Source organism: Podarcis gaigeae, assembly GCF_964106915.1.
Source record: "Podarcis gaigeae genome assembly, chromosome: 4".
Taxonomy (NCBI): Eukaryota; Metazoa; Chordata; class Lepidosauria; order Squamata; family Lacertidae; genus Podarcis; species Podarcis gaigeae.
In genome coordinates this window covers 3992667-4281024 of record NC_139677.1, presented here as the reverse complement: position 1 = coordinate 4281024, position 288358 = coordinate 3992667, and the positions used below count along the sequence as shown (strand labels likewise).

Here is a 288358-nt window from a genome sequence, read left to right as displayed (position 1 = left end):
GCATATAATTAGCACAAGTCATATATGGGCTTGTTTGTCAGAAGTTTATTTCCTTGCATTTTATAAGGTTATGCTATATTTCTATATGGGCTCTTGGATACCCCATAAGGGGAAAAGGGCAGATTTTTGTTTACAACACTATCACTACCACCAAAAATGGGAACTCCATGCTCAATTCCCTCTCCAGTTCTGAAAGGTCTAGTTGAACTTAGCCCAAATCCTGACATTATTACAATGTGAATTTTCCATCCCACACTCCACAACAGGCTTTCTCAAACTAGGCCCTCCAGATGTTTTTGGCCTACAACTCCCATGATCCCTAGCTGGCAGGACCAGTGGTCAGGGATGATGGGAATTGTAGTCTCAAAACATCTGGAGGGCCAGGTTTGAGGAAGCCTGCTCCACAACATGGACTGGTGAGGATTGTAGTGTTGTCAGGACCCAGATTTGTGTCAGGACCCTGACTAGATTGAACTAAGTATTACAGAAGTGAAGGTGGAACATGTAAGGGGGCTGTCATTTTTAGTGGTAGCCGCATGTTCTTAGTAGCATGTAGTTCTGACTTTAGACAATGCACCGGTTCACTGAAAATAAATGGATGAATTAACAATATATTTATTGTAAACAAATAAATGGTAAACCTCAACAGGGTTGAGTTCAACAGGGTTTACTCCCAGGTAAGAGGGTTTAGTCTTGCAGCCTTAGTTTATTATCCTTCTGTGTTTAACCAGTTCTATAGAGTTGGGTCAAGCAGGCTGCTTCTTGTATACTACCAATGTAGCTAGAGGAGGAAAAAAAGTACCTGCCAACCCACACATTGCCAATGTTCAGACACTGAAAGTAAACGCCTCTCTCCTGATTGCTGTATCAGATAGCAAAACTAATAGTGCAACTGCCTTGGACTCCACATGATCAAATGCTTTTTTTGGAAATTTATGTTACTAGCTCTGCTACTGCTACTGTACACAAAGGCATGGAAGCGTTTAAATGAAACTCATGGTGTTTTCTGAATATTAGACATAGTAGTTTTACATTATTTAAACTGAAAGATAAATAACGGCACTTCTTTCAGAAGAGGGCAAGAAATATCAGTGTATTAAAATGTAGCTCAACACACTGCATTGTTCTGGTCCATTTTTTTATTTGGGATTTATATTCACAGCACATAGAGCAATGAAAGAAGATGCTGTGATGGCAGCAGAAAGCAAATTATTAACACACATCTTAGATTCACAACGCAAGGCATTATTCAGTCTTAATTGACAGATAAATGCTGACAAACGACTCGGCTGAAATAATCATGTGTGATATAGTGTCAATGCATATTCCCAACCTAGTATCTGCATATCAAATCTCTCTTCTGCAGTGGCAGAGATTCATGGTCAGTGCTCACTAGTATGTAAAATGTAGGAGTGTTAGAATAGCAATGTGAAATATTCTTTTCCCATACATCAGAGATTGCCAAATTCTTGAGTCTGGTGGTCAAGACTCTGCCCAACAAAACTGCTCAAAGGAAATAGCTATACCACCACCACCCCAACAGGCACACCGGTTTGGTCTTTCTGCCAAGACGCAGGCATTCCTCTCAGAAGGAAATCAGAAGAGCCTCTGGTATACCTTGCTCTCCTAACTTGGTAAGGGGAATAGTGGAAATCCAGAGAAAAATCAGACCAAGAGCCAGCCGCAAATGGTTCATGGACCGGAACCATCACTGAGCCACCACTTGCATGAACCAAAAACCTCTTCAGTCATCCTGAACTCTAAACAGAGGCACCTAAAAGCATTTTATCCAACATGTTTTCACATGTCTTTTGCGAATTGTCATAACATTACGGTAAATAGGGGCTATTAATCCTATAATTCAATTTGAGTCCGTCCATTAAGAAGTGCAACCTGATAACCAAGATCAAATAAGAGGGATAGATTTCACATAGGACCCTTAACAGTTATTGCAAGTCAGTCTGCTGTAGTTACTCTCTCTGGATAAAAAGAGTTCCAACAAAAGCACTGACACTACTTTCCCCAGGGGTATGTTCCACATTGGACCTCTCTGTGGTTTCATCTGAGTGGTTCCCTCACATGCAGAAAAGGAAGCAACCGATGTCTCATGATGTCTCAGAATGCTGACCAGGCAGCAACAAGTCTCACAAACAAGAAATGAAAGTACATAAATCATGTGACAGGTAGATTCCATTAACAATCTTACATTTATTTTGCAAGTAACTATTGTGCTGTGTGGATCCCAGTTTCCTATTATTTGCCATTTTCATATCAGTGATATTAAACTTCACTGATTTGAGTAATCTCAATCTGAGTCGAAGCTATGGGGAGAACTTGTCAGTAACATTGTTTGCTAAGATCTGGAAACTCAGCTGAACCTTGTTGGAAGTAAATAAAATAGTGTTTCTCAACCTGGATTTGTGAAGTTTGGCTTCTGCATTGGTTAATTGGTGAAAGGAATTGCTTCAACCCTTGTGCTTTTCTAGGAAGATATGTTTTCTTGCTATGGAAACTGAAAATCAGAATATAAAACTTAAAAATAAATACAAGACAGTCACTCAGCTAAAGAAATCTTAGCAGGTTGATATTGGTTATCCATATTTGTTGATTAATCAAGCAATTACATTTGCATATGCCTGAAACCATATGGTGTGAGCCATAAACTGAATAAACTAAATACAAATCTTTACATCGCAATCTGAGAAGAAACCTTCACTAAAGATTCAAGCTGAATTTGGAATTACTTATAAACCAGTTTTTGCTCTCCTGATAAGAGCTGTTAGTTTATCATGGAATCTTGATTAACACAGACTTCAATAATTCAAAAGAAATTATAGATCTCTTTGTTATTTGCCAAGTTTAATTAATGGATTCATGGCTAGCATAATCTACTGGGCCTCCTGTGGTTATCAGAGCCAGTCTGCAGCTACATTGGGGAAATCAGATCACAACAACAATGCATACTAATGCGGCTGTGTGATTTGATATGCCACACCAGTGTGGAGGGTGGGGGGGTGACAGGAGGAAGGACGAGACAGGGTGGTCAAAGGATGTGTCATTCCCTTAATTGTATAGGTTATTTGGAAATGTGTAGAATTGTTGCTCCTTGTATTCTAATGGTCAGCAGCACAAACAAGAGCAAGCTCAGGCTCTAATCTGATGCAAGTTTAATCAGTTTGCATTGACAGAAAGCCAAAGACTCCCAAGTTGTTTGCACTTTTCTCTGATTTATGTACCTTAGTTATATTTTTCTTTGAGCTTCCTCCTCTGCAAATGCAGCTGGGCGTACTCTAAGCTGCTATCACAGAGTAGGCATTAGAATAACAATGATAACAATAAAAGAAGAGACCGCTTTGAAGCACAACACACTCACTGAAGCAGGGAAACAAGGTAGATACCAGGACAGACACAGAGTACATCCTCTAAAATGATCTGAGGATGGATTTAGTAGCTGACAATGAAATGATTCATTTATACTACCCGATAGCTGCATTTCTTACAGAGCTCCGGGTGCACTTTCCCTGCTGACGTTTTGAAATAAATGAAAGGTGGCATTTTGTTTGTGATGTATTAAGTACCCCCAAGAAAAGAGGGTGGGGGAACCTATTTCCAAACATCTTCACCAAAGCAAAACAAAAAACCCATCCAGCTGAGTTTTCAGCCGCAAACAAATCCGTAGGAAGCATCTTGAAACGGCGAGAGATTCAACACTACCATTTCTTTTCTGCTGCAAGAAAGTTTCTTGGAATGACAGCTTGTCTTCATTTGTATCTTACTTTGTATTAGTCTCAGTTTATTATATAAATGCAGCTTCCATTTATATATGGACTATGTGGGATCTGATGCTGCATCAGACCAAAAGACAACTGTCATGGTTATCATATTATAAAGACCTTGCTAAGCTACCCACATCAACCAGGCTAATGATGTCACAGTGGATATGTTAGAGACTTCAGAATCTAGACCAGAATGGAAAAATCCAGGCAGCAATATTTTTAAAACACAAGTTTTATTGACTTTGGTTTAATTTGTCAGACAAATAAAGCAAAGGGGTGCATTCAGGAAAAATGAGAGAATGCCCACCGTCAGTCAGATGCAGACAACTTTTATACCTTTTGGCAAAAGCACAGTTCAGCCCTTGACCCACCCCTTACACATTCCTCTTTATACATATTCATTAAAAGCTCTACCAATTAAAGAATTGATGGTGGCCTTTCGGTTCCAAGTTGCATTATCCACTAGGTGGCGCTGCGAGTTTAAAATCTTTCTGACCTATTTACTGGTTTCCCGTAAATGCTCCTTGACCCCCGCCTCTTTCTGTGGTTTTTAACAGGTTGCTCGGTTTAGAACTTTGTGGTGGGCTAAACATCCTGAGCAAATGGACAGTTTCTCAGAAAGGGCTCAACCACTAGCAAAATCCCCTGGCCGCATCCTCTTGCAAAGAGCAGGGGCAAGCAGGGGAGAGAGAAATGTCTTTTTAGCTTTTAGTTTGCTTTCTAAGATGGCTTTCAGCTTATAAAATGGCTCCAGCCTGGCTCTCCAAAGAGGACCCAGGTGGACCCTTGGTCCTCACTCCTTCATTCCCCCCTTTCCATCAAGAAAATGCTGACCAGTTACGGTTCCGCATTTTCGATCGATGGACCTATAGGTCATAGAGAGCCAGGATATGGGAGAAGTGGTAGTCCACTCGTGGCATCTGTTGGGGCCAAGGTGCATACCAGACATTCTGACTTATTGGCAGAATGGGCTACCATTTCAGCCATTTGTAACTACCTATTGTAGGGGTTGTGGGCGCCCCACTCAGTCATTAGATGGAAAAAGTTGGCATGGGAGGCCAGGGGACTCTTTCCCGCTTTGGCCAATACACAGGTAGGTTCTCCAATTCTCCAACCAGATACGATATTGTTCATGCCAGCAAGAATACAGGAACATCCAAAGAAATAGGGCAATACATACCACTCCTACCCACCAACCTCAATATTTCCATAGTTCCTCCCACCAATACTCGGGGCCATTCCTAATATTCTTTTACCGCTGAAGGGCCCACTGATATTCGTATTCAATAAACGCTTGGGCCTCTGGGGTCATTTTCCACCTTATTTCGGAAGCTCCTGCCACTTGGATCAACTTCCCAACTATTCCCGGTGGGTGGGGACCCCTGTGGTTTCCTGGGAGAGTACTATATCCAAAAGGGGCTTCTTCTTCCACGTAAATGATGTTGCACCCACAAGAATATATCCACCCCTGCAATGGCCTGACACATGGGGTGACTATATCAAGGGGTTCTGGTCCCAATACCAAAAGTCCTAGTGGTGCCTCTAAATTTGCTGGAGAGCAAGTTTCTATGTTGGGGATGCTGCCCTCGGGCACCCCTCCCATCCAATCCTTCTGGAACTAGGTGCCCTGTCTGTCTACTGGGTGGCAACTCTTATGCAGCCACAAGAATACCCTGCCACATTCAAGGGTATTAGGTATGGAGTTACCAGGCCCAGTAGTTCAGGCAGTATTCTGGGATTTTGGGAGACTCGAGCCACCACGATAGTCACAGGTGGGACTGCAGAATTTACAGGCACCTGTTCAGCAATTTTAATGTGCACCTGATTCAGACACCCTCCCATGCAACACCCGGAGTAAGATTTGGGCCTGGTTTATCAAATGGGGTTGATATATCGCTTTACCATGCAACCAGCGGGCTATTCTCCCACAACCACAAGAGCAGTCTAGAACTCGATAGATTTTGACCGATCCTGCAGCTCTCCGGAGGAGCCACATCCAAGTGCGCTGGGCAATGCAGTGAATAAAGAGCCACAGTGGGAGAGTGGGATGCTGTACTGCGGCCGCCCTATTGAACCCTCGTTCCCAAGAGCCAACGAGTATGCCGTCTCTTACCACCGGCAAGACGAACCAGTCATAGCAGAGATCAGCAGACCAATAGGGTTGGTATGGCTCGGTAGGGTCAGGGCAATAAGACATAGAGCAAGTCAATAAAGAAAATAAGAGAGAAAAGAGAAAGTCTTTGTGACTGTCCTTGTGATGAGTAGTCGCAGGATCTCGTTGCCCGTGGCCCAACGCTTTTCCTGGTAGCGTCAGACACAAGGTGATGATCAGCTTCAGAGGGTCAGCAGGATTTCAGACGCGTGTGATGTACCCAGGGGATCACCTCGGCTACTTTCACTGCAGTAGGGGATGAGGGGGTCGCCAGACGCTGTCACCCAGAGGAACTGGTGAACCGGCTCAGCGAGACTGCCGCGGGACTGCACGATGTACGCTCGAGGGAATACCTGGAAAGGAAGCAAACACACACACGACAAACAAAGGGATTGTACTTGTCCTTGAGTGATGTGATTTTTTCATCTGCCCCAAACTGGCGGGGATGTCTTGGACGAAAGGGGGTGGCCTGCCATACAAAAGTTCAAAGGGTGATAGTCTCAGTCTCTTGGTTGGCGCACAGGACACAGTTTTGGGATGTAGCAGCAGTTAGTTATAGCAGCAGTTAGTTGAGATAGGTTGGTGATGTAGAGTATTCTCCCAAGGTGTGCTTTAGCAGCTGGGCTTCCCAAATGGGTGGATTCGTGGCAATTCTTCACAATCACGCTGGCCAGATGCTGGGGCACCAAAAACATGGCTGTCTGGTCCTTCCTGGAGCGTTGCTCCTTCTTGACATGCCCACTGATGTTCATCAAGGGTGTAACGCTGTTCCACATCATCTGGAGTGAGTTCTGGGATTATTCTTTTGGCATAGCAGGCATTTCCTGGAAATCTGGGCTGCCAGTTGATAAAGGTTGGCTATATAGACATACTTTTCCAGCTGCTTGGTTGTGGCATCTGGCCCCATGTGGGTGGACTCATAGTATCTGGTTTGTCAGCAGTACTTAAGATCACTTCTGGGACCACTGCTCCAATAACTGAGGCGGGGGCCGGTTCCCGGGCTGCTTCCTTGGCCACTCTGTCTGCCAATCGATTTCCTCTGGCCACTCCTCCTGGTCCAGTCTTGTGTCCATACCCTCAATGCAATCGTGCGTCTGCTCCTCACCTTCTCCTACCGGCAACAGGGTAGCTGGGTTGAGGGCGGTGGTGCCCACTGGTGGAGGTCTCAGAGCTGCCTCACAAGCTGCATTATCTACTTTCCGGTTGCCTCTAGTGACCATGTCCCGACCTCTGCTATGGCCTTTGCAGTGCATCACATCAATCTCTTTGGGGGCCCATACAGCTTCTAGTAACGTCTCAACTTCTGGACCATATTTCAGAGCTTTCCCGTGGGCTCCAATCAAGCCCCGCTCTTTCCATAGGGCGCCATGCGCATGCAGGGTTAAGAAGGCATATTTAGAATCAGTATAGATGTTAGCCTTGCATCCAGCTGCCAATTGCATGGCAATGCCTTTCGCTGTTGGACTTCACCTCAAAGGACAAATAACTCTTGGAGACTTTGGCCTCCTCAGAACTCTTGAAATGCTTGCCTGGCCTGCACCCCCACTTTTGGGTGCTCTATTGCCTGAGGAACAGCTTGCAACTGCCTTTTCAGCCTTTCTCCAACGCACAGTCCATCACACAGATGCGTTGAACCGTAGAAACAACTTCCCAAAGCAGCCTCAGCCCCCTCTGGGCTTGGTACTCAGCCTCAAAGAGATACTCCTTGTTGCCCTGTCCCAGCTAGGGCCCCTATGCTTCTGAAAGATTTGATGCCTGATGACTGAGGAACAGGCATCAGAAAAATTTGGGGGTGGTTATTCCTTTGAGGCCTCCTCTCTCTGATTGCAAGCAGTTTGGGCCAAATCAAAAGCATTCAAAAGGACTACATTGGCTTGCTTCAGACCCCCCTTTTTTTTTTCAGATACTCCGCTCCTAACCGGGTTTCAAAATTCCTTCCACTCTCCAGACACTTCAGGTTGTGACCTAGGTGAGGTCGCCCTACTAGGAACTGCACAACCCTGCACTCGCTTGGCCAAAGGGATGCTAAACCCTGACCGCTCATTCACAATTCAGTCACCGGAGTATCTGACACACAACACACAACACACAGACACCAACACCAATTCCCTCTGCCCCATTTCCTTCTTCCTAATACCTTAACGTGGGTGGTTATCAGGGGACAATCCTTTTCCCCTTAATGCCACTGGCCACGTTGGAGATGTGATCAGGATCTCCCTTCTCCTTAAAATAAGGAGGCTTCCTATGTCCTCAGGGCCCTTTGCCATGTACTCACCCCAGCCGGCTGGTTCCTCCTGCCCTGTCAACCTCGGTCCTTCAATCCGTTGTCTCCTCTCACAGGATCCAGCAGAAGGGTCAAATTGGCTTCGCCCTCCTCCGAAGAAAAACCTCGGTGGCGCCAGGAAAGCGGCCTATTGGCTCTTCCCCTGCGTCCTGCCTAGAAAAGGACAAGGGAGCTGCCTTCTGGTCTTTTTGAGGACTTAAGGTCCTTGATCCGAGTCACCTGTGGCACCAGAAATGTTAGAGACTTCAGAATCTAGACCAGAATGGAAAAATCCAGGCAGCAATATTTTTAAAACACAAGTTTTATTGACTTTGGTTTAATTTGTCAGACAAATAAAGCAAAGGGGTGCATTCAGGAAAAATGAGAGAATGCCCACCGTCAGTCAGATGCAGACAACTTTTATACCTTTTGGCAAAAGCACAGTTCAGCCCTTGACCCATTAAAAGCTCTACCAATTAAAGAATTGATGGTGGCCTTTCGGTTCCAAGTTGCATTATCCACTAGGTGGCGCTGCGAGTTTAAAATCTTTCTGACCTATTTACTGGTTTCCCGTAAATGCTCCTTGACCCCCGCCTCTTTCTGTGGTTTTTAACAGGTTGCTCGGTTTAGAACTTTGTGGTGGGCTAAACATCCTGAGCAAACGGACAGTTTCTCAGAAAGGGCTCAACCACTAGCAAAATCCCCTGGCCGCATCCTCTTGCAAAGAGCAGGGGCAAGCAGGGGAGAGAGAAATGTCTTTTTAGCTTTTAGTTTGCTTTCTAAGATGGCTTTCAGCTTATAAAATGGCTCCAGCCTGGCTCTCCAAAGAGGACCCAGGTGGACCCTTGGTCCTCACTCCTTCAGATACTGGGATTTTGGGCAGCTGCTTCCTGGCCATTCCTCCTGTCTCCCTCTCCCTAAGCCCCTAGCTGCTCCTTTCCTTCTGAGAGATGCCTTGGCAGTAGCAAGACTTGCTTGTTGCTGACCTGGGCTCTTTAGCTGCCTGTTTCACCTAGTTGTCTGCTCCCAGTGCATCACAACACCACTGGGAAAGGCCCATGACTCAGCAAGCAGGGAGACAGGCAGTTCATCCAGGTCATGTGCTCCAGAAGGACATGTGTCCCTCTGCTTACATAATGCACACAGAGGCCACCATCCTGCACTGCCCTTTTGTTTGCCTAGTCAGTACCAGGCAGGCTGGTGATTTAGTGGCCGGGAGGTGTCAGAGAACAGAGCTCTGCAGGGCTGGCCCATCCATGAGGCTAGATAAGGCTACCACCTCAGGTGGCAAGATCCACAGGGGCAGCTGATCCTGAGGTAGATCTTTATTCCCCTCTTGCTCCTGATGTAGATCTTCACTCACCCTTTCTTCCCTGGTGGAGAGGGAAGCACCATTTTGTGGTTTGCCTGAGGTGCCAACCCTGCAGCTACAGGTATGTGTGCCACAAGGCCTGCTCTGCACCTTCTAATCTGCCCTCAGTGGCAGCGGAGAACACTGCCCAATGGCCAGCACAGCAAGTATAAAACCACAATAAACATACACAATACACAATAAAATATAACAGCAGAAAACATCATAACCAGTTGGCTAATTACATAAAATGTTTTAGGTCAATCAATATTCCTGTCCTCCACTCACATACACAGTTCAAAAAGCCATGTGCGTATTTATTTAATCTATGAGTTTTAAATTTTAACAAGCTTAAATTCTGTATTTTTACAATCTAGATTCTGTGACAAGAAAAAGCTGGATCATTTTATCTATATTAGCCATGGATCCAGAATTGAAGGGATGAGCCACAAATAGTTCAATAGTCTAATGACTACTCTTTCATTAAGCATTTCAATGCTCTGCAATGAGATTCTCTCTATTCTAATTAATTACATAGTTCAAGATCCCAGTGTGAGTCCCTGGCCCTTTTGGGATGATTTAGACTCCATCCATCTTGTCCCACCATCAGAATCTGTCCTGACGCAGAGCCACAAAGCAATTGCAAGTCCCTATTTTGTCTCCTAATGGTACACATATCCCAAACTGCTACTGAGGGAAGTCTGACTGATAAGCCATGGGCTGGGGAAGCAGGGAACCTCCAAGGCCAGTTGGTGGGGGGGGGGTGTTTTCCAGTCCCCAGTTCTTTTTGGGCCCAGTGGCCCTGAGAAAATGAAACCCTCTTCACCAATCAAGATCTGTTCCATGCGCTTATCAGCACGCTTGACAAATTCTTTCCATCGGCAGTGGCCATGCAGCCATGACCTTAAAGCCCAAGTTCATAGTTTCTCAGTCAACCCAAAGCACAAAGGGCATTGTAACACAAAAGAAACAAAAAATATTTGTTTTCATGGCTGGTCAGTTAATACTTTATTGGGGGGGGCATCAAAAAACAAAAATTTAAAATGGGAAAATAAAACCCAAGTGGGAATGTCTAACAACAATCCAAGATGTTCTAATACAGATCAGAATGTAAGTCAAATGCATTGGCATCATTCTTGACATGATGATTCTATACCCAGTGATCAGCTTGACAGGATATAGCAGTAGATTTAGTATACTTGAATGTTTCTCAACTGCCACCACATAAAAAAACTGTCTTATAAGTAACACATTTATCAACATCAGCCAGGAAATAAATATTCCTGTCAAAATATGTCTTCCTGTCAGAAAAATGTCTAACCAATTCCTGGAAGTGTCTCTTGTAGGATTCTCATCTAGTGGCAGTACAGAAGCTGGGACACATGTTCTTCCCTGATATTTTTCTAGGCCATACATTAAGAATAAGAATTTCAATTTATATCCCGCCCTTTATCAAAAGATCCCAGGTATGTATACAACATTAGGAACAGATTTTACGGAGCATGAATAATAAAACTTAATTAAAAAAGCATAGTAGCAGATAGCATAATAATAAAATAAACATAACAACAGTCCTCACCCCAGCTTTAACAGGCCATCAATTATTTAATGGCCAAAGGCCTGGGTAAAGAAGAATGTTTTTGCCTGGTGCCTAAAGACATGCAATGATGGCACGAGGCAGCTGCGGAGCTGGCCACTCAGGTGCCCAGAGAGGCACACGCACCCCGCAGCCAGGGGCGGAGCAATCCACCTACGGTGGACATTCGACGCGCCGCCTGCCCGCGACTCACAAGCCTCCGCTAATCTGTCAAAATGAAAGGGGAAGGGGGGAATGCCGCTGGCAAATCGGTGCTGCTCCCCGCCTTCCCCAATGGCTTGGGAGTCATGGCGGGGTGGCGCACTGAATGTCACCGCCCTCTGTAATGGCACCTGGGGCGGAGCGCCCCCACTGCCCCCCTTCCTACACCCCTGACACTAGGGAAGCATCTCTGGGGAGAGCATTTCACAAAGAGGGAGCCACCACAGAAAAGGCCCCGTTCTCATGTTTCTACCCTCTGGACCTCATGTGGAGGAGCCACACAAAGAAGGGCCTCAGAGGATTAATGCAGAGTCCGGGTTGGTTTATATGGGGTTAGGTCATCCTTAAAGCAGTGGTTTTCAACCAGTGTGCTGTGGCACTCTGGGATGCCTTGAGTGATGGCCAGGGGTGCCATGGGCAACCCTGGCCTCTGTCCCTCTTTCCTTCCCTCCCTTCTCTGATGCCCTCTTGCGTCTCTGCCTCCCAAAGGCTTGCACAGCTGTTTGTTGCAGCTGCCCTGGCCACAGCCTCCCCAGGCCAATGGTGCCTCTGGGGCTGGTGCTAGTTGCCAGGTTCATCTAGTGTAATCATCCACCAGTATGAGGTAGAATTGGGCCTTTCCTAAACTTAAACTAAATGGAGCTGCAAGGTCAGCATGGAATAGTTCAATAGGTCTAGTGGACTTCCTATAACTACCGTATTTTTCGCCCTATAGGACGCACTTTTTCCCCTCCAAAAATGAAGGGGAAATCTGTGTGCATCCTATGGGGCGAATACAGGCTTTCGCTGAAGCTTGGAGAGCGAGAGGGGTCGGTGCGCACCGACCCCTCTCGCTTTCCAGGTTTCAGGAAGCTATCAGCAAGCCTGGGGAGCCCGCAAGAGTTCCCGCAGGGCTCCCAGGCTGCGGACAGCAGCCTGCTGCCCGGCGTGTGGGGCGCCCTGAAGCAGAGCGCCTCGCACGCCGGGCAGACATCTGCAGCGTGGGGAGCCCTGCGGGAGTTCCCGCGGGGCTCCCCATGCTGCGGATAGCAGCCTGCCACCCGGCGCGCAGAATGCCCTGAAGCAGAGCGCCCCGCGTGCATCGGCCAGCCCCACAAGCTCGGGGGACAGTGGGGAGGTGCAGCGCCGCCATCCCGCTGTTCCCCGACCTGGTTTTTTGGGGGGAAATAAAGGGGGGTAATTTCCTTTATTTCCCCCCCAAAAAGTTAGGTGCGTCCTATGGGACGGAGCGTCCTATGGGACGAAAAATACAGTATGTTATGCTATTGGCTTCCCAATAGGCTGAAAACCTAAAGCTCAAAAGGAAGTGGTCTGATCCTGACAAGGGACTGATGTCAATATCCCCCACTTTCAGATAATCCATTTCCTGCCCAGTTGAAAAGACAAGATCCAGAGTGCGACCTGCTATGTGCTCAGGCCACTGAAATGTTGAGGCAACCCCATGGTCATCATGGCAGCCATGAAGTCCTGAACAATAGGAACAACAGTATACCTGTCATATAGACATGCTGATAACATGGCTCAGAAATGCCATTTGCAAAGGTGTTTCTCAAAGTACAGACAAATTCAAATCAAAACATGAAAACAGATATTTTGGGTGTTTTGTAATGTCATCTAAGTGTCCCAATTAGTTTCCTAGCAACACCAAAGCAGCAGCAACCAAGGTTTTAAGTAGAAAGAAAGATGAACCATTTTTAAGATGACCCAAAGTACCCCATACTGTTTGAGTGTTACACCTTTAATTACTACTGAAAGTATACCCTCCAACATTTCTACGATGAAAATAGGGATATCCTATATCATAACAACAACAACAACAACAACAACAACAACAACAACAACAACAACAGCGCATTTATAACATTAATCCTCAAACAAGATCAGGGTATATTTGTATACAGGGCTGCCTTCAGATGTCTTTTAGAGGTTGTATAGTTACTTACTGTATTTTTCTCTCTATAAGACGCACTTTCCCCCTCCTAAAAAGTAAACGGAAATGTGTGCGCGTCTTATGGAGTGAATGCAGGCTCCATGGCTTCAGCGAAAGCAACACGAAGCCTCGGGACCGCTCCGGAGGCTTCGCGTTGCTTTCACTGAAGCCATGGAGAGCAAGAGGGGTCGGTGCGCACCAACCCCTCTCGCTCTCCTGGCTTCGCTTCGCTGGAGAGGCACTGTGCAGCTTTCCTTCTCTGCGCAGCACCCCTTCAGCGGAGTGGGAGGAGAAACAGAAGGGGCTCAGTTTCTCCTGCCGCTTTGCTGAAGGGGCGCTGCGCAGAGAGGGAGAGAATATTTGTTTTCTTGTTCTCCCCCTCTAAAACTAGGTGCGTCTTATGGTCGGGTGTGTCTTATAGAGCAAAAAATATGGTGCCTCCTTGGCTCAGGGGTCACATAACTCCATACCCTCCTAAATTTCTCTGATGAAAATAGGGACATCCTAGGGAAAAGCGGGACTTTCCGGGATCAAATCAGAAACCAGGATGGCTTCTGTAAATCTTGGGCTGTCCCTGGAAAATAGGGACACTTGGAGGATTTACTGAAAGTGACTGGGTTACTGGGGTAATTCATATTCAAGCTGATAAAGGTAGAGGATTATGTGGTTTATTACTGTATAAGAGCCACTAGGTTGGGAAGACCTGACTGAAATCTCTACTTGGTGGGCAACTTTTGGACAGGCGCTACCATTCTAAGTTCACAGGGTTCTTTGGAGAGCAGAATGAGGGTGTGGGAAAGAACCGTGTGTTCTGCTTTGAGCTCCTGGGAAGAAAGGTAATAAATAATGTGAGGGGAAATGAAGCAAATTAAGATCTGTTAAATATATTGCAGAATCTTCTAAATTCATTCAGCTTATGAATAAAGTTAAAGATGTGTAAACATCTGAGAAACAAACAAGCCCAGGAAGTGTTGTATCGGAATAAATGACAATGAAAGCAAGAACTTTTTCTTTTTCCAAATTTCTCTCTCATTTCCACCTGTACCTGGCCTGATATGATCCCACGGCTATACTGAGTCATTAAGCATAACTTAACATCAGCTTTAATATTATGTAGCACAAATTTATGTACTATTGCTAGCATTTAAAGAAAAAATAGTTCAGTTAGAGGAAAATGTTGAATTAAATATAAACTCTCCCCAAGAGGAACAATTAGCACAAAACATAAGATGACAACCCCGGTCTCCAAGGTTTGTTTTGTTTTGTTTTTGCATTGCTGCGAAACGCCTGTCCTGTGTGGCATTAGTACAATCCCTGCCTGTGGCTTTGAGTAAAGAAACATTGAGTCTAGGCTTGCCATAGGTCAGGAAAAATCCTGACATGTCCTGGGTTTTGGATGTAAAAATGGTGTTTTCTCAGCAAAATGTCTGTGAAAACCCAGATGTATGGCAATGCAATAGAAAAAGCAGAGGAACCAAACCAGCTCAAAATGCTTTGAGGTGATTTGTGGAGGTGGTTTCCCCAAAAAAAGCTCAACAACTTCACAGGTGTCAGGCAACCCTAATTGAAATATGGCAACCCTAATTGAGTTAAAATCTTGATTCCATCTAAGAATGTCTTTAGGAGAAGCCTTCAGAAGGTTTACAAGATCCATATGGATGGAGGCATCATTAATTGTTTTATTAATTGCTGATATAATTGATATAATTGAAGCTGTGCAATGGCTCTCAGAGGTGAGGTATTGTTACAGATCTGGGGTTACAGAGTTTGGGGGTGCCAAGGTACCCATAGCTGCTAGAGGTAGTCGGTGGTAGAAATCAATAAAGGGGTGGGATGAAGGGAAAATGCCAGGCCAAGGTCTCACCAGGGAGAGACATTTCTAAGAATGACAAAAGGTGCTGGAAACAAGTCATTAACAAGTCATGGAAACTGTCATCAGGGCAAGAGATTCTCTGCCAGGGAGGGGGAGGTTACTCTGCTTGAGTGCCTGCAAAGCCCTGGAATCTTGCTACTGCTTGGCCGAGATTGGGGGTAGCTGCAACCTTAAAAACAAAATATTTGTAAACATCCTATGACCTTGATACCTCAAATAGAAACTGCTCAATTTCATCCTGCTTTTCTAAAGAGAATGTTTATTTTATTTTTTTAAGTGCAAAAGTAGCATTACAAAAAATACAAAGAAATGCAATAATATTTCCATATAGCCTAAAAACCAATTTAGGAAGAAGATTCCGTCCTTTCTCTGCTGCCCATGCCTTTTGCTTGGTTGGTATAGACATGCAGGTGCCCAGTCACAGTCGTCTTAGCATCTTGGCTTTTGAACTGTTCAGAAAACTGCCTGAATGGGTGTGTAAGTAGATGAGTATGTGTGTTGTGCAGTTGTGTGGATGTGCACCAGTGTGCATGTGCATGTGTGTCTGTCCGCATGAGAGAGGCTGACTTTTGGCATTGTTCACAGACCCCACTGGCATGCAGCAACAGAGCTTTGCTTACAAGGAAATGTGGCATTTTCACTTGAAACAGCTGGCCTAATTAAAATTACCAAGCAGCAACTGAGTACTGAGCATGAGGACAAGACAGTGCTTACAACAGAAGTGGGCGACCCCTGTTCTGGGAGCCTGATCCAGCCTCCCCTCCACCAGCTCCACCCACACATTTTTTTCTTCTCTCCACCAATTTTGGCAGCAAAAGGGTGGTAGGCCTAGCACTGGGCCGGGTGGAGTGCTGTGCCCTGAAAGAGACGCAACACCACTGGCATTTGGGCCCCTGGAGGTTTGGCCAAGGATGAACAAGGCCTTTGGGCCAAAAAGGTTGCCAGTGTCTTTAAAGAGCACTATGTCTTTAAATCCTTCACCAACAATTCCACCCTTCCTTCTTGGGGCAAACCTTCATTTTTTGACAGAGTACTGGAAATCATGGAACTCTTACTAAAGGCAGATCTTTTCATGGTATGTGGTCCTTAATTACCAACTGGCTGCATATCCTCAAACTTTTTTTATTCCTATTAAATCGAAAAACACTTTAGGATATTTCCCAGTGTTGTTTGAAAGTTTAAATACTCTTTTTCTTTATGCATTATTCACAACAGCCAGATGCTTTGGGGAGTTTGGCTGCCTTTGGAAGGGATCTAGCATTTCCAATTTAGTGTTGTAATTTAAACTGAAATATCTAGGTCTGTGCATGCTTGCTTTCCATTCCCTGGCTTGAAGAGTGAAACTTACCCTTCCAGTGCTAGGTTGCCGCTACAACTTTAAGCTCCCATTTTTGGAATCTTATGTGCTGTATTTCTTAAAGCATATATAACAAGCATTTTCTAGAGTACATTCAAACTTCAAAGGCATAGTAATATTATTTATTTTTAGCTGCTCTATTGCAAAGAAGCTCCCTGAGTGATGTGCAGTTGTTGTTGTTGTTTCATTCAAATGCAGTATTAAAATTGGACATTAAAAAGCGAAAGGGAGCCATGGCTGGTGGAGCAAAGTGTGCAGGCACCAACTTTGCTAAAATTCTCTGAGCTCTTCTTCCCTTTCCAGTGCCCATCCTCCTGCCCTAAATGCAGTGTGTGTTTCTGGTTGTCTTCTGGGGCCAAGTAGGATTTTTAGGTCTATCAGCATATTGGCCAACCTGACTTCGCCTTCTCCCAGCCCCAGGCTGAAATGTGGGTGCGGCTCGCATGGTGGGGGGCAACTGTTTGATAGGTTCATTTGGTCACATTTGGCAGGTAGGCATGGAAGGCTATTAAGATTTTGTGAGTACCCTCGGGCACCTTTAAGGTGAGAGGTGTCATCCTGAGACTTTCCTTCTTGAAATATAGCAACCCTGAGACTTTTCTGCAGGGCTGTGGGGCTTGGTGGAAGGGAAAGGAGCACCTCTGAGGACAACCTGTAGTACCTGCTTGGGGTTGTGAGGATGGATCAGGATGGCAATAGGTCAGGGGGTGATTTCTCTCAGGGAATCCAGCACAGGGCCATAAGAACTGCCCAAGGGCCCATCAGGTCCAACGCACTACTTCCAATAGCAGCTAGACTAGGCTTCCTAAACCTCGGCCCTCCAGATGTTTTTGGCCTGCAACTCCCATGATCCCTAGCTAGCAGGATCAGTGGTCAGGGATGATGGGAATTGTAGCCTCAAAGCATGTGTAGGGTCGGGTTTGGGGAAGCCTGAGCTAGACTGAGTGCTCTGTCAAGCTGAGGTGTTCAGCTGATGCAATGGGGGAGGGGGCACCTGAACAAGGAGTCAGCATTTAAGTATCATGGGTGACTAAGGGAGCCATCTACCATGAATATCTTTCATTGATTATAAGCAATCTAATTTTGTGACAAATAATCTCATCTATTGTGTATGGTGTACATTTACACTCTCCACACCCCAGACAAAAAAACACAAAGCATGTTTAATTGTATTTTACCTACCAGGCATCAGACAGTTTTAGTCTACATAGTTCATAGTTACAGAGAGAAAGAAAATGAGCAAAATGTATCAGTAAAAATTTAAGAAGTACATCCTTACCTAGATCCATTAAATTTTGATTGCTGTTAGAGCAAATTCTGCTGTTCTAAGTACCTGATGTAAATAACTTTCATTCAGTGACTTCAAGTTTATTATTTATAAGATAAAGAGATAACATTTTCACTATCTGAACATTCACAATATGACCATATATTTAAAGCACATGGCTTTCCCCAAAGAATCTTGAGAACCGTAGTCTACCCTCATATAGTGCAGTTCCCAGAACCTTTTACAAACTACAGTGGTACCTCGGGTTAAGTACTTAATTTGTTTTTGTTTTTTAATAATATTTATTAAAAAAAATTAAACAATAAAGAAAAACATAGATAATAACATAGTCTTTTCAAATCTCCACATTTCATTCTCATCTTTGGACTTCCTCACATCTCTTGTTCCTGCATTATGAACTCATAAATTTTGCTAGCAAATTATTTACTTGTTTCGATTCATATCCTATAATTATCCAATATTAAATCTCAAATTTTAGAATCTAAATCACACTTTTGAAATTTTAGTTTTATAATATTGTTTATCCAAAATTTGTCTTTTCTTTCAATTACATTCAAATTTATATTCCTTAATACTAATTTGTTGGAGCCGTGTTATTACCAATCTTACATCTTTCTTAACATTCATACAATTTACAATGTTTTTGTAAATAATCCTTGAATTTCTTCCAATCCTCCTCCACCAGTTCTTCTCCCAGGTCTCGGATTCTGCCAGTCATCTCAGCCAGTTCCATATAGTCCATCAGTTGCATCTGCCATTCTTCCAGTGTGGGCAAATCTTGAGTTTTCCAGCATTTAGCGATAAGTATCCTTGCTGCTGTTGTAGCATACATAAAAAAAGTTCGATCGTTCTTTTGCACACTCTGGCCGACAATGCCTAAAAGAAAGGCCTCTGGTTTCTTAGGGAAGGTATACTTAAATACCTTTTTCAGCTCATTATATATCATTTCCCAGAAAGCCTTCACTCCAGGGCAAGTCCACTAGAGGTGAAAGAATGTTCCCTCAGCTTCTTTACACTTCCAACATTTATTGTCAGACACATGATATATCTTTGCAAGCTTGACTGGAGTCATGTACCACCTATATATCATTTTCATAATATTTTCTTTCAAGGCATTACATGCCGTAAATCTCAAACCTGTGGTCCATAACTTTTCCCAGTCAGCAAACATGATGTTGTACCCTATGTCCTGTGCCCATTTTATCATAGCTGATTTAACCGTTTCATCCTGTGTATTCCATTTTAGCAGCAAGTTATACATTCTTGAAAGTATTTTAGAGCTGGGTTCTAACAGTTCTGTTTCTAACTTTGATTTTTCCACCTGGAATCCTAATTTTTTATCTGACTTAAAAGCTTCTTTGATCTGAGCATAATGTAACCAATCTCGCACTTTCCCCTTTAGTTTCTCCATACTCTGCAACCTCCAATTGTCTCCATCGTTTTCTATTATTTCCCAATATTTTGGCCATTTGGCCTCCATATTGAGTCTTTTCGGGGCCTTAGCCTGCATTGGTGATAACCACCTTGGGGTCTTGTTTTCCAGTAAGTCCTTATATTTTGACCAGACATTGAACACTGCTTTTCTGACAACATGATTCTCGAAAGCCTTGTGTATTTTAACCTTGTCATACCACAGATATGCATGCCAACCAAAAGCATTGTTAAATCCTTCCAAATCTAAAAGATCAGTATTTTCAAGAAGCAGCCAATCTTTCAACCAGCAGAAAGCTGCTGATTCATAGTACAGCTTTAAGTCTGGCAGGGCAAAGCCCCCTTTCTTTAGCATCAGTTAGTATCTTAAACTTAATTCTGGGCTTTTTGCCCTGCCAGACAAATTTGGAGATATCTCTTTGCCACCTCCCAAAACACTCCATTTTATCCACAATCTGCAAAGTTTGAAACAAAAACAACATTTTTGGCAATACATTCATCTTAATAGCAGCAATACGTCCTGACAAGGAAAGTTTCAGTCTTGACCAAACATCTAGATCCCTTTTAATTTCAGACCAATTTTGATTGCTGTTAGAGCAAATTCTGCTGTTCTAAGTACCTGATGTAAATAACTTTCATTCAGTGACTTCAAGTTTATTATTTATAAGATAAAGAGATAACATTTTCACTATCTGAACATTCACAATATGACCATATATTTAAAGCACATGGCTTTCCCCAAAGAATCTTGAGAACCGTAGTTTACCCTCAGTTCCCAGAACCTTTTACAAACTACAGTGGTACCTCGGGTTAAGTACTTAATTTGTTCCAGAGGTCCGCTCTTAACCTGAAACTGTTCTTAACCTGAAGCACCACTTTAGCTAATGGGGCCTTCCGCTGCTGCTGCTGCTGCTGCTGCTGCTGCTGCTGCTGCTGCACCGCCAGAGCACGATTTCTGTTCTCATCCTGAATCAAAGTTCTTAACCTGAAGCACTATTTCTGGGTTAGCGGAGTCTATAACCTGAAGCGTATGTAACCTGAAGTGAATGTAACCTGAAGCGTCTGTAACCTGAAGCGAATGTAACCTGAGGTACCACTGTACAATATTTTTGGAGGGAGTTGATGTGCGTTAAATGTATGTGATTGGGCTTCCTGTTCTGTCATGTCTGATATGTCAGGGTAGTTCTGTACACTTGATTTTGCTGGGCCATCTGGACTACCTTTGTTAGTATTGCAGTCCTTCTCTGTGCTTGTATGTTGCAGCAACTGTTTGAAAAATAACCACAGGGGGGACTTATAATCAATACGTACTTCCTTTCTACTGCTAAGAACCATCAAGATGTGCAATCTGAAAAGAGGAAGAGCCCAGTCTGGGGACATTCTGCTGAAAAAGAGCTTTTCACTGCTGAAACCCTTTCCTATTGGGAAAAGGGAAGCACCCAGGGAGCATTGCCCCAAATCCTGTGCATGGGACTGTTTTAAGGGATTGATACTTCTTTTTTAACAGAACTGTGCTGCTCTATTTCTCTTTGTTTGATGAGGAGGATGCTAGGCGTTTTGCAGATGTCGTAATGATTTTTTCATTGCACCATGAAGGAGTTTAATAACTTAGAAAAGTAGAGCTTATAGTTTTTAAAGGCACAAGCTCCCTTGCTAGGCAATCCTGAATGACACAGCCAAACTGGCACACTCAATAAGTCACAGCCATACACAAAGAACTGTGAAAACATAAGTTGGATTTATAATGCATCTGTCACTTACTTAAGCCATTAAAAAATGCACAACCTCTGGAACTTTCAATGTCACTGGGCAGGAGCAGGGAACCTGCTTTTTCTTCACTGTCTTTCTGACTCATCCTCTTCTTTCTCTTTCTCTTTCTTAAACGTCTCCCTCTGCATCCAGGGTGCTGTCATAGGAAGGTCAGATCACTTTGGCCAGAGGTCACTTGCAGAGGCTTTCTACCACTCCATCTGCGTTGGGTTGCTGTCGCTCATTTTCTCTTCCCATTCTTCTTCTCTAGAGTTTGAAAACCCCACAAGGAAACATCTGGATCCAGCAGGACTCTTAATCAGGCTCACGTTTGTCAGGAAAATTGAACGTTACAAAACTAGGCAATGCTAACTTAGTGGGATCACATTGACATTCATTCCTTCATATCTGCAGAGCTCACCGACCCGTTCTTGCTGAGCAAGTGAAAAAGACTGATATATATGCTGTGGTCCTGGTAGGTATCTTTTTGGTGCTTGCCAGTGCCCCCTTCCCATCACAGCCATCTCACCTGTCCAGCCCCTCTACCAATTTTACTCTCTCACTATAATTCTTTTCATTACCTCCTTAGTGTGTCTGAACAACCCCCTACAGTTCCCAACTCGTCTCCACCTAAGTTCCCTTCCCATGCATCTCGGCTTGCTTGCAAAAATGCTCCCTCCCACCCCTAAATAGCTACTGAAATAGCCTATACTCACCATCCCATTAGCCATTGTCTCCATATCACCATCACCAGTAGCAATTCCATGGTGGAATCTACACACATATAAAAAACACTGAGGAAATGTTTTTTAAAAAACATTTTGAAAAATATATTTAAATTGCCATAGTTCGTGATCGCTATCTGGTGTCACATTTGTATATTGCACTTTACAAGTCACTTAAAATATTTTATTTGCAGCTGTATAGTTGAGTCCCATGTCTTCCTGTAAAGCAGGGAGAGGGATTCTGTTGCCCTCCAGATGATCAAGTCCCAGCAACCCCAACCATGGCCAACAGACAGGAATGATGGGAGGTGTAGTCCTACAAAATTTGGATGATCACAGCTTCCCCAATGCTGTTGTAAATGCTAGCAATTTGCAAAATTCCATGCTTTGTTTCAGCGTTCAGTTCCGTATATTTGCTACACTCACATACTGCTAGTTTGTAAAGAGGAAGAAACAAAATAAATGGCACTGTTGTTGAAGAGTAAACCCCTTTACAACTAATGTACATATTTTCATTAGCTCTGAAGATGGCTCAAGCACTTGCTTACAATGTAGATGAAATGCTATGAACCTTCTTAGGCACAGGAGACAATTTGTGGAAGCAGCAACATGACTGACCACCACAGTCAGATCTTTGGTCATGGAATTAGGTTTTCCTACCCCATCCTCCATAGTGAAGGCCCTGCACCGCCTGAACCCCCCCCCCCATGTGAAATATGGAATGAGGGGAGTGTCCGTGGGCACAACTTTGGCACTGCTCTTCAAAAGCCATGCCCCCATCCCGACTTCTGTTATTGAGGAGGGACACACTGGGGAGGGGGCTCACCGTCACAGCACAGAGGTGTGCTTTTATGCAATAAACAGCAGAGACAGGGGCTACACCTGGAGACTGGCGCCAGGAGGGGCAGCCCTCTGGTCAAAGTTCCACCAAAGTTCCAGCAGAAAGTTGAGGGTGGGGTGGGGGAGGAGCTGGCCCCCCGCCAGAGCAGAGGCCACAAGAGGCCTCAGACAGGCAACCAATGCCCAGAGCAGCACATCAACTTCACCTGCAGAGAGTGGAGACTTTGTCTGAGATCCTTGTGATTCCTGCACTGCAGGGAGTTGGACTAGATGCCCCTTGGGGTTCCTTCCAACTCTATGGTTCTATTACTCTATGATGACTTCAGCTGGAGAGTGAAATCTGCAGAAATTGTGGACCTCCCTTGGGCAAGAGGAAATGTCTTCCATTTATGGTAGGATCCCCTTTAAATCAGCCCAGTGAAAGCAGCAGCACTTCACATCATGCATAGGAGAGTCTTGCTGGATCATGACCTTTATTTTGTTCTTCACACATAATTTACTTTAAGTACATAACATTTTGTAAATGCACACTTCTGGATCTTTTGAAAATATGAACTTAGCAACCTACACAGAAAGCAGGTGGCATTCATCTTACTAATTGGGATGTCAAAGACCATTGGTTTTGATTAAATCTCTACACTTCACATTATGTAAATGATTCACAGCTCAGAAAAATAAATGCAGAATTACGGGAGGCAGCAGCAGGAAAGCAGGCAAAACCAGCAAACACATTAGGGGCTGCCTGGTTCTTTAATTTACGTACTTTACTTATACTTGAGTCTTTGCGAAACAGCATTTAGTTCTTCTTGGTTTCACGGGAGTTTGCATTTAGCTAAATCTCTTCAAGATGCATCACACAGAGCTGTTGTGTTATTAAGACTTAATCTCCTTCTTCTGAATTTCATCAGTTAAATTTAGTCTAATTACTCTGTGCCTACCTCCCACAAAGTCATACCTCAAAACCACACAAAATGCATCATCTTGAAATAATTAAAGTATGTTGTCCCAAAATCTGCAATAGTGTCAAACTAAGAATACATTTATACATGGAGTTCAAATGCTGCTGGCAGCCTGACTGACCTAACAGATCTATGAATGAGAGACTTGAAAACGAACTTGGTACACTGGAAGGTTATAGGAATTGAGTATGTATTTGGCAGTGAACAAGTGGCAAAGACCACTGTAAGGCAAGCAAAGTTTAATCCATTATACCCATCTTATACCATAGACCTTGATAAAATGATTGAAAGCTGGAAGAGCAAAGGGGATAGGAAGAACTATTTGTGGTGATATGGGAGCATGGCCTCCCCCTCCTCAGTCCTCATGTCTTCACAAAGCACTACATCACCACACAACCCCTGAAAACACAGGCCATTTCTGGCACCTTTTTCTAGAAAAATAGCACTGAATATGACTCTGTTTACCCAGACTGTCTACTGAATAGGATGTGCCGGTTATGTAGATTGCACACAATGTCACCTGTTTGTAACTTGCAGAAACTCATTGGAATGTCAATGCCAGATGTAAATTCTGTCTGGAAAGGTATAATGCTTGTAAATTCCAAATGCTTTGATTGACACAGGCAATTTTGACCTGCCTCACCTGCTGTAACCCCTCCCAATTTTGGGATGTCTCTTTGACATTTGCCTACGCTTCACTGACACTTGTGGGGTGGGATTTTTTAACTGTTTTGCGCCAAATGTAAGACTTGAAAGGCAAACCCCCTTTGTCTCAGGGTTCCCCTTTCTTTGCTTTTAGAAAGGTTGAATCTTTGTCACGACAAATAAACAATCAAAGGCTGAGCAGCCCACTGTGCTTTTGGATTTTTGCCTGGTTGTGTTCTCTTTATTTTTTACTCTGACCCGGGAACCTAGCTTTTGTGAAGTACCTCAGGGAAGGGGTTCAGCCCTAAAGCGAGCACCAGAGGAGAAATACCTGCTACCCCCTTGCAGCATTCATGCCCACGGGGCAACTTTATAGTATTCTATTTGAAGCATACACGAAAAAGAGTTTTTCATTCTCTTATCAAAGTTTCCCAAGAAAATACAGCCATCATGAAATAAGAGATTCTCTTTTGGATTAGCACAATAGCACTTTTATCTCCTTCCCTAAATGTACTTATCTTGCATTAAGCGACTGTAACTTTTTTCTTTCTTGTTTGCTGTCTGTTATCTGACGTGTTTTATGCCTTTTTTCCAGACTAAATAGAATTTTTCGAAACAAAAGAAAACAGTTCTCATAAAGGAAGTAATAAACAGTTATGTAGCTTGAGGTTGTGGATTGGAAATGACGACCTTTGACATTAATGGTGAAATCTTTAACAACGGTGCCTGGGAGGTGAACTTTCTGATAGCCTCCATACTGAGACTGTCGTGATTGAAACATGGGGCTCCTCCACACTTGCACTTTCTCTACTGCTTTCCTCTGGGAAAGCACTGAATCAGAACAAATGGCAATCGGGTTGTCCACGGAGTGCTATTTGTTCAAGTTTAGCACTAAAGAGCAGGTTTCCAGGGGAAAGTGTCAGAGCTAAGGCAAAGCTGCTTGGACCCATTCTTTCTAGGGACAGGCAAAGTGGAAGTGCAGATGATCCCATAGTTGTTAGCTTGTTGCTTCTCACTATGCTTCATCTAAGACAAGAACAGGTCACCAAGGTTTGCTCGAATCTAACTTTCAACAGCCCCAGCTACCTTGACCAATGTGCAACAAAATGTAGAGGTCCCCCATTCCTGAGCTAAATAGTCTCTTTCAACTAATCTCTTGATGTCTTGTTGCTTCTGCGACAACAGGCAGATAAAGGTAAACCATTGTACTGCAATTTAAATTCCAACAGAAATAGCTCCTCAACAGTCATGTCACAATAGATGGCAGTACAATCCTATGTATGTCTACTCAGAAAAACAACTCATTTAGTTTAATGCGCTAACGGCTATGTAAGTGTGTATAGAATCAGGGGTGTATCACCCCCAGCCTCGGCAGCTTCCTCACGGGAGGCAACTGATCTCGCCCCTCCCAAAAATGGGCCTGAGGCTGCAGCCCCCTCAGCCCCCCCTCATGCCTCTGTATAGAATACATACAAATTTGCATGATTCGAAGCCTAAGAGTGACTTCAGTTTATGAACAAATTTGGTGACAATCTATCTTTTCCTAGGTAGATATATTATGAAATATAAACTCTCGTATGACAGTTTTTCTTGCTATGTATATAATACAATTACATGGCATATGTATACAGTATCTCAACCTTTGTTGTACTTTGAAAAAATGGATAATGTGGTGCATATTTTTCTGTTGGAATACAATCTAAATGCACCAAAGTAGCATTTTTTAAAAAGTGGCCCAAGGGAATATCTAAAAGCAGGAGAACACTGAAATCCATTGACTTTTGCACATAAGAGCAATAATTCCTTTTTAATCCCCTTAAGGGAGCCGGGAGTGGGGCTGTTTCTTGTCCAGACGCCCAACTAAGGGGCTGAAGGGCGTGTCATACGGTGAAGCTGACCCTGGTCAAGACCTTCCATCCATCAACCAGCAGACAGTTGATTTAAGGTACACACCCAATGCCTACACCAAAACCTGTTTACATCTGTAATCAATCAGATATCCTGAATTGGGCAAACTTTCAGAGAACAGGATTGCATGCTGGTGGAACAATACACCTTTGCCATGCACATTTGGCACAAAGATTGAGTGGCAACCTAGTAGCCCATGAGTCTGTGATCAGAGTGATTCACATGCTTGGACCGTTGAGGGAAATTGAATGAGCATGGGAAAAGAGTGTTTCAGTGGTTATCATGCCATCTTGGGGTCCCAATGTGTGTTAAAGAAGCGCTTATGGCTCAATTCAGGAAGCAGCACTGTCAAACTATTGTTCCATCCACATCAGCATTGCCTGGCAGCACCTCTCCGGGGGTTTGAAGAAGTCTTTCTCAGTCATCCCTGGAGATTGAGCCTGGTACCATCTGCATATAAAGCATCAGCTGTAACACTGATATGCAAGACTTAGAATGTGATTTCTAGTGTTTTTAGAAGTACAATTGCAAAGCATAATACATATTTCATATGTGCTTCAAGTGGTTTGGAACTTCTGTGCTACTTTGTATTAGAGTTTCACAAATCTAATTTTAGTTCTCTCCATGCCTTGACTGCAGAAGTCACAGCGAGACAATCCAGGCTGTGTTGTGGAAATGTAGCATTATGAGTCAGAATGAAAGGCCTATTGAGTCTCTAATCTCATCTGTAGTAGTAAACCTTTGGCTCAGTCCCCTAGCTCCTGTGCACTACTGCATGTAAGCCTGTAACTAAACCTAACCACAAGCAATTGAAACATTTAAAATTTTATTTCCTGTTTACCCCTGCCTCATCTCCCTCCCCTGTGTCAAATTTTAGACCGTAAGCTCCTTTTGTCCTTTAAAATAGTGTTCTATGTTGGGTTGCCAGTGCAATGAAATTGATTTTTAGCACAGGAAGGTGTCTCCAGTTGGGTGGGTTTTTTTTTTAAGAATTTGATTGTCCAGTAGAGGCAGATGTGGTTAACTGGACTTCTGAGTAGGAATGTATGGCTGGGCTGGCAAGTTGCCAGACCTCCCCCCTCCCCCAGTTATTATAAATATCCTTAGTAAAACTACATGACACATTTTTTAGACTGCTGCTTCCTGAACCTGCTTTGTGATGCACTTCAGACGCTACCTCCTAGACTTGCTTTTTGGCTTTCTTTGGAAGACTACCTGTCTGCTAAACACTTCATATGCCATCTCTTTGTGGTACTTTCATGACAGCCAGGTCATGTGACCAAGCCGAACAGGTGTAAGAACCAGCCTAAGTCTTTCCTCTCTGGTCATTTTACACCATCCGGGGCTCAGCCAGCTTCAACCCAGCCAGCTGAGCCCTGGCTGAGCTTGGAAGAGTAAATGACTCTGGTGTAGCTTCAGCTGAACAGGGTTGGGAATTTGACACCAGCTGGGTCTGCCTGAGCTCAGGCATCCTAAACTGCTCATCTTGCCATAGGATTGCCTAATAAATGTACCACCACAGAAAATAATGTCCTCTTCAGATGCTAAAATATGAGGAATTAGGATTGCACTCAGTGATAATCTGTGCAATAAAAATGGTTAATTCCATTCCAGCCAAGTAAAAAAAAAGACACAAAGTAAGGACAGGGTAGATCATGGTGGCTTTTATTGATGGCAATATTAACAATGATTTTATTTCATATGTAAAAAGTTTATCTTCATGGAACTTAAAAAAATGTCTCTGTTGAATACATCCTATACGTACTCCCTGCTTGCACCAGCCTTCTTTATCAAGTGCCATCCATGAGGCAAAGTGAGACGTCTTGAGCACCAAGGAGAACACTGAGAACTTTTGCCACAACAAATACCTGAAATGCGGAGGAGAGGAAAAAGGTAACATGGAGATCTCATTGTCATTTGCACTCCATCTCCCATTGTTAATCAACAAAATTAGCAGATGTTGTATAAAAACAGGCTTCAAAAAACTGCAATTTTGTCTCAAATAACTTTTATTTTTTGAGGTAAAGCTGTTTTGACATTATGAGGTAAGACGCACTGTTGATGGATTTTAAAGCACGTTTTAGGAGAAAAGAAAGAACCCAACAGTAGGTTAGGTATTAACTTAATGAGTGTTCCTCATTAAGTTCAGCGGCCAGGTTGTTCACCGGGTAAAGACAGTCTGAGCATATTACACTGATACTGGTCCAACTGCACTGATTACCAGTTAGTTTCCAGGCCCAATTCAAAGTGCTGGTTTTGACCTATAAATCCTTAAGGACCACAATACCTCAAGGACCAACTCTTTCCATATGAACCTACCCAGACGCTGAGATCATCTTCCAAGGCCCTCCTCCGTGTGCCTCCTCCTCGAGGTCTGGAGGGTGGAAACACGAGAACAGATCCTTTCTGCAGTGGCTCCCCATCTGTGGAATGCTCTCCCCAGGGAAGTTCGCTTGGCGCCTTCATTATACACCTTTAGGCGCCAGGCAAAAACATTCCTTTTTAACCAGGCCTTTGGTTGACTAACATTCAATGCCCTTTTAAAATGTGCTTTTGTGGGGGAGGGGGGTTGTTCTTTTTTCTTTTGATTATGTATTCTGTGTTTTTATCCTGTGAACTGCCCTGAGACCTGGGGGTATAGGGCAGTATACTAATTTAATTACGGTAATAAATAAAGAATGCAAAAATCACCACCCACATTCATGTTAGCAATGAACTCCAAAACGGAGAAGTGGATCCACAATTTTGTAGTTTGTGTTTTTCCAGCTCAGGACCATCCCAGGTGCTTCTGATATTGACAGAAGCCCATGTTGCCCTGCTGCCATACTTGGCATCCCAGTAAAGCCAGGCATGTAAAGGTGGCAACTGCTGTCTCTAAGCAGCCCAACAGGCTACAGCTCTGAAGAAGAAACATGTCAGGAAAGAAAACACATCAAATAGTGTAATTTCTGTACACTAAATATGAAATATGAATGTTCCCTCTGTGAGGGAACATTCCCAGATCCGCTGAAAGAGTCGGTCGTTAAACCGCTTCTTAAAAAAAATCTTTAGACCCGGCCAGTATGGCCAACTATCGCCCAGGCTCAAATCTTCCATTCTTGGGCAAGGTGATTGACCATAACATCCTTCTGGACCGTCTAGAGGGGTTGGGAGCTGGGGGCACTGTTATACAGTGGTTTTGCTCCTTCCTCCTGGGCCGTGTTCAGAAAGTGGTGGTGGGGGATGAGTGTTCAGACCCTTGGGCCCTCACTTGTGGGGTACCTCAGGGTTCCGTCCTCTCCCCCATGCTTTTTAACATCTATATGAAGCCGCTGGGAGAGATCATCAGGCGGTTTGGACTGGGTGTCCATCAATATGCAGATGATACCCAGCTCTACCTCTTTTTTAAATCAGAACCAGTGAAGGCGGTGAAGGTCCTGTGTGAGTGCCTGGAGGCGGTTGGAGGATGGATGGCGGCTAATGGATTGAAGCTGAACCCTGACAAGACAGGACAAGACAGAAGTACTGTTTTTGGGGGACAGGGGGCGGGCTGGTGTGGAGGACTCCCTGGTCCTGAATAGGGTAACTGTGCCCCTGAAGGACCAGGTGCTCAGCCTGGGAGTCATTTTGGACTCACAGCTGTCCATGGAGGCGCAGGTCAATTCTGTATCCAGGGCAACTCCACCTGGTACGCAGGCTGAGACCCTACATGCCCGCGGACTGTCTCGCCAGAGTGGTGCAGGCTCTAGTTATCTCCCGCTTGGACTACTGCAATGCGCTCTACGTGGGGCTACCTTTGAAGGTGACTCGGAAACTACAGCTAATCCAGAATGCGGCAGCTAGACTGGTGACTGGGGGCGGCCGCCGAGACCACATAACACCGGTCTTGAAAGACCTACATTGGTCCAGTATACCTGAAGGAGCGTCTCCACCCCCATCGTTCTGCCCGGACGCTGAGGTCCAGCGCCAAGGGCCTTCTGGCGGTTCCCTCATTGCAAGAAGCAAAGCTACAGGGAACCAGGCAGAGGGCCTTCTCGGTGGTGGCACCCGCCCTGTGGAACGCCCTCCCATCAGATGTCAAAACGATAAACAACTACCTGACATTCAGAAGACATCTTAAGGCAGCCCTGTTCAGGGAAGTTTTTAATGTATGATATTTTAGTGTTTTCTGGTCTCTATGGAAGCTGCCCAGAGTGGCTGGGGAAACCCAGCCAGATGGTTGGGGTACAAATAATAAATTATTATTATTATTATTATTATTATTATTATTATTATTATTATTATTATAGAAAAGAGAAGGGCAGTTTATAACCTTGGAAGATAAATAGATACAAAGGGGACCCACAAGAAAATCTTGCCATATGGATTGCTCCTGTTAAGTCCAAGTTCCAAGCCAGCCATGTCCTGTTTGTGGATATTCCACACTTCCGCTCCCTCTCGCCCCTCGTTTCCTCCCCCAGCCTCAAAAGCCACTTGGCATTCTGTGCTCCTTGGGCAAGGGCTGTGGCTGCGTGTTTCTCCATTGGTGGGAGCTTCTGGCTGAGAACACGTGACGCCATTGTCCAAACAGCTCCACTGGCTGCCCATCTGCCACCAAGACAGGCTCAAGGTTCCTGTACACCTCAGGGATCGCCTGATATTCCAGCTCTATCACTGAGATAATTTTGCGTCTTTCGTCGTTCCCTGAGTTGGTGAGACTCGTTTGACAACAACAAGAAATCAAGCCTTCAGCCATCGGCCCAATCCTGTGGAACAGCCTGCCTTTTTAAAATTTACTGGGAAATCTTCTATCATCACCACTGGAGTTAGTGGGAAATTTACTGGTATCAACTTTCCTTTATATTTTACCCATATCTCAACAATGTTTCTTAATAAGGGATTTTCAGTATTATCCCACCACTGCCTATTTGGTTTGATGAAAAATCTATTCACTAACTTCTCCCTCATTTCCTGTGTACTACTCTCTAACCATTCTAACTCTCCTTGTTCTATTATCTCGTCTATGATATATCTTAACTCATTTGCTATATAATATAACTATGTTGGGAAGACCCAGTCCACCTATTTTCTGGGGTTTATACCCCATCTTCTTTTATTAATTCTGGGTTTCTTATCCCCATTACAGATTTATTAATCATACGTTGCTAACCCTTTATCTCTGTCTCCAATATCTTAATTGGTAACATTATAAATAAAAAATATTATTCTAGACAAAATTTTATTTTTCACTATTCTTCCAAACCATGAAAGATTAATTTTCTAATATTCCTTCAGCTTTTCCTTAATTTCAGTCTTTAATTTCTTAAAATTCTCTTGTTCTAAATTTTCTAAGTTTCTTGTTATATTTATTCCCAAATACTTTATTACATTTCTTGATTTTATATCTATTTTATTTTTCTTCAAAAAAATGTTTTTCATCTTCACCATAATTAAATATCATCATCTCTGATTTGGACCAATTAATTCATAACCCTGTTATTTCTCCAATTTTCCCCCCCAAATGTTCTTCTATTACCTGCATATTTTCCAATGGATTTTCAGTTGTTAGCAATGTGTGATCTGCAAATAAGCTTATCTTCTCCTTTCCTTTACTGCTTATTCCTTTCATATTTCCATCTTCTCTAATTACATTGGCCAGAGTTTCACTGACCGATACAAATAAGATTGGGAAAAGGGGGCATCTTTGCCTTGTACCTCAGGTTGTGTTATTTGTTCTGTTATACTATCGTTCACCATGACATATGCCTTGTTCCTCAAGTCTAAATCTAATCCTTTAAATCGTTCTCCAAATCCTAAACTTTCTATAATCATTTTTAACACTGGTCATTCTACACAGTCCTATTAAACTAGACACCTGTCTTCCTGCTATACAGCCACATTGGTTTTTATTTATACATGAAAGTATTCATTCTTTTTGTCATTATTGTTGTCAATATTTTAGCATCTTGATTTACTAGGGAAATTGGCCTATACGATTCTGGGTCTTTCAAATCTTTTCCTGGTTTTGGAATTAAGATAATTATTGATTGTTCCCACAATAGTGTGGTCCTCTCACCCTCTATTATTGAATTAGATAATACTTTTAATTTAGGAAACAGTATTTTAAAAAAATACCTTATAATATTCTGTTCCCATACTCCTGGGGTTTCCCTCCTTTTAGTTTCCCTATAATTTCTGCTGTGATATATTTTCATGATACAGAGATATATAAATATTTTAAATAAATAATAAATAAACTGCAACCAATCAACACTAGCATAGATTTATACTGTTAATTAATATAAAATCCTAAACCAATCAATTCCATGGTTGCCACATACTGGATTTAGTCACATTTTTTATCCACAGACCCAGTGTTGGGTAATGCTTTTGGCAAGTATTTCTCAAATCAAGTATCTCACCATTTATATTGAGCCGCTTTGTGGTTTGGTGTGGTTTTTAGCATCTACCGAACAGAGAGGAATCCAGGCATGATCATGCTTTGCCTGCGCCTTCACTGTACACCTTTAGGCGCGAGGCAAAAACCTTACTTTTCAACCAGGCCTTTGCCTGACGATCTACATCCTATACCCTTTTTAAAAATGCTGGCTCTTTCGAGGGTTTTTATTGGGTTGTTGGTTTTGTTTTGATTTTATGTATTTGATATTTTATGTGAACCACCCTGAGACTTTCGGGTATAGAAACAAACAAACAAACAAAATGCTTTAGCCAGGTCCATCACATTTGCCTCAGATACCCATTCCTTTTCAGAGATTATCTCCATGACTAGTAATTTTTAGCTGACTCAAAACAGTAGCCCCATCAGTGCAAATTTCTAGACAGCCCCGCAGCATCAGATAAATTCCAACAGAATGTCCGTGAGTTATTCTCTTATTCTAGGAAGTGATAAATGTTTGCAAAACCAAACATTAAAAGGTTTTGTGCACTACCCCCCCACCCCCTCACCCTGCATGACCATCATCAGTATTTACCCATTATCAGTTCCTAGCTCTTGGAGGTTGATAAAACTGTTGAGTAGGCCGTGTTGACCGCCGGGGCTGTCCATCACCACCTCTTCGGAATTCTAAAGTTTGTTCATAAGCCAATTCTTCCTCTTCCTGCAGGTAAACAACATTATTTAAAAGTGTACACTAACATAATTATACAGAGAGAAGTTCCCTTTCTAGGCAAAAAGATCTTTAGCTAAAATGGCCCTTACAAGAATGGCTGGGCCAGATCACACTCATGTTTTCTTAAGGACAGACGCCTGAGAAGTGAAATCTGGATACTGGAAAGAGCAGGGAGAGGCTGTATGTGTAGCAAGAAATTGTACAGATAGAACACCTTTTCCCCCAAAAGTCTACACAAACTAATCTGCAAAAAAGGGCCAGAAAAGTGACTAGTGGGACTTTTAATGATTAAAAACATGGCATTGGAGTGGCAACTACTTAATGTGCAAGATCCAACACAGAAGCATCAAAGATGAAATGAAAACGTGAAACAGAAAAATGTTACTACTCTTTCTGTAGGAACCCTATCTGTGAGATAATGTCCGTAATGAATAAATAGACAAGCTCTGAAAACTATAGTTATATGTATTATCCCACACTACTTTGAGGCTGGCTCAGAGTGATTAGCTAGCATGGTGCACAAGTTAATGACACATTGGAATTGAGAAGACCTAGCATTGAAACTCCTTCTGTGAGCTCAGATCAGTCACACATTCTTACTCTAGCCTACGTCACAGAGTTGTGAAAATAAATGGAGTGCGGACAGGGGGCAACCATATACTGTATGTTGCTTTGAGCTCTTCGGAGGAAAGGTGGAACACACATAAACAAAATCATAGAATCACAGAATTGTAAAGTTGGAAGGGACCTGAGGGTCATCTAGTCCAACCCCCTGAAAAGCAGGAATCTCAATGAAATCATATGTGACAGAAGGCCATTCAACAGCAAGCACTTAAAAAACTAATACTAATTATAGTTTTTTGGCCATAAATTGTTGCTCCTTACTGAATTGGAAGCTCACCATGACAATCCCCATAGTCATGCCCCAAAAAGAATCCCAAAATGCAAGCTGTTCTGTTGATGCCTTCATAGATAGATGATAGATACAGAGATACTGTAGAATGTAGATGATAGATAGATACAGTGCTTTTGGGGGGGGGCACAGAGGTCGCATAACCCTAAACATTTTGTGAATCTAAGTCTGGCCTCATTGAGGGGCAGTATGTCAATATAAGTAGGAAAATGAGAGTACCCCTAAACATTTTTTTAGATTTTTTGGATAGATAGATGATAGATAGATAGATAGATAGATAGATAGATAGATAGATAGATAGATGATAGATAGATTAGATAGATAGATAGATGATAGATAGATAGATAGATAGATAGATAGATAGATAGATGATAGATAGATAGATAGATAGATAGATAGATGATAGATAGATAGATGATAGATAGATAGATAGATAGATAGATAGATAGATAGATGATAGATAGATAGATAGATAGATAGATAGATAGATAGATAGATAGATAGAGATAGATGATAGATACATGATAGATAGATTAGATTAGATAGATAGATGATAGATAGATGATAGATAGATAGATGATAGATAGATAGATAGATAGATAGATGATAGATAGATAGATAGATAGATAGATAGATAGATAGATAGATAGATAGAGATAGATAGATGATAGATAGATAGATAGATAGATAGATAGATAGATAGATAGATGATAGATAGATAGATAGATAGATAGATAGATAGATAGATAGATAGATGATAGATAGATAGATGATAGATAGATGATAGATAGATAGATAGATAGATAGATAGATAGATAGATAGATAGATAGATAGATGATAGATAGACAGATTAGATTAGATAGACAGATAGATAGAGATAAGAACACACAAGAGTTCATAGCATTTGTATGTACTATTTATGAGGCTCAGAATGACTGCAATCCTATGTAGTTTCTGGAGGAAATTCCATTGAACACTTGGGTGCTTACTGCTCACTGCAAGTGTAAAACACTGGCTTGCAAGACACACTAAGCCTTGCCTTAGCGAGACCATGCAAGCATGTGGGTTCCCAAAGAAGATAAATTCTGCAGGGATTAGCTGCTCTACAGACTTCCTAGTTGTCAACTCCCTGCTGCAGCCAGTTCCAGCAGGGAGACAAAGATATGGTGCTGACAGCACAGCCTCCTTCTCAAGCCCTGCTGGGATCAGCTGCACGGAGTTCCTGACTGCACAAAGCAGGCCTTGCTGTAAGTGCCCATCAGCTAAAGGTCATAGTGACCTCAGGAGATTGACACAAAATGGGGATGGGAGTTGGTGGAGCTCAGGATGTGGTCTCCTGGTTGGATCTTGTTTCCCCACCTGTAACATAGACTGTATATTAGATTGAAGTATCACAAGTCAACTGAAGTCTGGTCCAGAATACCGTTTGTGTTTCTTTTTCACAATCTGTGCAAATTTCTCACTCCAGCTACACTAGGTGGAGGTTAAGATTGTAAGGGGAAAGAGGAGCAGTAGGCATTTCTATCAGTGCTTTTTTGTACAAACTCACATGTTTTGCTATGACATTAGAGACACCTCTTGTTCACATCATTTATAGAAAGAACTAGCAGGGATAAATGGAACAAGGATTGAACAGCATGGGGGAAATAGGAACACTGGCCCTATTTTTATTTCAAAGCCAGTTCAGTTCTCCTAGTGTAAAGGAAAGAACCAAAACATATTAAGTAGAAGATTTCTCACCTTTAAACTTCTGATACCCTTTTAAAGTGTCAGCAGCTCTTTCAACAGATGTTAGAAGAGTTTGGATTTGATATCCCGCCTTTCACTCCCTTTAAGTAGTCTCAAAGCGGCTAACAATCTCCTTTCCCTTCCTCCCCCACAACAAACACTCTGTGAGGTGAGTGGGGCTGAGAGACTTCAGAGAAGTGTGACTGGCCCAAGGTCACCCAGCAGCTGCAGGTGGAGGAGTGGAGACGCAAACCCGGTTCCCCAGATTACATGACTACCGCTCTTAACCACTACACCACACTGGCTCTCTGTTACATATAACAACTGCAATAGCTATCACCACTGAGCATGAATTTAAATTTAAACTTGAATTTTTGGCCTCCCATCTGCTTCCCCACCTCTTATTTTAAATTATAGTACAACCTCCTGTCAGAAAGATTAAAAGCAAAGAAAAGAGGAGGAAATTAGTAAGTGACCTAAAAAGCTAGCTCATAGTTGCTAGAATAAGACTTCCCATTATTCTAAATGCAGGTTAAAATGCCGCTCTATCCTTTTCTTGCTGTGCTTAAAGCACATGTGTATGTTTTAGTCTACACTTTTTCCAGGTGGCTCAAACCTTTTGGTTATGATTGGGCCAGGGGTGTGGAACTGCATTTGGCCTGTGGGAGAGCACCCTGGCATTCCTCTGCAGCAGCGCAAACTGGGATACAAAGGAAAAGCCAAGCAAGTCTTGAAGCTCAAGTCCTGGTTTGGCAAGGCATAGCTGTGTTATGATTTCCCTATGGGGGCACTTCCGGGTTAGCGCCATCGCCTAATGGCGGACTCCCTCTGATCTCCGGAGGGAATCTGCTCAGCAGGGGTCGGGTTCTGCCGCTGCGGCGACGCGGGGACCCTAAAAAACCACAGTCGCGGAAGCCTGTGGACTTGGTGACTCGGTGGGCACCATTTGCGCCCCCCGACCCGCGAAGGAGCCTTTTTAAAGGCTACGGAACGGGGGACAGGGAGCGGCGTGGTGCTGAGAGTCCTCTGCTTCCCCTGCTGAGTGAAGCCGCATGCCATGGACGGAGAGCGCTGACTTTTTCCTTTGAACATCTGGATCAAAAGCAACAACCCGTGAGTAATACGGAATTTGGACTTAAAAGAGAAATCTTCTTTTTGAATTTGGCACGATCGGGGAAGACGCAAAAAGGAAGTCCGTCTCCCTGCCTTGTAAACATCTTAAAGCAAGGACTAATTAACTAAGGTTGCGAGAATATCTTCTCCTTTACTGGATAAAAGTAATTAATTTCATGATTGGACAGTACAAGTAATTTTGCTGGAGGATAAGAGTGGATTTTGAGAGCTGAAGTGTAACCCCCCGGGACCCAGGAGTGATCCGCGAGATGGCCTGTTGAAAAGATACAGAGAACTTTGACAGCTGTCAAAATTAGCTGTCAAAGTTGGGGAATAAAAAGAAACATTGTTTCTGCTGTCTTTGCCGGTTGGATTTGTTACAATTCGGTTATAAACTGTTGAAAATAAAGAGAAACAAGTTATTTTGACTTTGGGACTGGAATTAGAAGGATAGTAAGTAACCATAATCCCTCTAGAGGGGGTTTTGGGACACTGCAACAATGGCTGCAAGTGGAAAAATACTCATTGAGCTGAACAGGACTTTTTATCTCCTGGGAAAGCTTCAAGAACAGAGTGATATTTTGGCTACGAGGGTAATTACAATGAATGAAACAGTAAATAATTTTACTGAAACTGGAAGGGACTTGACTCAAGTCTTTGTTGCTGAACAAAAAGCCCTTGTAGCGGAAATAAAAGTCTTTGCAGCTGAGCAGGAAAAGAAATTTGATAAATCTGAGAAAGTGGAACAAGAGATATATGAAGATCTGGAGGGAAATGAAGGAGGAGCTACAATGCTGCAGAAGGCTAAGGAAGGCCAGAGGCCTGGCAGGAAGGACATGAAGGAAAATAAGAAATGGGTGATAAAAATTTGGTTTCAATTGGAAAATGAAGAACGGAGAGACCTCCCTATGTGGAGACCTGAAGACCTATGGATTACAAATTTGATCAAGAAGGAAGTTGGAGCATTTGGGACATTTAGATTCAAAAGGATTAAGAAACAAGATTTGAGCTCCACTTATGAATATAGAGGTCTGGCTGGAAGAAAAATGGACATTATCGAGACAGGGCTTCTCTGAGATTTGAGGTTTTACATAAAGGACTACCAAAAAAACTGGCAAAGAGGAACTGAGAGAGAATTGAGAGCCTCGGATGTAAGGTCTCCAGGCTGAGAGCAGATAGACTGATAAACATTGGGGATTGAAACCGGGAAAGGGGGGGGGGAGTTTGGGAATCCAAAGGGTGTATAACTATATTTTGATTTATTCTTCCTTTTATTTTGTTTTGTTATGAGTATAAAAATGGGGAAATCGTGGAAGAGAACAGGGGTTGATCTTAGAAAAAGATTTTAATGTATAAAGAATGAGGACTATAAGGTAGAATTGGTTATATAAAATGAACTAAATATAATAATGAATTAAATATAATAAGGTCAAAAATTGGGGATAAGAACTTGTTGAATTAAATAAATGGAATTGGAACACAAGAAGGGGAGGTGTGGGGAAGTCATGGAAATATGTCATTGAAAATAAGGCTTAAAAGGTGAATACTTTTCTTTTTTATTTTTTCTTCCTTTTTTCTTTGTTCGCTTTTTTCTTTTCTTTTTCTGTATTTCTTGAAAACTTCAATAAATATGTTTTTTTTTAAAAAATGAATTCCCTATGGGGAACTCTCCAAGGAAGCTGATGCTGGTGCCTTTGCTCTCACTACAAGGGTGAGAGCAAGCCTGCATGGCCAATAAACCCTCAGGTGCACACGATATGGCTCACGACTGTGAGCTAACAGCAATGTCCCTACCTGTCCCACATCTGACATCACATATGATGGGAGGTGTTGGGTAGGTATGTGTGGTTTCATGGAACTGGTTAGCAGACCCAATTAGGCCCACAGCCCAGAGGTTCCCCAGCCCTGGCATAGATGTTGCCCTACACCTCGCTTCAGATATTTGAAAGGGAATTGCACGTGCTACACTCTCAGATAAGGTTAACAAGAGACTTTGGGACCATGCTAAATCAAGTGGGGGTTGGCAGTGGAGCTGGTCTGCAGTCATACCTCATTTCTGACCAAACATAGTACTGTTATTGAAGCTGTTTATGACCGGATGTGCTTCAAATAAAGTAGCCCCAAGTGAACTTGTCAAATGCCCTCTCAGCATCCACCAAAGACCATCAGCAGCAAAAGTGTTCTAAGAAGAGAGCCATAATTATGGCCATGTCCTCCCGCAACTGGCTTGTTCGTAGCAGATTAGCTTAATTCCAAAGTGTAGACTTTGAGGTAGCACAGACAGACTTTCTGTAGGAGATCACTTGTTCAGTGGTTTTACCAGCACGAATTGAATGGAGAATGCAGATAACTCTGATTAAAAACAAACTTGGGGAGTGAATAGGTAGAGCTTGATCCTTTTTTGGTCTGCAAGCTTTGCAGCCTCTCAGAGAACTGAGAAGAATTTCTTCTAACTGGGAAAGTTCAGGCTAACAGGGTAAATGCTTACAATTCTTTGTCAGATTGTTTCCATTTCTAATTTAAAACTAAAGGTTGCATTTCACTAGGCTTTTTAAAGCTCAATATGTTTTGCTAAGAGGGATGCGGGTGGTGCTGTGGGTTAAACCACAGAACCTAGGACTTGCCGATCAGAAGGTCGGCAGTTCGAATCCCCATGACGGGGTGAGCTCCTGTTGTTCGGTCCCTGCTCCTGCCAACCTAGCAGTTCAAAAGCACATCAAAAGTGCAAGTAGATAAATAGGTACTGCACTGGCAGGAAGGTAAACGGTGTTTCCATGCGCTGCTCTGGTTCACCAGAAGCGGCTTAGTCATGCTGGCCACATGACCTGGAAGCTGTACGTCGGTTCCCTCGGCCAATAAAGCGAGATGAACGCTGCAACCCCAGAGTCGTTCACGACTGGACCTAATGATCAGGGGTCCCTTTACCTTTACCTATGTTTTGCTAGTTAACATGTTCAGAAGTAAGCAGCACAGAGCTCAAAGGAGCTTAGCCCCAAGTTAAGTATAGAAACAACTGCAGTTGTGTCGTAATTCTTTTTAGTTTAATGGAATAAAAATCCTAAATAGTTGAAAGGGTGGGGGTGTCAAAAACTGTGGAATTAATACCAGCTGTCAAATAAATCGCATGAATGATTCATATACTCATCAATCTATGTAACTGGCAACACAATCACATTAAGATTCTTGCTGTTTAGTCAGAAATAATCCCCAGGGAGCCAGCAGCCAATGGGCCAGAACCAGCCTCCTCAACAGGTCCAAACAGGGTGTTTTGGACCACTGCTCTCTTAGGATACTGCTTGAAACTACTTGGGAAAGGCAAAGGACAAGGGAAGGTATCCAGAGCACCTTCAAGTGATTGTTCCCAATGGTGATTCTGCATCCCTTGCCATTTCTGTCACAAAAGGTGAGGGAAGCGGGATATGCTGGGAACTACTGGGAACTACTAACTCAAGGTTCCTGGAACACCATGAAGCTGTGGTTCTCAAAGGACCAGCAGCCTCTTTTATTGTGGGGAGGGGAAAACTGGGAGGCCGTGGAGATCTCATTCTGTCTCATTGCTGCCCTGGTGATTGGGAACAGCTGAACAGCCGCACCTACCTTTGTCTTGGTCAAGACTACCACTTGAGTGTGGTCCCTTGCACCAAGACAGAAAAAAGGTTACCTACCCCTAAATCACAAACTGAGTTATGTAACTCTGTCAGATAATATCTGTGCTGGTAATTGCATGAATATTGTCGCACTATCATGATGTAGCTATATGTTACAGCTGACTAGTAGAAAGTGGTTCTTAAGGCCAGTGATAATTTGTTTACCCATCACTAGTTATTCAAGAGGAAAGCACCACCAGACGTCTCCTGTACATGCCCTTCTGGCTGCAGAACTATCATTGCACTACCTGTTGGTGAAGGTGACAAAAACCTCTACCTGCAGCATCTCCTAATAGAGGAATAGGTAGTGGAAAGCACAAGGGTCCACCTGCCAGAGTAATGAAGTATGGTTCAGGTGGTCTGCTGGGTCAGTTTCTTTCACAGCAATATAAATCACCACAGGAATGATAACATTAGGTACACACCAGTTCCACAACTCCAGTGTAAGGGCAGGAGAATCCTTGAACCAGTGCCAGTTTGCTTGTTTATGTAGAACACTGTCAGAGGCCACTTGGATGGTATGGCTCCAAAAGGAGAACCTGAAGACTCTGGTGATGGCCAGTAGTTCAGGGGAATGTATGAGAAGCCTTGGCTCTACTCAGGAACACACAGCCTTGACCATAAGTCCCACAATGTGCCCCCACCCCACACAAAAGTGAGTGTTTGTGGCAACTACAGCAGTCAAGGACTGAGGGGTGAAAGAGCAGTACAAGTCGATCATCTGCATTCACCACAAAGAGCACTGAACTCCCAAAGGTGGAAGAAGACATTTGGCATGGGAGCCCACTCCCTGCTGGAACATATCTAGGAGCAAATGCTAAAGAAGGTGCCTCTTCAAACAGATGAAGAGGTGACACAGTTGAAGTCATTGGTCCTAGGCACTTTGGCAGCTGGCTGTGTGAGCAGGTCCAGCAACCACACTGGTGGCCAATACAATAAGGTTTTGAGGTATGCTAGAGGCCAGATGTGCATGACCATCCAAATAGCATGTGGGAAGAAGTCATACATTCTATGAATACTCTGGGGGCCATGGCCAGTAGAAATAGGAGGAGTTGGAAGCAATGGTCTCCCTGAGGATGTGCAGGATGTGATGTTTGTGTCAGATCGCTATGTGGAAGTACATATCTTCAAGTCTATGGGTACAAATTCCCAGCATAAAGGAATGGAAGGATGCTGGCAATCCTGAATTTTCTTGGACTCATGAAGGAATTATGTCAAGAAGGTCTACAATTGTCTACCTTTCTCAGGATAGTGAACAGAAGCCCTGAAGTCTCAAGGCATCAGATAACGATTCCATTGTCTCCTTTCAGAGGAGGGTTCTGATCCATCTCTCTTAAGAGGAGACAAAGGTTTTGAACAGGAAATGTCATCTCCAGGAAGCAAGAAAAAGTCAATTGCATATTGCATGTGAACCATGGTGACAGTATGCCACACCAAGCAAAAGTGCCAGAGTCTGGTCCCAAATGCTGGTGGGTATAGCTCCCAACTATGACATGTCACAAGTCAAAACAGATGCTTGGGATATCTGCTGCCCTGGGATGGTTAGATAACTGCACAGATGGGAACGACCTCTTGGATCAATGTGAAGATGACTAACAGGATAATTGTGCCTCTGTTGACTGAGAAACAGGACATCTGGAGAAACCTCCATGACAAGGGCATATGGAACACTGTGGGCCTAGGTATGGAGCTTCGGTACAGAATGTCATTAGTTTTAGAACTAATGAGTCCCTTACCACTGAAAGGCAGGCCTTCCGTGTGGGATCAGGCATCCTGGTTATGCCGCACTTAGTTTAGCAAAGTATGCAAGCAGAGGGCAACAGCACCTGCAATGCTCAAATTTGAGAATGGGTCAAGCCCCTAAGGTGTGGTGTTGTAGCCATGTCAAAGGAAACTTATGACCTCTCAGTCTGAAAAAACAGTCTGCGGTCAACAACAAAATGAATGGAACCAAAGTAGAGAAAACCCTAAGTTTGTGATGGTTGGAAATATTGGCATCGGTGTCAAGCACCACGGAGGCTTGCTCTCACATTGTCACTTGGTAGACGGCATGAGTGGTTTTGGTGTGCCTGGTGGAAATGCTGGCAATGACTGGGTACATGTCCACTTTTTGTCCCTCAACAAGACATTCATGCCCATCAGTGGAGGGTGGAATGCTACCAAAAGCAAACATGACCAAAAGGCCACCCATTGCATCATAGGCTCTGATGAAGGGCAGCGAAGGTGTCAATCAGTGCAGAATGGACCAAAATAAAATAACACAAATGGACAGAGAAAAATAAACTGTAGAAGAGAAAGTAAATGAAGGAAGAGATTCCCTGTTTCCTGCCGCAATGAGGCATTTTAGATTAAAAATATCTGCTCTTCTTGCTCTTCCTTTGTCATTTTAGTGCTGCAAGTTTGGGTTTTCCAAGTTTCCATGACATTGTTTGATGTCAAAGTATGTATCTTACATTAGCAGATTGTTTTTCCTTTTTTAAAACAACATCCTTTTCCTGTTTAAAAATTGAAGCCTTTCTTTGGGTAATTAAAAGAGGAGGAACAAAGAACACTCAGAATCTTGGTGTAAGTCACAAATTGATGGAGGATTAATTTTTAATGAATAAAATTATTTGAGGATGTAACCAATGAGAACCAGATTTAAAATGATTTTTTTTATTTTAGGGAAAGGGCCGCCTTCTCTCTCTCGACCTTTATCTTACAACTTCTAGTTCACATGGGATTTTCCTCCAGCGACATTTTCCTCTCCAAACCCACCTTCTATGAAAGCAGGAACAGTGGTTTGGTGTTTTGGAGAAATGAAGAATCAATCTATGCTTTTATTGGGCACACTGGTTTGTTCGCTAAGAGGAGACTTGTACTCCTTCCAGGTCAGGTCTCAAAGAGGATAGTTTTCTTCAGTTTTTTCCTGTTTTTGTTTCCTTTTTTATTCTTCCTGATCCTTGTGGACTACATTTGCTCAGAAATCTTCTAATGGAAAACAGTAGACCTCACCCAAGAAAGTCTGGTAAATAAGGTTGTTTTGATTAACATTTTCTCAATTTTCAATAATTTATTTACTCATTGTTCCACAAAGTCTTTACATCTATCTCCTACATGTCATCTTACTATTAAGCAGTTAATGCAACCAGCTATATTACCCCCTATTTAGTGTTTGTAGTAGTCCCACTGAAATTGTTTCATCTATTATATTGCACTCATATCTATTTAATTTAGTGTTTATTTTGCATCATGTTTGCATTGAATATTTCCAATTTTTCACCACTTGTCAGTTGTTTTTCTTTCTGGTGTGGTTCTGGTCTTTGCTCGCTATCCATATGCTCACTAGAGCAAACTAATGTAGACTTATTTGAAAACCTGTTTTTCAAAGATAGGTTTGGAGTCCAATGCTTTCTTCTGGCAGGGGTTGGAGGTCATGTCCATTAACATTTCAATTATTCTAATGGCTCTGACACATGATGCTTTCATATTTAAATCATTCTAGCAGTCAGAATGAGAATATGAAATATCAAGGCTCTCATTGTGAAGAAAGGATAACAATTGTTTGAAAGTGATTGGTTAGAAATCCAACTATTGTTCCTCTGGCACAATTCATAAGTGTTGTCCTTTTCCAAAACAATTTGTTCACTTTGACAAAACATTTAGGGGTTTAAGTTTTGTTTTTGCAAAAGTAATGTACTGCTGTCCACATACCCATAATATCAATAAATTATCACATTTCAGCACAAATATGAATGCTGCCTCATAATCCTCTCACACACTTGCACTGGCAACATGGTTTTCACTGGCTATTCCTATTTCCCAAGCAGGGAACAATACTTTTCTCCACAACAGGTCTTTTGACCTGAATAATATCAAGTTGCCAAGATACTGGCTGTATTTGAATGTCATGCTAAACCAGAGTTTAATGCACTGTGAAAGGGCTTAGCCTCCTCCTAAATTGACATGCTCCTCTTGCCTTCCCTTCTCCTTCCTACAAGGCTGAGATTTGTTTGAAAGCTCCTGCTTTTGGTTTTTGTTAAGTGCAGCCTCCCATGTCTTCCATACAAGGAACTGTAATTGAAACTGGCTTATTTTTTAGCTCCAAGTGACACAAGAAACTGTGCTATCCTAAAGAAAAAGGAGAAGCTTCGGAATTCCTCCTTTTGAACTTATGGGATGATAGAAGTGTGCAAACACTGGATGAGTCTAGGACTATTCTCCACATACTAAAACACAGTTCAGCCTGACATCCAAATGTGGTTCAGTTATGATGTAGTCAACAAGTTAGAAAAGGCTCCATCTCAAAACTCAATAAACTCTTTTCCCAATGTCTTAAAGATTAAAACAAGTATGCTTTCAAAAGCATAAAGTTACTGAATTTTTTAGATCTCTCTGAAAAGCAAACAGAACTGAATTAAAGCTAGAAAGGACTTGTAATTTATACTTGAAGGAATTCAATCAAATAAACCATCTTGTTTTGCTTACTAGACTAATTCTGACTTCAGGCTGTTCACAGCATATGCCTATACCAAGTGTTATTTGACAAGATTGGGAGTCTATGCTCATAACAGACTCCAAAATTAAATAGCTTTCAGAATGGAATACCTTCCACCTGAAAAAATGAACCCTTTTTGAATCAATGTTGAATCAATGTGTTAGGTCCAAACAGCTAGCCTATATAACATTGGATAATATGCCTTCGTACTGGGGAGCGTTGTGGGATGAAGTGAAGCACAAATACTGAAAATAATGAGATATTTTGTTCAAATTCCTTTATTTATATGCTGCACTGCTACATCTCTCATCCCCTAACTGCTGCCTAGTAGAGAAGGGCCAGAAAAATAAATAGAATATGTGTTCATGCACATGTACCTGCATGTGGGTCTTGTGCATTAAGAGTGTGTGGCTGGTAAATCTGGGTAAACATTGAAAAAATATGTGATGAAATATTTTCTAATTTTTAAAGCAAGCAAAGTTTTTAAAAATACTGCTATTAATTGCTGATTATGCCCTCAAAATGTTTTCTAGTCACCATTTAAGACAATTTATAAGGCAATCTATCCCATTTACTCTAGAGGTGTAAAATAAAAATCTTGTCAACCTTCATATTCCTATTGACACACGAAACAAACAGCTGTTTCAAAATATGCGTGCCATTTTTTAAAGTAAAAAAAAAAACAAGCTAACATGCATAACAAAAAGCTTTTTTCAGCCTCAGTAAATATTCACTTTTGTTAGGTTCATGAAGATAAAAATGGAAGTCCGGAATCAGAAGCTATTGATCTTTCAGCAATACTCGTCAAGAGAGAGAAACCTGAGGGCTGTACTTTTAGTTTTTAAAATGACCTGAGTTTCTTGTGGCTAACTTTGTCTAGTTCCTGTGGAATTGTATAATGATGATATACTGCTGAGTACTTCAGTATCATCAAGCTACCTCAAGCATCTAGATGTACTAATGGTCCTTAATAATGTGATCAGTGCAGGCCAGGGAACAGATTTTCCAAAGTAATTTCAACCCTCTGTAGAAAAAAGTGCTTATGGTGTATGCTGCTAGATGACCGTTGCCTCCAGTTAACAGGTTTCATTTCTTCTGTTTCTGGGTAATGTTAATGGCATGAAGGGAAGCCTGTTCCTAAGCCAAGATGGTATTAAGGCCTTTTATTTCAACTCTATTTTTACTATATTTTAACTGGCAAAACTGAAATATGCCTGACTACCTTCAGTGCAGCTGCTTCTTGCTCCATCTCCAATACTGGAAATCCTTTTAATTATTAATTATTAATTTTCAGGTATTTTCCTAACAGTATCACTTCATGTGCAAAGCTAAAGAAAACTGTTTCTCTCTTTATCACTCTAAGTTTAGAGATGGCAAATGAGTACCAACAAAACCTTACAGTGCTGTCCCATCCCCCCAATGGTAACATTCCTGTGCTAGTCTCTGGACAGCATGGGATTAGGTCTGTGGAGCTGTTTGCAGAACACCTTAAGCTCACCTTCAGACCCAGTTCTCGACCCATCTATTGTGATTTTTAAAATAGATGTGGCTCAGCTGTCGTCAACTGCAGCTTAATTTCTAGACTTACAGTCTGCCAAGCTGGTGCCAAACACATTGCTCTACTTTCCTTTAGGCCACATCAGTGAGGCTGAAGGGGGCGGGGTCCTGTCTGGGCAGCCCAGGACCTCCTTACACACTGCCCAGGCTTGTGCCCCAGGGATGTCACCTCAGTGCTGCTAACCCAGACGCACTTCATTGCCTCTTGAGACAGACAGATGCCAACAACAAAGGCCCTTGCAATTCCATAGGCTAGGGGAACCACTTCCATTGGATGGGCCAGATCAAAATGCAGCCCTCCACATTTGACAGGTGGGTGGGGCTGTCCAACTATCAATCAGCTTTTATAAGGCAGCTGTGGTTGTACTCTAAAGAAGCAGGGTGGCATTCAATGCCAAATGTAAACTGCAGCCAGGGCTGCAACAAAACAACTGAGAACCACCCTAAGGCTTCGGATTGTTCCTTTGCCACCATGACTTTAGCTGTTCCATTCCTGATGCATTGTAAGCAGATGAGTAGCAGGCAACTGTGGCTATTGAACGTGGCCTGGTGGGTCTAATTTGGGCATTCAGCTGAGGTTCTTCACTGCCAACTGTGGCTCCTGGAAGCTCTCTCAAATCGTAGAAGTAGAAACTCACCAGGAAATGATAAAAAGCATAGTAAATATTCTACTTTCTCCCAAAAATGTATCTTTCATTCTCTCCACCTGCCCACCCAAATGGGAGAGGAAACATTTCGTTCCTCTGTGACACTGAAGTTGATGGAAATTTTACTTTTCTAAGTATCCGAAATCCTGCTTATTTCTATAATTTACCACAGTCTGCCTGTTTACAAAATACCAGTTTGGCAGAATTCAAAGACTATTCAATGCAAAAATCCAGATTGTTGGTTCCATAGTTTGCACCTAATTTTTGATAATCGTCATGTCATGTCCCCATCATGTTCTCTCCCAGCCTTCCCCTAAGCCTCTATTTCAGATGCCACATGGTTGTATCTTATAATGTTGTCCCACTAATGCAATTTCTGCCTGCAGAATGGGACTTCCTCTCCTGTCCCGAAATGTCTTCCCTTCCCTCCAGTTTGTTCTGAGGGTTCTGCCAACATTCTACAGCAGATGGGAGAGACACAAGAAGCGAAGTCCCATTGTGCAGGCTAACATCCTTGCACTTATGGGATGTTTTAGCTGAATATAACACAGTACTTTGTTGTTTTACCACCACTGATGTGGTTTCAATGCATCTCTGCTCCAGTTACATTCAGAAGGCCATTTAACACATCACCTAAGAGCACACATAGGGATTTCCATCAAGTGGAAATTAAACAAAAAGCCACAGCCAAACACATATTTCTGACATGTGTAGCTATATATCTTCACTCACAAATGTTGTTGTTGTTATTGTTGTTGTTGTTTTGGTTCCACACTATACAGTTTTCAGGCATACACATAAAAAATGGTGTATCTGATTCCCAAGGACTCCTTCCACTATGAAAGAAGTGCATGATAAGTCTATGGAGTGGGGTGGGGTCCATGGGGTGAAGCATCTCCAGCCAGAGTCTTAACTGGGTCCAAGCCATGATCAAACCATGCCTGTAAACTCTGCACCTGGCATCACATATGACATCAGGTGTGGGGCAGATAAAAACATGGCTGCACTGCCTATCAGCTGATCGTCAGGGGTTACAAAGCACTGGGTGTAGAGCTCTGCCATCCATGATAATCTGATGATTATCTGCACAAGCAAAAATAAGTCACTGTATGTCACTGTGATAAACTTGGTCCATGGGGTCTATATGAATTCAGCCCACTGGCCAGATCTAGTTCCCCACCTCTGTGGCAGACCAACGGATGGATTGCAGCCATACTAATCTCTTTCAGAATGCTGTGCGTGTGATTACTGCTTCCATTCAGCTATTCACTTCAAAGTTATAAATGCTAAGATGTACAAGCAGCACTTTACAAGACATAACACAAGTACTGGCCCATATAAAACTAATGCACTGATGTCACATAATCCATAAAGTCATCCCTGAATGGCACAGTAGTGCATCTGACTTCATCAAACCAGATGATTTCACCAATAACTGCTGCTTATCATTTGTGATTATTGCTATTAAGACTTCTGAAAAGGCAGACAATCCTATTTTAATTATCTGAAGCCTTTCCACAAATTGTGTGGATAGAAGAAGCCAGACCAAATGGCTTAACTGGAAAGAAATATGCAGTTTTCTGGAGTTGTGAGGTAAAGAAGTCTGCTCCTAATATATACAGTGTGTGCATGCATGCCTGTGTGAGAAAAATGAATCCTGTCTCCAGCAGCATTGGGGAGAAGTGGGCCTCCCTCTCCTACCAAGGCTACTGGATGACATCATGATCAAGAAAAGAGACTGGCTACTGTTTACCCAATATTTTTGACTTCATGGAATATTTGACTTCAATCAAATATAGGTGGCGTGTTGACCAGCCAGCAGATCAGCATCCCAAACGAACACACATTTTTATGTCAACCGTGCCTAGTGAGTAGAAGTAGGTTTTTATTCTTCAAAAATCATATATACCCTTCTGTCACTTTGTATGGTTTGCACCCATGGCACTAGTTTCATTGCAGTCAAATCAACAGAAAACAGGTTTTTAGAACTGTTTCAGTCACTTTTCAGTGCTACTATGGAAACTACTTGTAAATGAAGGAAAGATTCACATTTCACTGTTAATACAGGAAGTACATTAAACCAAAGAGTTTTATTAGGGTTATGCTAAAAGCCTTTTCCCCACCCACCTCTAAACTGACGTGTAGCCCTTGTTAAGAACCTTCAAGAGCAGCATGTAAATAGCAGTACAGGCCCCTATAACAGCTCACTTATTCAATAATAAGGTTGCTAACCCAATTTGAGTTCATGGAGAGTGATTTTCGTGTGTGTGTACAATTCAAAACACAACACAAAGGTTGGGCACTGTGTTCCTGGTAACCAGCACACAGCAACTGCATATGAACTGCTTTCTAATGTTTTACTTTCTTCCTATTACAAATGGGAGCCTTACAGATGATCATCTCACCACACATAATCTTCACCTTGTGGGTAGCAAAATTCTCCTTACCCCTCTCTAGTGTAACACAGATGGTCCAGATACCCTGATAAGAGAAGTCCCTCTCAGATTGGTCACCTCTGTGGGATGGACACAGAAGCACTTATCCTCATATACACAGAGTACAGCTTTGCTCATGCGGACAAGGATATGTGCCCTTACCTAGAGCATTCATGCCAATTCACTGTCTTATTTTACTGGTGGTTGCCAACATACTACCAATAAGCTAAAACTAAAGTGTGTGAATTTGGAAAGAGACTTCAGATATGCAGTAGTATTACTTAATGTTCAGATTTCTGTAATGACTAAAAGGCTGACAGAACATAACTAACTTCCAAATGTTTGGTGTATTTGTTCTAAGGCACACGCAGCTCATCAGGCCTAACCAGTGCCTCCTGTGAAGGTCGTGTGCAACCTAAAATATGCTTGAGAATCCTCCGCAATGCACAAGAGCGCCTTGGCAGGCATGTTGAAGTGAAGTGTTCTCTGAAGATGAAAAGTTTCAAAATTGCTGACTGATGCAAGAGGTACTTGTTTGAAAAGATGTGCTCCATTATTGAAGCACTGTCACTTGAAAGTACCTCATTATTTCTGTTGGGCTACTGTGGGGTTAAGAGTACTCTTAGACAGCAACCATAAACAGCTATATTATAACCAGATGCTTAAGTTCTACTTCCAGAAATAAAGCCAAATGCTACAGATTACTGAGAAGCACACGGACGTATGAGAGTAAGAAGAAAAACTAGTACTGATAATGAAATTAGATGCTGACAAGTGCATAATCATTTGTAACCAATGTATTCCTGAAATCTGAGAAAAACATAACACTTTAGGTTTAAGTTATCTTGTGTTTATTTTACATTTCTACAGAACAGACTTAATTTAGCCTGAAGTCTCTGAACAATGCATGCTTTTCAAATTTATTTTAAATGTTGCAAAAGAAAAAGTTTATTGTTGTGATGGCATTTAATTTTGGGCTCTTTTTTGCAAACATATACCTTTATTTTGTGATCACTGCTACATTTAGCACAACAGTGGATTGCATATATAAGGGTACATATCTATAGCCAAGTTCAACGTTCAAACAATACTTGAGCGATGGAAAGTGCAAGCTTCTTCATCTACATTTTCTATTGAAAGACCTGTATGTCTGCTTGAAAAGAACTCATTCAAAATCTCACATTTATTGCTTTAGGAAATATACAGAATTCATATAGCCCTTTCTTTTACTTTTAATATAACTGAAATGCATTTATTACAGTAACATTCCTTCCCTGTATTCCTTATCACATACTTTAGTATTAGTCAATGTATGCTATTTTTCTTCTGCCAGGACTCAAACAATATTGTGAAGAGCTTAAGAGTTGGAAGCATATCAGGATCGAACCTTTAAAAGACTATCCATTTTTGTTTATTTTCAACAAAATGGAAATTACTCAATTCCATGGTAAGGAAGCAAAAATAAAAAATGCCATTTCTAAGTACACCTCCAGCTGCAGGACCCAAAAAAAGCAAGGGATCGCTCTCCTACTGGCCACTGTTTGGAGATTAGGCTGGATGCCTTCTGCAACCAGAGCATCATTTACATGCACTCTCCAAATCGACCAAATCCTAAGGGTGCATTATTTATGTTGCTTTGTTGTCAATTTAAGTGTGTGTATTATGAGTATCTTCATTATGTAAAATTTGAGGCAAGACAATTAGAAAAGGCCACCGCCGGGTGTGGGTGGGTGTGGCACACACACCTGTCCTTCAACAGACTGCCTCCAACTCACTGAGCCTCTTCCTCTCTCTCTTCTCTGCCCTTGTATTTTCACCTGCTACTTGCAGCAGCTGCTGCTATTTCAGGCCTGCCTATCAGTTTTCCTCCTGATGCTAGAGACTGTGCATGACCATAGTATCATAATGAAGCACACTGGCTGGAACTGGTATGTCTGCAGCCACCACAAGCAACAAAAGCACAGTGATGTCCCTCAGATCAGGCAACAGGCTGACCAAGCCTATAATCAGATGGACACTGAACTAGCATAACTCATCTTTAGCAATGCATCAATACAAATGAGAGCTTTGGGTGGGTTCTCTTATTTCATCCTGAAATGACACAAATTCTTTGCTGGATATCCACAGGACATCTGAAAACTAAACAGATTCTGAATGATGAGTGTACTGGGTCTCTAGGCCAGGAAACAGGTATGACAAAAGTTGGGTTTTGCAGTGGCTGCCACAATATGGCCTGCAGCGTTCTTTGCTGCCTCCAACTGAGGCTCTGAATGTTGCACAGGACCAAGATGCTAGAAACCATGAGATGCATAATGCTCCTGGGTCTTATCTCGAGATCCTGCAGAGATGTGTGACAGCACTGATGGCTTCTAAACCTACTCCAATGTCGTCTGGAAATCTGGGAGTCGTGCAAGAAGAACTGCATGGGGACCCACAACAGGGACTGTGACAGTACATGATACATTTCAGATTGGGCTGGATGCCAGAGAATCTGAGAGATAATCTGACAGGATGGAAAAGAGCAGGAGACTCTAGGCATCAGTTGACTGTCCCCTTCCTGAATTACAGAACAAACCTCTTTGCTAGAAGAAACTAGTACTAAGAGAATGCAGAAGCTTGTATGAAAAGAAAAACAAGCTCCTCCACTTTACATATGTTTGCAGCTATATGAAAGAGAATAAAATGTGAGGAATTATCAGCAGCATGAAAAAATGCAGCACGAGTTCTGGTAATTACTACTTGAACTACTATGTTAAGTCATAAAATTTATGAAAAACCATAATGGATTTTTAATTTTTCTACTGGGTTGTCAAAAAAAACTCAGAAAGAGAGCACAGAAAGGACTGAAAATGTAAAAGCCAATTCAAGCGTTCACTCTTCTGTGTACCATTAACAGGATAGTTATAAAGTGTCATCATAGCCAATTATACAGACAGTCTTAGTAAAATGGAGTTCAAAGCAGTGGGTGGCAACCAATGCTGCACTCATGCAAGGATGCTTCTCTAGGGTGGGGAGGGGGGAGCAGTGTGAATGGGAAACTGAGAATTAATTAATTGAGTGGGAGGCAGTTTGGGCTTCACTGGGTACAACCCAATTGTTCTTGAATAAACGTGCACTACACAAAAGGGTTTTTTAAACTCTAGTTTTACCTAAATAGAGCTTTCCATGAACATGTTGTATAAGACCTTTTAGAATGGCATATTTTATGAAGCACTTTAGGTCTTTATGGTTATTGTACCTATCTAATATACTTAAGTAGCATTTGTCAAAATAATGAGCACAATTAAAACAATGGTGGAAGCAGCTCTAATTTTACCTGTACATACAGATAGATTAAAAAACCCTTTGGAACTTAAGACTTATGAATTCATCATCTCCTAAACTAAAACAGAACCATATGGAAGCTGTCAGTCAGAACCCTTAATTTGACAGAGCAAATTTAAAAAGCATCCTGTTAATTTTTCATATAAATATTATTTTGCTAGTGACTCGAGAATATTGCCCGAACAATTTACATTTTATTACATGAGTGTAAGACCACATGCAGATTCTTTAAGGCATTGTTATGGATGGATATGTAATAAAGAAGGTCTTAAACCAGTTCTAGAATTCTCTTCTTCAGGCTTTTACTTCAAACTCTCTGCACGATTACCAGTCATCTGTTTATGGCTTCATTGTTCGTATGAACTATGCACTTTATCTCTTTGTATACAATTTATTATCACGTACCCAGGTGTCAGCTTGAATGGGTCTGATGTTGCTTAGTAACACCTCTTCATAGTTTCCATAATCACAGAACTTAACAACTGCAGTTGTCCCAGAGGAATGAAGAGCTTCAATTTCTGCTCGATAAAACTGGAAAAGACATTTAAAACAGAAGTTCACATATTTTAGTTGCAAAAGCAACAATATATTCACAAACCATGTAATAAAAACCAATCTGTAATAGGATTAGGAAAAATGTATAAGTAACAGCCGATAGTAACTTTATCCATTTTCTTTTAAAACATTCCTAGTGAAAGATTTAAATCTGCAATTTAATCAACAAATACTTTAGCTGATTAAATGATAGGGGACAATTTAATCAGTGAGGTGTGAGTTGGCAAACTGCATTACATACTACAGAATAATAATTAAAAATTAAAAGATGACAAATCACCCTAAAAATGAATGGTTGATTTTATCAGTTGTAAATATTCTTCCATATCCTTGATTCTTTAAAAGGCATCTGCAGTTCAAGTTTAAAGGTTTTACTAAATATGCAAATATAATCCATTGTTTAAAAATTAAAATATCCTTAAATTGCTCAAGTGCCTTACATTTTATACACTTTGTACAGAGGGAAAAACAAGGCTGCACATCTGTCTCTTTATGATCACTTATTCAGAGAAAACTCACTTAAAGAGTCCCACTTTCTGTGTCACACCTATTACTCAGCTTACTGCTTTTAAGGAAATATCCTCTGAACACCCATTACTACAGATATGACAAAAAAAATCTTAGTTCCACACAACCCAACAGAGTGCCAACAAGGACAGGAAGCCAGGATGGAAAAACTTTACAAACCCAGGCAGCAAACTATTTACTATTCTTATTTATTATCATTTATTAAATTTGTATACAGCCCTATACCCATACATCTCAGGGTGGTTCACAACACAAAACCACAATATAAAAAACACAAAATACATAATAAACAGGGATATTTTATCAACGTCCCTTTCCCCAAAACAATAGCCAGTGTTTGACAGTACAAAGATGCCTCTTGCGCTTAAAACAGAAGCAATAGAATTTGACTTGATTTGAGTAGGGCATACCTTGTTATCTTCCCAGTAAAGGGCGAAACATTCATCCCCTGGTTGCCAGCTTTTCCCATACTCTCTTGAAGTAGATGGTTCCACCATTTTTTCTGGTTTGATGGGTCCAGATCTCTTTTTGGGCCCAGTATCATAGTACATTTTTACATCAAATGCTGTGGCCATGGTGGGTGCAGGCAGTTTAATAGGTCCAACTCTCCTTCCTTTCTGAAAATGCTCCACATCGCCATTTGGTACAGAACTAAAACGATCAGTTCTAACAGAGTTTTGATAATCTATGTTCATACCAAAGTGCTGCTCATTTTTTAAGCCAGTTAAAGTTTCATTTGTTAGCATTAGTGTTTTCCTATCATAGAAATTGTCAGGATGGTGTATCTGGTTTTCCCTACTTCCCTGTTTCTGATTATTGTTGTCAGATGCATCTTGAGCAGCAGAATTCTCTTTCATTTCCGTGGGTGATGCAGCTTTTCCTTGTCTGCTTTGCACTGGGATGTCCCGCTTGAAATGAAAGTCACCAGGGTGAACAGCTGTGGGATAGGAAGTATCTTTTCGAGCATATAGTCTATCACACCTATTTCTCTCTTCAATCCATGGTTCAGGGCCCAAAGAATTTTGTCTTTCGGAAGCTCTGGTTCTCATTAATACACTCCCCTCCATGGCGTGCCTCAAATTTTGACTGTCTCGCTGAAAACGAGGCGGCTTCTCGTTCCTTGGCTGCCTGGTGTCATTTCGAGGGACATGCCTTTGCTGGCTATATACTTTTATGCCATTTTGCTCAGCATTCGTTACTCTGTGCTGCCCCTGATGCTGCAGTGACATCTGTAACTTTGGTTCTACAAAAGAAAAACAACAGTTATTAGTGACACAGCTCATCAGTATCAAACAATTTTAATTCCTAAAGACAGTTTTGATATTTGACAACCGATATGTAGTTGATCATCTGGTGTATAAATAATACATGGAGTCTAAGGTCACATTGTCACTCTCAACCTATATTTATTTTAGTCATATCCTGCCTCTCAGCAAAGATTCTAGGATGCCAAAATTACACATAAAAGTCAAGAATTCACATGAAATTAAAAAAGGGGTTAAAATAATAATAAAATAACAGCAGAATAAAACTTCATAGAACATTCTCATAGAACTATTCTATAAGGTGCAATCAAGAAGCGTGTCAATAATCTATGTTAGCAAGACACGTGGGAAAGTGTTCATATGGCATTAACCTGAATAACGTTTTCACAAGCTACAGGAGTTAAACACTGGGGGGTGAGCCGCCTAAAGATAAGCACTTTGAAGCTCTTGGTTTCGAAGCTGTTAATAGAGCAAACTATGGCTACCGCTAATCAACAACTGCTACCAGACCATGCTTTGAAGGGTTTGTGGTTTGGGATGTTTCTTATTTTGCAGGTAACCATAGTCCGCTCAACTCAAATGTCTGGCAAATTGAGTAAGGGAGAATGAAAACAATGCCTCAGAGGAAAGTATTTCATGGAATGACCACAACCTCTGAACCACGGAATGGCTGTAACTTCTTAACTCCATCAAAGAGAAAGGAAAGGGCCACAAGCCTAAAAGTAATTTAAATCCAGGGGGCTGAGGGGTGAAAAGGCCAGGAAAGAGACTATAAACAATTCACAGGCTTCAGCTTAAATAGTAAGCGAAGCAAACCCCATCTGTTGAGCAGAGAGTATAAAAGCAGAAGTCATAAACTTTTGCTTCTTTGTTGTTTCAAACATTTGCTTTAAATGAAAAGAATTCATATATTGGTGCACCTGGTAAGATAAAAAGGTAAAGGGACCCCTGACCGTTAGGTCCGGTCGCAGACAACTCTGGGGTTGCAGCGCTCATCTCGCTGTACTGGCGAGGGAGCCAGCGTACAGCTTCCAGGTCATGACTAAGCCGCTTCTGGCGAACCAGAGCAGTGCATGGAAATGCCGTTTACTTTCCGCCGGAGTGGTACCTATTTATCTACAGTGGTGCCTCGCAAGACGAAAAGAATCCGTTCTGCGAGTCTCTTCGTCTTGCGGTTTTTTCATCTTGCGAAGCAAGCCCATTAGCGGCTTAGCAGATTAGCGCTATTAGCGACTTAGCGGATCAGCTGATAAGGCATTCGTCTTGCGGGGCACCACTGTACTTGCACTTTGACGTGCTTTTGAACTGCTAGATTGGCAGGAGCAGGGACCGAGCAACGGGAGCTCACCCCGTCGCGGGGATTCGAACTGCTGACCTTCCGATCGGCAAGCCCTAGGCTCTGTGGTTTAGACACACAAACACTATGTTAAATCCAAATATAAATCTGAAGGTGCATGCTTTGCTTTGAATAATATTAGATCCCCCCCCCCCTTCTCAAATCAATTGTTTATATTGCTTAATTAATTCTGTCTGAAATTTGTGCTGGAATTCTTGAGTGTACAAGGTATCTAATTTGGTTGATCTCCCTAGCAAATTTTACTAATTCAGGCTGAGCACAGACGAAAAACATTCATTAAAACTGTTGCAGTCAGAGTCCACCTTGAGACAGGTAAGTCAGTGGACTGGTGTAATTTTGCTACCCTGTCACTTCAGACTATTTGTATCTGACAGTAATTTTGGACTTTGAAAGCCACAATCCATTAAAAAAGCATTGATTTTATTAACCATCACAGCAGATGTTTCCAACCCAATGAATTTCTGTAGCTTTCTGCAAAGGGAAAGAGGTTAGTCTGGCATGATTATTTCAAGGTCACAGATTTATGGGAACCTAAGTGAATAAAATGATTGACTGACAACTTAAAAGGGAAATGCTTGTCATCTTAAAACTACCTAGTATAAGACAAAAGCTTTCCTGTCTTGCAATTAAGGCAAAGACTGAGCCATTTTCCAAGCTATTTTCCCCAATTTCATTTTACCATAATAGCCGAAGAGATGTCTAGCTGTGTGACAAAACAGCATGTCCTGCTCTTAAGTGTCAAATTAGGTTTGTTACTACTGTCCAGCAAAAGCATATATGCCATTTGAGAGTTTGGGCTAATGGCTCACTGGAGAAGGAATAATACAAAAGGAAATGGTGGGGTGGAGTTGGAGTTCCTGTCAGTTTCCTTTATGCTATGAAAATGAACTGCCGATAAGCTTCTAGGAGTGTTGGACCTGAGGCGAGCCCCATAATTGTGCAGCAATTCCCATGTTCTTAGCTTAAAGCAGAGATGGGGAACTCATAACCATCATCCTGGGTCACTAGTCATGCTGGCTGGGACAGAGGGGAGTTGGAGTCCAACATCATCTGGAGGGTCACAAGGTCCCACCATCCCTGGATTAAAGTTCTATGCAAAATTTCCTGCAGAAGACAATTCTGTTTTTGCACCAGGTCAGTGTTGTTGCTGCTTATTAAATTTGTATACACTCCTTCATTTATAGATCTCAGGGTGGTTCACACGTGTTGAAACCATTTGGAACTAAGCTTCCCATTTTTGGATGGGGGCGGGCGGGGGGAGTACGTATCTGAAGGAGGAAAAAGCTGAGTTTTACCATTAGCAAGATTTCCATCTAGCTATACAAGACATCGCTAAGGATGCCAGGTATTGCCATAGGACATTCAACAACAAATCACAGAAACTGGGAGTAACAAAACTCAAGCATAGCTCGGAGCTTCATAAATTGTGTTTTACACAACAACAGGCTTATTTCCAGGAAGGGTGCCTCAAGTAGCTGCTGAAACAACTATCTCTTTGTAAAATTTCAAAGTGGTTCCATAACAAGTAAAATCTCCTTTTACGTGTAGTCTAAATACTTCAAAATACTCCAAGTTAAACTACTTTTAAAAGGAAACCTTTCATTAAATAAAGTGCTAAAGAATACTGAAAGCTTCTTCACATGCAAATAATGCAGTTCTTTTAAAAAATAATTTCTAGGTGGTGCAGGTTCTCCTCCCCCCTTAAAGTGTTTGAAACTGTAACTTCAGACACCTTTCCTTAATTTTTGCAACAATGGATTCAAAATGACTGGAAGAGATCAACAATATAGTGCATAAGATGCTCGGAATAAAACTTGTGCTGTTGTTTGTAACTTAAAGGAAGAAATAGCTCTTAGCCCTTTGGTCTTCCAATTGCACACTACATACCAAACTTCCTCTGTTTATCCCACTATCTGGAACTATGCAACTATCAGATATTAGAGTATAATTTCTAATGCAAAATATCACACCCCTATTACACCAGTAACATCCCTCACAGTAGCTTCAAGGTTAATGCCACATTTACTGTTTCACTTCATACAAAATAGTTGGGGAGCAAACATATGAACCATATGAACTGACCTGGACCCTGCAATCCTCATCTGAGGCCCTTCGTCCTGTGACTCCTCCTCAAGAGGTCCAGAGAGTGTCAACACAAGAACGGGCCTTTTCTGCAGTGGCTCCCACTTGTGGAATGCTCTCCGCAAGGAGCCTCACCTTCATTACATATCTTTAGGCACCAGGCAAAACTGTTTCTCTATAACTAGACTTTTGGCTGGTTAACATTCTTTAGTCTTTTAAACCGAGGGCGGAATACTTGTTTCTTACTATGGTATGTATTTTTGTGTTTTTATGTTGTAAACCGCCCTGTGATTTTCGGACGAAGGGTGGTATAGAAATTTAAGAAATAATAATATACAGACATTTCAGAACAACTTCAAGCTGCATATTCTCACACTGGAAAATCTCAATATTATCTGACAGCATTAAAGAAAAATCAGAAGCACAAAGCAAAGGAACACAACAACGTGAGCATTACAGCAACTCTCCCTGCTTGTAATTCCCAGAAACCGGAATTCAGGTGCACATTGCCTCCGGCAGTGCAGACAGAACATAGCCAATGTGGTTTGTAGCCATTTTTAACAAGGGGAAAATATACTACATCCATTCGTTTTACCCTTTTTTAAAAAACAAAACCATTCTGTGGGAGGCTGGCTGGAGAGGGTATTAGGCTTTAGACCTCAACCAAAACCATCACAGAGAAACAGACATTCTGGCACCACAGAATTAAATGAGTCCAAGTGTTCTGGTATATCCTATGAGCTGAGTCCCTTTGGGCTGCCAGTAGAGTGTAAAGTGCTCCAGAAGAATATCCCAGAGGCTCCTAGCCCTGAACTTTGAGCCTCTGCAGTAAAGCTGGAGCAAGTCCAGTCTAAAATAAAGGAACAGCTATTGGCTAAGAAAGTTTGGGTAGACTGTACAATGCAACATTGGTGAAGTCTGAGCGATAACAAACACAGGCAAAGCATACACAACCTGGCCAGAAAGAAGTCTCCAAGATGACCAATATGCATTTTCTGCTTAGATCTTGGTTAATATTCTGGGCATGAGTGGGAAAGACAAGGCAGCATACCAAAGGTCCCACCAGGACTGGTCTCGGAGAAAAAAACATTCCAGTCTTTTCACTAGATGATCCAGGTATAAGCCAACTCATGGATAAGCCATTTGCTGGGATTAAAATGTTATCTGTTCAACCAGTTGCTTTTAAAGTTCCCCACTTTGCTGCCTTGATGGATTACACCAGAGGTTCCCAAACTTATTTGGCCTACTGCCCCCTTTGCAGAAAAAAAAATACTCAGTGCCCCCTGGAAATCCACCGTCCTTAAGTGAACAAAGAGAAATATGCAGTGACAAATTTGCATTCTTTTATGTATCTATATTTCTACCTACATGCTACACCACAGCAAAGAAAAATGTTGTAAATAAGACACCTTGAAACTCGAAATTATAAAATTATTTATTAAAATCAACCATAGTAACATTTGCATTACACACACCAAATGAAGATAACGAAGGATAATATTAAAATAAAAATTACAAATAACATTAAAAATAGTCCTAATGAGAAGGATGAGCCTAGTGCACTGCTTTCAATTTATTAATGTTCAGCTCTATGATGTGAACTAGGCCCCAGGATTAAAAACCCATGGGCCGTACCAGAGTGAAGCCGGCCAGCTCAGTCCGATTCGCCCCAGTGGTGGGGCTGGCACCATTGCCCACCTGCCATTGGCCAAATAAGCAGGCAAGCTGCGATCTACTTCCCGAGCCTGGGTGAAGCTGAAAATGGCTCACCCAAGTCTGGGAAAACCCCTGGCCTCCAGCATGACTGCTGGAGCCAGGGGAGGTGGTGTCACTTCCACCACCCCCTCAGCTTTATTCCATACCCACCAATTGCACCTGGATCTTTGCAGCCTCCCCAGGGGGCGGTATCACCCATTTTGGGAAACACTGGATTAGGTCTACTGTTCTGCCAATCTGAAGAACCGTGTGGCCTCTGGGTGACGTGCAAGTGAGGAGGCATGTGGGTCTGGCGTCGTTATCCTCAACATCTGTCCTCAGTGTCGCTGGCAGTGCCAACGTAGGCTGCAGACCTCACTTCAGACCCCTCTGCAGACCCAAACCTGGACATTTCATATGAAATGCAAAAATCCGCCAGGATGGGTAGGCTGGTCCCCCAAAAGAGGACATGTCCAAGAATATTCAGAATTAAGAGGACAGCTATAAATGTTCAAGGTGATGCCTGCTCCACAATACTAGGTCTATACAGTACAGTGGTACCTTGAGTTACAAACACCTCAGGTTACAAACGCTTCAGGTTACAAACTCCGCTAACCTGGAAGAGTTACCTCAAGTTGAGAACTTTGCCCCAGGATGAGAACGGAAATCGTGTGCAAGAGGCCCCATTAGCGAAAGCACACCTCTATTTAAGAATAGTTTCAGGTTAAGAACCAACCTCCGGAATGAATTAAGTTCGTAACTAGAAGTTCCACTGTACAATGGAATGTCCAGAGGTCAGGGTGGGAGGAGGATCACTCTGCAGGGGCCCTAATCACCTGAATCAACATGGTATATAGATTCTATTTGCTCCAGCATTTTCTCCTACCCCGTCAATTATTACCCTAGATCAATCTTAGCCAATGGGGTGCCCTGTTTCAAACTACATTGCCACACCGCCCCAGCCAGTGTGGCAATCCTGCTGTCAGGGAGAAGGATGCCAAGAGTCAGATTTCACTTACAGGGTGATTCAGAGTCCAAAGTTTGGTCAACAGCAATTCCAGTTAACAGTCTAAGATCATATACACACAGGCTCACAGCAAAAACAGCAAATAAATCAAGGAGATAAGAGTTCCAGCATCTTTCTATAAGGACTGAAGACTTATATGCAGGAGGTTTTCTAAGCCCCACCCTAGGCACAGCAGTTGGGACTTGTGAACTAGCCAAGGAGCTGGATCTACTCATATGGATGATGGATCTACTCATGGTGTCGTGCAAGAAGCTGCAAACTCCCACCCTGTCTACATACCTTCTACTGCAAGAGTACCCATTTTAGACTCCAGGAAGTCAAACAGTGTGCTTGGAGCCGATGGCCTGGCATTTCCTAGTTCTTCCTCGTCTTCAGGTCGTATCCGGCCTCTGCCTTTCCCCTTCCCTAAAGACAAACCATATAACCTATTTAGTTATTGTCAAATGAACTTAGCTTGAAAAATAAAGCAATTCAAAGTATTTTAAAGTTAGGTATACAGAGAAACCTTAAAGGAATGTTGTAACTTATCAACTGGATTAGCTTCCACCAATCTTGTGTTCCCCGACGTTGTTGGGAGAACAACTGCATCACCCCTAGCCAGCATGGCAAATGCTCTGGATGCAAGGTAAGTTTTTCATGCTCTGGCAAATTCCAAATACTGTAAGCAATTAGGGTTCTAATTCTACAGGGAGCTCCCACAATTCAGCATGGGTCCATTAGAAACATTCACCCTCCAAAGCAGAGAGAGGAGCAAGGTTGGGAACCAAGCTAGTTATCAAGCTCCTTTTCTCCCTCTCATCATGTGAGATGATCACCTGACTAGGGCATGCATGGCCATTAAAATGAATCCTTTACCCTATGTCCACTCAAACTTATTTATCTGAGACTTTAAAAAAAAAAAAAAGGTATACAGCAGTCTGTAACAACACTATTCTTATTTGACCAAAACAGCAAGCTTGCCTTGCCTCTTCAATGCATGACAAAACTTTTAAAAGTCACTGAACCTGACCACTATAGAAGGTCCAGTGGTAATTAACTGCAAATATTACAGGAAGACTCCATGAGCTAAATGGGGTGGGATGGGGAGCCAGAATATAAAAGAAAGTGGAAGTAATAGCCAAAAACCTTCTGTAGTATCCACGTTTTGAGGTAGAATAAGACACAGAAGCTGGTAATTGAGCACATTCTACTTTTACCACATAGCAGTGATAGTAAGGAAAGTAAGAAAAGAATAGGTAAAATTAGATATGTTATTTACAAGATCCTGCCAAAATTAAAAAGTGTGCTGATCACAGTGATGGGAGTGTTCATCTCCACTGTGGATAAGAATTAACTCCTCCCTTTCTGACCCCTCTTTCCCAGTCAGTGCTACTGTAAATAAGCATATGTGAAAAATAAACCAAGTGGAAGAAATTCCAAGAGGTTCTGTTTAAACTGCTTTTTGGCATAATTCTACTAAAAACCAATCTGGACTCTCTGATCATCATGAGGCCCTTCTTCATGTGCCTCCTCCATGAGAGGTCCAAAGGGTGGCAAGACAAGAACAGGCCTTTTCTGCAGTGGCTCCATTTGTGGAATGTTCTCCCCAGGGAGGTCTGTTGGGCGACCTCAACATATGTCTTTAGGTGCTGGGTGAAAGTGTTCCTCTTCAACCAGGCCTTGGGCTGATTAATTTTCTATGGCCCTTTAAAAGTGTTTGTGGCAGGGTGGGGGTGCTGCTCTGTTTTTGTTCTATTTATTTTGTGCTTTTATCCTGTATTTTTACCTTATGAGCCTCCCTGAGATCTTAGGATGAAGCAGAGTATATACATTTAATGAAGAAAAAGGAGAAGAAACTTTACCCTTAAGGTTCCTAGATACGTGCACCTCTGCACACCCTTTCCTAGTTTTCCTGCTCCTTTTCACCATTCCTCTGTATCACTCCCTTCTTCCAAACAACTTTTTCCTAGTTCCTTGTGCTAAGTCATTTCCTGGGCTCATGTGCCCCCTTTGGCCTTGCTCTCTGCCATGTTCCTCTGAAGGATCTCATCAGCTCAACCCATGGTAGCCAAAGAACATTCTAACTCTCAAGACCTTGGTGACATTAAGGCAGGTTAGACATTCGTTGAAAGAAGCTTTACAGCACCACAACTACAGAATCCCTTGGGGTGTTGTATTATAAATCCATTATGTACTGTGTTACAATAGCCTCATGCTCTACACATCAACAGCAATGTTAACTGGGAAGTAATTATAGTTGGTGGCTTCACAGAAAACCACCAGAAACCTCTGGTTGTAGTTCAGAAGTAAATTGTTCCTATTCAAATGCTTTTCTGTAAGAAGCAGCCTTTAAAGTTGTACCTCTAGGAGGTGGCCCTTGTACAGTCATTTGTTTATTGCTGTTCAGAAGGAAGTTCAATGAAGCTTCAAGGTTGTTGCTGTTATCCATAAGCGCTTGCCTTGCTGCTTCCTTGCTGAAACCCATTTCTGTTATATGTTTGAGAGCCTTTTCATCAACCTGCAATAGAAGACATGGAATACATGTAAACCATGGATACAATGTACCCCATAAAACTGTTTACTTTTAAAGTGAATATTTATATTAAATTAAAACACAAATTAGTATTTCATGAACACAAGACAAGATACACAAGACCACAAGACAAGTCTGTTTTACTAAATTAAGAGTAATTTCTTACAAAGTCATAATTTCATACAAACCACAGACAAAGGGAATATCGAAATATGCCCTTTATTTATTGCCTTTGATTAAACGGCTTTCCTGAATTATCTCCAAGGAGGGCAGGAACAGGTAGGGGATGCCACCACCTAATTGTGATCCCTATGCTGCCCACTAATTTGGAGCTCTTCCCATTCCACTGCTGTCCATGTGCCACATTTCAGGATATGCTCACCACTCAAGGGAGTCTTTTAAGGAGGTTCAGAAAACTGCAATGGATTGGAGTAGTCAGGAAAGCCTGGGATGAATACACTTCTATCCCCACATCATTCAATACAACCTGGTGTGTTCTGGGAATTGTGAACTGTTGCACTATGATGGAAACAGACCCGTCTTATATGCAGCAATCACACTGCAAGTATCACAGCCCTCTCACTGTCAGGGCTGCACACAGATCCAGCAGCTACTACCTGCCTTGAATGAATTCAAAAGAAGGCACTTTTCAGCCTGGCTGAGTGACCCAGTATCCATCTGGGTTCTTGCATTTGAAAGTGCTTTTCAACCAATTTCAAGAGGGATACACAAGCACAGGTAACCTCAAACATTTAAATTCCTCTTGAATAGCTAACCTCCATGCCAAACTGCTTTTGAAAGCTCCTTCAGTTTCAGAAGCAGTTCACGGTATAGCACAGGGAACTGCTGTTCAATAAAGACACAAGGTACTAGCTTTGCACATGATACTAGCTTTGCATTTCTCTGGATCCTGGCCACAGCTTGCAAGAACAGTTCAACTTGCACACTGCTGCCACAATGACTTTTAAATAATTACTAGCAAGGCTGATGTCAAACTACAGATTTGGCAAAAGAACAACATTTTAAACCAGTTTTAGTGGGGAACAGGGGGCGGGCGGGTGTGGGGGACTCCCTGGTCCCGAATGGGGCAACTGTGCCCCTGAAGGACCAGGTGTGCAGCCTGGGGGTCATTTTGGACTCACAGCCATCCATGGAGGCGCAGGTCAATTCTGTGTCCAGGGTAGCTGTCTCCCAGCTCCATCTGGTATGCAGGCTGAGACCCTACCTGCCTGCAGACTGTCTCACCAGAGTGGCACATGCTCTGGTAATCTCCCACTTGGACTACTGCAATGCGCTCTACGTGGGGCTACCTTTGAAGGTGACCCGGAAACTACAACCAATCCAGAATGCAGCAGCTAGACTGGTGACTGGGAGCAGCCGCCAAGACCATATAACACCAGTCTTGAAAGACCGACATTGGCTCCCAGTACGTTTCCAAGCACAATTCAAAGTGTTGGTGCTGACCTTTAAAGCCCTAAATGGCCTCAGCCCAGTATACCTGAAGGAGCGTCTCCACCCCCATTGTTCAACCTGGACACTGAGGTCCAGCACCCAGGGTCTTCTGGCGGTATCGTCACTGCAAGAAGTGAGGTTACAGGGAACCAGGCAGAGGGCCTTCTCAGTAGTGGCACCTGCCCTGTGGAACACTCTCCCATCAAATGTCAAAGAAATAAACAACTATATGACATTTAGAAGACATCTGAAGGCAGCCCCGTTTAGGGAAATTTTAATGATTGGTGTTTTAATGTATTTTTAATCTTTTGTTAGAAGCCGCCCAGAGTGGCTGGGGAAACCCAGCCAGATGAGCGAGGTAGAAATAGATGATGATGATGATTGTTGTTGATGATGATGTTGTCACTAAAATCCAGCAATATTTTCATAGTTGAAAAGCTCAACATCCATCTGTATGGGGGAGAAATCTGGATTATAAGAAACATATCTGCAAAGACGTTACCTTTCAGCCATGACAATTGGTTTTCAATTTTCTTGCAATTTAACATTTTACTTTAATCAAATATTGAGTTAGGCTGCAATCCTAACTGAAGTACCCTTCAGTAAGCTCCACTGAATATAACACATAGGAATTGTACTGGTAGTCAAGATGTCTGCATACCTTGCACAAAAACATCCCCTCACCTCCCCCTGAACATCCTTCATATAAAATACTGATGTTTGAAGGCTTGCTGAGATTCCAGCCTTACCAGTTCTCGATAGACACCTTCATTTTTCCCCTCAGGCTTGATCTTCTCTTTTTGGAACACTTCCCTGATTCGATTCCCTCCTGTACTCACACTGAGATTGCTTCTAGTACTGCCACCTCCTCCAAACGTTTTAGTCTTTAGAGAAGAGATAAGGAAAATAATGTTTCAGTACCACCAGTACTAACTTTCTTTATATAACCACTATGGAAAGCCAGTCTGAAGATACTCATTTTTAGCATTCCTGCAAACAAAATTTTGATTTCTAGCTCCACTTCTCGTCTCTCTAGAAATCACAAAATACTGTAAAAAGGTTTTAACAAGCATAATTGGGGATTATTATTACTATCAAATTTATTACCCAACCTTCACAAACAGCTCCCAGGGTAGATTACAACAATTTAAAACTCAGAATAAGAAACATGTAAAACAGATTATAGTTACAAGAACAGAGTGGGCTATGAAAACACACATTTCAGGTGTCAAAGGCAAAGAGGTGCAAAGGCACAGAATGAAGAAGCCAGACACACCTCTGTGGGGAGAGAATCCCACAACTTATATAAATAACAACTTAAATCAGAAATTGGAAGGAAGAATATTTCATCACCGATACATTATAGAGATTACACAGGCAGCAGGGTTAGGCTTTTAGTTTAAGGGACCTTTTACATTACTAAAACTGCTTGCTTTTATACATAACAAAATGTTTTGGTTCCAAAACATTCTATGTACGAAATAAACCAGTCAAAACATCTACCCTAAGTCTGACATATTTATGTGATTCAATATACATACTTGGCTAGTGTGATATATGAACAATCTACTCCTCCTGTATTTCTGGTCTTTCCAAAACAAGCAAACAAACAAACAAACAAACAAACAAACAAACAAACAAACAAACAAACAAACACCTGGGTACTGAGATAAGTTACACTGAAACATATGTTTCCAATATCTATCTATCTATCTATCTATCTATCTTTTTTTCTTTCTTTCTTTCTTTCATACAGTGGTACTTCGGGTTACAGACGCTTCAGGTTACAGATGCTTCGGGTTACAGACTCTACTAACCCAGAAATAGTACCTTGGGTTAAGAACTTTGCTTCAAGATGAGAACACAAATCGTGTGGCAGCAGTGGGTGGTTCCATTAGCTAAAGTGGTACCTCAGGTTAAGAACAGTTTCAGGTTAAGAATGGACCTCCAGAATGAATTAAGTTCTTAACCTGAGGTATCACTGTACTCAAGTTTTCTAATTAGCTTAAATAACTATAATCAATGAATATAGAACAATGTATGCTTCTAAACTGATTGGGTGATTTTCTCTTCAGCAGTACTCCATGCCAAATTCCTTTAGAACCCCCTTTCTCCTCACTGGATAATTTATTTTGTGGGAACACAGCATATACCTTCATATTCATTTCTCCATACAATACCAGGAAGAGAACGCACAGACATTATAGTAGCTCCACAAATTACAAATTTATTATTATTATTATTATTAATAATAATAATAATAATATACTGCAGACCCTCTTTCTAACCTCTTTGCTTTTTGCTACTTCTGCAATAGCAGCTGTTCGCTGTTTTTCAAACTCATCATTGTCCCCGGCAGGTTTCGCTGTGCTTGTCACTTGCAGAGTTTTTCTCCGATCCAGCTCCCTGCTGTCCACTTGAAGCTGAGATACACACTTCTGGAAATGTAAAAGCATATTTAAAAAGCAGCTCCATCTACCATGTATTTCATTTTTAATATAATAGAATCAAATCACAATACAGCTACATGCCAGATTCTAGTTGTGATCTGAACTTCCCAGTCTCTACTACACAGGAAATAAAGACAGATAAATTATAAGAGAGCAATTGTGTTACTCACGCAGCCCAGCATGATCCCCTGTCTCTTCCTCTCCCTTAAAGATCTTTTGGGGCTGCGCAGGTTCCAAGAAGTGGACAAGAGGCTCCAGAGGAAGCCTCCCAGTCCAGCCCCACTCAGGTCTTGCTTTGATTAAAGAATCCTCTCTACTGGATGAAGAATGCTCCCTTTCTAGGCAACCGGTTGGCACCAAATAGCGGAAATTGAAACTTTCTCCCCCACAGATCAAGCTGCTTTTAGAATATAGTCTCATTGACATAGGTACGTGCACAAGAAACTGGGGTGTGTGTGTGTGTGTGCGCGCGCACTCTAAAAACAAACCAATACTGATGGCCCATGTACACACAGCTAAGTACAAAGCAGGGGCAAAACTTAAAATGAAAAAGATATCAAACCAAACATTTAACTGCTAAATAGAAAGTATCACGTAGCTGATACTTCTGGCACTTGAAAGAATGGACTGGGAAAGCACTTGGCCGCCCCTTGAAAGTTCTCAAACATGTAGAAAAGCATTATGTTCAAACTAGTTTCTTACAGTTATATCAATTTATAAATTAATGCTTAAATATCTTTTTCCTGCACCATATCCTGTTAAACACTAGACTCTAAAGAACACAATGCCAAAGTATTGAAATAAAAAGTCCTATATGTAGCTTTTTTAAAATAAAGCCTCTGAGTGTGGGGCAGTATATATATTCAATAAATAATAAGAAATAATAATAAGAAATATTCTAAGATACAACAGAGTCGCTTCTGTTTCAAAGTTTAAACCTATTTTAAAAGCACATCATACCTGCCCAAAAGGCACAAAGGGAGGAGGTCCACCTTCTGTTCCTATGTTACTTCTGTTGTGTTTCGATAAGCTCTGTGAAATTAAGCAACATTATCATTAACTGGCATTGCCACAGCAAGAGGTATGACATTCTACCCGTCATGCCCTGTATCTACCAACTTACTGATCAACCTTACTAGAAGCACCAGTGTCATGAGAAGAGTGTGAAGGCACAGGAAAGTTTGAAGGAGACAAAGAGAGAATGCAAACTTTCTAAACAAGCAAATCAACTACCCAGTTTGAATTGGGCATTAAGCTTGTGCCTCTAGAAAGAAATACATATGAAGTCTTTTTACTGAGGAATAGGAAGTTCTATGGATTCAAAGAAATGTAGGGTGGAAACATGCTACACAAACCACAGAACTTCGTGTTTTACACACTGTGTCTTCAACCAGAGCTAGATATCAATTTATTAGGCAGGAAAAAGACCACCTTAGAGGCTGCTCCAGAGGGACAATGCCCTCCCACACCCCAAGATCTTTTACCACACCTGCCTTCGGGGAAGGATCCTGCTTAATATGTTAATAGTGTGAATGCAGTTTTATTAACAGTTTCGTTACTCTGCAAGCTGCCTTGGAAAGATTTACATCATGAAAAGCAGGTTATACATTATTGCAATAAATAATATAATCAGACCAAAACCACTATTCAAGAGATGTACAAGGAGTGTTTGCGAAGTTCTTTCTGAAGTGCCTCAGGAAGGAGACAGGTTTTCCCATAAAGTGAAGAGGCAAAAAGTAGAAAGCCTCAGCAGGGAAATCAGAGAGCTTTATTACATTTACAGTACCACACTGACACTGGATAGAAGGCTGGTACAGAAACAGCCCATCTCCAATGTGGAACTTTTGCCAGCCCATTTTTCTCTGACGCCTCAGAATGCTAACAAAATGCTTAATTTTCTGGGTTTAAATCAGGGATGGAGAATCCCCTCGTGAGCAACCTGACAGCAGTTCAGGGCCAGAGGCAAACATGGATAGAGCAATGGATGCTCTACTTTCCTCTGTACCCTCCCACATTCTGCCCCATAGACACCATGCATCTCTCCATCCAGGCCAGCAAGAGGCATCAGCACAAGGACACATTCCAGGAGAGTGTGGAGCAGGACTGGTGAAGGCTGTGGTCTGAGGGGGGTGGTCTGGGGGAACCCTAGAGGCCAGGTATGGCCCCCAAGCCTAAGATTCCCCACCCCCAACTTAAATGCTGACCTTTCCATAAAAAACATTTTTAATGCACATTACAATGTGACTTAAATAAATGTGCTTTGTAACACAATCACAATGCCTTCATTTTCATATACCTAATAAATAACTTGAAGTTTAACTAATATACCTGAAGGAGCGTCACCCCCATCGTTCAGCCCAGACACTGAGGTCCTTCTCTGAGGGTCTTCTGCTGGTTCCCTCACTGGAGGAAGCGAAGTTACAGGGAACCAGGCAGAGGGCCTTCTCAGTAGGGGCATCCTCCCTGGGGAACACTCTCCCTTCAGATGTCAAGGAGATGAAGAATTACACAACTTTTAGAAGACATCTGAAAGCAGCCCTGTATCAGGAGGTTTTTAATGCTTGATATTTTTATTTTGTTTTTAGATATGCTGAAAGCTGCCCAGAGTGGCTGGGGGAAACCCAGCTATATGGATGGGGTATAAATAATAATAAAATTATTTATTATTATTATTATTATTCAGCTTAAGGTAGGGAAAAGCATGTTACCTCACCCTTTGCAACTCCCACTTTTCTATAAGATGGTCCACTTCACCGCCAAGAATCACTGTGTTGCTGTCATCCAGAAGGAGGATGCCATTTTTCACTTCCACAATTCCCAGCAGTTTAATTTTCGTTCCAGGAGGAGTGTTCAGACTAAACACAAGAACAAGAGGAACTCCGCAAGTATTGACGAAAGTATTATTTCAGTATTTTGTTGTGAATCACCATTACACTGAATCAGTTCTAAGTTATTTATTATGTGATGCATATTAAAGAATTTGGTAGTGTGAAACTACAGTGCATTCTGTTTTAATGCTAAATATCTATGTGACTTATTAAGGTATCACTAGAAAGGACTCACTGCACTTGAAGTTATCTGCATTTGAAGATGTAGTCATGAGAAAACACATGGCCCAGCACTATCACCTTATGCAGGAAGCATAGTAAGAATCCATCTCCATATTGCTTCTGGAAGCACTCACAGAAAACGTGTTTTACTGTACGTTTTTTTCCAAGTGCCTCCAATGTTCAGTGGCAAAATAGGTAAACAAAAAACACATTTTCAATGCTGCAGCATCTATAGAACATCAATCATTACAATGGTAGTTTTCAACTGTTCACTCATCTGTCAAACTGACAGAATATATTAAGAAAATCAGGTGTCAATCACTTCAGAAACTGAGCTCTGACTAGGGATACTTAGGTGAGAACAAACCCTGTTCCTAGAAATGGAACAGCGCACAAAGGAGATATGAGATTCAGATATCTGAATATGGGGCATCTCATGACTGAGACACCTTTACAAGCAGCACGTGAGAATTCACAGCCTTGTTACTGGGACCTTGAGGATCCAAGGCATGCAGCCCTCCCCATGAAGCAAAGGGCTTCAGACATTGGCCAAGCAGCACAGAAAGGAGATAGAGACCCATCACATATCTGTAATCCACCAACAGCATCAAGACATCTCTAGTACAAAGTGTCATGAGAAATTCCAAATCCTTGTCAAGCATTACTGAAAGAAAAAAGATGTTCATTCTACTTTCACCATCTTCATTATAATGTTGGCTCCATACAGACCCTCTTGCATTCTGTGCTGGCCACAGATGAAGGAAGGAGCCCAACTGTGGAGTTTGGTCTTCCATATTCCTAGTCTAGCATCTTATCAGATGGGCTGGTGGTCTAGATCAGGGATGGGCAAAATCTGGCCCTCCAGATGTTAGGGACTACAATTCCCATCATCCCTGACCACTGGTCCTGTTAGCTAGGGATGATGGGAATCGTAGTCCCAAACATCTGGAGGGCTGGAGTTTGCCTATGCCTGGTCTAGATATTGCTCAGTCCTGCCCTTTGCCAACAGCTCTATTAAGACAGCTGAGGTGATGCGAATTACTTCCAGATCTCCATGAATACTACAATCATAGTTTATTAACTAACATAATATGTGACAACTTCCATCCTTAAGAAAAAGAGTGCTGAAGTAAAGTCAGCAGGCTCCTTCTGCAGAGCTGCCATTTTGTTCTAGTTCAAAAACTGCCAATGGTAGAAGGATGGTCAGAGCATGTTGCAGTAATACATTGTTTGTTTCCAGGCTCAGTTTAAAGTGTTCTATTAATCCTCAAAATGTGTAAGCAGTCTAGAACCAGGTTACCTTAAGGACTGCCCAAGATCAGCATCTGAGAATCTAAACTCCAGCCAGTCATTAGCAAAATTTTGATCACTGCCACTGCAATCACAGAATTCTCCACTTGAAGAAACTAGAGAAGCCCCCCACCCCCTTTTTGGACAGATGCTGAAAACGTTTTAAAGATATTTTGTAGCCGATTTTTGCTTATGTAAAATCTTCTTTTTAAAAAAATGCTGAGCTATTTTAAGCTGTGCTTTTATTGTCACTCTATTTTGTTTTCTTTCTAGAAACTGCTTTGAAAAAAATATTTTGACAAGTACGGGTGCAAATAAACTTTATTCTTCACTTAGGCTTTATTTAAAGGACAACTTTTTCCAGAAAGAAACATGTTTCTTTTAAAGAACTAAGATGACAAAACCATCATTTCACATTTTCAGAAACAAAAACGTTGTCTTTGAAACTATTTAATTAAATAGCATACAATATATTCAAATATAAAATTGAAGGTTTGTCTGTAGGATCTTGCAAAGCTGGACCGATCTTTTGGTACTGGAGTACAGCTTCACACTTATTTTTGGATGCCTAACAGGCTTTCATCTACAGATAATGAGAAAACGGGCACATGAGCTCTGGGAAGAAATATGGGCAGTTAAAGTGAAGCCACAGTGGTTCTTGAATGGTTTATACTAAAGCAGATCTAAAGGATACATACAACTATGAAACCAAATACCTAATCCTGGCCACCATACTACCTCCAGTGCTGTCTTGCTGCAAGATTTAAGGCAACTGTGTAGATAATATAGGATAAAACAGGAGCATACCTCCTTGACCAACATGGAAAAGGACAGAATATCTAATACGGAGGCAGTGTTCCAGTTGTACTGTGGCCTCTAAAGCTGTGGGGAGAAGTTGTGTAAAGACAACAAGTCTTATGATTAATCACAAACTAGCACTAGGGGAAATGTATCTGGGTGCAACCTTGCACAGTCTTGCATATCCCTATGTAGTGCAGCTATGAATGTGCATGGGGGTGGCAGCTTTCTGTTGGAGAAGCTTCAGGAATGTTGAAGGGCAGTTTTAAATGGGTGCTGGCAGGGGTGCCAACTTGTATAAAATATGGGGGGGCAGGTAAGTCCCCCTCCCCGATGCGGTGCCTGCTCACTATTTGAATGGCAACGTACATCAACTTTGAGGGCCCCAGCACCCTCAAATATTTTATTTGGGGAAGTAGCCCCCTCAGCCCCTAGAAGCTGGCTCCTACCCACAGGGAGAAAGGCTTTTGTATAAAGTTAAAATATTCTTGATTTTGCTCACCAAGTAATTTCTTAGTGCGCAAACTGCTCTGCAATCTCTTTATGGTTTACCATACGTGTAAAGCCAACGAGCTTTGCACATGGCTTCTCATCAAGTCACTAATTCATATGTAGTCTAATCCAGTATACCTATTATGCAATTCATTAGCATTTTTAGTAATGAAATTCCACTCATTTTATGTACACAACTGATCAGCTGTCCAGATGGCCTTTCAGCTGTTATCACCCTATGTTAAACTCCAGCTGATTACTTGAATGGGTATCATATAGGCACACAATTGCCCAAAGAATCTGAAGGACAGCTTTAACTATAGCTGTGTATAATACGTAACACCCTAAAGTTTTCTATTCAATTCATTTCTTATAAATGTTTTACTTTTACAGTGTACTTCTGTGTTTTCAGCTATTGTAAACCAAGGACCACTATGAGAGATTAGAAGTGAATTTATTCTTGGAGGCATAAAGCACAAACAGAAAAAGATATGAAGGATTTCTTTGTATAGGATTATTATTTCTTCACTTCTGGAACAAACTTTTTCTCCTTCAAAAGATATTGTAAACTCATACATATTCTATATATTGAAATGCCTTTGAGAGTTCTAAAATGTAATGTGCTTTCAGTCAATATGAAGCAAAATAAGTATTGTTTACCTTATTTTGGACATATAATTATATTCTATTGCAGTGCAGCTTGTGTGTCCATCAGTCATCTGCAAACGCAGCATTCTTGGAGCAGCCTGAGATTCTTCATTTTCCTTTGGTGCAGCTATATTGCGTACTTTTTGGATTTGTAGAACACATGGACCTTCTAGCTGTGAAGACCAATGGCAAAATTATTTTAATTAGCTTTGTTCTATTTTGTGTAACTACTATAGGAAATGGTTCTGGTAGGTATTAGGTTACCTAAAAAAAATTTTTTTTTTTAAATTATACTTCATTATTATTGTTGCCAGAGCACTGCCATCATTTCTATGGACACTAGGGTTGGGCGATATCTGGTTTTCAACATTGCGATATATCAGCAGCTAAACACTGCAATATTTCAATATATCACGATATCTGAAATAAGGCTGGAGCTATGTAGAGGTGAACGTGGAAATGTCTTGACAACTGCTACCACTTATGAGTCTAATTCTAAAACTGATAATTTTTTTAATTACCTTTAACATATTGTTACAACTGCTATGTTATAGTGGTACTGTACCAATAATGTTTAAATCAGCACATTTTCTCTAAAAATAAAGCTGTGGAAGTAATCAGTAGCATATATCAAAAGTAAGGTGAGAGAATGTTTACTAAAATTTTAATTACATAACTAAACAAGCAAAACACCAATTCAGTGTCACACTTTTAGATATCCATTGAGTCTTATACATCCCACAAACCAGTTATCTGATTGATGGGTAATGTTCTTCTCTAAACTAGGCCAAACTAGAAAGAATGGATAAAATTTTACAGAACAAAAAATGATTAAATGAAAATTTTTGCAAGGAAAATTTGCATTTCAGCATTCTCTGGCAATGGAGATGCCATTTGTCTCTGAAGAACATATGCTGAGCACACTTTCAGAAGGCACACTTGTTCCTGGGACAGCCCAAAACTTCTTTGCATGCACCATCAATATTGGGAAGGATGCCTCAGGTGCCGTTCACCATATCAAAGGGCATTCATCAATGTCCACTGTTGGCATAGCCATATAGTTATTTTAGCTCTTTGGTCCTCCACTTGAAATAAACATTTTTTGCCAACCCCTTTTCAATGGAGCATGGTGAGTATTTGGCTCTGTATGAGCAGCAGAGTCCCATGCAAGTCTGTCATCTTCTTTATGGCATCCTGTCTGACAGCCTCAGGAGCCTCCAAGAAATGCAGCTGGAACCTTGGGTCACTCAGAGGCTAGACCTATAATGGTTGCCGTAGGCTCACTTTCTTTTCTAACTGTGCACCCAAACTTCACATTTAATATCAATGTATTAATTTGTTGTTAATAACAAATGTGTGAGAAACCAAAGGGGCCAGGAGAGAATTGGGAAGAGTTCTAGGGTAGGGTATGGGATTGGAAGAGAAAATGGCGGGGGGCATAATGAGGGGGAGAGACACGGATGCAGATGGGGGAAAGGTTCAAAAGGCAGAGCAGAGTGCTTTTTTTCTTTTACTCTGAAGCAACTTGCAAGCCAACAAGCATCTCGAGAGTGTATTTCCCTCCTGCTTGGACTGGTAAGCTGGAAGACTCACAGAGTTAACATGGGGCTGGCTGCATAGGCTGGGCTAATAAGAAACCTGTGGGCTGCTTCTGCCCCAAAAGAAAGGTGCACACAACAAACACAGGGGCTCCCCCCCTTTATTCTGAAGCAAGTTGAAAGTCAAGGGGGGGGGGTTCTATATACAGCTAACAAAGGGCTCCAGCACCAACAAGGGAGGGGAAAGACACACACACACACACACACACAGAGAGAGAGAGAGAGAGAGAGAGAGAGAGAGAGAGATGGAGCAAGGAAGCAAGCATTTTCGAAGGGAAAGAGTTAACAAAGAGAACGGGACAGAAAGCGAGCAGCAGCAGCAGCAGCATGACAAAGTAGTTCCCTGTAAGTGTTGTGCCACAGAGAGACTCAGTATCACTGGAGCAAGGAAGCAAGCAATTTGGAAGTGAAAAACGATCAGGAAGCAGAGGAGACTGTGCAGCGATTGCAGCGATTTTTGCTCAGCCTGTAACCAGTTTTTGTAGCTATTTGTAGTGATGACGGGGAGAGCTAACTGAAAAAGGCATGAATTTTTGCAGCAGACTATTGTAGCTATTCCAGGGACGCGGGTGGTGCTGTGGGTAAAACCTAGGTCGGTGGTTCGAATCCCCGCGGCGGGGTGAGCTCCCGTCGTTCGGTCCCAGCTCCTGCACCTAGCAGTTCTAAAGCACAATTAAGTGCAAGTAGATAAATAGGTACTGCTTTCTAGCGGGAAGGTAAACGGCGTTCCGTGTGCTGCTCTGGTGCCGGTTCGCCAGAGCAGCTTCGTCACGCTGGCCACGTGACCCGGAAGTGTCTGCGGACAGCGCTGGCTCCCGGCCTCTAGAGTGAGATGAGCGCACAACCCTAGAGTTGGTCAAGACTGGCCCGTACGGGCAGGGGTACCTTTACCTTTATTGTAGCTATTAGTAGGGATGGCAAGGGAGCCAGGTGGAGGAAGGGGGGGTGCGGTGGGTGCAGGCCGCCCTGTGTGTCACCATTGAGGGGGGTGACAAAATGCCGGGTGGCACTCACCGCAGGGCCTGAAGCACGCCCGAGCCACGCCTCTCTCCTGGGAGAGACATGGTGGCTTGGGCGTGCTCAGGCTCCGCACTGCTCCAACGGTCTGCCCGCTGCCTCCCCCCAGCTATAGGGCGGCTGAGTGGGAGGAGGCAGGCAGACTCCAGAGGCCTTGCAGTGCGTTGCCGCCCTTGCCCAGCACCATGTGCCTTAACGGCATCCTCCGCCACTGGGGAGAGCTAACCCATTCTCAACGAGGTGGCGATTTTTGCAGCAGCCTGCTGGCAGGGAACAGTTGACTGAGGCAGAGTTAGTACAGGAAGAAGCACTAGCTTCCCGGTTCTTCCAATATTGTGTTTTCTGAATACCATGCGCAAGATCTGCAATATATTAGGTCATTTTTTAAATAAAACAAAAACAAAAAGCGATTTCATGATTTGATTAAAATTTCAGTATCAGGAGACTATCTTTTTGCTTGTTTGGCCTCCCTCCCTCCCTTTGATTAAAAGGGAGATTGATGGGATGAGGGCTGGGGGGGGGGGGGAGAAGATTTAGCTGGCTGCCGTATGCTGAAATGGGAGGTTGGGTGCTATGTGAGAATGATGGGGAGGGTGTTTTTCAATAAGCAGTGCAAGCAAAAGTGTGTCTACTCACAAGCAAGCCCTACTGAATGCAATGGAGCTTACTCCCAGGAGAGTTGTTAAGTTGAAGACAGTGGGGCCTATGCATGCACAGATTCCACTGGCCGCTGTAGTGAAATGACACCAAAGCCAGAGATATACAGGACAAAATAGAGTTGACAAAAAACACCCACCCACTAGAAAACCTTCTGACAAAAAACACCCACCCACTAGAAAACCTTCAGAAACAATTGCCAAACAGTTGTGGCGGGAACTTCTGTGCTGCTAAATTCAACTATTAAGTACAGCAAGTGGGGTGGCTGAACTTTATTCTGGCTCCTAAGAAGCTATTCTCCTGGTTGCACAGGAGAGCTGGGGGACATTGGCCTTTCCTCAGGCTCATTCTAGGCTTGTGTACATAGCACTAAATCATTGTTTAGTTTAAAATGTGAAGCAGTCCAATATCTACAGGCTGTTTGTACAGAAGAATCTGCAAAATTATGTCTGTCCCAGTCCTAAAACCTCCTTGTTGAAATTACCAAATGATTCCTTGTCTAAGCACAATTTATCTCCCTCCTCTAACAAATGGGTCCATCTTGAGGCCATCTGACCCACAAAAGTGCAGCTCATACTTTGGCACCCTGTTTTTTCAGCTTCTCACCTGATGGTTACACCCATTAAACATATACATTTAATTACAGTGGTACCTCGGGTTACATACGCTTCAGGTTGCAGACTCGCTAACCCAGAAATAGTGCTTCAGGTTAAGAACTTTGCTTCAGGATGAGAACAGAAATCGGGCTCCGGCAGTGCGGAGGCCCCATTAGCTAAAGTGGTGCTTCAGGTTAAGAACAGTTTCAGGTTAAGAACAGACCTCCAGAATGAATTACCGTATTTTTCGCTCTATAACACGCACCTGACCATAACACGCACATCGTTTTTAGAGGAGGAAAACAAGGGAAAAAACATTCTGAATGAAACAGTGGATGTATCATTTTTGTGCTTCATGCTGTGGCCACAGACATGTGATCTGATGGTGAATTTGGGCTGACCCAATGCAAAAATCCTGAGAATCCCTGTGCATCCATGGTTTGTAACCACATTTTTGCACCATTGCAGCCCCAGGCAACAGTGGGTGCGTGATTTTGGGGGGGCAGGCTGTAGCCATGGACATGCTATGTGATCTGATGGTGAATTTGGGGTGACCCAATGCCAAAATCCTGAGAATTCCTGTGGATCCATGCTTTTTAACCACATTTTTGCACCATTGCAGCCCCAGGCAACAGTGGGTGCGTGATTTTTTTGGTGCAGGCTGTAGCCATGGACATGCTATGTGATCTGATGGTGAATTTGGGGTGACCCAATGCAAAGATCCTGAGGATCCATGCTTTGTAACCACATTTTAAGTGGGGAGCGAAGGAAAAACAAAGAAGGGACATTAGAGGGGTGTGCAGAGAAGCAGCTGGCTAAGAATGCAGGAGAGGGATTTAACGGGAGGGAGGAAAGAAAGGCAAAAGTTTCCCCCCACCCAAGCCAGCCATCTCTCTCTCTCTCTCTCTCTCTCCCTCCCTCTCCCTCCCTCCCTCTCTCTCTCTCCCTCCCCCCCCTCTCTCCCTCCCCCTCCCCCCTCCCCCTCTCCCTTCCCCCCTCTCTCTCCCTCTCCCCCAGCAGCACCGGAGCTTGCCTGGAGGGGAGGGGTTTTCCCTGCTCTTTGTTCCGTTTCAGCAAACACAGCAACGAAACAGAGGAGGGTGGGCAGTAAGACCCTGAGGCAGAATGCAGGAAAGCAGCCGCTTCCTTTTTTCAGGTTTCGCTTCTCCGTGCAGCGTGCAGCGCCGAGATTTGATTTTTGCATGATTTTTCGGCTCCAGGGACCACACATTCGCTCTATAACACGCACAGACATTTCCCCTTCCTTTTTAGAAGAAAAAATCTGCGTGTTATAGAAGGAAAAATACGGTAAGTACTTAACTCGAGGTACCACTGTACAGAGCTAAGGCTTCTGAAAAAATTCGCTTAAACACCCAGCACTAAAAAGACAAGAGAAGATCTAGTCTCACCGTCAGCATAACAATATATTAAAAAGATCCCTAATTTTGATTTGTACAACCAAACAGATATTAAAGATATTTGCAGAGAAGACCAAGACTGCTAACCTAAATTGATTTCAGCACTTAAACCTAATATTCCAACAATAATTTGGAAAAAATGCTAACTGCGCATAGTTTGGATTAGCTCTAAATTTGTTCAAACCCTTCATACACTGGGAAGTATCAGATTTCCTGTTTAAATACAATAATCATGATATTAAACACCATTTAACTCTACTCACGATAAGGCACGCTGTTACATTATCTGTCACATATGCTGAAGTTCAACATTTTTCTTCAAATTTAATCTAACACAGCCATCTTGTGGCTGAAGCTTGTATATCATGATTCTAAGTTCCATGAAACTGTACTGTTACACCCTAGTTATCGTTGTTCCGACGAGGGTGGGGATGTGTTTGGGGCTGTTTCCCCCACCTGCCCGTCATATGTGACGTCAGGTGTGGGGCGGGTAGAGAAGTGGCTGGATTGGACAACTCAATCACAGCAGGAATAGCGAGTGAGCTCACCTTGCTGGTTTAGCTGTGCCACCAAGTTCCCTAGATCACTAGATAAAGGAACTAGATCACACAGCTGATCCATGCAGCATGCAGCACTGTCATCCTGGTGCCCAGGGCTTGCACAGTGCTCTCCAAGTGCCTAAAAGCTAGCTCTGTTCCCGAGCACCTGACAATCAGCTGGCTCCCAGGCACCTGAGAAAACCTTGCAAGAGACTTTGACAACCCACCTGTTAATCACCTGACACCAGTAGCCCCTGCAGGGATTATGCCCAGTAAATGGAGAAGGGAGAAGAAGAGAGACGAGTTCAGCTGGAAAAGCTGCAGGAATACAAGTACTGTATGAACACAAGCACTGCAAAAGCCAGCAATTTTACCTTTTCCACCTTTCCGCCATTGATGTCACTTGGAAGGAACTTCTTCCCAATAGCTCTTAAATCTGTCTGAAGTCAAAATAGAAATTAAGTTTGAGTACTGTTTTCCAAAATAGATACCAGAAAGAAAGAAACAATTCATAAGAAGTAATTTATAGTAAGAAGTAATAACAGTATTTCACAGTCACGCATACTGGTAAATATACATACCCATGAACAAAGTAAATATTATCAAGCTCATGATTCTCATACACAGCTCTTAAACAAAATAATCTTTTATGCAACTTAATGCAAATCTTTAAAAAGGAATAATCCCTACTTAAGAAGAGTAAAATAATGTTATAAAAAACTTGTTGCCTTTTTACAGAAATTACAGTTCAGACCTCTAGCAGCTATGTATGCTTGGTTCCCTCCATATTTCCTAATGGTTTCTAAGATCCAGCTGTTTTAGTCTACATTTACTTGAAGCAGGTTTTGTATGTCATATCCTTTAGCTAGCTGTTACTGATATTTTTATTTAATTTTTTAGTTAATTGTTTTAGTTTTTTTAGTTAATTGTTTTATACACACACATACACCCTATTTCATTGTTTTATGTTTTTATTGTGAAAAGCACATTGAGATGTTCACTTTTAAAAGGAAGTACACAGTATTTTTAAAAAATGAATATTACTACCCAAGACACTGCAATACTCAGATTACATTTTCTTCCTATAAACAAGCAGATGCACAATAGAATTAAATGATTTATGCTTCAAATTTTTGTTTTAACTTTGAACTAAACATTTATAGTATTGTTCCAATAGCTGACCCAACGCCAGAGACACCGCTCGTTTTTAAAAATAGAAATCATTAAATCTCTGTGGTTTAAATGTTGGTTCTTTACCTGCACGCCCTTTACAATTAGGATTTACATAACCTTCATTAGTTATTTACATAACTATATTTTGTTCAGCCACTGTATTAAGCAAGTTTCTAGTATGTATGGCTGCAAAAACTCCTGTGGGATCATGTAGGTGATATTATTGAATGAAATCTAAAGCATCCTGAAAGGAAGCAGAAATGACAAAGGAGTTGTGTACATGAGTGCTAGACTATTTTCCTGCTGACTGCAGCTCCTTATGCTATCCCTCTAGAACAGATTTGCAAGATGTATGTGATGCAGCAGCAAAATATGGGTGAGGAAACCCAAAGGGAATATAATGAACACTATAAAAGACTAAATATATATATAAAAAATTGTCCAGTAGCACCTTAGAGACCAACTAAGTTTGTTCTTGGTATAAGCTTTCATGTGCATGCACACTTCTTCAGATACTATAAAAGACTATAATTCTAAGGAGAGAAAGAGAGAAGGCATGACAGGGTCTTTAGTCTTCCATTCTGTTTCCTTAAATGTCTGCTCATAGATTCTGACTATCTGCTGGTTAATGATAACATATGCTTAGTCTATTACCTGAATATTCAACAGAAACAATACAGTACACTAGCACAATGTTTGTTGGTATAAAAATTTTTGCTGTGCTGAAGAGGTAATTTTAAATAAAGAAAAAACCAGAAAAACTATTGCTTGCCTAGTATAGAAGCATGAACAGAAGGCCACAGTTAAATTTTCAGAGAACACATAAAGTTAGTAATTGATGTACTATAGAGAATTATTCTTAAGAAATACGAAGAGAATTGTATGAAGCACTAACAAAACTTAGAAAAAAGTGCTTATATAACATGGATGCAGTCAACACCGATAGTTCTACCTTGTTCCCTTTGGGAAGAAGCAGGAGAAATAGTGATTTTAAAGGATGAACCATATCACTATTGTTTTCTATTTAACAATATTATGGCAGAAGAAACTGCCTTCAGTTAAATCCCCAGGTAATAGACTAAAGGATGCCTATACTTCTATAACAGAAATAGTATTTCTAACTTAATTTATCCAACATACTTAAGACCAAAACATAAAAATAAGGTAGAATATATACATAAAACGGCTTCAATCAACTTCTATTACAGATGGAAACCTGTTCTTTAAACCCAGCAAGTAAAAACAAAATTGCAAAACTGTATTTCCATAACTCAGAATGGAAATTAAATCTAGCAATTGTTATTGTGATGGGTCTATTTTATTCCCTTTAAGACAACAACTCAAGTCACCCACCCTAAATAATTACTAGGCAAAACTTAATTTGTATAATACTATTCTTATCTATTTTGGGGTTTTCTAGTACCGTATTTTTTGCTCTATAAGACTCACTTTTACCCTCCTAAAAAGTAAGGGGAACTGTGTGTGCATCTTATGGAGCAAATGCAGGCTGCGCAGCTATCCCAGAAGCCAGAACAGCAAGAGGGATTGATGCTTTCACTGTGCAGCAATCCCTCTTGCTGTTCTGGCTTCTGAGATTCAGAGTATTATTTTTTCTTGTTTTCCTCCTCCAAAAACTAGGTGCATCTTGTGGTCTGGTGCGCCTTATAGAGCGAAAAATACGGTAATTATTTTACAATAATAGCACCTTTAAGAGCTATGGTATTTCATTTTGTATTATATCAGCCAACCCATAAGCTAATGATTACAATAAGTGACAATTAACAAGACAATTATGAAAGTTCACATATGCTACCTACATTAAGTGCAATCAGAATAATGTCGTTTATGTTGACTTTGTCAGATGAATTTGTGCAGGCTTCAATTCCTTCATCTGACAGGTACCTATTAAAAGAAATGAAAAATGTTGATTTAGTATACGGATATCTCAAATGAAAACATCCCAAATCCTTAATCTATCCATGAAAACATTTTTAATGCATTTTAAGTTGTACAGCAAGTTACAATTTCACTGAAGCAATTCTGGGATGTTAAACTGTTGCACAGTAATACCAGATGATGAGGAGAACAAAGGAGCAGAACTCTTGTCCTCCTAGTTTGCTTGTGAGCTTTTATGGAATGACTAGTTGGTCACCGATAGAAGCCTTGGGTGAGAGCCAATGTAGCAATGTGACCTCTCTCCCTCCCATGAGCCCCACAAGTGACCTCCAAAGATCTGCTCTGGAGGCTTATGGGACTCTATGAAACAGAGTTTAATGGCCTGGGGAGGTGCTGAATGAGGGAGTCAAGGAACCAAGTCCTGTTGCACAAGCACATAGGTAAAGCAAAGGTAAAGGGACCTCTGACCATTAGGTCCAGTTGTGGCTGACTCTGGGGTTGCGGCGGTCATCTCGCTTTATTGGCCAAGGGAGCCGGCGTTTGTCCGCAGACAGCTTCCAGGTCATGTGGCCAGCATGACTAAGCTGCTTCTGGCGAACCAGAGCAGCGCACGGAAATGCCGTTTACCTTCCTGCCGGAGTGGTACCTATTTATCTACTAACACTTTGATGTGCTATTGAACTGCTGGGTTGGCAGGAGCAGGGACCGAGCAACGGGAGCTCACCCCATCATGGGGATTCGAACCGCCGACCTTCTGATCGGCAAGTCCTAGGCTCTGTGGTTTAACCCACAGCGCCACGCACATAGACACATAGGCATAGACAAGGACATAGACCTCACTAAATGTTGCTCATTACGCTGGACATTGTCCTGAAATAACAGTCATTCTTATTTTCTAAGTAATTCAACCAAGCATTGTAGCAGCTGAAGCTAATTCCTTTGCTTTCAAAACAGCTTAGTTGTAAGTAACTTTGACCTGATTGTTCCAAGATATTCAAGAGCAACACCCTCAATTAATATGAACTTGATTATGTTTTGTAATGCAAGGTTGATGCTTTTACCTTTTTTGCCAGTTATCAAAATATTATTTACTGAAGGTGTTCCTCAGCAAATTCTGATGCCTCAACAATACCCTTACCGTTCCATATACAATATTCCCAAATACTTATTTTCAACCCCCCACCCCATTTTCCTGTTTTGAAGGGGAAACAATATGGTGGATCACCATTACGATAATGGTAAAGACCAAACAGCCATGCATAAAATTCTACTGATGTAGCAGGGGTTTTCAGTTCAGCCTCTTGAACTTCCGGAAAAGACACTCCTTAAAAATCAGTCAAAACAAAAAAAATTCCTTCCAGTAGCACCTTAAAGACCAACTAAGTCAGTTCTTGGTATGAGCTTTCGTGTGCATGCACACTTCTTCAGATAGAAGAAGTATCTGAAGAAGTGTGCACGCACACGAAAGCTCATACCAAGAACTGACTTAGTTGGTCTTTAAGGTGCTACTGGAAGGAATTTTTTTTGTTTGGCTATGGCAGACCAACACGGCTACCTATCTGTAACTTAAAAATCAGGAGACCCTCCACGTCTTACTCACTGTAGATGTACTGAAATTAATGGTCCTAACTTTTGGATACCACCCATTACTTGTCCATGCAAACATGAACCTATCGGGTTCACAAACACCATTGTTTGTTTTTAAACCACGCCTTTATTGAAAAAGAAACATTTTCATGCAACTTAGTCAGAAATAATAAAAATTAAAAATAAAGCTGAAGCCTGATAGGAAATTTGTTTTCTACATTCACACATTACACTAAATGACGGGTGAGGAAATGGATCCAGCCAACCCTCCAAGAGCCGCACATCAGGTGACTTGGCTCAAGGGAAGAATTAGAAGTGCCCTCTGGATTATTTTTAATTTTTACAGTCTCAGCTTGCACCAAGTCACAGATGCAAATATTCCTGCTGAAAACAGGGAAGGGATTCAATCCCAAATGCATGCTGTGCTTTGGGTGGGGATCAATTTAACTCAGAAACTCTGGAGCAGAGCCAATCCCAGCAGGGCTTATGACTACAGTGGTACCTCGGGTTAAGTGGTTAAGTACTTAATTCGTTCCGGGGGTCTGTTCTTAACCTGAAACTGTTCTTAACCTGAAGCACCACTTTAGCTAATGGGGCCTCCCGCTGCCGCCACGCCGCTGGAGCACAATTGCTGTTCTCATCCTGAAGCAAAGTTCTCATCCTGAAGCAAAGTGCTTAACCCGAGGTACTATTTTTGGCTTAGTGGAGTCTGTAACCTGAAGCGTATGTAACCTGAGGTACCACTGTACTATAGTGCTAAATTTAAAAGGTGCTGAATTCAAGTTCTGCTTGCAGAAGATCATTCAGGAGAGCTCTCTAAGAGTAACACTACATCCAAACCAGTAGCTGTAAAAAGAACTGCATTTCCCCCAAAGCTATCTTCACCACTCTATTGAATTCCCTGCCACACACACACCCTTTTAACCATTAAGTAGGTTCAGAAGACAATCAAAACATGGCTTGTTATTTTGAAGTTTGGTATACACACATGCAATAACTTCCTTCTATACGTCAAGCTATCAGTTATATAGCCACTAGACATTTAACAGCTATACAAAGGAGTAAAAAACTTGATTTTGCTGCCTGCCACTGCCGAAGCAAGGGGTTGCTAAGTATCTGGCAGGCTTTAGCACATGGAAGTTGAGCAGTGTTTGGCTTAGTTGGTCACAACTTGAGCAGGCTTACCAGCTTTAGATCAGAGTTAAGTACATCCTCTACCTACAAAAATATTTATTTATTATATTTATAAAGTTAAACAACTTTAGTGCAGGGAAGTGCACTAAAAACAAAGAATGAAAATAAATATTAAAAATATGATACAAAACAATGAAAGGAGTATGAAGATTTATTTCTGGCAGATACACAATAAGGATGAATCATAATTTTGAGAACCTCAGATTAAACAACTTGTCTGTTTAATCTGAGGTTCTAACTCTTTTAATGTGGAAAAAAAGTATTTATCTGATGCTGAAAAAACTATAAAGATGGTGCCAGGTAAGCCTCTTGCCTGAATCTACTTCATAAATTGCTGTCACCAAGATAGCCCTCCTTAGATGTCACCTATCTCACTTCATCTGCTGGGGAACTTAGAGCAGGACCTTCAATAAAGATTTTAAGGAGATACACACACGCGGTGAAAAAAGTATTACAAAGCCTTGGCTTTTCTGAAGCAAAGCTCTGATTTGGACCCAAGTTGAAGCAAAGCAACATAAGCTGAACCATCCTGCTTTCTAAAGCAAAATTCCAAACCAATGTAATCTTTGTTGTTTTAAAAAACACACACCTCAAAGCAGTGTGCACCAATGAAAGAAAATAAAGTATAATAATAATAATAATAATAATAATAATAATACTTGCAACAATAATTCGTAATGCTACTCAAAAGTATTTTTGTTAATGTTTTGAAGTAGGAACTGGACCAACACTAAAATATGGAATGATGTAATTGAGGATGTCACTGAAATACTGTAATATACTGTTTAGTAAATAATAATAACATAGAATATGCTGTGCTTACATCTTACTTTCAACCTGGAAGCAAATTATACTTAAACAAAGCAAACAGAATTTTCTTGTCTAGGAAACATCACAATGTACAACTATGGAATCACCACTTGGTGGAACTATTGCTGCATGTCAAGTCCTTGTTCCTTAAAAAATAAACGAGTGTTTTAAAATTGGGGGAGAATGTCCAAGTATAAATAAATAGTTTTAAATTTAACACTAGTATTATGGAGTTGCATGTTTGAGCAGAAGAGTGCAGCTAGAATATGTATTTTCGATTCCATTTCAGAAAGTCTATAATTTATGCAGAGCAAAAGCATGCAGGCCAACTCAACAATAAGCTTCACTGAATTCTGTGGGACTTACTCCCAAGAACAGGCACCTACAATTACAGCCTAATTGTCTTTTAACACATTATCCACAAAACACTCAAACCTACTTGACACAATAATTTCCTATACACTCACCAGCATTAACTAGAGCCAGGGGCAGGCAACCTGAGGCCCATGGGCCAGAAGAGGTCCACGGAGGCCGTTTAACCGGCCCAAGAGCCACCCCCAAACTGAGCTGCGCTAAACTGGCGCAGCATGGCACAGGGACTCTCTTCCGCAGCTCCAGAAATTGTTTCTGCGCATGCCCAGACACCGGAAATCACGTCTGCGCATGCCCAGACACCGGAAATCACGTCTGCACATGCCCAGACACTGGAAATCGCTTCTGCGCAGGCACGATTTTTGGTGTCTGGCCATGCACAGAAGCTATTTCTGGCATCGCGCTGCGCCGGCCCGGCCCACGGAGGATCTCTGTGGGAGTGATCCGGCCCATGCCTGGTAAGCCTTGCCAATCCCTGAACTAGACTATTGTGTGCGGCAAGAACAGCACATAAATGCATGTTCTATGAGACTTCCATCAGGTCAAAAAGGAATAGGGGAACCAGGGAATACTTGGGTGTTAGAATAATGCATTTGCATAAAACAAAAATATAAAATATAGCACATTTTACTTTTGTGGCTTAACATCTTTCAAAGGCAGCTTACAAAATCATAAGAACACAATGAATACACCAACCACTGGTTGCACTGCTGTTGTGCTCCCAGTACGTTTCCGAGCACAATTCAAAGTGTTGGTGCTGACCTTTAAAGCCCTAAACAGCCTCGGTCCAGTATATCTGAAGGAGCGTCTCCTCCCCCATCGTTCTGCACTGAGGTCCAGCTCCGAGGGCCTTCTGGCGGTTCCCTCACTGTGAGAGGCCAAGTTATAGTGAACCAGGCAGAGGGCCTTTTCGGTAGTGGCGCCCGCCCTGTGGAACGCCCTCCCATCAGATGTCAAAGCGATAAACATCTACCTGACATTCAGAAGACATCTGAAGGCAGCCCTGTTCAGGGAAGTTTTTAATATGTGACATTTTAGTGTATCTTTCATCTTTGTTGGAAGCCGCCCAGAGTGGCTGGGGAAACCCAGCCAGATGGGCGGGGTACAAATAATAAATTATTATTATTATGCAAAGCACTGCCTGCTCAGAGACACAACAGCCCCTCTCGAAAGGAGTTCTGTTGGCCTTTGAAGAAGTTTCTGACAAAGATATTCGCTTGATCTCACAACCAAAATCTCCTGTACTTGATATATTGTTTTAATGGTATTGTCTTATTGCTCATTTTATTTATAGGTGTTTATATATTAATGTTTTCGTAACCTGGTTTTCTATATTTTGTAAACCACTTAGAAACCTAGTTTGGCATTAAGCAGTATATAAATTAAAACAGGAAAGTTGCTAAAATTGACCTTTTAGAGCACAATTACAGCAAGGAACATTGTTCTATGTACGTTGTGGTTTATGCAAGAGATGCACTGGATGCTCAGAACCTTTGTGTACAGTGGTACCTCGGGTTACATACACTTCAGTCTACATACGCTTCAGGTTACAGACTCCGCTAACCCAAAAATAGTACCTCAGGTTAAGAACTTTACTTCAGGATGAGAACAGAAATTGTGCTCTGGCAGTGCGGCGGCAGCAGGAGGCCCCATTAGCTAAAGTGGTGCTTCAGGTTAAGAACAGTTTCAGGTTAAGAACGGACCTCCAGAACGAATTAAGTTCTTAACCCGAGGTACCACTGTACTTTGAGTTGACTGTGTGCCCTTCTTTCTCTCCCCACCCCCCAGTTATGCATATCAGATTTCAAAACTATTATTTGAAACTATGCAGTGAGTTGGCTGCGGGAGCGGGTGCATGTGAATAAGCAATTAATATAGACTAACGTAATGAGAGACAGCTCTTCTCACTTAAGGTCTTAAATGTGTTAGTCCTTCCTTAAACAGAAAGACAGAATCTCTCATTTATCTCAAAGCCTACATAATTTTATTCCGGATCCTGAATCAGAAGCATAACTAAATTTAGTTTGCTGCTACAAAAAAAAAGAATCTTGTTGAAATCACATGATTACACTCCAGTAAGTAGCAATCAAGAAAATTGTGCCAAAGGTTCAAAAGAGATATGGTTACTTGCATTTATGCCCAGAGTAGTATCATTTAAGCCATGTTTTTTCTAATAATTATTTTATTAAAGCGTTTCCTGTAGATGTTAAATAGAATAGGGCATTGGTTATCAACCAGTGTTCCATGGCACCCTGGGATGCCTTGAATGCTGGTCAGGTGTGCTGTGGGCAACACTGGCTTCCATCTCTCTTTCCTTCCTTCCTTCCCTCCCTCCTCTGATGCCCTATTGCATCTCTGCCTCCCAAAGGCTTGCATGGCTGTTTGTTGCAGCAGCCCTGGCTCTGGGGCTGGCCAGGGGGTGCTGGTTGCCAGGAGCTGAGGCAGCCTCGGAGGAAGCAAGCAAGTGGATGAGGGAGCCCAGCCAGTCTGCCAGCCCTCGCTGTTGGGAATGGACAGACAAGTGGACAGGCAGGCAGGTGGACAGGCGCAGTGCTGGCCTTTCTTGTACTTGCTGTGTGCAAGGCCTGCCTGAGAGCTGAGTGTCCAGCACTGAAGAGGAGCCTTTCCGCCATGCAGGCCCAGCTGCGCCAGCTGCTGCCACTCAAGGTGAGTAAGGTGATGGCCTCACATTCTCTTTCAGCCAGTCTCTGTTGGGCTGCTAAGGCTGGGGACATCCTCTTCTGAGGCCCCTGTAGGGTAGTATGAGGCATCTCTTTGGGGCGGGTGGCTCAGAGACCAGGGGTGGTGGCAGCGGCTGCCTGGAGGACTCCCAAAAAGAGGGGAGAGGAGGCTGGGGGAACACTCCACAAGGGAGGGTGTTTGAAAAAGGGTGAGGAGCTACAGGCAAGGGTTGACATAACTGGGCTCCTGAGCCCCACAGGGGTGCCGCACAAAGATTGCAGTCGGTCAAGGGAGCCATGGGCTCAAAAAGAGTGAAAACCACTGGATTATGTGTTGCATGAAGAATGACTTTCTTGAATCTTCCAATGTTCAGCTTCATTGAATGTCCAAAAGTACTAACGTTATGAGAGAAAAAATTCTCCAGCCACTTTCTCCATGCCAGACATAATTTTATAAACTTCTATCATGATACCTCTTATTTCCCCTTTCTCTAAACTAAAGGTTCTGAACACTGCAACCTTTCCTCATAGAGGAGTCGCTCCATCCCCATGATTATTTTGGTTGCCCTTTTCTGAACCGGTTATACAATATTCTTTTTTTTTGAGGGGAGGTGACCACAACTGTACGCAGTATTCCAAATGAAGCCGCACCATAGGTGTGTATAATGGGGTTAGGAAATGGGTGGTTTTATTTTCAATTCCTTTCTTTAAAATCCCCAGCATGAGATTTGCCTTTTTCACAGCTACAACACACTGAGTATACACACTGGTATTTACCTAATTTTAAGACATGCTAAGGAACAATTGGTTGTTATTATGTCTTCATATGTAAAACCACAGAATTCAAAGAGGCTGCACTTTCTTTTTCCCATGACTGTAAACAATCTCAGCAAGCAATAAGCAAATAATAATAATAATTTATTTATACCCCATCCATCTGGCTGGGTTTCCCCAGCCACTCTGGGCGGCTTCCAACAAAAGATTAAAAATACATTAAAACATCATAAATAAAATAAAATTCCTTCCGGTAGCTCCTTAGAGACCAACTAAGTTAGTTATTGGTATGAGCTTTCGTGTGCAAGCACCCTTCTTCAGATACACTGAAACAGAAGTCATCAGAACCTTATATATAGTGAGAGGGTGGGAAGGGGTATTACTCAGAAGGGTGGTGGGAATGGATGATTGGCTAATAGATGTGGTAAACCTGTTGACGACTGTTAATGACTGCAATTGGTCCTACAGGAAAAAGCAAGGGGTGAGATGGCTAAAAATAGCTTTATCATGTATAATGAGATAAGAATCCAATGTCTCTATTCAGACCAGGTCTCTCCATGGTTTTAAGTTTGGTAATAAGGTGCAATTCAGCAACTTCTCTTTCCTGTCTATTTCTGAAATTCTTTTGTAATAAGACAGCTACTTTGAGATCTTGTATAGAATGTCCTGGGAGACTGAAGTGTTCTCCTACTGGTTTCTCTGTCTTGTGATTCCTGATATCAGATTTATGTCCATTTATCCTTTGGCGTAGGGTTTGGCCTGTTTGTACAATATAGAGTGCTGAAGGGGCACTGTTGGCATTTGATGGTATACACAATGTTAGAAGATGAGCAACTGAATAGTCCTGAGATGGTATGTTTGATGTTGTTGGGGCCAGTAATGGTGTTGTCCGGGTGTATGTGGCAGCAAAGTTGGCATCTGGGTTTATTGCAGGCTCTGGTACCAGTGTCCATGTTAAGTCTGGTTGTTGTATTATTGTGGGTTAGGAGTTGTTTAAGATTGGGTGGCTGTCTGTAGGCAATGAAAGGTCTTCCTCCCAGAGCTTGTGAAAGAGAAGTGTCATTGTCTAGGAGAGGTTGTAGATCTCTGATGATGCGTTGTACTGTTTTAACATGGGAGCTGTATGTGATTACTAGTGGTGTTCTGTTATTTTCTTTTTTGGGGTCTGTCTTGCAGCAAATTTTCTCTGGGTATCAGTCTGGCTCTGTTAATGTGTCGTTTAACTTCATCGGGTGAATATTTTAGTTCTTTTTTTATTGGGGTTTTCACACACAAACAACAAGAAAATAAAGCAATCTTTTACAATCAACATTTTAAGTCATCATATTTACACTGCGCGTCCTCACACTGCGTGTCCTTTTTAGTTCTAAAAAGGTTGGCTGTAGGTATCTTAGGTGAGAGAATCCAGGCAAATTGTACTGAATTCCAGTGTTCACATACACCAGTGTAATTCTATGTATCCAAAAACAAGTTGGCATATACATCTGTTAAATATGACCATACACTGCTCTAGCACTGTGAAAGCTTTTCAGGCACCCATACATTAACAAGTTTTAGAAGCTGTCAGCATGCAACCACCCACGCCCCAGGAAATGGCTGCGACTAGCCAGCTAAACCAGGTGAGGGTAGTCGAAGGGTCTCTAACCCTCTGTGACTTAGGGATTTCCCCTGCATGTGAAGACAGGCTCCTGCAGATTGAGCCAATGTGACCAATAGTGGATCCAACGGTCAAGAAGGCAGTTGCTGCATGTGCTGTAGAGAGAAATGAGAGGCAGATGGGGCTCATCTACCTCAGAAGGTAGCCCACCCAGAAGAAAGAAAAATCTTATCTTAAACGTTCTACTGTCTTGTGGGTTATCTTTGGGAGAAGAAAAGGCTAAGGAGTAAAAACTACACAAATCCAGAGTGGAATCCCCAAGACAGTTGGATGGCACCTTGTATGCTTGTTTCTGGCAACTCTTGCAGCTGGTGCCAAACATATTGCTGTGCTTTCCTTTGGACTGCATCAGTGAAGCCAAGAGATGGATCTTGTCATCTGGACAGTCCAGGACCTCCACACACACTGCCCAGGCTTGCGTGACAGGAAGGTGACTTTGGTGTTGCTAACACAGCAGTTTGAGTTCACCCCTGGAGGAACACTCTATTCTCTCTGAAGATGGGCACCAACACACACACACACACACACACACACACACACACAGCATTAAAAAAAGTACTGAATTAGTAACATAATGCATGAATGTACATAATGCAAGTAAATATCAATTGTAACGTAACTTTTTTCAGATAACTATAACCCTCTTTTCAAGTTTTCATGGTCTATCCATATGTTCTATCAAAACATGGTGGGCACCTAGACTGTACTTGTTGGCCCCTCATCTCTGTATGTTTAATAAAAAGTCAGAATAGGCTTTCCTCATTTTGAGTATGTGATCAAGAACACTGGTCTGCACAGGGACTTCAAATTACCTGAGTATAGCTATACTGTATGCACTAACCTATCTTCACCTTCTGCCTAACACATAGAACATGAGGACAGGGCTAATGGGTGGAAGTCTGCTCTCTCTGCACCTGCTGACCAAAAGTGTTAATAGGAAAAGTAAACAGTATTTATTCAAAATATATAGAGTTCCTAATGCCAGTTAGCTCAGTTGGTTAGAGAGTGGTGCTGATAATGCCAAGGTTATGGGTTCGATCCTCATACGGGCCACCTGAGATTCCTGCATTTCTGGGGGCTGGACTAGATTATCCTTCAGGTGCCTTCCATCTAGGATGCTAATGCGCAGCTCAATGCTAGAGTTAGTGGGTGGGAGCCAGATTGTTGTGAATGGAAGGGCTCCTTCCACTCCTGGAAGGCACTGAGGTCCAGCAAAAGCTTCCCACTGGTGGAAGAGGGAAAGGGAGGCTTTTAAAAATGACTCCTTCATCCCCCATGCAGCCACTCATGTCAGATGTTATCTCAAACCTCCAAACCTTGAAGCGGTGAATACCTGGTGAAGTCTGCCTCTCAATCCTCTTCACCCAATGCTAGCTGAACTTCATTGAACATGATTTTGGATGCAACTCAGTTCAAAAGTGTATATCAGCCCCTGATTCTCTATCAAAAGTCAACCAATGTAAGGGGTCTTCTCCAATAAAAAATAAATTTGCAAACAAAGCTTTAAATGCTTAAGTCATATTATTTTACACATTTGGCTACTGGGGGAAAATTGGTATAGTTATACAATACATAAAATTAACAGGGAATATGTTTTGTGCATCAATACAAGTTAAATAAACACGTTACTGGCCACATGCCTGCCAGGTACATCATGCTTTCACTGCAGCTTACAAAATTATTTTAGAGTATATATCTAATGAAGAAGTACTGAAGGTAAACTTAAAAGCAATACAAAGAATTTCTAAATTTTCACTCTAGTATGATCACTTTTTCTTTGTCTATTCTACTTGTCCCTGAACTCCTGGCAGGCTGGAAGTGAGTGGGTGAAGAGCTTGCCTATCACCTCCCTCACTCCAAATAATTAGCAACATTGCTTCATATCAGTGACCAAATATGTTTTCATACTGTTGTGAACTTGTCAACCAAAGCTGTCAACCTCATGGTTAGGCCCAAGTACTACTTTAAAATATTAGCTTTGCTAGAATACTTTAGTATTCAGCATTTTACATTATTCAGCTTTCTCTACCAAAGCTGCTAAAGTAGAAAATGGTTTGTTTCAACAGTACATATACTGCAAGCAATGTAATTATTAGTTATAAATATAGCACTGAACAACAACAAATGAAATATACCTTGCAAGGTTCTTCAAGTGTACTTTCATTAATCTCTTAACTGTCAAGCTAACCTCAGCACATATCTGATGAAAAGTAAAGGGCGAGGACAGATTTCCACAGAAAGGACTAAAAAAAACGCAAGCACAAATGCAAAAACCTTTAAATTGTGCCACCTTGATTTCCAATTGCACAGCAGCTAGTTTAATCATTTCTGGCCTAATCTTCACAAGCTGACAACATATCTTTAGGTGAAAGAGTGTACTGCGTGAGGAGTAACAGAAACCTAGGTTCAAAAGCTGGGACAGCAGTTAAAAGACTGACATGATAGAAATGCCTCAAACTTCAACTTCAAACTTTGACTCATCAGGTGAACTTAAGCAAATCTCTTTTCTTAGTCACTCCTATAGTATAGGAGATTGCACTACTGATCTGCCATACACAGTTGTAGGTATGCTAAAATAAAGTATAGGAAATTCAATATAGGAGGCGACAAACGGCTGATAAGAATATTTTTGGACGGTGAGCTGACGACAAGGCAACCCTAAGCCAAGTTCTGCAAACTTCCGAAAAGCAGCCCAGGTGCAAAGCGGTGCGGCCCTTGCACCCCCCCCCTCGCCAACCCCGCCGGGCATGCAGGGCGCGATATTCCCACCCTCCTCGGGGAAGTTTCCTTCGCGACCAGCCGGTCTCTCGGCCTTTCCCCGGCACCCGGGCGCCTTCAAGGGATCACTGAGTGACTAAACACACGGCGGTGATAAAGAGGGACCCGCTCGGGAGGCCTGCGGGGAAAGGCTGCGGCCCAGGAGGCGAGGCGTCAGGCAGGCGAGCCGCCAAGAGGGGCGAGAAGCTGCTGGGGGGCTGCCCTCCTCCCCCCCCCCCGCCGCCCCACTCACCAGCCGGCCTCCGGGAGCGCCGAGGCGCCTCTGTCGGCCATGGCTCCTCTTCCTCCTCCTCCTCCTCCTCTCCGCCCCCCGCGGAGAAAGGGCCACGGGGGAGGCCTCGGCCCCGCCCGCCTCAGGCCCCGCCGCGCAGGCGCAGAGGCACCCGAGGGGAAGCGCACGAAGCCGGGGGAGGGAAAAGGAAGAACTGCAGGCCCCCTCCCCCCTCCGCCCGCCCCTCCCGGAGCGCCGCTTCGCCGACTCTCACGCTGCCGGAAGTCGGAGAGTCTCCGGAGCCCCCAGCTCCGCGCTTCCGCTTCCGCAGCTGCTTCCGCTTCCGGGTCGGAGGCGGGCCTTTCCGGCGAGCGGGCCGGGTCTTCCCCGAGCGCGCCCTTCGCGACCGAGGCTGTGGTGTCGGGGAGGCGCTTGGGGGGCGGACGGAGCCAGGGAAAGGGCTCGGCCTCCGAAAGGGGCCCCACCGGACACTCAATTAGCCTTTGGCTGAAGGGGGGGCGTGTTATTGTTTATTTTGTTTTCATGCTGGTTTTATACTGTAAACTGCCCGTGATCCTCGGGGGAAGGGCAGTATAGAAATGATAATAATAATACTAATACTAATAATAATATAACTCCATGAATAAATGTAGTCCTGCACTGTGTACCCCACCGTTCCTAAAAAGAGAGGGAAATGTGGCTTGTGGTCCTGCAGTGTGAATGTGCTGATAATATAACAAGGTCAAAAGATGCGGCTGAAATTGGGTGCAGAACACGCATCCTCCAGGTTGCTTGACCCGCTCCCTCTCAGACTCCTTAGTCCGCTTTTATCATCACTGCACCAAGAAAGGGGAAGGACTCAGCCATAAAGGTTTGGGAGGCAATAAGACCACAGTCCGTGACTGCTGGGAGGAAAGGATTCAGTGGGGAGGGAGGGGATCTTTGGCTTTTCTGTTTCTGATTGTAATAGTTTCAAAAAATGATATTCGACGGATGGCTAAAGAAACAATTTAGAAACAGTTACAATCAAGGCATGTATTCGTACCATCCATCATCCACACAGCAAAGGCCTTATGTTTCAGGAGCTAAGTTCTAGTTAAGTAAATAGCGTCTAAAGGAGCTGAATCCTAGAGTGCTAACCCTGGAGAATCTACTCTAGCAAAGCAGTTTTGAGGGACCACAGTAAATTGCAACCAAAACCTAGATTATCAGTGCAATTCCAACCACATTTACTCAAAACTAAGTCCTGTTGAATTCAGTAGAGCTTGCAAAATGTAAGGTTTTGAACAAAGCCTAAGGGAACATAGTCCTATGCAGAAGAAGCTGGCCAGGGTAAATGAAGCCAGCATAATGTTACAGTAGTAGCAGGGCTGTTGCTGCTGCTCTGCCTAACCCTGGCACAGTGGATGTGTCATTTAATTCATTGTATCCCACCTTTCCCCCAGGGAGCTCATAGTGACTTACATGTTTTCCATTGCTCCCCATTTTATCCTCACAACAACAACCCTGCAAGATAGGTTAGGCTGAGAGGCAGGGACTGGCCCAAGGTCACCCAGGGAGTTTCATGGCTGAGTGGGGATTAGAACCTTGGCTTCCCTGGTCCTAGTCCAACAATATTAACCACGACACCACACTGGAAGACAAGCTGCTATCGCCATTGTGCGCACAGCCCAGGAGGGGAAAACACGTACAATTAAATTGGCAGAGACATTACAGTAGTGCCCAACAATCAGTGACTGCTGGTGATGATACCCACATTGCTTCTCATACATGAAGGGAGACAATGAATTCATAGTGACAGGGATATGTCACCAGCACATACCTTTGCACACAATATGCAACGCAAGACCTCTGTGCTGCCAATCTGTCAGTCTCAGTTGCACAGCCAGCAACAAATGCACTGCTGCAAATCTCAATGCACCCCTGCAGGCAGGGGTACAAACCCCCTTACACTTCTCAAAAGCATATTTATTTATGTTTAATTATTTTATTATATCATTTTTTTGGAAAAAATATATCTCCCATTAAAGTCAATGGGAGAAAAAAAATCCATGTACCAGGTTTGGAACAGGAGAAAATTTGCACCATCAATAAGGCCTCCAGCCTGTGGGCCTAATCAGGCTTCCCCATTTGGCCCATGAGGCCATTACAGTGAAACCACACCCACTGCAACTTACTGGGGTCAATTATATGAGAGTTTCCCACTAATTTGCCAAATTCTCTACTATTGAACCAATGATTTTGTATGTCTTTCCCACCCAATCAGCCTGACCCTACATGGTTCTGGTATCTCAGTACCCAGCAAGCGTTGCCTATTGTTACGGGAGAATCCGAGGGCTCTCTTGGACAAATGAAGACACCGACCAGGGCAATTCAGAGCAAAACAGCAGCCAGTAGGCTCGGTCTTTATTAAGGGAAAGACTGTCGCGACAGGGCTCCCACCGTCCACGAGGTGAAACAAGATGGAAGCCCCGAACAAAAGATGACCCTAACTTTTATTAGTTGCTAATCCCCCAAACTACACCCCCAGAATTACATCATATTTACATCATGATTACATTAGAATTAGGAGGAGTCGAGGAGGGGCTTCACAGGTAATCCGAGTGTCCTGACACCTGGCCAGAGCTTCCTCTCCCCTCCCCACATGAGTCACTCTGAAAAACAAAGGAGAAAGGCGAAGTTTCCTGCCCCCTGAGGGGGATTCGGTCAGTGTCCTTTGTGAGAGTCCGCGTGGAATACACTAAGATATGCAAGTTATTGTATCCCTGATGGCCCGGTGTCTGAGTTCATCGCGAGGGCTATCAAGGTTATCCTGTCAGCAGGGAAAGTACGTGACTGCTCGGTCAAGGGATTATGGCCGCTCCGTCCCAAGTCACCCCCCTTTGATAGTCCTTGTAACGTGCAGTGGAATAAAAGTGGTCCGATGAAAATCCGACATACGGCTGATTTTTGGTGAATATAAAACGGCGAAAGACTTTGAAGTTCAACCCAGTTCCAAGTTCAGGAAACAATGTAACAAGGTCTTGATTGGATCAGTCATGGTTGACTGAACTCGGAAACGTTGTATTAGTGGGCTGTCAAACAGGGACGCAGCGAAAGCCGGCTGCAGTACCAGCGCGGCCGCCGCCAGGGGCGCTGTTCGGCAACGATGATTGGCTGAGGCGGCTGCTGTTTGACCTAGAGTTCAGGCACCCGGTCTACTCACAGTAAAATGGGGCCATAAGCGGAGCGCTTATGGCGAACGGTTGTCAGTCTAGCGCTTCCTTATTTACGGAAGGCTTTTAGGAGATGACCCTCTAAAGGGACATCTCCCGGGTCAGGGAGGGGAGAAGCGTGTATGTGTGTGTGGTGCTTGTGTGGTACACGTGTAGATGAAGGGGGGGGGTGATTTCCGGTGACAGTTCCCCCCTTCGGAGATAAGATTGCGAAGGTAGGAAAACCGCGCAATCCTTTTCTCCGTACAATCAATAAAAGTCGGACATGCCATACCTAGAATCCGGATCTTGGAAGTTCCTCAGGGCCCCCATTTCGATGGGAGTCGCTTGGGTTCTTGGGGCCGGCAGTCTGTGGGCAATAGCTGATCGCGGGCGAAGAGTCGGAAGGCAAGAGCCGCACGTCTGACAGCACATTGGGAAGCAGTGGATTGCGCAGCAGAAGATGGAGATGCAAATGGTTACAGTTACGAGGATCAGGAGTCCGTTTCCTAAGAGTTGTTTCATCCAGCCTGACCCTGGCAGCCAGCTCCACAACTGGGTATCGGACAGTCCTTCGTGTTGGATATTTTTAAGCCCGTCCATCAGTTTATGGATGTTGTTAAGGTGTCCAGTGATATTGAGGGTTTGATCAGACACGTGTGTGCAGCATTCGGTTCCGACGAGGGCACAAACGCCTCCGGTCGAGGCGAGTACGTAATCCAAAGCAAGGCGGTTCTGTATCGCGGTCTGCCTGACTTCCGTTAACTCCGTCAGGATAGATTGAGTAGCCGCATTGGACTCTTCCATGAAATTTAGTAGGATGTCCGTTAATTTAAGGATATCAACATGGTTGGAGCCGGCTCCATACGCAGGAAAGAGAGCCCGGCCATAAGTTTCGCTATTGGCCGCTACGTCAGAGAGTTGTGACAAGTCCTTTGCTCTCTTATTGCGTCTTCTTCCGGGGGGTAAATCTTGGGTGACCCGGACTCCAGGCAAGATCAGGCCGAGATAACAAGTGCCACGGGAGTGGGGGCTGGCCCATACATAGCCGCGATGGCCACAAACCCAGAACAATCCTTGTAGGCATGAGTCTATGCGGCCGGTGAGAAAGGCGCGGAAAAAGCACTGGGTGACCGGGGAGGGGCTCCAGGAGTTAGGTAGGGCCATAACGTATCTCCATGCAGACATTAAGGTGGGGTGGATGGAGGGGTCGCCTTGGTGCCATAGGGTAATTTTGCCATTTAGAGTAATGTCAATGGTGTACTTACAGGTGCTCTCGCCGATAACTTTGTCGTTCCCGCTGAACTTTCGGCAAAGGTCACCCGTTGTAGGTCCAGTCAGGTAGATGTACTGGTGGGTGAAGTTCACAGCAGTCAGGTTCCAGGACTGCACGTCAGCGGAGAGGTGTTGTTGCAGAGTGAGAGGTACTCCTAGAAATGGTATGCCACTGTGAAGGTGTGCAGGAGCATTGGCACAGATCCAGCAGTCCTTGGTTGTTTGTTTTGCAATTTGAGAGATTAATTTCACATAGGTGTTGGAATGCCAAGTGGACAAAAAGTCATTATTGTTGGTGTTTTCAGATATTGACAGTTCCCCCCTTTGTCGAGGTGCGGTACCCGCGGGGTGAAGGGGGTCTTGGCGGAGTAGGTAGGTGAGATTCGTGGCGAGACCTCCACACCTTTGGGGTCCGGTAGTGTCCCATTCTGCTGGAGGTGTAATTGAGTGGTGCCAGCCTTCGAGGTATGCTTTCCCGTCCCAACCGGAGGCGAGTCCGATGTCCCAGACGCAGCAGTACCTTCGGAGGCAAACTCCCTGTAGGATAGTTCGGCGGGGAGCGGAATCCACTCGTTGACAGTAAAAGCCATGAATGAGATGGTCTGTGGGGTGGTTTTTGTCAGTATAGACTGATTCACTGCCACCATTGTCTAAAAGTGTCCAGTTGAGAGTTTGTTTAGGGGTACCATCAGAAAAGAGTATATAGGAACCATTGAGGCAGTGGGCTCGGTTCCAAGGGCCATCTTTGGTGAGGATGAGCTTGCCCATTGACGTGTAGGAGGGTGACCGAATAAAAAGTTCCCAAGTCTGGTGAATAGTGAGGATAGGTTGTATGGAATGTCGAAGGAGCACACGGGTTTCGGGTAAGCAGAAATCAAAATCCCCTAGTCGGTCTGGGGTCCCTGTCTTCACCATGTCGACAATTCCAAAGTCTAGATATTTGTATTCCATTTGTAGTCCAGGGCAGGAGGCGTGAGTGTTCATGGAATGTTGAGAAAGGGCAGAGGTAATAGAAAGGAAGAGCAAGGTGGGTATCGTGGTTGTCATTGCAATGTCGGGTTGGCAGGTAGAGTTGTTGAACGGAGCTGTCAGATGGAGCTGTCAACCGGGGCTGTCAGATGGAGCTGTCAGGTGGAGCTGTCAGATGGAGCTGTCAGATGGAGCTGTCAGATGGAGCTGTCAGATGGAGCTGTCAGATGGAGCTGTCAAACGGGGGGGTGTGTTTTTCGGAGTTTGAGGCGAATTGGGGGTTGGCCGTTCTGGTCGGCTGCTGTGGTTATCTCTGAGGTCCAATGGGCTGGTGTGTGTGGTTGGTCAGGTCCGGTCTGTTGGGCTCGATTCGTGCCCCGATCTGGTCCGGTCTGTTGGGCTCGATTCGTGCCCCGATCTGGTCCGGTCTGTTGGGCTCGATTCGTGCCCCGATCTGGTCCGGGCTGTTGGTTGTCTTCTGTATCGGTGTCGTCGTCTGCCGGACGGCCTGGGACGCTGTAGGGTGAGTCGTCAGCGGTAGGTTCAGGTGGTGAAGCGGGTTTGCAGCGTGTGTGATGCAACCAGGCCGTCTTTTCTGCTACCTTAACGGAAGTTGGAGTGGTTAAAAGTATTTGGTAAGGACCCTCCCAGGTGGGTCGTAGGGGTATCTTATGGTAGGTTTTCGCTAGTATCCAGTCCCCTGGTTGGTATGGGTGGATATTTTCATCTAACGGAATGTTTTGACTTGAGGCTGCATATTTGTGGAGAAGAGTGAGTTGTTTTTGCAGCTGTATTACGTAGTTGGTTAATTCTGATTCGCCCACCTCTAATTCTGATGTTGGAAACTGGGTGTTGTATACTGGGGAAGGTCGTCCGAATAGTAATTCATAAGGAGATATTTTGAGGTTTCCCCGGGGACATGCTCTCAAATTATGGAGAACTAGTGGAAGGGCATTGACCCATTTGATGCCAGAGTCTTTGCAAAGTTTTCCCAGCTGTGTTTTAAGTTGCTGGTTCATTCTTTCGACCTGTCCGGAGGAAGGAGGATGGTATGGGGTATGTAATTTCCATTTGACTCCAAGGGCACTGGCTACTTGTTGGATTATGTCTGACGTGAAATGTGAGCCCCTGTCGCTGTCGATGTGTCTAGGGACTCCGAAACGGGGTATGATTTCCTGTATTAAAATCTTTGCGACGATGTGTGCAGTTGTCCTGCGAGTAGGGAAGCATTCGACCCACCCTGTTAACTGATCAATGATTACCAAAGCATGCTTGTAGCCTTGGCAGGGAGGAAGATCTATAAAATCTACTTGAAGGCTTTCGAATGGTACAAAAGCCCATGGTCTGGCCCCTGGTGGGCATCTGGCGGTATGTTTTGGGTTAAAACTCTGACAAGTATGGCAATTTTTGACAGCGGCTTTAGCGGCAAGTGCAAGACCTGGGGCGTACCAGCAGCGTTGTATTGTGTCAATCAGTTTTTCTCTCCCCCAGTGGGTACGTTGGTGTAGAACTCTTAGATGTTTAGGTACCCATAACCTAGGCATTATGAGTCTTTTATCTGGGAAATACCAGACGTCATTTTCTAAGCGGGCTCCTTGTTCTTGCCATTTTTTAATCTCGTCAGGGGTTGCAGTTTTGTACATCTCAGTGTAATTTATATCTGATAGAACTTGTGGTCCTTGGAACTCATTATCTGCAGAAAGAGGTAAAAGGGCTGCATCTTGTGCTGCACTATCAGCGCGTCTGTTCCCTGTTGACACAGGGTCTCTGCCCTTTGTGTGCGCTTTGCAATGTACGACTGCAATTGCCTCAGGGAGGTGGATAGAATTCATGAGGCGTTGCACTAGGGATGCATGTGCAATCTGAGTACCTGCAGCGGTTAAGAAACCCCTCTGTAGCCAGATTTGTCCGGTAGCATGCACCAACCCAAAACAGTACTTCGAATCTGTGTAGATGGTGATCCTTTGTCCCGCCCCTAGTTCACAAGCTCTGATTAAAGCGATAAGTTCAGCCGCTTGTGCGCTGTATTTGGGATGGATGGGTCGTGCTTCCAAAGTCTCGCTATCGGTGACTATGGCATATCCGCTCTTCCGTTCACCTCCCACGATCTTGGAGCTCCCGTCCGTATAGAAAATGAGATCAGGCTCTGTTAAAGGGAGGTAGTCGAGATCCTCCCGGGGTTTTTCTACATGGCGGACTATCTGGGAACAGTCATGGTGTGGGGTGCCATCATCGGGAAGAGGCAGGAGGGTTGCAGGATTCAGTGAATTGACTCTTTTTATGGTGACATTTGATGGACTGAGGAGAATGGCCTCATATCTATTTAAACGTTGTATTGTAAAGCGTTGGCACCCTTGTAAGCTAAGGAGGGTTGCGACAGCATGAGGAACGTTGACTGTTAGATCGTGTCCCAGGACAGTTTCTTGTGCCTTCTCTAGGAGTAGGGCTGCGGCTGCTACGGCTCTAAGGCATCCTACGTTTCCTAATACGGTCGTGTCTAGTTGAAGGCTGTAATAAGCGACAGGTCTATTCCTCCCTTGGAAAGGTTGTGTAAGGACGCCTGAAGCTACTCCTTTATTCTCATGTACGAATAAGGAAAAGGGTAGTCTATAATCCGGGAGTCCGAGGGCAGGAGAGGTCCGCAGTTCTTTTTTAATAGATTCAAAGGCTTCAAGCGCCTCTGCAGACCATTGTAGTTGGTCTGGGGCATTGTCGTGTGTCATTGCTGTAAGGGGGCGGGTGAATTCCCCGTAGCGCGGAATCCATGCCCGGCAGAATCCACTCATTCCAATGAAACCCCGGAGTTGCCTTTTTGTTTTCGGTAGGGGTAATTTGGTTATAGCTTCGATTCGGTCCGTAGTTAGTGCTCGAGTACCCTCTCCTAGGATGTGGCCGAGATATTTCACTTCCTTTTCGCAGTATTGTATCTTTTTTGGAGACACTTTGTGTCCCTTTTGTGCTAGTATGTTTAAGAGAGTTATTGTGTCATTTTTACAGGATTCTAGATCCTGACTACAGAGTAAAATGTCATCAACATAAAGCCTGAGGGCTGAACCCCCTGGCAGAATGACGTCTGATAGATCTTGGTGTAATATAGATGAAAATATTGCCGGGGATTCTACATATCCTTGGGGCAACCGGGTCCACGTTAACTGCCCTGTCCGCCAGGTGAAGGCAAAAAGGAATTGGCTTTCCGGGTCTACAGGAATGCTGAAGAAGGCGGAGCATAGGTCTATGACAGAGTAGACTACTGTTCCCTCAGGAATGGTGCTTAGGAGGTGGTGTGGGTTCGCGACTACCGCGTGTCGGGGAATGACGAAAGAGTTAACGAGTCTGAGATCTTGGACCAGGCGCCATTTGACGGGATTTGTGTTGGGCTTCTTGACGGGGAGAAGAGGGGTGTTGCAGGGAGAGGCACATGGGACTAAGACTCCCATCCTCAAAAATTCATCGATCATCGGGGTCAGTCCATCTATTGCGTCTGGAGGAAGGGGGTATTGCTTAGTACAAGGGAAGGGTAGATCCTTTCTGTAGTTAATCTTGACTGGTACTGCGGACCTTAAGAGCCCGACGGAGGTTGACTCGGTTCCCCATAAGGAAGGGGAGACATTATTTAACAGTTCGGACGGAAGGTCAATGGTAGTGTTATGGGCTTCCTGTAAGACTCCCTGAAAACTGAAGATGGACTCATTTGGCATATGCAGATAAATCCCTTCTTGGCCACACTGTATAGTGGCATTTAGTTTACAGAGCAGATCCCTCCCCAATAGATTGACGGGGCTAGAGGTTAACAAGAAAGTATGTTTGACGGATAGCGGTCCAACGGAAACTTTCGCAGGTTGGGAAAGAGGGCAGTTCCGAGGGATTCCATCCAGTCCCATTACGGTTCTGGTTTCTTCCCCGGGGGTCAAATGGCTATTTGTAAGGGTAGAGTAGGTGGCTCCGGTATCCAAAAGGCAATCGTAAGACTGTCCGTCGATTTGCATTGTGCATATTGGGTCAGAAGATGACAGTTGTAAGACGGGGCAAAGGAAGGAGAAGGAGGCGGGATCTGCTTCTAATTGTCAATGTGGTTGGTACTCGTCCATCACCATTTCATGTGCTGAATTGGTGGTGCGGTTAGCCGGCTTAAAGGGATTTTGTGGATCTTGGGTGAGGTTCCTGGTTCTTGGTTGTGGAGGGGGAGGACCCGCACGATGTTGCGTATGGGTCGTGGGTTGAGTGGGTCCATAGGGAAGGTTTGACTCTCTGGGCTTGGGGTAGAGGGATTCTTGATGGTCTGGCCTGTAGGTTCTAAAGTCTCTATAGTCGGACCGTGCAATTTCTGGTAGGAGGGGACAAAATCTTCTTATGTGCCCTATTTCTTCGCAGTTATAGCAAACCCGCCGGTCTCGGGAGTCGGATCCCCTCGGTTTGCCTTTGTCTTTGAAAGCGGGGACTCCTCCTGCATAAGCTAATACTCGCGGAGAATCGGGCTTCTGATCTTTCTTTCTCCGCTCGTCTCTAGAGTTAAAGACCGACTTGGCAATGGAAAGGATCTCGGTTATAGTCTTTCCGTCGTACCCCAGATGCGAGTTTAGGGCTTTCCTTATATCTGCCGTCGCCTGGTCTTTGAAGAAGCCTTTGACTATGACTTCGTGCTGGGGACTTTCCGGGTCTATCCCACCCCAGGTTTTGATAGCAGAGACTAGACGGGTGTAATAGTCGGATGGGTGTTCTTCTGGCCCTTGAAGGACGGCTTGGACTTTTGTCCAGTTTACGGTTCGCTGACCAGCAGCTTTTATTCCATCTAAGATGGCCTTTTTGAAAATTTTTAGACCCCATATGCCATCGTCGGTGTTGTAGTCCCAATCTGGGTCATTAAGTATCGTCTGGGCAGTCAGTGGGGTCATCGAGGCGGGGCGATTTGGTTGATAGCCTTCTCGTGTTAGAGCCTCCCCCGCTTTTGCTAATATCTCCCTCTTCTCTGCTTCGTTAAAAAGGGCCCCTAGCAACATGTGAACATCTGCCCAAGTAGGATTGTGAGTAGAGAAAATGGTGGCCACCTGGCGGTGGCATTTGTCGGGGTCGTCTCTTAAGGAGGGCATCTTGTCGGACCAATTCATCAAGTCCGAGGTAAGGAAGGGCTGATGAGTAAAGACCATGCGTGGTGGGTCTCCTGCTCTGGCTGGGGGTATAGGTAATGCTCGCAGAGGAAAAGCACCTTCTATTTCTCCATTCTGCAGATTATCCCTGTTTCTAGTTCTGCTGGAGACAGGTCCCTCTCTTTCTCCGTTTAAAAGTTGCCCGTTGAGGAGGGGTCCAAGATCCAAGCCTACTTGGTCTTCTCCCGAGGTGGGAGTACTTGAGAGGAGGTTAGGTGGTGAAACACTTGGTATATTTTGAGAAGGGGCAACAGTGGGTGGGTCCACTACGCGTTGTCCTAGTCCCGCACCTTGGGAAGGGGTAACGGCAGTTGGATCTGTTGCGTTTCCCCTCGGTCCCGCGCCCCCTCCACCGGATCCTGTCCTGTCTCCTGCCCCGGGTCCTGGCAATCGGGAAGTTCGAGGTTCAGGGTAGTAGAAAGGGACGAGGGTCCTATCCAATTGTTCCTCCTGGGCTCTAATCTCGTCATATGGAGGGGGTCTGGTTGGTTTCAGTACCGCCATCTGACGGGCAATTTGAGCTTGCTGCCGTTGAAATAATTCGCGGGCTTCGATGAAGGCATTTAGGTAATATAATTGTTGAGGTTTCTCATCAGCCAAATAAGACTTAAGTGCTTGCATTCTCATGAGATTAAAGGAACCATGAGGCGGCCATTGAGAGGATGGTTCCAGGTGGTGGGTAAAAGCGACCCACGAGATGTTACAGAGATCCCTCAGTTTGGATTTTGAGAGTCCCTTTCTCCCTCTCAGTTCCTTCCAGTTGAGGAGGACAAATTGTAGAGGGGTATCGGAGTCCTTTCCGGAGCGAAAAGGCTTCATAGAAGCCTTGTCGCTAGGAGGAGTCCAATCAGAGTGTTGAGAAACGTTGGCTCCCATTACTCTGTTCTATGGAAATGGGGTTCACTAGCGATGTATACTACAGAGGGAAAATAGACAGACAAGGGGGCACACACACACGCACGCACGAAAAGGGGAAATAGAGAAAAAATAGTATTCTTTCAGTAATTTAGGTACCTCAGCTTATTTCTATTGAATTTAATCCTCTCTACCATTAACTATAACTAACTTATCATCTATACTTCAAAAACATCAGCCTTGAACTCACGGGTCTCTCTCTCTCTACCCGATACACACGACACAACTCCTAAAGTTTCTACTGCAGTACTGCTTACAACTGGTCCTAGTGTGGGGCCCCAATTCATGAGCCACCCCTTCTACCCTCCACGACAGCCTCCTGCCTAGTCTTTGAGACTAAATTCGGAACCTTTACTGGACGCTTGCGCAGTGCAATGCCAGATCAAGGTCCGAGAAAATGATAGTTTGGAAAGGAAACAAACGACCTTGCGTTCTCACATACCCGGGTCATCCCTAACAAAGGTCGCCAGGCAGGAGGGGCGGCTTCGTTTGCATTATAGATGAGACAGGAGAGAGGGAGAGAAAGGCTTGGATGGACGCCCCTGGACGACTCCGAGAGGGGAACGTCAGAGAAAAGGACAGTAAAGAGCCGCGCTTTCCCGGACTCAATTCCAAGACGGAAAACGGGGGAGAAAAGGATAGGGAGAGAAAAATTTTTTCTTTGAAGGGCGCCTCCGGCCGACTCCGAGGGAGGGACGTCAGAGAAATAACTAAGAGCCACGCTTTCCCGGACTCAATTCCAAGACGGAAAACGGGGGAGAAAAGGATAGGTAGCTTAAGGCGTACCCGGACGACTCCGAGGGGTAAGCGCCGGAAAACAGTTAAAGGTACCACAATTTCCCCGGACACACTCCGCGTAAGAAATTGAGGGGAGAGAAAGAGAAAGGTTTTGGCGTACCCAGACGACTCCGAGAGGTAAACGCCGGAAAACAGTCAAAGGTACCACAATTTCCCCGGACACACTCCGCGTAAGAAATTGAGGGGAGAGAAAGAGAAAGGTTTTGGCGTACCCAGACGACTCCGAGAGGTAAACGCCAGACAGTAAAGTTCCACGATCTCCTGGCCACTTTCCGAAGGGGAGAATCGGGTTAGAAAAGGACAAAGTTAGAGCGTACCCGGCCGACTCCGAGGGGTTACGCCAGAAATGAAAGAAGGAAAGTCTGGCTGTCGTGGGGACACTGCTTCTCCACCCCCCTCCCAATGTGTTTTACTTCAAACCATACTCACGTTCGAAGATGTCCCCCGCAGATCCCGGGATCCTTTTCTTCTAGCCGGCTTTTACCTCGCCTTTGCTCTCTCTGGTCGGGCTTCTGGTGACGGTTGATTACCGCCCGCAAAGAGGAGGCAGGGAGAGGAAAAAGGATCCCTGGGCTAAGGTTGCCCAGTGGCGCCCGATCCCCTCTATCTCCCCTCTCACCTCTGCAGGAGAACCAAGTGTCCCTGAGCACGGTCGCCAAAAACTGTTACGGGAGAATCCGAGGGCTCTCTTGGACAAATGAAGACACCGACCAGGGCAATTCAGAGCAAAACAGCAGCCAGTAGGCTCGGTCTTTATTAAGGGAAAGACTGTCGCGACAGGGCTCCCACCGTCCACGAGGTGAAACAAGATGGAAGCCCCGAACAAAAGATGACCCTAACTTTTATTAGTTGCTAATCCCCCAAACTACACCCCCAGAATTACATCATATTTACATCATGATTACATTAGAATTAGGAGGAGTCGAGGAGGGGCTTCACAGGTAATCCGAGTGTCCTGACACCTGGCCAGAGCTTCCTCTCCCCTCCCCACATGAGTCACTCTGAAAAACAAAGGAGAAAGGCGAAGTTTCCTGCCCCCTGAGGGGGATTCGGTCAGTGTCCTTTGTGAGAGTCCGCGTGGAATACACTAAGATATGCAAGTTATTGTATCCCTGATGGCCCGGTGTCTGAGTTCATCGCGAGGGCTATCAAGGTTATCCTGTCAGCAGGGAAAGTACGTGACTGCTCGGTCAAGGGATTATGGCCGCTCCGTCCCAAGTCACCCCCCTTTGATAGTCCTTGTAACGTGCAGTGGAATAAAAGTGGTCCGATGAAAATCCGACATACGGCTGATTTTTGGTGAATATAAAACGGCGAAAGACTTTGAAGTTCAACCCAGTTCCAAGTTCAGGAAACAATGTAACAAGGTCTTGATTGGATCAGTCATGGTTGACTGAACTCGGAAACGTTGTATTAGTGGGCTGTCAAACAGGGACGCAGCGAATGCCGGCTGCAGTACCAGCGCGGCCGCCGCCAGGGGCGCTGTTCGGCAACGATGATTGGCTGAGGCGGCTGCTGTTTGACCTAGAGTTCAGGCACCCGGTCTACTCACAGTAAAATGGGGCCATAAGCGGAGCGCTTATGGCGAACGGTTGTCAGTCTAGCGCTTCCTTATTTACGGAAGGCTTTTAGGAGATGACCCTCTAAAGGGACATCTCCCGGGTCAGGGAGGGGAGAAGCGTGTATGTGTGTGTGGTGCTTGTGTGGTACACGTGTAGATGAAGGGGGGGGGTGATTTCCGGTGACACTATGCAAGTTTAGAGTATATGAAGAGGGATTTTGAAATCAGTGGGCTTTATTTCCATGAAAATGCATTTTGAGTCAGAACTCCAGCACAAGAACGTTCATTGTCAAGTATCATTTAACAGTTCGTTCATAAATAGCAGTTCATTCATGAATGGAACATTAAGTACCACTGATGGCATTGCTGTAGATCATTTATGCACACCATCTATATAAACTGTTAGTAGCCTGAAACTATCACCTGCATGAGATAATTGATTAATGTATTTAATAATAGGAAATTAAATTGTATCACATAACTGACAGATCTTTTAATTGATTACTTGCCCTTTTAATTGATTATTTAAAAAAAAATTAATCATGTACCAAACTTAAATACAGTATGTGTCTTTTTGAGACATTGAAAGAAGCATAAAGCAATGTAATTTCCAAAAGCTACCACTCATTGCAGTAACAAACTAGAAGCAACATAGCTTCAGAAACCAATGCACTTTATGGGCCCCTTAAATGGTGTTGCAGCATTACTGGAGATAAGCAGGTACAGGTTCAACATTACAGGCCTTTAGTGCTGAGGCCTTGCTCTTCATAATGAGCTGAACTGGAATTTAAACAGAGCACTTAATATAATGCTATATAACCCAACATAGCCCTTTTCCCATGGCCAAGATCTTTCTATAATGTCACAACAAAGTCCAATTCAACAAAGGTCCTCTCCAATGTTAATTAAAAGTCTTTTTTAAGTAATAATTTTTATTAAATCTGCAGTTCTACCTCTTAAAGTCAACATTTTACATACTGTTAGATATCCCATGGCTACCCTATTTCCTTGGTTCATTTTATTTATCTTTCATTCCTGCATATTTTGCTGTAACCATTTCAGTCAGTTCACTTTTACATCACTCAAACAATAATTACACAGTTGACTTTATCTTAATGCTACCAGCATTTTCAGTTGTGTACAGTTATTTTCCATATACTCAATAGATGTTTTCCACTTTTCTTTGAATATATGTTCTCCTTGCTCTCTTATCCTACATGTTAAACCTGCAAGCTCTGCATATTCTACCATCTTACGTTGCCCGTCCTCTTCACTTGGGACCTCCCTCACTTTCCATTTTTGGTCTAACAATTGTTGCATACATAAATAAATTTTGTTGAAACTTAGGGACTTGCGTTTGAATTATTCCAAACAAAAATGACTCCAGTTTTTGGGGAAAGTTATTTTAAACATTTTTTTAACTCATTATAAATCATTTCCCAATATTATTTTCCCTTTTTACATGTCCACTAACTTAGAAAAAATGTTCCCTTCATTTCTTTACATTTCTAAATACTGTAAAACATTCTACCTGAGTAGAGAAGACGTTTCAGATCTACAATGGTGGTATACATAATATTTGTGTTTTTCTTGCAATATTTATTATTAGTTAGATGTGCCAAGATGAACATGCTACCTAAAACCTTGGCTCTAAAACTTGCTTGCTCATCTGGGGTAATATTACTTTTGCGCACCCAGACTTCTATTTTAAGAAGCAAATATTTAGCCTACAGTTAAGCAATGACACTTGTAAAATAATGAGTTTGTAATTTCTAGGTAGTGCTCTATGGCCCTTCTTGTAAAAATATATAATAATAAAAGCAGTAACTCTCCACCACACACAAAAAGAAAAAGCTGATAGCATCAAAATGTTTAAGAATCAAAGGAACCCACCATTCAATGTTTTTGTGTGATTCTAAAAAAAAAAATATTGCAGGAAATACTCAAATAATTCATTTTTGGTCAGATAACCAATTAAGACTTTTATCTTCATGTCAATTGCAAGATGTCATTTAAATTTCATGCAGTCAGTATGAACTACAGAGGTCTGAACTACTTTATTGAATGTGTAATAAAATATTACTCCTAGAACTATTTTGGAGATGTATAATCTATAATCAACTTGCATAATACAGCTGCATCCAAATAATGAAGCAATTATTTCAACAGAAGAGGAGTTGTCCTTTTTTGCATTTTCCAGGTCTATAGAATTCCCTTTGAAATGCAAGAATGAAATGATGAGAATTGTGCATGGCATTCAAAGTGCGGCTGCACCATATATTTGGATTAAGACATAATAATGCTGACAACTTTCCTAATGATCCTTCACACAGTATGCTTTTTTCACAGCTGCTGTTCACTGGGTCGATGTTTCATTGAGCTCCATCATAACTCCTAGATTTGTTTGCTTGGATATTACATCTTTTCAAATCTGCATCCATAACTTTTAGACAGGTTAAAATATAAAACTAAAGATTATAATAAACTTTCATAGATAACATATCAAACAAGTACTAAACCATCAAATAAAAATAACGCTGTTTCAACTGGCACTGCTTAGAATTTGGGACTTTATGTGTAATCGAAACCCAAAACAAACAAATCATAGCAAGCAAATGTGGAGACAGCTTGTGGGCCACAGGCAGGCTTCCTGTGAAACATTTGCTGTGCCTGCTGGTTGCCTGGAGGCTGGGAAAGAATCCTGGATCATGTAGACCTTGGTCTGATTCAGCAAAACACTTTTGAGGTTAAGGTGGCAAGGTGCAACTGGAATCAGTACAGTCCCTTAGCTTCCAGCCTGAATCTGCATTGTATTGCAGAGTTTATACCGTTTTAATTAATAGTACCTTTACTGCTGAAAGTATGGAGAAAAGTCACACATCAATCCTGTTATTAGCCATCATAGGTGCTTAGATTGGGCAGGCTTGATCATGACCTTCTGCACTCTAATTGTATCACTGCAACTTTTTCCCTTGTTTGAATGACACTGCAGAAGTGTGATGGGCTTGGCTTAGGAAACTTGGATTCAACTGGTCACCCAGACCTGAAGCTCATTAGGGGTTTTTGGCAGATCAATAATTTGCCCAAACCCAGAGGTGTTGCAAGGATGAAATAGGATAGCCTCACATCAATTGCCCTGAGCTTGCAGGTGGTGCAGGGTATAGATGTGAAAAGTAATATTTTATCTGTTTTTGGCATTTATATGTCATTGCATAAATATATCCTAATCAACTGTCATCTGAGAAGTTCACAACTTAAAAAACAAAAATCTTACTACATACAAAGCTAAATCAATCACAGCAGCATAAAATCCAGCCAAGGGTGAAAAACAGTTCAAAGCCTAAACAGCAATAGAACCATAGTTGTTTAACAGCATTGGAAAGTATAGCAGGTCTTCACTGGGTTTCAAAAAGTTCATAATGTAGGTTCTGGGCGAGCTTCTCTGGGGAGAGTGTTCCATAAAATGGGTGTCAGAGCTACAAAGACAAATACTATAAGAACAGTCCACCTAAACCACAAAGCATTGTTAGCACTCCATCTCTTTTTTAATCACTTTTATTTATTTATTTTTTTAAAAAACTTTCTTACGTTTATATTCCAGGTTGGCATTGGCTACCACCCCAACCTCAGCACTGCCACTGCTTCTCACTGGCACCGAGAAGAATAAAGTTGGCCCTGGGCAATGGGAAGACATGCAGGGCCAGCCCAGTGCCCTTGAATAGAGGAATTTGAGTCTCATGAATGCACAGTCATCTACCTGCCCAGCCGCTTTCCTTCCTCCAGGCCCCTGGTCTCTCCCGTCCTCATGTTGGTGCTGACCTTTCAAGCCCTAAACTGCCTCGGTCCAGTATACCTGAAGGAGCGTCTCCACCCCCATCATTCTGCCCGGACGCTGAGGTCCAGCGCCGAGGGCCTTCTGGCGGTTCCCTCATTGCGAGAAGCAAAGCTACAGGGAACCAGGGCGGTAGTGGCTCCCGCCCTGTGGAACGCCCTTCCAGCAGATGTCAAAGCAATAAACAACTACCTGACATTCAGAAGACATCTTAAGGCAGCCCTGTTCAGGGAAGTTTTTAACGTGTGGTATTTTACTGTATTTTTTGGTTTCTATGGAAGCCGCCCAGAGTGGCTGGGGAGGCCCAGCCAGATGGGCAGGGTATAAATAATAAATTATTATTATTATTATTATTATTATTATTATTATTATTATTATTATTATCCCTATAAGAGCTGAAGCACTGCAGTGTTTCATGTCTCCCTGCACAGGGAAGCTGCTGTTCCCTCTCTGTGCCCGGCTGAATTGCTCCTCAAAGCGGCAGCAGGCATGCCCTTCTAGTCATTCTTTCTGCTTGGAGCTTAAATGGTGGCTCACGGCAAGGCGGCTGACACTCCCGAATGCCTCTTCTTTTTAGGCCTGCTTGGAAGGAAGCCTTTTGATCTGCATCCAGAAGCTTTGTATCAACAGTGTGGTACGTTGGCTTGACAGCCATGGACAGAAAGTCTTTACAGAGGGTGGTGAACACCGCACATGATATCATGGGCTTTCCCTGAGCCCACTAGATGACATCGCAAGGGATCGTTGCCTTAGGAGAGCAAGGAAAATTCTCAGGGACGATTCACACCCCGGCCAGCACCTCTTTAATCTTATACCCTCGGGCAGGAGACATAGAAATATAATCTGTCGTACCAACAGGCTAAAAAACAATTTCTATCCGTGGGCTGTTAGGCTGCTGAATGGAAAATAATATAGTGCAACTGACTTTCGGGGTTGGTGTGTTGTGTGACAAGCACACAGAATGCAATGAGATTGAGTGTTTTGGAGGGGGAGGGAGGCTCAATTTCATTGTACACAGGTTGTACATTGACAATAAAAGTAGTATTATTTGCACTTTGTCAGTAGAAAACATTAAGCAAGTGAACAGGCAGTACAGCAAGCTTAGTTCTTATAGAAGATGTTAATTTGCTTTTTTAAAAAAATAATATTTATTCAAAATTTTCAAAATACAAAAACATTTAAAACATAAGCAAACAAAAATAGAAAAAAGAAAAAAAGTAAAAAGAAGAGAGAAAAAAAACATACAAGATTCAAAATAGCTTCATTTCATTATCTTGTGTCTTAAACCTCCTCATGCCTCCCTTTTTTGTATTCCAATTTAATCAATGTTTCAGCAAATTCTTCCCATATTTATCAAAAAAGACTAGTTTATCTTAACGATCTATTTCAAATTTATCAATATTATCTTTAACTTTATCTTTACTTTCTGAACCATATACCTTTAAATTTAGAGTTTAAATTATATTTATATTTATTACCCATAAATCTTTCTACTAAAGCCAATTATTTCCTTTCCGCCACAATCTCTTATTTCACAAATATTACTCAGAATTAACCAAATATATATATATAAAAAGAAAAGTTCTCTTCTGGTTTTGTCCATCGTCCCTTTCTTCCTGGTTTCGGTTTGCGTCCGTCCTTTCTTCCCTTTAATCTTAATTTTCAGTCCGGTGTTCTAATGTCTGAGGCTCTCAAGCCACTTCCATGCCACCTCTGCAGATTTTCTTGCTCCTGATTGTGATACGTGACTTTCTTGTCCCTTGTTAAGGTCTTTCGTACTTTCTTCCCCTTCTCTTTGGGGAGTGGATCTCTGGGAAGTTCCATACAGTCATAGTCTCCATTTCCATTTGTCAGGTTGTTCCATTCCCCCCAGTTCCACTCCCCATTGTTAAATTTATAATCCAAACGGTAGTTGTTCCAAAAGTACTTCTTTTCTTGTTTCACAGTCCCACTAGGGCTAAAAATCCCCTTAACTCCAGAAGTTTGCAGACACCCTTTGGGTTCAACAACGTTAGGTCTCTTGTTTTGTAACTTTGGAGGTATAATAGCAGTCTCTTCCATCTCCCCCTGCCCTTGGGTTTGCCTTAGGTCAATTTCCTGGGTCAGTTGTTGTAAGGTTTCACTCTCTTCTTCTCCTGTCAATCCATACTTTCTAGCTACAGCAGTCATGGCATCCAGTTTCTCATCTACCAAGTTCATATCCTCCTGCAGCTGCTGTAGCATAGCATACACTTTACCAAGGGCAGCAAGAAAAACTTCCTTCCTGCTCATTTTTAGTCAAGGTCAAATATCTGGTCTCACGCTGATTTCCACAGCTGTTATGCCTCTTTGTGAACTGCAACAAAAAAGCTAACAAACTCCCTCTAGAGGGCAGAACTTCTGTTAACCTCCATCTTTAAAATGTTTCAAACAAAGGAAAGTTTACTTTCAATTTTCCAAATACTTTGTTTCCTTGCGAAAAGCACAAGCAGAAAGCGACATTAAAGTCTATTTGTTTCTCTTTTGTTTCTATCTGTCCAGATCCATTTCCTTCAAAGAATCTGTCCCGATGTCCCGTCCCCAGGTTAGGGGCAATGGAAATTTATTCCTTTATTTTCTATCTGCAAGATTAGATAATCAAAGTTCTTTTACCCCCTTTCCTTCTGTCAAGCGGGTTTTATTGGTCATAAGTGCCGGAAATTTCAATCTTTAAATCAAATTCAAGGCTAATTAGTTTGTACGATCTTTGCTTCAATCTGTTTACAAAAAACGGGAGGCAGACTTCCTTTTTATACCTTCCCACTTCGTGCCTAATTCAAAAAAATTTTTTCCCTTAATCCAATCCTCTGTTTTTACACGGGTGCTTGTTTAGAGTCCAAATTTCATCAGGAAAAAGCCGGCGCTCTCCGTCGATGGCTGTGCGGCTTCCCTCTGTGAAAATAGCAATCGGTTCGTTTACACCACGCTGCTCACCCCACTTCACTCCGGAGCCCCAAAAAAGGGTTTCCCGGCGAATAGGGGAGGCGCTCTCAGTGCTCCGCCGAACCCCACGTCCCCAGGCTTCTCTGCCTGGGGTTTCTAGCGGGTCCCCACCTTCGCCGCAGTGGGAAGACCCAATTTTCACGGAGCCCGTTCCTCCAGTCGGAGGAACTCCGCCATTCGACGATGACGCCAACCCAGAAGTCAGAAGATGTTAATTTGCATTAGTGCTGCTTAGAGGGAGCAGGGAGACACATCAACATCCAACTAAGGTAAAGGTAAAGGGACCCCTGACCATTAGGTCCAGTCGTGGACGACTCTGGGGTTGCAGCGCTCATCTCGCTTTACTGGCCGAGGGAGCTGGCGTACAGCTTCCGGGTCATGTGGCCAGCATGACTAAGCCACTTCTGGCGAACCAGAGCAACGCACGGAAACGCCGTTTACCTTCCCGCCAGAGCGGTACCTATTTGTCTACTTGCACTTTCACATGCTTTTGAACTGCTAGGTTGGCAGGAGCTGGGACCGAGCAATGGGAGCTCACCCTGTTGTGGGGATTCAAACCGCCAACCTTCTGATCGGCCAGTCCTAGGATCTGTGGTTTAACCCACAGTGCCACCCACATCCCTTAACATCCAACTACTGGTAATTAATTTAAACCACTTGCTGAAACTACTCTGTTGCTGACTCTTTGTGCTAGCTTCTGTGGATGATTTTGCCTCTCTAAAGTGAGCAGCTTTACCCTCAAAGCAGATATTCTTTTGGTTTTGGTTTCTTGCTTTGCTCTTCATTTCCCCTCATAATCTTTTTGGAGGTTGGAGGAATAAAGGTTTGCCCGCTCTGTTTGAAACAGGCTCCCTTGGTAGGCTGTCCTACCCTGCTACCCTGAGGAGATACAGTCTAAGAGTTAATAACTGGGTCTTCTGTATTGTAATCAGAGCAGATCCTTTTAAAAATCCACCATTTATTGATGCTACTGCATCAAATTTGTGTGAGATATAATTACTGGTTATGTGTTGTTTGCCATTCTTGAACCCCAACCTGTACTTCCCAGCTCCACCATCAAAATAAAAAAAGAAGAAAAAAGCAGCCTTTCTAGAAACTTCACAAGTCCATTTCAAAGTGTTTTCCCTATTCATCAATTTTGGCAGTGAGGATTTGGCAAATGCCAATACATACACTATGAAACTGCATTTTGTTCAGTCAAGCCACCTGGCCCCACACTGTCTAGTCTCTGAATTGTGACCACTCCTCAGTTCCGCTTTTAAACTTATGACACCAGATTGGTCAGGGCAGTTAAAACTAAAAAAGAATGTGATGAACTCTCAGGGATCTCTCCAAACTGGGCGAATGAGCATTAAAATGGGAAATCTGGTTCAATGTATTCTAGTGTAAAGTAATGCACATTGGGACAAAATACACACATATACACTAATGGGCTCTGAACTGGTGATGAGTGACCAGGAACAAAAGTTTGGGGCTGTAGTGGATAGCACAATTAAGATGGCAGCTGTGAAAGGGGATAATTCTGTGTTAGCAATAATGAGAAAAGGGGTTGAAAATAAAGCTTACACAAGGCTAATGAGGCATCTAATCATAAGCCTGCATTTTTATTAAGGCTTGATCAGGGCCTGAATCTTAAAATGAGCTTAAAGATTTTCAAATGTTTCATGCCAGGCAAAAGACCAGCTGCCTAAAAGGCCTTGGCAATGTTTTTTCCTCCTAGACAAGGGGCCCCCTGATTTATAGCAGAAAACAATTCTCAAAGTCGTAAAAAAGGAAATTACAGGCTGAGAGCGAGGACACTGATCCTACATGTTACAGAAGATAAAAAAAGCAGAGATAAACATAATTAGGAATGAGTAAATAATAAAATGATACCATGTGCCTCCCAGTAAAATGAGCCATATCTTCTTCCTAAGGTTAAAAAAAAGGCCAAGAGCAATGGAGAGGCATCTAGCTGGCAGAAAAAGAGAGCATTTTTAGGAAATATTTTAAAGCTGTTTCTTTTTTTAAACTGAGAGAGTTAAAGGGCAATAAATGTTGGGAAGAGCTAATGGGAAAGGAGGGGTGAAAGGAGGGGTGTAAACTGAAGAGGCTTCTTTTTTGAAGCTGTTTTTTTACTGAGTTCCTTTTTTACTTTACAAAGGCCTTATTCCTTTTAAAAGGCTACCTATGATAATGTATTAAATATATTGGCTTAAATGTAATTATGCAAAGGATTTAAGAAATGCTAGATTCTTATTTCATATAGTTGTAAGAGTTTTAACTATCCTGAAATTAAGTCAGCCACCAGCCTAGCCCCCCTGCCAGACAGGAGACGCCATAGAGCACTCCTGATATATAGTTGTCAGGCTTTTTGTTTAGAAACCTTCAAATGAAGGAGATCTTTCAATGTTGATGTGAACTCAAGATCCTTGACATCTGTTGAAGATAAAAATTCAAGATTAACTATCTGTTTTGGAAGGCAATAGGGCAAGGAGGGCAAGAGGTGAGCTGGTAATTAAGATTCCTTGTTGAGACACATGTAAGATATATTACTACTTATTTGTCATTTATATATAGCTCTTTGTGTTCCATAAAAGGACAGAAGGAAGTGGGTGTATCTTTTGTGATTGGTTCTAGCAAACAGCCAATAGGAATTTCAACCAGGCTGATTGGACAGAGGCAGCCAAAGGAGGAGCAAGGGGGCTGGATTAAGGAAATATAAGTGCTGGCCAGAATGGCAGGAGGCCAGGCCAGAGCTTGGTAACCATATACCACTGTGCCTCTCATTTATTTGTCTGACAAATAAATTACTATTTTAATTTCTCTATTGCTGCGTTGAATATTTCATTCCAGCTAAGCGTTAACCACAAGCAGAGGTGCTACACTATGTTTCACCAACACTTGAAATACTGCATACAGTTCTGGTGGCCACAACTCTTCAAGGATATTGTATTGCTGGCAGATATCTAGAAAGGGGCGTAAAAACCTAACTCTGTCATCCTTACTCTTTAATCTCACGTTCCCAGAAGGCCTGGGTGGCAGAGGCCAAGACATGCCATATGAAGCTGCCTTTTGCTGAGTTAAACCAACCTTTAATAATAACCAAGTCCCTGAAAGGGAGCCAGCAGGCTTGGTAGGTTGGAATTGGCTCCACTTGATGTTTGAATTCCTCTGATTCCATCCAGAACAAACAGTGTCTTAAAACTGATTTGCTTTGTTGTGATGCTCATTACTATACAGTCCTTGTTTACTTTTCATATTTGCGCACATTACAAAAGCATGCATTACAACCAGTTACAGGAAAACTCAGTAGCACATTGCTGTGATTCACAGCTGCAATATTGTTTTATTTTCAGTTTTATTGCTTATATTGTTTGTGTGTACATATGTATATTTCATTCTTACAAGGCAGTAATTTAAACATAAAACTGTGTTTTATTTATGTATTTACTCAAAACTCTGGAAAAATTAAAGTTAAAAAGTAAAATAAAGTAAAAAAGGGGCAGGTGAAAGCGAGAGTGAAGTTGTAAATCTTGCTTTATGTTTGGGTTGTATTCAGCTTAATTTGCCAGGAAGCTGCACCCTGCATTTGTTAAATGTTTGCCTTTACATTTTCTAACAGATGGAACATGGGCATTATCAATGTTTCTACTAAACAGCAAATGGCACTGCAACGTAAACACAATATTGCAAGAGGTTGGTCTTACATTAGCATCTTTACAATCTGGCGGATAGTTTGCACATTTAAAGGCATCTTATTTTTAGACCAACTGCTTCTGCATTTCCACATATTGATAGGGGGCATTACTGACGCTTCTGTACCAAAACTTGCTTTTCAAACCATGCCTAATGTCTATTCCAAACTGAAACAGGAGACCCATTCTTTTCTTTAAAAAATAAAATAAAATTTATTTTAATAATAAAATAACCCCAAGATTAAAGAGCATAAATAAATATTGCTATAGCAGGTTGAAAGCAGCATAGGGTTGGGCATTCTCATTGACCTTATTTATTTATTTAGGTCTGTCTTTGACCATTATTCTCCTATGTCTTTCGTCTCAAGGCATCCACAACTCTGGTATGAAAAAAATATATACTCAGTAGCGACAAACATTAAATATGCTTTTAAATCAACCTTATTTCTATCCCACTTCCAAACCATCTCCATCTCACATGATTTTCTCTGATACATCTTAGCCCATTTTGCACAGGTTTCAAAAGTTTTACCTTCCAGTACAGAATATTCCGCCTGGGCAACAACAGCAAGGGAGAAGCAATGCCTCTTCTTCCCTTTCAGCTCATAAACTCTAAACTCCAGCTGACCTTTTCTGGTGACCGCCCAGTTATACTATTGCAATGTATTTAATCTGTGGCTTCCTTTGAAGATGGTTCACAAACTACAGCTAGTGCAGAGTGTGGCTGCTAGATTGTTAAGTGAAATTAGAAGGTGTGAACATAGAATGCAGGCTCTGACCCAACTACACCTGCTGCAAATTTGTTTCCTAGCCCAATTCAAAGTACAGTCATACCTGTTGAACGTTTTGGCTCCTGAACGCTGCAAACCTAGAAGTGAGTGTTCTGGTTTGTGAATGTTCTTTGGAACATGAATGTTCTTTGTGGTTTCTGCCACTTGTGATTGGCTGCAGGAGCTTCCTGCAGCCAATCAGAAGCCGCGCCTTGGTTTCTGAACGTTTTGGAAGTCTAATGGACTTCTGGAACGGATTCCGTTTGAATTCCGAGATATGACTGTACGGGTTTTGACCTTTAAAGCCCTATACAGATAACTTGCAACTTTTAACTTGTGCACATTCAGCTTTAAGTGTTTGACAAAAAAAAAAGTGGAAAGGAGACGGACATCTGGGGAAAAAACTTTGGCAATTCCACCCACCATTGAACCCAATGTGTTTTGACTAGGCACAATTTTGGCTTTGGAACATAACTCCCTTACATGCGTGATGTCACAAACACTAGACTATTCATTCATTCATTCCAATGATTTTCAGACCACCTTTCATCTAAAGGCTTCCATTTCTTCATGGGGGAACCTATTGCAATAATTTACAGTGGTACCTCGGTTTTCGAACTGCTTAGTTCCCGAACAACTCGGAACCCGAATGCTGCAAACCCGGAAGTAGGTGTTCTGCTTTTCGAACTTTGCCCCAGAAGCCAAACGTGCACCTGAGCTTCCATTTTTACTGTTGCACCGCTCAGTTGAGTGCCCCCCACCATCGTAATTAAAGCCTCTTTTCCTCCCGCTTCTGGCCTTGCGCTGCTCATTTAAGACTCCCCCGTTCGTAATTAAAACCTTCCGTTTCTGATTGCAGTCTTCTGAGGTGATATTTGGTGTTTTTGTTTTTGCTATTTTTTGCATTTTTGTTTGTGTGGCTTTTTCATTTTCATGACTGTGGCTTGTTTTTCGTTTTATGATTGATTGATTGATTGATTGATTGACTGATTGTGTAAATGCGGAAATGGATAAAAGCCCCTCATCCAAACAATGACTATCATCAGCGCAGGTAAGAATTTTTTTTAATTTATATTTTTATTATCTACAATACTGTCTTATTTATTTTATAGTACAGAATTTTGATTATTGTTTTCATTTTATGGATCAATGGTTTTGTTAGATAGTAAAATTCATGTTAAATTGCTGTTTTAGGCATTGTTATTTAAAGTCTTGAATTCGATTAATCCATTTTGCATTACTTTCTATGGGAAAGTGCACCTTGGTTTTGGAACACTTTGGTTTTGGAACAGACTTCCAGAACGGATTAAGTTTGAGAACCAAGGTACCATGGTATCAAATGTAATGACTTTCTGTCAGCCTTGCTAACAAAAGTCAAGAGTACTTGCTGTTGAAGAAACTGAAGAATTTGGGCATTTGAGTGCATTGATAAACTATTTAAAAATATTTAAAGATGAAAGTAGGCATAATTTGCCACGGCTTATGTATGAGAACCCTGGCCAGGATCCAAAGGGTGCTTTAGGTGTGCCCAAGTACCTTGTGGCATTTGACCTAAGACATTTTGCAAACTGTTTTCTTTTTCCATTTCCAAAACAAGCAATGGGAAGATGAAGTGGGGAGAAAGAGAAGGAGGAGGAGGAGGAGGAGGAGGAGGAGGAGGAGGAGGAGTTGTTGTTTGGATTTGATATCCTGCTTTATCACTCCCCTAAGGAGTCTCAAAGTGGCTAACATTCTCCTTTCCCTTCCTCCCCCACAACAAACACTCTGTGAGGTGAGTGGGGCTGAGAGACTTCAAAGAAGTGTGACTGGCCCAAGGTCACCCAGCAGCTGCAGGTGGAGGAGCGGAGACGCGAACCCGGTTCCCCAGATTACGAGTCCACTGCTCTTAACCACTACACCACACTGGCTGCTTGCCTGCGGATTGGGTCCAAAGTCCTCTTGCATGTGTGGAATTAGTCATAGAATCATAGAGTTGGAAGAGACCACAAGGGCCATCGAGTCCAACCCCCTGCCAAGCAGGAAACACCATCAGAGCACTCCTGACATATGGTTGTCAAGTCTTCTGCTTAAAGACCTCCAAAGAAGGAGACTCCACCACACTCCTTGGCAGTAAATTCCACTGTCGAACAGCTCTTACTGTTAGGAAGTTCTTCCTAATGTTTAGGAAGCTCTTTATTTCCTGGTCACCAATCATCACTCCCTCTATGTGCTGGTCCCGGGGGGAAGGTTACTGCTACCGTAGTCAAGGTTCAGTCCTGAGTCACTAGCCTGGAGATAGTCGACAAGATGAGAGGCGAGGTCCGAAACAGGGAGCCGGGCGGGGACAGGAACACTCAAAGATCAGAAGCAGGAAGCCGGGCGGGGAACAGGAACGCTGGAAGGTCAGAAGCAGGAAGCCGGGCAGGGAACAGGAACACTGGAGGAACAGGACTGGATGCTGGCTGATACAGCTATTCAATGATGACGTTGCTCCTGCAACCTGGGACCGGGCTGACTGGCCTTTATCTTCTCTGAGGCCAGGGGCAGTCCCGGCCCCCAGGAGCCCCGCCTCCCTTGGCCTTAAGGCGAGCACTCCTCCTGGGAGAAACCAGTTCCCTTCGCCTCTCTGCCCTAAGCCTCTGCAGTTCAGGAGGGGCTGAAGGGTTACTGGGCCCAGGGGGAGACTCACCTGCAGGCACTGAGTCCTCAACCACCTCTGGGGCCAGAATGGATTCACCTGGTGCCTGCTCCTGAGGATCCGGCCCAGGTGCAGGCGCTTCAGAATCAAGGCCTTGCCCCAGTTCAGCCGGCCCTGGAGGCGGGGACTCCTGTGCCGGCTGGGATTCCTCCGGTTCACTCTCAGAATCGGAATCCCAGGCCATCACACTCTAATTCCAGTTTTAGTTCCATTGATTAGGTAACCCTCACAAGAGGTAAACATCAGCAAGCCTGGGGGAATGCCAGTGTTCAAAAGCAACTGCGTGTGCTTCGTGGCCACAGAATGCTAACTGTTGTGGGGAAATGGAATAGAGAAGTTAGAATGGCTGGTTACCCAGTCTCGAGGTGGGCAGCCCCATCTTGGCAGGCTTTGCCCTCCCCAGGGAGCAATGTTGGCTCAGCGGCTGGCATTTGTGGAAATTCCCTGGCCAGCCGATTGGGTTGGCAGACTTTGCCACCACCTGATATTTGAATTCTGGCCAATCCGGCCTCGCTGGGTGGGCAGGGCTTGGGAGCAGACCAGATGGGCCCATCCCCAGCCTATAAAAGCCAGCTGTGCCCAACCCTGGGGACTGCAGTCAGCCAAAGAACACCCCTCCCTCTCGCCCTATTCAGTAATGCTGTGGATTTTGTATGCCAACTTTTTCTGCCCTCGGGCATTGCATAATGGTTGCCAAATATGGAGCCAGGGAAAAAATTGCCTGCAAACAGATTGGCCCCCTTTGAAGGTTTTGCCTTCCCCATAGCCATAGTCACAACTTTGGCAGATAAGGCATTGGGTGGAATACTTTTCATCTAACCTCAAGAGAAGGATTGAAGCAGCGCATCACCCACCCGCTCCAAAACAGTGCAATAACAGGGTACCCCATTAGAGGGGTCCAGTTGGAAGTCTCTGTCCAAAAGCCAAGGTGTGCGGCTGATGGGCCACAGAGCTTCCTTCAGTGGCTTGAGAGGGCTCTCAGTGTAGTAATATTTACATGTGTATTAGGATAATAATATCAAATTTACAAAAGAATGTATGTGTCAGGACTGCCGCTAGGTCCCAGCTCACAGAGGACCAACGCCCAGTGGATGTTATATACAAAAGTCTTTATTAAAGTTTAGTTTTCATTTCAAAGCTCTGGGCGCGCAGACCCACGTCTTGACGCTAGACCGGCTAAGTCCCCTCTGACACACTGCTCCACCCACACCAGTTTAAGATTCTAGCCCGGCTCCACCTCCTACGCTGTTCTTTCCTTCGCTGGGTCCTTCTGCCCTCTGGGGTTCCCTCCTTCCTGGACTCCTCTGACGCTGAGCCTCCTGAGTCTTGCCCCTCCCTCCGGCGGGCTTTAGGACCTGGCTCCCTTTCCGGGCTCTCTGCTGTGCCGCGCTCCTGTACATTTGAACTTGGCGCGCGCGCCCAGCCGGTGACTTTCCTTCTGACCGTTTCCCCGCTTCCTGATGTGGGCGTTGCCAAACCTGACTCCTCTCCTCCCTCTGGTGGTGAGGACACTGGTCCCGACTCCTGGGACTCCCCCTCCCCACTGCGCTCTGGTGGAGAAGCTGGTCCTGATTTCCAACTGCTGCTCAGGGACTCCCCGCTAGCCCCTTCCTCCTGGGGCTTCCCCCCTGGAGCCCCCCTCGCTCTGGCCACCGGCGCTCCCTTCTGTGAGTCCTCCGATTCGCTAGAGAGGCTTGTGGAATAACTCTGGCCACTGTCACTGCCTGCGCCCCCCTCGTACTCCTCCTCCTCACTCTCCATTTGCTCCCCCTCCTGTGTCTCTCCTTCTGAACCCCTGACAGTATGGGTTAGGATATTTTTCATGTATGTTCATATTTCTTTCTCTACACTTTTCTGTGCATTTTTCTTTTTCTTTTCTTCTTTGCATCACTTTATTTCTTTATAATTGAAAACTTTTCAATAAAATATTAATATAAAAAACCACACATGCCAGTGTGAGTTAAGCCAGCATAAAGTTATACATATCCCTGATAGAAGGAAAGCAAGCCTTTTAAAAAGTGCTCTTTGCAGGGTTGCCAGGTCATGTGACCAAGCAGACTGAGTTTCCAATACTGTACAACCTTAATCCTCTCTCTCTGGTCTCTCCGCCACCCGAATGCTCCCACTTTTAGATTTACACTAGCCTTGAATTAGAAAAAACAAAACCTGCATCCCAAACTGGTGATAACCACGGATCTTGCCATAGGTTTACCTCCTAAACACATGTTGTATCTCTACATCCCATCCTTGCACTAAGATGCATAAGATTAATTTTGTTCACTGAACTAAAAACGGGAGGGAGGGAGGGATTATACCATTTGTCAAAGTGGAGGGGCAACCTAAGTTTGTATCTGGATTGATATTAGACAGCAGGAAATTATTCTTGCATTAGCCATTTAAAGCACATCTTGAAATCTGAATATGAAGAAGATTTATATCTAAATGCAATACTTTCTCTTGTATTTATGCAGCAGTTTTCCTGGCACAACAGCAATAGCTGTCTGTCGTATATACTCTGCTATTTTATGAATTGTGTGCTCTAGGAGTTTCATTTTTATCCTTTCTGTACATATTGAGGCATTTATTACCATGTGTACCATATTTATTAAAATGACTACTTGATAGATACCGAATTGCAAAAGTGTGTGATGTAACTATGTTATAGAATCCACAGAATCATAGAATTGTAGACTTGGAAAGGACCCCAAGAGTCCTCTCGTCTAACCCCTGCAATGCAGGAATCTCAATTAGATCATACATGATAGATGGCAATCCAACCTCTGCTTAAAAACCTCCAAGGATTATTCATTCGTTTCTCAAATTTATACCCTTTCCTCTGTGTAGGCATGGCTTCCAAAGACTGATTGAACCAAGTATTTTGGCCAGTCAAACTCATGAGCTGGTGAACTGTTTGCTTGTTTCTTACATTGACGTTCAGAGGTATGTGGCATCTGAAGGAGTTTCAATCTGCCCATAGTGGGCAGATCTACATCATGCATTTAAAGCTCATGACTTCTCCCAAAGAATACTGGGAATGGTAGTTTTCCCCTCCCAGTGCTACAACCTATAGTACCATTAACAAACTACAGTTCAAAGGATTCTTTTGGAATAGTCATTTGCTTTAAATGCATGTTGGGTGTGCTTTAAGTGTGTGGTGTGGATCTGCCCACAATCCTATCATCCATGCGTTTGTTTGTCTAATCCCCTAGAAAAGCCGTCCAAGGTGGTAGTCATGTGACTCATCACATTTTGCAGAGTTGTGTGAAGAAGTACTTTATTTTTTGTCCTGAATTCTTTGGGTGGCTCAGAGGTCAAATAACATGTTTTGTCATGTTTGTGTTGATTATATGCAATGTAAATAAATTTGAGACTTGTTTTTAGTAAAAAGCAATATGAAAGTCTAATAAATCTAATCAAGTTAGACTATTATGTAAATAACAACATCATGCTAAATAGACAGTTATCTGTTGTGATCCATTAGGACAATACACGTACATGCAATCACTAGAAGTTAATTTGTTTCCTGCTTGGCAGCTTCCAGACTGAACCACCAAAGTCCATTGAGGGGGGGGGGGTACTAGTTTAATGGAGGAGCAGAAACTTTGTGTGCAAAAGATTCCAGGTGCAATCCTTGTCACCTCTGCATGACTGGTAGAGATCCGTCTGAAATCCTGGAGAACCACCTCCAGTCCGTGTGTAAAGAGAGCTGAGCTAGAAGGACCAGTGATCTATAACTCATTAACAACAACAACAACCCACCCCTCATCCTAACATCCTGGGGTGGCTTACAACAATTTAAAATACAACATTAATAACAATTTAAAATGAGACAGCTTCTTGTGTCCCAGTTCAGGAGATCAGCCAAGAAACAAACCATAGAGGAATAACCTAGATCCTGTCCCAAGCTTGGTTCATGGACCATTTTGAATGGCAGCCTATGCTTTGTCACATAGCATGCGAATCCAGAGTTGGGCAGGCATAACCTTTATTAGACTAACCAAAATGTCTCACAACAGTGGGAAAGCTTTCAAGTTCAGGAGAATTCAGACACTTGCTCCCTATCATAATAAAGATGTTTACCAACATGCCTGCCTTTGCTTTCAGCATCTCATGAAGTAGCCAACTGTGTACGCTCTGCCTCATGCCTCAGCCCCACTCACTCACCCACATAAAAACACACCCAAAGAGATAGTGCTCTGTGCAATCGCCTGTGAATCTTGAAAGGCAGCGTCTCTTTTTGGAACTCTAAGCCAACTGCCTGAGCCCAGTAGCTTAGTCCTTCTGTTCCGGTCAGGAAAGTCATCTTGACAGGAGATTCAACACTAAGCTATGGAGAGAGTGGGAAAAACGGGGGGCGGGGGGTGTCTCCATGTAACAGAAACAACTGGTTGCTAATTCATGGCAGACACAGGCCTGTCACAAGTGTTTCTCCATGCTAACTAGTAGTTTTGCAAAGAAACTTATAGTTGTAAAGTTCAGGGAGAAAGTTCTGCTCCCAAAGAGTCCAGTTTGGGCAGCCATCCCATAACTACTTAACTTGAGAGTAAGCCCATTAAACTCAGTGGAACTTTATTCTGAGCAGCCATGTATGGAACGGCAGTGTAAAATTATTAAACGGAAGCAATTTATCCCTTTTGTCTTATTATGCAAATAACCTTCCAAAATCGAGCTTAACATGCAATTTTTATCCAAGAATATTTTTGTGTGAAGCTATTCTGAAAAGATTTGTATCTTTATAATTAGGAAGGGCAAATATATTAAGAAGGATAAAAGGATAATTTTCTAATCTCCTGTTATGCAAATTAGTTTATAATTTTTATCATTTACTTCAGAACTGGAAGAACAATGGAGCTTTTGTTCACATGCAAGGGAGTCTCCATTGTCTGCTTGACATGGTGCAACTGAAAATTATCTCAAGGCAAGTATTATTAATGACATGAAGAGACTGTAAATACATATCAATTAGCTACATGCACACATATTAAACTAGTAAAAGAAAAGCTCATATTTTACACACTAACTTTAGCTCTTAACCTCTTAGCCCTTCAGTTTCCAAGAATGCAATTTCTACCCTTCTGTGTTCCATATTACAGAACTCTGTACTTATCTTAAAAGGTAAAGGTACCCCTGACCGTTAGGTCCAGTCGCGGACCACTCTGGGGTTGTGTGCTTATCTCGCTCTATAGGCTGAGGGAGCCGGCGTTTGTCTGCAGAGAGCTTCCGGGTCATGTGGCCAGCATGACTAAGCCACTTCTGGCGAACCAGAGCAGAGCTCGGAAACACTGTTTACTTATCTTAGATGAAGCTTATTTCATTAGGGGTTTTCCCCTCAACATGTATTTCAAAATGTTAAGAATAAACCTCAACAATAATTGATATAGCATGTTCTACATGTATTGAGTATTGAAGTAAATTATTAGAAATCAAAAGAACAATATTGTTGGTGCGATCACAAAACATCCCCAGAGTGGATTATTATTATTATTTTATTGTTTTCTCAAAATTAGCCAATACGAAGGAGGAGTTAAGCAAGAAAGGAACATAAAGGAGGTTTCCCCCTGCCGGATATACTATGAGGCATCCTATCTGTTGGTTGAAGGAATGGATGACATCAGAGAATTCACATATTCTAGACTTAGAAGGTCATTACTATTTTTGGTTGGCACGCTTATTTATGGTATGAAAATGTGAAAGTTCATAAAGGATTTACAAATCATATAATTGGGGGGGATGTACAATGTATGGGATAAATACAAGAATTTATTAGAGGTAAAAACACCACTTTAGCTCTCACCATTGGAACTATAGCGGTAAAGAAAAAGAATATGATAGAAGGGTGGACAACTTACAGAAATTTATTAAAACAAGAGGGAGGAGAGTATAAATTAAAAGAATTTAAGGAATTATCAGGGAAATTAACAACATGGATACAATATCATCATTTGAATGAAGTATTTAAGAAAGATAGGATATGAGGCTTTGGGGAACAAATATCGCAACTGGAGAGAGACCTGTTGGAATGTAATGTAAAAGTGCTGTCTAAAATGTATAAAATATTATTGGAATGGGAGACAAAGGATGAGCAAGTAAAATCCTCAATGATACACTGGGCAATAGATATTGTCATAATATAGACATGGAAGCATGGGAACAATTGTGGAATATGGACATAAAATTTACAACATGCTATGGTCTAAGAGAAAATGATATGAAAATGAAAAAAATGTATAAATCTAAATCAAATAAGTGTTGGAAATGTAAAGAGAAAGAAGGTTCTTTTTATCATATTTGGTGATCTTGTAGTAAGGTTGAAGCTTACTGGGAAATGATATATAATGAATTGAAAAGGATGTTTACAATAACGCTTGTAAAAAAAAACCCCAGAAGCTTTTCTTTTGGGAATTATAGGGACAGAACTACCTAAACTGTATAGAATCTTATTAATGTATGCTACTACAGCGCCAAGAATGTTACTCACCCCAAAATGGAAAGAAGTCCCAGCAAAGGAAGAATGGATACAAAAACTTGTGGAATATGCAGAAATGGCAAAACTTACTGGAAGAATAAGAAATCAAGATAAATTTTTTATATATAAAATAATAGAAATGGTTTGTTGAATATTACAGATAAACTGTAAACAGACATTGGCAGGAGTATTGTAATAACTTGCAGTTTTATAAGAGTATATATTTAAAGTCGATGAATAAATGAGCAAATTAAGTTAATTTGGATATGCAGAAGTTATTAAAAATAAATTTAAGGAATCGCAGAAAGAGGCGGAAGGAAGACAATTTTTGAAATGTTAAAATGATTGTCAAATCAGTGAAATATATAAACCTGAAAAGCATAATTAAATTTCTTTTTTAAAAAAGTAAGCGCTCACTCTTCTTCAAGAAGGCCTTCTCAGTAACTGATAGTAAATAATGCCATGTTATGAGGGGAGGGCCATTTTCACTTATTTCCAGGGTGCGCCTATCTGTATATGTATGTGCATTTCTGTTGGATGAGTGATTTCAGCAGGATACAGCTGACAACAGACATGACTGATAAACATGGCTTGCTTTAAGCTGGGCCCTTTTAAATGGAGAGACTCCTCTCACAGAAGGTGGAGCTGGCTTCTGAGCTAGAGCTCAGCTCCTGTTCAAGGCTCCGACGGAGGATGGCTAGCTATCATTGAGTCGCATCTGAACTCTGCTTTTGTGGAGTCTCCAAACTGAGATCTGTATGGAACTGTCCAGGGTGCTGCTGAAGCCTCACTTCACATCTGCATTGCAGAGTCGGTTGCTTAAAGCAGAACAGGTGCTCACCAGTCACATCTGCTGCCAGTTAGCTGATGATGGGACTCTGGTACCACTCCGGTGGGAAGGTAAACGGTGTTTCCATGCGCTGCTCTGCTTCGCCAGAAGCGGCTTAGTCCTGCTGGCCACATGACGCGGTAGCTGTATGCCAGCTCCCTCGGCCAATAAAGCAAGATGAGCGCCGCAACCCCAGAGTCGTTCACGACTGGACCTAACGGTCAGGGGTCCCTTTACCTTATGCCACTACTGTCTCTGGGCACTTGGGCTGTGTCTTCTTTGTGTGATTCCGCCCATGGATGATTAAGTCCAGTCAAAGGCAACTATGGGGTGGGGCACTCATCGCGCTTCAGGCCAAGGGAGCTGGTATTTGTCCACAGACAGCTTTCTGGGTCATGTGGCCAGCATGACTAAACTGCTTCTGGCGTTTACCTTCCTGCCACAGCGATATGTATTTATCTACTCATGCTGGTATGCTTTTGAACTGCTAGGTTGGCAGGAGTTGGGACAGAGCAATATACCATGAATTAGACATTGTATGTAGTAAAAGTTGAATCCATCCAAAGGTTATTTGTAATATAAAAAATGTTATATAACATTTATAATATAACAATTGTTATTTGTAATATAGTGTATAGAAAGCTTTTCAAAACATGTCAAGTGGCTATTAAAGCATTCTTTCCTCCTCCACTCACACCCACACAGTTTGATATCGAAAAAGTAACTTATAATTATATGTGCTATGCATATGCTCTTTGTGTTGCTGTAGTGGCATTAACAGTTAACAGCCTGAATAATGTTTCAAGACATTAGAGATATTGCAGAATTCCTACAGTCCCTATCATCCACTCTTGCACTTTATTTTCTCTTCTTTCAATGACAGAAATTAACCCCCACATCTTATTTAGTTGAGTGTTTCTGGGTTGTTGTTTTAAATTCCCAAATGCATTATAAATGAGTGACACACCACAAGTGTGTATACAGTACTGAGTGATTAACCATAAGAGTGAGACATTTGAAATAAATTCTTGAACAAGTAAAGCTGTACAATGAGTGTACAATGGTAGTTCAAGGTCAGAGGATCAAGGCACAATCTTGAAAGAAAAATTGCAGGAGAGAATCAGAGACAAACTGCTGTGGGAAGTGTTTATCATTGGTCCTTAAGTTGCTCTTATGTGTGGCAAAAATCTGAGAAGGAAAGTTTTGTCTCATCTCTCCACAGAATTTGGGAGGAAAATTGTTCTTTCACAAAAATATTATTGCCATGTGGGGTCAGAGCAGGGCTCCATCTTTCCCAATATCCCAACACTGCTCAGTTAGATGTTTCTGTGGTGCCAAACGAGCAGCAAGCCTTCCTTATTGCTTACCTTCCAGGAACACGTGTTTTCTCTTACTTCCCAGAAGTGAAATCTGAACTGATACTTAGGTGAAACTTTAATTTAACCACATTAATAAACCAGAGGACAGAACTTTAGGACCTAAGCAACCAACAGAGCTTAATTGAATGGCTGGGGTACTTTTTGGCCCAAAGGCATTTAAATATTTAGGACTATATAGAGTACATATTCCTATAACACTGGGTAAACTATATAATTTATATTAAAAGCCTTTAGTGAAAGCCATTCAAAAAATATAAAGAGGTAGGGAAAGAATAATGTATGCTGGGCAGAAATAGAATGGCAGAAATGAAACTTATTCCAATATTCCTTTATTTGTTTCCCTTTCCCCACTCCCACTATTAAGGCTAAAAATATTCATTTTTTTTCAGAGTGAAAGATCTAGAATTACCATGCATTTTGTTTTTGTTTTTTTAAGTGAATGAATGGGGAGTCTCTAATCTGGCTATATATGATGATTCATTCCATCTTCAACAACTGTGCTACTTGATTTTCAAAGAAGAGTAGCCATGGATAAAAAATAGAATAAACAAAAACTATGGCAAAGAATCTTTATGTGTATTGTCATTCCACCCATTGTACCTCAGCAGTTTGGAATAAAATAAAAAAAACCCAATTATCAGGTGCACTTTTCAGGTCTGGAAGAACTGGCAAAGCCTCACCTCTCCAGGAATTTCTCCAATAATGCCACCTGATTATCACCCTAGATTTAAATGTGATATACCCAAAGGTAAATTAGTAAAATGGAAAGAAAATTGATATTTTAGACCTTAATATATATTCTTTACCACAGAGCTGACATTGGACAATTTGAATACACCAGTTAGAATGATGTACTCTTAAGGATGATGGCCTTGCTATTTACTGGCTTTGAAAGAATGGTAGAAGTGAACAATGTTTCTGAATGGGGGCTAATATAAAAACTAAATACACAATATTTTCTTTAACAAGCACTATGACTAGTTTAAAGATAGCATGGGAAACCAATGTGGAGCAGTCTATAGACTATTATGATTGGAAAGCTATTTGGTTAACCATGCAATCAGATTTTGCATATAAAAAACACCTTGAAATTTTGGGATACATATACAGTATGGTATACGACTCCCATACAATTGTAGATGGGGTTTCCATAACTTGTTTGCGCAACTGAATGGGGCATCTGCTACCACCTATGGTGGACCTATCTGATGAGTGTGACTTTTGGGGGGGAAAGTACAACAGGAATTTACTTTGAATTTGAAAGAACCCATTAAGTTTGCATTTTAGTGAATATTATTCTCTTAGGTGAGAGGCCAGGTTTAGATATTAAAACATAAGAATTGCTTATGTTTCTTATTATAGCAGCTAGACTATCTGTTGCATAAAATGAAAATCCCTAGAAGAACTAAACATAGCATTTATAGAAACATTTAAAAGGCTGCAGTGGCTGTAAAAAATAACACAGGCTATCTGATGAGAGACACTGATAGACAAACTGTGTTTTATGTAGCATGCCATGCCTTTATTTCATATGCAAATCAGAAATATATGCGACATCCACCATCCTCAGCAGTTCTGAAAATATGGAGACTGTAAATATAAAGCAATGTTTTGAAAAGAAGCTATTTTCTGTGATACATCTACGTAATTTACTTAATTTTCAACTTGATTTTACATGGTTTTTACCACATCAGAAGGAGGAAGAGAAGAAGGAGATATTTTACAAAGATTTTACAAATTTTACAAATAGTATTCATTTAAAAATAATATATTTAAAAATAATATATTATTTGCAGAGCCCAAGAACTACTAAATAATTGGTGGGTTATTATATTGGTTTTATTTTCCCTCCATTTTTGTTGCAGTAGTGCAGATTAACATACCTAAAAGATAAAGAGATGCATTTGGTTCTATGAAATCAAATTCTTCACAACAGCTTCAATTGGATCTGAAATTCATGGTTATCCTTCCACTGGGCCATTTGATACATGAGGCTGGCCTCCCCCTGTCAGCTCCATGTTTTCCTCATCAGCCCCACTAGAACATGCTTCTGCTATAACCCTTTAACTGGTCTCTTTTCTTTCAAAGCAACAGGTAGTGGAAGGGTATTCGTCATCCTTGGAGTGACCAAAATACTACATTAAACCCTTTGGTGGCTGCTAGATAGTCATCTAGGGCACCTGAATCTGAAAACGGACGATAGCTTGCAGGTGGTGTGGCAGCACATTCATTGCCTGTGACGCACACACTTTTCCATCCTCAAATCATGCAGGATTGATGGTTCTTCAAACACAGGTTTGACAGATGATTGTGTTACAAAGGAAATGGCAACATATGGCCTCTATCACACCACCACCAACGCTTTAAAATTATTGGCTGGTATCCAAATAACTAATTTAGATATGCCCAAAGACTTCTGCATGCCCAATGGGAGTTTTGCTTTTTTAACTTTGGAAGACCCAACCTGTGCATCATAACACAGCTTACTTATGAAAGTATTTTCCATTTTTATGAAGTGTTTTTTTATGTGACTGTGTGTGTGTGTGTGTGTGTGTGTGCGCGCTTGCGCGCTTATTTTGAGAAATATAATCCTGATGCTAATATGGCTATGTATGTCACTTCAGTTATACCGGACCATATTGGCACTCCAGCCTTGGAAATGATGGAAATACGTAACAAAACCCTGTGCTTCTTGTGCACAGACTTTTAAGAGGGCACTGATTTGCCTCTAATTAATTGGTCCGCAGGTTTTGCGGTTTTTTAAAGCATGCAGCATACCAGAAAAAGGAATTCCTTCTCTCTCACATAAAGGAAATTGCTTTTCCAACATTGTGCTAGCTGTGACACATGCATACAGAATCTAAAACATTTTTCTCCTTTGGAACCCTCCCCCCCATATACTGTACATACATGATTGGTCAATCAGTTACTGGTAACTTATACATTTAATTAGTTAAGATTTCTTTAATCAGATGTTGTTGGCATCTGCCTGTCTTGGGAGACTATGGAGGGGTGCGCTTTCGAGGATAAAGTCAAACCACTGGAGAGTTACAGCGTCTGCTGAGGCCGCAGAGACCGATATGGGAGAGACATGTTTTACTGCAAGTGGGACAGATGAAGGCATCCAGTTTTGCTGCTCCAGGGGCACCATGGCATTTTTCCTCTCTTGAGTCCCTTCCAGCCATCAGATGTCATCTCATTTTCACACAAGAGTTAAAGTGTTCCGTTGTTTCCTTTATTCCCCCCCACCCCACAAAGAGATTGCTTCGTAATACTGTATTACTGTACAACCTTCACTGTCTAGACCGTCTATTCAAATTACAGATTTCTCTATAGATTTAGCAATGATGACAATCACATAAAAAGCACAGGCAAGCTTGAGAGTGATGTAAACCTCCTGTGAGAATGCTCCAAGAATTAGAAAAACATTTGGATCAACTGCAGACCAAGGTGCTCCAAGAATAAGCACACAGAAGTGAGTTCTATCATACAGATGTCCAAACCGTAGCACAGTCCTGCTGGCAAGGGAAGACCAAGTCATCTCAAGCCACAGGCATGACTGGCACACTTTATAACTGCCATCTTTACACACCTATGGCACACTTGTTTTGGTCAGCAGTTTGTGGCACTCATTATTTTGATCTTCCCCTAATTTTATTATATTGGAAGCTAGTGTATTAAAAGCATTTGTGACCTGATTTCCATATTAGCTATATTGCAACAGCTACACAGCCATTTGTCTTTTTATGCTCATGCGCTCTCTCTCTCTCTCTCTCTCTCTCTCTCTCTCTCTCTCTCTCTCATATTTATTGGCCCATTTTTATTTTATGTTTTTTTAATTGATCTTATACTCATTTGTGTTGTATTGCTGTTATTTTTATTGTATTTCTATGTTTAATGGTGCAATTCTATACTGTACACACTTATATGAGAGAAAACCCATTAAAGTCACTGGGAATTACTTCTGAAGACAGGCATTGGATTGCATTGTTGACTTGGAAATCACCCTGGGGATCTATGGGAGTGAAAAGTCAGAACCAAAATATTTAGATAAATTTTACCTGTGGTTCTGTCCTACATCATTGTAGCACTGAATTGGTTGGGACCATTCTGATTACGTTGCCCTTTCCCATGCCAGAATCTAGATGGGTAGGGGTGTGCGCATGCATACCACAGATGAAACCAAACCAAGAAGGCTGGAAACTATGTAGGCCTCAAGAGTGCAAGTATGAATAACTTCAGCATAAAGTAAGCAAAACTAAAAGATAAAAGAATTCGGAATCAGTGTTCCCTCCTGTTAGAGTGTCAGTGCCAAACATCAGTTTAGTTTCTGCTTATTTAAAAGCAGCTTTGTATAATTTTTTTCTGACACTACATGAAGCAGAACATGCCTCAGGCTATATCTTTTTAAAGCTTCTCAGATGCTTTTGTATATAAATTCTTAGTTGTCACAAGGTTGACCAATTCTTGGCATGCATTCTGCGAAAGGAGAAATCCGTAGCAATGTTCTACAAATTGAGATACTGTACCAAAGTTTCATTAAAATGCCTGGCTCTGCTGCTGCATCCTTTTTCTGCATATTTGAGATATGTATAGATTTGGTACATGTGCAAGACAAATTATTTCAAGGGGGGGGGGGGACTCTCTTCCTAATAATTTCAAAAGTCTGCGTGAAGTTTAAAGGAAACCAATTTAACTCATAGTTTCTGTGTAAACTTTTAAATAATGAGATAATCTTTTATAACACTTATGAATTATGTTGTAAAAATTAGAAGTGGTTTAGTGGAGTTTGGGCCATTTTGACAGTATGAAAATGCATAAATCAGAAAGTTGGCAGTAATTTGGCCTAATTTTGCTGCTTCATATTTAACTCTGAGTAAGACAGTAATGGAACATCATTACTCCTTGGAATCTAGATATCACAAAAACCTCATGATAAAAGCGAAGTAGACTTTCATTATGAAAGTTCAACCTTTGGTGCTGAATGGTAGGTGTATTCAGTTTTAAGTCAATCTTTTCTGCCACCATTTTGTAATCATGATTTTTTATTTTAAAAAGTTTTTATACCTCATTCAATAACAGCACCGTGATCCTTATTTGCTCTGCCAAGTCAGGGGAGATAGCTAGACTTTTTGAGGCGAGTGCTGAAGGGACACAGCAGGAGCGCCTCCCAAAATGATGTTACAGTGAATGCCTCAGAGGTAAATCTCAAAGGTGTTACAGTGCTGGCTCCGGAAATGTTCTATGCACATCTGCACTCTTCTCCACCTTCAGCAAATAAGTCCTTCTGCAACACAAATAGCACAGGGGTGGGATCTGACCCGGTGCTAAGGGAACCTTATAAAGACTGCAAGCTTGTCTTTATATTGCTGGAGGACAGGCTGCCATCTGTCTGGTGGAGCTGGCCCAGAAACTAGCACATTTATGAAACTACTTGTACACAGGATGTGTAACTTAGGGCTGTCTGGGAGGTGGAAAGCCTTGCAAGGCATCCAGGGGAACAACAAACACAATAGTGCTCCTAGAAAAAGAACTTTTACTGAAAAAGTAAAACAACATTTTGTTCATGTTAACAGTTACTGAAGGCTCTCATGTACAAAGTTAAGGGAGGATAATAAGGCAGACAATGGCAAACCCAAGAGGCTACATGGTTATGCTTTAATATTTGGAGGGGGAAGGAGGGTGGTTGCTGACATGGAAACTGGCAGGAGAAAGAGTGTTGCATCTTTCCTTACTTGTCTTCTCTCCAAAACATGGCGTGGGTGGGGGTTCTTCACACATGCGGATGAGAAACAGTGTACAGGTGGTCTAATGTTTGTAGACACTAACGGAATTATGAAATGCAAGCAAGGAAGCCAATATAATTAGCACCTCATTTCTGTATGTCTCATCACAAATAGTTGTTAAGGACATGAGGCAATGTGGGCTTTGGGTTGGAGAATATTACACAAATAGGTAACATGGCCATGATTACACTGTTCTGTCTTTTTCTCTTCCTCAGCAGTAGATTAAGATTTTTCATTTCATAGGCCATCTGCCTCACAAGTATGATACACCTGTTGCTCTGAAATTCTGTTAGGATGGAATGTAAATCTGCAGGTTTTTTTCTCAGTATGTGTTCAGATTTTTTTTTTTAATTTTTTAGCAGGAAAACAACATATTGGCCAAAGTAATCTGAACAAGTGGAATTTCTCTGCCCCAACCACCAAAAAAGATTGATGTTTGGTATGTGACACGTTTGAGAGCCTCATGGAACAAAACGATGATTGTATAAGGCTCGACTGTCAAGTAATGATTAGAAAAGGCAGATGCTCTGTTTTCAGCACAGCATCTGCCATGAGTGGTGAACTTGTTCTGCTCATTAGAGCAGGGTCTTCTGAGAGGCAGGAGTAATAATGTTGGTTCAAGTCCAGTTTTCAGTTTTTACCCTTGAATATCTCATGTCAGAGAGTGGAATAAAGAAACAGTGTTGCTTTTCCCATTTTATTTTCCAGCTAAAAGCATGGGAGGGTGTGTTCTCATTCATATATATATATATATATATATATGCACCCCTAAGTTGCTTCCTAATTGGCCGATGGGTGGTCCTGACTCGATCCCATCCCCTCTAGTGCCTGCTAGCTCAAGGGGGACATTGGGCTGATACATATTCTCTATGATGGACGCCCATAGCAGCCTCCCCAACCCACTATCCCCCACCACGCGGGCTGGAAATCAATGGGAATGGTAGTATACAAACTTTATCAAATAAAATAAATAAATAAAAACAACAAACATTTGTGTGCACCTTGCGTCGTCCCCCCCCCCCCGGACTCAAGACAGAGTACAGATAAAAACAGCAATTTAACATTGATAGAATTAAAACTATATTGATAACCATATATATATAGAGAGAGAGAGACAGGCAGATATGGGGGAACCAATCATATATATATATATATATATATATATATAAAAAATAAAAATTCTACAATTCGAACAATATTTATTTGTTTGTTTGTGTTTAATAACTATGGGAAACAATAGAATCATTGTTTGTGTAGAGAGAGAGAGAGAGAGATGAAGCACGAGCTCCCTCAAACACCTACAGGCCCAGGCGGGAGCCTAGTCAGGCTTCGGTCCCGCGCACGCGCCGAAGCCAAAGGGCAGCCAATCGGCTCAGCGATTCCCCGGCGCCTCCGACTCCCGTTCCGCGGACGCCGCTCCATCCGGGACTTTCTCCCTCCCTCCCTCCGGAGAGCTCCGTTTCCACCTCTCAGAGAGGAGAGAGGCTCCTTGGCCATGCTCGGCGGCCTGGGATTGGCTGCGCAGAGAGAGGCGGGCAAGGAAGGGAGGGCGGGGAGTCCGTGGCGGGAAGATTCGAGCCAGGGCGTGGCGGGCGTTTCAACGGCCCAGGGCGCGCGGGCGAGAGGGGGCGGGGCCTCGCCAACTGCCTTCTCCTCAGCCGAGCGCGCGCCTGCGAGGGGCTCCTTCCGCGCGGCTGCCATGGAGCCGGGGGCGCCGCGAGGGAAGAAGGGCCGGGGAGGGAGCAGGATGCTCCGCGGCGACGAGCCCGGCTGGGAGGCGGCGAGCGGCGGCGGCGGCAGCAGTAAAAAGCCCAAGTTTGTGAGTAGCCTGAGGCAGCTCTGGGCTCCCGGGAGCCTCTCCTTCCCTCCTTCCCTCACCAAGGCCCGTCTCTGGGAAATACCTCTTTTTGAAAAACAACACCGCGCAACTGATTTCCCTCATGGGGGGTTGGCGACCCCCCCGTTTTGCTGCCCAGGAACTTTCCTTCGGAACTGGCTGCCTCTTGAGGTCCAGGAGGCGCCTTGACTCTTCACTGCAGCTGCTGAAAAAGATAATTGGCCAGACAAGCCACCCCTAGGCTGGGAAAGTTAGACCAACTCTGATAGCTGTGCATTTTTCTGGATTTTCTTTTTGTAAACCGCTTTAAGGGTGAAGTTTTTCAATATATAAAAAAACTATAACTAGGATATTTAAACCAAAGCAGCTTGAAGGCCAGTCGGGAGAAGGGTGCTCAGGCATCTCTAGAGCTGCTGCCCTTCTTGCTACCTCACCCTCGGGCAAAGGTTTTTGAGTCCCTTGAGGAACTACGTTCTTTCTGCAGCTCCCCTGTGGGAAACACGCACCAAGCCTCAGAAGCCCAGTTTGGTCACCAGCAGGCCCTCATCCCTTTTCAAACATCCTTCTTTTGTGGAGTGTTTCCTCAGCCTCCTCTCCCCTCTTCTTGGGGAAGCTGCCCACAGGGCCTCGGAAGAGGATGTCCCCAGCCTTAGCAGCCCAACAGAGACTGGCTGAAAGAGAATGTGAGGCCATCACCTTACTCACCTTGAGTGGCAGCAGCTGGCGCAGCTGGGCCTGCATGGCGGAAAGGCTCCTCTTCAGTGCTGGACACTCAGCTCTCAGGCAGGCCTTGCACACAGCAAGCACAAGAAAGGCCAGCACTGCGCCTGTCCACCTGCCTGCCTGTCCACTTGTCTGTCCATTCCCAACAGCAAGGGCTGGCAGACTGGCTGGGCTCCCTCATCCACTTGCTTGCTTCCTCCGAGGCTGCCTCAGCTCCTGGCAACCAGCACCCCCTGGCCAGCCCCAGAGCCAGGGCTGCTGCAACAAACAGCCATGCAAGCCTTTGGGAGGCAGAGATGCAATAGGGCATCAGAGGAGGGAGGGAAGGAAGGAAAGAGAGATGGAAGCCAGTGTTGCCCACGGCACACCTGACCAGCATTCAGGGCACACTGGTTGATAACCACTGCCCTAGGGTGTTTTTTTCTGATACTGATAAAGGGGACTCTTAGCCACAAGTTCATACAGAGTTCGCAGGAAAGGGATGGTTGTCTCCTTATCTGCTAGCTTTTCTGGGCATAGGCAGGTTAAAAAAAGGGGGGCAGCAGGGGCAGTTCTTCTTCACTTACTGCCACTCAAGCCAAGCCAAGGAGGCCAGGGACTTGTGGCTGTTCCATGGGATGGGTTCTTGAGGTTGTCTAGTGGGGTATCATCGGGGTTACCTCCACCTTTATAGAGACCAATATGATGGAAAGTGAAGGAATATTGCTTGCATAGTGAAATTATACCTAGAATTTCTTTGCTAACTTTTGGTAGACTATCTGAACTGCATTAAGAGCTTGTTTCTTTATTTACAGCATTTGCACATCAAGACACTGACAGATGATGTGGTAAGATTATTTTGCTTTTATTCTGCTGTGACTATGTTTTACCACACAGATAACGGGAACTTGCTTTGTAAAATAAACACTTTTTGTCATTCAGATTTGGCACTTAACTGAAATGCAGTAACTCACTTCAGATGTAATGCCAAATAATGATTTTGTGTTACATGAACTTGCCTAGGGCTAATGTGCTGTCCCCCTGCCCATAATGCCATCTCATATTTTTTCTTTAGTTAATGGGTAAGTGAACCAATAAATGGATAAATGTGAGTAAGAAATAATAACAATAAAAACTATAACAATTTCCTGTGGCATCCTACAATTTGCTGTGGCAAGTTTGCTTGTAAACTAGAATTGGGAATTAAATGTTTGGTTGTAAATAATAGTTTGCCCAGATTGGATGTAGTGATAAACTATAGTTTTTGACAAAACAAGTATAGGAGGAATAAATGGGCAAACCAAGCCAATAAGTTGAGTGTGCCATTGGTTAACTATGCTTTAACCATGCTTCCACACTTATGAAAGAGATGTCCTGTTTATTGTATTTTGGCTGGAATTCTCCATTATCTATTCAGCTAACAACTTTCTACGTCTGAGAGGTCAGAGTTATAGATGACAGTCCTGGGTCCTACCTTATTTTTAGGTATTTTGCTGCAGGAATGTATTTAGGGGTCCTATTAACTTCTTTGGGCATGATACTAAATTATAGTTTAGAATTATGTGTATGAGCCTAAGTTTACTTCAGGCTTGCATTCCAGATCACCTTTCTAGTACTGCTGTGAGGAGATTGGGAGCTTTAACTTGTGTGTCCAGTCAACTGCTTATTTACTTATTTTAGAACCCTAAACTGTAGTTTATATTTACTATGGTTTGTTGAATAAAGCTATTGCTGATTAGGTAGAGAGTTGCATAATCCCAGTATCACCATACTAATGTACAATTTTTTTGTGGAAGACTGCCACATGTGGTTGGATATGCCACAGCAGCAAATTGCAAAGTATGGGCAGGGGTATAAGGAATATGGCAATTTTTAAAGTACGCTTGTACCATGTTGTTCAGGACTTTATATACTTACCTTGATAGCATGCTTGGTAGCATGCTGACATACAACGCAGGTGTCAGTAGCTAATGCCCAATAACATCTAGACTACAGAATTCTTCAGTGGCTGCAGCTTACAAACCAGCTTCAAGGGTGGCTCTCCAAAGGGTGAGTTACAATACTTTATATTCAGGGCTAGTGATGCTTGAACCCATGCAGCCAAACTATCCGAATCCAATAATGGTTGCAGCTGTTGTACCAAACGATGCTGGTAAAATGCGGTTGTAGCTACTGAGGTAACCTGAACCTCAAGTGACAAAGCTGGGAGTACCTGTAAACTAGGAACCTGGTATATCAGACAAAGTGCAACCTGGCTCGTCCAGGCTCAGTCCTGTAATATCAAACCAAAGTTTAGTGTTTGTTTAAGCAAAGCCACAATGAGTCGGAGTCACCTAATGATGGTAGGAATGAAATAGTACTAGGGATACAACATTTTTTTTTTTAAATGGGTTTTTGCTTTTTTGTATTTCAGTGCTACTGTAAAGAGATACTACTGATCCCATGTATAAGAAGTATTTTTAGGATGCACTGTGTATAATATGAACTTTAGACATATTCATTCTTAGTTCTTGTTCAGTTTGATAGATTTTCAAGTATACGAATTCCTGGGAGCAAAAAAGATCGACCAACTATAATGAATCTGAAACAATTGCATTCTACAACCAGCAGCTGGCCTACATCTACAGATTTGGATGACTTCATTCCTAATCCTTTATCAGACGGGGAGATCCTATCACTGTTTGAAAAAATGATGGTAAGAGAAATTGTTCAATTGGCTATGAAGGTGTAATGATATCTTAAACAGAATACTAAAGTTCCCACTATGCTATTGGGTTTCTCTTTCTGCACAATAAAAGCACTGTTAAAGTTATATCTGCACACTCATTAAAAAATAGTTCAACTAGTTGTGTGTGAATTTTAGCAGTGGCAGATAGTATTACAGTCCATTATATGAATGGCTCTCTTCTACTAAGAATCTTGCCTGTTGATATAGCCTTGTCCACTTATGGCACCAGCTTAATTTTCATATTATTCCATAAGGGTGAATGGTTCCTTTCAAAATAGTTATGGCAAAGGTTATACTAGTACCATTACTCTTGTTTTATATATGCGACAAAAATATTTTTGACTATTTTTTCTTGAAAAATCGACGAGAGCAATTTATAAATGAGCAGCAATAATGAAGGAAATGGTTACCAATAAATCATATATATTAGTAAACCCTAAATTGCATCTTTCTATAATTTCTACTAGTCCCAACTAATAATAATTAATAATAGTAATTTATTATTTGTACCCTACCCATCTGACTGGGTTCTCCTTGCCACTCTGAGCGGCTTTTAGCATATATACATAGTAAAACATAGTAAAACACTAATCCTTGAAGAGCTTCCCTATGTAGTGCTGCCTTCAGATGTTTCCTAAATGTTATATAATTACTCATCTCCTTAATATATGATGGGATGGCATTCCACAGGGTGGGCGCCACTACCAAGAAGGCCCTCTGCATGTTTCCCTGTAAATTCACTTCTTGGAGTGAGGGAACCGCCAAAAGGCCTCAGTGCTGGATCTCTGTGTCTGGGCTGAGTGAAGGGGGTGGAGACGCTCCTTCAGGTATACAGGCCCAAGGCTGTTTAGGGCTTTAAAGGTCAGCACCAACACTTTGAATTATGCTCGGAAATGTACTAGGAGTCAATGTAGGTCTTACAGAATGGGTGTTATATGGTTCTGGTGGCCACGCCCAGTCGCCAGTCTAGCTGCCACATTCTAGATTAATTGTAGTCTCTGAGTTACCTTCAAAGGTAGTGCCGCGTAGAATACATTGCAGTAGTCCAAGTGGGAGATAACCAGTGCATGTACCATTCTGGTGAGACAGTGCACAGACAGGCAGGGTCTCAGCCAGCATACCAGATGGAGCTGGTAGACAGTCGCCCTAGACACAGAATTAACCTGTGACTTCATGGTCAGCTGTGAGTCCAAAATGACTCCCAGGCTGCGCACCTGGTTGTTCAGAGACACAGTTACCCCATTCAGGACCAGGAAGTCCCCCTTTCCCCCAGAAACATTACTTCTGTCTTGTTGGGATTCAACTTCAGTCCATTAGCCGCCATCCATCCTCCAACTGCCCCCAGAAACTCACACACGACATTCCCTGCACTTCACTGGTTCCAATTTAAATGAGAGGTAGAACTTGGTATCATCCACATCTTCATTTTCACTGTAACTGAGCTGAGCTGAGCTCACAGTCCTTCAACACAAAAATGCACTCCATTTTAATCTAATCTTTCTACATTTCAATAGTTAATAGGATCATTTTGTTGCTTTTGTTAAATAAAAAAATCCTTGCAATCTACAGCAAATAACTCAGGATTTGCCAGCATATTCTAATGAACCTTTTATTCATTCCTGATTTATGGTAAGGTGATTTTGTTTGTAGAAGGGGGGTAAATCATAGCATGTAATGTCTGTTTTGCCTTTTCCCCTTAGGAAGATATGAATTTAAATGAAGATCGGAAGGCACCATTGAGAGAGAAAGATTTCAGTACCAAAAAAGAAATGGTGGTGCAATATATTAGTACTGCTTCTAAAGTGGTAAGCACTCTTGAGTGGAGTGGGTGTTTGGGTGGGAGAAAAACTAACAGATATTAAGAGATTGATGCAAATCAAGGAAAACACTACTTTTATCAGCAACTGCAATCACAGCTCCCAACAAGTACAGTCCAGTTCATGCCAGATTGCATGTTATTTAGTTAAGATATTTATATACCACTTATTCACATTTCTAAGTGGTGTAAATAAAAACAATCCACAGAAAATGGGACAATAGAATGATAAGACTTTATCATGAAACCAAACATCACCTTAAAATAAGTGCTAGAACAAGAAAGTCTGAGTCAAGTGTCTGAAGTTCAGCAAGGAAGGCGCTCAGCTGGGAGGGAGTTCACAGCCTTGGGTCCACTATACTTAATTCATAACTTTGGTTAGTTATGAGCTGCATATCTGAGCCACGGGGGACCACTGACAGAGACTCACTCAAAGATCTCAGTGTTTGGGCCTGGATATAAGGGATTATGGACTCATATTGTTACAAATTAACTTTGTAAATTAACGCACGAACCTTGAACCTGGACCGGTTAAATATGGACAGCCAGTGCTTGCTTTTAAGCACTGGAATTATGTGCTAGTATTGTTACGGTATAGAAGCAATGCAGCTGCAAACTGCTAGCTTGAAAAGTAAACATGATGGGAATGTTGTGACTGTCCGTGGGAAACAGAAGGACAGTCAGCTCACAGGGCAATGCACCAGAATTAGCTCAGAGTGTAATATGAGCTCTTCCTCTTGCTCTTGTACAGCAAGTACAGGAGGTGTTTGTCACTCGACTGCTGGAGCTTGAAGAGAGCAGTCATGTTTTCTGTAATGCTGCAAAGACAGGAATAAAAGCATGTAAATACGTTTCTGTCTATCTCCTTTTCCCTGCCGGGAGAGCAGAAGGGAGGGGTGTGTTCTTCCCACGCTGAGAAGAATCGCCTATCGAGACCTAGCCTGGATCTTGCTGGGGAATGCAGTTAGGGAGGTCAACGGGAGACCAAGCCGGGTGCCTGGGAGTGTTGCCAGTTGCTCCCGATATAGGCTTGATTTCTGACAGGTACATCAACAGACTAGCCACAGCATTTTGCATCAGCTGGCGCTTCTGAACCAGGCACAGGGTAGCCCCACATAGAGAGCCTTACAACAATCAAGTTTTGAGGTTATCAATTCATGAATTTCCACAGCTAGGCTAGCCCTATTGGTACACTATCTATAGTTGGTAAAAGGTACTCCTGGCTATTTAGGCTACTATTAAATCTGAATGTAAGTTTGTTCTGCTATTTTTAGAAAATGAAAACAGTGCCTCTTTCATTTAAATGAAGTATGAATGATTTACAACACTTTATCTACCAAACAGGTGTGTTTCATTTTCATCTGATGAATTTCTTTAGTTTGCCCAGTAACTATCAGTGATGGCAATTTAGTTTGTTTGGGTAGGACAAGGCAGAATGAAGCAGAAAGAAGCAACTCTTGAAAGAAGAGAGGTCAAAGCTGTTCAGTACACACAGGTTCATAGGTTGCCTATTTCTACTGCCTAGGAATGGAGTGGATTCAGCCTTTAATTCCAATTTGGCCTTGCTCCCTGAAATGATGCTCTCACAGATGTCTTAGTGGAAACCAGGGCCAAAAGTAAAGATCTCCTCTCAAAAAGAAAGGGGGGGGGGAGAAAAGAGGCTAGATTAAGATCTAGGGAATACCCAAGTTGTAAACCCTCATGTGCCCAGAGACCTATTTACATGTCCTTATAGGCCCCTCCTCTCCAAAACACAGGGGATTCATAAGGTTTGAAAGACAAACCAGTATTGGTAAAGACTCTTCAATTCAGTTAGCTTCCAAAATCTTTTCAAAATGAACAACCTGTGCCTTAAAGGCATTTACATTTACCTATATTCAGAACTGCATCAGGTTCCCCTGCCGTGCAAGGTCCCACTAGGACCTGGAGAATACCTTAACCTGTCTTCAACAATATGGCTTCCTGATAAACTGGCAAAAGAGCCACCTTTGCCCCTTGCTGCAGATCCAGCATCTGGAGGCTACTATAGATATAGCATCCGGGGGAAACTAAAAATACAGCAACCTTTGCTCATGAAATCCATACGGCTTTTGTTGCATTTTTTAAAAGCTGCTGCAAAGGGCTGGGCATCATTCTGCTGGCTTGATGCAGTTGTGGCCACAGTGTATTAGATAAGTATTCATTTTTTAAAATATAGAATTGAATATGTCTGTATTGAGATTTAATTTTAAATTGTATACTGCTCAGTATGCAGGTAGGTAATGACACGTTTCAGTTTTTTCTGTACTGCAGGTCCCCCAGCACATGCCAAGCTAGCATGTTTAGGGAGGCATTTGCAGATGATTAGTGTATTTGTTCTTAGAGTGAGTACCCAATCTAGTAGTTTTAAAAGTGTTAGTGACCATTATGTGTTGCTTTATGGTTAGTTGTTTTTAGTTAATTTTATGTAACTTCTGTACCCCAGCCTGAAATCTATTGTAATGTAGGGCAGGCTATAAATACATTTTTTATTTTAAAAAAATACTACTTGTATAAATGTAAGGAGGTAGTTAACTTTAAACATGTAATGCTCTTCAAGTAATCCTATGTACCATGTGTAATTGCTTAATTTTTATGATCAGCTAGATATAATTTTAAATTATCATTTATTTTATTGCATCTATATTCCAGCTTTCTAAGTTATACATTCTTCATATTTTATGATTTTAAACTAGCTAGAAAATTGCTTTAGTTAAATACTGAGTTTCTCTAAAAGTTAGTAGTTTAATGAGATGCTTGTGAATTGTAACTGGTAAAATGCAGTGAACTGAGATATTGAGCAAGTATTACTTTCCTTGCAGGGCTGCCTCAAGAGTAGCAAGCAGATTTCACCACAGGAGTTCATATATGAACTGAAATCAGGAACAGTAGATGAAAAACTTGCCGGTTGCTTAGAATCCCTCCGCGTGTCATTGACTAGCAATCCTGTCAGGTAATTCAAGTAGTTCAAAAGTTGTTCTTTTTTCTTTTAAAAAAAAAGGTGTGTCGCTGTATTTCTATATGACCATCTTCCTTCAGTAAACAAAAAGCAAATTAGTAAAATTTTATAAGGTGTTGTCTTTTACCAGGTGTGTTTCTGACTTTGTTTAAGGTAGAGTTTCTCCAGAATCTCGATCTCTGAATATCAGTGGCAGTCACTTTCCTCCAAATGCCTTTCCTAGATGCCTTGTTGTTTCCCCCCTGTAAATATATACAAGTGGTATTAGAAATATGAAGTTGCATGTCTAATATTTTTGCTGAAGTTGTAGGGATAGCAGAATTGGACTTTAAAGTAGGAACAAGTGACTACAGTTTGTGTTGTGATCCAGAGAAAAGATGGTGCTTTTGTTTTATAGCAGCTCAATGATTCTCCCGTGTGTGCATTGCTATGCTGCTCGTGTACTTCATCTGTGTTGCTCATTCACTGGATACTAAATTAATCTCCATATCATTATGATGTTGCCAAAAGGTCTCTTGAACTAAAATTAGAATTTGATTAAATCAACAGTTTTAATACTAGCTCTAGTGTTTTATGGCAATGTCTACATATAAATTGTTTAGAGTCATTTATGAACACTAAATGTTCACACATTTCAGAACTTATTCTCTAGCATTGTCTACGCACCTTTTCAAGGCCCTTTCTGTGTCAACTGTTTGTGTCCGACAGTAGGGCTACTGAGTAGAGATGTGGAGCAGAGCTGCAATATTAATGCCGCATGATCGGCATTCTTACTATAAAGAATGCATCCTCCTTCTCTATGTGCAGATAAGTTGATACCAAACAGCAGTAAACAAGTTGGGAAATGATATATGAAACACACATCCCTCTCTCAAATATCATACAGGTTGCCTGCAAGTCTTTGCCTATTTTTGAGTGATGTCACATGGGGAGTTTAGATTTCGGAATGTGTATGTGGACTTCCGGGTTAGCGCCATCGCCTAATGGCGGATTCCCTCCGAGCTCCGGAGGGAATCGGCTCAGTAGGGATCGGGTTCTGCCGCGCCGGCGACGCGGGGACCCTTAAAAACCACAGGCGCGGATGCCTGTGGACGTGGTGACTCGGTGGGCACCATTAGCGCCCCCCCGACCCGTGAAGGAGCCTTTTTAAAGGCTGGGGAGCGGCGCGGTGCTGAGAGTCCTCTGCTTCCCCTGCTGAGTGAAGCCGCATGCCATGGACGGAGAGCGCTGACTTTTTCCTTTAAACATTTGGATTAAAAGCAACAACCCATGAGTAGTACGGAAATTGGACTCAAAAGAAATTTTTGTCTTTGAATTTGGAACGATCGGGGGAGGGTAAAAAGGAAGCCCCCCCCCCACCTTGCAGACAATCTAAAGCAAGGACTTGAGAACTAAAGTTGAGAGAAATATCTTTGTCCCTTGTGGAGAAAACTTATTAATTTCATGATTGGACATTACAATTAATTTTGCTGGAGAAGAGTCGGTTTGGAAAGTTAAAGTGCAACCCCCCCGGGACCTGGGAGCGATCTGTGAGAGAGCCTGCTTAAAAGATACAAACTTTGACAGCTGTCAAACTAGCTGTCAAAGCTGGGGAATAAAAGGAAACATTGTTTCTGGTGACTTCTGCCGATCAGACTTTCTGTAATTTGGATATAAATTGACAAGAATAAAGAAAATTAAGTTATATTGGACTTTTGGATTGGAACTGGAAAGATACAAAGTAAATAAAATCCCCCTAGAGGGGAGTTTTGGAATATTGCAAGAAATGGCTATAAGTGGAAAAATACTGACTGAGCTCAATAGGACATTTTATCTCCTGGGAGAGCTCCAGAAATTACAGGGAGAGATTCAGGACCAGGAGAATATTTTGACTATGAGAGTGACAACATTGAATGAAGAAGTAAACAATCTTGCTGGAACAGTAAGAGACCCGACACAAGTCTTTGTTGTGGAACCAAAAGGCCTTCAAGTTGAGATAGAAGTGGATGCAGCTGGGCAAAAGAAACTTAATACATATGAGTCGTCAACAGGCTTAATACATATGAGTCGTCATACATATGAGTCGTCAACAGGCTCATCACAGCTATCTGCCAACCACCCATTCCCACCACCCTTCTGAGTAATACCCCTCCCCACCTTCTCACTATATAGAAGGGTCTGGTGACTTCTGTTTCAGTGTATCTGAAGAAGTGTGCATGCACACGAAAGCTCATACCAAGAACTGACTTAGTTGGTCTTTAAGGTGCTACTGGAAGGAATTTTTTTTTTTTTTTTTTGTTAATACATATGAGAAAGTGGAAAAAGACATTTATGAGGATTTGGTGGAAAGTTTGGTGGAAAATGAAAGTGAAGCCATAATGTTGTGGAAGATCAAGGCAGATCAGAGGCCTGTTAGACTAAATGAGATCAAGACGGAAGTTGGAGATTTTGGGACATACAAAATTAAAAAAATTAAGGAACAAAATTTGAGCTCCACTTTTAAAAGCAGAGGCCTGTATGGAAGAAGAATGGTCGTTATTGGGACAGATCTTCCTCGAGATTTGGTGTTGAATACAAAGGATGGTCAAAAAATCCGGCAGAGTGAAATGGAAAGAGTTTTAAGAGCCTCGGAAGTTTGGGATACAGGCTGAGAACTGATGGACAGATGGACACTGGTCTGGGCATCAAACCGGGAAAGGGAGGGTGGGACTTGGGAATCCAAAGGGTGTTAAAATATAGTTTGTTAAGTTTTCTTTTTTTCTTTTTTTAACTTTTGTGATTTTTATGGAATGTGAGGAAATTGTGGAAGGGAAATTTGGGTCGGTTTTAGGAAAAAGGTTTAAGATTAAGTTAAAATAGGGTTTATTAAATTAATTAGAAATAAGGTTTTTAATATTAATTGAGAAATGGAAGAAAGAAGAAATGGAAAATAAATAGTATTAATAAAGAAATTATTAAGTTAAGGTTGAGAAATATGTTAAGAACTTGTTGAGCAGATAAATATAAATTGGAATGCAAGAAGGGGAGGGGAGTCTGAGAAATAAGGTAAAAGAAGATAAGGTCTTTTTTTTAATATTGTGTATGTTTGTTGTCTTTTTTTGGATATTTTTTGTGTTTTTTTCTTTTTTTCTTTGTTTTTCTTACTATCTGGAAAATTTCAATAAATATTATATTAAAAAAAATAGATTTCGGAATGTGTAAAGATTTTCAGTGCTGTTAAAACTTGTATTTCCTAAGGATGCGACAGCTGTTTTTAAGTGGTAACTACTGTTACATGGTTAAAATATTTGGCACATTAGGCTAAGAAACTTAGTTTCCCATGTTTGTGTCTGTGTGTATATAGGAAGCATTGTATCACTAAAAAAGTTTGGTGTCTGGTTGAAAAACATTTGGTCAAAATGATACATTGGTGTTAATCATACATAAGCATACTTTTGTCTGTTTTTTCGTTACCTGTTTTTCAAAGTCTTTTTCAATTTTCTGTGGTTATACTGTATTTAATTGTATGTTATTTGAGGGGTTTTTTCTTCTTAACTTTTTTGCTGCTGTCTTGGTTTTTGAATTTCAGTTATATCTACATTGTTTTTTTCTTTTGGTACCAAACATTAGCTCATGAACAGCAGGGTATGTACTGTAATTGAACAGATGTATTCACTTGCATAGTTTGCTGCTGTTGGAAACTAACTTGCCCAAGACCCGCTATTATATTGGAAACAATTAGCAACGTCTGATAATTGCCTTGCACAAAAAAGAGGTTGTGGGAGCCCCAGCCCAGATTGTGACTGCAGCATAGGATAGAGACCTTGTGCTCTGCTTTCTTGCAGCAAAGTATCTCAGCTTAGCTGTGACTTGCCATGATTGGGAAAAAATGTATGCTCACATAGAGGAAATAGTATTTGTGAGAGGAAGGGACACATTTAAGTGGAGAAGATGGTGTGGGTTAACCCCCACTTTCCCACACCATAGTCCTGGACTAGATTACAAGCTCTACAGCCCCCATAAAGAAAGAAAGAAAATAAATAAATAAATAAATAAATAGTTGAGCTGGGAGATGTAAACCTGACATCTTTTTCTCAAAACCAAGACTAACATTCCAATCTAGAAATCAAACTGGCCTGCAAAAAATCTGTGTCTCCTGGTTTGTGGGTGTTTTGCTGTCCACCACACGGAAAGGATTCTGAGCTCTTGACGCTATTTTTATATAACTATAGTAATTGCTTGAAATAAAAGGTCACCTAATGGATACAATATTCAAAATATATTTTTCACAATCTCTTAATACTTGCAGTTGGGTCGAGAACTTTGGATATGAAGGACTTGGATTACTACTGGACATCTTGGAAAGATTGGTTGAAGCAAAGCAGTAAGATTTTTTTCTACAAATAAACAGTCTAGGCCTGGGTGATGTATTGATTCATTGCCCAAAACCAGTTTTGAAACCTGCATTGCGGCAATGATTTCACAATTTTAGGCCAGGCAATATACCATGAATGCCAGCAGGTGTTGCCAGCGTTTCAGGCATGGCCTCCTCAATCCTCAGCGAGCCCAGCAGGGCCACTCAAGACCCACTCCCTCCCTCCACAGCCCAGCCAGCCATCCCCAAAGATACTGGAGTGGGGTTTGGGGTGGCAGCGTGCTTGCACCTACCTCTTGTGCTTTGTGCTGTGCTCGCTGCTTGCCCGCCCATCATTTCTTCGGCTGAGCAAGTGGGCTGTTCCTCCATCCCTTCTGCCTCACACCTGGTGCCTCCTGCAAGCCCCTGTGATGGGAGCATGTGGGGAACAGCAGTAGCAGCGCTGGCTCCTTTTCCTCGTCTCCGGCCCTGTACCTTCATGGTTGATTGGTGGTGGCGGTGCCCATTTCCCTTCAAGTCGCTACTTGCAAGATGGAAGTAGTGGGGCTGGCTGTGGTGCTGGAGCTGTTGGGAACACAGTGAGGTGGCAATGGCCATGGGGTAGGCTAGGAGGGAGCTGGTGTGTCTGCTTGGGGGCGGTGAGGTGCTTAGGCAAGGCGATGCTGTGCTGTCAGTGTATGCTGTCCCATTGGTGCAGATGGGAGCTGCATTGTGGTGTAAATGAGGAATGGCTATGGTGGGTTAACTGGCTACTCTACTAAACTAGTTCAAACCACTTTGAAGTCCTCCTTCCTCCTCATTTTCAGACATTGTGATATATCACTATAATGCTCTGCTGTAATGCTCTGCTGGTGATGCATCACATTGTTGAAAAGCAGATATTGCCCAGCCCTAATACACTCCTCAGTAAGAGTAGAATAGCTTGCATTATGATATAAATTTCTTGTCCTTAATTTGTTTCAGACAGGAACAAATTCTGAAGAAGTTACAGCACAAGATCATACAGTGTTTGAAGGCCTTTATGAATAATAAGGTTAGCAACATCATTTGCTTAATTATTTAAGACTGCTGTCGTATACAGTACTTGGTTACTTGGAAATAAGCCCTATTAAACTCAGTGACGTTTTCATTTCAAGAAGAAATGAAGTATAAACACACATAACTGATACTGTTAACAGTTAAGTGACATGCCAACCTTTGTCTCATATCCTTGATTCTACTGGCACTTACATAACTAGATACACAAATTGAAGCTGCAATCCTATGTTCAGTTCTTGTTGGGGTCAATATCTGGTATCTTATGGTTTAACTGTTTTCATGCCTAACAGAAAGCTATGCCTATGCCAGTGGCTTAAAAGTACTGCAGTAGTAGTAGTAATGATGGTGATGATGATGGAATATTAATTTCATTTCATTTCTATATAAAGCAGTAGCTTTATATTTTAAAGAAAAATCTCAAAGTGGTTTACAGCATATTGAAACATCAATAAAACAATCCAGAATTAAACATTTCTGAAGTCAAATATAGAGTATACAGTCAAAGCAACATGATTTAGAAAACTAAAATATTGCTTTAAAGATTTCAAAATAGAACATTACAAAGGAAGTCAACTACAGAATACATATTTAACACAAAGTTAACAAAAAATACCTTAAACATTTCCAAAAAAAATTGCTAAGTGAAGTCAAATATAAAAGGCACATTTAAAACAGCATAATTAACAAGAAAACAAAATATTATCATAAGCATGACATGGCTGTTTGGCAGGCACAAAAAGATGGGCCAAAATAATCCAATAATTAGATTTTTTGTCAGGCATAGTGATGTCCCTCTGGTCTTTCCAGGAGCCTCTTAAGTAGAGCTGGGTGAGTCTGGGCCCTGTCCTCTAGGCCAGGTGGAAAAGGCCTTGCAGGGAGCGGCCTTCAAGACTCACAGCTGGTTGATGTCTATTATCTTTTCTGTAGCATTTTTTATTTACAGTTGCTGTACCATCTTTATTGGACTCATTTCAGAACAAGCTCGTTTTATAGAACTGATACTGATTCCGGCATGTGCAGCTAATAAAATGCTTGCTTTGCTCCTCTCCCACTACAACTGTTGTTGTGTCACCAGGAAGCAAGCCAGATTTGGACTTGTTGTGATATCTGAGCCAGGCTCATGGTTTGTCTTTCTCCAAACAAACAACATGTGATAATCCAAGACCAATCTTGGCTTGCAATTGTGCTTTATTTAGAAAGAAACCATAAGTCCTTGTTTGACATCACAACAACCCATACTCTGTCATGTTTCCCTGTGGCATAGCAATAGTAAGAGTGAGGGTGGAGAAAATTGAGCACTCTCTTAGCTGTTAGTACTAGCATGCTGCACGTTTCCATTCAATAATAGTTTATTTTTTGCATTACATGTTAAGCATTATCTGCGAATCAAGCCATTGAGGTGCCAAAAGATCATAGTTAATCTACAAGTTAATCTTGTAGTGTCCAGTGGCGCTCCTCCCCCTTCCCTTTGTGTTTAGGATTTCAACCTCATGGTACTAATTTAGTTTCCTCATTAGGAGGCCTTCATGCATTTTTATGAGGTGTCAGTTGGAAAAAGAAGTTAGCTTAGTCCACTGGTAGAATCAAACTTCAACATTTACACACTGAAACTAGCACATTTATTTTAAATCCAAGTCCAGTTTCCTTTCTGCAGGACAGCATTGTTTCTATATATGAGACCCTACGCATGTTCCAAAAGCAGCAGAAGATACTGTATCTGTTGCACTCCCTGCTAAATACTCACTTAAAATTTAAATATGGCAGTTAGGAGTAAATCAGTTGGCACATACAGAGTATACTTAGGAAAAAGTAACTTTATGTGCTTACACAGATAGCAGATGATGCATATGAAAATGAAACATGTAAAGCCAAAGACTGGACGTGAAACGATGGGATTGTATAAAAATATTGAATGTTGCAAATTAGTCATTTGCCTATGACAGTGGTTTTCAACCTTTTTGAGTCCATGGCTCCATTGACCAACCACATTCTTTCTGTGGCTCTGCTGTGGGATACAGGAATTCCCACTTATATGGGGGTTTGTGCTGCCAAATACAACAGTTCTTTCCAAGGATATCAGGACAAAAGGAATGAGGAGGTGGAAGGGGAACCAGAACAGTTTTATTAACAGGCATACAAAGCATTAGCAGGCATACAAAGCATAACATAAAACATACCCGACAGGGGCTACCCAATCTCCCCTTCAGCTGCCTGGAGCCCCAGGTAGAGCAGCAGGAAAAAGATCCCGACCGTCGGTGTCCCATCATCAGGTCCTTTGGTCTGGGCAGAAGCTCACCGGGCCCCTCCCACCTATGGCTTTCTTAGCTTGCCTTGATGCAATCAAGTGCACCTGGCATTACTCATGATTAATACAGAGCGGCTGAGAGTCTCCCACTACCTGCAGCCGGCATCCAGCCAGCACTTGCAACACAGAAGAACCCAATAAACTGACAGGTGAGAATCCAGCAGACCTCAAACTGGGGATGTTAAAGAGAAAGGGACATGCCACCTCACTCCTCAAAATACAATTGTCTTCCGCGTTTCCACTACAGGGTTGCATTCTGGCCCCCTACTTGCATCACTTGGATGTCCCCCATTCCACCCCACATGTATGATAGCACACATACAATAGCCAGGTTCTTTAAAAAACTGAGCATGCAAGGCTTAGCGACAGATGTGGAAGGACACAGTGTGGCGGTATTAGGCAGTTATTAGACTGTGTGTATGCCTGTAGTATAAGTTTACTGTGTGTGAGTAATGTTAAGGGTGTGTATAGTGCGACTGAGTATTACCGTATTGGCCCGAATATAAGCTGCATCTGCAAATAAGCCACACCTTTAAAATTCGGGGGAGGGGAGAAAAGAAAACTACCCAATATATGCCACTCCCTTAAAATTCCACAGGCTCTCACACCCGTTCCATTTTACTATATGTTTGTTTCAGCAGTGTTATTGTAAAAGCCAATTTTTGCAAGGTCGCAAATTGTAGCTGCTCTTTTAAAGGTTCATGGTCAGAATTTGGAAAAGAAGCGCAACTTATATTCGGGCCAATACGGTAAAAATTCTGAGAATTGTAAGAGCCTAAGCAAATTTCCACTTGTGTATTCTTTCTTGTTATTTTATTCTTATTGCTATAAGATTTTTGTATGAGTGCTTCAACAAAATACTACATGGTAGTTTTTTAGTCATTTGAGTAGTGTGCAGTCCTGCCTACCTGGAATATTTGTATTTTGAAAGTGGTTAGGAGAATTGGTAAACTAATAGAAATTACTCTTTTTATAAATGGATGGCACTTGCCTTCTTTCTGTTAACTATCACTTTTTGTTTTGTCCAGTATGGTTTGGAAAGAATAATGGGTGAAGAGAGAAGCTTTTCATTACTGGCTAAAGCAATTGATCCTAAACAAATCAGCATGATGACTGATATAGTTAAACTTCTTTCTGCAATATGTATTGTTGGAGAGGAAAACATGTAAGTACAGCACTGAATATCTAAGTTGGTTGGTGACTTAGAAGTAAGTAGGTGAAAGTTGTTAATTGGAAATGGTTGTATTGAGAGCTAAAGTTTAATCTTGAAAATACCAATACCTTGGCAGTAAGCATTTTTAAACAATGCACGGAAAGCTTGATCCATTAGCCCACATTGTTTTGGTGGTGTTTGCAAACAAGGCTTTGCCAAGATGTACAGAATGGAGGCCTGTTTTACAAACATCTGTACAATCACAAGGGTTAAAGCTAGGGAACTGGTGCTTCGCTCTCAAAGGTGGCAGCAGCCAGAGACCCTCAGTGGAGGAGGTGAGCTGTTTAGCAGGCCCCCTTCCATAACTGCTGGAATTCCTCCTTCTCTTAAGAAAGCCAGCCTTTTTGCACCTTTGGCTGGCAGAGGGAAGCCTCCCCCATCTCACCCCCTGCTGACTGAATGATTGAGAGCCCATCTGGGCTCAGTCTACCAAGGAATTGGGGGCTATATCAAGACATGGTCCAATGGGCGGTTGTCCCTTTGTGAGAAATGGCTTCAGGAGGAGGCAAGGGCAATCACCCCTGCTCCCGCCCGTAACATCATCTTCTCTGGTGATGGCCTTGCCTTATTTGTTTAAAATGTTTTTCAATTTTTTTTTATTGCTTTTAAATTTGTGTGTTTTTTTAATTTGGGTTTGTTTGTTTATATTAAGGGAGGTAAGATGTGTATGGGAAGAGAGGAACTGCGGAGAGCAGGGGGACTCCAATTACAGTGGCTCTAGGCAAGGGGAGGTGTGGTGTAGGGGTGGGGCATGCCTGGTAAGGGGTACACTGCACAGGCAGTTTGTGACTGTGACTGTGCCTGTGCCAGCCCTCAGAGGCTGATGGATTCAGTTGGTTTCCAGAGGGCCCTGGTTGATGTGACTGGCACACTTGTTGAAGCCCGGGCTGACTGGTAGAACATCCAAATGGTTCAGGCCATTGAAACAATCACATGAGTGCACTTTCCCACTTCGTAGAGCCCACTTGTGGCTCAAGTGTTTTTGGTGGTGCAGAGTGCCTTTCATTGGCTTCGACTAGTGGCCCAGCTGCACCCTTGTCAGGGCAGGAATAACCTAACATATGTTGTCTATGCTCTGGTAATCTAGGTTAGATTATTGGAACATGTTATACATGGGGCTGCCACTGAAAACGGTTTGGAAACTTCAGCTGGTGGGGAATTCTCCCAATTCTCCTAAACAATCTGGCCTTTTAAACTGTGGGTGGGTGGGTATTGTTTTTGTTTGTTACTAATTCGGGTATTTTTGTAGTGAAAACTGCCCTGTGATCTTCGGATAAAGGGCGGCATACAAATCGTAGTAATAGTAGTAGTACAGTGGTACCTCGGGTTGCAGACACTTCAGGTTACAGATGCTGCTAACCTGGAAGAAGTACCTCAGGTTAAGAACTTTGCTTCAGGATGAGAACAGAAATCACATGGTAGCGGGAAGCCCCATTAGCTAAAGTGATACCTCAGGTTAAGAACAGTTTCAGGTTAAGAACGGACCTCCAGAACGAATTAAGTTCTTAACCCGAGGTACCACTGTAATAGTAAATAATAATAATAAATGATGATGATGATGATGATGATAAGTAATAATAAATAGATTATAGAGAAGATTCCATTCCAGCTGGTAATCTTTATATAGAATTCTGTATGCATAGTCCTCCTCAAACTTGCTTTAAGGACATTAAATAAAGAAATTGCTTTAAAATTAGTTTTATGCTATTATAATCCATTTCTTTTTATTGGTAAATATAAATTATTTATTTGGTTTTTCATGTTATAGCCTTGAAAAAATTTTGGACGCTTTGACTACAGCAGCAGAAGAGAAAAACATTGACAGATTTTGTCCCATTGTGGAAGGTCTTCAGGGGAATTCCATCCATCTGCAAGTAAATGATAAGTTTGTGTGCTTTTTTTTTTTATAGCAGAGGCAGCGTCTAAGGAAGACTAAAAATAAAGCTAGGGTGGGGTATATGTACCAGTTCTATTTGCAGATGGGCAGACAGTGACATTTCTGTGCAATCAGTTGTATTGATTTGTGGCTCTATTATGGCTCTATATTATGATGATGACTTAGGATGTCAGAGCTTATGTGCAACATTAGTAACGTTGCAATCTACTGTACCACTTGGAAAAGCTACTTTTTCCTGAGACCAATAGCGATGGATTTTTTAAAAAGCAAAACCAGAAGTTCATATTTTCCCAAGTGTTATGGAGTTTGGTGGTTTGAAGTACTGTGGAACATGTGCACTAAAAGTCTTATATGCCCAGATAACATACTTGGTCTGGAAAAATACATAGCTGAATAGTGGTTGGGCTTTTTATCTTAATGGCTAATGGTCTTTGGGGTGTTGGATTTAGAACTGCAAAAGCTTTTTTCTCCTGTTGTAAGAAAGTTACGGTGTGTAGCTTACTGAACACCCACCTTCCCTTGCATTGGCAATTAACTTTAAGACAGCCTGTGTTGATGCCAATGGAAGGCTGTTGTTGATGCTTATTGGCTGAGCTAACCCTCTCCTCCACAGCTGCAATATATGAATATCCCCCTCTTACAGCAATTAGGTTTGAAATTTAATAAATTTAATAAAAAGATAGAGGTTTAATATAAAAAAGAAAAAAGCCAAACTGTTTTTTGAAGCCTGAGTGCTTCATGAGAGAGTATGAGAAACTGCATATGGCTTGTGCTGCATTTATTTTGAAGTATTTTATCCTGCCCTTCAGCTGCAAAAAGCTCCCAGAGATCAATAGCAGCACCCTCAGACTTCTGTAACAGAAAAAGAAATGGTACTGGGGGAGGAGGAAAAAAGCAAACTTGGGCAACTGCTCTTACATGCATTTTTAATGGGTATTTGCCTATGGGTGGGTGTGCACCAGCTCTGACCTCACCTGTTTTGGCCTCGCCCATTGCAGTCATGTGGATCCTGGAAGGTTGGCTGTAAGAAAATGTGGCCCTTAGGTTGAAAAAGGTTCCCCACTCCTGATTTAAAGGAAACTTTGTATTAATGTGTAGGTTTACTGTGATGTATGAAATTTATTAAGAATTTACATACATTCTATGTGTAGCATACATGGTAAAAATATATATACCATATTTTTCCATGTAGAAGATGATTTTTTTTGCTAATTTTTTTTAGTCAGAAATTGGGCATTGTCTTATACATAGATGGTTAAGAAAAACACTACTTACGAGTAGCAGAGGAAGCCTGGGGGTATTATTTAGGGGGGGGGGAGCACATGCACACGATGCTCGACTAAAGCCTGCAAGGGAGAATTAGGAGGGTCACTTTTGCAGTGAGAGGTTTGCAAACAAACAAACAACCGAAAGGGCGAGAGTGCAATGTGGCTTGGAAAAGGCACTCAAGACAATGCACCAAAAAAGGGGGACACCCCGCATACACACACACACACACACACACACCTGAAAGGGGGCTGAGCAGGCCCTGGAGCTGAGACCTAGGTGGGCTGCAGCTGCGGTTGCCGGCCTCCGCTGCTGCCTCCTTGCTGGTCTCGGAGGGAATCAGTCCATTAAGCTGCTGCCTGCGTTGGCTATGAATGGAGATGCGACGTGTGCCAGAGAGGCAGCCAGCAGCTCCTTGTCTCTTATGCAGTGCTTCCTTCGCAGCCTCAGTGGAGCAGCACGGCTGCCCAGGCATCTCATACTTGACGTGTTGCCATTGTCACCGCTGCTGCTCCCAGTTCCTCCAGCCTCTCTTACTTTCCCCTCTTTGAATCTCTCTCACACACTCACAAACAAGACACTTCAACTCTCACCCACAGGGTCCTACTGCCTGACAGGCTCCACTCCCAGTTTCCATCCAAAGGGCATGCACCTACTCGGCACAAAAAAAACAAAAAACTGGACATTTTGCCAGATTAAAGAAACCCACTGCAGGAGCCATGAAGGCCTGTCATTTCACTTACTACTTCTGCCAACCAGTGCAGACCACTGCGGCAAGCCAGGTTAGGCAGAGCAGGAGCTCTCCCTGGTACTCTAAATGAAAAAAAAAGTTGTTCTGTTTGATGTTTAAAATACTGATTTCTTAATTTCGGGTTCAAAAAAATACGGGGCGTCTTATACACAGAAAAATACGGTATATTTTTTGTAATATATGTATATATAGAGGGAGAGGACATGGGTGAAAAATTAAATTGTTTTATTCATCTTTTGTTGTTTGAGCTGGTTTATGTTGGCATACATTTCCAGATGTGTTGGTTGTGTCCTATTGAGTCTAACATATATGCAGTAGTCATCTAAAATGATTTGGATCAAAGTGGCCCAAAGTTTCATGCCAAGTGGGCTGCAAGAGTACTTTGACACGTAACCTGTAGATCACACACTGCCTTGTCACGCAGGGGGCAGGAGCAAGGCCAAAATTTGACACCCCCCCAAGCCTTCACACTGCCTTCCCTTAGCCAGGTGCTGAGCTTTGGGAAGGAGCCACAAGACTCTGGCAGTCCCAGAGCCCTCCCGCCTCCTTCCCAAAGCTGGGAAAGCACTAACTGGGCTTTGGGAAGAAGGTGGGAGGACTCCTGGACCATGCCAGAGTCCTCATGCCTTCTTCCTCAAGCCCAGAATCTCCTTCCCTGGCTTTGGGAAGGCAGCATGAGGGCTGAGGGCGTGGGTGTGTCATGTTGTTGAGGGCTGCCAAAAAAGGGCCGTCCGTTGGATCACCCTGATTTAGATACTCTTTAGCAATATTTAACAAGTAGCACACTGGGTTGCATGTCATGGCGACTTGATACTCCTGCACTCTTAGTAATAAAATATCAAGTCATAAAATATCAAGTCATAAATGGTTGTAAGCTGAGCACATGCAATTTACTATTGTTTGGTCTGTTTTCTTCTGAAATATTATTTTTCTTGCAGGTAGCCTGTATGCAGCTGATCAATGCACTAGTTACGTTTCCTGATGATTTGGACTTCAGACTCCACATTAGAAATGAATTTATGCGCTGTGGATTGAAAGAGCAAGTGCCAGTAAGTCCCCTATAGTGTGTGTGTGTGTGTGTGTGTGTGTGTGTGTGTAAGAGAGAGAGAGATAATTAATATTTAAATTAGTTTATTTTTCTTGGCTGAGGAAAAGTTGTGTTAAGCCCTTTTTGGTGTAATTTATTAAGACAGGGAATGAAAGATTACATATAAAAATTGATCCACAAATGTATAGATGAAAATGAAGTAATAATCTTTAGTACCAGTTTTGTTTTATGTAATGTATTCCAAATTTTAAAATATATCATTTGTTTATTTGAATAATTAATGTAAATTCTCCCAAATAAATCCCTTGCTATGTTAAAAATTGGATTTTGTTCAGAATAACTTATATTTATACACAGTCATTAATTAAGCACTGTTGTATTCTCCCTTCCTGCTGCAGCAACTGAAATGCTTAAAGAATGATGCTTTGGATATTCAACTAAAAGTGTTCTGTGAACATACAGAAGAAGACATGATTGAATTTTCCCATCGTTTAGAAGATATCAGATTGGACTTTGAATATCCTTTGAAAGAGGACAGAGAACCCAAAAATTTTAGACCTGGGATTGGTAGCAAGCATCCCATTGGTGATGCCTTTCTTTTTTCCATTTTAAATGGAAGTAAGAGGTGCTGATGTAAAAAATGAGAGAGTGCATGTTGTTCCAGGACTATGGGTCCGGGCGAGCAGGGAAGGCAGTTTGGGCCAAACACATGAAGTAGCGGTGCTTAACTTACACATCTCAGCTTGGTTATTTAAATGTTGAAATTATAATAAAAAATAAATTTTGCTTTGAAAGAGTAAAGTACTTGTATGGCCTAGAATACAAATTAGCTGTATCATCCTTGACCTGGATACTGAAGCAAATGATGTTTACAATGTGGTGTGGAACACTGTAAAGGACACAAGTGCAGAAGGCTATTTTCTTTCTATACTTCAGCATCTCTTGTTGATCAGAAATGACTCTCTTATAAGGTAAGGAAAACTTGCAATAGCTCCTACCTAGGTATTTATGATAAAAGATTGTATAATGTTTACCACCTGGAATTTTTCCCTGGATGTTTTTTTTTCCTCTGTGAAAAGGGAATAACTTGTGAACTGATGCAAGTTACTTAGTTTGATAAGAGGAGGAATTCCAAGGGAAACTGGGCTTTTCCTAGACTAAAGTTAAAATGGGCCATATGCTTGCCCAAGGAAAGGTGGTCTTTGCTGCCAGCATATCTAAGAACCAGTTCATATATTGGAACAAGCTCACTTGTAAACAACTATTCACATGATTACCCATGGTAGCAATATAATTCTGAAAGTGACATATGAGAAAACTCTGCTCCCTTCCATTTTTTTTTTTTTTAGGTAGTGCTTTTTCTCATCGTGAAAGAGAAGTCTTGATTTGCAGGTGTTCCCTTCTCTGGTTACATGAGTAGATTGAGTAGTTATTTGCAAGATTGAGCTGTCTCCAATGACACATGAACTGTCACTTAGATTATGATGATAATGATTGATTCAATATATATACTACCCTTTATCAAAAGATTCCTGGGTGGTTTACAACATTTAAAATATATTCTGTGGAACATAATAATAAAAACACAATACAAAGCATAATGATAGGCAGAATAATAATAATAAAATCATAATATCAGTCCCCCTTTAACAGACCATAAATTATTTAATGACCAAAGGCTTGGGTAAAGAGAAATGTTTTTGCCTGGCATCTAAAGACATGTAGTGACGATGCCAGGCAAGCCTCTCTTGGGATAGTATTCCAGATGGGCCACCCCAGAAAAGGCCTGTTCTCGTGTTGCTACCCTCTGAACTTCTCAGAGAGGAGGGACATAGAGAAGGCCTTGGAGGACAGGTCTGGGTTGGTTCATATGGGGAGGGGCGGTCCTTAACGTATTGAGGTCCTGAGCTGTGTAAGGCTTTATAGGTCAGCACCAGCACTTTAAATTGGGCCCGGATTGGCATTATATGCCCCCCAAACTGTTCTGTTTTGGTGAGCAATTAGGCCATTGTGCACCAGCTGAATTTTCCAAATCATCTTCAGAGGCAGCCACATGTACAACGCATTGCAGTAATCCAGGGCAGACAGACAGGCGCCGTGCTGGCCTTTCTTGTGCTTGCTGTGTGCAAGGCCTGCCTTAGAGCTGAGTGCCTGGTGCTGAAGGGGAGCCTTTCCTCCATGCAGGAGGAAAGGCGCAAGCCTCTATGAGGGATAGCAACTATGGCGGTTTCCCTTTAAGTAGATTCTTATACCTGGACCATACAACAAAAAAGCTTCTCCTTACAGTTTAATTTAAAACGTCTTTATGGACCTTTGCTTTTTCATGCCACAGATATGCATGCCATATCATACCCTTACAGATCCAGCAATCTAGTATTTTTTAAAATATCATCCATTCCTTTATCCATGTCAAACATGCTGCATCATAATGGATGACTATGTTGGGGGGAAAAATGTGCATTAGAGCCTCGTTTCATGTGAACATATTATTGTTCTCTTGGCCTGATTTATGTAGTGGGACAAGACATATTATGACACTTTGGTTGTAACCAATGTAGCACTATGCAAAAGGCCCTTAGCAGTTTTCTTTTCTTCTCTGCTTTACAAATAGTCAGCTGTTACATCATTATTGCAAGTAACACTAAACAGTTCAATCTTAAATCAGATTTTGATTGTTAAAATCAAACCACATAGGACTGGCATGTATCACATGAGGCAGAATAATGCTAGGGTCATAGAAAGTAATGTTTGATCAGGCCTCCAGGCTTCAAGAGTGCTTTTTTTCTGAAATGAAGTTTCTTAAAACTAAATAAAAAACCTTAACATACCACTGTGGGCTCCTTTGGGGGAAAAGCAGGATATAAATTGAATCAATATTAATAATAAACCCTGTAATATGAAACCTTTGCTTCTCAGAAGCAACATTACTTGTAGAATGAAGAACTTTCAGCTTGTTCTGCAATATGTATTTTTCTCTTTCACTTGTATAGGCCACTATATTTTAAGTTAATTGAAGAGTGCATTTCACAGATAGTCTTACATCGAAGTGGAGTAGACCCAGATTTTAGTTATCGTAAAAGACTGGATGTAGACTTCAGTCATTTAATGAGTAAGTCTTTTTATATTATTATTCTTCCTATAAAAAGCATGTTTTAAAAGATTAGCTGGTATGTGGTTAAAAGCAAACCTATTCCTCTTTAAAAAAAACTGCTTAGAAACCATAGCTGTGGGCCACAATAATGGGTCACAATTACCTTCCCACTTAACACTGTTTTCTGTGGTCTCTGATAGCTACTGGGCTTTCTAGCTGTCCTGATATCACAGCTGGCTATGTGTTGACATGTCTTATTATAAGAAGGGAGAGAAGTAATACTGGGCAACTGAGTCACCATTAAGTATTCTTCAATACTCATCTTCTGTTGATTGCTCTGACACTGCTGTGTGTGGAATGTGAGCCAAATAGAGCTCAGCCTTGGGGCAGGCTGACTAGGAGCTGAAAGCTTGCTTTTCAAATTACTTTTTAAAACCCCAAACCTTGGCTTCCTATTAGATATTTGTATTGAGCAAAAGAAAATAGAAGAACTTGAAGAGAGAGCTTCAGAATTTTCAAAAAAGGTTAGTAATTTCAGGTTGTTTTATTCAGATATGCTTAACTTTAAATGTATACATTACAATGTGTTCTGAGACGTTAATAATTCATGATTTTAAAGAGCTAAAATAGGCCTGATGCCCAAGACCTGTGATTCAAATCCAACACTTTAGTTTTAACATAAAAAGTAATCAAGTGATTTCTGTTTCCTGGATTGGTGCAATCGTTTGGGAAAGGGCTGTCTAAACCTTCTTTTCCATGTCATTCTCCTGATGAAAATCCTCTGCCAACTGCTATTACAAATTCCACATGGTATTTGTTCTGTGCTTGTAAGGATTTGGTCTGTCAGTGGGACAGCACCTGCACTTTGGAACTCCCTGCCCATTGATGTTATTATGCAGGTATATTTGCTCTACAGTAGTACCTCGGGTTAAGTACTTATTTCGTTCCGGAGGTCCGTACTTAACCTGAAACTGTTCTTAACCTGAAGCACCACTTTAGCTAATGGGGCCTCCTGCTACTGGAGCACGATTTCTGTCCTCATCCTTCTTGGCTTTTGGATGGTGTCCAGCAGGCTTCTGCTGCGCCCCACTGGACCCCCGTGGATAGCTCTCCGTCAGCTTCCTGTAGCAGAGTCGTCGCAGCAGCTAGAAACTGTTGCAATGTGTGTGTAATAAATCAGACTGCACGCAAGCGTTCTTGCTTAACTCCAACAGTCTTTAATCTTGTAGAAAAAACATCTTAAATCACCCCGGCGAGAGAGCGCACCTCTTGCTGCCTCGCTGCAAAAGCGAAAGGAAAAAGCACACAGAGAAACACTCCCCTCTGTGAATATAGCCACGCCTCAGAATGTGAGACGTCACTCAGAACTGTTTAACCCTGTAAGTTCTGATTCTCTGCACACCCCCTCTCGTCTCGCATCCTGAGGGAAACTGTGAACACACATCTACAGACCTCTTTGAGTTCAACTCCCTTTCCATTGCCTCTCGTCTCTTTCTGGCATTTGTCTCAGGCAACCGTTGAACCTCCTCAAAACTCCCAGGTTTGCACTGTGCGAAACCAATCCACGCGCTAGTGACCTGAAACCTCTCAGGTGGAACTCCCTTCGTGGTGCGAGTGGACCGTCTGAGCACAATCTCAGGTGCTCCTTCTGACCCACTGGGGCCAGCAAGTGTGTCCTCTACATCAGAAGACTCCCCCTCTGACTTACTACGTCTTCGCGCCTTCTGTACTTTGCTAACAGGAGACGAAGGCTCACTCTTGGGCTCTCTTTTAACAACCTGTGGAGATGCCCAACCCTGTTCTTGACCCTGTTCAGAGACTTGGTCCTCAGCAACAGGTTCAGCCTCTAGCTCTCCCTCCTCCTCAGAATCAGACAGACATTCTGAGAGAACATCAGAATTCGCACGGATCCTTGACCAACCATTCTGCTCACAGAACTCATCATGTTTACTGATCAGAAGCTTGGTCTGATCACCTTCTGGATATGCAAACCTCCACCCCTTTGTCGCAGGTTCATATCCACAGAAGATCATTTTCTGGAACCTCGGGCCACCTTGCTTTCGTTGAGCCTTTGGCACAGGCACCCAGGCCTGTGAACTGAATACACGGAAGAAATGCAGCTTTGGCTTCATTCCGTGGAGCATGTAATATGGGGTGTCACCTACCACTGAATTGTAGGATCTGTTCATCGTGAAATTGGCCGCCCTCCAGGCCTCGCTCCAAAAACTCTGAGGCAAACCGGAGTCACACAGTGGAACCTCTGTTGCCTGAGCCAGAGCTTTACTCCTAAGCTCCGCCACGCCCCTCTCCTGAGGAGAAGTAGCACCCGTTACCTTGTGACGTATCCCCTTCTGACGGAAGAAACTCTGCAGAGCAGACCCAGTAAACTCTGCACCTCAGTCACTCTTGAACCCCTGCACTTTGGTGGCGAACCGTAGTTCCACTACCACAACCCAATCTTTGATCAGTTGCGCTGCCTCGCCTTTCGTTCTCAGCGAGAAGGACCAGCCATTCTGGCTAAAATCATCTGTCAGCGTCAGCACAAACCTGGCCCCGCCCAGACTCGGCTTTGGCATGGGCCCAAAAAGGTCTGTGTGCACAAGCTCAAAAGGTTTTGTGGTTACCCTCTCCACCCTGGGATAACTGCACCCTTTTACCTTTGCCTTTCTGCATGCCCTACAATCTAGGGATTGGTCACATGATTTTATCCTGCACCCTACTGTGTACTGGGGCAACCTTTGGATATCTTCCCAAGAGCCATGTGACATTCTTTTGTGCCACAAGCAAGCACATGAATCATGAGTGTGAACGTTTGCACACTTCGCCTGTGCTCCCTCACCCTCCAGAGGTGTCTCCAAAACGAAGAGATTGTTCTGGCATGCAACACTGACGAGTTGCCTCCCACCCCTGGAAATAGAACAGACATCATTTTCAAAGCAAACCTTGTACCCCTCTTTTAAGAGACAAGATACAGATAAAAGACAGTGTTTCATCTCAGGCACAACGTAAACCTCCAGCTCCGCCTGCAAGAAAGAAACAAAAACATTTGCCACGTTAGATAAAGGCCTCTGTGACCCATCAGCAAAAACAACTGTTTTCCCAGCTGAAACAGCTCTGCAGTTCCACATTTCGACACTAGGTGTCGCTGGCATCAGGTGATGGCTCGCTCCAGAGTCAATAACCCAGCGCATCACTGTGCCCTCACTGGAGTTGTCCTTAAGCATTGCCATGGCAACAAACTTCTTGCTGCCCCCGTCCTTGGGGCCTCTGCAGATGTCCTCTCTGGTTGTCACGGCAACAGACTCCCCCTGGCAGGAAGACTTGCCCACGACCTTCACAGCTTCCGTAGATGCAACTCTTTCAGTTGCCTTGGAGACCGGGCTTGTCTCAGCGTTCCCACACAACTTCACAGCTCTTATCTCTACTTGTCGCAGGTGGCTGGCCTTGAAGCCTCCGGCACGGCTAGGCTTCAGCTCATGGCGTAAACAACTCTTGGCAGCCTTTGGAAAATGAGGCGTCTCTGAGCTTTCACCGCTCACTGCCCCCCCACTGCTCCCAGGGCTCCCAGGACGTTTTCCTGCACCCCCTCTGGTGGGTAAAGGGCCCCCAACTCTTGGCCTCTCTCCTGGCTCCTCACACAGACACGTTGCAGCAACAGTCCCTTCGTCCCCCCGTGGGGGCTCACAGCTCCTCCCAGCTGTGTGTCGGCTCTCAAGAATGTGGGCAGCGCCATCTTGCCTCTCCCCTTCGGATGCAGCCACATCTTGGCCTTTGCTTCGCACCCCAGCTTCACAAGCCTCACGGAGTGCTAGCCAAGCAGCCTCTGGCCTTTTAGCATCCAGGACAACTGGCCTTAGATGAGCATTCACATTCTCTGCCAAAAAAGCAAGCACACGCTTCTCAACTTCACTTTGCTCTGCAGCCCTTTCAGCCTCTGCTTTCCCAGCTGCCTTCTGTGGTGGCTGGACTATGTCCCACAGCTGCTGCCCGACCAGGAAAAGCTCTGCTTGAAAACTCCACTCCAGCCAACTTTGGCTACTCAGCTTCTGACATGGCAGCTTAAGCCCAAAGCCATATTCTTGGGGCTGAGCCATTTCTCCCCCGGGGCTGAGCGTACTCACGTAACAGCAGCTCCTCCAGGCACCCGGTCCTTGGAGATCCGATTCCTCCCAGCGAGCTCCTCTGCCTCAAACGTTAGGCAATACTCCAACTGGCTGCAGCCTCCTCTCAGCTGGCTTTCACACACACCTGCACAACTTAGCAACAGTTTCAAACGTTTGGCTGACTTCCCATAACCTCTTGGCTTTTGGATGGTGCCCAGCAGGCTTCTGCTGCGCCCCACTGGACCCCCGTGGATAGCTCTCCGTCAGCTTCCTGTAGCAGAGTCATCGCAGCGGCTAGAAACTGTTGCAATGTGTGTGTAATAAATCAGACTGCACGCAAGCGTTCTTGCTTAACTCCAACAGTCTTTAATCTTGTAGAAAAAACATCTTAAATCACCCCGGCGAGAGAGCGCACCTCTTGCTGCCTCGCCGCAAAAGCGAAAGGAAAAAGCACACAGAGAAACACTCCACTCTGTGAATATAGCCACGCCTCAGAATGTGAGACGTCACTCAGAACTGTTTAACCCTGTAAGTTCTGATTCTCTGCACAATCCTGAAGCAAAGTTCTTAACCTGAAGCACTATTCTGGATTAGCAGAGTCTGTAACCCGAAGCGTATGTAACCTGAAGCGTATGTAACCCGAGGTACCACTGTACTGTTTTCAGTGCCTACTAAAACTCTGTTGTCTAAGCAACCCTACCCTGACATATAATAATTGTTTTATAGTGTACATTTATAAAATTGCTGGTTTTATTTTATTTTGAAATGTTTTAGGCTATTTTTTTTTAATATCTGTTTTTATTATATTAATGTATATTTTATGTAAACTGCGAAGAGGTTTTTATGATTAACTAGTACATCAACCTGTGGAATAAGTAAAGGACCTGCTTCACCCTGCTAGGAACTAGACAGGTATTTGTACTGCATTTGTCCTTATTTGGCTAATGGAAGATGGTAATTATCATGATTGGAAAGACAGTTTTGGGGAACACTTAAAAACAAAATAAAAAGACTAGCATGCTTGAGTGCCCCTTGAAGTCTGTGTCTGCACAACAGTACCTTGGGAAACTACCTGTTTCCGATCTTCTGAATTGCCATAATTTTTGGGAAGTGGTTGAAGGTAATCCAAGAACATAACACACTAGAAAATGGGCATCTGTGTAGTCTGACTTTCTACCATTTTTACTCCTACCTCAAATTTAAAAGCTATTTTACATTTAACTGGCTATTTTCTACTGAAAAGAATATAGAGTGTGCTATAAAAGACCAGTTAAATATGAGCACACAGTCATGTGCATAACAGGTTATTTCTGTGGAAATTGTATGTTCTTAGTATTCAAATCTATTCATCTTAGTCATTTTTTCCACTGGTGTCACACTATTATTGGCCATATTCTATCACTGTAGCTTAATTTTTACCTGTTCAATGGTGCAACCCTGTGTACACTACACTATGACTTACTCCCAGGTAAATATGTGCTGAACTTTAGTTTAAATGGATATAAGTAACGCTTAAGGACCGAGGAGTTATATTAAACATTGAAAGAATGAATACAATGATATATAGCACTTTAATGCTTGTATTTCAGTTTGAAAATGAATTTGTAGCACATCAAGAGACAAAAGCACAACTTCAAAAAATTGAAGAAAAAATTATTCACACTGAAGCAAATGGAAAAGTTTATAAGCATAAGGTAAATGATTTTTTATTCCTAAAATTTGGTTTTTAATCAAACTATTTGAAAACAAGTTTTCAGATAATGATACAACTAGTTACTATAATACAGTTAAATAAAAGGTCTTTCATTTTTATAAATACATTTAGTTTTCTTTATATAATATGTACATGATATTTATATTTGTCAGGTCTGTAGATAGTTGCTCGTGAGTAAACAGCCAGGACTCCGACCTGTCTTTTACAGGTTTTATTAAGTGCAAACTATGTACAGTTCAGAGATTCAAAGTTAATGTCTGTCTCACTCACATGCAGATTCCTGGAGTGGCCTTTTCCAGTCCGTCCCCCCCAGCATAAGAACTTAGACACCCCAAATCTCCACCTTCCCTCCTTACATTTGACCCCCCTTGCGAAAACTGGGCAACTGAAGCGGCATGTCCGTTTCCCTACCAGCCTGGCTGAGCCGAGGTGCTTGGACTCACAGTAACGTCTGTGAGCCTTTGCCTCGCTTTGCCCCTCCTTTCCCCCTCTGTTTCGCTGGAGGCATGACTCTCTACTGCCTGACGAAGTGCTACTGCTCAGCAACTTTGGAGGCTCCCTGTACTCTTCCGCCCCCCTCTCCCCTTTCGATGGCAGTCCCCTGACAATATTTTTAAAACTAAAATTTTTTTGAACCATTGGGCAGAATGGTTCCAATGTGGAGATAAGAGAATCTTGAACAAGAAGCTGCTGTTACTCCATGCTAGATACAACAGGAAGAACATTTATGCATTTCAGATAGAATTCTAATATTGGTAGTGTCTTGTGCTTTATTCATATTTTTACGTTATACTTTTATTATCTTCATAAAAGTACAGTATTTTTTTTAAGATAGACATATTTCATGGAGGAAGCCTTTTGGGAAGGATAACTAAATGTAGCCTCCCCATGTGGAGACAATACACCTCTGAGTAGCAATTGCTGGTAGACAAACAAGGTTGGATGGGGACTTTTGCTACTGTGCCCTACTTCTAAGCTTCTTAGGAACATGTGATTGGCTGCTATTGGAAGTGGGATACTAGACTAGAAGGACATTTAGTCTGATCCAACAAGGCTTCCAAGTTATTATGTTTCCTAACTGGAAACGTCTGAGAAAGTTATGTGATATGAATAACATACAGCATTGTAGCATTACTAATTTGCACAATGTTGGATCTAAGCTGCATAAGGCTTTTGTACACAATGCTAGTTCTTTGCATTGTGGTTGGTAGCAAATGGCTAAGCAACACAGTGGACCTGCATGTTATTGATGAGCTTTGCCATCAATATACTGGTTAGGGAATAGAATTGCCTCCTAAACTGTCTCATCACATTGGCATTGTATTTTACATTTTTATGTCAAATTTACAACAGAGTAGTTATGCTGGGTTTCATAAGTTTAACTTGCTATTATTAAATGATATTTAGGGATTGTATTCATAAATCGGAAACTTGCTTTTCAGGATGGCTCAATAATGAATGGCGTAGGTGCCTGTCCAGTGACATCTTTGGAAGGACATGTGACTCCAGTCCCATTAGCTGATGCAGCACCCAAGTCATTACCACTTTCAGCCGGAGTTCTGCCACCACCCCCACCACCGCCACCCCCATTGCCACCTTCATTGACTAGTAGTTCAGGAAAGGCTCCTCCTTTTGGTGTGCCGCCACCACCACCACTACAGACATTGCCAGGAGCACAGTGTTCTCCTCCTCCTCAAGTACTGCCTTATGGATTGAAGCCTAAAAAAGAATTTAAACCTGAGGTCACTATGAAAAGACTGAACTGGTTAAAGGTAAATAAACGGAAAGCATATTTTGCAAAATTCTAAGTAGAACTGAATTATTAGACACTGGTATTAGTTTATTTATTTTTATTCCTTTATTAAGAGAACAGTATCTCACATTTTAGCACAGATGTCCTCACAAGGTGGTGTATGGAATTAATAAAAAATTAAAACCGGTTTAAAGTGAAAACAGCCCTTTAAAATGAGCTATAAAACGGACATAGGTGACGTTACTTTCTTTTTTTTAATGAATTGAAATAAAAATGTTTTGAGAGTCATTTTCAAAGTTGCTAGGTAGGGTGCCATGCATACTTCCGAGGTGATTTTATTCCGTATGTACCGGAAAAAGCCCGGCCTCTGCTTCCCATCAGCCTTCCCTGTCTCCTGTTATTGGCTAGAGAACAGGGCCACCAATGGGAAAGTTTTGGCAGGCTCATATAGGTGCAGATGGTTTTTCAGGTAATGTAGTCCTAATTAACTAGAGCTTTAAAGGTCAAGGGCAGTATTTTAAAGTGTGTCCAGAAAGAAATAGCAATATAAACTGCACATAATAGTTATAATAGACTCTGGTGGTTTAGTTTCTAAGCATTGTGTTGTACCGACTGAAGTTTCTCAATTGTTTTTAGAAATGACTCTTATGTAGAGCACAATACAGTAGATCTTGCCAGGCTATAACCAGAGCATGTGTCGTTGAGACAAGGCCTAATTTCTTCAGGTAGTGTTATGGTAATGTTCTAATAACTGTTATACGGTACTAAATAACTCGGGTAAGGTACCATATAGCTGGAAACATGCTATAGTAGTCCCAATCTTTAAGAGAAGCCACGCAAATGTACCCTCCAATTATAGGCCAATTAGCCTGCCCTCAATAATTGGGAAGCTGTATGCCCGATTCCTCAGTAGCAAACTGACAACTTCTCTAAATGAACATAATATACTATCTGAAGCCCAGGCAGCCTTTCGTGAGAACCATTCAACATCAGACCACTGTCTAATGCTGTCCTTCCTAGCCGAGAAGTATACCAGGCCTTTACAGGGTAAACTCTTCATGGATCTGACTCCATCCCCAGATCCCATCTATGGTCCGAATTAAATCTGATTTTGCAGGACAAACGACTCCTCTTTCATACAAAAGCCCTGTACAATGGAACCAAACTGCAGGTCCGAGGGTCGACAAGGACAGTTATCGAACAGCATCAAGATGACTAGGGGGGTGAGACAGGGATGCATTTTGGCCCCCACATTGTTTTGTCTATTCTTAAATGACCTAGAAGAGAGCTTAATGGACCCAGATGGACACCTTCCAAAAGTAGGAATGAGAAGGACCTCCTTGTTGTTATATGCTGATGACGCGGCCATCATCTCACGTTCCAGACCGGGTTTGAATTATCTGCTGAGGAAATTTTCTGATTACTGTTCTGGAAATGGTTTATCCATTACTTATGAAAAATCTAAAATTTTAGATTTCAAAAGAAGCTTCTCCCGGTCTAAATGGGTGCTGGATGGCCATAACTTTGAACAGATGAAATACTTCAGTTATCTAGGGCTCACATTCCATCATACAGGATCTTGGAAGCACCACCGGAAAACCTCCCTTCAAAAGGCGGAGATCACAAAGCTAGCCATATTCAGATTCTTTTTCACAAAGGGCGGCAAATATGTTCCAGCAGCCTTAAGGGTTTTCAATGCAAAACCCGTTTCCCAACTCCTGTACGCTGCAAATGTCTGGCATAATGGGGACCTGCCAAAGCTAGATGGCTTTCAGGCAAAAATTTTACGATCTCTGTTGCAGGTACCCAACTGTGTCCCCAACTCCATACATTTGTTAGAAGCTGGTAAATGCCCAATTTCAACTAAAGCGTGGTAAAGGTAAAGGTACCCCTGCCCGTACGGGCCAGTTGTGTCCGACTCTAGGGTTGTGCGCCCATCTCACTTAAGAGGCTGGGGGCCAGCGCTGTCGGAGACACTTCTGGGTCACGTGGCCAGCGTGACGAAGCTGCTCTGGCGAGCCAGCACCAGCCCAGCATACGGAAACGCCGTTTACCTTCCCGCTGTAAAGCGGTACCTATTTATCTACTTGCACTTAGGGGTGCTTTCGAACTGCTAGGTGGGCAGGAGCTCGGACCGAAAGACCGGAGCTCACCCCGCCGCGGGGATTCGAACTGCCAACCATGCGATCGGCAAGCCCTAGGCACTGAGGTTTTACCCACAATGCCACCCGCGTCCCTTAAAAAGGCTGCCCGTAGTGGGCTGCCCTAAAACATTGGCTCAGGATTTCAGTGTTTGATCTAGGGAAGGATTTGTACCAGCACCTGACCAATGAGGAATTTGTCAGCAAATGGCAGAAAACCATGGCTAAATAAGCCACCTCTATTGGTCTGTCACCCGCCCCCCAACTGTATTACCTGGGTTATGAAAGCGCCCAAAAGATACTAAAGCAAAGATTATGGGATAATGCACACAGTGACTTGCGATCTCGATCATACGCAGTCTAGTCCGCTGGCAGTAGGAGTACAATATGGGCATGTCTTTAAGTTAACATCTTACATTAAAAACCTGACCGTACCAAACTATCAAAGGCTTTTCACCAAAGCCAGAATAAACGTCTTTCCTTCTGCAGTGTTGGATGGCAGGTTGAGAGGAGTTCCCTACCAGGACAGACTTTGCTCGTGTGCTCAAGACATTGATTCCATAATCAGAGGCTCACTATGTCAGGTTCCTATTGGAAGACCGGACAAATGTTAGAACATTAGCAGTGGCAAAGTTCTGAACAAAATGCTTGTTTAACCTGGAGGTAGGCTGTCTGAATTGTGCATTGTTTTGTAACGATTTGTTGGATCTCTGGACCGTAATAAAGATTGTTGTTGTTATGCAAGAAGAAGCAGCTATCAAGGAAGAAGTCACTGCAGCTTGACAGCTATTAAGAAGTAGATGTACTAGATTCCCTTTGCAGTGGGTGTTGGGAAGGCTGCAGAACCATGAGAGTTGCTAGATGAGCACTGTGCAGGTGATCAGCCACTGCCCAGAGTGATGTGTTACTTCATGATACTGATTTATCAGTCGCCATCCCATAGTTGTTTTGTGGTAAAGGGATCAGTTTCCTTTCCCCCCCTTGGTTGTTGCTCACCTTACTTCCCAGCATACCAGCTACTATTCCTGAACTTCTTTATCTTGCAACACTTTTAAAGAAGGTAACTTCTTTTTGTGTGTTCAGAGCTACGTATCTACATTTTCACGAATCTGTTAAAAACTGGTGATGATAACACTATTATAGTTTAGATAGCGTTGTCCCTGGTATGTTGAACTCCATAGTGCAGTTGTTGTTTGACAGTATGGTACTATAGTGATGAATAGTGTACAGCTGTCAGTGAATAGTTGTAGCATGTACTCTACTGCAGTCTCACTAAAGGTGAAACAGGAACATGGCAACTGCTCTAATGTAGCTTTTAATGTTTGTTGGGTTAACTTCTTGTTTTTAATGGAGGATATTAAACTTCGTCATTTTTGGCTTGTTATTTGCTTAGAATCAGCTATTTCATTCCTGCTATATGCAACAAAACTGCACCCCCTTTGATGCTTAGTATTTTATATCACATCAGAATCAAATGCTTAATAGCCTAAATGACCTATAGAGTATGTATTTTTTATTTTTTATTTCATAAAATTGATACACACTGCTTTGATTGTAAAAACAAAAACATTCAAAGCAGTTTACAAAGAGATAAAAACAACCAAGAAACATTTGCAACACTTTAAAACATGCAAAAGTTAAAATAATAAAACAGATTAAAATTACTTCGGCTTTCTAAGTATCTCAGTGGGCTTTCCTAAACAAGAATGCTTTTAGCCGGCACTGAAAACAGTGCAGTGAAGGCACCTACTTGATCTCAATAGGTAGGGAGTTCCAAAGTCTACACTTTGGAACTCCCTGCCTATTGAGATCAAGTAGGTGCTTCACTAAAAGATCAAGTTTTTACAAATGTGGAACCGGGATTATGTGACATTTACAGTTGTGCCAATTCTGCCAGTCGAAGGAGTCAAGTGAGTCCTGTGAGATAAGGCAATCTCATAGGTAAACTGGTCTCAGGTTGTTAAGGGCTTTATGTACCAATAGCAATGCCTTGAACTTGGTCTGGTAGCAAATCAGCAGCCTTCATGTTGCTTTCATTCCAGGATGAGCTGTATTAACTAGCACATAAATGTGAATGTTTATAAATATGCTGAAAAGGGTTTGTGTTAAAATTGGTTGCTTCTTGCGCAGCACTGTTATGTTGTTGTGGTCCATTGCACTCTGAGGTGTCCAGGCACCTGGGGAGGTTTACACAGTAGCACAACTGTTTGAGAGGGCAAGGAGGCCTACCTGGACAATGCAGCTTTAATAGATTCTTACTCTCATTGCTGCTGGTTGTCTGGAAACACGATACTTACCTCAGCCTTGTATGTCCAGTGGAATTGACTTAACTTCTTCTTTCCAGTGTTAGAAACTGGGATAGAAAAGCTAGGAGACAAATGGCTCCTGGGACCTGGGTTGTGGGCCATGGGGGGGGGGAGCGACAATGTTTTTTATTTATTATTTTGATAAGCATGAACTAATATGCAATTCACATAAGTGACACATTGTTAATATCACATTTTAAAAAGAAATTGTTAATACATGTTTAATTTGGCGTTTATAATAAAAATACAGTGGCACCTCGTGTTACGTACCGTTTCCCTTACGAATTCTGTGGGTTATGTGCTCCGCTAACCCGGAAGTAGATGCCCCTTGTTACGACCTTTGCCCCGGGATGCGAGCGGAAGTCGAGCTCTGGTGGTGCGGCAGCCGCGGGAGTTGCCATTAGCGAAAGCGTGCCTCATGTTACGAGTGGTTTCCTGTTATGAACGGACCTCCAGAACTGATTAAGTCCATAACATGAGGTACCACTGTATTGACACCATACTTCAGTTTTCAAAACACTCTGCTCTTTATTGTTAACCTTAAACATACAGTGGTACCTCGGGATCCGTTCCGGAGCCCCGTTCGCATCCCGAAGTGAATGTAACCCGTGTCTGCATGCGCGGGTCACGTTTCAACGCTTCTGCGCATTTGTGTGACATCATTTTGACGGTCTGCACATGTGTGTGCACGCGGCGACACTTGGAAGTAATGCGCTCCGTTATTTCTGGGTCGCCGCAGAGCGCAACCCGAATTTGCCCAACCCGAAGCATATTCATCCCAATGTATGACTGTATTGTCTATCCTTAACGTATACTTCAAGGCTTCAAATCACATACATTTCAGTAATCCTTGAGTGTCAGCCAGGGGCAAAAAATGGCACCCAGACTTTCTGAGGTGCTCACAAATAGAGAATCTTTAGGTGAAATGCACCTGGCGCCCTGCTAATTTCGAGCTCTGCCTCTATCCAGAATGACTTCTAAGCCATTGGAAAGAACTAATATTACTTTCTCTTCATCGTTATCAGCTATATTAATGATCAACTTCCATATTTTGTGCGTGACTTCTATTATTATATATCTGTAGCTAATGTGATATCAATCAGCAGTTATGTTATTATATTTGCAGATTAGACCACAAGAAATGAATGAGAACTGTTTCTGGATTAAGGCAAATGATGGCAAATATGAGAGTGCTGATCTTTTAGGCAAGCTGGAGCTTACGTTTTGTTGTAAAAAACCCCGTAAGTAACTAATTGTTTTGTTTTAAATTCTTACTAGGTTAGAAAATGAGCCTAGTTGATTTTGATTGAAACATCAGAATTTCTTACAACTACAGTTGAATATCTACATGTGCTGTCTGAGAACCAAGTTGAATAGTACTTTAGCTTACCTAAGGCCTTTTATAAGTGATACCATATGAACTGTAATTAGGAAGACTTAGGAAAAGGAGCATATAACATATGACAATTTTGGGTCAATGTTTTGTAATGGGATGTACAATAGTTCAAAGTTGGGAATGCAAGACACAGATCTGTGATTTTTGAGGGGCGTGTGTGCATGTATTAAACTGATCATGACTTGATGGCCTTTATTGAAAAATGGAGAAAGTAGGGAGCACAGGAAGTGACTGCCTAGAGCTCCATGTGCTTCAGTGGTATAAGAGAAGTGCAGCTGAAATCAGAATATCACTATCTCCATCTCCACATTAATCTTCATTGGCTTTAAATATATAAGTGGTGCCCTGGTGGTGGTTCATGCAAAGCTGCTATTCATACTTTTGATTTTGAGTATGAAACTTGATCAAGTTGCAGATGCTTGCTTGATAAACAACTCTTGATTGTTGATTGTGTATTAAATGCACTGTACAGTGGTACCTTGGGTTACATACGCTTCAGGTTACATACGCTTCAGGTTACAGACTCTGCTAACCCAGAAATATCACCTTGGATTAAGAACTTTGCTTCAGGATGAGAACAGAAATCATGTGGCGGCGGCACAGCGGCAGCAGGAGGCCCCATTAGCTAAATTGGTGCTTCAGGTTAAGAAGAGTTTCAGGTTAAGAACAGACCTCCAGAACGAATTCAGTTCTTAACCTGAGTTACCACTGTATTTGGTTACAGTGATTCAAAAAATAGCTCAGCTCATAGCAGTTTGATGTTGTGTGGGCATAGCTTAATTTACATTTTTAATCTAGTTTAGCAATACTTTTCTTAGAACCAATCAAAACAAGGCAATCTACAACTGTGGATTTGGGAGTTTTTTCTTATGAGCTAACATGGCTGCCTTTCTGGTTTTTTTTGTTTCTTTAAAGGAAATGCTGATTAAACTTGAATAAATTGGCTTTATAGTGGTACCTTGGTTCTCAAACATAATCTGTTCTGGAAGTCCATTCCAAAACCAAAGCATTCCCAAACCAAAGTGCTTTCCCATAGAAAGTAATGCAAAATAGATTAATCTGTTCCAGACTTTTAAAAACAACCCCTAAAACAGCAATTTAACATGAATTTTGCTATCTAACGAAACCATTGTTCCATAAAATGAAAGCAATAAACAATGTACTGCAGTCACACAATCAATCAATCAGTAGCTGAACTGGGTTCCACACAGTCATAAACAAAACAAAAAGAGCCGCAACAACAAAAACACAAAATAAATAGCAAAAATTGTCAGACCTCAGCATAACACTCAAAATGGAATTGTGGCACTCAAAATGGAAGCATGACAACCAAATGGAGCATGTCCAGCTTCTGAAAAAGGTTTGCAAAGCGGAACACTTATTTCTGGGTTTGCACTGTTTGGGTTCCAAGTTGTTTGAGTACCAAGGCGTTTGAGAATCAAGATACCACTGAATACAGTGAATACAGTGGTACAGTGAATGCATCACTGTCCTGCTTTGTCTTCAGCATAATGCCACATTTTGGGACCTTTTGTCACCCATACTGCCCATGACTTTGATGGGAATATCTCCACCCATTCCTAATCTCCAGCAGTGGTGTAGATTGGGGCTTAGGGTTGTGGCTTTACTGCTTACTTTTAAATTCCAGCAACATGAATCTTGTTATGTGCTTCTCATAAGGAATGGAACTTTCTGCACTTGCATTGTGCTTATTTTTAGTCATATTTAATTTCAAAATCACAACAAAATATGTATCTTTAGGGAAATATTTGATGCTTAACATTATTGTGTGCTAATAACATTGTTGTGCTTTTTGACAGTAAAAAAAGATGAAAATATTGAAGAGAGAAGTATTAAAAAACGAATCAAAGAACTCAAAATTTTGGATCCAAAGACTGCTCAAAACCTTTGTATGTAAATGCTTTACTTTGTTTAAAACATTTTAGAGAGTCAGATTTTTTTGAAAATAACAGTGTTCTACTTACTGAATTGTATTTATTATTACTATATTTAGGACTCAATGTGGCTTACAGCTAAAATAGAAACAGCTTAAAACAGAAATTTTAAACTCAATTCTCACTTTGTATTAAAGCATGGATTGTCAACATGGTGTCCTCCATATGTTGTTGAACTCCACCTCCCATCAGTCTCAAGCAGCATGATATGGAGGAAGTTATGTTAGCTTACCCCTGTATAACAACAATATCAACAGTAGGTTTAACTTATGTAATGGTGAGCATAGGATTCATTACTGTACATACCAGAGCTTTCAGACATTGGGAACTAAATTGCAAAAGTACATAAATTTCTGGAAGATTATCCATCAGAAACAAATGTAACTATCAGTAGATGGTTGTTGTTTATATTTAAACTCAGAAATTTTCTTTATTCAGTATTTGCCATCTTCAGTGGGGATTTTTCTAATGAGCTTGTTTCTCTTGGCTTGTCCACACTTCAGCTTGTCTTGTACTTTCTGAGAGGTTTTTCATTTGCCCTACCGCTTCCTCAGGGAAAACCCTCCGTTTACAGTGAATCGTAACAAATGTCAGTTTTCTGCACATTGACATGTGAAACAATTTAGTGGTAAACAGCAGATTTTCCCGGGGTAAGCAGTGGGGCAAACAAAAAACCTCTTGCACTCTTACCTAGAAAGCATGGGACAAGCAGAAGTGTGGATGAGCTCTCAACTTGCTCCCACAGCAGAATTAGTAAGTTTCTCCAGTGGCTTAGGAGAAGAGATAGTTATTGACTAGACAATGGTGACTTCACCATCCATGCTGTTGAGGTGAGGAAATTCCTGTCATGCACAATCTCGCATCCCCTATGGTATTCTTCTGGAGCAGCTGTTTTGAGTTGGGGGGTGGGCAGTCAGGGGCATAGCTATCTTCTCCGGTACCTAGGGCAACCCACCCACGAGGCCGCTGCCATGAGCCCTGCGCAGGGGCCACCATCCTCCTTCGCAGCTTTGCTGGCAGGCAGTGGCCCCAACAGCACCCGGAGCGCACTGCACCCGCCTTGCTCCGCCTCTGGGGGCAGTACTGCTTTGCAGATATTTTGATCCTACTTGGCTGACCATCTTCAGAAAGTGGTGATTGGGGCACATGAGCCACCTTTGTGAGGTGCTGCAGGTTTCAGAGTTCATGAGCTTAACATCTATGTGGAAATGCTGAGTGGGATTATCCAGAGTTTTGGAGTGCATTGCACTCCTTTTGTTTCCTGAAACAGACACATGCCGTCCAGCCCAACCTATCAGCTCCTGGTACACAGCTCTATTCCTTCTTTACATCTGCAAGTGTGGCAGTGAGTGTGATAGCTCTGTTTCTGACCTCAGTAATGAACTGGATAAGAGCCGTTAAACTGAAGTTTAAACCACATAAGATGATAGAGTTAGTGCGTGTTTCTCTAGACTGGAGGGTGGGGTGTGATCTGCCCTGGATGGGGTTACATTCCCACTGAAGGAGCAGGTGTGTAGCTTTTGGGTACTTCTGGGTACTTTAGGCTCACGTGACGTCTGGTGCAGAGTGCCTTCCATCAGCTTTGTCTGGTAGCCCAGCTATTCTCCTTTTAAGAAATGATAGTCTGAACACATAACCCCAATCTTGGCATGACTGCAGTGGCTACCAGGCACGATTTGAGTTGTAAAGCCATATGCAGTTCGGGAGTCTCATACCTCAAGGACTGCCACTCCCCACTTCAACCAACCTGAACCCTACTGTCAGGTGTTGGTTTGGTTGCTCGAGAGCAAACAGGCAAGACTCCAACCTGTCTTTTCCAGGCTTTATTATCTGTACAAAGTATTTACAGTGCAGAGTGTTGCAAGTCCATGTCTGCTCAGTCGCTAGCAGAATCTGGGAGTTGCCGGTCCTTATACCTTCCCCAGCATAACAGTCGTGTGACCCCCATCCTTCTCCTCCCCTCTCTGCGCGCAAACCTACTGCGCAAAGTGGGCATTGGCAAAGGGGGACTTGCCTCTCCTGCGCTTTGATCAGGCTCGGTGTTGAGGCTCTCCCTAGCATCTTTTGATCCCTGCGCCCCTTCCCCACTGGAGGCGGGGCTTCCCTCCTCGCCAGAGGAAGAACTGCTTCGCAAGATCTTTGGAGGCTCCCTGTAACACAACTGCCCTTCCACCTCTCGCCTCTGAGCTGATGCCAGTTCCCTGACACCTACATTCCTCATTGTGGGCCCTTCTCTGCATGCAACTTCCAAAGGAGGTGGCGACAAGACAACAGGCCTTCTCAGTAGTGACTCCCCATTTGTGGCATGCTTTTTCCTTGGGAGGCATGCCTGGCACCATTGCTTTCTGTTTTTAGATGTCAGGCAAAAGCATTTTTATTCACTCAGGCCTTTGGATCCTAATTTTATGCTTAGCTTGTAATGGGATAGGGTTCAGTTGGATCTGCTCTCTGATACGTATTATTAATTAATGTTTTAGATTGTTTGTAATGTCTGCTTTTGTAAGTAGCTTTGAGATAACTGTTGTGGGAAAGGCAACTAATAGGTTTAATGGAGAATTTTATTTACTAATTTATCTTCCATTTCTCTTTCCTTATTTAAGCTCATGTGTCTTGCTAAAGTTATTGATGTGCCACAAATTTATAAAGTGAGCAAGTGGTCACTTTAAAACTTTTGGTAGACATCTCAGCAAGCACTGTAGCTGGACAGCATTACTTTTGCTTAGCCAAAATGTGTTCCCATTTGATAAGCATAGTTTGTGTTTGTGTGCTTTTCCTTAGCTATCTTCTTAGGTTATTTTCGGGTACCTTATGAAGAAATAAAAATGATGATACTGGAAATAGATGAAGCCCAGTTGTCGGAGTCTATGCTTCAGGTATGGTGAACTGATAAGCAGCTTTATAATCAGGTTTTTATGAATAAAAAACTGTTGGCTTAATGTTTAGCTGACTTGGCTTCTAATGCAGAAGGGCAGGATGTAAGTTTTAAAATAAAACTAGCCTGATGTAATTCCAGTGATGAAAAGAATACTCTCCTAAACGTCTCCTAAATCATCATCATCATCATCATTCCTTCATCTTAAGGTCCCTGGGCTGGTTACAACCATTGAAAAAGCAACAATAAAACATGGAAGGAGCAAAAGGTCATAAAGTTCAAGCTAATGCCTCAAAGCACTATTCACTGCAAAGCCAATCCAGTGCAGATGTAGTCACTTAGTAGGCTACATGATATAGCAAATAGGGATAGTTGAAGATATTGGGGATTGTCTGGAGTTTTGTTTGTTCCTGGGCTTAAAGACTTTGGGGTGGAGGGAAGTACTGGTTTTCTTGAAGTGTGGAGAGTGATGGGATGATATTCAACACTGTATAAGCAGAATTCATTTTCCTCTTCACCTGCTTCTCCATGCTCCCCACTTCTACTTTGGAAGGTCCCATCAACTCTCTGGAGTCGATTTGGGAACTGCACAGGTGGGAGGGGAAGAAGTTGTTCTGTTGTGAGAGTGTAAGCCACTTTTGCCTGTGGATGGGCTTCACTTAATATCACTGACTATCCATATTTCATTGATCAAGTTTTTGAAGTGACAAGTATACTCTATTCTTGTAGTCCAGTGACAAACCATCCCAATTGCTTTAGCTTTCTAAAAACATTCAGTTTAAATATCCCAAGTGATAGGAGATGAATAAAATGGCATGAAATCTCTCTGAAGCAATACAGCAGCCAAGAATTAGAGCAAGAACTGTTGTATAAATTGTGGTATATATTGATACCCCCCCCCCAGCTGTGCTAGTGAATGTGATGATGTAAATGGAGATGGGTGTAATTAGGCCTTAACTAATGTATGGTCTCTCTTGCCAGCCATCTAGTAGCATAGGCCATTAGTGGGAGAAGGAGAATGTTCTAATGAAGGTTCTACATCATACACTTTCTATTAGGCCATGTGTGGTATGAATATCAAACCCTCCCACCTTTAAGGTACAGGGTTTTGTTGTAAAACCTCAGGCTTTATTCTGTCAAGTGGGCTCACACAGCATTAGTTTGTTGGTTACAACCTTTGTGCAAAGCTCTACAGAGCTACAGAATTTCCAGCCCCTTTGTTTATATCATCTGGTACAATTTGTACCTTGAGTTGAGTGCCATCATGCTGTAAATTTGTTATCTGTGCTGAATAATGCCATTGGTGTAGCTTGAAATCCTAGTGCTAAATACCTTGTCTAGATCAGTTCTCCCCCGCCCTTGTCTAGATCAGTTCTTAAGTTAGACTGTAACGATGTACTTTTAATAGTTTACTTTTATTTAAAGGTTATATGTTTATTGACACAAATTTTCTACGTGGTATCACTATACAAACAAAAAGCAGTTTGCCCAAATAAACAAGCATAGTAACTGATGTAAATAATAACATTTTTGTTTTGTTTTTTAAAAAAATCACACGACTTATGCAACAGTGTAATCATAGTAATAACATAGTCAATGTTTAAACTCACATAAAATTTAAGGAATATTTATTGTAGCATAGAAATTCAACATTGGTGTTTTCTGGGAATTAGAATTGCCAGGTTGTGACTAGGAGGCCAGTCTAGTAACCCACTTAAGAGTTCACTTCTCCATGAGAAAATAATTTCCAGTTGTCAGTATTCATTAAAAAACTGTTTTCCCCCACCCCCATATTCTTGTATGGCATTTCTTTTGAAGAAATTTTATTGAAGAAATGTTTATTGACTGCTACTTAGCTTTTTCCCCTGGGGCTATGATTACAATAGTTTTCAGGTAGTGAAAAAAATGGAAACTTGCACTTTTAAAAATCAGGAATTTCCACTTTTGCACTCAATAATTGAATTCTATTTTCTCACTGGAGTCAGTTTTAGTTTTCATTTTTTTAGTGATAAAATCCTTTTTTCTTTACATGTGTCGCTGCTGTCTGAGCAAATTCCTTTGATTCTTTGTGAGACTGAATTGAAATTTTTTGAACTGGTTGTGTAAAATAAAACCTCATGGGAACATTTACTGAGAAAAGACCATGAAAACTCTTTAATATATTTCATATATTTTCATGATATATAGAATCTAATAAAACACCTTCCTGAACAAAAACAACTGAATGAATTGTCCAAAATGAAGAGTGAATATGAAAACTTGTCTGAACCAGAACAGTTCTGTATTGTGGTGAGTAGCACTGTTCCTTCTGCTTCATATGTGATGCTAACAATATCACTATAATTTTTGAATCTTTGAGAAGTATTTTAGTATTTTACCTCAAGCTGTATTTTTGGCTCTTCTACATAAGTTTCTTTTGGTTGTTCAATGGCAGTAAGGGCTATGAGTGTTTGAACAGTCCAAGATAATGCTGGGGTTTTGATATACTGCAGGGATTTTGCTTATGCTCTTCTGCCACCTTATTCCCTGAATTTAGAATAGTGAAGCAGAAAAAGAATGAAGAGACTTGCAGTCCGAAGAAAACATGTACACAAATAATTCTCCTATAACATTTTCTGAATAATTATGCTTAGAACTATATGTGTCACTCAAACTTTATTATGGCCTGAGCAACTGCTTATGCACTAATGTACCCCAGTAGTAATGTGTGGTGCTGTCCAAACAGCTTGATAAGAAGCACCTGGAAGACTAGAAGAAAAGCTAGTGGGCTTTTTGGCTTAGTATATTCACAAGTTAAATATAGCTGAGAAGGATAATTATTCACAAGTTAAATATTGCTCAAACAAGTGTTCCTCGTTCATTCATCTATTTTGGGATAGTATATAGGCATGAGGTTTGGCTTCAGTACATTTGTCATACCTGTAAATCATCCAAGATTAAACCAACCTTCTCCATGCTAAAGCATAACATAGGTTTTAAAAAAGAACTTTTTTCCCTTTTCAATCAGATGAGCGGTGTAAAGAGGCTGAAGCCACGGCTGAGTGCTATTCTTTTTAAGCTTCAGTTTGAGGAACAGGTGAATAACATCAAACCTGACATCATGGCTGTCAGTGCTGCCTGTGAAGAGATAAAGAAGAGCAGGAGCTTCAGTAAGCTTCTGGAACTAGTATTGCTAATGGGAAACTACATGAATGCAGGATCTCGAAATGCACAGACGTTTGGATTTAACCTCTGCTCCTTATGTAAAGTGAGTCTTTTTAAAGAGCTGTGAATGCTGAGTTCAGTGCTGCAATCACTTGCTTTTCATATTTACAATGCAGTTTAAATTGCTTTCTGTTTTTTGACACCCAACATCTTCAATAACTTCAGCTTAAATGTCTATTCATTTACCCCCACCCACTTATAAAAGCAGTTAATTTGTTTTGATCTAGAAAATAGTAGATATTGTAAATGTGTATGCTCAGTTTCGAGATTGCTGTACAGTTTTAAAAGCTTTGGTGTTTCAAGCCGACAGAAAGAGGTGTGACATGGTGAGCTATTGTTGCTGCTCATTGTCTCAATTACGAATATTTTTAGTAGTACATCAAAAATGAAACTGAAAGCTTGCACTTAGTGAATTCTGTTAAGGGTTCAACGGAGCAAATAATTGGTCCCAGTTCTGCAAGTACTTCAGATTTGTACAACACAGAGTATACTCAGTCAGAGCTGAAATACATTTATTTCAGCTTTTTCTTCTGATTTTGAAGGCTGATATTTTCCAAATATGCACTGGATATGTACATATTTGGCTACTATCTGATACTAAAGCATCAATATTAGAATTGAATCTTGTAGTAAAGGTAAAGGGACCCCTGACCATTAGGTCCAGTCGTGGCCGACTCTGGGGTTGCGGCGCTCATCTTGCTTTATTGGCCGAGGGAGCCGACGTACAGCTTCTGGGTCATGTGGCCAGCATGACTAAGCCACTTCTGGCAAACCAGAGCAGCGCACGGAAACGCCGTTTACCTTCCCACCAAAGCGGTACCCATTTATCTACTTGCACTTTGACGTGCTTTTGAACTGCTAGGTTGGCAGGAACAGGGACCGAGCAACGGGTGCTCACCCCGTTGCGGGGATTCGAACTGCTGACCTTCTGATCGGCAAGTCCTAGGCTCTGCGGTTTAACCCATAGCGCCACCCGTGTCCCTGAATCTTGCAGTATCTTCCAGTAAAAGGCTCCTGGTGTACAGTCTTATTTAGAAATTTTGCAATATCTTCATCCATTAAACATTTTGGGAAACATTCCCTGAATAAAAAATATTCAAACTTTGATGTCAAAATCTGAAAAGCTTCTTATTTTATTTTTATTTTAGACATTTTTACCCCCCCCCCCTTTCCATCAAGGAACTCAGAGCAGATGGTCTCCCACCTACTCAGACTAAACTTGGTCAATAAGGTTGCTACATTGTGTTCCTTTACAAAGTTGGTATCTTCTAGATACTTTACACTGCATCATGGGAGTTGTAGTCCAAAACATTTGGATAGCACCAAATTGGCAAGGGCTGCTTTAGACCGTGTCCGTGCTAATTGTAACTCTGCATTAGAAAGCAAAATTTGAATATGAAAATCAAATTTTCAATTAAAATGGCAAATTAAATGCAATTAGTTTTTTTAAATGGTTCAAAACTCAGTTTTCAGATATTGTGCAGGAAAACTGATTTCAATATCTATTTTGTAAATCATAAAATATATGATCAAAATGTATTACTGCTTCTGAATATTCACTTACTAATTTCTAGTTAAAGGACACCAAATCAGTTGATCAGAAGATAACACTGCTTCATTTTCTGGTGGAATTGTGTGAAGAGAAGTATCCTGAAGTCCTAAGCTTTGTTGAAGACTTGCAGAGCTTAGATAAAGCAAGCAGAGGTTTGTATTAAAGAATGGGCTAATATATTTTATTCAGCTGTTGTCCAGAATGAATAATTTTTGATTTGAGTGTTGAAGTTTGTACCCACACCCAAGAATTTACATTCCAGAATTTACTACTTTTCAAGCTTCCTTGTAAGCGGAAGGTCATTTCAGGAAAGTTCATATTGAACTAAGAAAATGTCCAGAACAGAATAGTGGTGTGCAATAAGAAAGCAGCAACACAGAGTTGGAAATATTGTACATGATACTGGTATGCGTCTTTGAAAGGTGAGAAGCTACAAGACTGGCACAAGAATTGTCAAGATTTCAAATCTGAAAAAGATCAGGGATAGGGATCCTCCCTCCCCCCCCCCCCTCAGAAAGAAGAAGCCATGCTGCACTTAATGCCAGGTTATCCTGCACATCCTGCATCCTTTTGCTTTGCACCACAGGGTTCAAATGTATGTAGCATGATGTATGGGCTGAAAAGTTGGCCACTGAAATTTGTCAGGAGTGTAAGGAACAGATTTAAGGCCCCCCTGAGATCCAGAAATGAGCGCCATTACTGGCTAACGTGCTTAGTCATCAAACATATGCTGTACCTACTGAACATTTAGTTTCACAGGCCCAGAGGCACTCTGGAGTCTTTTTTATGGTGCAACAGAATGGGGATATGTGGATGATTCTGCTCCAAAGTGGTTCTACATATTCTGAATAAAAGTGTCAAGATGAAAATATTGAGGTCCATTCGAATAGTGCTTGAACTACAGAGTACCCAGGCACACAGAATAAGACACACATTCTGATATGGTGCTCATGAAAGTTCAACACTTCCCCCAGTATCTCAGCCACTTCCAGTACAGGTAGTTGCGGTTTGGGTTCATAGTCACATCCAAAGTTTCAGTAAGGTACTAGTGGTGCTTGGGGCACATCTCAGGATACAAGTGGTGTTTCTTTATCCCAGGGGCAGCTAATCTGTGGTCTTTCAGATATTTTTGGATTCCAGCTCCCAACAGCCCAGGCAGCAAGAGAAATAGTCAGAGATAGTGGGAGTCATAGTCCAGCTAGAGATGGAAGTTCAAAGGTTAGACACCCTGCTCTACTTAGTTGACATTTTATTTTGAACATAACTCAGGTATTCTCTGTAGAGAGGTTTATAAATTCTGGAATCCATATTTATTTGTGCTTGCTCCTTGAATCAAGTGCTTCAGCCCATTCAGATGTATCTCACCCATACTAGAGACCACAGTTTCACGGTGATCTGAGAGAAAAGTTTTCTGGAGCAAATCCTGAAGCAGGAGAGCAAAACTAGAAGTTCAAAATTTTAACATGTTTCTATCTGGAAAACAGACTGGCTGGTACATGAAGTCATGTGCACCTCATGGTTGTTAGTCTACTCTTGGTAATTATATGCTTCACCAGGATGTTATAAACAAGTTTTGCACCTACCACTGAACAACTTTCTCCCTTTAAGATGAGAGAGTCTGGCAGAAGCATATGTCCCCATGAAGAGTAAGTACTATAGTATGTTTGGTACCAATTGTATACCTATATACTGTCTCAACTGTGACCAGTATGCCCTCTCCAAATCACTCAATTTGTGCATTAACTAGTCAGAGCCTGAATACATTTGCTGTTTCTGGTGATGTGATTGAGTAAATTTATTAAACTGATCATTCATGAAGATATTGAGTAGATAGTAGAACTCAACACAAAAGTATTTCATAATGTGGACTTAGAGGAATCTTTGCAAGAAAGCATCTACTAACAGTATTCACCTTTTGATATGTGTGAGGTTTTAATTATAAATATATGCTTAGTTTCAGCAGAAAGCTTGGAGAAGAGCCTGAAGCAGATGGAAAGGCAGCTTATACAACTTGAGAAGGATTTAGAGACCTTTCCCCTTTCTGAAGATATTCATGACAAATTTGTGACAAAGATGTCCATATCCTTTTGCTGTTAAATAACTTATCTGGCTTTGTCTAAGGTTCTTTAACACTTTTAAAATTTATTTGCATAATCTTTATTAAAGTTATAGCCATCACTTCTGACAACCCTGACCTCATTTCTACCTTGAATTACTAAGAACCTAAAACGGCTTTAATGAAGATTCACCTATAATTCATAATCTGAAGGTAGTCCTGTGTCATCTCCAGTGGTTTGGCGTTTTCGTCATATAGGCATGAAAGTGCTCATTGAATGGAAAATATTACTGGAGGAAACAGTTGAGAAGTTGACTAGTTAAGCACTACAACTTAAATTGGATGGAAAATAGCTTAATTTAGCAATGAGGGAAGAGTTGCCAGCTTGGGGTATCAGTTTAGATTGCCTATTTTGATTATTTTTTTAGTCTGAACTACAAACTAATTTCAGTTTTTTAAAGCTTCTTTTCTCTTACTGTTTGGAATTGTATGTGTAATTATTCCTTTGAATTTATAGGAGCCGCCATCATTCTTTTCCATAAATCCTGTGCATCTTACCTGCTAATTTTGGTTCAGGTTTTTTCCTTTCAGATGCTTTTTGATGTGATTTTTTTTCTGTTTCTGGTTTGTAATTCACTAAGAAGCAAGTAGCATTAGCACAAAAGACAGCACCGGGGGGGCGGGGTGTTCACAAAAAGCAGATAGATGTGCTCTTGTGGGTTTCTTGTTTTTGTTGGCCTGTAGGAAGGTTTAATGAAGGTATGAAAGAACTAATTGTCTGCAGCTCTAAACCATTATGCTTCACATTCAGTTCCCATGACACTTCATGTTACTAACCAGAGTAATGTTAGCTCTTGGCCATTTGAGGCTACAGAATGTATTTTCATATTTAACACTTGGTCAGTACATTGGTATTGTACATAAATATCTATTTATTTCTTAAAATGTATATACTACCTGGTTGTAAGAAACCTCAAAGAAGATTACAAAAAGAATAAAACAATAAAATTATCAATTAAAACAGTTAACAACAGTTTTAATCAGCAATAAAGTAAAAACAGTTGCTAGGTATCTGGTAGGTCTATCTAAACAAAAGTATTTTAGCATATGCCGAAACGTGTACAGTGGGGGCACCTGTTCCATATCAATAGGCAACAAGTTCCAAAGTATAGGTGCTGCCGCAATAAAATATTGATTTCTTATAAATGTAGAACAGGTATTATGTGGCACCTTCAACAGCGCTACTTCTGCAAATTGAAGCAATCATAGAATCATAGAATCATAGAGTTGGAAGAGACCACCAGGGCCAAGCAGGAAATACCATCAGAGCACTTCTGACACATGGTTGTCAAGCCTCTGCTTAAAGACCTCCAAAGAAGGAGACTCCACCACACTCCTTGGCAGCAAATTCCACTGTCGAACAGCTCTTACTGTCAGCAAGTTCTTCCTAATGTTTAGGTGGAATCTTCTTTCTTGTAGTTTGGAACCACTGCTCCGTGTCTGCTTCTCTGGAGCAGCAGAAAACAACCTTTCTCCCTCCTCTATGTGACATCCTTTTATATATTTGAACATGGCTATCATATCACCCCTTAACCTCCTCTTCTCCAGGCTAAACATGCCCAGCTCCCTTAGCCGTTCCTCATAAGGCATCGTTTCCAGGCCTTTGACCATTTTGGTTGCCCTCCTCTGGACACGTTCCAGTTTGTCAGTGTCCTTCTTGAACTGTGGTGCCCAGAACTGGACACAGTACTCCAGGTGAGGTCTGACCAGAGCAGAATGCAGTGGCACTATTACTTCCCTTGACCTTGAATCAAATGGGCGCATGTGGGGTAAAGTGTCTCTGAGGTGAACCAGTCCCAAGGGCTTTATATACTAATTGTAACACCTTGAACTTGGCCCGGTAGCAAATCTGTAACTAGTGCAAATCACTTAAGAGCACGTATTATATGCTGACAATGCCTTATTCCTGTCAGCAATTGTGCTGCAACAATCTGCACTGACTGCAGTTTTCAGATCAAGCACAAGGGAAGCCCGACATAAAAGCGCATTGCAGTAATCTAGTCTTGAAGTAACCAGAGTGTGACGTACTCTGACCAAGCTTTTCCTGTCTAGAAATGCTCATAGCTGTCAAATCAATTGTAGTTGATAAAAGACACCTCTAGCCTCTGAGCAACTAAGCCTCCATTGACACAGCTGGATCCAGAAGCACCCCCAGAATGCAAACCTGCTTAGTGTAACCCCATCCAGGATAGGCAACTGACCAATTTCTCGACATGGAAACCACTTGTCCATAGTGTCTCTAACATGCCCGGATTCAAGCCCAGATTGTTTTCAGTCATCTTTCTCACTACTGTATCCAAGCAATGGCCCACACAGTTGCATGTCCAGGCCTGAACCCAGATTGGAATGAATCTAAATAATTTGTGTCATCCAAGAATACATTCAGCTGCCACACCACAGCCGTCTCCACCACCTCCCCCCAAAGTGGGTATATTCAACTGGTGAATAGTTGTTCCAGTCTAAGGGGTCCAGAGCTGTGGGGTTTTTAGGAGTAGCCACACTACTGCCTCTTTCAAGGCAGCAGGGATCACCCCTTCACATCCACTGAATGGATATAAATGCATTCCATTTTAAAACAGTCCTGCCTGAATGTCTGTTGCACCATACTGAGCGATACAGTTTCTACTGGCACAGTCACCAAGGTGTAATGACACTTCTATAGGTATTTCTGCCTTCTAGCCTATGATTGTCCAGAATCAGCAGTTGATCATCTGAATGATAAGGATTTGAAGCTCTCAGAATGGTTAGCAATTTTCTGTGCTTTCGCATGTAAGCATGGCTATGCATGCACATGGTAATTTTAATTTTGTCTTTGCTATCTTAACTACCACCTTGAAAGCATTCTAGCATATACATTGCTTGCCTGAAGGACAGCACTGAACATGAAAATGTATTCATAAACCCTACCTACAAGTTTACACACAGGTTACTCATATTTATAAGAGAGTGTATTATCTGAAACTTCACAGAAATACCTCACCATTTCAACCAAATTCACATGTGACACTTAAACAGATGGTTTGATCTTTAAACACTGTTAAGATGCAATAGTTAGCTCTCTTCTGCTAACACTCCCTATAGGCAGGGAATAATTGAGGAACAGTGGAGTTACATGTGGTTTCTGGTAATGGCTGTGAGTTTTCTAATTAAAGACACTCACTTCCAGGAAAACTGGAGTTACGATAAATTACAAACCAAAGGAGACTTGATGTAAAGGTTAGATGAACCTGCACAGCGTGAAGAAGTTGGGGCCTGTCTGAGCTCTTATTGTTATGACAGGGGAAGTTGAATGATGCTGATGTCTTTTGAAAGGCACACAGCTCGTAAAAAGCAGTCAGTGGGAAAGCTGAGACAGGAAGGATGGGGCTTTGTGAAAACTAATTTCTCACTTGCCATACAATTACGCTCTGTAGGCAACTTGGCTATTACATCCTGTCACTAAATATCATAACCTGGAGCCGGCTAATGAATTGATTAGCATTCATATTTCTTTTAAAAGTCAGATATGTGCACAGTCAGTGGGTTCTATTATTGATAGAATCTATAATTATATAAAAGACTTCCTTACTGGATTATTCTAGTTAGCTGTCCATTGGAGTTGTGTACACTACTTTACATGCAATTAAATCCCCCCATGCCTGCTTTTTTTTGCTGTAGATAAGAATTCCAGAGAAATAAAGCATAGAACATTAAAACCATTTATGCAAACATTATGATGAAATGTAATTAAAATTACTTGATAGGTATAGATGTGCAAACAAGTTAAATGAAAATTGGGTCCTTGAACAGTTTTGAGAAGCTCACATTTCTCTTTGATTATAATACAGGCACACCATTATCAAAATACACGATAAGCTCTAGAGCTCTTATCTACAAAAACAAATTGATAAAATACTTTTGTCAGTTTTTCTTGCACCACTTTGTCACTTTAGAAAGCCATTTAAATATATATTACAAGAGACGACAAATCTATAAAAATAATTTTATGAACTAAATGGTATTTTGTACTTCTGTACTTTTTCAGAATAGCAGGAAAATAGTGTCTCAGTTTATCAAGAAAATGACAGTTTGGGAAATAAAGCATTTAGTACCCTGCTAAATTTTGCTTGATTAATAATAGTAATACGTTTTAATAGTGTGCTGATCATTAAAGGGATTTATATAAATTGTTCTCTGTGAGATGATAGTATTGGCTATGTATGATGATCTGTTGATGTAAAATTAAATTGCCAGTGGAACCAACTTGATATAGGTACATAGTGAAAATGCCATCTGAATGATGACTTCCTATTATGCTTAGCAAAATAATAAGAACTGAGACTCTAGAAACACAGGAGGCGAGACGTTTAGGAATATTAGTTCAGTTGTAACAAGCACCTTTTCATGTTTGATTTTCATTGTGCATTTACTAGCATGGTTTGTTTAAGTATTAAGAGGCTTTAAAGATTATCAGAAATTCAGCCAAAAAATCACAAAATGACATATGTAGAGGAATACTATGAAGAAAAAGTAAAGGATCAGCTGAGAGTGTTGCAAGGAGATCTGTAACATTGTGGTATACTAGATAAAAGAAAAAGTGATGATTACTAATTGTGAAAAATATAGATATGTTTAAGAAAATGTTGGCAATGTTGTGTATTTTAAACCAAAAAAAGTTGCAGAGGCATGGAACAATTATGTGAGTGAACAGAAGTGAAAGTTTAATTAGAATATTAAAATTCTGAACTGTTTCCCAATACTTTTCTTTATTAAAATTACTGCCAAACATTTATTTTTGAGCATTAATAAAATATTAGAGAACAGTAATTCTCATTGATTTTGAGAAGGATCAGTAAGTTTGTTATCAAAGAAGTTCACTTGTTTGAATGTTTCAGAGGACTAGCACTTTGAGTAACTAATCTATGTATTTTTGCAGTGTTTAGTTTGTGTTGTGTTGGTGCCAAGAAGAAATCCCTGAAATCTCTTATTTGTATTTGCTCCCTGCTCTTAGAAGTTGGGGGGGGGGGGAGCAGCCTCCCAGAGCAGCTTACATGCAGTTAGTTAAAGCAAGATATTCCTACTAGTTTGTGGGACTTGGGTTGTGCAGAGGCAATTAATCTTTGAGGTATGAAAAATGTAGGAAGAATAGGAAGGAAAAATTGAAAAATGCTGACTATGAGAAGAACTACATGCTACTGGAGAGATGTTGTTACTGCTGATAACTTGCTGTTTCCTCTTTCCTGGAAACTTAGTATTCTCTATTTATTTTGAAGATTGATTGATTGATTGATTGATTGAATTTATATCCCGCCCCGCTTCCTGAAGAAGCCCAGACTGGCAAACAAAGCAAAATAATTGTAAAACACTAAAACATTCTAAAAACTTACTCTCTTCCATCCAGTGATCTTGCCAGGAACAATATTCTTCAGCCACCAAACACCTGAGTAAATGGGAATGTTTTCAAATTCTTCCTGAAAGTTAGTGAGAATGGAGACAGGTGCACCTCTATATGGAAGTCATTTGACAATCAGTTTTGTAACCTTAACAAACTTAATACACCTTTGTAATTCAAGCACGGGAACAGTTCCAGAAACTTTCGAGGATGCATAACAGTATGGAAACACTCTATCGGAATGTAATGGAATTTTATGCCGTTGATTGGAAGAAAGTTTCAGTGGAAGAATTTCTAACTGACTTGAACAATTTTAGGACAATGTTTATGGTAAATCTTATGACAATCTAATTCTAGACTCTGCAGAAGTAGTATAGATGAATATGCTTTTGCTTCACAGGTTCAGCTATTCTTTACATCACTAAGAACAGCCAGCCACAACCTTGTGTCTCCATATATTGTTGGACTACAATCTCGGCATGGCCAGTGGTCAGACATGTTGGAAGTTACAGTCCAACATCATCTGGTGGACTGAAGGTTGGGGAAGGCTGACTAGAAAGATGAGTATATATTTTGTTGGTAGCAGCAACCTAATACGCAAGCATGGTGGACCATTTTACCCCAAGTTACATGAGAACCAGATACATTTGAAACAGCAGCTACTAGTCTAGGTATATAACTGTGCCGCTGCCCCTTACTTCAGGTGTTCAGGGGAGAGTGCTGATCCTGATTCTTACATAGCCATAATGGTATGATCTCTCATCAGTACAAGAGGCAGGTCTCTGCATGCTTGGGGTTTCCCAAGGTATGCACAAATACAGAAAATATTTGTCATAAATAAATAGAATGGGGCAACCCTTCCCTGCCACCCCTCCTCCCTAAATAAAACATAACAGTAAAAGCAGGAAGGAATAGCAAGTGGATGCACAGGTGAGAAGAGTGGTCTACAAAAATTGCCCACTCACTGCAGGAACATCATTTTTTAAAATTAAGGCTAAACATCTGGGCTGACTTGGGTGTGTGCAAGAGGAAGAAGCAATAGGTTGAAGGAGTGAAAGTGGGGTAGGAAAGGCAAGTGATGCCAGCTTTTTAAAACAACCTTAGTACTATAACAGATTCTACTGCTGTGGTGGTGTTTTGTTGAAAACTGCTTTAGGAATTGTTTTCAAATGAAAAGCAGCACAGAAATTATTTTAAATAGGCATGTATACATTTTTATAAGTCATAATTGTTTATGCTGGTGAAATTTAATATATTTTGCTAGCAAGCTGCAAAGGAGAATATGAGAAGAAAAGAAGCAGAAGAAAAGCAGAGACGTGCTAGAATTGCTAAAGAAAAAGCAGAAAGGGAAAAAATAGAAAGACAAAGAAAGAAAAAGTGTTTGTTGGAAATGAAAACAGGTAATGTGGACAGGAACCTTGTTCTTTTAGATAGTAATACTGCTTGTGTTACTAGCTCGATGACTTCTAAAAGCAGAACTGGTTGTTTCACTTCAGAAATGTGCTTAAATCTGACTAATCATTTCATGGCAATGTTTTGCTTGTGTGGAGAATTAAATTCCTATTATTTCCCGTTAATGCCAACTTTCTTTGCTTTCCACATTTTTCTTGCCCTCAAGCTAACATTGAGATGCTCGGGAAATGTGGTGCACTTTGCCCATGCTCTGGCCCCTCTTGCCTTACCTCTGGTTGTTCTGATGTTTGCCTCTTGGCTCTTGCTATGGCATTAGGGTGCTAAGTAAGGTAAGTTCTTTGCTCACCCATGCCAGCACTCTTTCCTTGATTCAAGATGCTGCATGCTCCTACTTTCCAGCTTTGCACGGCACACCTCCCACAACATGTAGAAGTAGTGGGTAGGTACCTCCCAAACTTTAAGTGGACCTGAAATTGGAAAATGCTGCAACTATATCCTATCCTAGGCCAGCCATTCTTGACCTTGGGTCCCCATGTGGTCTTAACTACAACTCCCATCATCCCTGACCTGGCTGGTTAGGAATGGATTGAGAACAACATCTGGGGACTTGAGGATGAAAAAGACTGCCCTAAACTAATCTGTCCATGCTGAAAATCCCATTTACTTTCTGAGCTGGAGGAGAGTTTACTGGGGACATGGTGCTCAGTTCATAATGTAGATTGCCCTAAAAACGTATCATTTTTAATCTTGATTTCTTCATCTTTTTTCTGCTTATACAATTTTCTTAGCATAGGGAAAAAAACTACTTATGATGTTACAGGTTCAGAGCTATGCAGCAGTACAATCAGCATATGCCTAAATTGTTAAAAGGGGGTTTGGCATTAGCTCAGTTTGTCAGCTGGCTCAGCAAGCCTATCGGTTTCATTTCAGTAGGAGAAGAATATTACTTTAAAGTTAGCAGTAAAAATGGTAACTTATTGCTGCCTACAGATTGTCCTTTGATCGAAACATTTAAGGCAGTATGCAATTTTGCATCCCAGCTCACCTGGGGCTCATAAAATCATAGAAGGGACCCCAAGGAAGGGAAGGGACCTTTGAAGGGACCCAAGGGTCATCTAGTCCACCCCCTGCAATGCAGGAACCTCAGCTAAAGCATCCATGACAGATGGCCATCCAACTTCTGCTTAAAAACCCCCCAAGGAAAGAGATTCCACCACCTCTTGTAGGAGTCTGTTCCACTGTCAAACAGCCCTTACTGTCAGAAAGTTCTTTCTGATGTTTAGTCAGAATCTCCTTACTTGTAACTTGAAGCCATTGATTCGAGTCCTACCCTCCAGAGCAGAAGAAAACAAGCTTGCTACATCTTCCATGTGACAGCCCTTCAGATGTTTGAAGATGGCTATTATATTTACTCTCAGCCTCTTATCTAGGCTAAATATACCAAAATCCCTCAACTGTTCCTCATAAGACTTGCTTCCCAGAACCTTTATTATCTTGGTTGCCCTCCTCTACGCACATTTCAGCCTGTCAATATCCTTCTTAAATTGTGGTGCCCGTTGCATATCTTCTGTCTGAGAAATCGAAAACAATTTTGTGCAGATTACTTGACGTAACTTGAATTACATTTTTTTGAAACAAACAACTGCAAAATTATTGTTGAATGGGAAGTATATGTGCATATCTGCTTTAAGTAGCTCTTTTGAAATTGTATGTAGCTGTATAAGACCCTATAGCAGAGAAACTAAACTGTGTTGGCTCAGACGTAGTACTGGCTTATGGACAGTCCTCCCAAAGGCTGCAAGCCCATGGAGTAGGCGTTACTAAAGTTGGTATGACTACTTTGTACCAGCTATCTCTGGTCTGTGTCTCTGCATATGTGTGTGTGTGTACGCGCACGCGCACACATGCACACACACAAGTGTGCATAGTTTCAGATCAAACTATACTTTGAATGAATTCTGCTTTTTTAAATGCAGCGTTAAATGGTTAAAAAAATACAGAGGGTCGAAGTATTTAGTGAATGAAAGTCTATTTTCATGAGTGGACATTCACAAATCCATAAATGATCCATTTAGGGAAGCAGAATCTGAGCATCTAATATACTGTATGCAAATAATCATTTTCATCTTGGAAGATGATGTCCTACAAAGTAATCTGCTTCTGCAAACCCACATGGCTTTATGATGTGGCGTCATTCAGGTTTCAGAGATATTAGAAGCATATGAATGATGTTGCATTATATTTAAAGTTACTGCTCTATTTCATTTTAGGACGCAGTGGTGTGAGGTGAATCAAATGAACTTTGGTCTGCATTAGTGGACACAATATGAACACTAACAGGGCTGACTTCTTGGAGATCTGATTTATGAGTAAATTAAAGGCTTGTCTGAATTTGGAATTGCTAGCTTTTTATTGCTACGGTTTCTTCTCCAGCCCTGTAAATCCTTTGGCATTGCTATGGTAACCATGAAAGCTGAAGGAATTCCCTCCATCTCTTTTTACAGAGGGTGATGAGACAGGTGTGATGGATAGCCTACTCGAGGCCTTGCAGTCAGGTGCTGCTTTTCGAGACAGAAGAAAACGCACAAGGGCTAAAGGTGAATACTCCCCCCCTTCTTTTATAGATTTAGGGCACAGGACTATTTACTACAGAATGCATCAGTTGGTGGAGAACCACTTATAGTAAAAACATTAAATGATAATTTGTAAAGTTTTCAGAGTACACCTTTGCTTCCAGGAAACTACCTTTTGGAAATACACTTTTGTGTAAATATTAAACATGCTTGTTTTTTTCTTCTTTTTCCTTTAGATACAGATGTGCCACAGAATTTCAGCCCAACCTCTGAAAGACCTGTTCTGAAAGCTTGTAACCATGGTAATTCATAAATCCTATGTTTTTACTGTTGATTCCTATTGATTTCCATAAGGGTCTGTTATATTCCTTGTTTACTGTCATATCTGGAATAAGCCACTGGGATTGGCTTGCCAAATGGAAGTCACTTAGTGTCTACATTATTAGAAGTTTTCTTCTTATCTTTACATATCTGACTTGCATTTTTACTTTGTCTAAAATCTGAAGAGTTATTGATGCCAAATAACATAATTCAAAATACTAGTAAAGTATGTCTTTAGCTCTTGAATTTTAATATATTGTCTTATTTATAAAATAGGTCAAGTGTTACTTTGTTGTAAAATAGCATTAAAAAAGAAAAGGTTTTTTATTTATTAACTCAGTTGTTTATAAAATATCATTGTTAAGGATCTGAGTATGATTCAGGAAAGACTGTATTTCATATTATGAAGAATGTATTTCACATGTTGGGCAAAAAAATAATAATATTAAATATTCAAGTTTGTGAATTAAACAGAGGATTTTATCTGTTTATTTCACCTACAAAGGAAAAGAATATTTTCTTTACCTTATTTTATTAAGTAATTTCTTTTATTAAGTAATGCTTACTTAATATATGCACAAAAATCATGGGGGGAATATAGCTAGCCATTTTATAGTTTTAGAATATGATGCATTCCCTGTTCCTTGTGGTCCGAAGGCATGTGATACAGGAACCTTGCTGAAGTGAAGCAGGTTTAGAGCTGGTCAGGACTGGGAGACTGCATAGATGTCCTGTGTACACTGTCTTGAATTCCATGGGAAAAAAAGCAGTGAAATACATTTCATTATACAGTGGTACCTTGGGTTACAGACGCTTCAGGTTACAGACTCCGCTAACCCAGAAATAGTACCTCGGGTTAAGAACTTTGCTTCAGGATGAGAACAGAAATCGTGCTCTGGCAGCGCAGCGACAGCAGGAGGCCCCATTAGCTAAAGTGGTGCTTCAGGTTAAGAACAATTTCAGGTTAAGAACGGACCTCCAGTGGTCCCTCGGGTTAAGAACTTAATTCGTTCTGGAGGTCCGCTCTTAACCTGAAACTGTTCTTAACCTGAGGTACCACTTTAGCTAATGGGGCCTCCTGCTGCTGCCGGAGCACGATTTCTGTTCTCATCCTGAAGCAAAGTTCTTAACCCGAGGTACTATTTCTGGGTTAGCGGAGTCTTTAACCTGAAGTGTCTGTAACCCAAGGTACCACTGCATGTGTAAGCTATTTTACTTGGAGTGATCTTTGTAGAAGCAATACATGGTTTGTTTTTTGTTATGAAAATCTCCCTGTTGTGAGGTTAAAGCTGATTATTTGCTACTGCTGCTAAAAACCATTTCAAAGGCAAGCTGATTCATCTTCCTTTTTTATGATTCTGGAAATACAAAACCCTACTAGAACGTATGGGTTACCTTGCTGGCTCAGTCTAAAATGCATCTAATGCAGCATCTGCTTTCAGCAGCAGTCAGCCAGATTGCTCACAAGTAAGGTGTGATGGCCTTCTTCTGTCTGTCCCAGCATCTAGTCTTTAGAGGTATACTGCTTCTATACGTATAGAGGTTCTGTTTAGCTACTATGGGCATTGCTTGGTAGTTTATGTGGTGTCCAAACTTTTTTCAAAGAGGGCCAGATTTGATGAAGTGAAGGGCCGTGAGGACTGACCAAAGGGCCAACCAAAGTTGTTAACCTTTTTTAGGATTGAAGTTGTTGGGGTTCTTTTTACCCCAGGAAATATACTACTGTGGGGGCCAAAATAAACTGACCAGTGGGCTGGATTAGGCCCCTGAAACGAACTTTGAACATGCCTGGTTATGGTCATTGCTGCACCCTGTAGCAGTGAATTCCATAATAGTATGTTGTGTGGTTCAGCACTTGTTTTTATTGGTCCCAACCCTACCACTGATCAACTTTCTCTTGTTGGAAGATTCTTAATTTACTGTTGCAGTTGGTTGAGCCCTGAAACAGGGATGGATAAGTTCTGGCATGCCTTTAAATATGCAACCTTTCGATGTCAATCTAGTTTTAGAAACAGTTTTGAAGGACAGCAGAAGCTGATCAGACTATAAAATGGGATCAGGTAAATCAACTTTGTGAAAAAGGGAGAAAATGTCTAATGCACCTATGTCACAACTCAATATTGTTTAAACTGTCTTTGTAAGTATTTTAAATGGCACCTGAAGAACTGAAATTTTCAGATAGTCAGTAAAGAGAAGTCTTATGAAAATTGTTTTAAAAAAGCAATTCTAGACATTGCATCTGTCACTGATCTCATTCCCTACCAACAGTGACCCTTTCCGTCTAGACTCTGACTAATGATTTTCAGAGCTTTGTTAAACCAGTTATAGAAGATTGTTGTCAGGCATTCTCCACTAAATTGCTTACCTAAGCTATGTAGACATTCTGGTCAGGAGTTTTCAAACACTGATTTTAAGTAGCAATATTCTGCAGAATACGTTGGTGGGGGAAAAGAACATAACAGAGAGGAAACATGGCAATGTGTGTGTGTGTAATTTGCAAAGATCACACAATACTCCTCCTATGCAAGTAAGCCACCAATTGTCAGAGATGGATGTGTTGGCACTTCTCAATGTGTTACTTCTCCCTGTATGGGTGACTTTCTTCCATTCTCTTATATGGAGAATATGCCCCCTGTTCCTGGTGTCAGTTGTTATGTGAAGGGCTAGATCTTGGTATTCTCCCAGTGCAAGTGATTTGTAATGTTAATTCCTACCTAAGATTGTGTATACACAGAATTATGTACATAGAACTCTGTAGAGGCTACTTCAGTGGAGCTAAGGGGAAGGACCCTAAATAACTGGTGGAGACCATGTTCTGCATGCAGAAGGTCCCATATTCAATCCCTGGCATCTCCAGGTAAGGCTGGGAAAGATTGGTCTGAAGCCCTGGACAACGATGCTGTTTGATGCTGACAATACTGAGTAGATGAATCAGTCGTCTGATTTGGATTAAGGGACAGAAAAGTAGATTGATGGAATCTGGAGATTCAGTAACCATGGCAGCAACACTTGTTTTAGCTAGTGGGCTGCAATCACCAAGCTCACCTGCTACAAGATATGGTAGAAATTAGGGTATCCTGGGAATACTCCACAGTAAGAGTAATCATGAGTTTTTTACTTTTCTGGTGGCAACTCAGAGAAGAGCTCTGCTACTAGCCTTGCGAAGTTGAGTGGCTCAATAGTATGGATGCCAGATACCATTACTACAAAGCCTCGGCTGGAGTACAGGAAGAGGCATGTTGCTGGGCTGATAATGGACATTAGCCTAAGCCCCCACAATAGCATTTCTTTCTGAGTTGTGGAGCCATGTTTTCAAAACCTTTTGTCATTTATTATAGATTGAACTTCGTAGCTAAGTAATAATCTCTTTGAGTGGTGGCAGAAATTTCTCTCTAATAATTTTGAGGCCCATATTTGAAAGCCTTTCCGTTAGCAATATTTCCTCCCAGCATATTTACATTGGTGATTTTAAAAAAAATATATTATAGTGTATTTAAGACCAAGTCTTTGCAAAAGTTTGTTTAAAAACCACCTGTCTCATAAGCATTCATTTCCAGACTCCTAGTCTTGAGAAACTTGCCTATATATCCAGAAAGTTCTTTTGTTAATACTAACACTAGGGGGTGCCATTCATCCATTGTTTAGCTCTAGATTGCTTTGAAAATGCGGGCAGCAAAATTTTCTCACGTCAGAATGAAATGAATTCTATAATGAAATAAGAATGCATAAAAAAGCTATTATGAAATTCATGTATAACGAGCTAGATATATATCGTATAAACTAAAGACGTCTGCTACCTAGCTGTTATTGCCATACTGCCTGGTAAAATAATTATTACTGTCCTGACATTTCATAAATATACATAAATGAAGAGGGTACAAGCATTAATTTTAAAGTTTGGAGAACAATATAATGGTAATATTTACTTTCATGATGCTGTATACTGCATGCACTTCATTCAGTTGAAACTAATTTTATAGTTTTTAGCTTAATCAGGTTTGTTCTTAGCCTTAGGCACATTAAGTATTTACAGCTAGCATAAACAGCACTTAAGTGGTATTATAATAATGAACAACATTTTTGGTCATTGTTGGATAAAGTGTTAAGATAGCAAGGGAAATGTATACTTTTACAGTTGTACTGTAGGTGGTACTCTTTTACTGCTTCTTCTGAGGGTAGGGGCAGAATAAATATATATTCAATTCAGTGTGATCCATCATCAGGCAACTGTTCAAAAAGTAGCATTCTTAAATGCTCTCAAATGTCCAGTAGCAAAAATAAATGAAGGGCATAGTGCATTAAGGGATTTCCAGTGGAGTCTCTCAGGGCAGAGGAAACTGCTGCGAGAGAGAGCTCATGGGACAGATTGTGCTCTTACTGCCTTTAGCAATAGCTTCCTAACTAATCAGTCTCCAGGCTTACACCCTGCTTTAACTTGAGCTGCTTTCTGTTTGCTAGGCACTGACTGAAAACAGGACACAGCCAATTATTCTCTGCTGAGTTAACCCATTTCACTTTATCCAGGGGAAAGCATGATTGCCTCCTTATGGAAACATATTATTCATGTGTTTTCATTTTTAGTTACACATCTTCTAAATTAGGGTAAATAACAAATTATTTCAAATAAGTTTTAATTAAAACATTCACATATTTCTGTTAGGTACTCAGAGGTTTTTTCTGTTGAGCCAGTTAGCACATTGAAAAAACCAATCCTGTACATCTGAGTTACGCAAATAATGTGAAATGACACCAGAAATGGACCATCACTTATGCAGAAGTAATTGCCCAAATAAGAACATAAGCAGGGCCTGCAGGATCAGGCCAAAGGGACATCTAGGCCAACATCCTGTTCTCACAGTTGCCAACCAGATGCTTGTGGATAACCCACAAGCGGGATCCGAGCACAAGAGCTCGTTTTTCTTGTGGTTTTCAGAAGCATTACTGCCTTTGACTGTGAAGGCAGAGCTTAGCCATCCTGGCTGGTCGGCTATAAACCGTTGTGCTTTGTGGTTTTTAATTTAATAATTTCACCCCACATTTTTGGTCTCTACTTTATTCAAAGAATACTCTGTGGCTGGTATTTAAAGCAGAATATAAGTACATTTCCCCCTGAAGTGCTGGTAAATGATAAGTATATGTTCCCAATTGGCAACATCATTTATTTAGAAGAATTTAAACATAAGAACAACCTGCTGGCTCACACCAAAGGTCTAGCATCCTGTTCTCACAGTGACCATCCAAATGCATATGGGAAGCCCACATATAGGAGATGAGTGTGCAATAGCAGTCTCCCCACTTGTGATTCAAGCAACTGGCATTCGGAGGCAGACTGCCTGCCACAGGGGAGGTGGAAAGTAGCCACCATGGCTATTAGCTATCAAAAGCCTTGCCCTCCTTTAAAGCTAATCAAGTTGATGGCCATCATTACTTCTTGTGGGAACAAATGCCATTGTTCTGTGCAGTGTGTTTTTTGTCTGACCTGAATCTTCCTGACTTATAGTATTATGAAAGATTGAGGAAAAACTTCTTTGTAACCACATCATGCACAATTTTGCAAACCTCTGTCATCTTCCCTCTTTACTTTTCTGTAAACTAAAAAGTTCCAAGTCAACCTTTCCTCAAAGGGAAGTTGTTCCATCCCCTTGATTGTCCTGGTTGGCCTTTTCTGAACCCTTCCAGCTCTATAGTATCCATTTGTTCTCAATCAGTTTGACAACACTTAACAGAAGAGAAGCCTGCTGGATCAGGCTGGTGGCCTATCATGTTCGGCATTCTGCTCTCCCAGTGGCCAGCCAGATGCCTGTGGGTAGCAGGAACCAAGTATAACCCTGCTCTTCCCTCCTGCGGTTCTTAGTCACTTGCATCAGGTCCTGGGGCACAACTTGGTCAAAAGGAAAGAGGGGAAAAACAGGGGGTCTGCAATACTTAGCTAATTTGGAACCGCTGGCATAAAGGACTTAAATGGCTGGACCATATTGCTTGTTTTCAATGTACTACTTTCTTATTTTGTTCATATGTTTATTTGTAAATCACTTTTAAGACTATTCCGCAGTTAAGTTTTGAAATAAAAAAAGGAGAGAGACAATTGCTGTGTTTGACTAAATAGGCAGTGAGCAACCTCAGTCTCCGGGACAAAAGACCTCTTTATCCTTCACTCAGGACCCTCCCTAGGCCACATCTCATCAGCCCTGCTCCATCTCTTCCTTGAGTGCTTTCACCTGGCTGGCATATGGACTTGAAATGTGACATTTGATTGCCTTGAGAGAGAGGTTAGAGGAGGGGCAGTAGAAACCTCTGTGTTTTGCATGGTTGGAATATAGCCTACTGTACAAAGGTACTAAATGTCACATCTGTTGCATCACCTACTTTGACTGTGGTCTTGCCCACCACTGGTATATCTTCACTCATCAAGCTAATCCCCCCGAATCCCCACTGGACTAGTTTCAACAAAGCATAGTTAAGATGAACTACAGTTTAGGGTTTGGTTGTAATACGGAGCTGTAGTTATTCAAAAGCGAACATAAAAGCTTCATATTTCATGGATATGCTGGGAGTTTCTTCTGCAGCTTGTTTCCATTATGATAAACAAAGGTTTATTGTGACATCCAAATGCAGATCAAATGAGAGGATTTTAACTGACCTTACATTTGCTTTCTGTACTAACCAGAGGAATCTAATAAGTGTGGGACACTAAATTCTGTCACCAGGGGTTACTCTAGTAGCTGATACCTGAAGCTTCTTTGTCACAGTCACATGTTGTGGGTGGTATCCAACCAAACTGTTAGTGCAAGCACTTTTGACTGTGCAACTGAATTCCCTCTCCACGAGCCCCCTGCACCCTCCCTAAATCTGCTTCAGAGGGTTGGGGGAAACCCACAGCAGATGGTGGGGAGGGGAGGGGTGGTGGTTCTGTTTCACAGCCCAGAGTGTTTGATGTAGCAGAACTACCGGTATTTAGTTGGATACTGGCCTTAATTTGGATTATATACTCATAAAACATAACAACCTGAAAATTAACAATAGTGGAGCAGTATCAGTTAGGTTTGCAAAATGTTCTACCAGCGAATTGGTACATAGTTGCTTGTTCCTATGTATGGTATCAAAAATGTGAATAAGGAGTGTGCTATTTGTGGACAAGTAGTGTAGAATTCAACATTTTCCTTGTTAAAGGATATATCTTGGTCTTATCCAAAGTCCTTAGCTAGACAAGTTTTATCTTGTGAGCAAACATTGAGAGCTATATTAGGTCTTCTGTAGGAGATTCAGTCATCAGGGCTGGATGTGTAGGGAGTTGCCACAGTAGGGTGTCATAAATAGCTGGAGAGCCATCTGGCCTCAATCTGTTAATACATATTTCCCTTTTGCAGTCAACTAGTGTGGGTTTTCCCCTGCTGTATGCGGCAAAGATGAGGTGCCAAAGATGAGGCAAAGGCAGTGAGGTGCCTTCTTGGAAGGCTGATTAGATTCCATTTCAGGAGGTGTGGTACTGTTTGTTGGTGGCTGCAAAAAACAACAACACAGTAGCTTGTGCTGCATTAAAGTGCATGTTTTCATAGACTTGAGGGAACTTCACCAGATGTGTTATCCTCAGTTCACAGGTGTGCCTGTATGAAATTATAAAATTCACACAAAACCCCTAGTATATTAAAGGAAAACAGGGACAACTGGCAATAAAATGCAAAAAGTACAGTCTGTGACAATTCTGTGTAAAATTTAAGATAAGCACACACAAAAATTAATCACAATAGAAGAAATGGTGGTAGTGCAGTCATCCTAGGTTTGATATGTTAATTAACACTTGTGTTGGGACTGGACACTATTGTCTCAATTCAAGCCTAAACAAATAAATAAAACTTCTTGAATAGGTCTAATTCAACAATTTCACACCAGTCGTCCCTTTAAATTATTTCATTAGAGAATAACAATGTTCCTGTGGGCAGTGGAGTATCCTTGGAGGCTGAAATGTTCTCCCAGTGGGTTTCTGAACAAAAAGTTGTGTAGAATCATAAAAACAGAGAAAGCTATTATAAGGTTCTGAGGAGTAGACTGTAGTCCACAAAAGCATAATCTTCTGGGGGTTTTTGCTGCTACAGATAATGGTGTTAGGCAATTGGGATTGTTGCAACGTCTGCTTTTGTGTTGTGTCTCCGTTATGTGGCCTGTTGTTGTTCAAACACTTTCAATCTAAATTTGATATCCTGTAGTTTAAAACCACTGTTTTTATGCTGTAGCTATGCTTAGCTATTATAGAATCAATTTGCCTCTCTCGTATTTTAATTCTTGCCTGGTAGTCATTGGCAACAAGGAATTGCATGCAACCAAGTGCATGGAATTCCACACAGATTAGTGAGCAGGTTGTCAGTGGAGGGATGTAGTAATCCTCTGCACTCAGCATAGGAACCAAGTGGGATTCTAGAAGTGAGAGGTTCCCTCCTTTACATCCAGAATGGGAATAGTTAACATTTGCACATAACTGAATAGTGGAATTCACTTACCACCAATTTGGAAGGCTTTAGAGGAGTATTAGAAAAAAATTATGAAGGGTAAGTCTCTATATCTACCTCTATGACCAGAGCATGCTAGGGAGCAACAGCAGGAACAGGCTATTGCACTCATGTCCTGCTTGGAGATATCTAGCTGGCCCTGGAGAAAACAGGTTGCTGGACTAGGTAGGTCTTTGCTCTTAATTCAGTAGTGCTCCTCTTGGCTCTTAAATGCAGTAGGCTTTTACAGGAGAGATAAAGTTGTCCGCCTCTCGTCTGCCAGCCCACAGTAACGTTTGTGTGCTTATTTACTATGTTTAGAAATGTGTATTCCTCTGTTTTGAGCTATGCAATGTATATCCAGATGTTCAAATTTGTTCTCCTAATTTTGTCATTTGAAAGCTGCTTTAGGAGCATTTTTTGTCTGGCGAGTGTGATAATAAAAAAATCCAAATAAATAGGAACAAAGGAAGTTGCTGATACTGAGTTCAGAGCATTGGTCTATGTAACACAGTATTGTCTACATTGACTGGCAGTGGCTCTCTGGGGTTTTGTATAAGTTTTTCTTCCAGCCCTACCTAGACATGCCGGTGATTGAACCAGGCACCTTCTGTGTGCAAGGCAGATGCTCTACCACTGAGTTATGGCCCTTCCCCTGGTACAGAGATGTGGGTGGTGCTGTGGTCTAAACCACTGAGCCTCTTGGGCTTGCCCATCAGACGGTTGGTGGTTCGAATCTGTGCGACAGTGTGAGCTCCTGTTGCTCTGTCCCAGCTTCTGCCAACCTAGTAGTTCAAAAGCATGCCAGTGCAAATAGATAAATAGGTACCACTGCAGCGGGAAGGTAAACAGTGTTTCTGTGCACTATGGTTTCTGTTGCAGTGTCCCGTTGCGCCGGAAGCAGTTTAGTCATGCTGGCCACATGACCCAGAAGCTGTCTGTGGACAAACGCCAGCTCCTTCAGCCTGAAGCGAGATGAGTGCTGCATCCCATAGTTGCCTTTGGCTGGACTTAACCGTCCAGGGTTCCTTTACCTCTTTACCTTTGCTAGATTACAGCTCCCATCATCCCTGGGATGCTGGATGGGGCTGAATGGGAATTGAAGTTGCAACACCTGGAGGGCCACAGGTTCCTCATTACTGATCTAGGCTAAGCCCTTTATAGCAGACCTTGTTTTGGATTTGCATCTTAAAAATATAAAGCAGGTTTGTTTTGAAAACAAGTGTATTATGTAAGTACACTCAAGAGGTCAGATTAGCTATGGCTCCCTATTAAGTGAAATGTATGTTATGGTGTTATGGCCCTTGCTACTTCTCCAGTTTTAGGAAACTTTATGAGTGGTTCAGTATAAATGCATTAAGTGCCCAGATAGGTGATTTTTCCATTTTTGTTTTATAAGATGCCCCCTATTTTTGCGGCAACAACCAATCGCTGGTCCACTCTTGGCACTATCCATGTATAAGACGCCCCCTAATTTTTGTCTTTTTTTAAGGAAAAAAACCCTTGTCTTATACACAGAAAAATATGGTAAATAAAAATGACTAGGCTCACTGATCTTCAGCACCCTCATAATTTTTGTCTAAATGCTTTCTAGTGTAAAGGGTAAAGGGACCCCTGACCATTAGGTCCAGTCACGGACGACTCTGGGATTATGGCGCTCATCTTGCTTTATTGGCCGAGGGAGCTGGCGTACAGCTTCCAGGTCATGTGGCCAGCATGACTAAGCCGCTTCTGGCGAACCAGAGCAGCGCACGGAAACGCCGTTTACCTTCCTGCCAGAGCGGTACCTATTTATCTACTTGCACTTTGACGTGCTTTCTAACTGCTAGGTTGGCAGGAGCAGGGACCGAACAACAGGAGCTCACCCCGTTGCGGGGATTTGAACTACCAATCTTCTGATCGGCAAGCCCTAGGTTCTGTGGTTTAACCCACAGCACCACCCGCGTTATATTTATATTCTTAGTAGAATATCCTTTCCTGGAACAATGTTGTTAATATAAATCAAATAGTATTGTCTTTATTGATGAAGCATTATAGTGGTGAACCATCTTCAGTTTTCATAGAATCATAGAATTGGAAGGAACTCCAGGGGTTATCTAGTCCAACCACCTGCACTTGTAGGTATCTCAACTAAAGCATCCATGACACTTGGCCATCCAACCTCTGGTTAAAAACCTCCAAGGAAGGAGAGTCCACCACCTTCCAAGGCAGTCCATTCCACTGTTGAACAGCTCTTACTGTCAGAAAGTTCTTCCTGATGTTTGCTGGAATCTCCTTTCTCATAACTTGAAGCCATTAGTTCAGGTCCTAGCCTCCAGAGCAGGAGAAAACGAGCTTGTTCCCTCTTCCATGTGATAGCCCTTGAGATATTTGATGATGGCTATCATATCTCCCTTTTCTCCTCCTATCCAGGTTAAACATGCCCAGCTCCCCAAACTGTTCCTCATAAGACTTGGCTTCCAGGGAGGCTCGCCTAGTTCTTTCATTACATATCTTTAGGCGTCAAGGTGAAAATGGTTCTCTATACCTCTATAACTGCATCACAGTCATTGGCTCATGTTATGTTTGTGGTCTTCTAAAACCCCTAGATCCTTTTCACGTGTATTACTGGCAAGCCAAGTGTTCCCGTCTTGTATTTGTGCAGCTGGTTATTCCTGCCTAAGTGTACAACCTTATATTTGTGTCTACTGAAATTTATTTTGTTAGTTTTGGCCCAGTTCTCCAATCTTTTAAGGTCATCTTAAATCTCAGTTCTGTCTTCTGTGGCAATAGCTATGCCTCCTAGTTTGGTGTCACCTGCAAATTTGATGAATATCCCCTCAATTTCTTCATCCAAGTAGTTTATAAAGACGAGCAACGGGCCTAGGGCCTCCCTCATATGAAAGCCCCCAGAGCTATTTGCAATGAACAAAAAGGAAGAAAGTCCCACTTCTTTTGGCTTTATTAAAATAATTGTGTAGGGCCAAACCATACAGTCCTTAGGGACTCAATGTGGGAAGCTCATATATTTCCATTGCCTGCCCCTCTAACTAGGGGATAAAGTCTCTCTTCATTTGTTAATGACAGTGATGATGATTCTTAATGTCACTGCTGTTCACTTGACATGGTTGAAATATTATTCTGATATACCGGTAGTTTATTAATAGTTTAGTAAAACATTTGATTCAGAATATTTTTTTTCTTGTTTTCCTCCTCTAAAAAACTATGGTAGGTGTGTCTTATGGTCAGGTGCGTCTTATGGAGTGAAAAATACAGCATTTCAATCTCAGTGCAGTGGTTAGTTGATACTGTTTTGAATGTGGGACCCATCCTCTAAACTGCTTACTTTATTTCCTTTATCTTTTACAAGAAAGCAGTTGCAATATGCTTGATATTTTAGAAAAATTCATTGAAGATTTCTGTTAAATGTGTGTATCCTAACAGCCTGTGTATGTGAGAGAGAAAGAGCTCTGGCTTCTTCAATTTCCATGGTTCAACAGAATTACATAAAAAACAAATGACCATTTTTATAATTTCTTCATTTCTGATAAAATCATTTTAGTTAACCTAAATTCATTTTGAATTAACAACTTGCAATGCACTCTGAAATAATTAAATTGCAGTGTGTGCTTATCTTGGTTTTCCAAACAGACTTATCCCACCCATATAGAAGTCTACTGTTTGGTCAGCTCTATTGCTTAAGAATAAATCATTTTTTTTTCTTTTTACATCAGTTGCTATAAAATATTAGCCACCTGTGAGAATTTGCATATTTGGAAGAACCTTCTGTTTGATTTTTTTTTGGGCTGTATTCCAAGGTTTGTATGTGTGTTTTTAAATGGTTTATAAAGGAAAGCATAAATTGAGCCATTTCAAATCTTTCTAGTTAATTACTCTAAGAGGTACTGTATGTTAGGAAAATAAAGACACAATTTCTTAATTAATCTAGAAAAAATAAAGCAAACATTCTGAAATGCCAGTGGGCAAATGCACGGGACAGAACCATGGCTATTCTGCTTAATAGCGATTATGTTGTACACAAGCTGAAGCCAGAGCCTTGTGTCGTCTGGGCAACTCCAGTTGCCATAGCAATGGAACTGTGTTGCAGGAGCAGGGTGAATGTTAATTGTAGCCATTTGTTGTTCCCTTCTGAGTCTTCTTTAACTTAGCACGATTGCAAAGCAGTCTGAGGTGCTGGGTGAGCAATATTGAGAACCCCAAAAGTACTGTTACTCAAGGAAACTGGATGCTTGACTTGAAGTAATTATTTTAGCAGTCAACAGTGCTGACAGTGCCACTGTGTGGGCAGGGATACAATCTGATAGGGATAGAGAGCTGTTTAAAAGCTGGTTTGTTATTATTTATCTACTTCCAGCATTTGTATGTCATTCCATACGGTTTACAGTTAGTAAGTAAAAATAATGCAAATATAAGAATAAAGCACAAAACTGTTTAAAAAAATGAGATGCCCATTTAAAAGACCTGGGTGTCCCAAAGGCTGCAAAGATGGTGCCAGATGAGTTTCCAGTCTGCTCCATTACCAGGGTGTCGCTAATTAAAAGGCCTTTTATCTGGTAGTTATCCACCTCACATTAGAGCCAGTGTGGCACAATGGTTAGAGTTTTGGACTAGGACTTGGGAGAGCAGGATTCGAATCCCCACTCAGCCACGAAGGTCACTGGGTAACCTTGAGCCAGTCACCATCTCTTAGCCTAACCTACCTCACAGGATTGTTGTGAGGATGAAGTAGGGAAGAGGAGAATCATGTAAACCATCTTGAGATCCTTGAAAGATAAAGGTGATATATAAATGTTAATACTGCTGCTGCTACTACTAACACCACTACTACTACTACTGCTACTAATAATAATATATGGTGGGTGTACATGGAGCAGGATGTCTGAAGACGATTTTCCTGCATTGTAGGGACTTGGAGTAGATGACCCTTGGGGTCCCTTCCAACTCTACAATTCTGTGATTCAAGATCCTTAGGAGTTTACCAGTTAAAAGCAGCAATTTAAATTTGGCCCAGAGACAGATTGAGAGTCAGTGCAGCCAACAGAACACAGAATAAATATGGTCAAATGACACAGTCCAGTTAATAATCTTGCAACCTGTTCTAGACAACTGCAATGTCCAGACCACTTTTAATGTCATTACAGCCTAAATGAGAGTTTACCATGGCACCAAATGAAGCATTTTTCTTTGTAGATTTGGCTTGAGTCTGCAAAGAAAAAATGTTCCTTTGCATAAATGACTTCGCATAGGAACACAGGAAGCTGCCGTATTGGTCAACCTGGCTCAGTACTGTCTACACTGACTGGCAACATCTTTCCATGGTTTCAAACATGGACAAATGAAACCAATTGCCTGTCTCTTTGATCCTTGCCCATGTTGGCTAATAAAAGCAAGCCCGGAAGGACTGGATGATGGGCCCCATGGGGTGGTGAATGCTTCCCTCTGTGTTGGGAGTCTTCCTAGACCCATTGAAAGAAATGGTAATTAAACTGCTGCTTAAAAAACCATCTTTGTACCAACCACCATGGACAACTATCGTCCATTCTCCATTCTTGGGTAAGGTGATTGAGTAGGTGGGTGCTGAACAACTCCAGGCATGCCTGGAGGATGCAGACCATTTTGATTCCCTCCAGTCGGGATTCAGGCATCATCATGGGACTGAAACTTGGTTGTACTGGTTGATGATCTCCAGCAGGCTAAGGACAAAGGTGAAAGCTGTTTCACAGTTCTGCTGGATCTCTTCAGCGGCCTTTGATACCATCAACCATGGTATACTTCTGGACTGGCTAGAGGAGTTGGGAGCTGGGGGCAGTAATATATAGTGGTTCCGCTCCTTCCTCCTGGGTCGTGTCCAGAAAGTGGTGTTGGAGGATGAGTGTTCAGATCTCTGGGCGCTCACTTGTGGAGTGCTTCAGGGCCCCATACTCTCCCCCATGCTTTTCAACATCTACCTGAAGCCGCTGAGAGGGGTCATCAGGGGGTTTGGGCTGGGTGTTCATCAGTATGCGGATGATATCCAGCTCTCCCTCTCTTTTAAATCAGAACCAGTGAAGGTAGTGAATGTCTTGTGTGCATGTCTGGAGGTGGTTGGAAGATGGATGGCAGCTAACAGATTGAGGCTGAATCCTGACAAGACAGAAGCACTGTTTTGGGGGGATAGGGGCAGGGGGAGTAACTGTGCCCCTAAAGGACCAGGTGCACAGCCTGGGTGTAATTTTGGACTCACAGTTGTCCATAGAGGCGCAGGTCAATTCTGTGTCCAGGGCAGCTGTCTACCAGCTCCATCTGGTACACAGGTTGAAACTCTTATCTGCCCGCAGACTGTCTCACCAAAGTGGTGCTTGCTCTGGTTGTCTTCCTCTTAGACTACTGCAATGCGCTTTATGTTGGGCTACTTTTGAAGGTGACTCTGAAACTACAACTTTTCCAGAATGTGGCAGCTAGACTGATGACTAGAAGTGGCCACCGAGAGCATATAACACCAGTCCTAAAGGATCTTTACTGGCTCCCAGTACATACCTGAGCATGATTCAAAGTGTTGGTGCTGACCTGTAAAGCCCTAAACAGCCTCAGCCCAGAAAAACTGAAGGAGTGTCTTCATCCTGATCATTCAGTCCGGACACTGAGATCCTTCTCTGAGGGTCTTCTGCTGGTTCCCTCGCTGCGAAAAGCGAAGCTACAGGGAACCAGGCAGAAGGCCTTCTCGGTAGTGGCATCCTCCCTGTACAACGCCCTCCCTTCAGATGTCAAGGAGATAAAGAACTACATAACTTCTAAAAGACATCTGAAGGTATTTGCATTCAGCACAAGTGACCAAATGCAAACTCTGCTTGCAGAGGAGCAATTAGGAGTGCACTTTAAGGCTCATGGTTATTCATTTGCAGCTGCACCTTACCCTTCCCATACATTTCACCATATCACACCAGTTGTCGGAGGTTAGGGCAGCGGTTCTCAACCTGTGGGTCCCCAGATGATGTTGGACTACAACTCCCACCATCCCTGAGCTTTGGCCTTGCTAGCTATGGGTGATGGGAGTTGTAGTTCAACAACATCTGGGGACCCACAAGTTGAGAAAGGCTGGGTTAGGGCATGGTTGGGGGGGGGAATGGGCTTGCAGGTCCAGTTAAGATTCCAGATGGGTCTAATTTGGCCAATGGGTGAAGGTCCCCTATGCATGCTTTAGGGGAAATGTAGCTCAAACTAGAAGAATCAGAACATCATTCAAGTGGATGGATGAACCAACAATACATGTGCCTGTCTGGATTTAGTCTCTGTTTAATCACTCTCCACCCAGTCCATTACTTTACCCAAGCACTATGTCAGGACAGATGAATCCTCACTTGAATCTGATGAAAAAGAGAGATAAACTAGGTATCATCCAGATAATGGTGACATCTCAGACCAAATCTCCAAATGACTTCTTCCAGGGGTTTCATATAGGGAAAAGAATAAAACCCCGAGGAATCCCAAAATTTGACTGTCAAAGATTCAAGCAGTAATCTCCCAGCACAGCTTCCTGGAAATAGACATCCAAGTAAGAATAGAATTAGCACCAAGCAATGCTTCTCACACATAATCCAGCCTATCCAGAAGAATACTATGGTCAATGGTATCAAAAATGGTTGCATTTTGCCTTTCAGCAAAGGTCTTCTCAAAGGGTGGTCAATGGTATTCTCTCCCCAAACAAGACCTGAAACTTGAATGAAATGGAACTAGGGTACTCTTGGATGAAACAGTGTCTGCAGTTGCACAGGCACTATTCTCTCAATCACCTTGTCCAGGAAGGGAATATTGACCTTAGGTCCATCATTGCCAATGTCATAGGGCATGAGGTTAGTTTTCTTCAGAAACAGCTGAATCAAGATTTATTTTGAATAAACTGCAAGTACCCTCTTTCAGTGAGTTATTTACAACTTCCTGGATGCAGGTGGATATCTCCTCCCTGCTAGATTTAATAAGCTATTAAGGGCGTGAGTCAAGCATACAAGTGGTTGATCAGATTTGAACAATCACCTTGTCAATGTCATCAGGCTCAAATAACCAAAGGTCACCCCACAAAACTGGACTAGGTTGTTTATCTTATACTGTACTGCAGTGACTGAAATCAAAATCATTATGGATAAACACATCACAGTGTTCTGAGAATTCTATTATATCTCCCACTCAGCAGATTTCAAAAGGTCCCACACCATTGGGGAAAGATCCTTTGCAAAACACTGAGGGGATGCAACAGCATCTCTATCACCGCCATATAAAGGTAAAGGGAAAATGGACCCCTGACCATTAGGTCCAGTTGTGGCTGACTCTGGGGTTGCGGCGCTCATCTTGCTTTATTGTCCGAGGGAGCCGACGTACAGCTTCCAGGTCATATGGCCAGCATGACTAAGCCGCTTCTGGCGAACCAGAGCAGCGCACGGAAACGTCGTTTACCTTCCTAGTTATCTACTTGCACTTTGATGTGCTTTTGAACTGCTAGGTTGGCAGGAGCAGGGACCGAGCAACGGGAGCTCACCCCGCCACGGGGATTTGAACCGCCGACCTTCTGATCAGCAAGTCCTAGGCTCTGTGGTTTAACCCACAGTGCCACCCGCGTCCCTCATTGCCGCCATATAGTAGGCCCAATAATGGGCTCTTGCTTGTTTGTATGCATTCATCTTGAGTTTATTTATTTGTTCAGTTCTTTAAAAGGCACTTCCTTGGTTAAGATCCCAGTGCAGCTTACAAAACACAGATAACACAATACGTTTGATAGAAAAAAATTTTTACAGCCAACATCATATTGCTTTAAATATTCAAGCTGACAGATTACTACAGATGAAGGCAGTTTCAAGACATCTGATACGAATCACAATACAGTGGTACCTCTGGTTACGAACGCTTCAGGTTCCGAGCTCCGCTAACCTGGAAGTAGCTGCTCCTAGTTGTGAACTTTGCTCCAGGATGTGAATGACAATCGCATGCGTGCAGCGGGAGACCCCATTAATGAAAGCACACCTCAGAATATGAACGGTTTCAGCTTAAGAACGGACCTCAGGAACAAATTTAAGTACTTAGCCAAAGGCACCACTGTGGTCTTTTCCAAAGGGACGAGTGAAGAGGTGGGTCTTAGGGCTCTGACAAAAACTAATGAGAGTGACAGCCATATTCCAGGGGAGGGAAATCTACAGGTGGCATGCCATATCAGGGAATACCCATCTCTGTGTCACTGCACAACAGAGAGTTTTTCTCCACTTATGCTCCAACCATCTTCCCTCTTCATTGCACTTAGCTCAGGTATAGATCAAGGAGCTGCATGGGCTCTAATCAGCAGAAGGGGCACTTGTTAACCCCCACAAAGTCCTTTCTCAATTCCAGAGAGGAACTAGGGCTTCCACAGGAGCAGCAACCATACCAGCAGGAAAATTCTCAGGAACCCTTATGATTTTATCAGCTTAATGGAGGAGGACTATTCCAGTAGCACTGCCCCGCCCCCAGCCTGTAAAGGGGAAGTGATTCGACCATGACCAAAGAGCAGGTGTTAAACCACCTACTTTCAGATCACTCTTCTCCTGTTCAGCTGAGAGAACCAAGTGGTATACTGATGATATGTTGGGATTATTGGTAGCCATGATATCCTGATCAGCCCCAGGCAAGGTGGTTTGGGCATATTTTTATATGACGGTTACTTTGACACAGTGTGTGTATTGCCTTTAAAATAGTTTAGATAGGCCTGAACATAGCACTGGAGTTTGACACTAGGAAACAAGTTATTTCACAGAGTAGTACTTGATTATGTCATATTTCATGAGGATATTGTTGTTGTACCATAGATGCCAGTTAGAGCACTGGCTCTCAGCCGTACTTTTATACTAAGGAATCTTAAGAGGCTTCATTATTTACTCATTCAGAAAGTTGGGTTGCAGTTAATCACCATCTACAACTGTACATCTAAATTGAAAATTACTCAGTGTTCTTTCTATACCCTTAATAGCATGTCAGTGGAATTGTTTAATAATAATAATAATAATAATAATAATAATAATAATAATAATAAGCAAGAGGACTCTGTAGTACATAGCTTCAAGATGAGTAAAGAGTAATATTATTGAAGTATATATTGGTGTTCAAGAGCCAATAAGAAGATGTGGCCAAATACTTTAAAAATGCATGTCTGGTACTGGTACTAATTATAGTTGCTAAGTTGTAACTTTTCTTGAATACATAGCATATGTAGAGAATTCCAGACTGGACTTACTTTGATTAAAGTTAGTAGCACTATAATGATCATGTGATAACTGATGAAAATGTTCAGATACTATATGAAACTTACAGTTTACTGTGGATTTACAGAGTTTGAATAAAAATTAGATAGTTCTCTGATTCTGATAGTAATATGACCTTTATTCTGTGTGTATATGTTGAATTTATTTCAAATACAGCAAATGGCTTCTATCCCTTTATACTTGGGATTTATTATGTACACAGCTGCTTAAAATGAAATTGCATTACTATTTCAAAAGATGATCTCAGCCAAAAGACATTTTGATGAGGTCTTCATAATGCTTTCTTCCTCTTCCCAAATCATCTTCTTGCACTTCCATTTCATGTCAAGCTTCCTATGGATTCAAAGAGCCCTGTAAAAACACCTAAAGTACTTATATATGTTAACAGATGTTCTCTTAATTTTTCTCCCTTTATGCAACATTCTTTTCACTTTATTCTGTTCTACTCCAAAAGGGCCCCACATTCAAGAACAGATGGGGCGTGGAAGCACATCTGAATCTTTCAGGTGTCATTGGTGGCCTTTACAATCCCCACAGTATCCGAAATAACCCCCACTCTATTTTTGTCACCATCTCTTCCACGTCCCACTTCAAAAGCCACTGCTTTAACAGTGCCTTTCTTAAGGTATCCCATCCTTGAACTCAATTTCCACTGCCATCTTGCACTTTTCATTCACTTCTCCTACCCTTTATACATTTGCATTTTAAAGCTCTCTAGACCGAGACCATGTAGCTTCTGAGTTCTGTGCAGCCCCTAGTACACTCTAGCTACTTTAAATAGTAGTATTAATTTCCTTTTTGTCTGTACTGCACCTGACAGTCCTCAACTTGAGTATGTCACAATTTAGTCATCATGAATAGCTTTTGAATAACATTTGTCCTTTTCTTGATTTATGTCCTAAACGATTCCTTACTTCATTATAAAATGATCAGCATATTATGAAGTGGGAATGTAAAGAGAATTTATCAAGATAAACTGCAGCTAGTTATCCCATTGAAGTTATGTCACAGATATTTCAGCAAGGTCCCTGCCTCTGGCATTTACTATCTAAATGACTTGTGGCAGAAGATTATAGATCTTTCTTAGGAGGTAAAGGTTGGAGTGATTCCAACCCCCAACCCCCCCTTATTGAAGGCAAGTCTTGGCTTCTTTAAGAGTTTTTCCTTCTGTGAAACCTGCATTCATTATGTAACATTTGGCAAATCTTACAGGTAAGGAAATACACATTTCTATGAGTTCATGGCCTCTTCTCATCTATGGTAAATTTGACTTATCAAGGGCAAGCCATGAGAGCACAGCTTTTCTGCAGGTTTGATGGGGAATGTCAGCTGCTATACCTTTGCAAGGATCCTTGGGGATTTTAGTAACAAGTCTGATATAACTGTAAAAAGCATCAGCTATTCTGGCTGCTTTAACCTCATACAGCATTTGTAGTAGATGGGAAGAACACCTGCGTATGGTTGCATAAATAGGCAAAATGCTTCAGGTTCTTTTACATGGTTTTATATTTCTTCCACTAAAAATATAAATGAAAAACACAATGGATTACATAGGCTGCATTATGAAAGGCATCATCTAGCAATTTTTGAGACTCTTATCATTATCTCTTGGTTCCCATCTGCAATGGCTGCCTCTCTTTTTACTCTATCCAAAATATAATGCCGCAGTCCATAAATCTATGAAATCCAGGCTAGGACATTGCTTTTGTGGTAAATTAAAGTGGCTACCATGGATGAGTAGTGCGAGCTAAGTTTGGCTTCCTTTCAAAAATGGCACTGCCACCACCCAACACTAAAACACTGCCTGGAGGTCTGATGAGGAGGGTTGTAAATGGTGCTGCTACTGTTGTTGTTGTAGAAGCAGCCGCCAATCACAGGGCCGGGAACACAGCCACATTGGGTCTGTGTCTATGTTGGGGGGGGGCAGCATTAGAAGCTCGTTACCTAAGCCCCCAAACTCTGATTGGTGCCAGCCTTGCCTCAGAATATATCTTCACATATTTTCGGCATGGAGAAAATGCCTTTTCTCAAAATGTACTTTTAAAAAGTACTTTACAATTATTTATATAATGCCTTAAAACTAAGTTTTCGAAGCAGCTTACGTGGTGAAATTGAGCAACAGCGTACAGTAGTACCTTGGTTTAAGAACAACTTGGATTAAAAATGCTGCAAACCCGGAAGTAGGTGCTTTGGTTTGTGAACTTTGCCTTGAAAGCAGAATGTGTTCTTCCTGTTGAGTGTGTTTCATTTGTAAATTGAGTCCCCTGCTGCTATGGGAAAGCATGCCTTGGTTTAAGAATGCTTTGCTTTAAGAACAGACTTCTAGAACGGATTAAGTTCGTAAACCAAGGTACCACTATAAACATCTGGAAAGTAGCATCTTAATTCTAAAGTTTTCATTATAGTTTGATAACTACCTTAAAAGAGGATTTTAAAGTTTTGGAACAGGTTGTTGCTTGAGTCTGTTAAGCCACCTTAGAAAGATTACACCAGTGGCTGTTGGGGGAGACTGGGAGTTGCTAGGAGAGCAGTTGCATTAAAATTTCTTCTTCCCAGTCCTCTTGTTGCTGTTGACGCACCACACCCACAATGGTCACATGGGAATATGAACACACTTCCATTCAGAGACGTGTTGCTGAATACAAGGCCCAGGTACCACAAGATTCCCCAAAGGAACAACGTGTCTCATCCAGACTGAGGCTTTCATTAGCTTCCAGTTCTCAGAACTGTTTTATTCTTGTAGTTATCTAATATTTATGAGAGCCTTTTCAATGATGAACACTTTACATGCACAGGGACATTCACCTGTACTCCTGCTGCTTTTTCGGCTGGCCTGTTCTAATCAATATGCTGCAAATCACAATAGAGAAAAAAGATCACTTTAGTTGAAATTAATCATTTTTTATTCCACATTGCTACATTGTAATGCAGAATTTTGTATGTTTAAAGGTGTACAAGTTTAATACAAAATATATTTACCTTCAAACAAATTTGAATAAAAGCAATGTGTTGTCTATAAAGAAAGGAATTTTTAAAAACCCTAGTTATTTGCTTTTTTCTGTAAAAAAAAGTCAGTATAGAATAATTAAAAAATCTAGATGCTGTGTACTTTTTCATAAGTGTTTGCTTTTTTCAAAAACTGGATAGCTCAGCAGATACAAATAGTCAAATAAACAACTTTAAAAGTCAGCACCAACACTTTGAATTGTGCTCAAAAATGTACTGGGAGCCAATGTAGATCTTATAGGGTCTGCATTGTTATGCAGGTGTTATATGGTCCTGGCGGCCACTCCCAATCACCAATCTGGCAGCCACATTCTGTAGTTTCTGAGTCACCTTCAAAGGTAGCCCCACATAGAGCGCATTGCAGTAGTCCAAGCAGGAGATAGTCAGAGCATGCAGCACTCTGGCGAGACAGTGCACAGACAGGTAGGGTCTCAGCCATTGTACCAAATGGAGCTGGTAGACAACTGTCCTGGACACAGAATTGACCTGTGCCTCCATGGACAGTAGTGAGTCCAATATGATTCCCTATGCTTGAACTGACCTTTGGTGGAAGTGAATCTAAGGAACTGAGACAAACACTGGTGACACGAGACAAGCCCTAATGAAACAAAAACTGAAAAATCACTAGATTTTAATGGAAAGGGATCATTGGGGGGGGGGGGGCTCCTGGATAAAGCTGTAAATGGCTACTAAGTAACCCATTTGGATATGTTCTACTGCCCCAGTTGGAGGCAATATGCTTCTGAAGACGAGTGCCACTGGCCTGAACTAGCAAGCTCACGTTCTTACATTACTACTGGCATTAAACAGTGGGGTGTAGGGCAAAGGAGCAGCACTGATCAGTACAGATACTAACAAAATGCAATATGCTCCTGAATTTTTCTCTCTTCTTTCTTCCATCCAGCTCCTACAGAGTATCATTAATAAGTTTATTTAAGCATGAGCTATACAGTATGAGAAAAATAATATGACATCCAAATTAACATTATTTTAAAAATATATCCTAAGTTCATGTTACATTAGTCAGTTTTAATAGAATGAGATAAGGTTCTCCATCTCTGTACAATGATGTAGGCTTCTACTGGATAAATCAATGAAATGTTGCTCTTAATAGTACACAGAAGAGAACGCCTAACAAATCTGTAACATCTTAACTGCTTTTCTTTCATAAGAAATGTTAAAGTGCAGGTGATAACTTTTTAACAAAATCTTCTAAGGTTGCTGTGTAGGAAATGTAAACTGCTATGACATTCTTCTTTCATCATATAGGCAAGCATGAAAATGTCATAAATTTAAGGGCTTTGCATGCTTAAAGCTTTTACTAGTGACAAATGACATAGATGTCAGGAATGGGGATAGGGGAGAGAAGCTATACATTGCCACAGCCTTTTAAGGTTGCAACACTGCACAATACTGTGAGGAAAGTGTATTAACATGATAGTCCTTATAATGTTAGTAACATTCACTTGAATAACCTTTGCTGATTTTATGGGGTTCTGTGTGTGGTTGGTGGTAACATGGATAATGTCTGGCCTGGAAATAATTCACACAGACCTCCCTTCAAGAGTACCCACAGTGGCATGAAAGCTGCTTTATCTTGGTGTGATTCTACACTACATTGGAGTGTATGAATGAAGCAGTCACAGAAATGGACAAGTCTTTGCATTTAAAAGGAGAAGAAAGTACAAAAAGATGTATCAGCTTGATAGGTCATTTCACAGTTATTCACAAACTTTATAAATTACTTACGCTCTGCATGCTTCCATACTGGGCAACCTAGAGATGACCAACTTTATTTTTTAAGATCTACTGAAATAAAATGTATCCAAAACAAATTTCCTTGGTAACATACTACTATTAATTTAGAGAGCATGCCAAGTTCACAGTGTGAAAATGTCATTTTTCTTATGCCATTCCATTCATAAAGAGGTGTAGATTATTTATCTCCATTTTCCATTCAAACACAGTATGAACAACCTGAAGGAAGTGCCTCAGCAATCATTGTCATTCTTTTGAAATACTGTGTGTACAATGTATTTTTATGGGCAATCTAAAAAACAAATAGGTAAATTGCAACAACTAGATACTTGCAAGGTATTTATGATTTATGGATATATAAGAAACCAGTTAATCATCTTTTATGGCAAAATTCTGATATAAGTCAACGTGACTCATGTAAATGATATGACAGAATAGTTCTCATTGTCTTTCATATTCAGATATTAGCTTCAGGGTGTATTTACCAGTTTACTTGAAGGCTCACCTTGCCACATACATGCCTACTTGTCTCCTTGGCCTGAGGAACTTATACAAGTGCTATAAATTTTCCTTCCTCATCTGTGAGGAGACAATCTTTTAGGGAAGCAGCCCCTATGTTTTGGAACACCCTGTCTATTAACATTAGGTAGGCACCCTCATCAAACTATGTTAAGACTTTTCCTTAAAAGTTTTTGTTCCTGCAAGCCTACCCAAACATTTAATTTAGTGTTATATTTTGCTGATTTAGTGCTATATGTTTTTTTGCTGATTTAGTGTTATATGTTTGCTGATTTTAACTGTGTAATATAAGTTGATATTATTTTATGTAATTATGTATTTTATGTAGGGAAGAACAATTCACTTTTACTCTGGTTTCACTACAATACCTAAGACCTATTGAATTTGGTAGGACTTTATTCTTTGGGGATAGATAGCTTATCTAGCTATCTGAATTAAGTGGTTCAGTGCTATTATGTGTTTCCTGAAATGTTCATTTCTTGCCTTTATTCCTTTTGTTTGCTATACTTTGAGTAATTAAGGGCTTGTCCACACTTCCACTTGTCCTGTGTCTAGAAACCGGGTCATTTTCCACTTGTCCAAGCAATTTTGCGTTTGCCCTGCCACTTTACCCAGGAAAACTCACTCATTAGTGAAAAATCAGAACAAACAGCAAATCCTGGAAAACCTGATTGCTGTTCACAGTCCTAAACTGGGGGTTTTCCCAGGGGAAAGCAGCAGGACAAATGGAAGTGCAGACGAGCCCTAGCTTGGGAAAGCATTGTATCAATTAAGAAAGTACCATATTTTTTGCTGCCAATGGGGCGGCTGAGCGCGGGGGTGGAGGGATTACACAGCTCCCGCTGTTCTTGCTTTACACGGGTGTAAGTGGCTCCTGTCCCGCTTTGCTGCTTTAAAGCGAGCCACGGATGAGGGTTCCGCTTCCTTACCTTCTCCGTGGCTCCCTTTAAAGCAGCAAAGCTGGGCAGGATCTGGTTACACCCATGTAAAACCACATCAAAGGTGGTTTAAAACAAATTATCAATTAATGTTAATGTTTTTTTAAATGGATAATTATAATTTCTGCTTTGGAAGTATGTGTCTCAACTTCAGATGTAATGTGGTTTCCTTTGAAATACACTTATTCCAGATTTGTAGCAGGGCTACAAGTTTGTCTATTGTAGCTGTTGCTTAACATTTCTGTTTTGTTCCATGTTGTGAAAAGCCCTTGTATGGGTATTGCTGGAATGCGTGTGCTTGAAGTAAATCTACTAGCCAGTTAATACTGCATAAAAAGAAGCTATTCATTTTAATATTATGTGCAATTATTTTTTTCAGTAGAAGTCAAATTAGTTCATTGAACTTTTTATAGGGGTGTAATAACACTCCTGCCTATTGGTCATTCTTGAATGGAAGATGCAACTTGTCTTATCTAAACATTTTATGTTGGACTTACATGAAAAGGGCATTTCATAGATGAAAACTTTCATTATCCTGTCTGCATACCCATAAGACAATCTCATGCAAAGTGGAGATGCTGGTATGCAGTGTAGTTATTTTAGAGACACGGTACTCTTAAAAAATCTACAGTACACATCTCAGATCAGCCATGAGCTCTCCCTGCCCAAACGTTACTGAGCTGCTGTAAACTAAGATAATATATGTGTTTTGCTTTAAGCACATAATTTCAACAGAAATAGAGCTTTAATTAATATTTTTCCTATAAATGTAGAAAAAATGTGTCTTAATTCTGAATTATTGTACTTGCATTCTTTATCATACCTTAAGAATTGAAGTCTATGCATTAATGCTGTTGAATAGTTTTAGCTAAAATTGAGACTAAAATGAAATCTGATGGACTGAACAGAGTTGACAGCACCTTTCTGAGTGATGAAATTGCTATTGATTTATGACAAATACCAGTAAAAGCAGTCAGGGGCTGTTTTGCTGCTGTCACTTGAGAACTGAAAGTAGGCAGGTTTTGTTATCAATCATCTCTTGTCGGTATAAGACAGCGGCAAGCTGTTATAATTGATTTGATAGCTACATCTGAGTTTTGCTCTAGTGGGCACCATGGATTGTGGCAGAGCAGTGGTGCAGAGAATTGACATGGAAAGGAAATGGCATTACTCCTCAAAGGCAAAGTTATATGATGATTAGAAAACATGTTGATCAAAATGCTTCTCTATGCGAAAATTTTTAGGCTGAGATGTAGCTGGGCCTGAATTTTGTGTAGAAAATGTTTACAAGGCTAAAATTTAAGAAGAAATGTTCTGGAAAATGCCGTTGACCATCAAACTCTGAATTCCAGGTCAGAATGTCTTTTTCCTAGCTACTTTGAGGATGACTGTTAAAGGCTACTCGCCAATTGAATTTTTTCTCTGGAGAGGGAATGTTAAAGACAAATCTAATTGCCGAACTCACGTTTTTGTGGGTAGAATATTTGATTGGGTAGGTTTATTAGGTGCAGACATAGTGCCAAACCATAATGCCTGCATGTTAATTGTTAACTGTTCCTAAGAGTTGTTCTCAGTTTTTCTACCTTCAGTAAACCTATTCCATATTGAATTATTCACATATCAACCACAAATTCCCAGTGCTCTGAAGTGGATTCTGAGCCTTTCCTGCTAGTGCCCATTTCAAGAAAAGCCAATAGTCATGGGCAGGCAGCCATTCAGGAAGTTTGCTTGATACTACGGACTGATTTCTTCAACTGAAGAGCTTTTTGAACAGTTCTGTCTCTGAGGAGGAAATCCATGATGCTTCCAAGAGACTTAAGTAGAGTAAAATCATAGAATCTTAGTGTTGCAAGGGACACAAGGGTCATCTTGGGTCACAGAGATCAGGCAGGTGGGTGCATGCAGATGAGGTGTGGAGATGAGGGAAAGAGCAGCTGCAGAGATGGGGGGGGGGAGGAAAGGAAGTGGAGTTTGAGTGGGAGGTGAGGGGAGGGGCGTCAAGCCACTGTCAGCGGAGCAACTAGCGGTGGCAGCCAGCAAAGGTGCATGTCCACTTTGGCTGCTGCTGGTTTCCTGCTGACTGAGAAAAACTGCCTCTGCTTAAATGTCACAGGAAGCTAGTACTACAGTGCCTTGAAGTGAAGGGTGATCAGCTGCACTGTTCTCCATCAGCATGAGGGGAAGGCTGCAGCATTTTCGGCTGCCTTGGTTTCTCTCAGTGTAAGTGAAGGCGGCTCAGATCAGCAGTGAGGAGCAATATATTGCTGCACATTTCCGGGTCAAAATCATTATTACGCATTTTAAAACTGATTTTGGCCAATATATTGAAAAATTGCACAGCGTTAAAACAGACCATAATTGGGAACCACTGGTTTACCTTCTCTAACTACTCTGAATTCTAAAGGCTTGGTATTCAATATTTACAAATTACAATATTTACAAATCAGGCAATGGGCCCCTTCCAGGGTCTTATGATATCCTGGAATGGTGACCTTAAATGTCAGATTGGTGAACATAAATGAGGTCAAATTTGGGTAAATGTTCCATTAAAAACTTATCTTTTAGGATTCAATAATCTACTCTAAAAGCAGTACTTAGGTGATATTGTACTCTGGCACGCCTTTCTAAAATCAATACAAATATCTCTTCACTATGTTGGCAAGGTTGTAATACTATTGGAACTTATACACATGTGTGTTGGGAATGTGAAATTTTAAATAATTTTTGGGTAAAGGTTTTTACCCTTATCTCCCATAGATCAATCATTAACACCAGATCCAGTATTGAACTTGCTTCCAATAGAAAGCAGTACAAATCCCAGAGTATCTCATAAGATACTGGTCTTTCTATTGCTAGCAGTGGGAAGAATGTCAATAGTCAGTCAATGGAAAACTTGCTCACCTCCCCTGCTTGATCATTGATTTGGTAGAGTATGGGATGTAGCACTCTCTGAGGATCAAAGAAAAGTAAGCAGGGAAGAGTCTAAATCAGATCATTTTGATGCTATTTGGTCTAAATTTTTGATACATGGCACTGCAACATAGACTCCCAATGGTTCAATTGAGTTTGTGGAGAGAATGTATTTTATAAGATTAGGATAAATGCTTTGGATTGTGATTATAAAAGATGCATCACATGTGTTGATGTAGGGTATTATCTTCCTTCCCCTCCCATTCTTTCCTTGCTTTCATCCCCCACTTTTGTATCAGTATGATTTTGTTTATATTTTGACTTTATTTTTAAAACTAAAACAATATAAAAAGTAGGATAATCCTGTCACACCTTCCTAACATAGCTCTATGGTGCTCTATATATCAAACAGCTGAAAAATAGTTTGGTGCATACAGGACTGATACTGTAATAGCCAAAATATATTCGATGAAGGAGGAATAGTATTTCTTTTCAATTGGTATATATTGTACTTAAATTTTTTAAAGAAAATATCTCTGAGAAACAATAGAAATATAGGTTAAAACAGGTGATACAGTAATAATATAGAGGTTTCAGAGCTAGTTAAGAATTTCCTTTGAATTACAAGACTGTTCTCCTAGGAAGAGCAAGCAGAATTGTTGCTAGGACTTATTCTTGAGGGACTGAAAACTCTCCATGGGGAGATAGCAGAAAACATAAGCTCTTTATATAGTGATACCTTTGTGAACAATATGTAAAAATGTAGACTTCCTTCAAGTTGCTTGCCTCAATGTTTTTAGAAATTTCATGAAGCAATATTATTATAATGTGAATATGCAGTTTCTTCATTGTGTTTGTTTTATGTGTGTCACAAATCCCCAGTGCGCTGAAGGGGATTCTGAGTCTTTCCTGCAGATGCCCATTTTAGGAAAAGCCAAAGACTGTGGCCAGGCAGCTATTCAGGGGAGCTTGCTTGACACGACTGATGTCTTCCACTTAGGATAAGCATCCACGGAACCTTGATTCTGTTGAATTGTCCTAATATCCCTGTCTTCATGATGGCTCATGATGCACAATTAGGTTACACCCCAACATAAGGTGGGTTACACCACTGGAACTGCTGCTACTGCTACTGTTGTGGATGTGGGTGTGTATGAGGGTGTGGGTATGTGTGAGCGAGAGGGAGAGAGATAGGAGGAGGAGGAGAAGAAGAAGAAGAAGAAGAAGAAGAAGAAGAATGGAGTGAGATAAGAAATGAGTTTGGTGTTGAATTCTTCTGTTACACAGGATTCCAGAAGGATCAATTGAATCAAATCTCCCCATTTATTTATTTAAAGTGTTTTAGGCAGTCTTTCAGAGTAAAGGTCTCAAAAAGTCTGCTTACCTTAATCAGTGGGTGATTTTGCGGCAAGGGGCTGGGATGTGGCTGACTACCTGCCAGTGATTGGCCAGTCCAGCAGGCTTTGGCCAGGCCTCCCCTGAAGGCGGACCCATCTGGGCAATCATAGATGGCTGGGCCTGCTCCCTGGCAGGATAAATTGTGGCCTGACTTGGCGGTCACTCCTTCTGCCTCTCTTCGCCAGTCATAGCCCCATCCCAGCGGTGGTTTACCCTTAGATGCACTCCCAGCAGAATGGCTAGAATGGTATTATCTGGCTTCACCCAATACCTATGCCCAACCACATCTATAACCAATACAGGTTGTGGCCTATTCAAACCCATAATGCCATATACTGTTGTTTTGAACTGCAGGATCATGGGGTCTTGGCACACAAATGCCATGCATAATAGAAAAAGATACATAGGTACATTGGACAAAAAAAAATTGGCATACATTATTATGAGACATTACTTTTGCTCCGTACTTGTCATGAACTGCCCTGTGATCTTTGGATGAAGGGTGGTAACATTTAATAAATCAATTTTAGGTAGTAGTGGCTGGCAAGGGAGCATGAGTGAGACTCTCCTTGATTTCTAATGGTTATCAGGAGTTGGTAAGTTAGTGGGGAGCTTGGTGCAGTGTGGTCATAATGTGGGGAGAATAGGATAGGCTCCAAGCTCTTCACTGCCTCTCCCCTCTCCTCTCAGTAAATGCTTGTGATATCCAGTGTTGGAAATCAGGAGAGCAACATAGCCCCACCTCTGCCACCCTGCAAGCCAGCACTAACTTCAAGGCCATTCACCATCATAGCAGATCTTACTAGTGGATGTATGAGCAAGACCTCCGAAGCTGCTCATAAGGTACAAGCAAGATTGTACATATTGAGACCGTTTAGACCGTCTGGTTCCAAACCAATTGAAGGTTAACGTCAGCACTGTGTTAGAAGAACTTCTGTACAATTGATTCCATGTTGTGGCTTCCTAATTCCCACCAACATCCTGCATTTTGCACCAATTTGAAGTTTCCAAATCATTTTCAAAGCGCATTACAGTGGTACTGCTGGTTAAGAACTTAATTCGTTCTGGAGGTCCATTCATAACATGAAACTGTTCTTAACCTGAGGTACCACTATAGGCATTTCTCCTCTTAAAGCTGAAAGTGTTTTTTTTAAGGATTGTAGAAGTAGTCTCCTTTTCAAGATATCCCATAAGAAGAAGACAAAGAATCATTTCATATTGAGACAGTATTGGGTTGCTCTTATAGTTTACATTAATGGCAATTAAAAAATGATTTCAGGTCCAAAAACTGCTCATGAGCTTCAACTATGATAATTTATAAAATGTTCAACATTGAAGCAATACAAAAGAACCATATGTGTGATATGAATTGTAGTAGTAGTAGTAATTTATTATTTATAGCCCGCCCATCTGGCTGGGCTTCCCCAGCCACTCTGGGCGGCCTCCAACCAAATATCAAAAACACAATACAGCATCAAACATTAAAACAGGGCCACCTTCAGTTGTCTTTTAAAAGTAAAATAGTTGCTTATTGCCTTGACATCTGCTGGGAGGCATTCCACAGGGCAGGTGCCACTACCGAGAAGGCCCTCTGCCTGGTTCTCGCAGCGAGGGAACCACCAGAAGGCCCTCAGCGCTGGACCTCAGTGTCCGGGCTGGACGATGGGGGTGGAGAGGCTTCTTCAGGTCTACTGAACCGAGGCCATTTAGGGCTTTAAAGGTCAGCACCAACACTTTGAATCGTGCTCGGAAACGTACTGGGAGCCTATGCAGATCTCTCAGATCCGGTGTTATATGGTCTAGCTGCCACATTCTGGATTAATTGCAGTTTCTGTGTCACCTTCAACGGTAGCCCCATGTAGAGCGCATTGCAGTAGATGCGTACCAGATGGAGCTGGGAGACAGCTGCCCTGGACACAGAAGTAACCTGCGCCTCCATGGACAGCTATGAGTCCAAAATGACTCCCAGGCTGCGCACCTGGTCCTTTAAGGGCACAGTTACCCCAGTCTGCCATAACTTGAAATCTGAAGACGAGGCCCCACTAACAGATCCAGCTTAATGGGATCTGACCCATGACCCACCAAAGGGTCTTCCCAGCAATGGCAGCTCATTTGTCAAATTTATTCCCCTTTAAAGTTTGGCTGGCGTCTAAGTTGTTTAGTTTTAGGAACCAGCTTGAAGTCTTGTTTTTGCTACCAAGTTTTTTAATGCAGAAGAAAATTGACAGAATTTCAGGAAGCTGTCAGGCTGTCTCTATTTTTTATTGTATAGCTAATATTTTATATTTTAAAATGTTGGTTGTTTTATATTTATTTTTATAACACAACCTGTCATTAGGATGAAGGGTGGGATAAAACTTTTTAAAATAATATTTAAAGCTATATTATACAAATTTATAACATGAGCACCCCTTTTTACTGTTAGTTGTTTGATATACAGCATTAATTTTCAAGGAGTAATTACAGAATTGTAACTTATTATTGTTGTCATTATCATTATTCATTATCTGCCCCATTTCACCTTGCCTGACTCCCATTGTGACACATCATTTTTGAGAAAGTTGCTTCAGAAAATAATATATATATATTGAAACTTTTTCTTAGAAGCTGAAATGGGGCAGGGTGTGTGTGTGTTGAAACCACATTTCTAACAAATGCAGAACTATATTTTCCAAGTTTCTTCTGGGCAAAATTAAGGGCTGAATGATGTCAAATGGCCTCTTCAAGTTCAGAAGCTTCTTGTATGATTATAATATGAAATTCTAATTATTTGCAATAGGAATGTAAATAAGGTGGCACCAAGCCTTATTTGCAATGACTAATGAAAGCTGTTGACTGTAATCAGAGAGATGCAGAGCAACAGGGGCAATTCATTAGGAAAAATGTGGCTGGCAAACAGCAACTGCATGCCAGTTCGGGCCTTTCTGTTTTTACATCAAATTATATACAGTATTTGTTGTTGTAAATGATAATAAATAACTCCCTTTATGAGGAGAGTAAGTAGTGATAAGACATTGCTGCACAGTTAATCCTGCCAACTCCTGCAAAATATCTACAGGGTATATGTCATACTTGGCTTTGCCATGGATAGCTAAAGATGCTTGCCATATTACATTGATTAAACACATTTTAATTGTGGATTTCTTCTGTTGGGTTGAAGTTCAATATATTAAACACGTGCTTCAAGTCTTATTGCTTCACGCAATAAGCAGTTCCTTTAACTTCTGGAATTAATCAGATATTAATGTATTGCTTGTATATCTTAGATTTATGGTGTATTTAAGTCATACATGTTATTGTGACCTTATTAAAATAATAATATGCACATTACATTCTTTTATGAATGCATGCCTGTAACACTATTTTGGATTTGTAATTCTGAGTCTTCTGCTTCTGCATGAATATAAATGCATTTGTTTCTAGAAAATATACTACTATTTACTAGTTTTTGTGTCTCTAGTTAGTACAATTTTCTAACAAAGCACTCTCATTGCAGATAGTCATATAAGGGACCTTTTCTTTGCAGGGGGTTGGACTAGATGACCCTCAGGGTCCCTTCCAACTCCATGAATCTGTGACCCAAGGAATAAGTCTATTTTAGACCTTGGTGGCATATGGCATACCTATTTTTAATCTGATGTTCCTAATTCAGTATTAAAACATGTTGTGATGTTCTAATATAAACCAAATGGAGACTTTATGATTAGAGGTAGTGTATGCTCACTGGCTGATGGGGGCAAACGGCAGAGCATGGATATTGGATTATGACCTACTTATAAATTTTGACTGGAGTATGATAGTTTGAATTATTATTTTTTATGATTATCAGCAGTAGTTTGCTATGACCAGGGTTTTCAGAATGAGTACTGCTATTCAAAAAAAATTACCCCCCAGACACACTTCGCATCCTGACTTATTTTTCTAGTAGTTCAAGTGATGGTGTCTTAACGAAAGTGTCTTAACTGACAATAACTTCAGCAACTAGAGATGCTGGCGAAGATCAACAGCTGTCTGGATCGACAGCTCCAGACAGAAACTCAAGGACTCGTAATGCTCATTTCAGGCATCTGCATTATCCAGCTTGGATTAAAAACAGAGTCGTAGAAGAATTCACATTTTACCCATCCAGCTCCCTTAAGCACTTAGACACCATTTGCTTTACACAACACTTACTCTGCAAGGACCTTGGGAAGAGGGAGGATCTGATCTCTTATTGTCTCCCCTCTCCTTACACTGGTAACACGCCAGGAAGAAAGATCCCCATGACCCTTGAGAAACAAAAGGGCTAACTCTAAAGGAACTGGCCGAATAACAAAAGTATTTGTCAAATGACCTAGTGACCAGTAGCAAAGGGGCCAAATGAGAATTATAGTTTCAGAGTATGCGCATCACAACTGCAAGGTCCTGTCCTATGTATCCCTTAACCCTAATGGTGGGGGTGTGATCAATAGCGGCCACTGCCCACAAGAGGTCATAGAGGCTGACCAATGATCGGTCATAGGATTTGGCCAAATTGTTCTGGTTTTGTCCCCATCTTACTTCCTTGGAATGATACTTTAGAAATAAGCATTGCTACTTTATTAGGAAGTAACTAAACTGAAAAAGTCTTACTTTGGGTCAGAAGGAGGCCCTGCTGTCACAGCTGCGTCTCTGCCAGGAGAAAAGACGTGTGGCCTTCATCTGTTCTGGTTGTTTCTGTATCCTCCTCTGCAAAGAAACTGGACATTGTTTTGGTAATACTTAAAGTGCCTTATATTGGTTCAGAAGGGGTCCGTGCTCTCATCATTTCTAGTGTGTATTCATACCACAACAACCATGCGTTACTCAGCAGGAAGCCCTTGTCAAATGGTGAGCAGTCGAATGCAACCCAGCAAATTTCATGGCTGACTGGGTCTGATTAACTGCAATTCCACGATATGGGAGGTGTAGCTCAGCCACAGGTCAGCCACTCCTAATATACTGTATTTATTTGAATGTAATGCACGCCTTTTTGGCCAAATTACATCATAAAAAAATTAGGGTGTGCATTAGATTTTATGACACCAGCAAATACTTTTTTGGTTTCAAAGTTTTGAAAATTCAGGTGCACATTAGATTTGATGGCAGATTGTGTAAATACAATAATATAACATTCTTAACAAATACACCTGTCAGCATGTACAAGTAAAACTAACTTGTTATGTGACACCCCCACCCTGTATTTTCTTAATATTTTAAAATGTTTTTAACAGTTTATTGATAATTTTGATGCTTGCTTTTATATTTTTGTAAACAGCTCAGAGACAGTTTGCAAATTTTGTTTTTAAGAAATACATAGAATGAAATACTTTTAGCACCTTAGAAATGTAAGTGTGAAGTATCTTATCCTGGTGTGGGGAAGAGTTAATTCTAATGCACATTTCTATGGCTGAAGGGAGATGAGTTCACTGCTGCTCATTCCTTGATTAATTGAATTTCTGTGCCGTTCATTCAGATGAATCTCAAAGCTGCTTACAAACTAATGACAACAACATAATAATTATAATAGAACATAACAAATGCAGCATAAATCATATAAAATAATTAACAAATAATCATCAACCAATCTCCTTTATTGACATAGAAAAAGTGCATTGTATACATGGACTGGAACACAACACAGTTAACAAAACATAGTTGGAGATACAATAGGATAAAACTGTCCAGACATCATGAGGTACGAAAGTGGCTCTTAGGACCTATGGTGACGTAATTTCATGGCGTCACTCAAAAATCTTGCCACATTCTCCCACAACGTCATTCCTACAATTGATGAACAAATAATCAGTAAAACAATTGCAATCTATAAAACACTATTAACGAAACAGCAACTGAAACATAAGCTTAACAATTACAGCAAATTATTTGCCGTTTGAGTGAATGGTCAAAGATTCCTGAAGTATAGTTTTGATTTAACCAGACAGCTAGAAGGAAGGTCAACCTCTTAGGAATCTCAAAAGGAAAATTATACCCTGTTACGTATGTCTACTTGACTCAACCTGGCATTTGACACTGGGTTATATGTTTGGCAAGACCTGAAGCGTTTCAGGCTCAATTTGCTCACAAAGCTTGCTTATAGCTATCCGCAGTTGCACCCATTATTGCTGCCTCTTCTCACCTATATTGCTTCTCGGTGCAGGTATTCTAACCCTTTAAGGGAATGCGTCAGAACTCTCAACGAGACTTCTTCACAATGAGCTTTTTCTTGTTCTAGAAAACACTGGAATGACTTTCCCAACACTAAATGTGTCCTATTTACCATTATCACTATTTAGTAGGAGGAAAAGCAGTAGTAGTAGTAGTAGTAGTAGTAGTAGTAGTAGTAGTAGTAAAATTTATATGCCATCCTTTATCTGAGGGTCACAGGACAGTTTACAATATAGAAACACAGAAATACATAACATAGTAATAAAAGCAGTTACAACCCCACCTCACCCCCACAGTTTATAAGGCTATAAATTGTTCATCAAAGGCATGGGAGAAGAATGTTTTTGCCTTACAGCTAAAATATGCAATGAAAATGCCAGGCCAGCCTCCCTGGGGAGAGCATTCAACATGCAGGGCACCACTGCAGGAAAGGCAGGTTCTCCTATTGCCGCCCTCCGAGTCTCGCGTGAAGAACACACCTGAAGATGGGCCACAGATGATGATTTCAGGGTCTGGATTGGTTCATATGGGGAGAGGCGGTCCATATGACAAGCACTCACATTGCCCACTCATATTTTTCATTAAACCAAGATATGAACCACCCTTCTCTCTGTGCATGCTTCCCCTTTTTAAAAAAAATTATTTGTATTAAGTTTTACAATTTTATATTGATTACAATGACATTATTTCATAGAAAAAGTAAAAATAGAATTCCCGTATCTCCCCCCCACGACTTCCCTCAACTTCCTCTTCTGGTTCATTGAATATTAACTTCTCCTGCTTGTTTTATTGTACCTTAATATTACATTTTTTATTTTAAATATTGTTCTGTACCATAATTGTTTTCAAACTACCTTACACTTTTTTTTATTTTTGAATGTTTACATCTTAACTTCTATGTCCATTTTGTTAATTGTGTTTACTTAAACCCTGCTAGTGAGTTCACTTCTTTACAATATTTCTGTAAGTACAACATGAATGGTTCCCACTCTTTTTTGAAGTCTCTATTGGCCTTCGCATAGTCCATCAGTTTTTCTTGACATTCTTCTTTTGTTGGTATCTTGTCTTATTTCCATTTTTGAGCTAGTAATATCCTTGCCACTGTTGTGGCATACATAAATAGTTTCTTCTGCTCCTTTGGCAAGTCTTGACCTATAATAACCTATAAGGTTATTTTAAACATTCTTTTCATTTCATTATAAATTATTTCTCAATTTCTAAAAATTATGTTACAGTTCCACCAAATGTGATAAAACGTGCCTTCCTTTTCTTTACATTTCCAACATGCCTCCCCTTCTAAGTTTTCTGCATTTTGCTCTGGAAATCTTCACTTTTCATTTTCTGGCCAAAATCTTCTTTTTTCCTAAAAGGTTGGGATTGGTAATTGAAAATTTACATGGTTAATAATTTAGCATTTTAAAAAAAGGCTTGTTGGAGAAAAATGATCAGCCATAAAAAGTAGAAAAGTTAAAAAATGGTCAAATGCCATGAAAGGATTCACTGAATAACAGTAAAAATAATGTTTCGTTTCTTCATCAACTTAGATGAAGCATGTAACTTCATTATTAGACTAATGAAACTGATATCTGGACTTCCGGGTTAGCGCGATCGACTAATGGCGGATTCCCTCTGAGCTCCGGAGGGAATCGGCTCCGCAGGATTGGGTCTTGCCGCTGCGGCGACGCGGGGACCCTCAAAAATCACAGGCGGTGATACCTGTGAACGTGGTGACTCGGCGGGCACCATTTGCGCCCCCCCAAGCTGCGAAGGAGCCTTTTTAAAGGCTCCGGAACAGGGAAGGGGTGAGCGGCGCAGTGCTGAGAGTAGACTGCTCCTTCTGCGGAGCGAAGCCGCATTGCCATGGTCGGAGAGCGCTGACTTCTTCTTGTGAACAATTGGACTTTAAAGTAACAACCCGTGAGTAGTACGGAAATTGGGATTCTAATTTTTTTTTACGAATTAGGCGCGAGTGGGGAAGGCTTAAACAGGAAGTCAGCCCCCCCTCTTTGTAAATAATTTAAAGCAAAGGACCTGCTAACTAAGGTCGGGATAATTCTTTTTTTCTTTTTCTTTTTTGGTAAAAGACTTTAATTTCACGGTTTGGCATTATAAGAAATCGTACTGGAGGATAAAGAACTAATTTTGAGAGCTGAAGTGTCACACACACACACCCCCCCCCCCCGGAGCCAGGAGTGCTCCGTGAGAGAGTATGCTGATGAGGCATTGAAGAGTTTGACAGCTGTCAAATTAGCTGTCAAGACGGAAAAAGAGAACTTTGTTTCTGTGGCTTCTGCTGGTTATTTTGGTTACAATCTATTGAAAATAAGGAACAGCTGATACAAACTAACTTGACTTTTGGATTTGAACTGAAAGAAACATTTAAGGAACCAAAATCCCTCTAGAGGGGTTTTTGGGACATTACAAGAATGGCTGGAGGAGGGAAAATCCAGGCTGAGTTGGGCAGAGTATTTGTTCTCTTGGGAAAGTTACAAGGCCAAATTGATGTTTTGGCTACAAATGTTACAACTCTGGACTTAACAGTAAATAATTTCATTGAATTTGATAAGGATTTGAATCAGGAAGCCTGTGCAACTAGACAAACAGAGAAACTCGTGAGCTTTGAGAATTTGGAGAAGGAGACATATGTTGCTTCTGAAGAAAAGGAAGGAGGAGCTGTAATTTCGCAGATGTCAAAAGAGAGTTTGAGGCCTGATATGATGACAACAAAGGAAAATAAAGACTTGATGTGGAAAGTCTGGCCTGAATTGGAGATTGAGAAATGGAGAGATCTTCTTATGAGGAGATCTGAAGACCTAAGGATTACAAATTTGATTAAGGTGGAAGTTAGAGCTTTGGGGATTTTTGAACTGGAAAAGAGTAAGAAACAAGATTTGGAACGCCCCATAGGCCCTACTTTTAAGTATGGAGGTCTGGCTGGAAGAAACATGGATCCTGTTGGGCCGGAGCTTCTCCGAGACTTGGTGTTTAATATTAAGGACTATCAAAAAGACCAGCAAAGAGGAACTGAGAGAGAATTAAGAGCCTCGGACGTGAGATCTCCAGGCTGATAGTAGATCAAGACTGATGAACACTTGTTGGGGGCTGAAACCGGGAAAGGGGGGGTGGAGTTTGGGAATCCAAAGGGTTCATAATTACAATTTAATCTGTTTTTATTTTGTTTGTTATTAGTATGAAAATTGGGAAATTCGTGGAAGGGAATCTTGGTCGACCTTAGAAAAAATGTTTTAAGAATAAGAATTGATGGATAAGTATTGACGTTTAAGTTTGGATAAGGTAGAATTGGACTTTAAAATGAATTAAATTAAATGAAAATAAGGTTAGCAAAAATAAATTGAGGAAAGCGATGAAGGAGAAAAAGTAAAATAATAATATGTTAAGATAAATTATTAAGTTAAAGTTGAGAAATAAGTAATAAGGATTTGCTGAGCTAATAATTTGAATTGGAATACAAGAAGGGGAGGTGTGAGGAGGTCTGAGAAACAAGTCAAAAGAAATTAAGTAATTGAAATTTTATGTGTTTTTTAACTGTTTTTAAGTTTTGTATTTTTGTATGTTTTGTATGTTTGCCATAGTTTGCTGTGGTCGACACAGTCAAAGGCTTTTGCGTAGTCAAGCAGAAGTAGATGTCTTTCTGGAACTCTCTAGCTTTTTCCATAATCCAGCGCATGTTTGCAATTTGGTCTCCGGTTCCTCTGCCCCTTTGAAATCCAGCTTGCACTTCTGGGAGTTCTCGGTCCACATACTGCTTAAGCCTGCCTTGTATAATTTTAAGCATAACCTATAGAATACCTGTAAAAGCATACTAGCCTGTCTATGTGGTTAATACAGGTTGTAGATTACTGCAGTGATAACAAAAAGCTTTTCTGTTAAGTGAAAATCTGGGTTAACCCTATCCATTAGCCAGAGGGAGGTGATCCATAGTCAGTGGTGATACGAGGGGTACTGTTAAACATGTTGTATCTTGAGCTGTATCTACTTGAGCAGGAGAATGTGGATTTTTCTGATTTTTTAACATGGGGGGTCTTAACTTTTGTGTGGTACCCTTGGGGTACCTAGCTTTCAGTGAGTGTTTGCTTCTGGTGCTAGGATTGTGTTTTTAAGTAATTTTTCTTTAAAATTATGCTATCTCATTCAACCATTTTCAGCCTTCATTTCAATTAACAGGATATGCTTTCAGTTAAATTTAATATAAATTCAGGAGGCTTACCTGTTTACATTGAAATTGAGAAAACAAAGAACTTTGTCAAATTCAATTTAGCATTACGGAGATTACTGCAGCACATCAGCCTTTTATCTATAGTAGTGTATAAAAGCACTTTGAACAGTGCATCAATTTTCACAGCCATTTAGTAGATTAGAAAGCAATTGTAAGCAAAATAAAACCCACATTAACTCCTGTCAACAGCCTCCCTTTTTCTCTGTTATGGATTGGTTTGAAATAACGATGAGGTCGGAACTGATTGCATCAACAGTACAGATGTATTATAAAAATGAATGAAGCCACTGTACAAGAATTCAGAGTCATCAGTAGATATTTGTCCTATCTATGTAGCAGCTTTCATGTTTGCTTTTCTGTATAGTACTATGAGCTTTTTTGGGGTGGGGGAGAAGAAGAAGAAGAAGAAGAAGAAGAAGAAGAAGAAGAAGAAGAAGAAGAAGAAGGTAGGCCGTATGTGAGACACGTCTAATCCCTGGATCCCGCAAGTGTTAAAATATAAGCCAGGCTAGCTTCCTGTGTTCAGGTGATAGCTTGGGTGATGGACTATTAAGGGAAACAAAGGAAATGGGCTCTGTGTGAGATGGCAGGTGGGTGGGGTTAGAACATTAGAAGGGCAAAACCTGAGTTTCGAGTGGAGTTGCTGTGATGGGACCTAGAAGTAAGTAAAGCAGCAAGCTTGAGACAGTCAGAGCAACGTTTGAGAGTCTGATTTCTGTTTCAGTCTAAGGCTGCAGGTATGGGAGAAACAGGACCTTTTGGGGGTGTAACTGCTGTGAACCCCCTCTATTGTATATATGTGTAAATAAACCATATATCATAAACCACTGTCTCTGCTGTGTTCCCAAAGGAAACAGAAACCCTGGGTGGGGGCCTGGAACTCCTGGAATCTTGCAGTGCTCTGAGATTAGGGTGATGTGCAGCAATGCAAAAACAAAACCAAGCTCTGACATTAAGGGAACATGTCCCTGTCACCAAGAAACAATTGCTTATGTTTTGAAACAGTAATTATATCTAGTGACAGCTTTTTAAACTGTGCTCAATTTTCTATTCTAATAGTATTGCAGTTATAGCTGTCTAGTGTTTTGTATGCAATCAACAAAATACATAAATAGAATCACATATTTTATTTATTTATTTGTTCATTCATTCATTTATTTTAAATGAGCACTCCTCTGAACAATTGTTCTGATCCATTTGCAACATTATTTCCTGGTGCTGTCTTAAAAGCAATTAGAGTAACTAAAAATGACATTTTATCTGAGCTTAAAAGCAATTAAAATAAAGTGTACTTTTAATCATAGATGGGAAACCACCTATAAGCTAGTGTTCAAGGTCCTTTATATAATTTAAAATAACGCTTGCTTTTTAAAAGAAAAAAATAATGTACCCCTCTTGTTGTTCTGTGGGTGAATTTAGAATAAGAGATTTTTAGAGGAGGGGGCATGAATTACTGAGGAGCGTACCAGTGCATATCTTTTTAATTGCTTGCCTAGGTTGGAGCAGTAATTTTCTTTCAGATAAGGAGTATTTCTATGCTGCTAATTTCTTTTTTGTTTTTTTGTAAAAAGAAAAAGCTGCCTTGACCTTCACTAAAATTTTACCTAACAAGCAGTGTCTGTCCTGCTACAGTATGAATAATCACAGATTGGTATACTGTGGTACCTTGGAAGTCGAACGGAATCCTTTCCGGAAGTCCTTTCAACTTCCAAAACATTCGGAAACCAAGGCGTGGCTTCTGATCGGCTGCAGAAAGCTCCTGATGTTGGGGTTCCAAAGAATGTTTACAAATTGGGACACTCACTTCTGGGTTTGCGGCATTCGGGAGTCAAAATGTTTGATTCACAAGGTGTTTGCGAACAAAGGTACGACTGTATTTCATGAACCCAAAACACAGCATGGTAATTTTCAGAATTAACTACCTAAATCTAGTGAGAGTTGTTCAAAGAAGACTAAACAATTCTTGGCTTTTGTTTTTCAGTTCATCAGCCTTATTGCATTAACTGTATGCTGTTGTAAAAAGAAAAGAAAAAAATATTGCAAAAATATAAACTGTGAACCAGTGAAAGTAAATTGTCCTAGACACATAATAGTAATCCAAAATTTTGCCAATTATAATTCATTGGGTGTGTCATGACAATTTAACTACATTGTGCCCTTGAACCTGAGTCACATTCTTAAGGCCACAAAGGCAATTTTAGCTACTTCCGTGGTTACACTAGCAACAAGTCTTACAAGACTCATTCAGTGAATGGGACCATATAAACGGTGGTGTGAAAGTCTGTCTTGCTCTAGTGCTGCCCACAAAAAAGGCCAGATCATTGCTAGTTTTAATGTCCCTTTGTCCCTCATGTCTGCAGAGGGTGTTTCAGAACCCCTTGTAAGGTCCTACTGAGGAGCAAAATGGGGCAAACTAGGCACATATACTCAAACCTTCCATGCACTGAAGGGGGCTCTTGTAGCGCTTATATTCCATTTTGAATAAAGATGCTGCATATGTTCAAATGAGGCCGTGGTTAATGGCTCATGTTGAGCAGAATTTTTGTTACTAGAATGTAATAATGTTAATAATTATGAAGCGATGGCTGTGATTTGCTGGAAAATGAGAGGATGATTAAGGTATTTATCTTTTTATTAGCTACTGCTTTTTATGATACTTATGGAAATGCACTAAGTAAATTATTAAAACTGAATAAATTTTGCATAAAATTCTGCCAACAGCTAAAAATATTTCTGGATTAAGTCACAGATGTGTTTCTTCTTCTTCTTCAGGTGTTTGGCATTCCTGTCTTGATACCTTATGTGGCATGTTTCCTATCAAAAAATATTTTTAAAAATTACACTGCACTTAACAGCTTGAGCTATCAGTACCAGCCATTTTGTTTCTATTCTTTTCGCCCTTCCCATCTGAAAATCCCTTGCAGGGGGTTTCCGATGGTGTCCCATTCAGGCACTCATCATGTCCACTGGGAAGCTTTAACATCTTGGGCTTTCCTAGGTCATGGGTTGATAACCAGTTGCTGATAATGTTGGCACGTCACATCATCCCTGATCATTGGCCACTGGCTGATGGGAGGTGTAGCCTAGCAGTGTAGACCCACCATTTAGCCACCCCTTCATTTTAAAAATAAAAGAAATATTAGCTAGTTCAACTTAATTCATATCAGCCTTAAAACATTAATATTTTTTCAATTTGCAATTTGTAACACCATCAGAGAGTGAGAGGAGGAGCAGCAAAAAAAGCACTTAGATCAGGATGGAGATGCTGATGTCTTGGCAAAGCGAAGCATCTATTTACCCCATAGTAAGAAAGCAGTATTTAAAGGCAGAATTTAAATATAGCTTGCAAACACAATTTAAGCACAGGATTCAAGTCATGCTGGTGCAGATCCAACACTAAATCAAATGAGGTAATGTACTGCAGAATGTACACCAGTGGGTGGAGGAGAGAAGGAGCAGCCACCAGGTCATGAATATGTCTGCAGCAGATCTTAAGGTCACTTACGAAAGTGCCCTTACATGCAGTTGAAAGTGTCCTGTTTGTTATGGGTTTACCTTTGCAATCTAAAATAAGTGGTCCAGTTTTTAAATGAAAGGCATTGATGAGATTTTTGAGGTTTGAAGTTTTTTTCTACAATCAAGTGGTATGTAAATTTTATGAAAGAAAAAATAATAATTCATCAAGGTTTCTTTATAAAGCAGCACCTTCTCAATGCTTCCGTTCCCAGTTAATCATAAAAAACAAAAAAAGTGTTCATTGACATCCTATTAAACGAGAGTTGAGGAATGGACAGTGAAGGATGAAGTGAACTGTGTCCCTGAACTTCCACAACCCCAGGGAAGTAACAGTAATAGTAGACTGGGAAGCAGATACATTCTAGAAGGACGGCAACTGGCCGCTAAATCCCTTAAGAGCAATTCTCTGACAGAATATATTATATGATACACCAAAGAACTGAGATGATGAAGCAGAGTTGTAGAAGAATCCTTACCACCTTGTTTTTCAGAGTTTGGGTGCTAGGTTTCACCACATAATTTCACTGTTGCCTGTCATATTTTTGTGTGTTATTTTTCAGACGCTGTTCTGGTGTATTGTACAGTATAGGTCAAATGCTGCTTTTGTAACTAGAGATTCTTCAGGAATAAAAGCATCACAGCCATGTTTGTACAGTACAAGATGTCATATTTCAGTAAAAATATGTGGATTAGTTTTATATAAGTCTGTTAAGGAAGGAATAAGTTAATATCAGGCAATATGAAAAAACCATTAAATGTTGCTTTTAAGTGCACTATTCATACTTAAATTAGTAAGACTTACTTCTGAGTAGTAGACACATAAAATTCCACTGTTGACTGCTGTGAGTAAAATCATTCTCTTGAAAAGATTTAGTCATAAATCCCTTTATAAAACTTTTGTTGACTTTTTTCTCCATAATGCTTTCTATTTAATTCTGTGCTATGGTTTATATCAAATATTTATTGAAATGTGACTTGAATACCCAGACACTGTCAAGATGGTTCAGTGATTTAGTGGTGTTTCTCTTACCGCTTTCCCTGGAATTAGCAGATGCTCTGGGATTATCATAAATATTTCCTTTATGCACACACACACAAACACACACAAACCTACATGCTTCTGATTGAATTCAACTTGTTGCATAATAAATATCCCATGATGATCTCCAACCTTCTGTTTGTACTATTGCCTCTTGGTCTAGACATCCACTTTTCAGGGCTGCTTAGTTAAACTGAAGCAGGCAGAGAGAAACAAAATATTGTTCTATATACACCTACTGCCCCCACCCTCACTGGAGTGTTAAAGACTACCAAAACTCTAATTTCTTTGTTGGGTTAATTTTCTGCTCTGTTTCCTAAACTATATATATAATCTTAAATTTCAGACATCAAGGTGTTCACTACAACCACAAGGTAATGGCATTCTAAGTCAGCCACTGTCAGTTCAAATCTCATAAGCATATGTGTGACATTTAGATTTTTTTTGTTGCCTACATGTGCATCACCTTACACTTCTTTACATTGAACTGCATTTGGTATTTTACCTCCCATTCGCTCACTCTGAAGAGATCCTTTTGGAGCTTTCCTCACCCATCACTCTAAATTATTTATGAACAAGTTAAAAGGCATAGGTCCCAGTACCAGTCCTTGGGGGTCTCCACTTTCTGTAGCCTTTCATCAGGAAAACTGACCATTTATTCCTACTCAGCTGTTTCATTACCAGTTACTGATCTACAAGAGTTCTCCTTTTATTATTAACTTCTAAACCTATTCAGTCTTTGGTGAGCTGCTTTGTAAAACATATTTTTGATTTAATTTATTTAATAAACTTTATTTTTCAACACAAAAACATATAATAATGGTATGTGTATAGCATTATTCTACATAGGTATATTAAGGTATATTAAGCTAACACATAATTTGAAGCATATTTCGTTTTTAGGTATAGATAAGGAGTTATGGAAGTCATTCGTTGAAAGTACACAATGTCAACTGAAACAACTCTCTGATCTAATAAGTTAGTGAAACAAGGTCTTACCCCAGGGGTCAGCAAACTTTTTTTGAGGGGGCCAGTTCACCGTCCCCCAGACCTAGTGGCGGGCCGGACTGCACGCGACGGAGGGGGCTTCTCTCTCCCCCCCTGCCGACCTCCTCTGCCGCTCTGCCTGCGGTTGGGAGGTGGCACCACCGCCTCTCCTTTTTGGGCCAGCTTTCCCAGGCATGGGGCCAGCAGGCGCGCCAAGCTCCAGCCCACAGCGCGGCCATGGGGAGAGGCCGGCAAGCGGGCCATGAGGCTTCCTATCAAAGCCCAGCCCCCTTCCTCCGCAGGGCGGGGAGAAGCCAGGAAGAGGGAGGGAGGAGATGACGGCGCGGTGAGGGAGGGGAATTGCAAAAAAAAATGGCGCCCGTAAAAATTGTGGTGGGGGGGGGAATGGTGATCGTGCCGACCCAAGCAGCGGTTGCAGAACCGTTTGCGGGCTGGATCCAGAGGGCAATTGGGCCGGATCCGGCCCACAGGCCTTAGTTTACCGACCCATGCCTTACCCTTACAGTAGCCATGCTGGTTCCAATTCAGCAACACTTGTTCTTCTATATACAGTGGTACCTCGGGTTAAGTACTTAATTCGTTCTGGAGGTCCGTTCTTAACCTGAAACTGTTCTTAACCTGAAGCACCACTTTAGCTAATGGGGCCTCCTCCTGCTGCCTGCCGCCAGAGCATAATTTCTGTTCTCATCCTGAAACAAAGTTCTTAACCCGAGGTACTATTTCTGGGTTAGCGGAGCCTGTAACCTGAAGCGTATGTAACCTGAGGTACCACTGTACTTGGTAATTTTATCCTTGATAGTGCTTTCTGCTAGTTTTCCTGGGACAGATGTTGAGCTAACTGGTTAAGCATATATTTTTAAGCATATATTAAGCACTTTTTTTTTTAATGGAAACTTTCCGGTCCTCAGGTACAGAGGCTGATATTAGGGACAGCTTACATATTTTTTGCTAGATTAACAATTTTGCATTTGAGATCTTTAGTGCTTTACATTTTTTGTATTAGCAGTTTAGCAATTTTGCATTTGAATTCTTGGGTGGGTGGCATGTGTTTTGTCAATTGTAATTTTGCCAATAAGGCCTCAAACTCATAAAGTCATATTCTTTGTTCCCCAGCTAGAGAATGGAGCAAAGCTAATTTTCATATAAAATGTTTGCTTAGTTTTAAGCATTTAATATGTAAGATGTGCTCCCTTGAGCTGTTTCACATGAAGGCCTTGATATCCATATATTTTTGTAATCATCCATGCAACTATGTGGTCTCAATAGACCACAGGGTGCATATCTATATATAATAAATCCATCTTGCCAGTAATTTCGCTGATCTTGCTTCAGCAGATAACATTTGTAACATGCCCTTTGAGCTTTCCACCTCACCTAGGACTTTTGCAAAAGAGCTGTTGTTTCTGTGGTAGGGAACAGGTTATCTATGTCTCAAGTGAGACAACAGAATATCTGTTTCTACTAGTGTTTATATAGTCTTTAAAGTCCAATAAGCTTTCCTGCTTAGCTGGGATGTATGCTGCTCCTAGAATGCAATTCAGTACAGTTGGTGTGTGCTCAATAGGACTTACTGTTGATTAGGATTAGGACAGTGCTTGCACACTGTCTCACCAGAGTGGTGCTTGCTCTGGTTATCTCCCGCTTGGACTACTGCAATGCACTCTACATCGGTCTGCCTTTAAAGGTGACTCAGAAACTTCAACTAATCCAGAATGCGGCAGCTAGACTGGTGACTGGGAGTGGCCACTGAGACCATATAACACCAGTCTTGAAAGACCTATATTGGCTCCCAGTACATTTCCGAGCACAATTCAAAGTGTTGGTGCTGACATTTAAAACCCTAAACGGCCTCAGTCCAGTATACCTGAAGGAGCGTCTGCACCCCCATCGTTCAGCCCAGATACTGAGGTCCAGCTCTGAGGGCCTTCTGGCGGTTCCCTCGCTGTGAGAAGTGAAGTTACAGGGAACCAGGCAGAGAGCCTTCTTGGTAGTGGTGCCCACCCTGTGGAACACTCTCCCATCATATGTCAAGGAGATAAAGAACTACACAACTTTTAGATGACATCTGAAGGCAGCTTTGTATTTTTATTTACAGTGGTACCTCTAGTTGCGGATGGGATCTGTTCCGGAGGTCCGGCCAGATCCCAAGGTTTTCGCAACCAGAAAGACCGCTTTTGCGCATGCACGCACGGCAAAAACCCAGAAATATATTTCCGGGTTTGCCACTTATGTATCCTGAAATTTATGTAACCGAAGGGATATGTAAGCAGATGTTTGACTGTATTTATTTATTGAATTTATATTCTGCCCTATACCTGGAGGTCTCAGGGCGGCTCACAGAACAAAGCCAGAACACAAAACCACAAAATATATAATCAAAATAAAAACAACCCAATGTTGTTGTTGTTGTTTAGTCGTTTAGTCGTGTCCGACTCTTCGTGACCCCATGGACCAGAGCACGCCAGGCACTTCTGTCTTCCACTGCCTCCTGCAGTTTGGTCAGACTCATGTTTGTAGCTTCGAGAACACTGTCCAACCATCTCGTCCTCTGTCGCCCCCTTCTCCTTGTGCCCTCCATCTTTCCTGATATCAGGGTCTTTTCCAGGGAGTCTTCTCTTCTCATGAGGTGGCCAATGTATTGGAGCCTCAGCTTCAGGATCTGTCCTTCCAGTGAGCACTCAGGGCTGATTTCCTTAAGAATTGAAATCTTAAGAATGGCAAGCCACTCCAGTATCCCTGCCAAGAAAACTCCATGGACAAAAACAACCTAATAACAGCCCCCCCCCATTTTTTTTTTATAAGGGCATAGTGTTAAATAGTGGGTAGACATAGCAGACGACGCAGAGATTTCTCCAAAGCAGCTCTTTATTTGTAAGCTGGAACAGAACTGAACAGCAAACAGCTCAGCCGGCCTGCTTTTATAGGCAGCCGGCTGTCAATATTGTAGCAACAACAACCCAGGGTTTCCCACCTAAGGTAACTGACGTGGACCTGAGTGAAAACTATATACACACGATACTCCTGGTGGCCAGGGTGAGAACTTCAATACATAATACATAGGATGTCAATCAAATCAACAAAGGCCTGGTTAAAAAGGAACGTTTTTGCCTGGTGCCTAAAGATGTATAATGAAGGTGACAGGCAAACTTCCCTGGGGAGAGCGTTCCACAGACCAGAGTATTGGGAAGTTTTTAATGTTTTTAAGTTTTTAATGTTTGACGTTTTATTATGTTTGTATAGGTGTTGAAAGACACCCAGAGTGGCTGGGGCAACCCAGCCAGATGGGGGGGTAATAAATAATAATAATAATAATATTATAGGATTAAGTAGGATTGCACTGTTGCTAATATGTCCATTCTTGTGCCAGAATCTGCTTTTTATACCCAAATAGGCATATTCCCCGCTTTTTCTATTTGGTTCTCTCTTCACACTTGGCAGCTGCATTACGTTTCTAAACACATTCCAAGCTTCACTGTCATCTCAAATCAGATATTTTGCTTTCCAACACCTTTAGGAGAAGGTGACATAGCTAGTACCTCACTGATAACCACAACTCTTCATGGATGCCCCTCAAATACAAATGACAAGTAAAGTAAAGCTAGCCTAGAGCTGGCTTGTTCTACTTTCTAAGCTCTGCACAAGTGTTTACAACAGCCTGGCTTGATTTCTATTCCCAAAGAAAAATATTAATCTTGGGACATCAAGTAATTCCAAGAGCAAAGAAAGACTACCCTAGTAAGAGAGACTGTGGACACATGCTTTGCTGTATGCCACTAGAGCTTGATTAGACCTAGAATCTGTTCTACTCTCCAGATTTTGGGTAGGGGAGAACTACTACTGTACTTCCTACCTCACTGCTAGACTTTATTAACCTCTTACTAACATGGATGCTACTCCTTCTGTAGCGGATCCCACACACAAATAAAGCCTTTACACATTTAATTTGGCTTCCTTATGTATTTATATACCATGCCAATACACTTCAACAATAGACTTCACAAGGGGCTGCTTTCTGAAAGTGTGGTTTATAGCCATCCAAACCGTGTGTGTGGATGTCTTTGCCCATATACTAATAGGCAAAGGAGAAACCTGGAAGGCAGAAGCAACCACTTTGGGTGAGTCATTTGTAAATACCGCTTCAATTTGGAATACAGCAAGCAGCCTCTTGCAATTCAGTGTAAATGTAGCACTGTTAGCTCAGAATGTAAATGCTGATACATGCAGCATGACACTGACTTCCAATATCTAGTGAATACACCACATTTTAGCACAGGATGCCAGCTCCACTGCCTCATTGTAAACAGCTGCTGGCAGTTGCTGAACTGCATCAAATGTTCCTCTCAACAAATTCTCAATAATAGATTTTAATTTTCACAATTTCTCTGGTTATTTCGATATTAGCCCACTTTACCTCTCTTGCATGCCTGCTGCTCCTGTTCTATACTACTTGCCCTGGAATCAATTTGTGTGAGTTCCAGCCCCCAACCTTTCCCACACACTACATCTCATCTCTCCACCACCTCAGATCTCCTGCTTTCTCTGTCAACAGCTCACAAAGCTTCTTCCTTGAAGTAGTTTGACAATTGACCTTACTCTGTCGCTTCTTCTTAGTTTAGGTGAAGGGTGATGAAGAATAATGGAGGGAGAATGTAGTGTTAGAGGAGGGGGTTCAGGCGAACATTTCAAGGTTGCATGGATTGTATAAGCTGACCTGGCATCATATTACAGCTGCAAGAGTGAAAGGGTTGCATGACTTTTAATTGGGTGTTGCAATCTTATTCTTTGTAATCTTCAATTTTCAGTCCCAGAATTTTTAACTGTACCCTGGAACCTATTCTTAGGAGCTTTTTTGTGCTTTTTTGTAACCATACTTTTCCAGCTTTTCTCTCCAGGACAAAGAGTTGTAAGAGAAGATTGAGTTTCTGTATCTTTAACGTTTACATAAGAGATGGAATTTTTGTAGGCGTGGCTTGTCATATAGGGTGAGAAAGGTTTGTCTGTTAATTATTATTATTAATTTCATTTGTATACCATTTAATATTTTTAAGAAAAAAACTCATAATGGTTTACAACACATTAAAACATCAAATAAAGCAATCCAGAATAAAACATTACTGAAGAAAGTCAAATATATAGTATAAATTCAAAGCAACGTAATTAACAGAAAAGTAAAATATTAGCTTAATAATAATAATAATAATAATAATAATAATAATATACCATATTACTTATACCCCACCCATGTGGCTTGGGCTCCCCAGCCACTCTGGGTGGCTCCCAAAATAATAATAATAATAATAATAATAATAATAATAATAATAATAATAATATGTGATCAAATATCAAACATTAAAAACTTTCCTAACTTCTTAAAGATTTTAAAATAAAACATTACCAAAACGTCAACTACAGAATACACATTTAATGTAACAAAGTTAACAAAAATTATGTTTGTTGGTTGTTGTTGTTGTTATTATTATTACTATTTCCCAGTCACTCTGGGCAGCTTATCTGCCTTCAGATAAAGGACTGCCTTCAGATGTCTTCTAAATGTCGGATAGTTGTTTATTTCCCTGACGTCTGCTGGGAGGGTGTTCCACAGGGCGGACGCCACCACCGAGAAGGCCTCTGCCTGGTTCCCTGTAAGCTTACTTCTTGCAGTGAAGGAACCGCCAGAAGGCCCTCAGAGCTGGAACTTAGTGTCCTGGCTGAACGATGGGGGTGGAGATGCTCCTTCAGGTCTACTGGACCGAGGCCGTCTAGGGTAAGGTTACCAGATTTTTTTCAATGAATCTGGGGACACTTTTCAACTTCAATGGATTTTGTATGGGGACTGATTTGTAAATCCGGGGACTGTCCCTGGGAAACGGGGACGTCTGGTAAACTTAGTCTAGGGCTTTAAAGGTCAGCACCAAGACTTTGAATTGTGCTCAGAAACGTACTGGGAGCCAATGTATATCTTTCAGGAAATCTTAAAGATTTCAAAAGAAAACATTGCTAAAGGAAGTCAAATATAAACTGCACATTTAAAACAGAATAATAAGAGAATAAAATATTATCATTAGCATATAACGTATTTGCCGCTCTTGCTGCCAGTGGTGGTTCATGGCCATTGGTGGTTGTGGAAGCTCAGGCCCAACTACGTCTGCACTAAGAGACAGCCAATAGGTTAATCCCCTTTTCCGCCCAACTCATAACGGCACAGGCTTCCTGCTTCCTTCCATGGCCTCTGGTCACCAGTAAAGGAAAAGGGGAAGGGCGTGACAGGGCCATTGCTATAACCCAGCTGAGGTCAGGATGCAACCCATTGGTACACTGTCTCTCTCTAGTGACTAGTACTGGCAGTGCACTTTCGAGTACTACTGGAGTAGTACAATTATAATACACACACACACATATATATATATATAATTTATTTTTATATATTATCATGACCATATTGGAAAGGGGTGATGTATTCATGTTAAATTAAAAGTAAAGGAAAAGGACCTCTGGATGGTTAAGTCCAGTCAAAGACGACTGTAGGGTGCAGTGTTCATCTTGCTTTAATACAATGCCCTCACAATTCTTACATCAAAATTGAGCATTAGTTCAATTCCCTTTTAGGAATTAAAGCAGTGGCCAGACATTCCTTGAATATACAAAAGCTTTACTTGCAGAGCAGATGATAAAATAATATATCGGCATTCGCAGGACATGCTTCTTCAAGCATAGGTTCAGCTTCACTTAAAATATACCGTATTTTTCGCTCTATAACACGCATCTGACCATAACACGCACGTAGTTTTTAGAGGAGGAAAACAAGAAAAAAATATTCTGAACGAAACAGTGGGTGCATGATTTTTATGGTTCATGCTGTGGCCACAGACATGTGATCTGATGGTGAGTTTGGGGTAGCCCAATGCAAAAATCCTGAGGATCCATGTGGATCCTTGCTTTGTAACCACGTTTTAAGTGGGGAGGGAAGGAAAAGCAGTCAAGGGAGCACGCGTGGAGAAGGAGCTTTTCGGTGAGCTGAGCGGGGAGGAGGGAGGGAAAGAGCACTGTTGCTTTAAAGGTATACTTAAGGTACTTGCCCTGTGCCTGGGTTTTTTTTCCATTTAACAGTTTGCAGCCTTTTCCTTCCGCTCCTTGTTTTGAGGCAGAATAGATTTGAGCAAGTGAGGAGGACTTGGATTGCAGGGGATTCACCATTAGCTGTGTAAAAGTGCTCCTCCTTGCAGCCTGAGTGATAAGCAGCCACCAGCAGCAATAGAATGGAGCACAAAAAAGTGGTAGGGGCACTAGGACCCAGACAATGCTCGAATCTATCCTGCCTGAAAACAAGCTGCTCCCTCCCAGCGGATCAGCTGAGACGCGGGGATTTGCAAAGTTTTCCCCTCTCCCTCATCCCCAGCCTTTTTTCTTTAACTTCCTGGTTTTCACTGCGTGGCTCAGAGCTCGAGGTTGGTTTTATTTTGCTGCTGGTTGCTTAAATTTTATCTTTCCTGCCGTCCCTCTGCAGCCTCATTGCTCTGTTTAGAGAGCGCACGGACCTTTGCTAGCGTCTGTCCCTCCTCCCGTGTAAGCGGCTGCTGCCCGCTTTGCTGCCATGGCTCTCCTTCCCTCCCTCCTCCCCGGCTCCAGGTCGCTTTAAAGCAAGGAAAGCGAGAGCCTCGTAGAGTGTGTAAGCGGCTCCGCTCTGCTTGACTGACGGCAGCCATGGCTCCGATCCGTGCATTCGCTCCTTAACACGCACAGGCATTTCCCCTTACTTTCTAGGAGCAAAAAAGTGCGTGTTTTGGAGCGAAAACTACGGTAGCTTCTTGTTTTAAATCACAAACTGTGTCTCCCTCTTCCAGCTCTGCACTCGGTCTGCACTTTCCTATAGGCCTTGCAGCTCCATGAAGAGATTCACATTTCAACCTTTCACTGTTCCATTCAGAGACCAAATAGCTGCTGCACTGCTGTCTCTCTATTCATAGAGAGCCCTCTCTATATTCTCTATTCAGAGAAAAAACATTAACACTTTCCTTCTAGCAGTGTTCAGAGAAGCTTCTTTATACAGCCATCTCTTTATGCTGTGACATCGCAGTGAACTCACACAAAATGGAGTATGTGACTTGGTACCTCTCATGTGACCAAAGTTAGCTAACCACATGAAAGTTACTGGAGCACATGCTAGAATCAGCTAGTAACTAATCAAAACTTGAAATTGCTTTCTGTAAACACACAGCAATATCTATTTAAGCAATCCCATTTCAACAAATGAAATCAGTATATCTAACAGTATGGGCATTTCATATGCCTAATTTTCATATGAATCAACTTTAGACACATTCTGCAATTATCAGATTTAAAACTGTTCAAAACAGCACATCTGTAAGTGCTCACTCAGTTCTCCTTTCTGTTGCTGGGATGGACAGATGGACAGCCACTGTAAGCTTAGAAACAAGCTCCTGTGCACAGACCACATACATCTTTGATCCAAGAAAGATGAGTTCCAGTAAGCATAATCTTGAGTTTGAGACCTTTCCAAAATCAAGGATTCAAATAAGCGCGACTGTAAGCAATGACATAAATACAGTTTCACCTCTCCTTTTTTCAACATGAAGATTAATATTCATGTAGAAAACAGCAAGTGCAAATCACAAAGCATCTGTTTTTCCCTAGGTATGCTTGCTGGATACCTATTACATTTATCTGCTTCCTGACGCATATACCCAGAGAGAAATGCTGAAAGTTCCTTGCATCTTACATTTAATGCTCTCTTCTTGACATGAGTAATTATATCCAAGTCAGAAAAAATAATGTGAATCAGCTCTGAGCCATGTAGTGAACCTGGCTTTCAAACACAATTTCCAGCAATCAAAAGTGAAGTGGCAGGAAAGAAAAAGAAACCCAAGAAAATATCTCTGAATGGAATGCATAGAGCTAGAGGTGCTCTAAGATGCTGCTATCAACTTGCCAAAGTGGAAAATGTCAGACTTTGCCACTCGCCACTAAGAATTAGATTATGAAATCGAACAAATACTATTTAATACCCATAGTAGAAAGTGTATTTTTGCAGGATGTAGGGGATGAGGTGTACAACATGTTTGGGCATATAAACATTCACTATGGTTTTATGCAATTTCACAAGGCCTTTTCAGACATTATGGGGTTGCTAATCTAGGTTTGCCCCAGGGATTTTATTGAACAGAGCTACAACCAATCCCAATTCTGATGGGTAAATCTACATTGCTTTACTGTTGTTTTTTAATGGTTAAGTGAAGGAGTACTACTAACTATTACCGTATTTTTCGCCCTATAGGACGCACTTTTTCCCCTCCAAAAATGAAGGGGAAATGTGTGTGCGTCCTATGGGGCGAATGCAGGCTTTCGCTGAAGCCTGGAGAGCGAGAGGGGTCGGTGTGCACCGACCCCTCTCCCTCTCCAGGCTTCAGGAAGCTCTGCGCAAGCCGCGGGAGTTCCCCCTGGGCTCCCCCGGCTTGCGCAGCACTGCCTCTTATCCCAAAGCCCCGGCGCGCTCAGCAGTCGCGCCAGGGCTTCGGGTAGCTCTGCGCAAGCCGCGGGAGGGCTCCCCCGGCTTGCGCAGAGCTGCCTGTTCTGGGGTCGGGGGAAGCTCGGGCTTCCCCCGCCCCAGCCTCACGCCTTGGGGGGAAAATAATTTTTTCCCCTTTATTCCCCCCCCCAAAAAAAAACTAGGTTCGCCTTATGGGCCGGTGTGCCCTATGGGGCGAAAAATACGGTAAATGGTTTCTAATATTATTATTTATTAATTGCCTTCCACCTATGCCCCAAGGCAATGTACAAAATATAATAAAAACAGTTACAAAGCAGCACAACAAATGAGATGAGTTTAAAACAATTCAAAATGAGCAGCTATGGCAGAGCCCTATTGCTCTACCCGGGAATACATGTTAGAACAAAAATGTCCTCTCTTGTTTCCATGAAGTAGAGATACTGGGTATCTGTTGTAGCTCAGTGAGCATGCTGTTTCACAGAACAGGGGAAGCCTTACAGAGAACCTACTTCTGAATCACTGTAGAGTGGACTTCTAATATTTTGGTGCAACCGGTTTAGAATTTCAACAGCCAGGTTGCTCACCAGGGCAAGGCAGTTTGAGTATTTTATACCGATCCCGGTTCAACTGCACTGGTTACCAATTAGCTTCCAGGCCCAATTCAGAGTGCTGGTTTTGACCTACGTATAAAGCCTTAAAGGGCTCAGGACCACAATAGCTCAAAGCCCGCCTCTCCCCATATAAACCATCCCAGACTGTGTTTATCATCTGAGGCTCCTCCACGTGAGGTCCAAAGGGCGGCCACATAAGAATGGGCCTTTTCTGCAGTGGCTCCCCATTTGTGGATTGCTCTCCCCAGGGAAATTCATCTGGCACCTTCATTATACGTCTTTAGGCACCAGGCAAAAATGTTCTCTTCAACCAAGCCTTTGGCTGATTAATATTCTACGGCCTATTCTACGGTGCCCGTGTATTTGTGGGAGGGTTTGGGGGGGGTTGTTTTTGTTTTAACTATTTCTTTTGTGCTTTTATTCTGTATTTTTATCTTGTGAACCACCCTAACATCTTCAGATGAAGGGTGGTATATATTTTTTAACAATTACAGCAGCAACAACAACAGGAACTTGAAGGAGACACTCTCCTACAGAACATAGTGACCTGATGTGTATATAAGGAGCAATGTGGTCTGTAAAATAACCTGGTCCCAAGCTGTATAGGGCTGGATATGTTAGTACCAAAATTTGAACTTGGCTTGGGAGCAGATTGGCACTCATCGCAAATACCACAAACAAGGTGCTGTATGCTGATGGTGGTTTGCCCTCACAAGCAACCTGGCCACCGCATTCTAGCCACCACATTCAGTACTAGCTGCAGCCTCCAGACCAATCTTGTGTGTAGCCCTACACAGAGCACATTGCAGAAATATAACCTTGAGGTTAGCAATGCATGGGCAATGTGGTCAGGCTGTCCCAGTTCAGAAATGGCATAGACAACTTCCTGTACATGGGAGCTGCTCAAAGTGCCCAGCTTGTCAGATTCAGTTTATTAAACCTTATCCAGCCCACCTCTGCCTCTAGACACCAGTACAGGACCTGCACAGCCATCTCAATTGTTACCGAAAAATAGAGTTGAGCAGCATCACTGTAATAATGCCCCCTCACTTCATATGTCCTGTTGACTTGCTCCCAAAGGCTTCATATAGAGGTTGAATAGCATTGGAGACAAGAGGCATCTCATGACTCAAGAGCCAGGGAACTGAGGGACACCCTTCCAGTGGTATCTTCTGGAACTGTCCCTAGAGATAATCACTGAGACAACCCAGGAACTACTGCAGAACAGTGGCCCCTGATATCTGTTCTCCCATTGAAAGCCCAAGACTAAGACAACCCAGTTCAAACGCCAACCCAGCTAGGAAGCTCACTGGCTGATCTGGGGGTAATTTTTCTGAGGCTTGTCTTGAGGATATAAACAGGATGGGGAATGTGTACTGCCCTAGACTCCTTGAAAGGACTGTCACATAAAAGGACTAAGATGAACTTGAATCCGGGCTTTTGTTCATATCCAGAGCTGCTTCACAAAACGCACTTCTCACTAACAACAACCAAAACAATCTACAGTAGTTATGCACCCTCATGGCAATTGCTACAGCTTAAGATGGCACAAACATTGGATATGAATGTAATACATCCATAAGAATTATTATTTTCTCAGACCCCCTGATGCTTATTCATACATTTTTGTTTGAAGCTGAAAACCACATGCAGTTTTGGAGCTACTCGTATATGCAATAAAGAGCTAAGACTACTGTTCATCAGTGCAAGGATTTTCCCCTGCATCCTGGAACCACTCTATTCCCCCCCCCTCCGCCCCACACCACCTACATCTGTTCTGAGGTTTCCCCTAAACTGCACTGGGCATCTACGAATCCCCTTGTATCAGTGTAAAGAGTTAATTAAATACTGCCCCATGGATATTGAATGGTTAACATTTGCATGTGTTAACTGTTGCATCAACAAAAAAAGGTCTCTCACCATGTTGATGCCCTTTTAAGAAACTTTAAAATTAAAACACACAAATATATATAGACAGAATGGGGAGGGGAGTTTCAGTACCACAGGACAGCCAATTCCTGTACTTTAAGGAAATAGCAAGCAGTCTTAAGTGGAGCAGGCTAGTTTTGCATGTTTTAGGGTGAGTTATGACCCCAAGTGTGTAAAAAGGTTAAAATGCCCTCATATCAAAGTCTAGCTGCACATTGGAATTTCTACAAATTGCATGATAGGAAGAAAATAGTTTTCTTGTTCAAGAGCCATACCACGAGCCTTTATTAAGTTTTGAATTGTCTCTAATATGGCTATTCTTCTTTTTCAGGCTAGTATAATCATTCCAGTATTTATCTCTTTTGCAGTTGCATATTTAAATTCATACTATGTAAATTCAAAAAGGCACAATCATCTTACATGCTTAGTGCCATTCCTTTGAGTCTTGTGTGTATCTAATTCTGGTTATATGTTTGTGCAATTTTCTCATACAGTAAATGAAGCTAAGTGAAAATTGCTTCTCTCTTATTGGATTTTAAGTAACAATTGTCCCCCTGATGCAGGAGATAGAAGAGGTTATTTTATTTTCTCCTAACAGCCAAAAGGTGATCATACTTCTAAAATTCGTTGAGATTGCCCAAGAAACTGTGTAAAAAACTCATCCATCATTGTGAGCCCCTGGTCAGGGAATGACAGTGCAGTAAATATCTTCAGCAGCAGCCTTTTAATGTACAAGCTGTTTTCGGTTGGGATTTTCAGCACTCACATAAAACACACTGTCATGAGTGACTGCCTGTGCTCCAAAGTCATTACTATTGGGATGATGGAACATCTTTCAGCGAATAACCAAAAAACTCTAAATGTCATGTCAAGTTTGTTGAAACCATTTTCAAGCCTTGTTCAAGGTTACATGAATATTGAATATGCCTTTTTTAAAAGAAAAAAGTATAGGATCTATCAGAAGGTTTGTTTAGACAGGTAAATTGAAGAGTATATAGATTTTTTATAATTGCCTTATGTATTGTTTAAGGCCCCAAGTGAATCTACACTTCATTTTGCCTCTTTAATAGATCAAATTACGGGGACAATAATGAACTATGATATTCCCAACTGCATCTGGTTAGGGACTTTTGAAGTCAGAATACTAGAGTAGATGGCCTGATCCAGCCAAGGGACCTTCTCAATGAGATTTTTGGTGTGTACAGGGAGAGGAGAGGAAGATGATATCCTTACATCATTGGATACAACCCTGTGTATCTGGAAGCTGCTATGTTCACCCTCATGAATTTACAAATGTAAAAACGCCCTATATCGGTTTTATTGACAAGTCTACTCATCTGAGCTAAACTGTTACTTGGGGGTGGGGGGTGAGGCTCACCATTCTTTTGTTTCCTCTGGGACTAATTCTTTGTTCAGAAGATTCCAAGACATTATTGGTTTCAATGTGAGGGATGAGTGTTCAGCATTTGAGAAGCGCTCCTGCTTTATACTTATGAAATGTCAGGCTAGGATTCCAAAGACCATCCTACCATTTCCATGTACCCAAGCGTGCCTTGGAAAGTTTAAACATCCCACTGGGCTTGCTTACAGTATGTGGCTCTTTGGATCCCAGTCATAAATTTTAACTTGTCCATGGGTAGACTTCGTTATTTTTATTAACAGTTTTTCTTCAATGTGTTTTCATTAGATCACAGTTTAAACTTTGCTACTCGATTCTTTCAGTTCAGTAACTAAACGCCCACTCTTCTCTTTAGAATGTAGAATTGCACAGCTTTGCCAGTTTTCAGCAGTTGGGGTGCTTGAGTCAAAAATAATTGTGATTTGTCTGTTTTCTACCTTACAGAAAACCAGAAAGCACCAACAGAAAAGTTACATTTGCACCACAATATGAACACAACATCAACAAGGAATCCAACGAGCAAGGACCTTAATTTCAAGATGGATACTAATTCATCTGTAGAAAAGAGAGCAGCTGTTGGGAAAAAGGGCATTAGTAATGGAGGAAGTAGAGGGAAAGAAATGGAGCTTGCTGGCTTTGTTTCTAAAGGAGAAGCAATTCCTGAAGTAGAAGCTCTGCTAGCAAGATTACGAGCGCTGTAATCTTTGACTTCACCGATCAAAGCAAAAACTGAGTCCCTTAAGATGTTCAAGAAAAATGTATGTCTATAACAGAATATACAACTTCAGAAATGCAGGTGGACCAATTCTCCAAATCAGAAATACCTGCAAGTAAAAAATTAGCATGTTACTCTCTTTCAGAAAGACTAATTCATTAGCTTTTCACATGCTGTGAGTATTTGATGTAAATGAGCTTTTGAGCAACTGATCTCCATTAGCTTTCTGAAGCAATACATGTTTATTTTCTGATTGGCACCATAAAGAAGCTTTTCATGGCTGTTACATGTTTTGCATGATGCACATTTGATGTATGGATTTATAATGTTTTGTGCCTGAATACAAAATTGTTCTTTGTATTCCTGTAATATGGCATTGATGTCTTGCGTAGTTGGAAGACAATTCAAGGATAATGAAAGGGGGAAAATTTTGGTTCACAGATCTGTTGACTGTTGATTAACACTCATTCCCCCCATGTGCTCCACTTTAAAACAATTGTAAGCTATTGACTTAAATTTTAAAAAATGCAAATCAAGCTATGTACATCCTGGGTATTGTGCATTGCAGAGTCTGAAATTTTAGTAGAAAAAAGTGCAATACAATATTACATAAGTTATAAATAAGTTTAATAGTATAGCTTGATTCTTCATCAGGTAAGTGCTAAAATGCATTCATTTATTGCTAATCTACAGGCAACACCGCGTATCTATGCATAAAGTAATATCAAATGTATGATAAGATGTATATCCACCCTATAGCTGTTACTCAGACTTGAAATATAAACACAATTTTGCCTTAGCACAAATTTATGATTATTAAAGGAACTTAGTTACTCTTTGACTGTGACTGATCTTAATTTTTCTGTTGCGCACAGAAAGACACCTAAGGAAATATTTGCCAGAATTGGCTTTTTAAATCACTTTGTTACATGCATGCTGTTGGATTTGGTAGAGATTTCTCGCATAATTAATCAATATTGGTGTATTTTTAATTCATTTGTAAATTGCACATCACTGCAGTGTAGACTAATTAATTACTCTTGCAATAGTATATTGCTTCTGGTTTTAATTGGGTTGGAAAACTGGATCCATTTATGAGATCCTTATAAGATCATACCTGCAGATTATTTGGACATACCGATTACCGGTAATAATTTTCTTCAAAATGTTGTGTAGGAGCTATTTTTAAAAAACGCATTGCCTTAATTATTTTTGAACAAATAAAAGCAGAATGTTGAAACAGATCAAACTTCCTCACCAAAATGGTTTAGGGATTATTGAATTTAGTATATTTCTTTGTTACACATCTTCTTGTACTGTATTTATTTGCTCCTTTAAAAATCGGACAAATTGCTTTTTAATGTAAAGAACTCAGATCACTTTTCATTGTTAAATATAGATCATTTCTGTGTCTTCCTAGCATTAAGAACCAAAGTGGACTTTGTTGTTGTTGTTACCATTACCTATTGCAGTTATACCCAGATTTCCTCCAGTGGCTTAAAATGGTATACACAGGTCTCTAGCTTTCCCATTTTATTCAGGCAGTCCTTGATTTGCACTGTGGGGCAGTGCGAGGAGGCACCTCTCTGTGGGGCAGGGGGGCAGCTCAGAGACCAGGGGTGGCAGCCTTGGCTGGCCAGAGGACTCCCAAGGAGAAGGGAGGGGGGAGAGGAGGCTGAAGGGACACTCCACAAAGGAGGGTGTTTGAAAAAGGGTGAGAGACTGCTAGGCAAGGGGGGATATAACTGGGCTCCTGAGCCCCACAGGTGTGCCACAGAAAGAATGTAGTTGCTCAAGGGAGCCATGAACACAAAAGGTTGAAAACCTGCCATAGTGGCTTTCTTTGATTATCACAATGGTGCTCAAAGCAAAGCCAAATCACAGTTCAAATTGCACTGAACTACTCAGTGACATCTTCCTACTGGACAGTTGGTGATAGACAACCTTGTGGGGAACAGAGGGGAAGGCCAGTTGTAGGAGGCTCTATTTGCCTGCACTTTCTTCTTAAACTTACATTTGCAAACAATGCTGATAGAAAAAATCCAGTTCTTTGAAATATCACAGCATGTTCTATGGTCTGAAACCTTTTGCAGTAACTTTGGCAATATATTATTAGTAGTTGTAGTGTTTAGGTGTGTAAAGGTAGTTTCTTTCCCCACTATTGCAATCCCCACCCCTCATTTATGAGTTGTGTGGTCTTATATTTGGACAGATTCTAAAGTGATGTGTGATCTTACGATTATAGAACAAGAATACCTTCAGTTAGGTCAATATTGTTTCAACTGCTTCAACATACTATGAGAACTGTTATGTTTGAACGTAGATCTTCTAAAAGGCTGAAAAAGCATTTCATCATCAAAATTGGTTTTCTTCCCTACATCTAAACAGGCTTATCCTGATGATGATGTAAGAATGAAATGTGTTTTGAAAGGCCAGGATCTTCATGCTTCTTGAATGTATGCTGCACCTGACATATAACGGCACAGAAACAGGGAGGTTAGGAAACAGATCTGATAAATGTGCTACTTGATTTCACTTTGGGGACCTGAAATTGCATCTTGCACAGAATGAAGCAACTGGAAATGAAATAGTTTCAAATGACATCTTTAAAGGTCATGAAGGAAATGATGGTAAGTGATCCAGACTTTCTATGGCCACAGGTGTCTTGTCTATTCAAAGAAATATACCAGAACACACCTATTTTATGGCACTATTTTCAGACTGTTCAAAATGAACAAAAGGATAGAGAAAGGACCCCAAGAAATCTAAGCAAAACCCTAATATTCTTCAAATTTATTTTTTAAAGTGCAGGGGGTTGTGACCCTGAAGTGATATGTTTATTTTTTTCCAATAAAGGGAGCACCAAAATGTCTGAGATGGTTCAATAACTGAAGCCTGGTTTAGAGAACCTAGTGGTTGTGGTTAAAACTGTTCCTGACCCATAACATTTCAGAATGCAAAAGGGGGTTGAGTGTTATAATGTCTACCTTTCTATACTTACACATGCACATTTCGCAGCATGGGGAAAACTTGGGTCAAAGAGTACTAATCTAGCCTTCTATCTAAAATGCTAGTTTTTGTACATACTGTATTGGCCCAAATATAAACTGTACTTTTTTCCAAATTCTGACCATGAAAAGTTAAAGTGCGCCTTAAATTTGCGACCTTACAAAAATTGGCTTCCACGATATGAAACAGCTCCCAAGCCTATCCTATCCCTCAGCTATCCTATCCCTCAACTCCTGTCTGAAGAGATGTGGTCCAATATACCACAATATCTGTGTTTTATATAAACTAACTGAATAGTTGGTGGTTTATAGATGCTATGTTGGTTTGGGCATGTCCTTTTGGCATTCTGTTGCATGTTTAAGTTCAACCAAAACTAAAATATATGTGGACAAAAATAACTCCAGTTTTCTTTATTTGAAAAGAATAATGAATTGGCAACACTCCCTAGTATACCTGAGCATGGAAATGACCTTAGTGAGTCATCCTTTGCCAAAGCTAGTGAGATTGCATCTATTTGCGATCTTCAATGCATACATAGAGCCACTTAATGTTCTTTATTGGGCCAGCTGGAAGGTTTCCAAGCATGATAGAGACCCACTACTTTGGGGGGGGGGGCAGGAGATGACACGCCTCTACTGCCCCTGAAATTGCTGCAAATGATGGTTGTAAAGACTCCCTCATTCCACCCAGGAACATCTTCATCAGCAGAAGGCAGAGAAGAGCCAGTTCCAATCGGCCTCAAGGGCAGGATATGGTTCATAGGTTTGACTTGAGCCCGGTTACCCCTTTAAATTTTGACACTTTGTTGCCAAAAGTAGCGTAAGGGAGGGGTGATAATTGGGCGCTTCAAGGGGTGTGTCTACTTGGTCCTAAGTTGCTCCCATGCCCCCTTGCTTAGTGTAACTTCATGGGGCAAGAGCTGTAGCTCCACTGAGATTATTGTGAGGGTAAAGGGGATCCTGAGCCATGCATTTAAAGCAGTGTTTACCAACTCAGGGCCATATGGCCCCCTGCCATAGCTGTCAACGTCTCCCTTTTTTTATTCGAAATAGGATTCCTCGCAAGAAAAGGGGAAACTTGACAGCTATGCCCCCTGCCCCCCAAATATTCCAAAGGGGCCACAGGTAAAAATCACGTAAATGGGGGGGGGGTAGTAGCACAAGGCTAGATGGCTAAAGGGGGAAGTGAAGAAAAAGAATCTTTGTATTGGTTTTTATTGGGGGGGCACCTCCCATGGGGGAACCACAGGAAGGAAACAAGATCAGAAGGGGAGATGGTTGGGAAAAGGTTGGGAAACACTGATCAAAGGATATTCAGTGAAATGGCTTTACCCATTTTTTAAAAGTTTCAGCATGCCAATTTTCCTGAATATGATGCAAAATGCATTTGACAAGGAGTTTGTCACAGTTGCAACATTGAAAAGTGGTCTATCCACATGATCAATGCAAGCGTCATCTTAAATATCAACTAAAGCAGTTGATTTCCAAATTGTGAGGGTGGGAAAAACTTCTGGGTGGGTCGGTCCTTTTGCTGTTGCGCTAACTGACATTTATTGGACTGACAGCATTTGCAAGCACTTGATCTTCATCATGCTGATGAGCAGATCCATGCTGGGTTTTATTTACACTCCCAACTTGATATTTGCCCCTGAGAAAAAAAATGGTATGTTTGTCAGTTTCAATTTCAAGAACTTTCTGACACTTTGGTGGTTTGAGAGAATGTACTGATAGGAAGAGCACACTCTTCAGTCAAGAGGTAGGTACTTCTTTATTTAATCTGTTCCTGTTCAGTAACGTAGCCCTAAACATGATGAATATGACAATTCTAAAATAAGGACATAAACATTTGATAAACAGTATTGCAGAATGTGAAGTGTGTTGCGTTCAGCCAGCCTGTTGCTAAATAGCATGGACACAATTTAGTCAGTGATGGGTGCAGTGTCGAAGCACGCAGAATTTCTACTGCCACTCGATTGCACGCACAGGCATGCCTCCAGACAGCTGTGGAGGCTGTTAAGGTGAATGGCAGACCTGCATCCTTCACCATATCCCCTTCTAGCTTTCCCCTCTGCTTGGTGCAAGTTCATGCCTGCTGTGGAACACAATTAACTTGCGTTGAGGCAGGTGAAGGGACTTTGGAAGTCCTATTTACCTTTATGCCCCCCACTCACTGCCTCTGGGCCCAGTCTAAAAACCAATGTGGGAAATGGTTTTGTTGAGTCCATGGGCATCATCTGCATGAAGGTGCAGCACCCATAGTTGGCTAGGAATCCTGGATTCCTAGGTCACGTGGCAGACCAGTCTGATCAGCTACAACAACAGAAGCTCATTTCTTATTGCAATCCCAGGAGCAATGAGCATGGCTTTTACTAGGGGGGCAGACACTAGCTCCAGACAAAACTTTTTCCATGGACTGCTTTACCGGGGCACCCTAAACACTTTGTTCCAGTTTTGACTAAGGATCCAACCCAGTGTCTTTCCCCCACAAAGTTGTGACTGTTGCGATGAGGTAGGCAAAACCCCCAGACAGCCCCAATTTGTCTGCAGGCAGGTTCCTCCCTGGCCCCAGATATGGCGACTGATTAATTCCCAAGCAAGGTCGTGCTAGCTAGAACAACTGTCCACTTACCTTCTGATAGGGCTGAATTGTGCAGGATGGCTAGGTCGGATGTCTAACACCGACTTCGCTGCCCACTCACAGTGCAGTCATAATTCAAGCCACAGAGGTGGACCTGAGTGGAAACTGGCTCCCCCAGGTCTATCTCCAAAACCTCACCCGCTAGTCTGGCCATGATTGGCAAATATGAATTTCAATGCTTTGCAGGACATCCCAGAAGACCCCTTGACCAGCAGAGGCTGTTAATGCTGCCAGCGGTCACATGGGTGAGGACTTCGCCCCCTCCCCAGCTCCCCAATGGCTGCGTCACATCACACCATCCAGCAAAAGGTAAGCAGTCTATATCGATTTCTAATTGGCAGATCTACAATGCTGGATTATCCTGTTGAAACAACATCAACCACATTGCAGAGTTTCTCTGCCTCTAACAAAACCGCAACAGGAGTGTTCTGCTCTATATAATATAGCAGAGTGACCTCCCATTAACTCCACCTCTGAAATACAGGAACCTTTTTCCTTTGTGATTGTCAAGTCCCCCAAGAAGGATCAGAGCATTTTACTCTTTTTCTTTCTTTCTTTTTTCCCCTGGAAGATCTGCAGTGCAGTAAATCTTTTGACTCTGACAAACTGCAGAAACCAGTAAACAGCTTCAGCATAACACTGCTTGGATAAAGCATCAAATATCAGACAGGTTCAAAAATGAAGCTCTCATTGGAAAACATTATGCAGTTGTCATTGCTCATCCTTCTACTATCTAAGGCTGAATCTTGTTCAGATAAACCTCACCCTTGCTTAAGCAGCTAGGTACAGGGAAATGCCAGTATTTCAGCATTCCCAATTTAGCTTGTGTTAGGCTAGTCTGAAATCAGAGCTTAGATTTGGTAGGTAAACACATATAGCTGATCCTTAAAGGTTCAGTGCCTCAGCTGCATTTAGTACTTCAACTGCTTGGGGGAACGTGAGCACAGAGGCATCGGAAATGAAAACTATAAACATTTTAAATGTAATAGAAGGTGGTGAATGAAATGTGTCCCTGATGGGCTGACTAATAGTAAATTGTGCCTTTTGGAGCAAGCTCATTCTTTATACCCTTGATAAAATAAACAGAATATTTCTTCCTTCCCACTTTATCTTTGCTCCTCTATGTATTCTAATTTCCCATAACTCACTCACTCTCTCTCTCTCTCTCTCTCTCTCTGTGTGTGTGTGTGCGCGCGCATGTTCATAGAGACGGAATTTGTTTCCATGATTCTTGTGTGGTAGATGTGGTGTTGAGCTGTACTGGTTTTGACGGCAGGTGCATGTCTGACTGTCTTCATCAGGCTTCCTCAACCTCAGCCCTCCAGATGTTTTTGGCCTACAACTCCCATGATCCCCAGCTAGCAAGACCAGTGGTCAGGGATGATGGGAGTTGGAGTCTCAAAACATCTGGAGGGCCGAGGTTGAGGAAGCCTGGTCCTCATGCTTCTTCCGCACAAAATACTTCCTAGATGTACAAAAAGACAAGCCCCTGAGCTGCTCTATAACATTCTGCTTTTGTATGCAACAGTTATGTTTAAGACCATTCCAAAATCCATTCCCCACCTGAAGGCTAAACTGGTTTCTGCTATTCTATTTCACTTGGGGAACTGCAACCTTGAGTGGGATGTGCAGGTGCTGGCTGGGCTTTGCAGATAAGCACTAGATCACATCTCACTGGGTGCCTTTTAAGTAAATGGCTTCAGCAAAAATTACATTTTACAATTTTGCCTGTGTATGCCCGAATCCTTCCCTTAAAAGACCTAAATATTTAAGCCTGTTTTTAATTGATGCTGATTTTATATTTTACATTTATGATTTTTGATTAAAATTTGAATGTTATTTTAATGCTGTTGGTTTAGTAAATTGTATTTTAAATATCTCTTCCTCTTAGTCACTTTGAGAAGATTTCTACCACTAAACGTAATTTTTATTTATACACACACAGACACAAATAATACAAGTTTTTACATAATATCAATGCTTTTTTCTTAAAAAATGCTTAGGTGTACTCTCATTTTGACTCAAGAAAATCACCATTTTATTGTTCAAATCAGGAAAAAATAAATACAGTAAATGGACAAAAGTACAAAGATTCACAAAATGTTTAGGGTTAAACACAAAATGTTTGTGTCCCCCCACAAAAAAATCATTGCATAGTATCAAAATATTTTGAGTGAAAACATCATATTATGCCATATTGTATCAATTTCAAAATGAGTGTGTGTGTGTGTGTGTGTGTGGACACAGGTGGCGCTGTGGGTTAAACCACAGAGCCTACGGCTTGCCGATCAGAAGGTCGCCGGTTCAAATCCCCGCGACGGGGTGAGCTCCCATTGCTCGGTCCCTGCTCCTGCCAACCTAGCAGTTCAAAAGCACGTCAAAGTGCAAGTGGATAAATAGGTACTGCTTTGGCGGGAAGGTAAATGTCTTTTCCATGCGCTGCTCTGGTTTGCCAGAAGTGGCTTAGTCCTGCTGGCCACATGACCCGGAAGCTGTCCCTCGGCCAATAAAGCGAGATGCGCACCGCAACCCCAGAGTCAGGACGGCTGGACCTAATGGTCAGGGGTCCCTTTACCTTTACTATATATATATAAATAATCGACCTAAAAATAATCAACCTAAAAACAATGGGCCACGGTCTTATTCATAAATATTTCAGCTCTCCGCCTTCCTTACCTTCTGGGAGGCAGAGTTGAAGATTGCTGAAGCCAACAGTAGTAGCACTGGCCTAAAAACAGAAGCCGGGGGGGGGGGGCAGAGGAAACTATTTTTCCTTATTTGTTTTTTACAGCTTCAGATATATATTTTTAACATATAAGATTATTAGAATATGTATCCTTGCCTGTTCTTAAAACAGAAACCTGTAGTATTACAATTCTGGATATTCAGGAATGGGATGAGGCAGAGTAGTTTCCCAGTGAAAATATATTTAAGAAATACAGGGAGAAAATGTCTCCATGTGCAGTATTATAAACTACATCCGCACAACTTACTTATTGGTGGACTGTAAACCTTGAAGAAGCACATCAAAGAGCTTCTTTTGTTACAAGAATTCTGACATAAAAAGTACGTCTCGACATATTACGTTTTCTCTGTTTGATGTCCTTTAAGGGAAAGAGTTCTTGGTTGGTAGTGAAAGTAGTCATAAATAGTGTTTATGGAGGCCTGAATGGGGCGAGGAAGAACTGAGTCTCTTGCAGGAATGATTTCTTGTAAATATCCTTTAGGCTACATAGTGTGGGCATGGAAATATTTGCTTTTAGTCTTTGGAAAGTTGAGTTCTTCACTTCACTTTAATGAACCATTTTCTGAGGCTTATTCTTTTGTCATTGGCTTAAATTAGGAGACTCCAAATGCTGACCTTGTGTGCTTTCCAAAGGGAGTCCATAGCTCATTTGTGCAACAAAGGCCTTTGCCGTAAGCCTAGGAGAGCCTTTGCCAATCAGAGTGAAAAATACCAGGTTTGATGGAGCAAAGATCTAAGCCAGTACAAGGCTGTTCTATATGTTCAAAGTCAGTGGGGGGAGGGGGGAGCACTTGCTTAGCGGCAAAAACCTTGACATAATGGTGCGAATGCAGTTAACGTGTGTGTGTGTGTTTTAATGCAGATAGTACCATAGCTCTCAACTTTCAGATTTGAAAATAAGGGATCAGCAGCCTCGAAAATAAGGGGTCAGCAGCCTCACCTGTCCTGGGGACAGTCTATGGTTCAGCTTTGTAACCAGAGGTTCAACTGAATAGCATCTGAATCCCATGCACCACAAGGCCTATGCAGCCTCAACTTAAGATGGCTCCCCAGCCTGGCTTTGCAGCAACACGTGCAACCAAACAGTGTCCAGTGTTCAAAAACACCTTCAGCTTGCATTAACTAGCCACACACACACGAGGCGGTGGCAGCCTCCCGCCCACCATTGCACTCAACCAGCTCCTTTCCTTTCCCCCCACTGTGTGCCCCCCCCGTCCAGACAGACCTTATCCCCGGCAAGGGTGAGTGGGCCATCGATGATGCACCCATCCGATTCTGAGCACAGGTACATTCCAAGCCCCTCTGAGCCAAGGCCCAAAGGCAGAAAGCCCAGCCAGTAGCCAAACAAAGCCTCGAGCGGTGGTTCCCACAGAGCAGCAACCCGGCAAAGGGATACAGCAGCAAGGAAAACCACACCGTCACCTCTCCGTGGGGAAGTGCTGAAGCAAAGGCGAGTCCCCAGGCAACGCGGCTGATTTTATCTGCACAAGGCATGCAAGCTCCACCCCCCAGTCGTTCTCAGACTCCTTATTGGTGAGCAATGCAGCTGAGCAACGCAGTTGAGGAGCCTCCCTGGCCAGCAGGGAGGGAGAGGAGCTGCTTCCTTTGAAATCCGGGAAATTTACAGGATATCAACAATCCGGGATAGCAGCGGGAAATGGCACTGGAATAAGGGCATTTCCCGCCAAAGAAGGGAAGGTTGACAGCTATGGATAGCACCCACTGGGAAGGGGGAGCCAGGAGAGAGAGCTTAAGACAACAGAGGCTTCCCTCCCAATGAAGGCTTCTTCGTGATGTGCTTTGAGCATGTGTGTGAAGGACTGGACTGTTCTTCCCCACCCCTGCTCAAACCCCACTCTGTGGCTGTTAAAAATGTGCACATTGTGAGAACTTGAATAATTGCCATCACATCTAGTTCATCCCTTTGTTTAAACCAGGGCTGGGCAACTGCCTCCTCCCTGTCAAAGGGGGGATTTCTGGGGGTGGATCACATCCTGACAGCAGCGCATTGCCCCCCCCCAACCTCTCTCTCTGCCACCACACTCCTTCCCTTCCATCTTTCTCTCCACCCAGTCTGCTGCCAGGAGTGGGACAAAGTCAAAGGTCTGAGCCCACTTGCTGAAATAGAGGGATCTGTCTGCTGGGTGAGAGTTCCACAGAGTCTGGTCCACAATCTATCTCCTGGTAGAAACGAGCCGTGCAACTGAGCCAAGTGGGGAATTCACTGAAGATCTTGTTAATTGGGCAGAGATAGAAGGAATCAGGAGGACTGTAAAGTATCCTGGACCAAAGTCATTAAAGGCCTTGCAGATTAATTGGCCCAGTAACATATAAGCAGATGCAGACATGGAAATTCCCCGTTTGCATTTTTGCTTCAGTGTTCAGGGCCAGGAAGGGGCTATACTGCTTTTCAAATTTAATTTGAATGCTAATTTTTAAAGCCCTACAGGTCTGGGCCCCTGGATATCTGAAGGGCTATCTGCTCCAGTGTGGATCTCCATGTGCTTTTAGATCACCTGCGGAGCTCCTGCTGTGACAGGAGTCAGTAAGATCTAGTGCATTCGCATTAGTGGTGTCCCAGTTATGAAACTGCTCAGGAAGGATTTCCTGACTTTCTTAACATTTGCTGCTTTTAGGCTGATAGCCAGCACAACTCCTTTCTGGAGGGCATTTGGCCTCCAGGAGATCTAAACCAAGAGCAGCAGTTTCAGTATCTGCTTCTTAGTGCTCCATCAAATCGAGATGCTTGTTATATGCTGGATGTTTTAACTCTGATTTTACGGATGTTTTTACATGGTTATATTTTGTTCTAAACTTACGGCTTTAAGAATAAGTTACTTACTAGTTCATGTTAAATTATAAATAAATTGATTTTATTGAAATTTCTTGCCAGATCTTCATACATTATGATTTCCAGGCTGTGCACACATTATACCTTTAAAGCAGATTAGAAAAACACTCTTTCTCTCAAAGAATTCTGGGGCCAGTAGTTTACCCCTCACAGATTTATGATTTCCAGCAACCTTTAACTTGGGTTGCCATACATCCTCTTTTTCCTGGACACGTCCTCTTCTCCATGGGTAAAACGCCAACCTGGGAGTGGTTGTTGTTGTTTTTAAAAAAGCCAAAATGTCTGGGTGTTTTGTTTTTTGTGTGTGTTTTGCTTGCTCCCCTTGCTCCCCCCTTAGGTATCCCTCTATTAGGCGCGCTTCCCATCATTAAGCGGCTCTGCAGTGCTCCTTGGGTCAAGGTGCTCCCTTACCTACCTATGTCCACCCCACCACCACCATTGGATCTGGTGTCTCTTGCCTGCAGACTTGACTCGCTTTAGGGCCTGCTTTTCAAGTCCAGTTGGGTGGCGGAAGTCCATCAACCCTCCCTTCAAATTAATTGGATGAACACAAGGAAGGTCTCTCCAGTTGGCATCCCGCCCCATCGTATGGGAGCTCAGGGAGGGCTGTGGTCTCAGGAAGAGGCGCAGAGAAGGAACCCGGCTGCTGTGTGGAGAGCTCAGCGGTTCCCCATCCCTTGTTTCTCTCCCCCCTCATTTTCTGTCTCATTCTCTCTTCTTCCCCCTCCCCTGCCTCATCTCCCCCTTTGCCAGGGCTTCACCTCCCCCTTTTCTCTGGCAACCTGGGGGTCCCTCCTGGACTCTTTGGGATTTTATACCTAGTGATGTGTAACTTACAGGATGCCCTGTAGTGGTGGCAGTGGGGGCGGGGCGTGTCTTCCTACCTCACAGAGATTTTTTGGTTATTTAATTCACATCCTCTTGCTCCAGCAGCCTTAAAAATATATATTATTGACTCATAAGGAACCACCATTTCATGGCAAATCAGCTGTATCAGACTTTTGCAGCTGCTTGTCTGTATACATTGAAGGCATCAAAAATAAAAAATTCCTTTTTTATTTTTTAAAAAGGGAAATGGTTGCTGTCCTCCAGTTTTCACACAAAGGCAGGGACTGTCAAAGTAATTATAATTATTTGCTTTTTAAAGAAATTCTCTATATAACTTTAATTCCAACATTGTGCTCTGAACTGTTTGTTAGGTCTTGTAGCTCTCTGAATGGTGAAAGAATCAATTGTTTATTTTAAAAAGACATCATTCTCTGCTTATCATCTGTTAGTATGCGGTCTTGTTGTTACTGGATCTGAGCTGAAGGGAGGGTATTTATGGGCATGTAGCATCAAATGCAGGTCGACTCTATCTTGGCTGCAAAAATGCACGGTACATGCGTTAACATACAACACGGGTTCATGTCCTTGGAGTCGTTGTTGTACCTTGATGGTAAAATGGGATGTTTTCAGGAGAGATCAGTGTTGGTTGTGTTGCCTAGTGTAATGGTTTTGGGCTTGTTGTTTTAGTGCATGGGTAGGCAAGCTAAGGCCCGGGGTCTGGATCCGGCCCAATTGCCTTCTAAATCCAGCCCGCGGATGGCCCGGGAATCAGCATGAGTAGAATATGTCCTTTTATTTAAAATGTATCTCTGGGTTATTTGTGGGGCCTGCCTGGTGTTTTTACATGAGTAGAATGTATCCTTTTATTTAAAATGTATCTCTGGGTTATTTGTGGGGCCTGCCTGGTGTTTTTACATGAGTAGAATGTGTCCTTTTATTTAAAATGCATCTCTGGGTTATTTGTGGGGCATAGGAATTAGTTCATTATTATTTTTCCCAAAATATAGTCCGGCCTCCTACAAGGTCTGCAGTACAGTGGACCGGGCCCCTGCTGAAAAGAATTGCTGACCCCTGTTTTAGTGTGTTTGCATTTACAGTGGTACCTCTGGTTAAGAATTAATTCATTCCTGAGGTCTGTTCTTAGAAACTGTTCTTAACCTGAAGCACCACTTTAGCTAATGGGGCCTCCCGCTGCTGCCACGCCGCCAGAGCACGATTTCTGTTCTCATCCCGAAGTAAAGTTCTTAACCCAAGGTACTATTTCTGGGTTAGCGGAGTCTGTAACCTGAAGCGTCTGTAAGCTGAAGCGTCTGTAACCCAAGGTACCACTGTATTTGCTTTGAATGGCACATTGATTGAAAATGATTTTGAAAACTGGCTATACTTTCTGGAAGAGACATAGACATAACTGGTGGTTGAAGACTTGCTTTCCTCTTCTCTTCTCCGGCCACCTCAGCAATATAGCACAGCTTCTATCAGGGGTCAGCAAACTTTTTCATCAAGGGGCCAGTCCACTGTCCCTCAGACCTTGTGAGGAGCCGGACTATACTGTGCGGGGGGGGGGCGGGGAATGAACGAATTCCTATGCCCCACAAGTAACCCAGAGGTGCATTTTGAATAAAAGCACACATTCCATTCATGTAAAAACCCACTGATTCCCAGGCCGTCCGCGGGCTGGATTGAGAAGGCGATTGGGCCGATCCAGCCCCCGGGCCTTAGTTTTCCTATCCGTGTTCTATAGCCTACATATAGTAGGGATATTTAGAATGAGAGTTGTAATAGCAATCCATAGTTAAAGGTAGAAGTCGGCAAACGTGTCCTCGTTTTTGCTCTTCAGAACATGGTAACCTACTCAGTGCCCAGAATTCTTGAGGGAAAGGAAGTTATTCCAGTGTTCTTAAAGCTTTAGGCCTAGATTCAAGGAAACAGTTGGGCTAGGAGGTAGCCGTGCTGCAACCAGGCTTTCTCTCCTCTCTTATTTTTCATTGCAGACAAAACCTCGGCCTGTCCACACAATTTTCCAATTTTGTTCCTGTTTATAAGGTTACAATATAGGTGTATATTTGGATTACTTGAAAACAGTTTGTGTGACCTGAGGAAAAGTCACCACTCAGCTGAAAGATCTATAAAATTCATTCACAGGTATCTCACTTCCTGATTCTGTTGCAGCCGCATAGGCAAAAACTGACAAAACGGGACAAGGTTTTTTTCAGAAGGCTTGCAAAGAATAATGTAGAGGTGGCAAAAGAATTGATTCAAAATCACTGTAGAAGATTAATTGTGTGACATGTGGGCAATTGGTTAATGGGATTGGGCCGGTTCCCATTGACTGATGCTTTGACAAAAAGAAGCTTTGCATTGCATTTCAAATGATGGAAGAGATTCGTTTTTCTACGCTTGTTTACCTCAGTGTAGTGAAAAATGTAATGTGTGAAGCAGCCCTTAGAATGCAGTTGCTGTTATTTGAAAAGGGACTTTACAAGCCAAGAGATTCTCCGCTCTGTAGCTTCCATGCTCTGAAAAATGAAACAAATCTAAATGGAAATTACAGGCTTAGCTGACAAACTTTGCTTTGGAAATTGACATTTGTACGCTCTATGCATGAAACCATTGTCACATATGAACTGAATCAAACACACCACGGGGGGGGGGCGGGGGGGATGGTCAGAGCAAATAAACCTTGTATATGATTGGTCCACTTTTGCAGCCTCTGACACATTCCAGCCACTTCTCTATTAAGCTTGCCAAATTACTAGAAAAAGTAGCCTAGCCTGCTCTTGTGCCTTTAACGGCAGCTTAATGTACAAAAATCAGCAGGTGAGTTTATCTCTCAGGACAGAGATAAATATGAGCTAATGCCTGCAGCTCAAGCTGCTGCTAAACATGCAGCTACAGTGGTCATCTGAACAGTCAGCAGTCCCATTTTCTGTTGCAGCCAAAGCCTGTTTACTCAGAGGAGACCTTAATCTTATGCTCCTCTCTCAACAAGTGTGTCAAGAGGACAGATTCCACGATGGCCAGGCGCCCCCCATGTAAGAAGCTCTGCTATAAAAGGATGGATCACTGGATACGAGGAAGAATTGATTGGTTTGGCAACACTTTTTGAATGATTTTGATGGACTAGAATTTTGGCAGGACACTCAGGTACTAATAACCAAGTTTCTAGATCCAAATGGATGCAGAAGGGGTTATTGACTGTGGCTTTTCTTAACAGGGACAGATGGTCAGTGGAAGATGGTTGGCAGCCACAGTATGCATCTGGAGTTTAGAAGATACCACCCTTTCAACAGTTTTCCACTACTGTGAGCAAAGATGTTGTTATCACAGTTGGGGGAGGGGAGCCAAGTGTAGTTCTAAGCAGATATATATGGCAAGGATTCAATTCCAGGCTGCAACTCTTGACTGATTGAAGCTAAGCTCCAGAAATTGTGCGGGAGCCTTTCACTATTGCTTCATCACAGGAGGCTCTCAAAATCTTGCTGGACTACGTAGTGTTGTCCCTGACTGTTCTTCCTGCTGGTTAGGGCTGATAGCAATTGTTATCCAACAACTTCTGCAGGGCCACAGGCCCCCTGTCTCTGATACATCAAGCTCTGCTGACAAGGTCTGCCATGAAAAGAGAGCAAGTTATCTTAACTTATCAAACTAATAGATGATAATTAACTGCAGCTGGAGAATACCATGTTTGCAGGGCTTTTCAATTTACTGCCTGCCAGTTCCTTCTTATTTTCATTGTGTTGGTGGCAGATGATTCCTTAGCTTCTTCTCTTTTTGCTACAAAGTTGATTAAACAGTTGCAGAATCCAAGTCTTTCTGAGCAGTGGTGTTTGCCAAGTAGAAGAAAATGGCCTTTGGCAGATGTGGTGCCACAGAGTCCATCTTCTCGTAAATTCTTTTTAAACATCTATTCTGCATGAATTTGCTGAAGGAAGTCACCCAGAGGTTTGGGCTGAAGTGTCCGCAATATGCTGATGAAATGCAGCCCCGTCTGTTTTCCATCTACACATCTCAGGAGGGCGGCAGAAATCTTGAATGGTGCCTAAAGGAGGATGCAATGTGGATGCTATGGGTAGGGAAACCAGCTGATTTGAGTAAAGGGGTGCAACTAGTTTTGAATAGGATTGCACTCCCTCTAAAGAAGCAAGTTCACATTTGGGGCTTCTTCAGGACTTGGCACCTGTGGATGCACCAGTGGTGGCACTGCCCAGGAGTGTCTTCTGTCAGCTTAGGGTGGCATGCAGGTTATGATGCTGCTTGATTGCAATAAAACCTCCAAGTGGTTTAAAAGAAATATTAAGGTCATTAAAAACAGTTTAAAGATTAAACATAATTAAAATTAACAATAAAATATTAAAACACACCAACATCTACAGGCCTGGATAGGCTTGCCGAAACAAAGATGTTTTAAGCAGGCACCAAACAGAGAACAATAAAGGTGCCTTCCTGAGGCCAGTATTCAGGGAATTCTAAAGCATAAGGGCTGCCACATTAAAATATTTGTTACAACTGGGGGGGGGGTATTCTTCAAATTAAAACGATCAGCTAGGCACATCTGGGGCAAGGCAAACCTGCAAGTAAGCTGGTCCCGAGCTATTAAGGTGCAGATCATGAGCAGAGGTGTTCTATGCTGTCAGGGTCTCACCCCTCTCAGCAACTGTGCTGCAGCATTCTATTCTACCTATAGTTTCAAGGGAAGCAGAAGGGAAGCCCCACTGAAGGGTACATTGCAGTAACCCAATCCTGAAAGTCACCTAAGCCTGACGTGTTGAGGTCAAGGTCTCCCGGTCCAGGCATGGTCAGAGTGCAGCTGGTAAAATGCATGCATGCACAATGTACATCTAGAGTAAACTACTCTAATGCATGCTTTGTGGGGCTGCCTTTGATGATGACTCAGAAACTCCAGCTGGTTCAAAATGCGGCTTCTGGCTGGAGCCAGATAGTCATATCATATTGCACTTGGAAGGAAGTCTGGGTAACCATCTATTTCAAGGGCTACACCCCTTTTTAGAAGAGTTGCCCTTTTCAAGCCCAGTCTAGCCTGGATAGAATGTGTATGTATCACTGTAAGGGGGATTCAGTGCTATGTGGTAGACAGACCCCCATAAAGTGATCTTGTGAGACACCGGCTGCATCTCATGGCCTGTGGTGGGCCAAGTGCTGCAAGGATCCAACTCTCATGACATGGCAAACCACAGGACATGAGATGCAGCAGGTGTCTCTACTGAGGGAAGTCATCCATAGATTTGGACTAGGGTGGATGAACCTTGTATGCTGATGACACCCAGATCTATTTCTGATTTCCATCTTCGGATCCTGGGAAAGTGTGGCAGTTGAGAACTGGTGTCTAAAGGCAATATGACATTTGATGGAGAGCCATAGTTTCCATTTTGCCTGCATCTCTTCTTGCCTCTAGGTTAGCATGTGGGGAGACAGCGCCAGTTAGGGGGCTCCTGGGCCATCAGTTCTGGACCCTTGCAATGTACATGAAACATATTTCACCTTTCCACTGAGGTGAACTTATAACTGTAGTCTGTGTGTGGAGCCCATGCATATTTTATAAACTATCTCATGTACTGTATTTGAGCCCACATGAACAATGAGAAAATTATTTGCCATTGCTCAGTGCATTGCCTTGATAATGGCAGGCTGCTGGTGCAGTCTCTGAGTTCCACAGGACAAAGAGAATGTACTATTTCAATTTTGCTTTTTTAAAATGTAGCTATAATGAACATGCCTTTTGGCTTTCAAAGCCATTTTTCTTTGGGGAAAGTATTGAAAAGAGGAAGATGGCTGAGGAAGCTGCCAGGTGTTGGCATGAGATGAGCAGACATCTCACCTACAGAACAATTATCCCGAGTTCCACTTTAATTAAAGAGAGAATGCACCAGCAAAAAAGACCAGTTCTTTTCTTTGCAGAGCAGCCTCCTCTATAGCAGCTTGTTCCTTTGTCCAATGGGCAGCCAGGTTGTAACTAAGAATAGTGCCAGGAAACGGTGTGAGAATTAAAAGGGGAACATGGCATGGACAGGAAAGATAGCGTGGTTCTTGGCTTCCCTGCCTTGTGAAACTCTCCTTTGTAAAGAATAAATAAATAATAATTCAGGGTGGTCACCCACAGGATGATCTTACCATGCCCACTCAGGTTTAATAATCTGCTTTGCCCCTCTTAGCATAACTTGTGGATATAGATGAACAAAGGACTGAAAGTTGGTGAAAGTGCCCATCTTGTCATTCAGTTTCTGAATAGGGAAATCTAAAGACATATGTTGAAAGTGACACTTTACATCTGAACTAGAATGCTTTAGATTTGTCTGCATCTCTTGATCAGGCATGAAAGATCACAAGTTGTTGCCTATCAAATATTATACAATACTAAATTCAATTCAAACACAGTTTAACTATTTCAAAAGCACTGTGTACCAGCCATCTAACATTATTACATGGTGCCATTACAAACTATCCAATATTAAAATAAAATACTGTGGGATGCAAAGTACAAATATTCATCCATTTGAAGTGCATGAAGTACGTTTGGTGTCAAACTTTCTGGGGGAAAATTTGGGAGAGAATTATTTGGAACAAATTATGTTTGGCTCTAGGATGGTGCTGATGCTAATTGGGATGGTCGTGATCACTTTGAAAACTACATAGACACATTTTGCACCTCTTTCACTAATGTAAATTACCTGCTGAAGAACATGGTAGTATCAATGATTCTGGAATGATCTTGAGATTGAAGAAAAGTGATCCAATCTGTCTGTAAATCATGTGGGCATCTGTAACCACCCAACTGTGATTTAATTTTTTAACATTGTGTTTGGGGTAGAAACAAAAAATGCAAGTCCTTTCTCATAAGTACATGATCTGGCAATGCCAGACTCTATTAAGTTAAGTAATTCATTAGAAGCATGTAAAAATTGCCAAGCCAAAGCTGGACTAGGAAGTGGTAGTGTTCCAAATTATATTAAATTTTGTCCCCATATGGTTTGACACAATGTTGAATAGTAAGGATGAAGAGAGGAGAGAGGCCAGCAGAGCCAAGACTTGAAAAGGCTTCTTGTGGGCTGACTGAAATATTATGCATATGATCCTTTGAAAGTTGGCAGATATTTCCCTCACAAATAATTGGTCATCTGTGCTGCTTTTGCAACTGTTGTGAGTACAGCTCACTACACTGTAAGCTCTGTAGTATTAGCCATTCCTGACAGGTGTGTCTTTGGGGTGGAGAATTGTCAGCCCACAGGCAGGATGTGGCCCAGAGTTCCGCCTTCATCCCATTGCCTTGCACATGATTTAGGTTTGAAAGAAACCACAATAGGATGTCTTGTTCAAGTAAAATCACAGCATGGTCGCTCTGGGAGAGAAGGTCAAGCCCTCCTCATGTGCTGCCCCCCACCCCATGCAATTGTGTTTGAAAACAGCCTTCTGGGCATTTTTTCAAGCCTAATTGTGGCACAGGCATTGTTGTTTGGAGGAGATCACAACTGGGGACAAAAGGGCTTGTACACCCCACGAGATCTCTCTCGCTGACCCACATGCATATATCCCACTGCTCTGTTAGTGCCAACAGGAGGCTGTATTCAAGCTTAACTGCTGCAGTGGAGGACCTTGGGGGAGATCAAACACACACAATTGGACTTGAAAAATGTGAAGATTTTCAAAAGCCTAAATGCGGAGGATTGGGGAGAGTTTGTGATGTGATGTGTATATGTATGTGATTAGTGCATATGTGAAATGGCCTTTTTTTTTTTGGACCTTCTCACCACCACTCACATTTCTATGACCCTTGTGAGCAAAGCCGGCAGGAATCTCGTACTCCCAGCAGGGTCACCCAAGGCGGTAAGGTCAAAGGGAAGGAGCTAGACAAAGAATGATCCAAGAAATCCTCAATGGCAGAACAGGCGGAAGATAACAAGTGGTATGCTACAACAGCTGTGAAGGCAGATGAAGGCTGCAGCAGATAAGAATCTACCGGTCATCGTGACAATCTTACTCAGCTGTGAGTGATTTGCCGACGAAGAACTGATACGTAACAGTATGCAACTGATGATCCCCCCCTACCATTTGCAGCCAAGGAGTGTGGTGGAGTCTCCTTCTTTGGAGGTCTTTAAGCAGAGACTTGACAACCATATGTCAGGAGTGCTCTGATGGTGTTTCCTGCTTGGCAGGGGGTTGGACTCAATGGCCCTTGTGGTCTCTTCCAACTCTATGATTCTATGATTCTTTTGCATTGAAATCAATGATGTGCAAAAATGCAATGATAACATAACTGTAATTACATAAAGTTTCACCATTGCAGACAGAGAGAAATGAATAACATAGGTTTTGTTGGAAGCCGAACTGTAGCAGAATGGAAGCAGCACTGCATGCAATAAATACAGGGTGGAACAGAAGTCAATGCCTTCTTACGTCCAAACTTCCTGATCTGCTTCAACATGTCTTCCCTTCCAGAACAGTTTCCACCAACTTTGTTATATTTTTGGAACCAGCCAAAAGACACTTCTAATCACCCAGGTTGTTTAAGTTGCCACTTGGTTTGTTTTACCTGCTGCTTCACCTCATTGCCTTCACTTGCCCTCTTGAAGTTGCTTTACTTGTGAAAATGTTTTGCTGGTTTTAACGTTCCCTGCCCTGGGATTATTCATTCAGTGAAAGGTGGGTAGAAATGTTTTTAATAAATAAATAAGCTATCATGGTCCATGCAAGTACATGCTACAATACCTTAACCTCTAATGTGCCAAATCACATTATTTATTATTATTGTTGTTGTTGTTGTTATTGTTATTGCCTGTATAATAGAACAAGATGATCATAAGCAAGAACAACTGGCAAGTGAGTTCTATAAGTTCATTTCTGCCTCTTCCACAAAGAAACTTCAGATTTTGCTTTCAAATATGCAGAGCACAATGTTTTAGTGACGCCAGTTTCTCATTAGCAGGGAACAAGCTGTCTCTTTTGGGGGGCTACTTTTATGGGAAACTGTATAAATCAGGAATTAGCTTTAAGATAAAGTGCCATTTTGACAACAGTACATTACAATTAGCATTAACAGTATTGATTGGCCTATAACACCGTGCCATTTGCCTGGGAAATCTCAAAACATCTGCTCCTCTGTACTGCTTATTTAGGTGGAGGTTTATGGGTTTTCTATGCTAAGTATCTTTAATTTTATATTTTTCCACTGAAAATTGCTTCTAAAGGAAGCAACCCACCTTCCTTTTTATTTTTAGTTGTGCCAGTAGCAGAAAGTGATCAATAAGTTACTAGCATCAAGGTGGCCTTTTATTTCCCAAGAGGAGTAATAAAAAGGAGGGTGGAACTATTGCCATGCTTGGTCGCTGCCAAAGAATGGAGCTGTTGTAATGAATTTTAAATTGTACTTGGAAGAGGCTATTAGTGATAACCATTTTAAGTTGGTCCTATGCTACTTGTTTTTAGGGTCATGCTCGTGATCCGTGAGATGCTTTGCCTAGGACTGCCACCTAGCTGATACCCTTCCCCCCGCAAGTCCATGCAGTTTGGTTGGACTTTGAAACAATGGCCAACCCCAACCAATGGAAAAGGCTGGGCAAGTCAGGGGTCTCTGAACCATTGCCTTCACTCTGCCTAAGAGGCAAGCATGAGGGGGGGCACTAGGGGCGCATCGAAAGATGGCTGACAATAACATCTCTCTGACCCATACAAGGTAATTAAGAGGCTGTGATGGGAGTAAACAGCCTCCCTGCCCCCCCAAGCGTGTGGGGGGGACTGCCCTTGCCTGCTGTGCCCTATACCACCCCCGAATTTGTGGGGATGGGGGCACTAGGCAGAAAGCCCTTGTGCGGATCTCGGCGCTCCTGGACGCTGTCTCTGATCCACGCCTCTAGCTATAAGAACTTCAAAAGAAACAATTAGGAGAAAGCTAATGCACATATTTCAAGGAAGAAGGGGGAGTAAGGACTGCTAACTGAAGAGATCTCTGAGAAACAAGACGGGTCGGAGGAACAGGAATAAATCATGAGAAGACACACCAAGGCTCGGTATGTTCGGCAACGGGACTGGATGGGGGAGGGGGGAACTTTCCTTTCTTTTCTCTATGTGATTAACCAAGAATCCCCACACACACAAGTCACAAGTCAGAAATGCCGTTTAAATGACTTAAGCTGTGGATTTAAGACTGTGTGGAGATAATTTTCTAACCAAAGCATGTTTCAAGAAGATCGTGGAAAGCATAAGAGCTTTGGAATGACGCAGCAAAAAATAGTGTCGCCATTTTGGCAAGTTCTGTCGAAAGACTTATGTCTGGGAGGAGGAACAGATCTGTTTTCATATTGTGGGTGCGCCTCCTCAGTGGGACTAAAGAGCGACAGATTTGTGAGATTAATGATGGAAAGAGTGCTGTTATTTAAGAAAGTGATGATATATGGAAACCATCTTGATATGATGATTGGACGAACGGAAAAATTCACACAGGACTATAATTGGTGTTTACCTGCTTAAGGAGATTATTAGAAGAGATCATAAAGAAAAAAAATATATACGAACAAGACGAGGAAACAGCAAGATAAGACTGGATATAATTATGAACATTATTTGGACAGATTTGTGGATATTAACACAGCAGCAAAAAGATGATCGGAATCCCCCTTCAGAACTTGAAATATGGGTCCCCCCAACAAAAATTTAAAATTCGGCTTTGTAATTTGGAATTTATGTGATGTGATTTGATTTGATTTGATTGGTCGGTTAATAAAAATTATTTTTTTAAAAAAAGAGGCAAGCATGAGAATAGTGGCAATGTGGCTGTAGTGAGAGGGGGCACCCAGGTCCAGTCCAAGAGACCCCTCTGGCCTTGGATAAAGCAACACTGGTCACTGGACTCGGTCACTCCCAGTCCAAGGAGGAGTCTGTTGGCTGTCCACTGCAGGGTTATTTTGGGCTTTAAAGGCTGGAAAGCACTGCTTGGTTTTGCCAGAACTGGCATCTAATTCTGATAGTTTTACGCTCTGCTTTTTATTTGTATCTTGCTATTCTTGTTGGTTTCATTTCCTTTTCTGTTTTGGTCTTCACAGTATCCTATGATTTGTTGTAACCACTTTGAACTCCACAAGGATATGCCAGGATAATAATATTTTACAATAGACACTTATTCAGTTTCCAAAGAACCTGTGTTTTTTTTTTAAAAAAAAAAACAACAGATTTTATTTGAAATAAACATAAGTTTCTAGTACCTTTGCTTGAAAAAGTATGAACAATGGCCGGTGAGATCCCAAAACTGAACACGTGTTCAGGAGGATGAGTATATATTTGCTTCTTGGATAATATTTTTTTAAAAAGTTTTCAATTACATTCCAATAATAGCCTCATTCTAACAAACGCTAAGCCGTTTCCAAAGAACCTGGTTTTTTTTTAAAAAAAAAAACAGATTTTATTTGAAATAAACATAAGTTTCTAGTACCTTTGCTTGAAAAAGTATGAACAATGGCCGGTGAGATCCCAAAACTGAACACGTGTTCAGGAGGATGAGTATATATTTGCTTCTTGGATAATATTTTTTTTAAAAGTTTTCAATTACATTCCAATAATAGCCTCATTATAACAAACGCTAAGCCGTTTCCAAAGAACCTGGTTTTTTTTTAAAAAAAACAGATTTTATTTGAAATAAACATAAGTTTCTAGTACCTTTGCTTGAAAAAGTATGAACAATGGCCGGTGAGATCCCAAAACTGAACACGTGTTCAGGAGGATGAGTATATATTTGCTTCTTGGATAATATTTTTTTAAAAAGTTTTCAATTACGTTCCAATAATAGCCTCATTATAACAATACCAATTTATAATACAGTTATTAATACCAATTATTCAAATACCGAATTATATAATTTAGATAAAGTGGGCACACTAGAATTGATGGTTTGATTATTTGCTTTATTTCTGCGTTCCAAAATCTTATTAATTTCCATTACATCCCAGTCATCATAATATTCCCTTATATAACAACTGCAATATGAATAATTCCTATTTGTGTTGACACATTAATTGATTTATAAAACCACAAGTGAGGAACTCAAACTATATCCTCATTGAAATAGAATATTACCCAGTAGCATGTTAGAGACCAGCTAAGTTTGTTCTGGGTATAAACTTTTGTGTGCTTGCACACTTCTTCAGATACACGGGAACAGAAGTCACCAAACCCTTATATATAGTGGGATGGTGGGGTGGAGTTTTTCTCAGAAGGGTAGTAGGAGATGGGTGATTGACTCAATGGTATGGTAAACCTGTTACCAACTGCAATTAGTCCTACAGGAAAAAGCAAGGGATAGTATGCAGATGACAAAAAATAGCTTTAGCGTATGTAATGAGACAAGAATCCAATATCTCTATTCAGACCAGGTCTCTCCATACAGTGGTGCCCCGCAAGACGAATGCCTCGCAAGACAGAAAACCCGCTAGACGAAAGGGTTTTCCGTTTTGGAGGTGCTTCGCAAAACGAATTTCCTATGGGCTTGCTTCGCAAGACGAAAATGTCTTGCGAGTTCCTGCGGGGTTTTTTCCCTCCCCCCCCTTTTTCCCAAGCCACTAAGCCGCTTATCAGCTGATCCGCTAAGCCGCTAAGCCGCTTAACAGCTGATCCGCTAAGCCGCTTATCAGCTGATCCGCTAAGCCGCTTAACAGATGATCCGCTAATCCGCTAAACCGCTTATCATCTGATCTGCTAAGCCGCTAATAGCGCTAATCCGCTAAGCTGCTAATGGGCTTGCTTCGCAAGACAAAAAAACCGCAAGACGAAGAGACTCGCGGAACTGATTCTTTTCGTCTTGCGAGGCACGTAGTCTGAATAGAGATAACAGATTCTTGTCTCATTGGATTCCCACCCCACCCTCCCACTATATAGAAGGGTCTGGTGACTTCTGTTTCAGTGTATCTGAAGAAGTGTCCATGCACACGAAAGCTCATACCAAGAACTGACTTAGTTGGTCTCTAAGTTGCTACTGGACAATTTTTTATTTATTTCGACTGTGTCAGACCAACACAGCTACCTACCTGAATCTATATCCTTGTTCCTGTGCGTGACAGTTACTCTGTCCATGGTGTTTTTTCCTGTCCTTATAAGAGGTTATGTCTTTCTTTCCCCCCGATTGTTGCTGTTATCCATCATGCCTTGGGCGGAGCTGATATCCCACTGTGGTTCCAGAAATTTCTCCATAAGTATATCTTTGCTTCTCATTGCACCTAGCCTCTCCTCATGCACTGACTAAATTACAAAAAATGGTTTAGGTTGCCTCTTTTTCTTTTTTTTTTTGCAAAACAATGCAAATTTACATAATTTAGCATTTCTAAATGCAAAGCTATGACCTAGAATTTAGATTCTTTTGCAAAGCATCATGTTGCCTCTTTGGTGGAGCAGCTGCTAATGAACCTGCACGTGTCACACCTGGGGCCATGAGCACTGTTGGCTCCTTAAGGTGATGCCTTTTAAGCCAACCTAAAACATACATTAAAAAATACAAGTGGGAATTCTAATGATAAGCAGGGAAGGTGGATGCAAAGTAGGTTTCTCTGAGTGGTGCACTCACTGAATTGATAAGTGGAGGAAGAGCAGGGCAGCGTTTGATACTTCAGATCAAGCAGGTTCAGGATCAAAATGTTTTCTGCCCAGCTGGGGCTTGACAAGACTGCAAATACTAATTATTTCACTGAGCTTGTGTAAAATCCTACAGCAGGTTCTCTTTTAACCTGGCAAAATAAATGGGTTCTGTGGCCAGTGTAACCAAGCTGGCAGGGAAATAATTGGCACGCACTCCTGTTTTTGTTCCAGCGCTAGGTGCCTTCCGTTTTTTACAGGTGGTGTTTGTGATTCCCCTGTGGGTGTGTGCATAAGCAGGCAGAGGATGCTGGAGGGTTGCAGACAAAGTCGGCTTTGCTAAGCAGCATCTGCAGCAAAATAAAAACAATACTTTTGCATGCTGCTGTTGCTGCTTCCTCGTGCTTCCATTCACTCTTGCATGCAAATGGATGTGCCAATTAACACAACCCTAATCATGCTTATTTGGAAGTAAGTCTTGTTTATTTCAGCAGGGTTTGCCTTTAATGTGAAAGTACTTAATGCTGTAGCCTTTCGTTTTAAAAGTTAAGCATTAGAAGTCGTGTGCCCAGCTTGTACAGGAGCAACTGCCTAAACAGTGATCCATCTTCCCCTTCTTGCTTATGCGGAGAAGATAAATAACAAAAACAAAATGCAAACAAAAACCTAGAACTATTCAATCATGAAATATTTAGAGCTCTTCCAGATATCCTATTTATTGAATATTCATCCTTATTTGCTTTCACAAAGCTTACTGTGGAGGTTAGATTGCTTTAGTGAGCATTCGTTCTGATTTGATTGTGGGGAGGCTACAAGACAAAAACAAGCATTTGTTCCCATCTGCTTGCTGAGTGTTAATAAGTCGTCCTATTGATCACTCATTCACACACATTCTTCAATGTATTTCCCTGTCACTTTCCAAGCGGCAAGAAGTCAAATTGTTTTCTTTTAAGTGGATGTGTTAAACTCAGGCATCAGAGCACTTCAATCCACTTTAATTGTGCAAACCTGGATTTACGGTATGTGCTTCAAACACTCTCACAAACTAGTGTCAGCCTGGAGACAAGTCAAACTCACTCAGTATTTTTACTCTATCCCAGCTCCTTAAAAAATAATTTTAAAAAATCCCAGAATATTAGGCCCATCTCTCTGATTTGAATTATCTTGTATTTTTAGTGAATTAACTCTCCCCCAAGGGTCAAAGTGTTGGTTTTTCATAATTTGATTAAAGAATAAAAAGAGAATTCCCTGGATGCCTAGATCCAGGTTTGGGGCAAGTACTCTTTGCTGAGAGAGACTCAACAGAGATTTAAAATCACAAGACATGCAGCAAAGTAAAACATGGAAATAAAGGCTGTTAGACCCTTAAAATATCCTCTTCTAAGTTTCTTCCAAAGTTACCCACTTCCCCTTAGCATAGAAAGAGACCACATTAAAAAGTTAAAAGTGGTTTGCTTACAAATTCTTCAAAGGTCAGATTCATGTGCTGCCCCATGCAGCAGCAAGAAAAGACATGCAGAAGAACTTAATTTCAAAAATTGTAAGAGTTTCTAAATTATTTGTATAGAAACACAAAGATGGCTTGCTAAAGCCACGCAGTCTAAGCTTGGAACCTCTAGATCAGACCTCCTTACTGGAAGGGTTCACGTGGTGCAAAAATGGTGGAAAGTGGGAGACCAAGGAGTTTGGTAACCCTTCCTCCCCAGTTGAGGGTGTGTGACCTAGCTAAGCCTAGCAGGACAGCTTACTGTATGGTTTAACCCCTTCATGCATTAGTTGAAGTTAAGCATTTTGGTTATATGAGGCTGGATATACCTCACGAAGAGTACCTTTCTTCCATCTGGCATTTGGTGTGACAGGTTCATTTCCTTTGCTGTGGTGTTTTTCTGTCCCCCTCCCCAGTATGACATTAGCTTTTAATTATGTGAGCTGCCTTGAGCCTTGGATAAGCAGCTAACAAATGCATTTTATAAAATGCAAAAAACAAATCTGGTTGCCCCTTTGAACAGAAGGTTGGACTAGCTGGCCATTGGCTTGATCCATTTAATGGCTCTCCATATTTAATGTCATTCTCAGTTCATGTGAAGAAAGAAGAGCAGCCGCCTTGTTTAAGGGCAATTTCACAGTCCAGATATTTACAGCAAAATACCCAAACAAAAAGTTTGCCACCCCCAATAAATACTAACAAGCAAATACTGTTTTCTGCATAAATATCACCCCAGTGCTGATAAGCAGACCGGTTGTGACTGTGTGCAGCACATGGAAAACCGGGGGGGGGGGCGGCGGGGGGCCTACAGTATCACAATTTGTTCTCAGTAGAAAGGAAACTTCATTTATTTTAAGGGAGTTACTTCTGAGTAAAACCTACCAAGGCCAGCCAATTGTGCTTCATTCTGTAAGGACAGCACACCTGAGGAACAAACGAAATCATGTGGACATGAGGAAAGTGCTTTAATTTACTCACTTATTTACTTACTATACCACCCTTCATCCAAAGATCTCAGGGAGGTTCACAGCATAAAAATACAGCTGGGCTCTATTAGCAGTGCATCTGGGAGAGGCACATTCCTGATACTGGTGGGGCTTGAGCAATGGCAGGGTTGGGCCATGCAGATGCACCATTGGGAGCACTGGATGGTATTTCAGAAGTGGGGAAATGCTACTGAGTAGACCCTGTCACAAGTCAAGCAACACCCAGCAGCAGAACCATCGACAGGGCCTCCGTTGTTGATTCTAAGGCTCAGGATGGTTGATACTGGACGAGACAATTTATTGTGGCTTAATATGCTAGTCCTAATCCCTTGAATTGGGTCCAGTAGCTCATGGGCAGCAAAGTTCAGTTGGGCTGTTCCACTCACCAAGATGGTGGCAGTTTCTAGGCAGTCTTCAAGGCACGCCCCCCCATAGAGGCACTCCAGCTCTTGGGACAATCAGTAAAGAGAGGACAACATATAAGAACCTGCCAAAAAGCAAAAAGAGAGAGAGAGAGACTTTGAAAGACAGCAGTGGTGGTAGTGCTCAGAGGGGAGGTCATTAGAGTATGTACTGACTCCTAAGACCCAACTATCCTAGTCCAGAAACAGCCATAGCTGGTGAACCATTCTAGGCTTGGCACAAGTACTTCTAGCTACAGAGGCCCCTTGGAACTCCAGGGACAGATTGAAGTACAGGCAGTTGCTTCAGGGGGAGTGCAAACCCTCCCAGAGCAGGCCATATATCAAGTTCCCAAACATGAGAACCACCCACTCATAGCACCTGTCTATGAGAATTCAGCCTCTTAAGACAGGCCGTTCAGCCCATCACTGGAGATCATCATGTTTCTGTGGCAACTATCACACACACACACCAGAAGCAAAGATGGTGACCACCAGTGTAGTATAGTTGTGTGGTTGTGTGTGTTGCTGTTGTTAAAGGGTTCAATGTGACATCAGTGGTGGGTCCCTTAGCCTAATGTACTATTTAATGTGATCCCCTGACAAGGAAGACTCCAGTTCAAGACTAGCCATTCTGGAACAGTTTTTTCTTCCTATGCCCGCAAGACTTTCCCCACTGAGAGCATATAGGATCAGGGCTGGCTGCCAGCCCAGAAACAGATCACTTTATTGTTTTATATAAGTGAGGAGAACCTTTTGCTTTTAACTTCATGGCATGCACTCTCCCAACCCCAGTGCTTTTTTCCAGGTTGCTGTGAGCTATCAGGCACTCATGCAATTGAGAACTGGATTGGGGCGAGGAGGAAAAGTTAAGTAGAATGGCCTTTGCTGTAACCTGAGGGGAATTTTGTACAGAGGATTTTTGGCTAGAAATCTAAGCCATCTCCACATCTAACTGCAATATTAGCTGCCGTCCTCAGGTTTTAAAGGAAGAGAGGCTGGCCTGTGGCCTTCCAGATGTTGTTGCACTACCACTTCCATGGTCCCTATTGGTCATGCTGGCTGGGGAGCTGGAGATCAACAACATCTGGAGAGTCACTGCTTCCTCATCCTTGATCTAAGTGAACTAGGAGGTTCTACCTGCAGGCAACAGGGATGCTTTTCTGTGATGCTTTAGTTCAACTGTCATTAACATTTGGCAAGTCCCAGAAGATCTCAAGTACTTATCTGGGCTATTTTAAGAGTTTCCTTTTTCCCCTTTTTCTAATTTAGAGATTTGCTTACCTATAGATTT

The 288358-nt window shown here is 41.8% G+C and overlaps 2 protein-coding genes and 2 long non-coding RNA genes across 9 annotated transcripts; 2 read left to right on the top strand and 2 right to left on the bottom strand.

The window, feature by feature from the left end:
* Window positions 1–27689: 27689 nt before the first annotated feature.
* TDRD3 (tudor domain containing 3) lies at window positions 27690–95484 on the bottom strand. 4 transcript variants are annotated; one of them, XM_083737800.1, is made up of 15 exons: window positions 95156–95401; window positions 94281–94388; window positions 82992–83076; window positions 80376–80441; window positions 74189–74349; window positions 70612–70753; window positions 68859–68930; window positions 67737–67886; window positions 66198–66332; window positions 63825–63981; window positions 61764–61889; window positions 54469–55301; window positions 53381–53506; window positions 32996–33121; window positions 27690–27913 (listed from the first exon to the last, which is right to left on the bottom strand). In XM_083737800.1, the coding sequence occupies exons 1-14, from the start codon at window positions 95194–95196 to the stop codon at window positions 33002–33004; spliced, it is 2322 nt and encodes a 773-aa protein (XP_083593926.1). In that variant the 5' UTR covers window positions 95197–95401; the 3' UTR covers window positions 27690–27913; window positions 32996–33001. The 4 variants fall into 4 exon arrangements, with proteins under 4 accessions (XP_083593926.1, XP_083593929.1, XP_083593927.1 ...); XM_083737803.1 differs by lacking the exons at window positions 94281–94388; window positions 95156–95401 and adding an exon at window positions 95409–95484; XM_083737801.1 differs by lacking the exon at window positions 94281–94388 and having other exon boundaries at window positions 95156–95455.
* A 25304-nt stretch (window positions 95485–120788) lies between these two features.
* On the top strand, window positions 120789–129068 carry LOC310842754. Of its 2 annotated transcripts, none has more exons than XR_014563338.1 (3): window positions 120789–121281; window positions 127740–127825; window positions 128415–129068. It is a non-coding gene; the product is annotated as an uncharacterized lncRNA (long non-coding RNA). The 2 variants fall into 2 exon arrangements; XR_014563339.1 differs by lacking the exon at window positions 120789–121281 and adding an exon at window positions 121904–122001.
* Window positions 129069–138997: 9929 nt separating this feature from the next.
* DIAPH3 (diaphanous related formin 3) lies at window positions 138998–259983 on the top strand. Of its 2 annotated transcripts, none has more exons than XM_083737797.1 (28): window positions 138998–139186; window positions 140722–140754; window positions 142425–142601; window positions 144335–144439; window positions 147291–147421; window positions 151695–151769; window positions 152724–152793; window positions 156132–156268; window positions 158085–158190; window positions 161169–161279; window positions 161677–161795; window positions 162133–162249; window positions 164269–164387; window positions 164829–164893; window positions 170062–170166; window positions 171629–171958; window positions 177513–177627; window positions 179603–179692; window positions 182516–182610; window positions 184797–184898; window positions 185617–185856; window positions 187388–187517; window positions 189320–189444; window positions 195018–195182; window positions 196117–196252; window positions 198770–198862; window positions 199075–199140; window positions 258284–259983. In XM_083737797.1, exons 1-28 carry the CDS (start codon window positions 139067–139069, stop codon window positions 258538–258540), a joined length of 3534 nt encoding a protein of 1177 aa, XP_083593923.1. In that variant the 5' UTR covers window positions 138998–139066; the 3' UTR covers window positions 258541–259983. The 2 variants fall into 2 exon arrangements, with proteins under 2 accessions (XP_083593923.1, XP_083593924.1); XM_083737798.1 differs by lacking the exon at window positions 138998–139186 and adding an exon at window positions 139361–139516.
* Window positions 217999–223365, bottom strand: LOC310844123. Its single transcript, XR_014563959.1, has 2 exons — window positions 222657–223365; window positions 217999–220751 (listed from the first exon to the last, which is right to left on the bottom strand). It is a non-coding gene; the product is annotated as an uncharacterized lncRNA (long non-coding RNA).
* Window positions 259984–288358: the final 28375 nt, after the last annotated feature.

Excerpts from the sequence above, each read along its gene's own strand:
- TDRD3 (XM_083737800.1), bottom strand. The coding sequence starts at position 95,196 with ATGGCCGACAGAGGCGCCTCGGCGCTCCCGGAGGCCGGCTG. Across the intron at positions 83,077-94,280 it reads CACTTGAAGAACCTTGCAAG|GTACCTGTCAGATGAAGGAA; the intron begins GTATATTTCATT and ends TTCTTTTAATAG. Across the intron at positions 74,350-80,375 it reads ATGGCGGAAAGGTGGAAAAG|CTAGAAGGTCCATGTGTTCT; the intron begins GTAAAATTGCTG and ends TGGTCTTCACAG.
- DIAPH3 (XM_083737797.1), top strand. The coding sequence starts at position 139,067 with ATGGAGCCGGGGGCGCCGCGAGGGAAGAAGGGCCGGGGAGGGAGCAGG. Across the intron at positions 144,440-147,290 it reads TTAGTACTGCTTCTAAAGTG|GGCTGCCTCAAGAGTAGCAA; the intron begins GTAAGCACTCTT and ends CTTTCCTTGCAG. Across the intron at positions 198,863-199,074 it reads AAAACGCACAAGGGCTAAAG|ATACAGATGTGCCACAGAAT; the intron begins GTGAATACTCCC and ends TTTTTCCTTTAG.